Here is a 288,358-nt window from a genome sequence, read left to right as displayed (position 1 = left end):
TATCCAAGATAAATTTTCTGTATTTGACTCCCCAGTTGAAAGCAGAATAAAGGCTCCGTTATCCAAAGATGAAATTAGACGTGCAATTACTGTTTTTCTGCTCAAAAAAATGTGGATTTAGACGGCTTCCCTGCTGACTTAAAACTTTTGAGGCGTACTAGGACAAGGGTCTTGTTTCTGATAAGTGTGAAAGTTACTGTCATATCTCCTCATTAATTCTAATGTGAAAGTTGTGGCTAAAATTTTGGTGCTTAGACTCAATCAATTTGTAGGTGACTTTATGAGGTCAGACTAATTGGGCCTCATAACCAATAGATGTACTAAAATGAATATCTGAAGGTTACGTATTGATTTACAGATCCCTCATGAGCATAGGAGGGAAGGGCGGTGATAAACACATTTGATAGCATGGAATGGCTAAACCCTCTTCAGGTCTTGGCTAGATTTGGCATGGCCCTAAATTTGTCGTGTCTGAAATGTTGTATACATTCCCTAGATCTAGAATTAGGGTTAATGATTCTGTTTCTACAACATTCCTCATTTTCCAGTGTACCAGGGACAGGGTTGTCCCCTCTCACCTACTCTCTTTGCTTTTGCCAAGGAGCATCCAACAATAATGATGGTATGCACTCCTTCATTCAAGATTTGAGAAATAAATCCTTGGTGCAACATATCTTCTTCTATGCTGATGATACCCTGATTTATCTAAAGGACCCTTAACAAGCTTTATTTTACCTTCTTAAACATTTTTTTAGCATTTGGTAGGTACTCTGGGTTCAAAGTTAACTTGGAAAAGTATCTTCTGTTCCTATTAGATAGGGAGTCTACCTCTAATGTTCATTCCATTTCCCATTTTCAAATATTCAATACATTTAAATATTTTGGCATAATAGTTCAACTGCCTATTTCCTCATATTTGTTCAAAAATCTTTTACCACTAATAGGTGCTTTCCAAGCTTAAACTACAAAGTGAATAAACTTACTGTTGGATCTTATGGACAGGGTGTATTTAATAAAATGCATTATAAAAACATTCTGGACAATTTCCCCTGTGCTATCCCTTTGATGTACTTGAAACACCAATCATGACTTCTTTTGAGTAACTACAGAATTCTGTTTACCATCCGAAATAGCTTAGATACATCAACATATGTTAATAGAACTGTTTGCTATAGTGATTGTGAAGCCCCTCTAAATAATCTGAATTGTAGTAATCCATCCCTTTCTGAGTTTCAAACAATTCTCAATGCAGTTTATTGGTTCTCACTTAGGGTTATATTTGCATACCAGCTATATGGCAATGGCTCATTTAAAGTTTACAGGCTATGAAACTGGAAAATGGTATTCATGCTACATTCTACCAACAACTGTAACTTACAGCTACCACTCAGATTAAAACTACTAGTGTGATATTCACATGCACCTTTTTGAAGAAGTTACTACTGTCTTCCAATAATGCTAAATACATGTCACAATACTATGATGCACTGCTTTTTACTTGGACAGACCAGACTCCCCCAATTTAACATAAACAGTATCTTTTGTTGATGAAATAAATAAATGAAGACTGAGGGAAGTTTTAGGACTCTTAAACGTCCTCTGTTTTTTTATCTGGGGACAATTCTTTTAAATTCAAATTGTACCACCGCATTTACTACACCTCCATTTGCCATGTTCTACCTTCATGCTTTATGGATTTGTAGATTTCTTTCATGCTTTATAGTCTTGCCCAATGATCCAAACATTTTGGATACTAGTTAACTATTCTGTCCTAAGATGTGTCTACTGGGCTAAGAGGAGGACCTTCAGATCTCTTCACATTCAAAACACCTGTTGAGCACCTGTTGAGAGCTTAATATTTCTTAAGAGCTTAATGAAAAAGAAAAAATGTGGAAGCAGTCATCCCCACCATGGCTTATTGAGTAGTAAAACCTGAATGACTCTGCCCCACCCTTATGTAAATTACTTACTGTCAATTCGCTATTGCTTTATGCTGTATTTACCACATAAAGCAAAAACGCTTGGTAAGTTCTGCATAAAACAGGAGTGAAATCAATTCACAAACGGAAAAAAAATGCATGCAGTAAATTTTCCTGAATGATGGAATTTAACAGTTAGTAACGGATGTTTAAAAACATCCACTGTGCCGGGTTTACATGCCGCATTTAGTGGCATGTATCTCCTTTAAAAACACCTAAAAACGAAATGCGGCTGAACGTGAGTTACTGTGTTTACACGCGTTTACAGGCTGTTACAGGGACACATTTTTTTGCTTTCCAAAATGTTTCTAGCCTAAACTGCATATAAATTATTTTAAACAACTAAGTGTACATGTGCTGATAAGATAACACAGAGGACAGCACAACTGCTCCTAAATGTCCATGAAGCCTAACAACGATGACAGTTACTGATTGTTAAGGATGCCGACAGCTGCCCGCTCCTCAATAACCAGCTATTTACAGCCTGTGTTAAGGACAGTGGCTACCACTGGCGGTAAATTACTGCAGGCTTTCACTACTAAAATATTTCATAAAATAACTCATGCAGTATTTTAGAAGCATTTTTTAGTGAATGCAAAAAAACTTTTTGAAAAACGCTGTGTGGTATCTTACCATATACTCAGATGCAGTAAGCTACTGCTTGTGAATGGAGCCCTGTGAGTTCAATCATCCTTTACTACCCCATCCCTGAAAGATTAGTGGCAAGTGGCAAGGTCTCACTGTATCTGTGATTGTAGGTTGTTTACATACTCCTTGAGATGACTTGTTCCAGCCACAATTGCCTTTTTTTCTAGCTGTCGTTTTTTAATGAAGAACATGAAGGACATGAAACTGTTTTTTTTTCAATAAAAAGCATCTTTAAAAAAAATAGAGATAACAAAGATTTGGCAAAAACCATTATAATGCCGTTTTATTTTTTTACCTAATGTATTGCTAATAATAAATGAATAGTAATAACTGAAGTAATAATAGCAATAGTAGAAATGGACCTTTATTACTAGTTTATTTGCTTCCTAAATACCTTAAAAGGTTATCTAAAACTCAATAAAACATTATGTTTCTTATAATGTTATTTGATAAAAAAAAATAAGATTGTGAGCTGGCAGGGTTTTATTCCCAAAAATTTGATAGTAGATATTGAAGTTGATTTACTAAAACTGGAGAGTGCAAAAAAATCAGCTTCCAGTTTTTTTTGACATAGCTTAAAGTGGTTGTAAACCCTTTACAACCACTTTTTACTACAGGCAAGCCTGCACGGTTTAGGAGATATCCCTGTAGTTGCATGTGCTGGCGTTATCGGCACATGCGCAGTTAAGCAAACTGAAGCAATAGCTCGTATGTGACATCATCTCGTCTCCGGCCAATCACAGCGCCGGAGGTGCGATACCTGGAAGTAACCCCCGGGAGAGATGTCGGCCGCCAGAGCGGTGAACAAGGACCAAACGGGGGCTTCAATCTCAGGTAAGTAATTCATAATGAGCTAGTATGCTATGCATACTAGCTCATTATGCCTTTGTCTTGCAGGGTTTTTTTCTTTATTTTTTTTAGGGTTTACAGCCACTTTAATTGAAGAAGCTGACGTTAGAAGCTGATTGGCTACCATTATCTCTATATGTTGTTATGTTGTATTCACCAACTGCTGGTATAAATAAAGCATACGCTTGGGTGGTGCCTGTACATAACGTCACATACAGTGAGGACGGAAAGTATTCGGACCCCCTTAAATTTTTCACTCTTTGTTATATTGCAGCCATTTGCTAAAATCATTTAAGTTAATTTTTTTCCTCATTAATGTACACACAGCACCCCATATTGACAGAAAAACACAGAATTGTTGACATTTTTGCATATTTATTAAAAAAGAAAAACTAAAATATCACATGGTCCTAAGTATTCAGACCCTTTGCTCAGTATTTAGTAGAAGTACCCTTTTGATCTAATACAGCCATGGGTCTTTTTGGGAAAGATGCAACAAGTTTTTCACACCTGGATTTTGGGATCCTCTGCCATTCCTCCTTGCAGATCCTCTCCAGTTCTGTCAGGTTGGATGGTAAACGTTGGTGGACAGCCATTTTTAGGTCTCTCCAGAGATACTCAATTGGGTTTAAGTCAGGGCTCTGGCTGGGCCATGCAAGAACAGTCACAGAGTTGTTGTGAAGCCACTCCTTCGTTATTTTAGCTGTGTGCTTAGGGTTATTGTCTTGTTGGAAGGTAAATCTTCGGCCCAGTCTGAGGTCCTGAGCACCCTGGAGAAGGTTTTCGTCCAGGATATCCCTGTACTTGGCCACATTCATCTTTTCCTCAATTGCAACCAGCCGTCCTGTCCCTGCAGCTGAAAAACACCCCCACAGCATGATGCTGCCACCACTAAGCTTCACTGTTGGAACTGTATTGGACAGGCGATGAGCAGTGCCTGGTTTTCTCCACACATACCGCTTAGAATTAAGGCCAAATAGTTCAATCTTGGCCTCATCAGACCAGAGAATCTTATTTCTCACCATCTTGGAGTCCTTCAGGTGTTTTTTAGCAAACTCCATGTGGGCTTTCATGTGTCTTGCACTGAGGAGAGGCTTCCGTCAGGCCACTCTGCCATAAAGCCCCGACTGGTGGAGGGCTGCAGTGATGGTTGACTTTCTACAACTTTCTCCCATCTCCCGCATGCTTCTCTGGAGCTCAGCCACAGTGATCTTTGGGTTCTTCTTTACCTCTCTCATCAAAGCTCTTCTCCCCCAATAGCTCAGTTTGGCCGGACGGCCAGCTCTAGGAAGGGTTCTGGACATCCCAAACGTCTTCAATTTAAGGATTATGGAGGCCACTGTGCTCTTAGGAACCTTAAGTGCAGCAGAATTTTTTTGTAACCTTGGCCAGATCTGTGCTTTGCCACAATTCTGTCTCTGAGCTCTTCAGGCAGTTCCTTTGACCTCATGATTCTCATTTGCTCTGACATGCACTGTGAGCTGTAAGGTCTTATATAGACAGGTGTGTGGCTTTCCTAATAAAGTCCAATCAGTATATTCAAACGCAGCTGGACTCAAATGAAGGTGTAGAACCATCTCAAGGATGATCAGAAGAAATGGACAGCACCTGAGTTACATATATGAGTGTCACAGCAAAGGGTCTGAATACTTAGGACCATGTGATATTTCAGTTTTTCTTTTTTAATAAATCTGCAAAAATGTCAACAATTCAGTGTTTTTCTGTCAATATGGGGTACTGTGTGTACATTAATGAGGAAAAAAATGAACTTAAATGATTTTAGCAAATGGCTGCAATATAACAAAGAGTGAAAAATTTAAGGGGGTCTGAATACTTTCTGTCCCCACTGTACTTTGCAGGATGCCTCGGATTTTATTATAATGCTAACAGAGACTTAAATTTCTAAAATTAGCCTTTATTCTGGCTATACAACCTTCTATGCCTCACTATTGGTTCATAATTATGATAGATGGCCTAACCGATTAATTGTGATGCACAGAAAATGGAAGTAAGGGTTCTCAAGCTCAACTTGAAGTCGGTAATTTTCAAATATAGTGTTTCAGGTTTCAAAGACTCCTGCAATGTATAAGGGCCCGATCTGTATTCAGTTTAGCAGTTTATATACAGTAGTTTAGATTAACAGCAGGTTTGCTTCAATTTCCTTCCTAGTAATCTTATAAACAGATAAAAGTCAGAATCTATTAATGTCTGAGGTTTTAGGGCATAGCTACATATGAGATTTCAAGAACTATCGGTAGATCAAAATATTTATATCTATTACAAAGGATCACTTTGTTTGCATCACATTGATTTTTATGGAACAAAATACACAGGAGGCTACAGATCAATTTAGTGAAATCAATATTCTACAATTGTGAAGTGCCACAATGTAGTTTAATGTTTGTTGTGAAAAGTATGAGAAATTAATCTCCTACATAGACCTAAATGTAATAGTAAAATTTACAGCTTAATAACTAAGGATGAGCCAAACATGAGCCAAATGGGTAACACCGCCTTCCTCTGACGTCACAAGGCATCAGAGGGGGCGGAGTCACCCATTTACATCACCAAGTGGCCCCACCCTCAGCTATATAAGAGCTGTCACCAAGAAGAAGCCTCACTCGGCCGGAGCCTCCCATGGAGGCAGAGCTGTTGCGGTTTTTATTTATTTTCGGCTCATCAGTGGCATGATAGAAGATGAATGGACATTGCAGGACATTTTTATTTTTTTATCTTTTAATAAAGGACTTGTCCCTAAGTGTCCCCTGTTTTTACTATTTTTGACACTTTCTTTTGTGAAATGGTAAGGGTACAATGTACCCCTTACCAATTCACATGGGGGGACCAGGATCTGGAGGTCTCCTTGTTAAAGGGGGCTTCCAGATTCTGATAAGCCCCCCGCCCGCGTACCCCCACAACCACTGGGCAAGGGTTGTGGGGATGAGGCCCTTGTCCCCATCAACATGGGGACAAGGTGCTTTGGGGGGCTACTCCAAAGCACCCTCCCCATGTTGAGGGCTTGTGGCCTGGTACGGTTCAGGAGGGGGTGACGCTCTCTCATCCCCCCTCTTTTCCTGCAGCCTGCCAGGTTGCGTGCTTGGATAAGGGTCTGGTATGGATTTTGGGGGGACCCCTATGCCATTTTTTTAAATTTTGGTGCAGGGTTCCCCTTAAAATTCAGGTCTGGTAGGGATTTTGGGGGGGACCACTGGGCCATTTTTTTAATTTAGTGCAGGGTTCCCCTTAATATTCATACCGGACCCAAATGGTCTTTTATTCTTTTTTCCTTTAGAAATGTCATTTTGCTGTGGTACTTTTCTAAATACGGGAAAACTGTGCCACTTTACAGGCATACTATAGACACCCCCTAGGCACGATATTTAAAGGAATATTTCATTTTTATTGTTTCACTTTAAGCAATATTAAAATCACTGCTCCTGAAAAAACGTCTGTTTTTAAAACTTTTTTGCATTGATACTTGTCCTCTGGGGCAGGACACGGGATCCCAAACACTTTTTATGACAATAACTTGCATATAAGCCTTTAAAATGAACATTTGAGAAAATTAGATTTTTCATGTTAGTGTCCCATAGACTTTAACGGTGCATATTGTTCGGTGTTCGCCAAACGTCTGAACAACCAAAGCTCGGCCCGAACTTATGCTCAGGCCGCACCGTTCGCCCATCCCTATTAATAACAGATTCATTTATGAATATGTTCATGTGACATACGTACTTGACACATATCTTTTAACATCAGATATGCCCTCCATAGTGGCAGATGCATGCACCTAAGCTTCCTACTCCGTTTGCTAATAATTACTGTATATAGATGCAATGGTTGATGCTTAGGCATGTGTGCACATCTTCTGCTACATCTACTTCTGCTTCTGCTGGCTACAACTGATCCTTAGATGGACTTCTATTTACATTTATGCCCATTCAGTTATTGCTTTCTTTAAAAAGTCTTCTTCACCTCCATATTGTATTGATATCCATGTTGTTGTCTTGTCAGTGCATTTTTGTGAATTCCTGCAGATTATGCTAGTTACTTTCTTCTGACCACTTGCTTGCACCTAGCTATTCTCCTGTTTTTTTATTTTTCTTAATGCTTTGGTGAAAAGTAGGGATGAGCCCGATGTTTGAGTCGAACGTAAGTTCGATTCGAACATCGGGTGTTCGCCTGTTCGCTGAACAGCAAACAATATGCGGTGTTCGCAGCAAATTTGAAAGCTGCTGGAACACCGTTAAAGCCTATGGGACACTAACATGAAAAATGTAAGTTCACGCTGCCGACGGACCGAAAAAAAAAAAAAGCCACAACCAATCCGCCTCCATGGGAGGCTCCTGCCGAATGATGCATCTTCACTGTGCCAGCTCCTATTTAACTGAGGGTGGGGCCACCCGGTGACATAAACCGGTGACCCTGCCCCCTCTGACGCCACAGGGAAGCCATGGGGAAGCCCCTGTGGCGTCAGAGGGGGCAGGGTCACCTGGGTTACGTCACCGGTTGGCCCCGCCCTCAGTTATATAAGAGCTGTCACAGTGAAGACGCGTCAGTCGGTGGGAGCCTCCCATGGAGGCGGATCAGTTGTGGCTTTTTTGTTATTTTTTATTTTTCTGTCCGTCGGGCGGCGTGAACTTACATCATGGGACATTTTTATTTTTTAATAAAGGACTTGTCCCAAGCTGTCTCTTGTCTTTTTTACCATTTTGACACTTTTTTGGTGAAATGGTAGGGGTACTTGTACCTATTACCAATTCTCACAGGGGGGAGGCCGAGATCTGGGGGTCTCCTTGTTAAAGGGGGCTTCCAGATTCAGATAAGCCCCCTGCCCACAGACCCCCACAACCACCGGGCAAGGGTTGTGGGGATGAGGCCCTTGTCCCCATCGACATGGAGACAAGGTGCTTTGGGGGGCTACCCCAAAGCATCCTCCCCATGTTGAGGGCATGTGGCCTGGTATGGTTCAGGAGGGGGGCGCTCTTTCATCCCCCCTCTTTTCCTGTGGCCTGCCAGGTTGCGTGCTCGGATAATGGCCTGGTATGGATTTTGGGGGGACCCCTACGCCAGTTTTTAAAAAAATTTGGCGCAGGGTTCCCCTTAATTTCCATATCAGACCTGAAGGGCCTGGTATGGACTTAGGGGAGACCCCCACGCAATTTTTATTAAAACTTTGGTTTGGGGTTCCCCTTAATATTCATACCATGCCCAAAGGGACTAGTAATGAACTGGGGGGGGATCCCATGCTCTTTTTTTCAATGAGTTTTATCCATATTGCTCAAGACCCTACAATTCATTACAGCTGCGATCAGTTTTAAATTACAATTTGTCCTTTAGAAATGTCATTTTGCTGTGGTACTGTTCTAAACACGGGAAAAATGCGCCACTTTACAGGCATACTATAGACACCCACCAGGCATGATATTTAAATGAATATTTCATTTTTATTGTTTCACTTTAAGCATTAAAAAAATCACTGCTCCCGAAAAAAAAGTCAGTTTTTACAAAAAATTTTTTGCATTGAAACATGTCCCCTGGGGCAGGACCCAGGTCCCCAAACACTTTTTATGACAATAAATTGCATATAAGCTTTTAAAATTAGCACTTTTGTTTATTCATGTTTGTGTCCCATAGACTTTAACGCTGTTCGTGTGTTCTACCAATTTTTTTGCCAGGAGGGTGTTCGGCTCATCCCTAGTGAAAAGGCTTCATAGTATGACCCTTGCACTGCTGACAAATATCATATGTTCATTAGATATTTTATCAATGGCAGCATCAAACAGACTAGATAATCCAGAACTTAAAGCACATAAAGTTTTCTAAGAGGGCGACTAGCCATAAACAAAGAGTGCAAGAACAGTCATCTAGTCTGACCAGCTATCAAACACTTACAGTCGGGTGATTTACTTCATTTAAAGTATATCCTGGAGTAATATGAACTATAGAATGTTTTTCCAAACAATAATTAAAACGGAATAATAAGAACAATGATTTAACTGTAATTAAATAATGATTTACAGATTTCTAAGATATCTGATGCTCAAACTAAGAATCATTGCTCAATTTTTTTACATCATAATTTTGAAATACACATGTTTGAAAATAATTTTCTTGGCATTTGGTGTTGTGAGCATATATTAATTTAGGCACCTGCCATATGCGTAGAAGGTTTATAATTTCATTAACATTCAAAAAATGTTGGCCTCTGCTTTCAGCAGACCCTGTGATCAATAAATATATCAAACCACATCCAGTTATCACCTATAAGAGAGCTAAGTCTAGAAAAGACTGTTTAGTACATAGTCATCACAATGTAGCGTCCACCACAGTCCCTGATGTAACAGGGACTTTCTCTTGTAGTGGATGTGATGTATGCCGTTTTATTAGCAATAGCAGCGACATACTCCTTCCCAATGGTCAAATTCATTCTATTAGACACAAGGTGACCTGTCAAACTCCTGGCGTGATTTATATCATGCAGTGCCAGTGTGGTTGCTACTACATTGGCCAAACGAAATGTCCTTTTTTTAAAAGAAAAATGGCAACAGCCATAAGCACACACGTGGGTCTGTATCATAATTTTGACTCCCAAATGATTTCCTTCCCTTGACCATCTACCTCTGAATGTCAAAAAACATATAGGAAAAGTCCTCCGTATAAATAAGATTCAAAATTATCGGTGACTTCATGTGAAGAACATAGCAAATGAGTGATATCTGAGGTGGACACAAAGGAGACACACCACCACCAACTGTGAGGAGGCTTACCAGATGACGTGGACCCAAGGGGGCATACGCCCGACTGGGTCAAGTCAGGCTTGGGTGGTGGGTGGTGGTGGGTGGTGGGTAATGATGGATATTGCAGGATGATGATGAACAACCCCCCAACCCCCCTTCCTTTTTTCCTCCCCTTCCTTCCCCTCTCCCCTTCCCCTTTTTTCCCCTCCCCTTTTTATTTTTCTATTCCCCACTCTATTCCATCCACTCCTTCTTTTCTTCACCCCTCAATACACCCAATGCACCCCCAATTTCCCCCCTTTCCCCCTCCCTAATTTTTTGTGTATGCTTATTTACTCTCCTTTTTTATTGGGTAGAGATTGGCCCTTGGCCTTGTCCCTGGGCTCCTCCTGGCCAGTTCTCTGTGTGCAGCTCAGTGTCTGTCTCTCTATTTTTGGCTCAACAGCTATGCGCAGGTAAACACTGGTTGGTGGGTGGCTAATGAATATTGGTTTTGGATGGTCAATGGCATACTCTTTTGTATTTCTGCATATTGTTTTGTACGCTTTTAATTGTATTTTGTCTTATGCAGTGACACATCTACTTTTGTCTCTCAACAAACATCCCCAGCCAATACGATTGTTTTTTTTAAAAGTTCTGTTTTTTGTTTAATAAATCTTGATATATTTTTTATACTTTTTTGGTGTATTATCAGTTCATCATGCTTACCAGGCACCCTGAAAGTCCCATTAAATCATAATTTTGTATATATATATATATATATATATATATATATACATATATATATATATATATATATATATATACATATATATATATATATATATATATATATATATATATATATATATATATATATATATATATTAACATTCATATAAATTCTTACCTCTACTCTACTGTACTCTACTATATATATGTATATATACAGTGGGGATGGAAAGTATTCAGACCCCATTACATTTTTCACTCTGTTATATTGCAGCCATTTGCTAAAATCATTTAAGTTAATTTTTTTTCTCATTAATGTACACACAGCACCCCATATTGACAGAAAAACACAGAATTGTTGACATTTTTTGCAGAGTTATTAAAAAAGAAAAACTGAAATATCACATGGTCCTAAGTATTCGGACCCTTTGCTGTGACACTCATATATTTAACTCAGGTGCACTCAGGTGCTGTCCATTTCTTCTGATCATCCTTGAAAAGTTCTACACCTTCATTGGAGTCCAGCTGTGTTTGACTATACTGATTGGACTTGATTAGGAAAGCCACACACCTGTCTATATAAGACCTTACAGCTCACAGTGCATGTCAGAGCAAATGAGAATCATGAGGTCAAAGAAACTGCCTGAAGAGCTCAGAGACAGAATTGTGGCAAGGCACAGATCTGGCCAAAATGAACCTAAATGATTTTAGCAAATGGCTGCAATATAACAGAGTAAAAAATTTAAGGGGGTCTGAATACTTTCCGTCCCCACGTATATATATATATATATATATATATATATATATATATATATATATATATATATTATATTATCATTCAGACAAGCAGTCCTGCCATTTATCCACCCCCTACTCTTCATGTGTCTGGTTACAGAATGCCTTGCATTCTGTGAATGTTTAGTTTTTTTCCCTTAAGAGTTTATAAAGATGTCTGTGGCTCACTTTAAGCCCGGTTTCACACATGTGTGGTGCGAATTGAAGCTGCGGTTTCACTGCGCAGAGAAAAATCAGTTGTTCAGCGGTTCCTCAGCGTTTTAGGTGCGGATCAGCTGCGAATTTGGAAGTAACCCGTGAGTGTCTAATTATAGATGCGAATTTAGAGCAGGCCAATCACTTGTTATCTATTTGTGAGGTTGCTTATAAAAAGCTTGATTTTTCTGGACACTTCCTGGTTGTCCAGGACTCTGTATTGTGTATTGTGTGGGTTATTTTTGTTAGCAAAATGTGTGCTGCTCTGCCTATGATAATGCCAACAGTTGTTGCTGTAACAGCAGCAATCTTGCTGGAAGTAGAGAAGAGGAGAAGGAGGAGGAGAAGAAGATACTGCGTGCATCCCATACTAGCAAATAGGGATGAGAGAGGCCAGTTCATGATCCTGTATGAAGACCTCCGTGGGCATGAAGAAAAATTTTTTAATTACACGCGCATGTCAATAACTAGGTGAGTAATTTATTTGCCAAACAATAATTTAAAAAACATATTTCCTTAGTAGGGGAGGTTTGAAAAAGACACTGGTCCATCAAGTCTAACCTATGTGTGTGACTTTATGTCAGTGTTATAATTTAAAAAAGCGTGGTGTTCCCACCCCGCCCCCCCAAATCCATACTAGAATATTATCAGAGCATGCAGCCTAAAAGGCCATAAAAAGGGGGGAAGTGAGCATCCCCTTCCTGGACCAAACCAGGCCATATGCCCTTAAAGGGGTTGTAAAGGTAAGATTTTTTTTTTTTTTAAATAACAAACATGTTATACTTACCTTCACTGTGCAGCTCGTTCTGCACAGAGTGGCCCCGAACCTGGTCTTCTGGGGTCCCTCGGCGGCTGTTTCAGCTCCTCCCCGCAAGCATTAACCACCTTAATGCGAGCTCCCTCGCATGGTGGTGAGTGCTTGCGGGCGCGCTCCCGTGATACAGCCGGCGGCTATAGCCGCTCGCTGTATCACTCGCCCCCGCCCCCCGGCGCGCCGCGTCATCGGATGTGATTGACAGCAGCGCGAGCCAATGGCTGCGCTGCTTTCAATCCATCCACTGCAGCCAATCAGCGACCAGGCTGAGCTGCAATGAAGATGACGAGAACGAGCAGCGAAGATTCGAGGCGTCAGGTAAGTAAAACGGGGGGGGCTGGGGGCGGCGGTATTGTCAAAAGTTTTTTCACCTTAATGCATAGAATGCATTAAGGTGAAAACATTTTTACCTTTACAACCCCTTTAACATGTGTAGTGTGTTTTGTGCCCCCCCACCCCCCAAAAAACACCTTGCCCCCAAGTTGATGAGGACAAGGTGCTTTGTGTGGGGGGATCCCACAACATTTTGTTGTCCAGTTTGTGACCAGACAATTGTTATTGTTAAATTCAGCTGCCAGTGGTTAAACATTTGAATGATGACACAACTGCAAATGACGTTATATTTTATTTGTTATGCCACTTCTTTAACATACATTTTTATTTTGATAAAGGATACAGGCCTTCTAAGGGCATGAATCCATAGGGCATGAATCCATAGACTAACATAGACAGGCGTTTTTAAGCTGTAAAAAACGCTAAAAAACGCGGCTGTAAAAACGTCCGTGTGCATGAGGACTTACAAATAAGAATGTTCTTAAACTCTTACCTTATTATTTAGAAAAGTGTATGTAAAAATTGGTTTCATACACTAATCTAATAAAAGACTCATTTTTGAATTAGTTATGACGAATTACTTGGATTAATCTCCCCTCGCTTGGAGCATCAGAACACGTGCTACAGACCAAGTATCCAGCCTGCTGAAAGATTACTGATCACATTAAGGTACTTTTCACCACTGATGTCCTTTGTCATGTGAATGTAGGAGAATGCAATATTTTTTATTTTGAACTTTTCAAACATGTGTCATTCTAAATATATAACCCGACAAAAGTTGGCGTAATAATTATTTATTCAAGTATACTTTAAAAAATTATAAAATTGGCACATGTAGCCAAAATAAATTAACATTCAACAAAAAAAAAAAAATATACATGTCTCTCAAGTAGGCCTCTTGAACATATTTTTAAAAACATGTGTTCTCTTGGTCCTCAACCTTGGACAGATCTCAGAAATCACAGATTCTGATATGTTTTTTTAAAAGGGGCCTCAGTGGAGTAGTGACTGGCGGAGGTCTGGTCATCACGGGCAGTGCTGGGATCTGGCCTAGCCTCGCCATGTTGACTTGTCACATACATACCAGGATTTGGGGGGGGGGGCTGATTGAAGGAATTGGGGATGGAATGGGATAGGGAATGTTACTGTGTCTAACTTCATATATGGAGGTTGGCTTTTCAAAGCTAGAAGGATAGGATGGGGGATTATAGGGGTAAGGTTGGTGTTGTTCTGGGTAGTGGACGTATCTGGGGTAGTTCAGGGGAGGTCTTGGTGGTGGCACATATGGCACTTGACATGAAGCTTCCTCACCTGGCTCTGAGAAGGAGTGCAGCACTTGTTCGATAATGCTTCGCATTTCAAAGTAGCGCTCAGGTTTGACTTTCTTTATTAGAGAGACAAAACTGAGCGCCAGTATAGTATCCGGACATAAAAAAGCATCCACCTTTTCAGACATGTTTTTAAACATTTCAAGTAGGCGCTCACTTATGTCGGGTTGCGATAGAGGTGGTCGCCTCCGTGGCACTTTGGCTGGCAGAACAATGTGTGCAGGAGCAGAGGAGGGCCCAGGGATAGCCTCTGCCACTGCAGATTGCTCATCTGGGTTGGTTTCCCACAGATTCGAGGAGCTTTGGATTTGTGACAAATCCTCTGTGCCTTCTTCCAAACTAATCTGGGCTTGGGCCTCCGGTTGTGCCTCCAGTTGGTCATCCATCACATCTTGTTCCTCCCAACTAGCTTCTGTCCTGTTAAGCAAAAAAAGAGTGTAACTTAACTAGACATAATCATAGTTAAGAGGTTTGCAGATACATAGATGATATAGATGAAAACTTACTCCCTCATCTCCACAATGGGTTGCAGAAAATCTAAGTCCTTGGCAAACATATATGCCCCTGAGCCACTCCTTGCTTCTTTGAGATGGCGTATATATTTGCGATAAGCATCACGCATGCTGCGCCACCTTGTCTGTAAGTAATGCACTGAAAATCAAATAAATAAAATTCATTTTATTTATGTCTGCTTTTAGCAACAGGAAATTCGTTTGGAAGTTTGCACTTTGAATTTAAGGTTGGGAAATCAACTATTAGTGGCATTGTTAATCAAACCTGCCTAGACATATGGGAAGAACTGAAGGATTTGGTTATGAAGAAGACAAACAAACACGAATGGTTTCAGGTAGCGGAGCTATTCTGGCAGCATTGCAACTTCCCCAACTGTCTGGGAGCCATTGATGGGAAGCACATCCGCATCCTCAAGCCTCCAGCTAGTGGTAGCCAATATTTTAATTTTAAGAAATATTTTTCGTTGGTATTAATGGCAGTGGCAGATGCAAATTATAAATTTCTTTATATTGATGTGGGTTCTTATGGCAGCAGCTTGGATTCTAGTGTATTTTCACATTCCTCATTTGGCCGCATGCTGCGTGAGAATACACTAGACTTGCCCAGTCATTCTCCCCTGCCCGGAACAACAGATCCTTCCCTCCCACATGTATTTGTAGGAGATGAAGCGTTTGCACTTGCAGAGCACATGCTCAGGCCTTTTTCTAGTCGCTCTTTGACAACAGGAAAAAGAGTGTTCAATTATAGGCTCACTAGGGCATGACGAGTAGTTGAATGTATTGACCATGCTATCAGTGCTGTTAAAGCAGTCTGTGCACTGCACAACTATGTGCGTGAACGTGACGGATATCTATTTGAGGATTCCCTGAGCCATAACATGGAGGCGGCACAGTGGAATGTTACTAGGGGCACCACTAGTGGTACACATATTCGTGGTGAATTCCAAAACTTCTTTATGTCGCCAGCTGGGGAGGTGCCTTGGCAGATGAATTCTATCTAATCTGAAAAAGTGTGTATTGTTTTGCATTATATTATCAGGGCCTTGACAAAGTTAAAAGTGTGCTGTAACAAATGCTTTTTTTCATAATTTTGGTTTAGTTAAATACAAATAATGTTGTTCACATATGCATTGTATATTCTTTTGCTAGCCTAAGGGAATCTTAGCTTATTAATTAATTTAGGGACCCCTCCGTCGCTGTCTGACACCGTTATGTGCACAGTGTTGAGGGCATGTGGTCTGGTATGGATTTGTGGGCAAACACACGCTGTTGTTTTTTATAATATTAGAATAAAAATGGCCAATATAACTAAACAATAGGACAGCATCTACAGGTAGTGAAAGGGAATAAAAAACTTACATTTGGCAGCCTGAACTTGGGATGAGCACATGCTCCACTCTGGCAAGATAATTCTGGCAATTTCCAGCCATGCATGTTTTTTAACAACGATGTCCTTATATTTAGGATGCCGGGTGTCATAAATCATCGGTTTATCCCTCACAAGTCTGATCAGCTCCTCACAATCCACAGATTCCTTTGCCTTTGATGAAAATTTTCTACCCCTTTTTGCCATGCTTTCTCCGGTCACCACACACCAAAACAGACAGGGGAGGAACTGGAAGAGGGGGAGGTGTAGGAGGAGGGGAGAGCATTTCTGTTCACTCCGCAACACAGCTGCGAATCAGATGCGTGCCCTTAGAAGATAACGGGCTTGTAATTCACACTGCAATGACCAGAAAACGCACACGTTTTTTGTGCAATGTGCAGTGCGAATGCATCGCACATATGTGAACCAGCCTCATTCAAATGCACCTAGTTTAAAATGTCCTGAGAATTGGATGCGTTGTAAGCCGCATCTAATTCGCATAGGTGTGAACCCGGGCTAATATTTACTTCAAGTGAACCTGTGTTCACCTAAAAAATTACTGCAAGGAGATGCAAAAGGCATAACTTACAGAGTACTCAAGGGGCTTCAAATTTTGGCACATACTAATATGACATTTTTAATGTTACCTCCTGAACTTGAGTCCAGATTTGGCAGTGTGGGCAGGTGCCAAGTCCTGCTGGAAAATGAAATCAGCATCTCCACAGAGCTCATCTGAGGAAAGAAGCATGAAGTGCTCCAAAATCTCCTGGTAGATGGCTGCGTTGACCCTGGACTTAATGAAGCACAATGGATCAACACCAGAAGATGACATGGCTCCCCAAATCAACACAGACTGTGGAAACTTCACACTGGACTTCAAGCATCTTGCAGTGTGTGCCTCTCCATTCTTCCTCCATACTCTGGGTCCTTGGTTTCCAAATGAGATGTAAAATTTGCTCTCATCAGAAAAGAGGACTTTGGACCACTGAGCAACAGAACAGGTCTGTTTTTCATTAGCCCATTTAAGACGCTTCTGGCGTTGTTTGTTGTTCAGGAGTGGCTTTACAAGAGGAATACGACATTTGAAGCCCATGTCCAGGATCTGTCTGTGTGTGTGGTGGCTCTTGATGCACTTACTCCAGCCTCAGTCCACTCCTTGTGAAAGTTCACAACACTTTTGAATGGCCTTTTACTGACAATCCTCTCCAGGCTGCGGTCATCCCTGCTGCTTGTGCACCTTTTTCTTCCACACTTTTCCCTTCCACATAACTTTCTATTAATGTGCTGTGATACAGCACTTTAGGAACATCCAACTTCTTTTGCAATTGCCTTTTGAGGTTTTCCCTCCTTATGGAGGGTGTCAATGATGGTTTTCTGCACAACTGTCAGGTCAGCAGTCTGTCCCATGATTGTGATTCCTACTGAACCAGACTGAGAGACCATTTAAAGGCTCAGGAACCCTTTGCATGTGTTATGGCTTAATTAGCTGATTAGAGTAGAACACTTGGAGCCTAGAATATTGCACCTTTTCACAATATTCTAATTTTCTGAGATTGTGGATTTGGGGTTTCCCATGAGCTGTAAGCCATAATCATCACAATTATGACAAATCGCAGCTTGAACTATCTTGCTTTGCATGTAATGAGTCTATCTCATATATTAGTTTAACCTTTTAAGTTGCATCAGTGAAATAAGTGAACTTTTGCATGATATTCTAATTTTTCGAATATCACCTGTAATGATGGGATCCACTCCTTATCTTCTTCTATGCTGATGATACCCTGATTTATCTAAAGGACCCTTAACAAGCTTTATTTTACCTTCTTAAACATTTTTTAGCATTTGGTAGGTTCTCTGAGTTCAAAGTTAACTTGAAAAAGTATCTTCTGTTCCTATTAGATAGGGAGTCTACCTCTAATGTTCATTCCATTTCCCATTTTCAAATATTCAATACATTTAAATATTTTGGCATAATAGTTCAACTGCCTATTTCCTCATATTTGTTCAAAAATCTTTTACCACTAATAGATGCCTTTCAAGCTTAAACTGCACAGTGAAAAAAAATCTACTGTTGGATCTTATGGACAGGGTATATATAATAAAAAGCATTTGATACATTCTGGACAGTTTCCCCTGTGCTATCCCTTTAATGTACTTGATACACCAATCATGACTTCTTTTCAGTCACTACAGAATTCTGTTTACCACAGAAATAGCTTAGATACATCAGCATACGTCAATAGAACTGTTTGCCTCTCCAAATAATCTGAATTGGAGTAACCCATACCTTTCTCAGTTTCTAACAATTCTTAATGCAGGTTATTGATTCTCACTTAGAGTTATATTTGTGTAACAGCTATATGGCAATGGCTTATTTAAAGTTTCCAAGCTATGAAACTGGAATATGGTATTCATGCTACATTCTACCAACAACTGTAACATGCAGCTAAAACTCAGATTAAAACTACTAATGTGATATTCACATGCACCTTTTTGAAGAGGCTACTACTGTCTTCCAATAATGCTAATTTAATTTCACAATGCTATGATGCACTGCTGTTTACTAGGACAGACCATACTCCCCCAATTTAACATAAACAGTATCTTTTGTTAATGAAATAAATAAATGAAGACTGGGAGGAGTTGTAGGACTCTTAAATGTCCTCTGTTTTTTCATTGGGGACATTTTTTTAAATTCAAATTGTACCACCACATTTACTACACCTCCATTTGCCATATTCTACCTTCATGCTTTATAGATTTGTAGATTACTTTCATGCTTTATAGTCCTGCTAAGTGGAGGACCCTCAGATCTCTTCACATTCAAAGCACATGTTGAGAGCTTAATACTTCTTAAGAGCTTAATTTAAAAAATCTGGAAGCGGTCATCCCCTCCATGGCTTATTGAGTAGTAAAACCTGAATGACTCTTCCCCACCCTTATATAAATTATTTACTCTAACTGAGGTTTCCCAAACAAGTATGACAGGGCTCCATTCACAGAACCAGATAGGTGTTTTCCCAAATACCATATGCGATCCTGAAAATTTACTATTGCTTTATGCTGTATTTACTGCATAAAGCAAAAATGCTCCATAAGTGCTGCATAAAACAGGAGTGAAAGTCAATTCACAAAAGGAAAAAAAATGCATGCAGTAAATAAGTAGTGGTCCTGGCATGTGATATTTAAGGAACCGGCAGCTGCCAGCATCTTTAATGAGGCTTCATGTAAAAGTGACATTTTAAAAAGCTCTCCTGAATGATGGAACTTGATAGCTAGTAACAGATGTTTAAAAAACGACTGTTGTCCCGCGTTTATATGCCGCATTTAGCTGCGTGCATCTCCATTAAAAATGCCTAAAAACTAAACGTGGTTGAACGCGAGTTATTGTGTTTACATGCGTTTACAGGCTGTTACAGGCATTTGGCATTTCAAATGCCTCTGAACATCCATCCTGAACGCATTTTTTTGCTTTCCAAAAAATGCTTCTAACCTCAACTGCCTGGAAATGATTATAAACAACTAAGTGTACATGTGCTGATAAGATAACATAGAGGTGAGTTCAGGGGCAGCTGAAAATGCACAACTGCTCCTAAATGTCCGTTTACCAGCAGCAGTGTACATGAGGCCTAACAACCACAACAGATTAATAAGGATGCCGGCAGCTGCCCGCTCCTCAATACCCAGCTATTTACAGCCTGTGTTAAGGACAGTGGCTACCACTGGCTGTAAATTACCGCAGGCTTTCACTACTAAAATACTTCATAAAATAACTCATGCAGTATTTTGGCAGCATTTTTACTGAATGCAAAAAAACTTTATGAAAAACGCTGTGTGGTATCTTACCGTATACTCGGATGCGGTAAGCTACTGCTTCTGAATGGAGCCCTGTGAGTTTAATCATCCCTTACTACCCCATCCCTGAAAGATTAATGGCAAGTGGCAAGGTCTCACTGTATCTGAGATTGTATGTATTTTACATATTCCTTGTGATGACTTGTTCCAGCCACAATTGCCTTTTTTTCTAGCTGTCTTTTTTTAATGAAGAACATGAAACAGTTTTTTTCAATAAAAAGCATCTTTAAAAAATAGAGATAATGAAGATTTGGTAAAAATCATTATAACGCCTGTTAATTTTTTTTTGTACCTAATGTATTTCTATTAATAAATGAATAGTAATAACTGAAGGAATAATAGTAATAGTAGAAATTGACCTTTATTACTAGTTTATTTGCTTCCTAAATACCTTAAAAGGTTATCTAAAACTCAATAAAACATTGTTTCTTACAATGCTATTTGATCAAAAAAAAAAATAATATGATTCTGAGCTGGCAGGGTTTTGTTCCAAAGCATTTGATAGTAGATAGTGAGGTTGATTTACTAAAACCGGAGAGTGCAAAAAAATCAGCTTCCAGGTTTTTGTTTTTTTTTTGTCATAGCTTAATTGAAGAAGCTGAAGTTAGAAGCTGATTGGCTACTATTATCTCTATATGTTGTTATGTTGTATTCACCAACTGCTGGTATAAATAAAGCATACGCTGGGGTGGTGCCTATGCATAACGTCACATATTTTGCAGGATGCCTCGGATTTTATTATAATGCTGACAGAGACTTAATTTTCTAAAATGAGCCTATATTCTGGCTGTACAACATTCTATGCATCACTATTGATCCATAATTATGATAGATGGCCTAACCGATTAATTGTGATGTACAGAAAATAGAAGGAAGGATTCTCAAGCTCAACTTGAAGTGCCAAAGTCGGTAATTTTCAAATATAGTGTTTCAGGTTTCAAAGGCTCCTGCAATGTATAAGGGCCCGAACTGTATTCAGTTCAACAGTTTATATACAGTAGTTTAGATTAACAGCAGGTTTGCTTCAATTTCCTTCCTAGTCATCTTATAAACAGATAAAAGTCAGAATCTATTAATGTCTAAAGTTTTGGGGCATAGCTACATGTGAGATTTCAAGAACTATCGGTAGATCAAAATATTTTTATTTATTACAAAGGATCACTTTGTTTGCATCACATTGATTTTTATGGAGCCAAATACACAGGAGGCTACAGATCAATTTGGTGAAATCAATATTCTGCAATTGTGCAGTGCCACAATGTAGTTTAATTTTAGTTGTGAAAAGTATGAGAAATGATTCTCCTACATAGACCTAAATGTAATAGTAAAAGTTACAGCTTAATAACATAATCATTTATGAATATGTTCATGTGACAAACTTACTTGACACTTATCTTTCAACATCAGATATGCCCTCCATAGTGGTAGATGCATGCACCTAAGCTTCCTAATCCGTTTGCTAATAATTACTGTATATGAATGCAATGGTTGATGCTTAGGCATGTGTGCACATCGTCTGCTACATCTACATCTACTTCTCCTGGCTACAACCGATCCTTAGATGGACTTCTATTTACATTTATGCCCATTCAGTTATTGATTTCTTTAAAAAATCTTCTTTGCCTGCCTATTGTATTGATATCCATGTTGTTGCCTTGTCAGTGCATTTTTGTGAATTCCTGCAGGTTATGCTCGTTACTTTCTTCTGACCACTGGCTTGCACCCAGCTATTCTCCTGGTTTTCATTTTTCTCAATGCCTTGGTGAAAAGGCTTTATAGTATGACCCTTGCGCTGCTAGAAAATATCATATGTTCATTAGATATTTTGTCAATGGCAGCATCAAACAGACTAGATAATCCAGAACTTAGATTTTGGGAGGTCCCAAATGAACTTAAAGCACATAAAGTTTTCTAAGAGGGCGACTAGCCATAAACAAAGAGTGCAAGAGAGCAGTCATCTAGTCTGACCAGCTATCAAACACTAATGCCCCGTACACACGGTCGGATTTTCCGATGGACAATGTCCGATCGGAGCGTGTTGTCGGAAATTCCGACCGTGTGTGGGCGCCATCGGACATTTTCCATCGGATTTTCCGACACACAAAGTTGGACAGCAGGAGATAAAATTTTCCGACAACAAAATCCGATCGCGTCAATTCCGACCGTGTGTGGCCTGTTCCGACGCACAAAGTGCCACGCATGCTCAGAAGAAATTCCGACACGGGACAGCTCGTTCTGGTAAACGTAGCATTCGGAATGGATACAGCACTTTCGTCACGCTGCAATGTTCAAAATGGTTTAATACAGCGCACTCTCTTCTTCTTTATAATGTGACAAGAATTAAGTAGTTTTGCTGCTCATATTCACACACACTTCTCACAAACTTATTTCGTTACTATTTATCGGGATTCCCTCAATATATTTTGATTTCTCACATCTGACAACAAATTTTTTTTTTTTTTTTTGGACTTTAATGTAGATTCTTTTTTTGTGTTTCTCTTTTTTATTTTTTTTTTTGGTGATTTTGATTTGTATTCCCGAAAATGTTTGTGTGTGTTTTTGGTGACAAGTTCCCACAACACCACTAATATGTTGTTCTATTTAATCTGTAGGAGATTGTTTGGTGTTGTTGTCCCTTGTTAATTTCACATTGTACTTTAGAAATGTACCTGAATCGTCACCAACAAACTGTCCTTTTTGGATGAAAACACACACAGGAGAGTAGAATTTACCCAAAAAAATTTTAGTAAGGGCTCACAACTAAACAAAGAGGGAGGCAACGCTGGAGAAACTGCAGAAGTGGGTGAAGCCTGGGACCCCCATGGCAGACATCAACTATTTAAAAGCAAAATTGGTGGCCTGAGGAGTCCATATCATAAGGGAGGGCAGTCTGGTCCAGAAGTCCCAGAGATCCGGAAAGCAGCAGATGACATCTGTGTCCCCAGGCTGTGGTCATACGAGAGACTGCATCTTCTGTCAGACCAGACTGAACCCAGGGTCATCACTCTCAGGTCTTCCTTCCACGCTTCCTTACAGGCTTTGGCTGTGGTGGAGGAGTTGTGGCAGCAGGAGGAGGAGGAGGAGGAGGATCGTCCCTCTCAATGACATCCGTCTTGTGTGTCAGTTCCCCACTCTCCCCCTTACGAAGGACTTTATAAATCAGGTCCTCAGAGATCTTGCGTTGACCCTCCTGCATGCCCTGCAATTTTGTGGCAGCCATGCAGGCAAAGGCCTCTTCAGGACTGGGGAAGGCTCTGAGGGACGCCGAAGCCTCCTGGATCAGCCTGTACGCTGAATCCTGCACGGGACTCGGAGTGGCCTTCCTGGCTCGTTTATATGGCAGGCGGAGGGGAGGGACCTGAGACTCAGTCAGGCTGCGACTTGTCCCAGGCTTCTCTTGGCTGCCACTTAGCCCCGCCTCCTCCTGGCTGCCACTAATCCCCGCCTCCTCCTGGCTGACACTAATAATCCCCGCCTCCTCCTGACTGCCACATTCCACAGCCTCCTCCTGGCTGAGGTCTTCCTGTGTATGAAAAAGGGACATAGTTTTAGTTTTTTATTCATCAATCACACACAATTTTCCCCTCCTGACTGCTGCAAATTGAACGTTAACAAATATAACAGACTATCCTTCTGAGCCCAGCAGTTTTCATTCTTTTCCCAATTTTGGGTGCCCACTACTGTCTATTGATATGTTAAGCACTTTTTTTAATCAGCAATTAGTGATCAATAATAACATCTAATAAACATCATTTATTTATTGACCAGAAATCTGTAGAAGAATGCTATACCTGACTCCAGCTGGGCTCCTCCATTTCTTCCTGGCTGGAAGGCCCAGGTTGGACATCGGAAGCCTCAGCTGGGGTGGAAGGAAGCGTGGAAGGAAGAGTAGAGAGGGATTCCCTGACTTCAGTGTGGTCTGACAGAAATCGCAGTCTCTCATAGTACCACAGCCTGGGGACATAAACGTCATCTGCTGCAGCTCCAGACCTCTGGGAATCTGTGACCTTCTTGCGCTCCCTAAGATAAGTGCTCCTCAGGCCACCAATTTTAGCTTTCAAATAAGGGATGGTTGCTGTGGGGACCACCGGCTTCACCAACTCCAGCAGTTTCTCCAGCGCTGCCTGCCTCTTCTGTTTGTGATTATAGTGGGGGTGTCTCACTTGCCACAGACAGGGCAGCTCCCTGTACTTGTCTATGAACAGGGGCAGGAAATTGTGGTCGTTGAACCCATCCATTTTCTCTGTAAGACACAACACAAGACAAAGCCTAATGTCAGGCCAAACTCCCCTAATCTTGTTACAATATAGGCTTCCATTTCGAAGCAGTATAGGCCCAAGTTTAGATCCTACCTTCGTTAGCATGATCGGCGTCTCCGATGCTCCTTCCTCCGCTCACAGATCGTACGTAAGACGCGCGCGTTACGATTTATACACACTGCGCATGCGTATAACTCCGCCTGCCCCTGACGTTCTTTCTAGTCTATTCCCCGCCCCTTTTCATTCGGCGCAGTGGGGGAAGAGCAAATGGCGGATAGACAGCAGGATCGTGCTAATTGTAGCAACGAGGAGGAGGAGGAGGAAAGGCTGGAGCCTGAAACGTCCCGATCCAGAAGGAGATTAAAGGACTCAAATATGTCCTTTGGGGAGATGTTGGAGATGGTGGACATCCTGAAGAAGGCCGACTATGATGGAAAGTATGGGCCTTACCCCAACCCCAATGTCAGAAAGGCCAAGATCATGGCAAAAGTGGTCAGGAGTCTGCACCGGAAATTCGGGGTACGACGATCGAAAGATCAGCTCAGGAAGCGGTGGTCGGACCTGAAATTACGAGAACACGAGCAGTACAAAAAGATCCGGAGATTGCTGCAAAAAAGTAAGTAGTTGTGCTGTGTTCCTATTCTTTATGTTTATTACGTTCGTGCTGCTCCATGTGCTTTTAGGAACTGTTGTACAGTTTAAAATGGCAACTTTCATGTTCATGGGCACATTATTCGTTCGGATCACACATTGTTATTTCGGACGATAAAATACCATTGTTTAGGCCATATGCATTTGGCCACCATTTTGACGCCCTATACTTGTCTTCAAAGAATTGGGTTGTGTAGATGGCTTTGTTACTAGAATGAAATGCAAACTAGATTGTGTGTAAGAAGAGGACACTGAGCAGCTGTTTTCACATCTGGACACTGGAGCACTAGTGTGGGACACAAGAACACCATTTTTATTAGGGGGGCCACACAGGTGCCCCAGTGTATACTATAGGGGGGGCTACATCTGTGAAGCTTTTACCAAACAGGTAAAGTATTGCAGCTTGACAAAGGGCACTAAAAAAGCTACATCTTGGAACTCGGCTAAAATAGACAATTGTACCCCACTTCCAAGCAATGTTTCATCTTTATAGTTCTGACATTAAATATCTGTGTGCTAATTATACCATTTTTGTTTTACATAGGGGAGAAAAGACTCGGAAGACACCCCTCATCCGAGGAGACCAGAGCCCCCCCCCCCTCTGGAAGAAGGGGAAATCCACCCAACACAAGATGAGCAGGAGGAAGAAGACGTGGTGGAAGTAGTTACCACAACAGGTGAGTGTCTGCGACCACAGGCTCAGATAAGAGATGGATTGCGGCATTTTTTTGAAACCTAATTTATTTTGGGTTTCCTCTCTTTTTAGGTGATCGTGAGGTTGTGGATCCAGATCCTTTCACATCCGAAAGTGCCCAGATCGTGATCGGGGAGATCATGGGGTGTAATTTACAATTGGAAAACATCAAGGAAAACATCAATGATGTTATTTCAAAATATAAAAACATCATTGATGTTTTGGGGCGAATTTAAAACCCCTCCAAATCACTTTCTTCTTTTGTGTGCTACAATGTGCGAAATGTTTTTGTGATTTTTCCCAAAGCCAAATTTGGAGGATGCACACAGTGTGTCAACATGTGCTATCTGCCATCATGGGAGATCAATTGACGCGTTTTGGGGGTGCAACCCCTTCCTCAATAATAAAGTAGCGGTGAGGAAGGGCTTTCTCCCCCAAAACACATCCCTTGATCCCCCGTGATGGCAGCTAGCACATGTTGACATTGGGAAATTTGTGTGCATCTTCCAAATTTGGCTTTTCCAGGGGTGATTTGTCCCCAACTGAACGCAATATCAAACACAGTTCCTAAATACTCATGTCTGATATTGCCTTCCAGTTCTACCAAATGTGAACTTTGTAAGATCAAGATTTGTGTCTTTCTTGTTGGTTTTACACAGGCCTGTTTTCTATAAAATGGACATTTTGATTTTGGATAATGACACCACAAAAATTGTTATACAACAAACATGTTGGTTTGTCAGAAAAACCTTGGGTAAATGCACATGTGATTGTGCAGGTATTAAAAAGATTGTTCATCAAGAATGTGTGGATTATTGTCTCACGCTACAACACTTTTGGGGTGATGTAATTGTTGTTTTATGAGAAAATGGGGGTTATTTCCTAAGGGGAAATCCACTTTGCACTACAAGTGCAGTTTCAGTGCAGTTGCAAGTGCACTTGTAGTGAAAAGTGTCTTTGCATTTAGTAAATAACAGCCAACAGTGCTTTGTATAAGGTTACACAATCACGACATTTTCTGCACTCCACACATTTCTGTCAGGGTCAGCTCAAACAAACACAAGCAGTAAATGTCCACAAAGAAGAGCCTGGGGGGAGATGCCTGTCGAGAACTTGAGGTCCTGCAGGCTTCTCCCTGTGGCCAAATACCGCAAGGTAGCGACCAGCCTCTGCTCTGGAGTGATGGCTTGCCTCATGCAGGTATCCTGCCTGCTAATATAAGGGGTCAGCAAAGCCAACAAACGGTGAAACACGGGGTCCGTCATCCTGAGAAAGTTCCTGAAATCATCAGGATTATTCTCACGGATCTCACGGAGCAAAGGCATATGAGAGAACTGGTGACGCTGAAGCAACCAATTCTTGGTCCATGAACTCCTCCCCACCCTGTTCATGGACTGGACTTGTGTCAAGGTCAGGACCCCAACACCAAGCCCCCGCACAGCACGAACTGTACGAGGAGTACGCATACGAAACATGGCTAGAAAACGGTCGGCTGCTCAGAACGAAGTAACAGAACGCACTGAAGAACAGCAAGGCCTGTGAAGAGCGACCTGAAAAACAGCAACGAGCAGGCAAGATCACACAGAAAACTCTGATATGAACTGACTGCACGCACTGAAGAGCAGATACAAACCCACAAGCACAAACTGAACAGCAGAAAACGATCTGAAAGCCATGAGTCTGAAAAAGCGTGAATCGTCTCTCACCAAACTTTTACTAACACGAGATTAGCAAAAGGAGCCCAAAGGGTGCCGCGCTTGGTTCTGAACCGGCCTTTTCTAGTCTCGTCGTACGTGGTGTACGTGACCGCGTGGTTGTCGATCGGAAATTCCGACAACTTTGTGCGACCGTGTGTAAGCAAAACAAGTTTGAGCCAACATCCGTCGGAAAAAATCCTAGGATTTTGTTGTCGGAATGTCCGAACAAAGTCCGACCGTGTGTACGGGGCATTACAGTCGGGTGATTTACTTCATTTAAAGTATATCCTGGAGTAGTATGAACTATGGGATTTTTTTTACAAACAATAATTAAAAACTGAACCATAAGAACAATGATTTAACTGTAATTAAATAATGATTTACAGTTTCTCAGATATTTAATGCTCAAACTAAGAATCATTGCTCAATTTGTTACATCATAATTTTGAAATACACATGTTGTTTGAACATAATTTGCTTGGCATTTGGTGTTGTGAACATATATTCATTTAGGCACCTGCCATATGCATAGAAGGTGTATAATTTCATTAACATTCATATAAATTCTTACCTCTACTCAGGTGTGTGAAATAATTGGATCTATTACATTTACTATATAATTCATTCATTATTATATGGTGGATATCACAGCCAGTGTGGGACTTCTGGTGCTGTGCCTTTATTATATTATTATATTATATTATATTGTATTATCATTCAGACAAACAGTCCTGCCCCTGCCATTTATCTACCCCCTACTCTTCACTTGTCCAGTTACAGAATGCCTTGCATTCTTTGAATGTTTTTTTTTTTTTTCCCTTAAGAGTTTATATAGGTGTCTGTGGCTGGAGTCTCACTTTAATGTTTACTTCAAGTGAACCTGTGTTCACCTAAAAAAATGACTGCAAGGAAGTGCAAAAGGCATAGCTTACAGAGTACTCCAGGGGCTCCAAAGTTTGGCACATACTAATATGAAATTTTCAATGTTACCTCCTGAACTTGAGTCCAGATCTGTCCCTCCGATCTCCCATTCCTTCTTATTGGTTGGTGGGTCTTATGATTTACCTTATTAGTTTAAAATACAATTATTAACATATCTAGTTGCCAAACTGTCTACCTATCTATTTATCTATCTTGTATCTATCTATATATTTATGATGCATTTATGTATATAGTTACATTACCATTTTTAACATATTTTGTGAGAGAGATGGGTAAAAATCTGGCTAGGTTACTATAGAAACAAGATCCAAAATATTTCTATAGCTATACAAAATTACATATAAGGTGACATTGGATCAAATACAACGTCTCTTAGGATATGAAGGATATGCATTTGTTCTCATGGTTTTATTGGCAATAGTCAACCATTGTATATATTTTAATAATCATTTGGAAATTGTAAAGTGGGCAAAAGGCATCTGCTGGTGTGTTGGTGTATTGGTGTGTTGGTGTATATATTTATATACTGTCAATATATTAAACAAACACACACACACATATATATATATATGTGTGTGTGTGTGTGTGTGTGTGTGTGTTTATATATATATATTGCCTGATTTCAAGTAAACTGAAGTCTGATGGTTTTATTGGTTGCTGGGTTATTGCACTGTATACATTGTAAATGATTTTTGATCTGTGTCTTATTGAATACATTTATTTGAAAATGCATTAGTCAACAAGAAAAACAGTTTAAACTGCCCAGAGTTCTTTACAAATAGCCGGGAGTTTTAAGTGATCACTGTTCTTTTGAAAGCCATCTTTCATGTACCTGGGGTTGATTTACTAAAGGCAAATAGGCTGTGCACTTTGCAAAGTGCAGTTGCACTCTGCAAGAGCAGTTGCTCCAGAGCTTAGTAAAATAGCAGCTCTGCTGACTTCCATCGTCCAATCATGTGCAAGCAAAAATGCATTTTATTTTTTAATTTTACTTGCTCTGGAGCAACTACACTTGCAGAGTGCAACTGCACTTTCCAAACTGCACAGCCTATTTGCCTTTAGTAAATCAACCCCTTTCTGTCCTGTTTGTCCCGCAAGATTGATAACAGGGTAGGACAGGACACAGGGTCACATTGACACCTATAGAAAGTCCTAGCCAGCAAAAGGGCTGGATCTTGTGGCAACGTAGAAGCTGAAGAACAGAAACTCATGCTGAATGTTGTCACCTGGCTTGCAGGGGCAGAAGACAGGAATGCGGTCAGATAGGTAGAGTCTGGTCACTGGTCACAAAAGCTGATGACAACTCAGCAATGATATTCAGCCTTGCAGTGCTTTAAATGGACCACTGGGTGTCAAAAGTTCAATTGATGTGTACACAAGCATGCTCACATGCCTTAGCTTAAATGTGCTAATGCGCACACAGCCCTAATTTTGTGCATAGGTCTGCAGGTTACTCCATGCACATGTGCAGTTTTTTAGATAGGACAATTTTTCAGAAAATATTAAAAAAAATTTTTTTTTAATGTCTGGCATACAAAATCTGCTTTAGGGCATATTCACAATTGTGCAGAGCCCTGTGCAATATGAAGAGAGATTTGTTTATATTTTTTGACTAGTGTAGAGCTGCATGCAACCAAGTGGATGGAGATGTGGCAGCTGTATGGACTCACCCACACAGTTTGACAGGTACACAAGAACAGGTGCAAGCCCTGGACACATAGGGGTTTATTTACTAAAGCTGGAGAGTGCACAGCCAGTGAGCCAATGAGGAGAGAGTGGGAGCGGGGCTGAGCCATGACTCTGTGTGTCTTATGGATGAATAGGGTGGGGCTTGGGAGCGAGCATGCACCAGTGCCCCCATAGAAAATGTCTTGCTATTGGGGTCATCGGTGGAGGAAGAGGAGCCAGGGAACTCTGTGCAAAACCATTGCACAGAGCAGGTAATTATAACATGTTTGTTAAAAAAAAAACAAAAACACTGAACCTTTAATATCACCTTTAAAATCACATACAAAAAGATGACCATTAAGTGGATTCTGTTTCATCATGTAAACATTTAATTTTTTTAAGGCCATTACAAAATAAGTTGTATGTATGAAATTAATTACATACATAGTTAAATACTTTAAATAAGTAAATCAAGTTCAACCATATGCAGTATATACTGACAATTATTCTTCCACTAAGAGTAGGTATAAAAGGAAATTTTAGGCTTTGCCTATTTATCATTCCTATTTATTTGCAGTGCTCTTGTCCAACATAATGAGTTGCAATAAAGTCTAATAATTCATGTAATAACCATTCCATAACAATAAACAGACAAGGTTCCCACAATGTACAATGTTTCATTTACTTAAACTAAAAGAGAAATTACCATCCAGCTAGATCATGAAAGTTGCCAACATCCCTGGGTCAACAGATAAAAAATTACCCCCAAGAAAGGTTACTGGGACTTTAACGACAACAGAGTAATAAAAAACGATTTTGTTAAATAGAAAAAATACAAAAAATACAAAACATCAATATTGACATATATACATAACAGTGAGGACGCATAAATTAGTGAGAAGCTAAAAAAATATGCTGATATGCAATAATGGAGATACTTGTGAGGTCTTCCACAAGGGCCCTTGCATATCAGCAATTTTTTTTAAGCTTCTCATTAATTTATGCGTCCTCACTATTATGTATATATGTCAATATTGATGTTTTGTATTTTTTGTATTTTTTTCTATTTAATAAAATCGTTTTTTTTTTTTTTTACTCTGTTGCCGTTAAAGTCCCAGTAACCTTTCTTGGGGGTAATTTTTTATCATTCACTTAAACTAGAACTGTGGTAAAGCTATGGACATTCTATTATTTATTTATTCTTAACTGGTAATAAAAAGCTTTAAAACAAGCCCTTTCTGAGCTCATTAGCTGCAGGTACCATAGGGCAATTAATCCTCATGTTTCTGAGAAAAATACTTTTATGTTCTTTTCTAGATTGATATATTCCCATCTGCCATTATTGAGTTGGCTGCCTTCCAGACTTTTAGACTGTGAAGTAAACACAGGAAGCAGGGTAGAGCAGAGACCCGAAACTCAAACTAAGCAATATACTTAATAATAATCTTGGGGATTTTGTTATCTGAGTAGATAGAGTAATTAGATGTCGGGCCCCCTCCAACCAATTATGCCACACCTCCAAGGCCCATTTTACAGCCAGATGCTCTCGGTTGCAAATGTCAGCCCCAATTTTAGAAGCCTTGACCTCCTACAAAAATGTAGGGCAGGGTAGGATGCCTTCAAACAGAATATGAAGTTAACACCATCTTTATAGTTTTGATATCTTGAATTTCTTTTTGTGACCACAATTTAGGATTAGACAAAATAGACTTAGGCAAAAGATACTGCAAAAATAGCCTGGACCTTGATGGGATCCATAGCTACGTTAGCGTAGGAGATTATGTACTTCAGAAATGTAACTTTGGTAGCATGAAACATACACTTCTCCAGTTTGGCATTGGTGTTAAATTAGAATGCCATTCAAATATTAGACAAGGAACTTGCTTAGGTAGTCACAGATGAACTGTTAACTGATTCCTAAAAGACAGCTTAGACATTTTGTAAACTGAAAAGCATTACTAAGTGCCATCGTTGGTACTGAAGGCTGTCTTCCACCCACCTCCCTCATGGATCTGGATTAAGTTATAAGCCCCTGTGAGATCAAACATTGATGAAATTTGGGCTCCCTGGATGCGGCTGAATGACTCTGTGGCCAAAAGGAGTAGGTGTTGGTTAGGAATAGTAATATGATTCAGGCCTGTATAATCTGTACATGGTGTGATAGTGCCATTTGTTTCTCTACAAAAAGAAACCTGCATCAGCAGGAAAAGATGAGGGTTGAATGAACTCCTTTTGAAGGTTTTCATCTGTGGCCTGGTTTTCAGGTTCTGAGAGATGGTGAACTCACCCCTTGGTTGTTGAAGTACCAGGGAGTAAATCAACTGAGCAGTCAAAAAGCCAGCGCAGTGGAAGTTAGGAGGCAGATCTGGCACGGAAGCAGCCAGGGAGAGATTAAATGTCAAATGAGGCTATAGCAACTTATTAATATAGACAGTGGTCAATGCAAATGTCGCTCCAGGCAACAATTGTCAACTGATACTCAGGTTGTGTGTACATGACCATGGAAACCCCAAGATCAGAGGGTAGGCCAGAGAATGGAAATTAAAGAATAATCCTGGTATTATTCTGAGCTGGAATCATATGGTAAGCACCAACATGGCAGTCTGGATGTTAACCGTACTTTGAGCAAGTGGATTGTTGTCGAAAGCAACCATGATAAATGGGGAGACCACAAGAGCAAAAGGGAGTTGAAGCTAAGAGGCTAAATCTTGATCCATGAAGTTGCCTGCTAAGCCAGAGTCCATAGGCAGAGATATTGCACTTAAGAGTTTGGTAGAAAATACCAGGTGTGGGATGATTAACCTGGGCTTCCAAGTTGCTTTGGGGAGCCCCACTCTACATTGGCTATAAGGTGCTGGATTATTCCAGCCTGAGTTTGGGACCCATCTTCAGAAGTAGGAACAATATTGCTTAGTGGACAGCCTACCTTAAAAAAAAGCACACAGATTTGTATCTGCCATGTGCACATGGTCATAGTCATCATAGAAGAGACCTAAATCATTGAAAAATTAATCCACAAAACCAAGAGAAGAATTAGAGGACAGTAAACTTTAGGCCAGGGCAACAGATCCCTTTGGATTAATGATGTTATAATCTTGATTTGCTATTATTTAGATCTTGAGGCAGTTACCACTGAAACAGTTCAGTAAACGAATGTTAGGCTCAGGATCATGTACTGTAGATGCAGCAGAAGCAGGGATAGAACGTATTTGAAAAGTTTGGACTGTGAGTGCTTGAACCTGACAGGTCAACTTATAATTCATCTGCAAAAAAGTGGGTTTGTGAAGGGTTTCTTGTTCATGTCCTGTTCTGTGAAAATAGTGAGGCTTTTATGCAGTTTTACATATAGCCGACAGCTTTCCCTTAAGGCTAGTATTCTTCTCTCTCTGAATAATGCAGAGTAGCAATTTAAATTGGGGCTAATATGCGGCAACCGCAAGCCAACCCTATTTATGTGGATAGACAAGCTTGACAGGTTATACTGCCTGTCAGCTTGATATGTTGAGTTAAATTTTCCATGACTATGGGAAAAAGCATCACTGCTGTGAAATGTGAACTTATCTGGCTGTATTTTAAACCTTAGCTGAATGGCTAGGGAGGGGTCTAAAACTCCGTCTCCTCTATTACTGCCCCCTTGCCATCCTGTGTGAAAGAAACCTTACTATCATACTTCTTTTGACATAAAGCCTGTTGTTTATGTTTACAGAGTGTGGTTGCTAAAGTTAGGCGCCTTTCAACAGGTGGGTGTGAACTGAATTGTTTCCGATTCAGTCCCCTTAAAAATAACTGAAGGGGATCCATTCACCTGCATCTAGGCAGATTAAATCGATGAGCAGTTAGGTGTAAATGGACAGTGAAGTCTGTTTACATCAGTCGATCCATTGAACTGTCATCTGCCTGCTCTGCTCAGATCAGCAGGTGATTAGAGAACAGATCCCATGCTGATCGAATCAGAGTACACGTGAAAGGGACCTTCAAATTCACACATATAAATGAATGTGTCTTATTCTTTATCGGATGGCTGTTTCCAGGGTTTAAGTCAGACAAAGCAAGCCTTTTTTTTGCTGCCCTTCAGCTAACTCATATGGGTCTGGGAACCCTTTGATGATTTGTTAAAAAAAATATATATATATATATATATATATATATATATATATATATATATATATATATATATATATATATGTAAATATATTTTTAAAGGTGCTATTGACATTAAATTTTTAGCACGTGTTGATAACAACCCATGCAATCCATACATACAAAGAAACCAAAACAAATACGTTCAGAAATTAAGTTATGTGTAATAAAATGAATTTACACAGGGAAAAAGCATTGAACGTGCTAAAAGAAATTTGTTTAATACTTTGTACAAAATCCTTTGATGGTAAAGACAACTCCTGTATGGAGAATCTAGTCACATGCTTTGCTCAGATGTGATTTTCTGCAGCCCCTAATTCATTTCACTCTTTGGTGATCTCAACAAGTTCATGAGAAACCTGACAGTTTAACGTTATTACACCATGAAAGCTCACAAACATGAGACTATTCAATCCACTCCAGCTCCCACCTCCACTGAGGTCACTCCAGTACCCAATTCTACCTCAGACAATACCCTGAATTTACTTCCTCTGAAATGACTGCCTTAACCAATCTGGAACAACTATACATGGAAGACGAGGACCAATATGTCGATCTTTTAACCCAACATATGCCCACCTCCCTGTCCATCCAACACACTTCACTTCGTCCTAAGTCAATTTTTAATCCCACTTTTGCTAAAGGCCCTTTTATTCAAACCTTTTATCAGGTAGTGTACAAGGATATTCTTATGCCTCGTACACACGATCGGACTTTCCGACAACAAAACCGTGGAATTTTGTCTGAAGGGTGTTGGCTCAAACTTGTCTTGCATACACACGGTCACACAAATGTTGGCCAACAATTACGAATGTAGATTTTTCCGCTCTTTAGCCCTTCTGCTAATGTTGTGGGCTCCTTCTGCTAATGTTGTGTTAGTAGAAGTTTGGTGAGTGTTGACTCGTGCTTTTCTTTTTGCATTTTTCATTTAGTGCTTTTCAGTTTGTTTCTGAATCGCCGTTCGTCAATCAGACATGTTGCTGAATCGGAGAAGATGTTATTTATTATTGGCCTTGGAGTTATTGCTTTGACATTATTTTTTTGGTTGAATTATGATTTGATTTGGTATATTTTCTGTATTTTTGGATGCATATAATGCACTTTTTGGTTAAGTTCTATTGGCGGATAGCATGTCTAATTTTTTTTTTTTTTAATACACAATAAAAAATTTGTGTAGAATAATACTTGGTTATGTGTTTTACTTCAAATGACAGTTTGGGAGTTACATTTTAAAAAATACAATGTAAAATTGACAAAGGACACCGATACAGTTGTATCTTTGATCTTATAAACTAAAGGATAAGGGTGTTGTGGTAACTTGCACAAATAAAAAAAAAAAAAAAAAAACATAATAATATTATTCTTGATATCACTAGAAACAAAAAAGCCTTTGAGAATTTGTTTGTAATAACTCCATCAGTATCACCAGCAAAGCAGCTTCATTATTATCCCATTAAAGAAGAAGAGAATTGTGCTCTTCATTTGGAGATTTCATAATTTGCCACGTCACGAATGTTAATTCTCCATTACAAACGCTAGTTTACAAGACCAACCGCTTTTGCTTCCGAGCATGAGTGTTTGTACTTTGGACTTTTGTTCGACGGACTTGTGTACACACAATTGGAAAATCCGACAACACACATTTGTTGGCGGAAAATTTGAAGACATGCTAGCCAACATTTGTTGGCGGAAAGTCCGACAACAATTGTCTGATGAAGCATACACATGGTCGGATTTTCCGCCAACAGCCTGACAGCCAACATTTCCCATCGGAAAATCCGATCATGTGTACGGGGCTGTAGATTGTGCCTAGATACCCCCAGTGTTTCTGCCTTTTCTTCTAATCTTACCTGTTCTGAACACACTGCTCTCATGGGTTTTATTCAGAATCACAACCTGATCATCAGATCTGCCGATAAGGGTGGTGGTATCGTAGTCCAAAACAGATTAGACTACATAAAAGAGTCCCTTCGCCTACTTTCAGATACCAACACCTATACCATTTTGCCTCAAGATCCACTCCCAAAATGTATCACTGAAGCACACGAAATTTCGAGGGTGTCCTTGAAAAATCTGAAGCCAAGTTTCCTAAACACAATTTTTACCATAGGCAGTATTTTTTTTTATAAATCTTTTATTTAATCAAGGGAGAAGTCCATGGACCCTTGACATGAAATAAACAACATAACAATGTGTACAGAACATACAAAAATCAGTACAGAAGAGATAGAAAATGGTAAGACAACAAGTTGTCCAACGCTAACACAATATACATTGTTCAGTACGGTGGTCCCACGTGGCCCTTCCCTCTCTTTTTTAACTTAATAATAATAAAACAGTTGCAATTGTAAAGTCACAAAGCACGAAAGGAAAAGGAGAGATAGGGTATAGAAGACTAAGAGAGCAGAAAGTAGAGAAAGATAGAAGGAGAGGCGGAAGTTGGGATAACGGGTAACGGGTAAGGAAGGGGGGGTGAAGTGTAGGGGGGGGAGAAGGGGGGAAATGTCACCAGAACTTTAGTGTCTTATTACTACAACTTTAGTCTAGGGTCGGGTTTTCAAATAAAGTGCGACCCTCTTCAGAGTAGACAAACATGTTCCAAAGGGACCATGTCTTTGAATATCGTTCCTGTTGCTGTCGTGCTGTTAGGATTAGGTCCTCAAATTTATTGATTTGTTCTACTTTCCTGAGCCACATCCCAACAGTCGAAGATTGTGGGGTTTTCCACTTCAGCGGAATGCATGATTTGGCTGCGTCAAGGAAGTGACGGATAATTGATTTTTTGTAGGATTTCGCCAAGGAAGCCAAGACGTGAAGGAGGAAGAAGGCAGGGTCACCTGGAATTTGCCGATCTGTAAATTTCTGGGCGATATTTTTGACTTTTGACCAAAATTGTGCTATGATTGGGCATGTCCAGAAGACATGTAGTAGTGTACCCCGTTCCTCCTGGCATCTCCAGCATCTATCCGAGGAAGCGTGGAAAATTTTGCTTAGCCTCGCTGGAGTCTTGTTTGTGGGCCCATATAAATTCGAAAAATACTTTTCGTACTTGTTGGAAATATGTAAATGGGATACGGACGGGCAAAGTCTGTAGGAGGTAAAGAAATTTGGGAAGTATACACACCTTAAGAATATTACAGCGGCCGAACCACGAGTGTAGACCGGAGTCCCACTTATTGAGGAGCATTCTGACCTTTGATGTGTTGGCTGGAATTATTGTACCCAGATATGTCAATGCCGTATTGTTCCACTTTAACCTAAAATTCAACTGGAGTTGGACTTTAAGTGGCTGTGAGAGATTACTGCCCATCGCTTCTGATTTTATGAAATTTATTTTAGGGTTGGAGAGGGCACCGTATTTGTCAAATTCCCTAAAAAGATTGGACATAGATATCACTGGGTTTGTGAGGGAAAACAACATGTCATCGGCATATGCCAATACTTTATGCTGAAAATTTCCCACCAATATGCCATTAATATCTGGGTTTCTACGGACCGAGCACAAAAAAGGTTCCAGTGACAGGGTGAAGAGGAGGGGCAAAAGCGGCACCCCTGACGCGTCCCATTGGAAATTTGTAGAGGATCCGACAAGACTCCATTAGCTCGTACACGAGCCGTGGGTCTTGAGTATATTGATGAGATCCACCGGGACATATTAGTGCCAAATCCGACATATTGAAGGACTGCATACATAAAGGACCAGTTCACCCTGTCAAAGGCCTTCTCCGCACGGTGCCCAGAAGCACGCATGGAGTACGGGATTTGTCTGCTGTGTGTATTAGGTTTAGTACCTTGATGGTGTTGTCCCTTGCTTCTCTCTTGGGTATGAACCCTACTTGATCTAAATGGATCAGATGAGGAAGATGTTGTTGAATTTTATTCGCAAGTATCTTGGTGAACAACTTTATGTCTGTATTAAGTAGGGATATCGGTCTGTAATTTCCACAGGAGGTTGGGTCTTTACCCTCCTTTGGTATTACTGCAATGTAAGCTTGCAGTCTATTGCAAAAGGTGATTCAGGGCTTACTTCATTAAATAATTTAACCATAAACATGCTCAAGGACGGCATAAAGGTTTTTTAGTATCCGATGGTGAAACCATCAGGGCCAGGGGCTTTCCCAGGTTTATTTACCGCTATCTCATATTGAACTTCCTCAACCGTGATGGGGTCTTCTAGGGCTTCCTGAGCAGAATCAGGTAGCCGTGGCATTTGAGAGGCAGATAAGTATGACTGCAAGTGATCTTGTAACGGGGGATCTCTGTCTATATTGTACAAGAACATGTAGAATTTCTGGAACTCTTGGGCAATGTCTAGGGGTTTGGAGGCCTTGGTCCCTTTTGGCGGGCATATGTGGGGTATATACATTGGCAGTCTTTGATCCCGAAGCGACCGCGCCAGCATTTTGCCACAATTGTCGCCCGATTCATAGGAAATTTTTCTGCAAATTTGTAACGACGCCTTGGCTTTAAACTGTAACAAGTCATTAATTTGGGATCGCCTGATAAGGAGGTCGGTCTCTAAGGTGGGGGATGGAGACTGTTTGTGTCGTGCTTCCAGTTGTCGTAAGTCATCTAGCAGTGAGTTCAGTTGTTGGGTACGTTGTTTAAGTCTTGAGCCATGCTTAATAAGCACACCCCTGATGACCGCTTTATGAGCCTCCCATACTATGCCTAGGTTGCAATCCACCATGTCATTAGTGCTGAAGTAGAATTGAAGTTCCCTAGTAATTTCTGAAATTACATCTTTGTCATGTAGGAGACTTTCATTCAGCCTCCAGCATTTAGTTCTTGAGGTGAAGGAGTCGGTAAGGGCATATGATAGGGAAATTGGCGCGTGGGCTGACCAAGTAATGGATCCTATGGCAGAGGCTTTGACTGCATGCAATTGTGAATGTGGTACTAGGAAGTAGTCTATGCGGGAGTAAACTTTGTGGGGTCTGGAGTAAAACGTAGAGTCCCTTTCTGTGGGATGGAGGATACGCCATTCATCTACCAGTTGGGCTTTATATAAGGCTTGATCAATGCGTTTACGAGAGCCAGGAGGAATGGCGGAACGTCTCGAGGAAGTATCTTTCGAAGGGATCATAGTGGTATTTAGTTCACCTCCCACAATCAACTGTCCTTCAGAAAAGCTCAACAGCTTTCCAATAGTCTTCTCTAGAAAGACATCCTGGTAAGTGTTTGTTTATAGATTTGCAAACGTCACCTTGACCCCTCCAATCATGCCCTTCAGAAATAAGAACCGGCCCGCTGGGTCCAGCACGGTGTCTAAGCAGGTCCACGGCACCTTACTTGAGATCAAAATGGACACCCCCCTCGACTTTGCAGTTGTGTTAGCCGAGTGGTAAGCTATTGGGAAGGCCCGATTCTTAAGAATGGGTAGTTTGTCCTGTAGGAGAGCCACATCTGCCTTAAGGCGGTGAAGATCTTGAAGGAGCATATGTCTCTTTTCTGGGACGTTAAGTCCTTTGGTATTAAGTGAGAACACATTAAGTACATCCATGAGAAAAAAAAAAAGAGGGGGGGGAGGGTAGGGTTGAGGAGGGAGGAGGGAGGTTAGAATAGGACAGGTAAAGAGGAAGAAAGGAGAGAAAAGGACAAAGAAAGAGTAGAGTAGAAAACAGAAAAGGAGAGATACTAGATAGTTAGCAAATTTGCTAGAACGCACACCGGAGAAAGTCCCTGGAGATTAAGCATTGCCTATGTGGGGGTTTGGACAGACACAGCCGAAGAAGGGGCTCCGGCCATCCCCACCCATCTCGGCTGTAGTAAATAGTGAAATAGAAAAACCTCGAACTATGGACTTCTAGTAAGAAGCGCCACTTGGTAAACAAATTAAGCATAACATTGAAAATATAACCTTGTATGAGAACATATCACAACAATAGAGTGAGCCTTAGACTACCAATGTAAGGGTCATAACAGGACCTGAGAATGACCCATAGACTGAAACTTTCATCTTAATGATCTTTCATTCCCCATCATATCCGGGTTGACCTCTAAGGGGGTGAAGACCTGTCAATCCGTCTCCAGGACCCGTCTAAGGATGAACATCCCACCACTTCAAGGGAGGAAATGGAGGCGGAGTGGAGGTTAAGGAAGGGAGAGGAGGGGGAGTAAGGGTGGAGAGGGGGGAAGAAGGGTGGAGAGGGGGAGAGGGAAGGGTGGAGGGAGGGAAAAGTTGTTGGGGGGGAGAAGAGGGGTGAATTCGGGGAAAGGTACATTATAGGGGAGCTGTCTTCTGTCTCAACGGTTTGCCACTTGCTTGAAGGAAACTGTATGAGGCCTGGCAAAATGATGTCCCCTAATCCCTATAGTTATACAGATCTAAACGGTCACCCCCACTGATCTGTGTTAAGCTACCCAATATACTGGGGTCAGAAGTATACTGGAGGGTGGCGGAACCAGCTCTCCATCTTGATAGTGGGGTTTAAAGGAGACAACTTATTCTGCAATGAAAACATTAGTACATATATGCACTTAACAAAATAAACATTGAGGCACTAAGACCTAATTTGAGGGGTTGAAGCAGCAGGAAAGAGTCTGTTCATAATATGTCATGGAGTTTGAAAAACATTGGGGCTCAAAGACCCCACTTCTCTAGGTGCCATGTTAGGCTTGCAAAAAAGTCTGAGGGGCACTGTTGGAATATGCCCCATAGAATCTTTGAAGACCCCCTTCTCTTAGGGAAAAGAAGATCTTATAATAGACAAACGATAGCGGTGACTTTTTGGGAAATCTGCTTTCCATTAGACGTATGTGGCCATCCTGGAGTCTCTTAAGGGGCCATTACTACTTTGATGGTCTAATCGTTTTAAGCCTCCATATCTGTCAGAGACAAATACTCACCGAGGCCGAGATGCCGAGAGCGGCTCGCCCTTACGACCACGCGCACCCAGACCCCCCGAAATGGGTAAAGAGGGCTGGAGGCACGCGGAGGCACGGGCTTCCGGTAGGGTGGTTGGTACCAAAGGCTGGAAGCGGGTGTCTTGGGATCCGCAGGATACAGGGCTGAGAACACAAGCAGAGGTAGAGAACAACAGGTGGTAATCAGGGTATCACAAGATCCAGCAGAGCGGTAGTTAAGCAGGCCAGGGTCTGGTACACAGATTAGGCAGGTATAATCAAGACAGTCCAGCAGAGTAGTGGTTAAACAGGCCAGGGATTTGGTACACAGGTCAGGCAGGTTATTGACAGGATAGTCCAGCAAAGTAGTAGTTAAACAGGCCAGAGGTTTGGTACACAGGTCAGGCAGGTTATTGACAGGATAGTCCAGCAGAGTAGTAGTTAAACAAGCCAGGGGGTTTGGTACACAGATTAGGCAACAGGTACAGGGGCAATCCGGGAGAGAAGTGGTTAAACAGTCCAGCAGAGGTTCGGTACACAAATCAGGCAATCAGTACAGGGCAATCCGGGAGAGTAGTAGTTAAACAGGCTAGCAGAGGTTCGGTACACAGATCAGGCAATATCACAGGGAACACAGGCTCAGGGAACAGGGAGAGCTGACGACAAACCAGCAACCCGACTGGGTGCTGGAGTCGTCAGATAAAGCCTCCCTGCCCGGCGAGCGCGTCAGTGTGACGTGCAACCGGGCACCCGCACGGGCTACGGCGCGCACACGGGGACCGCCGTGCACCCGCGCGCGCCGCACCATCAGGCCGCGGACGGGTGTGCGGCGAAGCGCTCGTCCCGTGCGCATGCGCACCGGAGCCCGGCGAGCGGAGGCGATCCCTGGCTCCTGACAGTGCCCCCCTCCTAAGGGGGGACACTGGACGCCAAGGCTGGCCATCAATTCCGGATGATCTTGATGAAACGTTTGAATTAACTGTGGGGCGTGCAGATTCCTGGCAGGGTCCCAGGAGTTATCTTCGGGGGGGTACCCCTTCCATTGAATCAGGTATTGTAGCTGCCTGCCCCTCTTTCTACAACCAAGAATGGATTCCACTTCGAATTCATTCTCGCCATCGATTCTGACCGGCGGAGGAGGAGGTTCTTTTCTTCCCGGAAAAGGGCTGGGTACCACAGGCTTCAATAGTGACACATGAAAAACGGGGTGAATCCGGTATGTCTTGGGAAGTGTCAACTCCACAGCCACAGGGTTGATGATCCTCCTGACTTGAAAAGGCCCAATGAATTTAGGCCCGAGTTTTCGAGATGGCAGAGGTAATCTCAGATTAACGGTGGACAGCCAGACCTCGTCCCCTACGTCGAATCTTGGGTTTGCCTTTCTGCCCCGGTCGTACTGTTTCTTGTAATCCTCCTGGGTTTTGTGTAGTGTGTCTTGAATTCTCTGAAAATTGGATTGCAACGACGTTATCCTATCCTGGACTGCTGGGACTGCTGTTTCGGGGATATTGTTAGCGAAGGACGTGGGATGGAACCTGCAATTGGTCCAGAAAGGAGTCTGGTTGGTAGAGGCATGGATTGAGTTGTTGTACGCAAATTCAGCGTAGGAGAGGAGGCTCGCCCAATCATCCTGAGAACCCGAGCAGAAGCAGCGGAGGTATTGCTCTAGCGTCTGGTTGGTCCTCTCCGTCTGGCCATTACTTTGGGGATGGTAAGCTGAAGAGAGACAAATGTTGATACCCAGAGCCTTGCACAGTTCCCTCCAGAATTTGGACGTGAACTGGATGCCTCTGTCCGACACGATGCTCCTTGGTATCCCATGGAGCCTAACAACCTCCTTTAGAAAGATGTTGGCCGTGTCTACGGCAGAGGGGAGTGCCCCTCATGGGCAGGAAGTGGGCCATTTTGGAAAGGCGGTCAACAACAACAAGGATGGTGGAAAAATTCTCTGAGCAAGGTAGGTCAACGATGAAGTCCATGGACACATCAACCCATGGTCATTCTGGAATGGGCAAAGGTCTGAGCAGACCCCAGGATTTGGTGTTTTGGCCCTTATTTCTCTGGCAAAGGGAACAGGACGCCACATAATCTTTACAATCCCTCCTCCATCCTGGCCACCAAAAAGAGCGAGAAAGGAGTTCAGCCGTCTTCTTATTCCCAAAATGTCCTGCCATCTTGTGGTCATGACACATCTGAAGGGCTAAGGGCCGAGTCACTTGTGGTACAAATATTTTCCCTTTAATCCAGAAAAGATCTTCGTATCTCTTCAGGGAATGCACCGCTGGTTCTGTACATGCGCCTGACGAAGATTTGATGGATGATATTAAGTCTGCCTGAGTTAGCCCGAGGAAATTTTGAGGAGAGAGGATCGTGCTGGGTGTTGGTGTTTGAGGGTCTACGGAAAACATCCGTGAAAGGGCATCGGCCTTCCCGTTCTTAGCCCCAGGTGTGTATGCTATATGGAAATTAAAGCGAGAAAAGAAGAGGGCCCAACGGGCTTGGCGGGGCTTTAACCGTCTTGCTGTTCTGAGATACTCGAGATTTTTGTGATCCGTGAAGATCATTACCGGATGAACTGCCCCCTCCAGCAGATACCTCCATTCCTCTAAAGCAAACTTTATAGCCAGCAGCTCTCTGTCACCCACGTCGTAATTGAGTTCCGGTGGACTGAGTCTCCGAGAAGCGAAAGCTACTGGGTGTAGGATGGCCTTTGGTCCCTGTCTCTGGGAGAGAATTGCTCCAGTTGCGATTTCCAATGCGTCCACCTCCAGTACGAAGGGTTGAGTCGGGTCAGGATGACAGAGGATTGGAGCGGAACTGAACAATTCCTTTAGCTTAAGGAAAGCCTCTTGAGCAGCTGCGGACCACTGGAACGAACTATGTTGCCGGGTTAATTGGGTAATGGGTGCCACGATGGCCGAGAATCCAACAATAAATTTCCGATAGAAATTGGCGAACCCAATAAACCTCTGTACCCCCTTTTTATTAGATGGGGCCGGCCACTCCTGAATTGCCTGAATCTTCTGTGGGTCCATTGCAACCCCATTGGTAGAAAGTATGAATCCCAGGAATTGTATAGTTGATTTCTCAAACTCGCACTTTTCGGCTTTTAGGTATAGCTTGTGTTGTTGAAGAATGGCAAGAACCGTTTTAACGTGCCTCTTGTGCGTCTCCAGCGTAGGGGAGAAGATAAGGATATCATCCAGATATACCACAAGGAAGTCATCTAAATATTGTCGGAATATGTCATTCACTAAATGTTGGAAGGTGGCTGGAGCGTTGCAGAGTCCGAATGGCATCACTAAATACTCGAAGTGCCCGAATCTGGATCTAAAAGCCGTCTTCCATTCATCTCCAGCCCTGATTCTGACGAGATTGTAGGCCCCTCGGAGATCAAGTTTAGAAAACACCTTAGCGGACCGGAACCTCTGGAATAACTCGGGAATGAGTGGTAACGGGTACCGGTTCTTAATTGTGATGTTGTTAAGTTGCCGATAGTCTACGCAGGGTCTTAAGGTACCGTCTTTCTTCCCAACGAAAAAGATACCCGCTCCGGCGGGTGAGGATGAAGGGCGGATGAAACCTTTCTCAAGGTTTTCGTCTATGTACTGCTTTAGAGCCTCCAGCTCGGTTTCAGAAAGAGGAAATATCCGGCCAAATGGAATCTCGGATCCAGGAAGAAGGTCAATTGGACAGTCGTAGGCCCGGTGAAGTGGTAGGCGGTCAGCCATTTGTTTACTGAAAACCTCTTGGAACTCGAGGTACTCGGAGGGGACGTGTTGGAGATTGCCTGGTGGTACCACCATTGTGGCGCAAACTTTGGAATCCAGAAGCAGGCAATGCTGAGAGCAATACTGAGAAGAGAAGGACACTGTCTTGGTACTCCAATGGATTAGTGGATCGTGAGCTTGTAACCATGGTAGGCCAAGTATGATAGGAAAGATTGGTGAGCGAATTAGGTCAAGCCGTAAGAACTCCCGGTGGCCGGAGTCTGTGGTTACTGGAATAGGTTGGGTCTCCTGGGTGATGGGACCAGAGCAGGGAAGGGATCCGTCGGCCAAATGTATTTGTAGATCCTGTTCTTTGGTTTGTAAAGGGATCTTCAACCTGTGTGCCAAGGCGGAATCTATGAAACAACTGCAGGCTCCGGAATCAACGATGGCCTGCAGGCGAGTCTCCCTTTCCGGAAGCTGTAGAGAAACAAACAACATCACATAAGCCTTGGGAATGTTATTGTTTGGAAAGTTCAATACGTTTGACTGAGGGAACTTACTGGACCCGATCGGACAGCTGCGTAGGAAGTGTCCGGTCCCACCGCAGTAGAGGCATAGGTTAGACTGCCGCCTGCGCTGCTTCTCTTCGGAGGTTAACGGACCTCGGACCAAACCGAGTTGCATTGGTTCAACCTCAGGAGCCGATGCAGTGGTAGCTGAAGGCGAGGTTGAGGATACTGTGGAGTGAGGCCTTGGCGACGCCCAGGCAGGGCGAGGCAACTGAAACCGTTCTGAGCGCTGTTCCCGAAGACGCCGATCGAGCTTCGTAGCTGCTTGAATGAGTTCCTCTAGTGAAGCAGGAGTCTCCATCCTAGCTAACTCATCTTTGAGTAATTCAGACAAGCCTTGACGGTATTGATAACGTAGGGCCGGCTCGTTCCAATTTGTGTCGGCCGCCCACTTACGGAATACCACAGTATAGTCCTCAATAGGTCTTCTTCCTTGGGACAAATGGTGCAGGATAGCTTCGGCTGTAGCCATACGTTGCGGATCATCGTAGAGCTGGGTCATGCTCTCAAAGAAGGCCTCGATAGTGTTCAGGGCAGGACTGCTCTGTTCCATTAGCCTGTGGGCCCAAGCCTGGGGTTCTTCGGATAGCAGAGAAATCACAAACCCTACCTTGACGATTTCTGAGGAGAAGGTTCTTGGCTGTAGAGCGAAGTAGAGGGAACATGCGTTTTTAAAAGCCCTAAACTTCTTGCGGTCTCCCGAGAACCGTTCAGGTGTAGGGATCCGAGGTTCAGGAAGGGCCATGACCACCGTGGGATTGGCCGGAGCTTGGGGAAGTGAACCCCCACTGCTGGGTGCAGGAGCTGCGGCTGCGGAAGGTAGTAACCCGGTGATCTGCTGTAGACGGTTATCAATTTGCGTATAACCTTCTTGTAACTTCTGTACAGAGTCAGCGAGGGTAGATACCTGCTGGCACAGGATCTCCAGAGGAGAGCGCGCTCTGTCGGCCTCGGACATCTGGCTGGTTTGTACTGTCAGAGACAAATACTCACCGAGGCCGAGATGCCGAGAGCGGCTCGCCCTTACGACCACGCGCACCCAGACCCCCGAAATGGGTACAGAGGGCTGGAGGCACGCGGAGGCACGGTCTTCCGGTAGGGTGGTTGGTACCAAAGGCTGGAAGCGGGTGTCTTGGGATCCACAGGATACAGGGCTGAGAACACAAGCAGAGGTAGAGAACAACAGGTGGTAATCAGGGTATCACAAGATCCAGCAGAGCGGTAGTTAAGCAGGCCAGGGTCTGGTACACAGATTAGGCAGGTATAATCAAGACAGTCCAGCAGAGTAGTGGTTAAACAGGCCAGGGATTTGGTACACAGGTCAGGCAGGTTATTGACAGGATAGTCCAGCAGAGTAGTAGTTAAACAGGCCAGAGGTTTGGTACACAGGTCAGGCAGGTTATTGACAGGATAGTCCAGCAGAGTAGTAGTTAAACAAGCCAGGGGGTTTGGTACACAGATTAGGCAACAGGTACAGGGGCAATCCGGGAGAGAAGTGGTTAAACAGTCCAGCAGAGGTTCGGTACACAAATCAGGCAATCAGTACAGGGCAATCCGGGAGAGTAGTAGTTAAACAGGCTAGCAGAGGTTCGGTACACAGATCAGGCAATATCACAGGGAACACAGGCTCAGGGAACAGGGAGAGCTGACGACAAACCAGCAACCCGACTGGGTGCTGGAGTCGTCAGATAAAGCCTCCCTGCCCGGCGAGCGCGTCAGTGTGACGCGCTACCGGGCACCCGCACGGGCTACGGCGCGCACACGGGGACCGCCGTGCACCCGCGCGCGCCGCACCATCAGGCCGCGGACGGGTGTGCGGCGAAGCGCTCGTCCCGTGCGCATGCGCACCGGAGCCCGGCGAGCGGAGGCGCTCCCTGGCTCCTGACAATATCTTTTGAGAGGGATTTCCAGGAAGGCCCCCTCCTAACTCCCATAACGACAAGGCACTGGGGGGGACCCCGCTGTGAAGAACCTTCAGTGGGGACAACTCAGAACGTTCGCTTGAAACATTAGTAGTCAAAAGAAAAAAACAAAAAAAACTAACTAACGTCCATTGCACTCACGATTCCCAAGATCGTTCTCCTGACGGGGCTCTCGGTCTCCTCAGTTGTCTCGGCGGGAGTGCTGGGAAAGAACCCCTAGATCCTGTAAGGTCGGGGTGACTCGTGGGTCCCGGCAAGAGTTGGAGCCAGTTGCGAACCTGAATGGGCGCCGCTCCCAGGAACTCGAACAGGTCTGGCAGGTCAGATGGTGTACGGAGATTGAAGAAAGCAGACTCTTTTCTGAAAGTGACAGAGAGCGGATATCCCCATCTGTACGTAAAATCCTTATCTCTTGCTAGATCTAGTAGCGTGCATAGGCGGGCACGTCATTGTAGGGTAGCACGGGAGAGGTTCGGGAGGATCCTGATGGATGCACCGTCAAAGTCCACCTTTCTGCACTCCCATGCTTTACGTACAATCTGCTCCTTCAGGGAGTATTTATGGATGCGGCACACCACATCCCGGGGCCTGATCGGGTCTGGCGATTTTGGACCCAGGGCCCTATGGACTCTATCCAGTTCGATGATGGATTGTGGTGACACCAGGACCCTCTGAAAAATGGCAGTCACTGTGTCTGAAAGGTTTTCAGAGCCTGTTGCTTCTGGGAGTCCTCAGAGCAGCAGGTTGTTCCTGAGGCTCCTGTCTTCCAAATCTTCTAAGTGCAGTTGCAACGAAGCTGTCGATTCTGCCTGTGTTACCTTAGACTGTTCCAGAGCTCCTACTCTGGCTTCCAGAGAAGAGATAGACAGATGTGAGCCAATACAGAGTCCCAGTAGGTAGTGATAGCTGTGCAGTCCCAGAGGCGGTGGAGCGATGTGGGGTGAGATAGGGAACACCAGGGGCATTGTGCTTGAGTTGGGTCCTTGTTGATGCGGAACAGGTAGTAAGCTCTGTGTATGATCTTAAATTGTGTTTCACGCCACGTTTCTGATACAGTAAGTTTGCGAATTTGTCTGTATCCCTCAAGGATTTTTTCCGGCAATTCATTGTCATCAAATAGGTTAGATCATTTTTGGAATGGTTTGAGATGGTATTTTTCTGATTGGTGTTGAATAAGGTAGGCGTAAAGATTGGAGATGGAATAATCGTCTCTCTAAAGCACAGTGTCAATGAAGGACTTCTGAAGGGGATCAGACTTAGGTCCACAACAAGACCTCAGATAGTAAATTAATTGATGGTAGAAGATGATGTGTGTCTGTGGCAAGGAAAATTTCCTCGACAGGACTTGGAAAGGTTTGAACTCGCCAGGTTTGTCATGGTACATGGAGGTTATTTTCGTGAGGGTCTTGGTTTGCCATTAATAAAATGCTTTGTGTAGAGTGGATAGGAGAAACATAGGGTTGCCTTGGATCGGTAGATAGCGTGAAATACTCAATTGTAATCCCAGTAGTCTCTATAATTCTCTCCAAGGGGTGACTGTATCTCTGATGAGTATGCTTGATTTGAGGTGAGGTGGTAGATTGTTAGGATTAGAGTGAAGGATGACAGAAAGGACGTGTGGGGAGGTCATAGCACCTTCAAGTATGATATTGGAGCATTTAGACTTTCCGGTCAGCCAGTCCAGGCCCTGTCTAAGTAGGCATGAGAGATTATAGAAACATATATTGGGCAGACCCGCCCCACCCTCAGACTTTGGGAGGCAAAGTTTTTGTAACGCAATGTGTGGCTTTTTGCGGGACCATATAAAGGTAGTTAATGCCCTGTGGATTTTTTGTAAATCACAATGTTTTAATAAAAGAGGTATGGTCTGCATTGGGTAGAGTAGGCGTGCAAATGACACAATTTTAAAAATGTTGGGGTGTAGGGTGGTCTAGAAGCAAGTGAACCCTCATATGATATTCTGCCTAGAGTGTTCCTTCAAACCCACAGGCCTGGAGACCACTCTGATAGGAAGTTATGACACGCACTCAAAACATGCAGTTCTCAGAGTGATCTGACGATTTATTTCCGGACTTCAGCTTATATAAGCAAAATGACATCACAACAAAGATCCAACCCTTCTTACATTAATATATGGTAAAGATACAGACATACAGGATGTTCTAAAACAAGCAAAAATAGAACATTACTGAGTACATGCAGAAAACAATATGACGCCCTAATAACTCATATAGAAACTAATAACAGGAAAAGGCTAACAGGGAAAGGCTAGCACATCATTTTGGGGAAATCAAATGTTTTACAGAAACATGAAACTTAACTTCTCATAAACATCACATATACATATTTATTCTAAAATAGATACACAGTTTTACAAGGTGTATATCTAAAATGGTGGACAGCAAGCTAAAATATCCCTTCAACCCCCTCTTAGATCATATTTGTATGATCTCACTTCCTTATCATGGTGGTATTATTAGCCTGCTTAAGATGATACATACTGAGATAAGTTTTATTAGGAAATGAGGGATCTGAAATGCGAGTGGCTCTATAATTAAGGCACATAATAAGCTTATACACAAGATAAAGGAACAGTAAAAAAAGCACAATCATGATTAAAATGATGGCAATATTCCTTATCCAAGAGAATATCCCTCCAAATCCAAACTCAACATTTCCAAAAGGACTCCAGGTCTGGGCTATGTTGAAAGCCTCTTGTTGCAGCTTGGCCACCTCTTTCCTATGCTGAGCTATCACATCATAATAGTCTGGTATCTCTAAACTAGTATTGTGTACCCAAGTACAACATTCATAATCCTCAGTCATTTCACATAATCCTGTAAGGGCTGAACTCATGCTTTCAATGGCTAAATCATGCAATTCTAGTTGTTTTCTAATAGCCCTAGTTTCAACATTAAGTTTAGAAATTTCATCAGAGTTCTTTTCCATCATCTCATCAATAATTTCTGAGTAATTATTTAACCTTTTTATCAAATCTATTCCCCATCCTGTCCAAGAAGGAAGCCATGCCCAGGCCATATCCTTTTCAAGGAATAACTCTCTCTTATTATGATGTTTTAATGGATACCTTGGGTGTAAGCTAGCTTCAAGTAAATGACTCCTATCACTATCACCTACCACCCCCATTATGGGCACGAGTGAGGCCAGGTAATACCAGCCTTGGGCCTCTTGTGGAATCCATGGATAACAAGTCTTTCCACAACAAACATAAATATTATTACCAAATGAGAGGGGCATATTCACAACAGTTTCTTGATCTACTGCTGTAACTATTGCCAGAACCTGAAACAACTGCTGTACAGGTTCACTACTATAATTTTTAGAGTTTTATTTAAGTCTGTTTTTACTCCAGTCTTGGATGACCCTGATATAAGGAACAGGACTCACCACTAGGGGCATAGCGGTCAGAGATGTTCAAAACCGATTGACTACAGGTATGAACATTTCTAGTAGAATTCCCTAATATAAAACACCAGGTAGGATTATGGCTTCTATTGATGATGTGAAAGGAAATGGTGTCATTAGTTTTTCTGCTGACATTCAAAAGGTCAAGGGGAATCTTTCCTCTCAAAAGGGGGGTAATATTTAAAGGTATCACCATTAGGGGTATCCTAACAGTGCTAGGGTGCAGTTTGCTACAGATCCAACATTTCTGAAATCCTGATTTCTGAGCATAAGCATATTTAAATTTTAGCAAAAGCATTTTATCAGCAAAATTATCTTCAGTGTCTCTCTTATTTCTAACTTGTATCACTGTAACATTCTTCTGTGTATGTGTGTTCCCACAAATACTTTTAATGACACCCAAATCTTCAGGGTGGTAAATACAGTTAGAGATGATTCAAGTGGGCAGGAACACTATCAGGGTGATCAGGAACAGGAGGCAAAATGCCTTGTCAGAAGTCTGTGGTGAAATAAGCGAGGTCATCTTCTCTGGCCAGACCTGTTTTTCCAGGAACTCCTCCTTCATCTGCTTGGACTTCTGCTTCAGGGCCTCCTGTGTCCAAGATCTCCTTCTTGCTTCCTGGGTCTCTGGACAACCTTTTTCACTCAGCTGGCATGGATCCAGGACTGGCAATTTTCCACCAGAACAGCTGTTCTGGTCACTGCAACCACCGTAGTAGGAGGTCCAAAAGGAAATTCCCGCTTCTTGCTTCTATTCAACTGCTCGACCACCACAGTGTTTCCTACTTTAAAATGATGGGTAGGTTCCTGTGAAGAAAAAGGAGAGGTTTGAGCGACATTTCTCTCAACTGTATCCAAAGTTTTGATTAGTTTCCTCACATACTCTGACTGTACCAAATCCAGATCCCCCTGCTATATCACAAGAGGTGCTCTGGCTCAGGGAGTGGGGAAGGGGCAACCCATCAGCACTTCAAAAGGAGAGTAGCCTGTAGTTTTGGAAGGAATACTTCCTATCTCTGCCAAGAGATAATCTCTGCTGGGAGAACCTTCTTCAAATGGACAAAAGTTCCTCCTGTGGCTTTCCTTATTTATCTTTCACGGTCCTATTTACCCTATCCACTATCCCTGAACTCTGGGGATGGTATGGAATATGAAACTTCCATTCTATTTGGAGCGAGTGTACCAAGTCCTGACATACTTTTGAGGTGAATGCAGGACCTCTGCCTGAGTTTATTTGAAGTGGATATCTCCATCGAGGAATAATTTCCTGTGTAAGAGCTTTCATTACTGTTTGTGCGTCTTCCTTTGTAGTTACAAAAATTTCAACCCATCTTGAGAACATGTCCACAATTACCAAAAGATATTCCTGTCTTTTAACTTGGGGATGTGAGTGAAATCTATCTGGAGGTGGGTGAAAGGTGTACTGGGATATATCAAATGTTCGTGTTTCGCTTTGTTTGGAATGTTTGAGTTGTTCCTAATGCAGGTAATACACCTGGACACATACTCCCTTGTCAACCAGGGGAGATCTGAAATGTAAAAATCTATGCCTAGTAATTCACAAGTTGCCTTCTAGCCTCTGTGACCTATTCCATGATACTGGGCAATAAAAAGTGATGCACTTGCCATTGGTATACATACCTTCCCCTCTTTGCACAAAAGTCCTGTTTTTGGATCTATTTGTGCACTTACTTTTTCCCAATCTCTCATGTCGGCTTCTGATGCATACCCTTGTAGGTCAGACAGTACACGGTCAAAACAAGGTAGTTCAGGCTCTAACATTGGCATTTGGATTTGAGCTGGTTGAGAGATAGGTGCTTGTCTGGCTTCTAAGTCAGCTAGGGCATTTCATCTGGCTACCTCTGTTTGTTGGCCGGTATGTGCTCTGTAATGTATTATGGCAAGAGTTCTAGGCAACTGGATGGCTTTTAACAATGACACTACCAGAGAGGAATGGGAGATGCTTTTTCCATCAGCTGCAATGAAACCACGCCTACTCCATATGACATTGAAATCGTGTACCACCCCATACCCATATTTGGAGTCAGTGTAAATATTCACATCTTGACCTTCAAATATTTGGCATGCTCAGTGCAATCAATTCTGCAGCTTGTGCTGATTGATATGGAATAGGCTTAGCCTCAAGTATGACATCTGCAAGTTGCACAATTGCATATCCTGCATGATATGTGTGATAATTTGGCCTAGAACAAGATCCATCCACAAACACATTTTGCACATTGGGCAAAGCGGTAGGGGACAAGTCAGGTCTGGGAGATGTGTCTTGGTGGATGAGGTTGATGCAATCATGCTGTGGCACCACCTCATCCTGTTCACCTTTCAACCCTAGCAGAGCATTTAAAATTGGAGCTGGGCCCACATTAGGGGAAGCATATTTTATATGCAATTTTGGGTTTGACAACAGTATCACCTCATAGCCGCTCAACCTTTGGGCAGACATGTGTTGCGTATGTACATTCCTTAATAATGTAGATACATTATGAGTAGTATACAAGGTAGTATCATGGCCCAAAGTGAACGTTGCAGCCATCTCCACCACCATAGAACAAGATGCTAAAGCTCTGAGACACGCAGGCATGCCCTGAACCTGTACCGGTACCACCTTTGAGAAAAAAAGCAACAGGGCAGAGCTTGCCTCCATGCTCCTGAACTAGGACACCTGCCAAAGTTGTACAATTGTTCCTGGAATACAAATAAAATATCACATTATAGTCGGGAAGGCCAAGTCCTGGGGCTGTTACCGTAGCATTTTTCAAATACACAAAAGCATTACACATTTCATCTGTTCATTTAACACAGTCTGGCATATTTGAACCTGTGGCCTGTCTCAGGAGATTGTCATAGTAAGAGCAGTCAGGTATCTATTGGTGGCAGTAACCAATCATACCTAGGAAGGTGAGCATGTCCTTCCTGTTGAGTGGGCGGGGCAGACCCATCAGAGCCACAGCTCTTTTATGACTGACTCTTTTTTCTCCTTTTGTGAGCACAAACCCTAGATATTCAACTGTTTTCTGACACCATTGCAACTTTTTCTTTGACACTTTATGACCACTTTCAAAAAGACAAAAAGATCAAAAGATCCCCCCATGATCCAGGGCAGCCTCCCTTGTGAAACTGCAGAGGAGGAGGTCATCTGTGTACTGCAGCAGGACTGAACGATGTCTGTGTGTCCAAGCTCTAAGAGTTGTTTGGAGTACAATAGAATAGACAACAGGTGAGTCTATATAGCCCTGGGGCATTCTACACCAGGTTAACTGCCGATTTTTAAAGCGGAATGCAAAGAGTGGCTGTGTCTCCTCATCCACAGGGATGGAAAAAAATGCATTTGACAAGTCAATAACAGAAAAATATTCAGCATCGGATGGTATGGAGATGAGCAAAGATGGCACATCAGGCACTATTGGAGCAATTGGTACCACTTATGTCCTGTACACACGGTCAGATTTTCCGATGGAAAATGTGTGATAGGACCTTGTTGTTGGAAATTCCAACCGTGTGTGGGCTCCAGCACACATTTTCCATCGGAATTTCTGACACACAAAGTTTGAGAGCTTGCTATAAAATTTTCCGACAACAAAATCCGTTGTCGGAAATTCCGATCCTGTGTACACAAATCGGATGCACAAAGTGCCACGCATGCTCAGAATAAATTAAGAGATGAAAGCTATTGGCTACTGCCCCGTTTATAGTCCCGATGTACATGTTTTACGTCACCGCGTTTAGAACGATTGGATTTTCCGACAACTTTGTGTGACCGTGTGTATGAAAGACAAGTTTCAGCCAACATCCGTCGGAAAAAATCCATGGATTTTGTTGTCGGAATGTCCGATCAATGTCCGACCGTGTGTACAGGGCATAAGTTGTTTATGGCCCTGAGATCATGTACAAACCTATAATTGCCGTCCAGCTTTTTAACAGGGTTGATAGGAGTGTTGTAGGGGAGATGATTTCTTTTAAAATACCTTTCTTTATGAAGTCCTCCACAATGGGCTCTATACCCTTTTATTTTTCTCTGGCTATGGGGTACTGTTTATGATACACAGATAGAGCTCCTGGTTTCAAAGTGGCTTTATAGGGTGTACAGGAAATGATGCCTACATCAAGAGGATTCACTGCCCATACTCCCTCCTCACTCAATTTGACATCTTCCTCTTCTGGGCGTGAGAGTAATGTAAAGAGGTGAATCTTGTCAGATTTCACATACAAACCTCCTTTTGCAGTAATTTTCATTGTAATGCCTAATTTTCCCAGCAAATCCCTTCCCAAGAGACTCATAGGACAATCAAGAATAATTCTGAAACAATGTTGCAGATCACAATCAGCACCAGTACGGGTGCTTAGTGAAAGTGGGGGTGTTTTAAAAGTTTTTGTGAGTTTCCCATTTATTCCCATTGAAGGCTCAGCATTCACGACCTCTCCCCTATAAAAATCCTTGCTAATGGTACTACACATAGCTCCAGAATCGGGCAAGAATGGTAACTCATGCCCATCTACAAGCAATGAAATTATAGGCTGTTCATGATAAGAATGAGAGACAAGTGGAAATGCCGGGATACTACCTTCTGGGCAGCTTCCTTGTGACTGCTGTTGTTTCCAAGTAATGGGGTACTTAACACCATGTTGCTGCTGTACTGGGGTTGGTGCCTAAAGGGGGAGTAGGGGCAGTGGATGGCCCTGAATTTGTACACTCCTGGTCATACCAGGGGCATTGGGCTTTCCAGTGTCCAGGGTCTCCGCAGTTAAAACACCCAGTCTTAGGTTGCTTCTGCTGGAAATCCCCTCTTTGTGGCCATCCTCTTCCCCTATATCCACCTCTATAACCCCCTCTATTCTGTCCCCTTTTCTTGTAAAAGTTTCCCCTTTGATTTCCTGAGAAATTATCCTGGTAATGTGTCGGTACTGGTGTTTGTTTGGAGATGTCAAAACATCCCGCTGAGTCTTTTTCAGTCAATGTTTTTTGAAAGTCAGTCATACTCTTTGTAGCCCAGTCTGATATCTGCTGTCTCACAGTGAGTGCATATTTAGGGGTTAGGTTGCTAAGATAAGTCTGTATTAGAAGACTGTACATTTCATCTTGAGTGTTAAGTCCGGCATCTTGTGTCCAGACTTCCTGAAATCTTTTCCAAAATTCCAACACTGATGATTTTTGTTTGCAGGCTACTGCAGTAGGGAGTGATGACTTGTTAATGAAAACTCTTTTCATTTCCTTCTCTAGCTCTTCCCACATAAGGTTCCTTCCTTCAACAATGTTTAGTGAATAAGCCTCTGCCTTGGTGATGGGTGCCTCTAGGACATTTATGGTGGGCACTTTGGTCCAATCCCAAGGGGAGGTAGTTCCCACCAAATTGTCTATAATGAGCCTTATGTCTTCTTGCGTATAATTTCTACCCTTACAAGCTTCCTTTAAATAAGCTATCGCCCCCAAAGCTGATGTAGGGGGTTTGGGGCAATGTTTGATAATACTATTAATATCCTCAATATCAATAGACTTCATTACCAAAACGTCACCCACAGTCATGAAAGGAAAATTCTGCATAACTAACTGCGTAGTTACTTCCTCTTCTTCTTCCGGCTTCTCTCTGTGAGATGCCTGTTTTAAAACTGCGTGTTTTGTACTCTGACCCTCTGCAGCGTGTACAGCCTCTGCAGGCTGTTTTAACTTCTGCGTTGCACTCCTAGTTTGGGCAGGATCTTCTCTATGGTGTCCTGCATAATGGGGCATCTTTTGTTTTTGTTCCTCTGCAGGGATTTTTTCAGCTTTGGGTAATTCCTCATCTACAGTGGAGGAGGCGTCACCGGTCGGCTATTGTATTTGTGAAGCTATAGGCAGTGGCTGATCTATTATGGCAGCAACCTGTGGTTCTTGTAGGACCACAGGCAGTGCCTGATCCACCACTGCAGCCTGCTGTTGAATGGGGGTAGGGAGGGCAGGTGCCTCTGCAGGTGGCACTCTATTCTCAAATGGGCGGGCTGCTGTAACTGCAGCCAAAAACTCCATATCCTCTTTTGAGAATGAGGGGTATATTTGTTTAGGTGATCCCCTGTTTGGTTGTGGTACATAAGGTGGAGGTGGTGGGGCACGGGGAGCTAGGGATGGGAAACCTGATTTAAGTCTTTTCTCACAAGCGTGCAACCCCCGGGGCTTCTTTGTCCCTTGGATTTGGACTTTTCTTTCTTATTATCTTATCCACCCTCTCATACCAATAGGGGGCATACAATAACCAGTTTTCTCCACCTTTCCTCATATAGTCCTTGCCCCATTGGGGGTCTCCCATGTAATATGGGAAGGCTTCCTTATCTCCCAAACAAAGACCCTTGATCATATCCATATGGAATGTATCATTATCACCCTGTCGGGGAAACAGGTTACTACTCCTCATGGTTTCAGTTCATCCCGCCAGATTATCTACCCAAGGGTTAATATACACATAATCAGTTCCACATATTCGGGCTACATAACATTTACATGTCTCTTCTACATCTGGAGGGGGAATCTTCTTCCCCGAAAGCTGACCCATAAGAACACTGTGGAGGACGCTACCTCACCTGTGGAGTCCGACAAAAATCCACACAATACACATACAGATTATCTTATTTACTTCTACGCCACAGGAAAGACAAGCAAAGAGGTTGAGTTTTTCTGGCACACTCATCAGATATCTTTATCAAACTTCTTACAGTACTGTAATATATTACTTTGGGCTTCTCAGAACCACGGAACTATCTCAGAGTTCCTTATACTGCCGTCACCCGAACGGACTTCTACCGAGGTTCATACATTTGCTTGCACTACACCTTCTACTAGTACTATATAGAGATCAGTCTTTTAGCTAGAGGTCACGGCAAGAGAAATAATAACATAATTAGATCAAACTTACCGGACTTAGATGACTGATCCCACCGTGCTGCCACCAAATCTGTTGTGGTGTAGGGTGGTCTAGAGGCAAGAGAACCCACAGGCCTGGAGACCACTCTGATAGGAAGTTATGACGCACTCAAAACATGCAGTTCTCAGAGTGATCTGACGATTTATTTCCGGACTTCAGCTTATATAAGCAAAATGACATCACAACGAAGGTCCAACCCTTCTTACATTAATATATGGTAAAGATACAGACATACAGGATGTTCTAAAACAAGCAAAAATAGAACATTACTGAGTACATGCAGAAAACAATATGACCCCTAATAACTCATCTAGAAACTAATAACAGGAAAATGCTAACAGGGAAAGGCTAGCACATCATTTTGGGGAAATCAAATGTTTTACAGAAACATGAAACTTAACTTCTCAGAAACATCACATATACATATTTATTCTAAAATGGATACACAGTTTTACAAGGGTGTATAGCTAAAATGGTGGACAGCAAGCTAAAATATCCCTTCACGCCCCACCCTCAGACTTTGGAAGGCAAAGTTTTTTTAACGCAATGTGTGGCTTTTTGCAGGACCATACAAAGGTGGTTAATGCCCTGTGGATTTTTTGTACATCAGGTATGGTCTGCATTGAGTAGAGTAGGCGTGCAAATGACACCATTTTCAAAAGGTGACATCTCCCAAAGAGCGAGAGGGGGAGGGCAGCCCATTCCAACTCCTTTACAATTTTGGTTATTAAGGGAGGATAATTGAGTACATATAGAGAGGAGGGCTCAAGTCCTATACGGATGCCCAGGTATGTGATATGTTGGGTCGCCAGGGCAAACAGGGATAGATGTCTCCAGTTAGAAGACAACCATGGGTGGAGTGCTATAATTTTGCTTTTGTCAAAATTTATTTGAAAGCCAGAGCTTAGTCGAAAGGCCACAAAAAATGTTTTCGAAGTCTTTCAAAGTCAGAGAGGGGGTCGGTGGAAAATAACAGTATGTCATCTGCGAATAAAGTAGAGCAGAGAACTTGGTTACCCATGGTGATACCACTAATCCCGTCATGGGAGTTAAGTATTCTGGATAGGGGCTCTATGGGGATATTAAAACATAAAGGGGATAGGGGCATCCCTGCCTCATTCCCTGCCACAAAGTCAGGAGTGACAAAGCGTGCAGTTGGAGATGCGTACATTTGTTGTAGAAATCGCATGATTGTTCCATCACTCTGAACAGCTAGGACAAACTGACATTGTCGAAGGCTTTTTTGGCATCGAGTGATATAATAGCGATGTCTTGATCGGGGTGCGTTTTAGCGTGTTCTAGTGCCATTAAAACCTTACGTATGTTTAGAGTGGCTGAACGTCCTGCAAGAAAGCCGGATTGGGCTAGGTGTAGTAAGGAAGGGAGTAGGGGGGCTAAGCATGATGCAAAGAAGCAATAAAGTCATTGGTCAATTTATAAAATTCAGCCATGTAGCCATCTGGGCCTGGGGCTTTGGCAGATGCCATATATTTGATTGACAGCCGGATGTCGTCAGTGGTGGTAGATGCATTGAGTCCCTCTAGGTGTGCATTTTGAAGTCTGGGCAGACGTATCTTAGCTGGCAGAGCTTCTGCAGTAGCTTGGTCAGTCATGTCTGCTGCGTATAGATCTGTGTAATACTCTGCAAGTAGGTTGCTAATTTTGGCAGGTGAGGTAACCAGGGAGCCGACCGGATCTCTAAGGGTAGAGATATGGGTGGGTCGCCTTGATCCCGAGCTTAGTTTAGCCAGTAGTTTGCCTGCCTTGTTACCAAACTTGTGGAGATGCAAACTAGAGTATGACAATTTAGCTGCTTCCTGATGTTCTGCCTAAAGGTCAAAGGTACGTTTAGCCTGCCGCCACGTTTGTATGTTATCAGGGGTGCGGTTCAGAGTTAGGTGTGCATGTGCTGAGCATAGAGCTTCACTGGCTTTTCTGTATTGTTGCCTAGCGTGTTTTTTAAATTGGGTGGTATAGGAGATGATTTTCCCCCTTAGGAAAGCTTTGCCAGCTTCCCAAAAGAGGTTTGGTTTGATGATGTGAGCTCCGTTTGTGGAGGTGTATTCATTCCATGCTTCATATAGCATGTGGCGGAAGTCTTCATTGTCTGCCAGGTATGAGGGAAAATGCGATGCGGGTGAGGGGGATGAAGGTTTAGCATGAGTTATGTGTATTGCGATGGGGCTGTGATCTGAAATTCTGGCGTCAGTGATTTCCGAATCGCATAAAGTGAACAGTAGTGCAGGGGAGGCAAAGACATAATCAATGTGGGAGAAGGAGTTATGTGGGGGTGAAAAGAAGGTGTCTTCCTGATCCGTCGGGTGCGTTAAATGCCATTAGTCTATATAGCGCATGGAGGCGATAGATTGTGCTAGAAGGGTAGAGTCAGCTGTTAGGGGGATAGATCTATGTTGTCTGCTAGCTTGTACGGTCTGCCAGTGTTGACATAACAGAGTTGAAGTCTCCACCTACTAAGTACAGGGTCTCGGGGGGCAGTAAGTACCCACTGCACCATGTCTTGGAAAAAGGAGGTGTCTGGAGAGTTAGGAGCATAGATGTTGGTAATAGCAACTAGTTTGGTGCCTAGGGTCATGTGTAGGGTCATTTTGTCAAATTGGTCTTAACATCTCTAATAGTATGTCTTAGGTATTTGTGTATTAGTATAGCCACTCCAGCCTTACGGCCAATTGCCGGTGAGCCATATACTGAGCCCACCTACATTTTGTGAAGACGAGTTAGATCATCTGTGGACAGGTGTGTCTCCTGTAGCAGGGCCACATCTGTCCAGAGATGCTTCAAATGTCTAAGGATTGACATGTGCTTACTTGGAGAGCGAAGCCCCTAACATTCCATGAGACAAACTTTAGGTGATTCCCAAGAGGCCATGTCTGAAATAAAGTAATGTATTGGGTTGGAGGCTTGCAACGGAGCCCCCCTGTAGGCAGCGCATCTGCAATCTGAGATTCACCAAAGTATTGTAAGTCTCCTGAGGGTATAGGTACAAAACAGGTGAATACGGTCAGCACATAATCATAACTAAAATATAGAAAAAATAACATAGCAAAATTTAGGTGAAAAAATACCTAACACACATTATAGACTAGTTTATATGGAGGCTTGGTCAGGCTACGTTGTTGTTTAGGTGGTGCAGATAGAGAGGCCGCTGATGCTGAGGTTGAGCCCTCTGTAGAGTTGGTGTGTTCCATTTCCATGCCCAAGGCATTAATGTAGCTTTCCGCTTCGTCAGGTGAGGTGAAAGTGAGATGTTCATTCTTGTGCGTTTGGATGCGGAGGATTGCTGGGTAGCCTAAAGAGAATCGGATTTGGTTGTTGTTTAGAGTTGAACAGATCGGAGAGAAGGCTTTACGGTGTTTCATTACCTCCATTAAGTAGTCCGCAAAGAGAAAGTCGTTTTGCACCATCTACAGACAGAGAACGTGTGCGGCGGAACTTCTGCATAATGGCATTCTTGTCAGCATAGTTGAGATATTTGACTATGACATGGCGAGGTTTGACGCGGCTTTCTGTGTACTGCCCAATGCGATGTGCCCTTTCAATAGTGCAGGATATGCAGAGACCTAGTTGCTCAGGAATGATTTTTGCACATATTTGTGAGCTGGGTAGTGGAAACTGATTCAGGGAGTCCAATTATGTGCAGATTGTTTCTTCTCAAATGATTTTCCAAATCGTCAAGCTTGTCCCAGATATCCCTGTTTGTGGCAGTCATGCACACCAGCATAGCAGATGTAGCCTTTCCTCTGCGTGTGTGTCTCTGTACCTGGGCCTGCACCTCTATGTGAAGCTGTTCCAGCCCCCTGTGTACTGCAGCATCCACAGTGGCAGTTAGTGTGGGGCCCAGCAGTGTAACCACTGCCTGTGCTATTCCTGCAGGAGAGGCAAGGTCAGCAGCCACTGTGCCTGGGGCTGTGGGAGGCTGTGGCTGTGCCTGCAGCATCTATGCTGGACATGGCATGGCTGCCATTTTGGCTTTGCTTGGCGCCGTCTCTCCCGCGGGGTTATCTCGGAGGATGCTGCTCGCGCATATGATCGCTCTACAAACCGATCCATATGTGCCCACAGAGTAGCAGGGGTGGAGGGGGGCCTCCCCGAAGTGTTGGTGGGTGTGAAAGGCAGGCTTTACGAGGAGCACGGTGGGAGCTGGGGATATCTATCTCCTCCTCATGTGGCACCGGAACCAGAAGTAGGCCATATTTTTAATCATCTCCCAAAAATCCAAAAAGACCCCTTACATGCACCTGGGAGAGCGATAGTTGCAGCCACTGAGAGTATTACTAGCTATTTTTCCATCTATATTGATTATTTCTTACAACCCTTGGCCCAAAACCTTCCATGTTAAAGATAGCATGCATCTGCTACAGGTGCCCCATGACTATTCTTGGGAGCCATCATATCTGTGGCTTTCCCTAGACGTAGCCTCTTTATAAACTTCTGTACCACATGATGTTGGCCTTCGTGCTGTCCAACATTTCCTCAATGAGGATCAATTCATTAATTCTTGCCAAGCTGCATTTATTTTGGAAGTTACCCAGTATTGTTTAACCCATAATTATTTTGAATTTGATGGGCACTTTTATCAACAGACATAGTACAGCTATGGGGGCGAATTTTGCCTCGATTTATGCCAACCTGACCATAGGTCTGTGGGAAAACCACCATATTTGGCATAATAACTCCTTTGCCTCCAATGTAGTGTTTTATGGGAAGTACATAGACGACATTGTCATTATTTGGGATGGCTCTGTATCTCTAGTAGGGATGAGCTTCGAGTTCGAGTCGAACACATGTTCAACAAGAACATCAGCTGTTCGCAAGTTCGCCAAACAGCAAACAACTTGGGGTGTTTGCGGCAAATTCGAATGCCGCGGAACACCCTTTAAAAGTCTATGGAAGAAATCAAAAGTGCTAATTTTAAAGGCTTATATTCATGGTATTGTCATAAAAAGTGTTTGGGGATCTGGGTCCTGCCCCAGGGGACATGGATCAATGCAAAAAAAAGTTTTAAAACGACTGTTTTTTCGGGAGCAGTGATTTTAATAATGCTTAAAGTGAAACAATAAAATGTAATATCCCTTTAAATTTCATACCTGGGGGGTGTCTATAGTATGCCTGTAAAGGGGCGCATGTTTCCTGTGTTTAGAACAGTCTGACAGCAAAATGACATTTCAAAGGAAAAAAGTAATTTAAACTACTCGCGGCTATTAATGAATTGCCAGTCCGACAATACACATAAAAGTTCATTGATAAAAATGGCATTGGAATTCCCCACAGGGGAACCCCGAACCAAAATTTAAAAAAAAAAAATGACGTGGGGGGTCCCCCTAAATTCCATACCAGGCCCTTCAGGTCTGGTATGGATATGAAGGGGAACCCCGGCCAAAATTTAAAAAAAAATGGCGTGGGGTCCCCCTCAAAATCTATACCAGACCCTTCAGGTCTGGTATGGATTTTAAGGAGAACCCCGCGCCAAAATTTAAAAAAAAAACGCGTGGGGTCCCCCCAAAAATCCATACCAGACCCTTATCCGAGCACGCAACCTGGCAGGCCGCAGGAAAAGAGAGGGGATTAGTGAGCGCCCCCCCTCCTGAACCGTACCAGGCCACATGCCCTCAACATTGGGACGGCGCTTTGGGGTAGCCCCCCAAAACACCTTGTCCCCATGTTGATGAGGACAAGGGCCTCATCCCCACAACCCTGGCCGGTGGTTGTGGGGGTCTGCGGGCAGGGGGCTTATCAGAATCTGGAAGCCCTCTTTAACAAGGGGACCCCCCCTGTGTGAAATGGTAAGGGGGTACTTGTACCCCTACCATTTCAATAAAAAAGTGTCAAAAGTGTTAAAAATTACAAAAGAGTTTTTGACAATTCCTTTATTTAAATGCTTCTTCTTTCTTCTTTCTTCTATCTTCTTTCTTCTTCTTCTTCTGGTTCTTCTGGTTCTTCCTCCGGTGTTCTCGTCCGACATCTTCTTCCCTTCTTCTCCGGGCCACTCCGCATCCATGATGGCATGGAGGGAGACTCCTGCTGTGTGACGCTTCTCTCTTCATCTTCTTTTCTTCATCTTCTTCTCTTCATCTTCTTGTCTTCATCTTCTTTTCGGGCCGCTCCGCATCCATGATGGCATGGAGGGAGGCTCCCGCTGTGTGACGCTTCTCCTCTTCTGACGGTTCTTGTCCCATATACTTTAACGGTTCGCAAGTTCTGGTGCGAACTGAACAGGGGGGTGTTCGGCTCATTCCTAATCTCTAGTATTTCTAGTAGGGCAGCACAGTGGTATAGTGGATAACACTTTCACCTAGCAGCAATAGGGTCACTGGTTCAAATCCCAACCATGACACCATCTGCCTGGAGTTTGCATGTTCTCCCTGTGCCTGCGTGGGTTTCCTCCAGGTACTCCGGTTTCCTCCCACACTCCAAAGACATGCTGGTAGGTTAATTAGATCCTGTTGAAAAAACTGGCCAAATATGTGTATGTGTTTGTAAGCGTGTCGGGACCCCATGGGGCAAAGGACCACACTATACCACAAATGGACACCAGCTGCAAAAGTGCCCTGAAGCAATTCAGTTCACATAGGTAGTGCTATACAATTCATTCTAGTTAATTCATTTTTGACATACTGCAATAATAATAACATGGGCCTTTCATTTATCTTTGTCTATGACAGTAACACCCTGGCATTTCTTGACCTTTAGGGACACTGTTCAGCCATTATCAAAGCTCTATTCATGCCCAAAATTAGAACAAGACCACAGCAGGCAACTCGTACCTCCACTACAAAAGTTGCCACCATCCCCGATGGGTCAACAATATCCCAAAGAGCCAATATTGTCGCCTTAAACACAACTGCACCAGGGATGCAGATTATGAGACCCGTAGGTTATTACTAAGGCAAAAGTTCTTGCAGAAGGATTATCCTTCCCTTATTGTAGAAGAGGCCTTTGCTTTTTATAAACAAAATGAGGCTTCACTTGATAGAAAGGTCAAAACAGGTCAGAGAGCACAACCCATCGGATTTACTACCAATTTCCACTCCCAATTCAGAAACATAGAGCGCATATTTATTAAACATTGGTCCATTCTGCAAGAGGATCCCCATCTCATGTCCACCATCACAGATTGACTGCTTATTTCATACAGATGGGCTAGAAATCCATCTACTTCCATTACAGACAGTGCGCCATTAAAATTTTTTAACATCAGAGGCATGTATCAGTGCTGAAAGGCACTATGCCTTACGTGCCAACATGTTTGTCATAAACAAAAAGAGTTCTCTTCTAAGGGTAAAACTTATATCTGATTTTTACAAATGTTAGTCCGAATTTTTGGTGTATTGCATGTCTTGTCCCTGTGGCCTCCCTTATGTGGGTTGTACCATCCGGACCCTAAGTAAAAGATTTAGTGAACACAGGCGGTTAGTAGATGCGGAGTCTGATATACACAGTGTCCCTAAACATTTTCTCACACACCACCAGCAATCTTCCAAAGAATTGAAAGTTTGGGTGATTGAAGTTATGCCCAAGAATCTTCCCGCAGCAGAACACTTTAAGTGTTTATGTGCCAGTGAATCATACTGGATATACCGATTAGACACTTTGGCACCTGGAGGATTGAACGAAGAGTTGGAGATTAATCCCTTTTATAATAACATCTATTATCTCCTCACAGTGGTACTTACCTTGCAGACATGCGAGTCACAGATATGATTCCCCATTCTGGGGCTGGGACTTGTATGCCTGCTGGTGGAGTCATTTTTCTCACATCTGGCTTTAATACATCCTGTTAAGTTTTTTCCCGGTCAAATATTTCACATCACAAAGTAAAGAATTTAAATGAATCCGAAAAAACTCTATTTCTAAAACAATTTCGAATTGAATTTGAAAAAAATAGAAATTGATTTTCTAAAAAATACAATAAAATAGAATATAAAATTATATATATAAATATATATGTATATATATATATATATATATATATATATATATATATATATATATATATATATATATATATATATATATATATATATATATATATATATATATATATATATATATATATATATATATATATATATATATAGCATTTTTTTTTATTCTGTTCTATATATATATAGATATATCTATCTATGTCTATCTATATATATAGATATATAGATAGATATAGATAGATAGATCTATCTATCTATCTATCTAGATAGATAGATAGATAGATAGATAGATAGATAGATAGATATAAATAAAGCCATCTTTCAGAATTCGAATTTCGTATAGAATGAATTCAAATTTGAATAGAAAAGATTAGAATAGAATGGAAAATAATAGAAAAGAATAAACTAGAAAAACATATATTGTATTTTATTCTACTCTGTTCTATTGTTTTTCTATTCTATTCTTTTCTATTATTTTCTATTCTATTCTAATCTTTTCTATCCAAATTCAAAATCACTCTATACAAAATTTGAATTTTGGAAAATAGTTTTATATATATATAAATATTATACCATTATACCATTTTCCAAAACTCTAATTTCATATATAATGAAATCGAATTAGAATAGAATAGAAAACAATAGCAAAGAATAGACTAGAAAAACAATGGAATAATATATATATTATACATATTATATTTTTTTCTATTCTGTTCTATTGTTTTTCTATGCTGTTCTTATTAGAATAAACTAGAAAAACAATAGAATTTTATATATATATATATATATATATATATATATATATATATATATATATATATATATATATATATATATATATATATATATATATATATATATATATATATATATCTATATATCTATATAGATAGATATAGATATATAGATATATATATATATTAAATTTTTTTCTATTCTATTGTTTTTCTATGCTATTCTTTTCTATTATTTTCTATTCTATTATAATCTTTTCTATTCAAATTTAATTTCAGTCTATATGAAATTTGCATTTCGGAAGATGGCTTCTGAAATTCGAATTTCATATAGAATGAATTTTAATTTGAATAGAAAAGATTAGAATAAAAAATAATAGAAAAGAATAAACAATAGAACAGAATATAATAAAATATAGTATATATATATATATATATATATATATATATATATATATATATTATATTTTATTCTATTATGTTATATTGTTTTTCTAGTCTATTCTTTTCTACTCTATTCTAATCTTTTCTATTCAAATTCGAATTCATTTTATACGAAATTAGAATTATATATATTTATTTTTTCTATTTATTTTTTTTTTTCTGTTCTGTGCTATTGTTTTTCTATACTATTCTTTTCTATTATTTTCCATTCTATTCTAATCTTTTCTATTCAAATTCAAATTCATTCTATACAATATATATATATATATATATATATATATGTTCTATTGTTTTTTCTATTATTTTCTATTCTATTCCAATCTTTTTCTATTTGAATTAGAATTCATTCTATATGAAATCTGAATTTCGGAAAATGGTTATATAGAAATAGAATGAAATAGAATTCTAATAGAAAAGACTAGAATAGAAAAAACAATAGAACAGAATAGAAAAAAAAATTTTATATATATATATATATATATATATATATATATATATATATATATATATATATATATATATATAAAACCATCTTTCAAAATTGGAATTTGGTACAGAATGAATTTGAATAGAAAAGATTAGAATAAAAGAATAAAATATATTATATTTTTTTCAATTCTGTTCTATTGTTTTTCTATGCTTTTTTTTGTATTATTTTCTATTCTATTCTAATCTTTTCTATTGGAATTCGCTTTCATTCTATACTAAATTTGAATTTCACAAAATGGTTATACATAGTTTACTTTTTCAAATTCGGTCAAATTTTTTCAAATGCATAAAAATTGTTTTGAACTTGATAGTTTTTTCGAATGCAGGCAAATTTTTTCAAATTCGAATATGAAACTGAACGAATCCCGAAAACGAATGTAACGAATGCAACTAATTTAACTAAACAATTTAGTTAAATAACGAAACGAAACTAAACAAAACTAAACTAATTTTTTCATCCTGCAAATGTCTAATCACTAGATCTCAGATATTGGACCCTCATGATTTTTAAATTAATCTCTGATCTCTAATAAGAGTAATGCCACATACACACGGTCGGATTTTCCAATGGGAAATGTTCGATCTGAGCTTGTTGTCAGAAATTCCGGCCGTGTGTATGCTCCATCGGACATTTTCTGTTGGAATTTCCAACAACAAAAATTTGAGAGCTGGATCTCAAATTTTCCGACAACAAAATCTTTTGACGTAAATTCAGAGCGTGTGTAGACAATTCCGACACACAAAATTCCATGCATGCTCTGAATCAATTAGGAGACGGAAGCACTGGTAAAACTAGCGTTCGTAATGGAGATAGCACATTCGTCACGCTGCAAAGTTTTTAATCTTTTAATGCAACACATTCTCTTCTTCTTTATAATGCTAGAATAATGACATTGTTTTGCTGCTGATATTCACACAGAGTTCTGACAAACTGATTTCTTTATTATTTCTCGTGATCTCATGAATAACCCTTTTTTTTTGTCACCAGATCTCCATAATAATGTTTATATTTTTTTAGGGCTGGGGAAATTAAAAATTAATTCCTCGATTAATCGTTAATTTTTTTGATTGATCAAAATTTTTCGGTTGATAGGCTGCCTGCCCTGGGGCCGCTTTGGGCCAAGCTGTGGCTGCAGTGCAGCGCTCCGCTCCCTCCTCTTCCACTATATGTCATACACAGTCTGCGGGCATCTCCCGCTGTTTGTCTCCGACCTGAGTGTGAAAACTTTGACCGCTGTGAGAAAAGTCCCACCCTCCTCCTAGATCAGCTCGTATGATAGATGCAGTGTTCTGTCTATCACACGAGCTGATCTAGGAGGAGGGCGGGACTTTTCTCACAGAGCGGCCAAAGTTTTCATAATCAGCTCTGAGACACACAGTGGGAGATGCCCGCAGACTGTGTAATCCAGGCACAGGCACTGATTACAGTCAGTGAGGCTGCGATTATGGGCACGGTGAGACTGCATTATGGGCACGGTGAGACTGCATTATGGGCACAGTGAGGCTGCCATTATAGGCACGGCGAGGCTGCCATTATGGGCATGGTGAGATGGCATTATGGGCACAGTGAGACAGCATTATGGGCATGGTGAAGCTCTGATTATAAGCACGGCAAGGCTGCAATTATGGGCACGGTGAGACAGCAGTATGGGCATGGTGAGGCTGTGATTATGGGCACGGTGAGACTGAATTATGGGAACGGTGAGGCTGCGATTATGGGCACGGTAAGTATGAGATTATGGGCACGGTGAGATTGCATTATGGGCATGGTAAGGCTGCGAGGTTAGGGCACGGTGAGGCTGAGTTTATGACGTGTGACATCCTAGCCATGCCCTGCTATGTCCGGCTTCGGCCATTGCCATAACAACGGTGCTAAATCAGCTAAAAGTAGTTGGATCTGTGTGTTAAAATTTATCGAAATTAGTCGATTAATCGATTAAAAAAAATTAATCGAACACGAAAATTTTAATCAGTAACAGCACTATTTTTTTTTTATAGTGATCTACTTTTTTTTTTGGTCAAGATCTCCTGTTTTTTTTTTTTTTTTTTTTTAGTGATCGCCATAATATTTTTTCTCATTTTGTGTGTCAAGTTACTACAACACCATTATTATCTTGCATTTTTTTAACCTCATTTGAGATTGGTTGGTGTTGGTGTCCCTTGTTAATTTGACATTGTATTTTTGAAATGTAACTGCCTACTCACAAACAAACTGTCCTTTTTGAACTAAAACACATAGCCAAGTATTTGTGCTAAAAAATAGACATTTATTAGGGGTCATAACAAAATAAAGAGGAAGGCAGTGCTGGATAAACTGGTGAAATTGGCAAAGCCTTTGTACCCCAGGGCACATATCAACTATTTGACAGGCAAAATTGGTAGCCTGAGGAGTCCATTTAATAGGGAGCACAATCCGGTCCAGGACTCCGAGAGATCAGGAACAGCAGCAGATGACATCAATGTCCCGAGGCTGTGATCATACAATAGCCTGCATCTTTTGTCAGACCAGACCAAACCCAGGCCATCACTCTCAAGAATTTCTTGCACGCTTCCTTCCATGCTTGCTTCTGGGCTGTGGCTCTGGTGTTGGAGTTGTGGCAGGAGGTGGAGGAGGTGGAGGAGGAGGATGATCCAACTCACACAGGTGGATTTTGCTTGTGAGTTTGCCCCTCAACCCCTTATTTAGGGCCAGATAGATCACTTCCTCACAAATGAGGTGTTAGTCCACCTCCATTTCCTACATTTTGCTGGCTACCATGCAGGCATAGGCCTCTTGAATATCGGGGGTGGTTTTGAAGGCCGCAATAGCCTCCCGAATCAAAGAAAGTGCTGACTCCTCCACATTCCTCCCTTTCCTTGTACTTTTTGTTGGAAGGCAGAGGTGAGGAACCTGGGATTCGGTCAGGCTACTGGGCACGACCACCTCCTGGCTGCCACTTACCCCGCCTCCTCCTGGCTGAGACTTTCCACGGCCTCCTCCTGGCTGTGACTTTCCATGGCCTCCTCCTGGCTTAGACTTTCCACGGCCTCCTCCTGGCTGAGACTTTTCTTGTATGAAAATGGGACATAGTTTTAGTTTTTTAGTCATCAATCACACAATTTAGAGCTCATGACTGTTGCAAATTGAATGTTAACAAATAGAAAAGACTATACTTCTGACCCCAGCATTTTTCATTCTTGTCCCAATCATTTTTGGCTACTACTGTCTATTGATATGTAAACCACTTTGTTAATTCTGAAATTAGTGATCAATACTAACATCTAGTTAACATCATTCAATTTTTGGACAGGAAATATGTTTTTTTTTCAATCAAAAGGGTTTTTATTTTGCATAGGAAACAAATATGTATAACATACAGGTAAAAGTATATAACGTATACATAACTCGGAGTTCTCTCACATCATTTTATGGGTACAATTATCAGTTTACCTAAGGTTATTATAAGACAGTTCTATCTACATTCTGTCAGGAATATCACCTAGCATACCGTTATCTTTTATTAATAATGATCTAATATATAATATAGCTCGCAAGGAGTATATATTCAAATGAAGTGTAGTATAAAGAAATACCAACTACAATAATGTTACCCTTATATGTTGAGAGTTCCAGTGATCTATGATAGCCTTAGGGTATAAATATAGAAAACACATCCAGCATTTGACAATAACATTGAGATCAACTCCGCTACATTATGATTCTATCGACCTTGTTTAAGTTGGTTATATTTAACTCAGTATAATATTCATCAGTAAAGGAGAAGATAAAGTAGAAGAGAAAGAAGAAAAAAAAGAAAATGAAAAGAGAAAGAGAAAAGGAAAAATAGAGGCATCTCGTCCTATAATTCCCTCTCCTTTGCATGTGCTCAATTTCCATACAATAGTATGGTCTACATCAACCCAAGAGTAACCTATCTTTAATTAATTGGTGTGGGGCCAAACCAGGCACGTCTAACCACGCCTTCCATATTGATAGGAACTTTTGTGGGACCTTCCTATGTTGGTAAGCAACCTTTTCTCTTATTAGGAGCCTGTTAACACTGTCTATCCATTGCCTCCTGGTGGGAACTCGCGGAGTAATCCACCACTGGGCAATTAGTCTCCTCGCCGTGTATAATAAGCGAATAAGCGCTATGCGAGTGGGTGGGGGTGCTAACTCTTCGTCTATTCCCCCCAGTAGACAGACCACTGGAGTTCTCTCAAGAGGTATCATATATACTTCCGAGATCGTATCCAGTACTTCCTTCCAGTATCTGAACAGCTTGGGGCATTTCCAGACCATGCGGAGCAAGTCCCCATGGTCGCGTTCACATTTTGGGCACAGGGGTGAATCTCTAATTCCCCACTTATAAAGTTGGAGGGGGGTTCTGTACGCCCTATGTAGTAAATAGAGGTGTGAGAGTTTCTGGGACGCAGATATTGATACTAGAGGGGCGTTTACAAGGCATACGTCCCAACTGTCCCCGTCTATCGTTCCAATATCCTCCTCCCAACGCTGTCTGCATGGTAGTCTAGAAGGGTCTTGTATTCGTGCGAAAAGAGCGTTATAACATCTAGATATCATACCCTTTTTAACTTCCTCCAGAAAAACATCCTGTATGATCAGGTGTTCTGTTTGTTGGATCCTAACAGTTCTATTCTGGGTTTGTAAGGCATGACGCAGTTGGAGATATTTATAAAAATTACTATGTGGGATCCCAAACTCTGTTTGAATCTGCTGAAATGATTTAAGGGTGTTATCTTGGTGCAATTGTGAGATATATTTGATGCCTGCGTCCTCCCAGTTATTAAAGCCTTTTAGTTTTTGTATTTCTTTAAATTGTCTGTTTCGCCAGAGAGGCGTGCTGGATAAAATTCCCAGCAGTTTCTTGACATAGGACCAAATTAAGATCAACAATTTAATCGTAGGAGCTTCCAGGTCTGAATGCAAGAATCCCCCCTCCAAGTTTGCCAGTGCTGAATAATAATTTTCTTCTAGTATTATAAGTCTACGAATCGGGTCCTTCGGATCCAGCAAGCCCCACCCCCCTAGTTGTTGCAATTGGGATGCCAAATAGTACATTCTGGGATTAGGGACAGCAAGTCCCCCTTCCTCCTTGCCGTGCTGTAATGTTGATAGTTTTATCCTCGCTGTTTTTTTCCTCCACACTAGCTCTCTAAATTGGGTCTCTATCCTATCAAACCATCTTTTAGGTATCCATACTGGGGAGTTATTAAAAATATATAACAGTTGTGGTGCCCAGACCATTTTAATAAGATTAATTCTACCAACTACAGATAGGGGGAGTTTACACCAAGCTCTGCACTTTTCACAGAATTTAGTTAATAGAGGTGTTAGGTTCTGGTCAATATAAGTGGCTGGATTAGGAGTCACCTGAATCCCCAAGTAGCGAAACGAAACGAGCTTACTTGTTGTATCATCTCTGCACCTAGGGGCAGTGGAGTATTCAGAGGATCAAGCGGCATTAACACCGACTTATCCCAATTAATGGAAAAGCCCGATAATTCTCCAAAATCCTTAATGAGGGACATGACTGTTTGTAATGTATCTTTTGTGTCCCCTAAATAAAGCAAGGTATCATCTGCGTACATGGACACTACGTCCTTATTCATACCCCTTTGGAAGCCTGCTATTCTGGAGTCTCCTCTAATTTTTGCTCCTAAGGGTTCCAGGGCCAAGGCAAATAGCAGGGGCGACAATGGGCACCCCTGCCTAGTGCCTCTAAATAATGGAAAAGGTTCTGAAAGTTCCCCATTAATCCGTATCCTGGCAGTGGGTGCGGCATACAGAAGCTGTATCCAGCGAATAAAAGTGTCCCCTAGTCCCATGTTCTGTAACGTTTTCCACAGATAAGGCCACTCGACACTGTCGAAGGCCTTAGCTGCGTCTAGTGAAAAAATTGCCCTATTGCCCGTATTGTCCACTGGGAGTTGTAGGTTCAGGAATAATCGTCTTATGTTTTGGGCCGTGGATCTCGTGGGGATGAACCCGGATTAGTCTCTATGTACTATTTTATGAATTACTTTGGCTAATCTATTTGCTAACATCCGAGCCAGCAGCTTAATATCGGATGTGAGCAGTGAAATGGGCCTATAAGATCCAGGGGAGTTCTCATCCTTACCCGGTTTTAATATAACAATAATGATCACCTCATTCATCGAATTTGGCAATGAGCCCTCCTCTAGTGCCTCATTGTAGACTTTCAGTAATGTAGGAAGCATGGAGTCAGCATAACGTTTGTATATCTCTGACGGGAGACCATCTACACCTGGTGATTTGTTGTTTTTAGTTTGAGACAAGGCGATGTCTAGTTCCTCTGCTGTTAAAGGGGCATTAAGCATGGTCCTATCTTCTATTGGCAGACTGGGGAGCTCACAGCTTCCTAAGAAATCTTCTATTGCACTGTCAGTGGGTGTAACTTTAGAAGTATAAAGATCAGCATAGAAATCGCTAAAAACTGTCAGGATATCGGGAGTAGAGCATCTCAGAGTTCCCTGTGCATCGCAGATGGCGGAGATGAGAGAGGATGATTGCTGAGATCTAGCCATTACCGCAAGCATATGACCAGTCGTCTCCCCCTCCTCAAAATATGATTGTTGCAGAAAAAAACATTTGTTCTCCACCAACTGCAATGTCAGCTGCCCGGACATTGTCTGTGCACTCAACCATGCTCTCTTAGTGTCTTCTGTGGGGTCGTTAATGTAATTGTTCTCAGTCTCGGTGACCCTATTCCATACCAATAATTCCCAGGCCTTGGTATCGGTTTTAATCTGTGTTATTGTTTTAATAAGCTGTCCTCTCAAAAAGGCCTTCGCTGCATCCCAGACCACCCCCTGTTTAGCCGTACCAATATTATCCTGTAAAAACAGTTTGAGTGCACCTCGTATGGGGTCTGGTTCAGCAAACAGCGAGAGCCAGAAGGGATTAAGTTTCCATATTGGGCGTCTGATCCTACTTGGTAGTGAAATGGTCACCCAGAAGGCAGAATGGTCAGATATATGCCTATCTGCATATCCTGATTCCTCTATTAGATGGAGCATCTTGTCATTCCCAAGGCCCAAATCTATTCTAGATAACCCATCATATGAGGCTGAATGACAGGAGTATTTTTTGGATGCTTAGACCTCCACACATCTATCAGCCCCTTTCTTCCAGTATTCTAGCGAAGGGGGTGCTACTTTTTGTCTGATATGCTCTAGCAGCAGGTACAGGTAATTTGTCCTTGAGGAAGTTTAAAAAATTATTATAGTCTCCCATTGCCAGTAAGGGTACCTCTGGGTATTGGGCCATAAAACTCGCCAGATGTCTAATAATCTCTGAGTTATACGGTGGGGGTGTATAAATGCTAGCAAGAATACATCTTAAGCCTAAAATTGTACATAAAAGGAATACATATCTGCCAGCCGGGTCTATGCGTTTTCTAATGCAATTAAATTGAACATCCTTCCGGATCAGTATACTTGCTCCCCTTGAATAGGTGGAGTAGGTTGCATGAAGCTGGTTCATATATATTCGCGGGCTAAGATTGGGAGGAGGATCTGCAGAGAAATGAGTCTCCTGTAAGCAGACTACCCCCGCATTCAGCGACTTGAGATGTCTAAGAACCGCCAGTCATTTCACTGGATTTCCCAGTCCCCTGACATTCCAAGTCACAATGGTCAATTTAGCCATCCCCATCCCGTTTTAGAAGCATTGACCAGGCCGGCATATCTCTCATTAGGTTTCCCAGGTTGCACATCAACATAACATCTGGAAGAGGAGAAAAATCCCCTCTCCCTATATTATATTTAATTTCTCCTTTCAGAAAATATTTGGGTATCTGTAGACATAAAATCAGATTCCAAGGCAAAGAAAAATAATTTAGCAGGTTAGCGTATAAGTACAGAAGGCAGTAAATTTTTATCTTAATGTATATTGCTCTGTATGGCATAGCTCTAAGAGACAACAGTTCACACAACCACCAGCGGCTGTAGTGTTAACTATTCCCACACAACAGGTGTGGGGGGGGTAAAAAGCCTTGAAAACTCCCAGTTAACCAGCAGGTTAGTTCTTATAGGGGTTTTACAGCTATGACAGGCACGTGTTTCTTCCTTGGTTGCAATCAAAATGGCGGGGGGGAAAGCAAAAAAGGGGGAGGGTGAAACGAACAAACAGTACTCCTCGGCCGCCTGAACATCGAATGTGAGTGTAGGAACTGTCCACATCAATCAGCAAACTTAAATCGTAAGGCCCTCCCACGGCCCAGGCATCCACCCCAGAAGAAAAAGCCGGGGCTCTCCAGGCTATTGCATATCCAGGGTTTAACATTTAAGCAGGGACATTTCTTTGTGGTCTGGCAGCTTTAAGGGCTCTCTCTTCACGATCTAGCCATTGAGCCGCCATATCTGGGCGATCAAAAAAGGTCTCTTAATCTTCTTTTGACATCCATAAACTTTGCTCGCTGCTTCTGGAGCTCAGCCGAGAAATCCGGAAACAGGGATATCTTGGAGTTTTCAGCAACCAGCTTACCTCCCATGGTTCTGGCTTTAGCAAGAATGGCATCTCTATCTTTATAGTTTAGGAGCTTAAACAGAAAAGCACGAGGGTGATTGCCAGGGGGTAATGGGCGAGATGGCACTCTATGCGCCCTTTCCACCGCAAATAGCAGAGAGAAAGCTTCTTTTCCAAATGTAGTGAGAAGCCATTGTTCGATGAAGGTGACTGGGTCTTTACCCTCTATCCTTTCCAGAAATCCTAAGGCGCAGACATTGTTGCGACGCATGCGATTTTCCAAATCATCCAAGCGTGTTGCATGCTGATCTGCGAGATGGCAGTTATACTTTAAGTCTCTTTGCATGGGTACTAAATCATCTTCAATCACACTGACCCTGCTCTCTATTGCAGCTGTGCGCTCTCTTAACTTTTGCATGTCCTGTCTCACAAATGATATCTCAGCTTTAACACCTTTAACATCATCTGTCAGGGTTGAGATGGATCTGTTACATATAGTCACTGCTGAGAGTATGTCTCTGAGAGTAGGTTCAGCATTATCTAGGGGCAGGGTTGGTGTCTGAGTGCCCTGATATGAATGTGGAACTGTACTCACTGCGGCCCAGTCAGCAGGGGATCCAGTGCCATCCTCCAGTGGAATGGTGTTATCCATCTTCAGCTGGTTTCCTTCCTCCTCACTGAGGTCAGATGTGGGTGATGGTAGTTTCTTTGAGGTTTTATTGCCAAACAGGAGCTTCTGGGCAGCCTCCATATACTTCTCCCTCTGTGATCGCTGTGGCAAAGCTCCATCTTGGGCCTGAGCCGCGGGCAGGCCGCCACCATCCTTGCCCCGTTTTGGCATATTATTCCACCGCAAATCGATCGGCTGGATAGTGTGCGGTTCCGATCGGGGGTATCAGCGGGCTGGATGGGTAATCCACAGGATTATTGTCAGGATTTTCGGCGGAGCTGAGGAGAAGTGCTTCCTGCTACATGCGCTGCCTGGCCACGCCCCCAGGAAATATGTTTAACAATGCTATACCTGGCTCAAGCTGGGCTCCTCCACATCTTCCTGGGTGGAAGGCCCAGGTTGTACGTCGGAAGCCTCATCTGAGGTGGAAGGAAGTGTGGAAGGAAGGATTGAGAGTGATGGCCTGATTTCACTCTGGTCTGACAAAAACTGCAGTCCGTCGTAGTACCAGAGCCTGGGGACATGAATGTCATCTGCTGCTGCTCCGAATCTCATGGAATCCTGGACCTTTTTGCGCTCCCTATTATATGTGCTCCTCGGGCCACCAATTTTGCACTTCAAATAGGGGATGGTTGCCGTGAGAATCACCAGTTCAATTCACCAATTCCAGCAATTGATCCAGCGCTGCCTTCCTCTTTATTTTATTAGTATAAAAAGGGTGTTTCACCTGCCACAGACAGGGCAGCTCCCTGTATTTATCAATTGGGGAGGAAGTCACGATCATTGAATGTATCCCTTTTATCTGCAAGACACAACAAAAGACAAACCCTAATGTCAGGCTAAACTCTCCTAATCTTTTCCCAATATAGGCCTCAGTCTATAAGCAGTATAGGCCACTGATGCCCCAAGTTAAAATGGTACCTTCGTTAGAACGATCGGCGCTTCTGCTACTCCGTCCTCCGCTCACAGATCATACGTATGACGCACGCGTGTTACGCTCCATATACACTGTGCATGCATGGAACTCCGCCCACCCCTGACCTTCTTTCTAGTATATTCCCCGCCCCTTCTCTTTCGGCGCAGTGGGAGAGCACATGGCGAAGAAAGAGCAAGTGCATGCAGAGGAGAGCAGCAACGAGGAGGGCGAGGAAAGCCCGGAGTCACAAACATCCCGATACAGGAGATTTAAGGCCTCAAATATGTTCTTTGTAGAGATGGTGGAGATGGTGGACATCTTGAAGAGGGCCAACTATGACGGGAAATACGGACCGTACAGAAAATCCAAATTTGAGAAAGGCCAAGATTATGGCTAAAGGGAGCTAGAGGGGAATGGAAGCTGTTTAGCTGAGCTCTGCACCTCCGTGACTCAGAAACCCCTTCCAGCATTGATAAAATCAACGATGGGCAGAAGAGATAGCTTGCTTACAAACCAAAGACAGCACAGATCACAATCCACCCCAGGATCCGACAGCATTGCAGAGAAATTTGAGCCAAAAGCTCAGAGGACAAGGGGACGTGCTGCTTCCAAGATGGCACCGCTGGAGCATGAGGTAACAAACAGTGAGGATTCTATGTCAGCCTCAGAAGATATGGGAAGGGACTCAGAGCACCCTGATCATCCCCTGCACTTCTCAGAAATGACAAAATTTGCAGCAGACATTAAAAATTCATGTGCCTCAGCTACTACTGACTTAAGAGCAGATTTTATAGCCTTGTCAGACCGCTTATCTCACACTGAAAGAGCCGAGGCTAAGAGAGATAGAGATGTGGAGAAGCTGACATCCACAGTCTCTTCACATGCCACACACTTAATCCTTATCAACAGGCATTTAGAAGATTTAGATAACAGGGGACGCAGGCAGAACATCAGAGTGAGGGGAATTCCTGAACATATAGCAACTGCACAAATTAAATCAACACTACAAGCAGTTTTTAATGATTTGCTAGATCGCCCTAAGGACACTGATATTGAGTTTGTCCGAGCTCACAGGGCCCTAGCACCTCGTCCCCCAGACACAGCTCCTCCAAGAGACATAATCTGCTGCCTGCAGAACTTCCCATTGAAAGAGGAGATATTAAACAAAGATAGACGCAATGAAAAGATCCCGTTTGAAGCACATGCTGTCACACTGTTCCAAGATCTATCACACATTACATTGCAAAACAGACGAGCCATGCGTCCCATGATTACTGCATTAAAGGAAAAAGGCATACCATATCGCTGGCGTTTTCCCTTTGCCTTGAATGCCACATTTGCAGGGAATCAACACTACCTAAGAATGCCTGAAGATATACCAACATTTTGTGAGCAGCTACAACTTCCTTTGATTGATTTACCAGAATGGTACAAGGAATTTCGCATCCCACCACAAGGATCATCTCCACCCACAACTCCACAAGCATCACCCTCCAGACCCTCATCATCCAAAAAAGCTAAGGCTGACAAATATACAGGATCCGGATCAAACAGATCATTCTACACCTCCAAGGCATAAAGCTACAGGGTAATGTGTGTTTTACACCAGTTACACTCTGTCTGACTCTCCAGTATATACCAGAATATTTGATCTGACATTTGCAGCTCTCTTCTTCACAAAACCAGCCATAATAGGAGTGAGAACTTACTTTGACACCTCATGGCAGTTGTGAACACTCGACTTCATCATATCAATGTTTAATCTCCTGACTCTGGGAGTTTTTCAATAGGATTGTTATAGACGCTTTTGAATCCTTATAAGATCTCTTCAACAAGAGCGACACCTAATGGAAGGATTTGGAATGACACAACAAAAACTCCCTTATAAACAAACATGCATATGGCATGTTGCACCTATAACATATCTAATGCAATTTAAGGTTCATTACCCTGAAGGTTTTTGGTAGAAAATGACTGCCGCCTTTTATTTTTCAGTTTTCATTTTTTCTTTTTTCCTTTGTTGTTATCATAACCATGTTTATGACCATTTGAGCTTAAGGCACGACTAGAAGGAATTGATGATAAAATTGTTTTACCTCCCTTCAACAACTAACACAAACACCTATTAATGAAAAGTGGTAACACATTAAGTGATTCCTTTACAGGTTATGAAGTATGTTCTACTTTTAACAACAAACTTACAGAACAAAATTCGAAGTGCATTGGTTTGGGTCCTCAGTTTCTTTCACCCACTGTTCATCCTTTTACCTAGTATTAGACTACATGTTGGTCTGTACACAATACATAAGCATTTAGAGAAAGATATAAATAGAAGACCAACATTAAGACATATTTGACATTTATTGAAAATTTAAATATGTCTGAACAAAAATTTGTGAGCGGAAAAATGAACTCATTGTGGTTCAGGTCAGACATGAGCTGCCGGGGAGGCATTCACCCGATTGACTTCTGACAGATTGTCAATAATTAAGATAGTTCTAGTAGCACGATGACAGATGTGTAGTGATGCCTTGTGTGGCGCACTCTTGGGGGAGACTCGGGCTGCCCCTCGGAGAACGGCCATACAATAGAATTATTTATAGAGTTACATAATTAATGTTATTTTATTTACTTTAGATATACAGACACACGCCCGCCTCTATAAGAATTAGCCATCTTAGGGGGCGTTTGGGGGTCCCGGTGTGGATTTGTTAGAGGAATGGTGCATGGATGTTGCTGTGCACCACTGCTCTCGTTGTTACAAGGTTATATAAATTCATGATACCGCCCAACGGCTGGAAGGGGATCATGACTTATCCCATTTTTATATGCTGTAAGCTGAGTCACGGGAGTCCATACTCACTTTAGTATTTACAACAGGTTAACTGATCAGGTTTTAAGATTTAGTTACCTCCTGATCCCTTATAGTAACTACCTCCCACTGCTCCCACCAGTGGATGTGCGTTGGCATCTACCAACACACATCCACTACACTTTTCTCCCTAGGCTAACACCTGGAGACGTGTTTACTACCTCTTATTACTTGTGACACTCATCTAGAGAGTTACTAAACTTCATTTTCCTTTCTTTCATTTTTTTCCTTTTTTACTATATTTTTTACTTTTTGCTGTAATAAATATCCCAATTTTTTTTTAAAAAAAATAATTTTTTCCTCAGTTTCGGCCGATACATATTCTTCTACATATTTTTGGTAAAAAAAATCGCAATAAGCGTATATTGATTGGTTTGCGCAAAAGTTATAGCGTCTACAGAATAAGGGATAGATTTGTGGCATTTAAAAAAAAAAAAATATTTATTTATTTTTTTTACTAGTAATAGTGGCGATTGCGATTTTTTTTTCATGACTGCGACATTATGGCGCACACATCGGACACTTTTGACACATTTTTGGGACCATTCACATTTATACAGCGATCAATGCTATAAAATTGCATTGATTACTGTGTAAATGTGACAGGCAGTGAAGGGGTTAACCACTAGGGGGCGGGGAGGGGTTAATTATGTTACCTAGGGAATGATTCTAACTGTAGGGGGCGGGGACGTACAAGAGGAGGAGACCGATCAGTGTTCCGCTGTTCTGGGAACACAGATCGCTCTCCTCTCACCTGCCAGGCTGTGGATCTGTGTGTTTACACACACAGATCCACGGTCCGGCCCGGTTAACGGGCAATGTCGGGTGCCCGGCGGACATCGTGGCCGCCGGGCACACACACCGGGTCCCGAGCAACGCGGCGGTGCGCACGCCCCCTAGAGGGCCGGGAACCCGAGGCCGTCATATGACGTCCACCCAGGATGGGAGATCCCATCTCTGGACGTCATATTACAATAGCCGGGTATTGAAGTGGTTAATGAGACACAATGTACAGTGATAGGGACAATTGTAGACTCGCACTCACTCAGCTTGGACTGGTGTCTTTATTCAACCTTACTAACTATGTAACTAAATACCATCCACCAGCTGTGTTTATTTTTTCAGTGCACAAGCGAATTAAAATAAACAAACAAAGAAATGTAATCTGCCCGTTAGCTAGTGTGTGGTGTTTGGAACTTCACACCATAATAGTATTGAATACTTACATATCATTGCACGCATTTGAAGAGTTAATATAATAGAATCAGCCACATTAAAATGCATTGGCTAATTGGCATTCACCTATTTTCAGCATATGCTGCTTTGGCTAATTAACTAATAGTCATTTGCCTTTTTTCACTAATTCAATCTTTTAGTATCTCTCTGTGGGATTTGAACCTATGAGTCCTTCAAAGCTAGAGTTTTTCATGGTAGAAGTGCTGACCACTAGCCTATTGGGCATAGCACAACCATACATAGAAAATACATAGAAAATACATTTACTAGTGTTTGATGTTTCTTCTCGCTGAGCTGTCTCTCCTGCCACCGCCGTCTTCTCCCATTGATGTGTTCTTCCACGCAGCCGGTTAACCGCTAATTTAAAAAAAAAGCAGCACTTCTTCTGTAGTAGTCTTCTGTGGACATCCAATAATGTCACCCGGAGAGTCCGCTCCATGGCTATATAAGAGACGCCACACAGCAGGTAACAACACAGTGGAGGAAGACAGCCACAGAAGAAGAGCAGCTTTTTTTTTTTTTATTAGCGGGTAACTGGCGGTGCGGAAGAACACAGCAGATGGAGAAGATGGCAGCGGCATGAGAGACGGCTCTGGGAGAATACAGCTCTGGGAGAAGATGGAGGAGGGAGAGACAGTGTCTGCAGAAGATGGCTCAGGGAAGAAGACAGCTCGGAGCTATTTTACAATAAACAACGTGTCAAAAACCGGCTATTGATTTTTTTACATTTCACTGCTTTTTTTGGTGAACAGGTGGGGGGTATGATGTACCCCATACCTATTCACATAGGGAGGCAGGATCTGAGAGCCCCCTTGTTAAAGGGGGCTTCCAGATTCTGATAAACCCCCTGCCCACAGACGACAACCACCGACCAGGGTTGTTGGGAAGAGGCCCTTGTCCCCATCACCATGGGGACAAGGTGCTTTGGGGCATGTGGCCTGGTACGGTTCAGAAGGGGAGGGTGCTCACTTGTTCCCCCCCATCCTTACCTCCAAACTGCATGCTCGGATAAGGATCTGGTATGGATTTTGGGGGGCCCCACATCAATTTTATTTTACATTTTGGTGTGGGGTTCCCCTTAAAGTTCATACCAGACCCAAAGGGCCTGGTATGTACTGGGGGGGACACTACAACATTTTTTTCCTTGAATTTTATAATTCCATACCATAATATTATTGAATAAGTACATACCATTGCATGCATTTGAAGAGTTAAAATATGGAATAAACCAAACTGATGTGCCTTGGCTAATTATGCTGCTGAGTACAATGCACGCTTTCAGTAGGTGAAACCATCTGTGTGATTTTCAGCCATTTGAGCACAATTATATTGAGAACATACGTTTACTAGTGTTTGATGGTGGGACTACTTTATATTCTAGGTATAATAGTACTCAGCACAGTGACTTAGGCCCTTTTCACACTTGTGCGACCTGAAAGTTGCGAGATTTTGATGTGACTTTAAGCAATGCCTGTGTAATCTTCTATAGTTCTATGGATGCAGGAGTCATAGGGAAAGGTGCGCAACTTTCCAGCGATTTTGCGTCGGCAATTTTGCCACGATTCCAGGGAATGCCTGTGTAAACTTGAGGTCTATGGACCTCAACTCGCATCAAAGTCAGACCAATGTAGTACAGGGACTATGTTGAAGTCGGTGTGACTTGAAGTCGCACAGATATGAATGGTACACATTGAAAATCATAGGGTATGACTTGTCATGCGACTCTGATGTCCAAAGTCGCACAAGTGTGACTCAGCCCAACTTTGAGCGATTTCAGAGACATCATTGCAATTTCCTGCACAGATATCTAGTGAAATCACATAGGTCCCAACTGTCCCTGATTTGGAACAAAGTCCCTCTGTCCCTCTTTCCTGCTCATTTGTCCCTCATTTTGTTCTGATCTGTATAGTTGTATATAAAATGCACTTTTTATCTTTCAAAAAGGGTTTCCCAGAGCTAAACCTTTCATCTAATTTCTAAATTGCTTTGTTTGTAAATTCCCAAAGCCAATCTAAAGGAATATTTTGGTAAAAAAAAAAAGGTTTAACTAATATTTTTTTTGAATAATTCTCCTTTAAGAAGGTGTTTTAGGAGGTGTGTCCTATGCCTACATACTTTTGCTAATAGGTGTCCCTTAAACCCATCTAAAAAAGTTGGGAGGTAAGATATCGCCCCCTGAGGTCGCCCAAAGTAGCGCAAGAACTACTTTTGGGAATCGTTGTGGCATTGCACCAATACGGACAGTTCCATTGCCATCAATAGGCGCCGATTTGGCCTGCAATTTGACATGTCAATTCAGAGCTATGTGAACATGGGTGAAGTTGCATAGATATTAGAGCTGCACGATTTTGGCCAAAATGAGAATCACAATTTTTTTGCTTAGGATAAAAAGATCACGATTCTTGCGAAATAAAATCTTTCACATTATCCCAAAAAAATTGGGCTAACTTTAATGATTAGTTTTTTTTTTAAATTCATTAAAGTAATTTTTTCCCAAAAAATTGCATTTGAAAGACCGCTGCGCAAATAGAGTGTGACATAAAATATTGCAACAACCACCATTTTATTCTCTAGGGTCTCTACTAAAAAAATATATATAATGTTTGGGGGTTCTAAGTCATTTTCTAGCAAAAAAAAATGATTTTAACTTGAAACCAACAAATGTCAGAAAAAGGTTTAGTGTTTAAGTGGTTAAACTTTCCTCACTTACACAGAAGTCTATTTCATTGACAAATTGTTACAATGGGGTTATTTATGAAAGGCAAATCCACTTTGCACTGCAACTGCACTTGGAAGTGCAGTCGCTCTAAATCTAAGGGGTAGATCTGAAATGAGTGGAAGCTCTGCTGATTGTATCATCCAATCATTTGCAAGCTAAAATGCTGTTTTTTATTCTCCTTGCATGTCCCCCTCAAATCTACAGCGGCTTTACTTCCAAGCACACTTTCAGTGCACTTTCAAGTGCACTTGCAGAGCAAGGTGGATTTTCCTTTAGTAAATAACCTCCAATGTTTCTAGTTAAGTTCACTGATAAAGAATGTTCTGATTCTTGGCAGACTGCCCGGTTTTTCTCTTCCTTTCTTTTGATGGCTTTGGCTTCAGAAGAGCAGAGAGAATTCTTTGCATAGCAAGAATCGTTAAACGCTTTTATCAAGATCGCGAAGGTGAAAAAATCGCGATAACGATTCTTGATGATTAATCGCGGAGCTCTAATAAATAAGAATGGAAATCATGAGGGACAACTTTTCATGTGACTCTGAGGTCCAAAGCTGCATGAAAAGTCACCCAAGTGTGAAAGTAACCTAATGCGATTAATTAATATCACCTTTGAATAAGGCCCCATTTGAACTTGTGCAACCTTAAAATTGCACAGCTTTGCCATGACTTGAAGCAATGTCTGTGTAATATTGTGGAGTATGGACCTCAAATCGCATCAAAGTCAAACCAAGGTAGTGCAGGGGCGAATTTGCCACGCTTTCAGGATGCACAAGTGACAATAGGGCCAAATTCAAAGGTGTTATCCTTGAATCTCATTCACACTGCTGCGACCTGAAAGTCACACTATTTTGCTGCCAATTTTCCGCTGCAACTTGACCCCATCTTCTGGTAATGCCTGTGTAATATTGCGCCCAATGTACCTCAAGTCACACCAAAGTAGTACAGGGACTACTTTGAAGTTTGTGTGACTTAAAGTAGCACAGATATGAATGGTTATCATTGAGAATCATGGGGTACAACTTGTCATGCAACTCAGAGGTCCAAATTTGCTGGAAAATTTGCCCAACTGTGAAACAAGTCATATATATTTTAATAAAAAGAGCTCTCATTTATACTTGCATAGTCCTTACTGATTTACATCAGCAGAACAAATGCAGGAAGTGATGTGTGCACATGGGGCGGAAGCAAATGTGTGGTGATGCCAAACAAAACAATGAACCCCACACACACCAAATCTAACTACCACATCCACCCCACATTGAGTAAGTACATATCCTACACTTACCCGGCAAATCAGCAGCACCTCTTCTTTGCTAAAGAGATACCTCGCCATGTCCACCTAGATGGAGATCCTGACCAGCACAGGAACTTACAGGTGCATACAATGACTAATTTCCAGGTCAGAAGGTGAAACCACACTCTTTTGATTGCAGCTGCGAATATTTGATCGCAACCACGATTAGTATTTTTTTTTTTCGTAAACTTAAGGGAGTTTGATAAGAAATGGTGTTCCTGGTATAGCAGCAGGTGAATTACAAAGACAAAAAGGCCCAGTATGAGCCCTGGTTCACACTGACAGTGGGAGGAAATCGTTCAGCTGAACTCACACAATTTCATTCCCGCATGTCCTTTCCGACTTCGGGGGCAATATCAGGTTTCTGCACTGATAGCAATACAAATCGCACCAATTAGAATGGTGCAATTGCCACTGATTTGACACGTCAAATTGCACCAATGTGAACCAGAGCTGATACATTCAAACACTGCCTATCCACCAGCTGAATTCATTACCTGCAATTCTCCACAGCTGTTACTCAAAGATTCCACCGTTATCACTTACTTGCAGGTGTGCTGAAGCCTAAGTTTACATTGGAGCGATTTATCATGCAATTTGAGAGATCAAATTGCATGACAAGTCACAGCCTATTAGCGGCACTGGCACTGTTCCAAACGATGCGACACAGATTTTACGGCACCGCACCGATTTGCAAAAGTAGTTCCTGCACTACTTTTGCTGATTTCAGGTGTGACTTCAATAGAAATCTGCATGAAGCCACACAGATGTCTATCAAGTAGCACCTGAAATTGCGCTGACCTTGCTACTTTGAAATTTCAAAGTAGCATCAATGTGAACCAGGGCAAAGTGACTAGTTTTTTTGGTGCACAAATACATATAGAAATTATAAGATATAAAAAGATATTGCACTTCCCAAAACCACCACCCCCAAAACTAATTAAAAGAAAGAAAATAGAAAAAAAAAACACCACAACAAGCTCAATAATGTACTTTTATATTTCCAGCAGAAACAAAATTATGTACATTTACTAGCTTAAAAAAAGAAAAAAAAATATATACAGGAAATATGGTGCTACATTTAGCAAAACATTTAGCAATTGGATTTTAAGGGCCCTGCTCATAGGAGCTTACAATCTAAAATTTGTCTAAACCTTAGAGTGGACAAGGCTTTACTTTCAGTGTATAACAGCAACACATCATTTTTATCTGCAAGATTATAGAAACATACTTAACAGTCATTCTTACAAAGCATTCCAACTTAATATTAAAAAAGGCACGTATTCAAAACATAACACCCACCACCACACCACAATCCACACATATATACATTGGTGACCATGTTCTGCTGGAAGCTTCATTTCTGTGTACATGATTAAGCTATGAGATCAAAGAGTAAAAGGTCAGCACATGCTTCCAAACCATGTTTGCATGGTCAGACAGGAACAATACACACACAACATTGACAGCATGGCCACAAAAAGCCACTTTTGATGGAAAAAAATGCTCAAGAATTTCAGCAAACAACCCTAGTTGGGCATTTGTCAATCTGCATAATATCATTCCTTCTCCTCCACAAATCACAGCAAAAAACCTGACTTTCTCAGGCCATCAGCAGAACAAATGCAGGAAGTGATGTGTGCACATGGGGCGGAAGCAAATGTGTGGTGATGCCAAACAAAACAATGAACCCCACACACACCAAATCTAACTACCACATCCACCCCACATTGAGTAAGTACATATCCTACACTTACCCGGCAAATCAGCAGCACCTCCTCTTTGCTAAAGAGATACCTCGCCATGTCCACCTAGATGGAGATCCTGACCAGCACAGGAACTTACAGGTGCATACAATGACTAATTTCCAGGTCAGAAGGTGAAACCACACTCTTTTGATTGCAGCTGCGAATATTTGATCGCAACCACGATTAGTATTTTTTTTTTTCGTAAACTTAAGGGAGTTTGATAAGAAATGGTGTTCCTGGTATAGCAGCAGGTGAATTACAAAGACAAAAAGGCCCAGTATGAGCCCTGGTTCACACTGACAGTGGGAGGAAATCGTTCAGCTGAACTCACACAATTTCATTCCCGCATGTCCTTTCCGACTTCGGGGGCAATATCAGGTTTCTGCACTGATAGCAATACAAATCGCACCAATTAGAATGGTGCAATTGCCACTGATTTGACACGTCAAATTGCACCAATGTGAACCAGAGCTGATACATTCAAACACTGCCTATCCACCAGCTGAATTCATTACCTGCAATTCTCCACAGCTGTTACTCAAAGATTCCACCGTTATCACTTACTTGCAGGTGTGCTGAAGCCTAAGTTTACATTGGAGCGATTTATCATGCAATTTGAGAAATCAAATTGCATGACAAGTCACAGCCTATTAGCGGCACTGGCACTGTTCCAAACGATGCGACACAGATTTTACGGCACCGCACCGATTTGCAAAAGTAGTTCCTGCACTACTTTTGCTGATTTCAGGTGTGACTTCAATAGAAATCTGCATGAAGCCACACAGATGTCTATCAAGTAGCACCTGAAATTGCGCTGACCTTGCTACTTTGAAATTTCAAAGTAGCATCAATGTGAACCAGGGCAAAGTGACTAGTTTTTTTGGTGCACAAATACATATAGAAATTATAAGATATAAAAAGATATTGCACTTCCCAAAACCACCACCCCCAAAACTAATTAAAAGAAAGAAAATAGAAAAAAAAAACACCACAACAAGCTCAATAATGTACTTTTATATTTCCAGCAGAAACAAAATTATGTACTTAAAAAAAGAAAAAAAATATATACAGGAAATATGGTGCTACATTTAGCAAAACATTTAGCAATTGGATTTTAAGGGCCCTGCTCATAGGAGCTTACAATCTAAAATTTGTCTAAACCTTAGAGTGGACACGGCTTTACTTTCAGTGTATAACAGCAACACATCATTTTTATCTGCAAGATTATAGAAACATACTTAACAGTCATTCTTACAAAGCATTCCAACTTAATATTAAAAAAGGCACTTATTCAAAACATAACACCCACCACCACACCACAATCCACACATATATACATTGGTGACCATGTTCTGCTGGAAGCTTCATTTCTGTGTACATGATTAAGCTATGAGATCAAAGAGTAAAAGGTCAGCACATGCTTCCAAACCATGTTTGCATGGTCAGACAGGAACAATACACACACAACATTGACAGCATGGCCACAAAAAGCCACTTTTGATGGAAAAAAATGCTCAAGAATTTCAGCAAACAACCCTAGTTGGGCATTTGTCAATCTGCACAATATCATTCCTTCTCCCCCACAAATCACAGCAAAAAACCTGACTTTCTCAGGCCAAACGAACCCCCCAACTGCAGCCCATAAGAGAGGTTGTATTGTTAGCACACTGACACACACCCAATAGAAGTACATGCCCACCAGTATCTTTCAATCTGTCTCTTCGTGTATGTCTAAAGTGATTGCACCTGATGAGCAGGAACACATAATACTATTTGCAACTGTGTTAGCCCTTGGCTATGTGCATCAAATCTCCAACTACAGGCCAAAGATCGAAGTGTATTTGCATCCAAATAAACAAAGCAACAGTTTTCTAAGCATATGTACCTGTGCAGTGTAAACCCTACAATTTTAAATGTCCAAGTCCCTAGGCATGATTAGTGCTAACACACATTGGGGGTTATTTACGAAAGGCAAATCCACTTTGCACTACAAGTGCAAACTACAAGTGCAAAGTGCACTTGAAAATGCACTGAAAGTGCACTTGGAAGTGCAGTGGCTGTAGATTCGAGGGGGGCATGCAAGGAAAATAAAAACAGCATTTTAGCTTGCACGTGATTGGATGATAAAATCAGCAGAGCTTCCCCTCATTTCAGATATTCCCCTCAGATCTACAGTGATTGCACTTCCAAGTGCAATTTCAGTGCAATTTCAAGTGCACTTTGCACTTGTAGTGCAAAGTGGATTTGCCTTTCGTAAATAACCCTCATTAACATCAGTCCCTGGCTCCAATGAGCTTCCAATCTAAAGTCCAAAATTAACTTTCTTCTATTAGAGACTATTTCAACAGGAGCCAAATAAAATGCCAGTATGTCTTTGGATTGTAGTGAGAAACCCACACAGGGAGAACATATAAACTTCAACACAAGCATTAGCATGTTGGGGAATTGAACCAGCAACCCCAGTGCTGCTGGACAGAATTGCTACTCACTTAGCGAGCAGACAGCCTCACACACGGTGTCTGCATCTCTGTGGTATGAACCATCCCTAAGTCCATAGCCATGCTCAGTGTCACAAGCAATATACAATATATTGGCCTAAGTATTGGGACGCCTGCCTTTAAATGCACATGAACTGTAATGGCATCCCAGTCTTATGCCCCTTACACACGGTCAGACATTGATCGGACATTCCGACAACAAAATCCTAGGATTTTTTCCGACGGATGTTGGCTCAAACTTGTTTTGCGTACACACGGTCGCACAAAGTTGTAGGAATTTCCGATCGCCAAGAACACGGAATATTTATTTATTGTACCATTAGAATCAATGGCTGAAACTTGCATTGAACTAAAATAGCGCCAATTTTCATACTCAAAAACGCATTTTAGCCAAGCGTTAATTCTGGTATTTACTATAGCGCCTGGTAAAAAAGACACTGGAGCTAAAATGAGAGCTATTTGCAGGTCTGAGCATGCTCAGTTGTGTTGGCACCTAGTTGTACAGAAACGGGTAATTTATCTCTTCTCAGACTTTTAAAGATATTTCAGTGTAGAAATCACCTTTTTACACAGTTTAAAAGCAGGTTATCTTTAAATAATATACCACATATGTCAGTACCATTTAGGCAATTATATCATGTTCTAAACATTATTTCCATGTGCAATTCTCCAGCTTTTAGCAGAGTAAGGATTTGGGCGCTATTTAGTTTCAGGGAACTATAGTAAATTCAATTTTTAGAGTATTTTCTCACCAGCGCTATAGTGAATACCATTTTAGCGCTAATTAGTGCTACTAGTGCTAATTAGCACTAATTAGTGCTAATCCACGCAAATTTGCATCACTATAGCACCGTGGTGCTATAGTAAATGGTCCCCAGTGTGTCAACATGTGCTATCTGCCATCACAGGAAATCAATGTACGCATTTTGTGGGTGCAACCCCTTCCTAGCAACTAAAGTAGATGAGAGGAAGGGGTTGCACCCCCGAAACACGTCCATTGAACCCCCATGATGGGAGCTAGCACATGTTGACATTAGGCATGGGATCAGGAGTGAAATCCACATGTTGACTCCCAATTTGTGTGCATCTTCAAAATTTGGCTTTTACAGGGGTGACATCACCCCATCTGATGAAGGCAATATCAACACGGTTTGGACATACTAATGTCTGATATTGCCTTCACTTTGTCAAAGTTGAACTTTGCAAGTTCCTGAGTTGTGTATGTTTTATGGTTTTAAACATACCTGTTTAACCCAAAAAAGGCTATTTGTACTGTCAAATCTAAAAATGTTATACAACAAATATGTTGGTTTGTTAAAAAACCCTTTTCTAATGCACATGTGAATGTGCTTTCAGTAAAATATTTTATACGCAACAATGTGTTCTTTCAATGCTCAATACCAGTTTTTGGAGTAAGTTTGTGTTTACAGTGACAATGGGGGCTATTTACTAAAGGCAAATCCACTTTGCACTAAAAGTGCACTTTCAGTGCACTTTCAAGTGCAAAGTGGATTTGCCTTTAGTAAATAATCCCCACAGTGCTCTAAAATTTTCCCCAATCAGGCCATTTTCAGGACTCAAAACAATTAATAATTCATGGTGCTGAAAAGGTTGTGTTTTTTAGCATTAATGCATTACATACATTAAAACAAAAACAAGTTGTGTGTGTAGCAGACCCACAACATAATAGCTGAAGAAGAGATTGTCACCTCATGTATCAAATAAATTACATTTGCACTATTGAAGAAAATGACCAAAAAGAAAAGCCAATTGGAGAACATAGGAGACATCTAAAAGAAACACAAGCAGTAAATCAAATGAAATATTATTTCAGTTTTAAAAAAAATATTTTAAAAATGTTTCTCAAACATTTGCTGGCTTATCAATGGCCCCCCTACCCCCAAAGTATTCCATATATTTTTGACGGACTTCGCGAGCGCTTTGGGGGGGGCAAGCCAGGACGGCCAGCTTCAAGCGCTGTCAGGGTTGACTGATCTGACAATCCTGTCTCAGGCCCAACTGAGGCCACATAGTTCGAAGCATTTCTCCTTAGAAAGTTGTGTATAATGCAGCATGCAAGTACAATATGGTTTATTTTGTATTCCACCATGTGAACTGGCTTTTAGGAATAGGCAGAACTGGCTGGCTATTATGCCGAAAGCATTCTCTACCACTCTTCTGGCTCTGGCCAGCCGGTATATAAAAACCCTCTGGTCCGGGGTGAGGGTCCTCGTGGTGAATGGCCACATCAGGTGTTCACCAAGCCCAAACTTTTCATTAGGGAGAAAGACGAATGATAGACCTGCCACGTTGTCTTCTGCAGGTGGCAATCCCAAGCCACCACTCTGGAGCCGTCTGTAGAACTCGGTCTGGGTGATGACTCCACCATCCGACATCCAGCCATTCTTCCCCACGTCCACATAGAGAAACTTGTATGTCACCGACACCACCGCCAACATCACAATACTATTAAACCCCTTATAGTTGTAATAGTATGACCCCGAGTTGGGGGGTGGCACGATGTGGACGTGTTTCTCATCAATTGCCCCTCTGCAGTTGTGAAAGTCCCACCGCTGGGCAAAGTGGGATATCACAGTCTGCCATTCCTGTGGCACTGAAGGAAACTGTGGAGTCAAACAAGAAAAAAACAAATTAGTACTTTTGCACATAACATTGCAAGCAGATTAGACACAAACGTTCTTGGCCAACATCAGTATAACATTTATTTTAAGGAATACTTAAAGACAAAAATATAAGGTCCACTTATCAGATTCCTCACCCCCACTGATGGCCCATTTAAAAAATTTAGGTGTTTTAGATGTTTTGGACAGGTAACCCTCTCTACTTCATTGAGAGCTGAATGCATACATAATGTGTGTTACTTTGGCTAGGCCCTCCTTACTTACACTATTGGCAGCCCACTGGACAGGTAAGAAGTGTCATAATCCAAAAATATGAATACACACTGGACAAATTGAAGCACAATTTTACAATCTGCAATTACCTATCAAGATAATAGGAGAACAAAACTTGAAACAGTGCCATTTGAAAGTATCCAGGCAGGCCCTTGCACTACATGCTTTGGTGAATCCATCCATAAATATGCACACAAAAGAGGTAGGTATAGTGTGCATGGGTTTGGCATCAAGTCATCAAATAGAGGATTGGTATCGGTTGACTTAGCAGTTGGGGGGAGGGAGGGTTCCAAATGAGTTTGGGACCCCAAAAAGCCTCTTGCACTATGCATGAATTTAAGGACAAAAATCACATTTGTACACATTTTAGGGGTGTTTAGGGTAAAGCACTACAATGGAGCTGACAAAATACATTGTTAAGTGACTAGGCTAGGTGTGTATGGGCCCAGCCTAGCATGCTGGGGAGGTTGGTGAAGGCAAATATGCATGAAGGACAAAAAATAAACTTTAAAAACTTCCAGCATGCATGAGGACAAAGGGGACATTCACAGCATATTACAATCATGGTAATTATGGAATGATGAAATAAATACAATACATTAGCAAACATTACATACATAGAATATGATGTTAAAGGAGAAAATTTATCCAAATAGAGTCCTCTTGCAGGACCTGAATGATGGCAGAACAGGTCTCTGGAATAATGATCCCCACAGCCTGGGCGGAGATGCCTGTTGAGAACTTGATGTCCTGCAGACTTGTCCCTGTTGCCAAGTATTGCAAAGTGGCGACTAGCCTCTGCTCGGGAGTGATGGCTTGCCGCATGCAGGTGTCAGCAAAGCCAACAAACGGTGAAAAACGGGGTCCGTCATCTGGAGGTAATTCCTGAAATTATCAGGATTATTCTCACGGATCTGCCGCAACAAAGGCATGTGCGAGAATTGGTCACGCTGGAGTAACCAATTCTTCATCCATAAACTCCTCCTCCCCCTGTTCATGGACTGGGATTGGGTCAAAGTAAGAACCCCAACACCAAGCCCCCACATGAACTCTACGATGAGTACGTACCTGCAACATGGCTAGAAAACGGTTGGATGGTTAGAACGAACTAACATAACGCACTGAAAATCAGAAAGGCCTGAGAAGAGCGACCTGAAAATCAGAAACGAGCGGACAAGAATGCACTGAAAAACAGATACGTACTATAAAAGAACGCACTGAAAAACAGATACAAACTGACTACGCACACTGAAAAACAGATACGAACCCACAAACACAAACTGAGGAGCAGTAACGATCTGAATAGCACAAATGGCTGAAAATCCCGAATCATCTCTCACCAAACTTCTACTAACACGAGATTAGCAGAAGGAGCCCAAAGGGTGGTGCACTGGCTATTGAACTTCCTTTTTCTAGTCCCATCGTACGTGTTGTACGTCAGCGCGTTCTTGCCGATCAGAATGTCCGAAAACATTTGTGCGACTGTGTGTTTGCAAGACAAGTTTCAGCCAACATCCATCGGAAATAAATCCACGTTTGGTTATCGGAAATTCGCTTGTCTGTACATGGCATAAGTGTACTATGTCCACTTGTTTTTATCCATGCTTCACCCATGCATTTTTTTATGTATTATATTTCTTATGGCCAATACTATTTTAATCCTTGTAATTAATATCCATTTTGTACAACATACTTTTAATTTTATCTTTATATTTATTTTTTACATCTTTTTTGTTTATTTTTTGCCCTCCCCTTCTTCGCCTTCCTTCCCCCCCTTCCTTCCTGCCCTTCCCATCCCCCCCGCTTCCTCTTTTATGATTTAGTTATCTTTATTACTATAGTTTTCTTGATCATTATCTTTTTTCACTTTTATTTACTTTTATTTTTATTTTCATTTATATTTCTATTTTTATTTTTATTTTTTTTTCTTTATATCTTCATCTTTATTTTTATTTTTATTAGTTTGTTTCATTCTATTTTCCATTTTTTGTTCTTATTTTCTTTTGTTTCATCCACTCTTTCTCTTTTTTTCTTTTAATATCCAAGCTGCGTTTATAGTTTATGTATTTCACTGTTTATAAGTGCCCAAATTAGGCTATTTCCAGCGCTTGTTAGCCCATTTCCCAAGATCGGTGGGTTATATTTCCATGCCCACCAATCTTGGAACACTAATATCACCAACAAGATGGCCTAAATTGATGCTTGAGGAAGGAGTACTCATGCTCCGAATGCACTCACCACCCCGCTGACATCTGGTTGTGACGTCAGCAGCTTCTCCTTGTGTACACCTATGGACTAGGAAATGCTGGGACCCACCAGCACAGCTGGTGGAGCAACATACAGCTACGGCGATTTGCGCAGCCATGCCAACCTGCCACGGTATAACTGCGGTGCCTGGTGGGCTATTGGTTAAACAAGCGTCAACATGCTTTTTCTTCAGCAATGGAGTCTTGGGCGCTGAGCGCGCATAAAGGCCATGGCGGTTGAGTGCATTACTTGTTGTTTTCTTTGAAACAATTGCACCTGCTAATTCCAAGTCTTTCTGAAGCTCTCCACAAGTGGTCCTTGTCTCATGAACAACTCTTCTGATAATTAATTTCACTCCTCAAAAATCTTGGGAGGAGCAGCTGGTCATGGCAGATTTATAGTGAAGTTCTGTTCTTTCCACTCCTGGATTATGGCCCCAACAATGCTCACTGGAACATGCAGAAGTTTATAAATCCTTCTGTAACCAATGCCACCGGTATGTTTTGCAACAATAAGGATGCAAAGTTTTTGAGAGAGCTCTGCTTTTACCATCGTGAGAAGTTTCTTGTGTAAAACCTTGGTAATGAGACACCTTTTTTTAGACTCAGTTGAAACTGAACCAGCTGATATTAATTTGCACTGACAAGGGGAAGGATTGCTTTCTATTTACTGACAGATTTCAGCTGGTGTTTTGGCTTTTCATGCCTTTTTGCACCTCTCTTTCTTCATGTGTTCAATACTTTTTTCCTGTGGCATTCCTTTTTTTTTTTACACATAACTTAATTTCTGAACTTATTTGTTTTGGTTTCTTTGTATATATGAATTGCATGGGTTGTTACACACATGTTAGTATACCCGCTTTATATATATACTATATACACACAAGGGTTCTTAAAAAAGTTTCTGCACTTTTTTGATCAATTTTGCAGCCATCTTTACCACAGCGTAACAACTCTTATACTGCAAGGTCAGCCGACTTTCCAGACAGACTACTTACATGACACTCTCAGACACGACCAATTACTTGGAATAAATACACAATAATTCTGCGCTCCCACAAAGAAGGAAGGACACAGCAGCTAACACAACCAGCAAGTGTAAATAATGTCCAAATAACAAGATAAGTGTAGCGCTAGAAAAGGTCCCAAAATAAAGTCTATGGATTAACAATTCAAAGGTCATAAGTTATCAGAGACCATCACTGGAGGGAAATATAAAAGTCCTCTGGAACAAATCTCCACAAGAGAATGAATCATCCGTAACAAAGGTCCACACACCACCAAATAGAAGTGAAGAGGCTTACCGGACTCGGTGGACCCAACAAGGCATACGCCAGGTGGAGTCAATCAGGCTTAGGTGGTGCTGGATTGAAGTAGGCCCGGACGGGCAAAGTTGGTGGAATGGCTACCACATAGCTGTGTTCTTCAAGCGTGATCGGGTCAGAAGATGTGAAATCCAACACCCATAAATCGTATCCCTCAGATCCACGTGGGAACCAGCAATATCAGCAACCTGATTGGATGTGGGTAAGATAGGACAATCACCAAGGCATTGGTGGAGCCATGCTGAGAGCTCATACTTAAATGCCCAGGTGTGGGGGCACGCTCTCTTAAGGCTGAGACACAGACCTGTAAAGATCTCCAAATGAACTTTGTCTCACTCCTCCCTACAGACAATGCCTTGGTGATTGTCCTATCTTACCCACATCCAATCAGGTTGCTGATATTGCTGGTTCCCACGCGGATCTGAGGGATACGATTTATGGGTGCTGGATTTCACATCTTCTGACCCGATCACGCTTGAAGAACACAGCTATGTGGTAGCCATTCCACCAACTTTGCCCGTCCAGGCCTACTTCAATCCAGCACCACCTAAGCCTGATTGACTCCACCTGGCGTATGCCTTGTTGGGTCCACCGAGTCCGGTAAGCCTCTTCACTTCTATTTGGTGGTGTGTGGACCTTTGTTACGGCTGATTCATTCTCTTGTGGAGATTTGTTCCAGAGGACGTTTATATTTCCCTCCAGTGATGGTCTCTGATAACTTATGACCTTTGAATTGTTAATCCATAGACTTTATTTTGGGACCTTTTCTAGTGCTACACTTATCTTGTTATTTGGACGACCAATTACTTCCCTTCCCACCCTCACCATTTCCACTGGTTTGCTATTAAAAGGTTTTCATTAGTAGGATACACTATATTTGGGATAGCAGCAGAGTATGGATTTTCAATTAGCCTTTCATGCTGCTTATGTGTGAATGAAGTTGCTTTAACATATGAAACATTAAAAAACGAAGTAAATGAAAAATGATGTAAATATGCTCTACACTTATTGTTTTATTTACCTAAACTATATTTCACTGATTAAAAATGCCTTTCATTAACCACTTTTCTACCACCATTTATGAATGATAGAGTGGTAGACCCTTACTTCTGCAGTGCTGTTGAAAAATGGCACGGCAGAAATTACCTTTTAGTCAGGCAGTGTGCCTCTAATGGCTACCATTGATTTTACAAGCTAGTACTGAAGTAGTTAAAATGGTCCCTCTGCTTTTTTCTGCAAAAATTGAGCTGTGATTTTTTTTTTCTAACTACTTACCGCCACCTTACAGTACTTGTACTGGAGGTGGATAGCAACTGCAGGCATGGTGATGTACCTGTATGCTGTAACCTTTCTTCCAGGTTTGGGGCGCTCAGGTACACGTACCCCGATCAGGGCCGTCTTTAATATTGATTGGCCCTGGGCAAAAATTTTCTTGAGCCCCTCCCATGCAATTTTGCTCTCCACCAGCTCTGAGACATACAACAAATAGCAGCTATATCTAATACAGTAAATCAGTTTACTGTATTAGATCAGGCAGCAATTGCGATTGGTTGCCAGCAGTTACAGCATATCATTACCGCTTTCTAATTAGTTGCTAGAGGTTACAGCAAATGATTTCTGTTTGTTAATTGGTTGCTAGAGATTACTGTACAGTAATACTGCTCACTGGTTGCTAGAGGTCACATCACATCACCTCCTCACTGCAGGGGAGAATGATATACATATGAATGCCACCTTTATTTACATATCAATGCCGCTGACCGCAGCTATTTACTTAGTAATGCCACCACTATTTACATATGAATGCCGGTTATTTAATATAAACATAGGGTCTGCAAGTGAGTCATCTGTACACAACAATAGGGCAGAGCTGGGCAGCATTAGTACCAGCACTTCACACTGAGATATCAGGACACAGCACAGGACTAAAACTTCAAGGGACATGGGAATTTAAACTGGGATAAATGGCAAGTATGAGGCAGCTGCTTTGGGCCTCACAACAATGACAGGGCCCAGGGCAGCTGCCCCTTTTGCCCTGCCTTAAAGACGGCCCTGCACCCGCTGACCCATTCTGTGATTGGAAACACAGCACGAGTTTGGCAGCTGATTTCAGCCAACGATTTTGGCTGAAGCCAGCTGATCAGCTGTAGCCAATCACACACACAGAGTTTTGTGTTTACAAAAACACAAGACTCTGCGTACTGTGGACAGAAACCTGGCTGCTTCTCCTCCCTGCAGCCAGATAGTAAAGTAAAAGCAGCACACATTACACATTGTTTGACACACAGTTAACCTATTGATTGCTCCTACATGTTAACTCCTTCCCAGCTAGTGTCATTATTACAGTGTCAGTGTACAGTAATATCACTATATTATTGTCACTAGCAATGTCAGTGTCAGTTAGTGACCCTCCAAGATAGTGTTTGATAGTTGCAAATTGCCTGATACCCTATCACAGTCACACTATACGTTGCTGATCACTGTCATTACAGTATAGAGCCTACAGTATATCTGTGTAAATTCCAGTATATAAATATATGCAGTACCATAGTTTGTAAACACTATAACTTTCACCCAATCCAATTAATATACACTTATTGGGATATTATTTTTCCCAAGTACATGCAGCAGAATACATTTTGACCTAAATTTTTATTTTTATAACTTTTTTCAGTTATATCGCAAAAAATGAAAAACACAGTGGTGATCAAATACCACCAAAAGAAAGATCTATTTATGTGAAAAAATGCTAAAAATGTAATTTGTTTACAATGTGTTGCATGACCGCACAATTGCCAGTTCAAGTAGCGCAGCACTGAGTAGCAAAAAATGCACTGGTCATGAAGGGGGTAAAATCTTCCTGAGGTCAAGTGGTTAAGATACTTTTGACCACTGTGCTAATAAATACACTAGTAGATAAAGGATTTAATACATCCAAAATGAAGAGAGAGTATTTCATGTCTCAGAGACATGTTAAATATACATTTACTCAAGGACGCACTTCAAACCAAGTCCACGGAACTCCTATCTTCATGCCCGCAGCCACCACCACCCCAGGTGGATAAGGAACGTTCCCTTTGGACAATTTTGAAGGCTTCGACAGACATGCACTTTTAAGAAGGACTACGAGGAACGGGGACTGATTCTGAATAACAAATTTAAGGAAAAAGGGTATGATGACATGCATATCGATGAGGCCTTTTAGAAGTACCTACAATTATACGAGAGCACCTCCATGGAAGTAGGAAAACCGGCAAAGCGTGATGCCAGTGATGAGAGACCACAAGTGAGAATCTGTACAAGGTACAATAACAGAGTTCCCTTGATACAAAAAATATTTAGAAAGAATTGGAAGATACTTAGATCTGATCCAATCTTGAGGACTAGTCTGCCTCTACACCCGAACCTAAGACCGAGACCAAAAGACCTAAGAAGTATTATTGCCCCAGGTAGGATTAAGAAAATCAGGAACAAAGGTCTAAATAAATCCTGGACCTCCTTGTTTGATCAAAAGGGTAGCTACAAGTGCAGGATTAGTAACTGTGGTAATTACATACATATGAGCTATCAGAAGAAGGAGATAATTGGAGTGGATGGCAAAAGCCACAAGGTAAAACAGTTTATCAATTGTGGGACCCCATTCATGATATATGGTCTCCTCTGTCCTTGTGGATTATTATATGTTGGTTGCACTTCACAACCTATGAGGACAAGGATGGGGGAGCATAGGAGTAGTATCACAACTGAGAAAGATAACTACTCCATACCACAACACTTCAAAGATGCCCATAATAGCTCTGTCAATGGCCTAAGCCTCTTCGGGATTGAGGCCATAACAAACGACCTTGATACTGGCAAAAAACACCAAATATTATGCACTAGAGAGGCCTTTTGGATATTCACTTTATGATCCTTGGTCCCTCAAGGCCTCAATGAGGAGATGGAACTACATGATGTAGTCTAACCCCATCAGGGCTCCTGACAATTGGGTTAGTACGGTCCAGTCCTGCGACTCTTTGATCGATAAACCTTTCACCCTTCTGAATCCCCCATCCTATATCCCCCTTTTTGCATGGGGCTTCTAATCTTGGTTCACCCTCTTTTCAATTAAACCATTACCCTTAGGGAATCTGTCAAAAAGGGTTCCAGGCTTCCTTCTGCTATAAATAAGCATACTGCTTTTAGCTTATATACGTATGGGAATTATTAGTAGTAGTAGTAAAAATAATTGTCAAGTAGGGTTACTACATAACACACGTTGGGCTAGTTGGTAAGAAATTTTAGATCTAAAACACCCTCTAGATTATTGCTCAATAAATGTCTATAATGAATCGACTAATTATTTTATAATATTTTTTAATATTTTATAACAATTTTTTACACCACTTTGTCACTTTTTCTATTAAACCACATAAATACTATGTGGATTAAAGCGTGGCATTGGGTTTTCCCAGGGAGTGTGAGGTACACAACCCCACACATCTTTGACTGGTTTCAACTTTCACAATAATTACTTCTAAGGTTATGGTAATATGCACTTTGGCTTTTAGATTTTTAGACTCAATTGTATCCCTCTAGTTCATTGCCCAGATATTGTTTTATCTACCAATAAGGAATATCTTGATGGTAATGCATTTATGGTCACAACGACCCAGACCAATTTCTATAACTTTTTTTTTATGTTTTTAATATACAATAAGACATTAGTTCACTAATGCACTTTATGCGATTGGGTCTATACAAACCAACGTTTCACTGACATTATGTACGTCTATATATATATATATATATATATATGCAGTCGAGACGGAAAGTATTCAGACCCCCTTAAATTTTTCACTCTTTGTTATATTGTTGCCATTTCCTAAAATCATTTAAGTTCATTTTTTTTCCTCATTAATGTACACGCAGCACCCCATATTGACAGAAAACACAGGATTATTGACATTTTTGCAGATTTATTAAAAAAGAAAAATTGAAATATCATATGGTCCTAAGTATTCAGATGGTCCTAAGTATTCAGACCCTTTGCTCAGTATTTAGTAGAAGCACCCTTTTGATCTAATACAGCCATGAGTCTTTTTGGGAAAGATGCAACAAGTTTTTCACACCTGGATTTGGGGATACTCTGCCATTCCTCCTTGCAGATCCTCTCCAGTTCTGTCAGGTTGGATGGTAAACGTTGGTGGACAGCCATTTTTTGGTCTCTCCAGAGATGCTTAATTGGGTTTAAGTCAGGGCTCTGGCTGGACCATTCAAGAACAGTCACAGAGTTGTTGTGAAGCCACTCCTTCGTTATTTTAGCTGTGTGCTTAGGGTCATTGTCTTGTTGGAATGTAAACCTTCGGCCCAGTCTGAGGTCCTGAGCACTCTGGAGAAGGTTTTTGTCCAGGATATCCCTGTACTTGGCCGCATTAATCTTTCCCTCGATTGCAACCAGTCATCCTGTCCCTGCAGCTGAAAAACACCCCCACAGCATGATGCTGTCACCACCATGCTTCACTGTTGGGAATGTATTGGACAGGTGATGAGCAGTGCCTGGTTTTCTCCACACATACCGCTTAGGATTAAGGCCAAAAAGTTCTATCTTGGTCTCATCAGACCAAAGAATCTTATTTCTCACCATCTTGGAGACCTTCAGGTGTTTTTTAGCAAACTCCATGCGGGCTTTCATGTGTCTTGCACTTAGGAGAGGCTTCTGTCGGGCCACTCTGCCATAAAGCCCCAACTGGTGGAGGGCCGCAGTGATGGTTGACATTCTACAACTTTCTCTGCATCTCTGGAGCTCAGCCACATTGATCTTTGGGTTCTTCTTTACCTCTCTCACCAAGGCTCTTCTCCCCCAATAGCTCAGTTTGGCCGGACGGCCAGCTCTAGGAAGGGTTCTGGTCGTCCCAAATGTCTTACATTTAAGGATTATGGAGGCCACTGTGCTCTTAGGAACCTTAAGTGCAACAGAATCTTTTTGTAACCTTGGCCAGATCTGTGCCTTGCCACAATTCTCTCTCTGAGCTCTTCAGGCAGTTCCTTTGACCTCATGATTCTCATTTGCTCTGACATGCACTGTGAGCTGTAAGGTCTTATATAGACAGGTGTGTGGCTTTCCTAATCAAGTCCAATCAGTATAATCAAACACAGCTGGACTCAAATGAAGGTGTAGAACCATCTCAAGGATGATCAGAAGAAATGGACAGCACCTGAGTTAAATATATGAGTGTCACAGCAAAGGGTCTGAATACTTAGGACCATGTGATATTTCAGTTTTTCTTTTTTAATAAATCTGCAAAAATGTCAACAATTCTGTGTTTTTCTGTCAATATGGGATGCTGTGTGTACATTAGTGAGAAAAAAAATGAACGTAAATGATTTTAGCAAATGGCTGCAATATAACTAAGAGTGAAACATTTAAAACATTTAAGGGGGTCTGAATACTTTCCGTCCCGACTGTATATATATATATATATATATATATATATATATATATATATATATATATATATATATATACACACACATATGGTTTATATTTATATATGCTTTTTATATGTGTATGTATATCAATATGCATGCACCATTAGTCCCCACAGTGTACCACTACAATGGTCCATTGAGGGTTTACGTGTCTGGGGGGACTTCTGCTATGAGCCGTTTTATGCCTGTCCTTCCATTCTGATATATATATACTGTATATATATATATATATATATATATATATATATATATATATATATATATATATATACCTATTTACATCTCTATATTCATTCATCTCCTTGTGGGGATGGCCACTGTGCAACTGAGATACACTGCCCTTTGGTTCTAGGAGAGAATTATCACCTTCCCTGGTTAATGCTAGGGAGTCGGGTATGTGTGTCTAGCGGCCCATCAGGCCATAAGTTTGTGCAATAGGCCACCGTACCGCTAGAGGTAGAAAGCCAGATAGCTCGAGTCACTGTGTACCCTGAGCTTCTGTGCCGAAAATTACGTTAATTCGAATTACCGGCGGGGCGGAAGTAACATCTGCCACAACCAGAAGTGGCAGATGGAACTCAAATCCACTCACACTTCCTGGTTGTGGTATGGCGTGCATGCCACATGATTTGGATGGCAGTGGCGGAAGTCCTGTGCCGCACAGCACCCAGTGTGGAGCACAGATCCCACCCTACACTAATGTCACAACTTTAAGCTCCAATTAAGCAGCGGGGGCGCCCCACCTCTCCTGTCCATCCCCTGGTCTTTCCCCTCCACTCCTTCTTCCAGCACCTCCTCCACCCCATCCTTGCCCTACAATTGAATCCACTAGTAAGTGTACAGCAAGAGATGGTAAAATACAACGTATATATATAAAAAAAGGGTAGGTGAATTTCAGAGTGATCGATGTTATGCTATAATGTGACATGGGGAGCATTAAATCTGGTCATTACATGTGATGACGGTTTGGTGGATGCAGGAGATGCACCCTGCTGCTAGTGCAGGGACATAGCCTCCTCTCTATGGGAGTAAATATACGCCTAGATGGTTGACAGCATGATTTAATATGTGGCATGTTTGAACGGATGGACATGGTAGGCGGCTCCCATCGGGATGGGTGTGGCAGGCCCCGGTAGACATCCACCCAGACATGTGAATATGGCTTTATATAGAGGGGATGTATAGAAAGTCAGTCTGCTATCGCTGTGGCTCTGATGAAGAGGGTATTCCCTCGTAACGTGTAAGCCGTTTGCAATGCCATCTAGTTCCTCCTAACATCCGGTCCAGGTTGCAGGTGTCTATAAGACACGGTTCCGCATTTTTGGAGCAATGTTAAACCTTTTTAAATGTCTGTTTATTAGTATTATTTTTGTTTTTACTATTTAAAAAAAATAGCTTTGGTAATGCACGGTGCGCCCTCCCTGTTTTTCTATATATATAAGAGAACTAAATACACTTCAGAGCATTTTGGGCTGGGTCAGTGTCTAATGATTGAGGTAATGCTCTGAAAATCAATTATTATGCTCTTGCTGAGGATACAGTGTAAGAAATATTTGTTCTTCTGGTAAAAGTTCAATCTGATCTAGTATTTTAAAACATTCTAATTTGCTAATCTTCCAGATTTTAATTGTTTTAAACCTTTCAGATTTAAAAAAGTATATTCAAATGATCTTATGTGATCTTTTTTCTTTTTTTTTTTTTCTTTTTTTATTTCCTTGTCAAAAGAAGTTTATTGAGTATACAATGTTATAAAGATACATAAAGTAAGTTTACAAGGATCTATAAAGTAAGCTCATTGTTTTACAGTAGGGTTTCTATAGGTAAATATAATGAAATTTCAAATATTAAACATTGGGTTTACGTAAACCTAAATTAAAGATATATATCATTTCCTTAGTTACTTTTGTAGGTATTTAAATGATTTATACCTACTATACATATCGTTTACAAGTAGAGTGTATATAGGTCAAATAAATTCTGATAATGAGCTTTAATCCTAAGGTGGAGAAAAGGAAAGAAAAGGAAGAAAAAGGGTTGAAAAGTAGAGGTATGGTCCACAAGGTTGTCCCGCTCATCAGTTTATTATTCTTTTTAGTTCTCTTTGAAGCCTTAGAATGGGTGTCTCTGTAAGTCATTTAATCTGTTACCATGGCAACAGGACAGAGTCATTGAAGTTTGACAGGAACTGTTGTTTTATCCAAGGATGCCAAAGTTTTTCAAATTTTGGAATTTGATTTTGATCGATGGCTACCATCTTAGCATGGGACATTGTATTATTCATTCTGTGAATTGTTTCTGCTAGTACCAATGTAGGAGATTTCCATGCCTTGGCCACTGTTTGTTTTGCAGCCGTTATTAGTTGGATCATAAGTTTGAATTGAGAGAGTGTTAACCATTCCGGTTTTAGATTAAGTAAAGTTAAATATGGATCTGGTTGTATTATTTTTTAAAATATTTTAGATGCAATCACGAAGACTTCCTTCCAGAAGGTTTGGATTACTGGGCACGTCCACCATATGTGTAAATATGTGCCTATTTCTGGGCATCCTCGAAAACAAAGAGCTGAGGTATTAGGTGAATATTTTGCCACTCTAGCGGGTACAAGGTACCAGCGAGTTAGGACTTTATAATTTGTCTCCAGTGCTAAGATGTTGGGTGAAGATGACTTAGATGTGAGCCATATGTTAGACCAGTCCGTGTCTTCCAAAGTTCGTCCCAGGTCCTCCTCCCACCTCTGAACGTAAGAGGGTCTATTAAGATTTGCTACTCCATATAATTGATTATAAAGTGATGAAATTGTACCTTTAGCAAATGGATCTTTTGTACAGATTGATTCAAAAATGGATAATTGGGATAATGGTGTATCCCCCTTTAGGAATGGTGTATAGAAATTTTTGATTTGGAGATATCTAAATATCTCAGAGTTTGGTAGATCATATTTTTCTCTAAGCGATGGGAATGAAAGGAATGATTTAGATGCTATGAAGTCATTTAGTGTCTGAATGCCTGATGTTGTCCAAGCTTTAAAAGAATTTGGGTAGATCCATGCCGGATAAAAGGCCGGATTTCTGATAAAAGAAAGGAGAGGATTATGTGGAGATTGTAACTGATATTTGGTTTTTAGTTTATCCCAGAGAGATAAGAAGTGGTTAGTTATGGGATTATGAATTTTAAAGCGGTCTTTAGGATCAAGCCATAATAAATTTGATCTTAATAGAGGGTCATTTTCTGAAGCCTCTATAAATATCCATAATGGGATTTCCTGTTTTGCATGGTATTTGGACAGACTGGCCAAATGTGCTGCTCTGTAGTAGTTAGAAAAATTAGGGTATCCCAGGCCTCCTTTATTTTTGGGAAGATGTAGTGTGTGTATAGGTATACGTGGTTTAGAAGAGCCCCATATAAACGAAGTTGCTCTTTTTTGTACTATTCTCAAAAAATAGGAAGGAATTGGAATAGGGAGGACTCTGAATAGATAAAGCAATTTGGGTAGAATAGTCATTTTGATTGCATTAATGTTCCCTATCCAGGATAAAGGAAGTTGCGACCATTGTTTTATTAGATTTGTGATCTGTCTTAATACAGGAGGATAATTGGTTGAGAATAAGTCATAATGAGATGCTGTTAAATGAATTCCAAGATATGGGATTGATTTTTCTGCCCATGTGAATGGGAGTGCAGCCCTAGCCGGGATCAATTCCATGTTTGTGAGTGAAATATTAAGCATTAGGCATTTCTTAGGATTAATCATAAGGCCGGATAGGGCTGCAAATCCATCAAGAGCTGGTATTAAGTTAGGACTAGAGACCTGTGGTGATGATAGAAAAAGTAATATATCATCTGCAAATATACATAATTTGTGTGTAATACCTCCTACTTCAATGCCAGTTATAGTTTGGTTTGTTCTGATGTATTGGGCCATGGGTTCGAGTATAAGGGCAAATAATAAGGGAGATAATGGGCAACACTGTCGGGTACCTCTTTCGATATTAAAGGCTTCAGATTTGTATCCAGCATATTTTATATAGGCTTTGGGTTTATTATATAATGCTTTGATCCATGTTAAAAAGTGGGGTCCAAAACCCCATTTTTGTAATGAATATTGCATATATTGCCAGGATACTGTGTCAAATGCCCTCTTAATATCGAGAGATAGAAAACATAAAGGGATTTTCCGTTTTTTAGCAATAGGTGCCAATAACACTGCCCTGTGTATATTATCGCCTGCCTGTCTATTTGGCATGAAGCCTACTTGATCTCTATGTATTAATTTTCCTATAATGCTATTAAGGCGTTTTGCTATTATTTTTGCTAATAATTTAATATCGAGGTTTAACAGAGAGATAGGCCGATAATTCACACAGGAAGTATCATCAGAAAGGGGTTTTGGGATCATACAAACAATTGCCATTAGTGTTTCTTGCCGAAAAGAATGTCCATCTAGAAGTTTGTTAAATGTTTCAGTGAGAATGGGAGAGAGTATTTCTGAGAATGTTTTATAGTATAAAGCCGAGTAGCCGTCTGGGCCTGGTCTTTTGTTAAGTTTTAGGTCTTTTATGGCGTTAGCAACTTCATCTATAGTTATAGGCTCATCCAAACTGCTTTTTTGATTCTGAGATAACTCAGGTAAGGTTATTTTTGAGAAGAAGGATTCAGCCTCTGTAGGATTAAATTCATTGTTTGTCTTATATAAAGTTGCGAGATGTGAGTGAAATTTATGGACTATTTTAACTGGATTACAAGTGTAAACATTTTTTGATAATTTCAAACGTATTGGTTTGAAAGATTTGTTAGTTGAATTTAATGCCCGAGCCAAATATGTACCTGGTTTGTTTGTATTCATGTAGAAATTGTGTTTGGAGCGTTTGAGGGATTTATCAACTGACTCAGTGAGAAATAGATCATATTCCAATCTAGATTTTTCCAGATGAGATTTTGTACTCTGAGATGGATTATCTTGAAATGATATGTAGGCTGCATTAAAATTGAGTTCGTTTTTTTGCTAGATTTTTGCGTTCCCGTTTAAATAGTGCCATTTGTCTTTGTATTGTACCACGCAAGACAGGCTTATGAGCTTCCCACAGTGTTATTGGGGAGATGTCTGTTGTATTATTAATTGATATGTATTCCTTTAAAGCTTGTTCAATGGCCATCTGATGTAGTGGGTGTTTAAGCATTATGTCCGGTAAGTACCACGTTGGGTCATGCGCTTTTGGTATGGCTGAGGCTATAGTAGTGTATACTGCATTATGGTCAGACCACGGAATCGAAATTATATCTGATGCAATCATTTCTGGTATCATTCCTATTGTTAGAAAAATATGATCTATTCTGGTGAAGGTTTGATGAGGGTGCGAGAAATAAGTGAATTTCTTTTTCATTGGGTTACTTTCTCTCCACGAATCTACCAGATTGTATTTGGAAAGAAGTTGAGAAAAAGGTAATCTAGAGGTTATTTTGGATGGTGTAAAAGGTGATTTATCTAGAAATGGGAGGAGGACCTGGTTCGAATCCCCACACATTATCACTTTTCCTATTTTGTGTGTATTAATCACTTGTAATATATGTGAGAGGAATGGTGTAGGTTGTTTGTTAGGAGCGTAGTAGGAAATCACAGTGATTGCTGTATCCATTATATAACCCATGAGTATCAGGTATCTACCTTCTGGGTCTTTAATTTCTGATGATAAGGTGAATGGTGTGGATCGGTGAAATGCAATTAGAGTTCCCCTTTGCTTGGTACAGGCAGAAGCCATGTAAATTTGTTGATAAAAAGGAGAAATATATTTTGGAGTAGAATCTTTGGTGAAGTGTGTTTCTTGGAGGCATACTATGTGAGCCTTCTTGTTATGGAAAGTACAGAAGGCTTTGGTCCTTTTTTGAGGGACATTTATTCCCTGAACATTCAGGGAAAGTATATTCAGTGGTGCCATGGCAATAGATCAAATAGTTTTGACTTACTTTTTGTTATGCAGAGCTGACTGCGCAGATCAACCTGTGTGGACTGAAGAGATGAATAGATAGAAAAGAAACCAGTGAATTCTGGAGTAAAGAGTAAACAAAAAACATAAGAGATTAGATGATACATTGTACAAATTATTTTTTGCAAGTAATCACAATTTACCCGTGAAAGAGAATAAATATCTCTCTCAGGGGAATAAGTGCCTTCGTCACACTCCCACATAATATGGTTGGGAGAATGAGGAGGGCTAATGGGGGTACACGGATCTTCCACTTACAGGAGAGAAGTGCTATGTCAAAAGACATCAAAATGATGTTTCATTAATTGGAGTGCAGAATATAGTTTTTGTTGAAATTATTTATTCCAGGGTGGTTGTATATGGTTAGTCTTGCCCTAGGCTAAATAATTCAGTTAGAAAGGTACTGTTAATAACTTTGGTATTGATGAAGATAGTTTGAATTATTTGGGGATTTTAACCCTTTTAGAGTAAACAATTACATATTTTATTCATATGCAACTGTTTAGATATGTTAACTCATAAAATTGAGGTTGTATTGCTTCAGATTAGAATAAACAAAAACATAATTCTAGGAACTAGTTAGGTAATAATATATTTGTTTTAAGAAAAGAAAGAAAAAGCTTCCATTACTTCTGGATTATTGAACATATTTGTCCTAAAAAGTAATAAATCTATTGTTATTACCTGATAATATATAACTGAACAAGAATTTCCTTATTTCACTTATATATTCTAAGGCTATATGAATCAGAAGTAATAAGAAATATAACTGGAATGTAACATGATCCCACACAGTGTGTGACTATCAGAATGCAGTTACATTCAGTTATAAATATAGTTTTTTTTTATAGAGAACCATCTCTTAGTATAATAAATGAAGAGATATCAGGAATTAGGATGTCAGTCCATTGAATCTTCTTGGTCCATGGATGATGTGGCATAACGGCCTCTTTTGTGAGAATGATGATTCCCAATTTGTTCTGAAATTTTCTGGGTGCTGCCTGAAGGTGAAGATGATGCCATTCTTCTGCGTGTGGGAGTGTTGCTGCTTGTGGGTTCTGTCAGATTTAATTTTAAAAGGGTTTGTTGTAGTTCATCTGCTGATCTGCTTCTGTAAATTGTACCTTGGTAGTTAAATCTGACTGAAAAGGGGAAGCCCCATTGATACATAATGTTGTGGCGTTGCAGTTCCATTAGTTGGGGTTTCATGGATCGTCTTTTAGTAATAGTAAGTTGGGATAGGTCAGCAAAAATGTGATAATTGTGTCCTTGAAAATTAAGTTCCTTTTTTTCTCTTGCAGCAATTAGTATTTGTTCTTTCGTTCTGTAATAATGAAATTTTGTGATTATATCACGTGGGGGTCCATCTTTCTTTTTGGCCGTGAGGGCTCTGTGTACTCTGTCCAGTTCTAAACGTTCAATAGGGATATCTGGCTTTAGTTCTTGTAATAGAGCAGTAATAGTAGATTGCAGGTCTGTCACAGTTTCAGGTATTCCCCTTATGCGCAAGTTTGAACGTCTGGCTCTATTTTCGTAATCTTCGAGCTTAGTTTGAAGTATTAAATTCTCTTTTTTTAATTGTTCCAATTCTGTTATATTTTCTTGGGTTGTAATTTCAATTTCATCCATTTTTATTTCTAGGGCTGCGGTGCGGTTTCCCAGCTCTCTTATTTCTTTGGTTAGGCTTTTTGTTATTTGGTCTGAGGTTTGTTTTAAAGCCTTATGAAGCATCTTTTCAAATTGTAACAATATTACTGGGGATGCTGAGGAGTCTTGTGGAGAAGTTTGTGAGAGGATTTGTTCTGTATCTGACTCAAATGGAGAGTCTTGCTGTGACATTTTCTGTCTGTGAGAGCTCCCTGATGCTGTATCTTGTGAGGTGACTGGAGCTGCTTCAGCTGCAGTGAGTGCCTGTGAGCTCTTTGTGAGGTGATTTTTATTTCTGCCACGGTTTCCTCCCAGTACCATATTTCCTGCGCAAACTTTCACAGTTTGTTCCCAGGGGCAAAAAGGTTCAAATGGATACCTTTTGAGCCTGCAGGCTCCACTTTGTCCTTCTCTTCTCTCCTCAGCGGTGTGGAGCTCTAACAATGCATGTCTGCTCCGCTAGGCTCCGCCTCCTGCCCCCCTTCTTTTTTTATTTCAATAATTTTATTAAAGTTTTGCAAAATCATTGATACAGTCTTTTACATAGTGGAATAATAAATCCATAACCACACAACATATAAGAGAACGAATTTCAAATAGAAATATTTATAAACAACTGCGGTCCGTGGGTGCGGGTATATCAATTCAACCTAAGTGGGGAAAGCGCCGCCCCTCTCCGGGCACCCCAACTGGGTACTAGCTGTGTCATAGCGAGGAGAGCGGTACTTCCAACCAACAGATCAATACTATTAAAATTGACGGGGATGTTACCTTCTAAAGCCTGCTACCCACATAACCGGTTAATATTTAAAGAAAATAAAATAGAAATAAAAGTTGTAGACATTGAGTATACATAAGGAATAGTGGTAAAGCAATCGTACATGAATAACAATCAAAATGATATTTGTGTAACAAAGCAACACTGTTGTGTGTACAGGGTTCCGAAAAGGGAGACTGACTAGTCCGGATCGTCAGGGTGATTAACAATGTGAAGAAAGCAATAAACTTAGAACTTAACCTCCGGGAGGAGGACGCCGGACCACCCAGTAATCCCCGCACCCCCCACCCCCGAGGGAAAATCCTGTCGGAGTGTGCGGTGACCCCCCCAGCAACCACCACCAAGCCAGAAGCTGGGGTCGCCGTGGGTTGCCTGGAAGGTCGCAATAGTAGACCCCTCCAATGTAAAAGTATAACCCAGACGGCGGAGAGGTAATTGTACTGTAGAGCTAACGGGATCCTGCTGACAGTCCGGATAGTAGTCCCCTAAGCTTCCCCCACGGGGTGATAATTCCCCCAACAGGTCATAATGCACTATGTGATTAGAGGGGACTAGGTAGTCCCCGAAAGGAAAGAAAGGAAATGTATTAGAAGGAGAAGGAGAAGAAGTGGAGATAATTAGTGTCACGGTAGAAGAGGAGCACTACCAGTTCCCGGTTCCATTCCAGGTAGAAGCGATATGTTACAGAACATTGTCCACAGTTTCCAGGTAGCATTGAATCTCTCAATTTTGTCAAGCAGTTTCGCTACTATTTTCTCCTGGGACATTATCCATGATACTTTTCTCTTACAACATTGGAAGGACACAGTGGGCTTTTTCCAGGCTTTAGCTATAGTGATTTTGGCCCCTAGAAAAATAAAAAAAGGAGAGGGCTTGAGAATGCTTAGATAAATTAGGAATAGAGTGGTTAAGTAAAGCTATGTGAGGGTTGGGAGCTACATATACGTTCATTAGAGTACTGATAGTTCGGAATAGTTTCTGCCAAAAGGATCTAATGCGGGGACAAGACCACCATATGTGGAGCATTGTGCTTTCCAACTCACAACCTCTAAAGCACCGTGGAGACGTCCCAGGATAAATCAATGCCAATCTGGTGGGCACATAATACCACCTAGTCAAAACCTTTAGACTGGCCTCTATAAGGGAGATGTTGCAAATACCTGTGTATGAGCGGGTCCAAGATTGGAACCAATCCGTTGGCGTCCACGTTCTGCCGGTGTCCTCCTCCCAGGTCCTAGCGTATGTTGGTTTGTCCAGTTTCGACATAAGTGCCGTATATATCACAGATATACCTCCTTTCTGGTTAGAAATGTTAGAGCACTAATGCTCATAAGGTGTGACTGAGGGAGAATCAGGCTTATTAGTCCAAATGGAGTTTAGGGAAATGCGAGATTTGGGTGAATCTGAATCTTTCCGAGTCAGGCATGTCCAGTTTACGTTTACAGTAGGATAAGGTAAGGGGGCCTGCAGGTGTGAGGAAGTGGCCTATTCGGTAGAGGCCTTTATCTGTCCACCATCTAAATGCCCGTATGTCTAAACCTGGAGGAAAGTTAGAGTTGTGAAAGATGTGGGAGAGGGGTTTTAGAGGGGAGATCAGGGCCGGTTGTGTGAATAGTTTTGTGCATAACGCAATGGAGTGTGACAAAGTGGGGGCCATTATGGCCGGCCTATTCTTTGGGTCACACCACATAAGGCAGTTGATAGTGTTGAGGGGCGTAGCCCTCCTTTCCATGGATAGCCAGTCAGGCTTTGGGCCCCTTCCGAATATCATTGAAATTTGTGACAGTTGGGCTGCCTGATAGTATCCCCATAGATCAGGCAGACCCAAACCACCCTGGGATCATAAGCGAAGGAGTACACCAGACGGACACCTGTAACCCTTATTTTCCCAGACAAAGCGAATTATCTCAGATTGAAATTTACGGAGGAAACTTTTTGTAAGAGGGATTGGCAGAGATCAAAATAAATATAGCAGGCGGGGTAATAGTGTCATCTTAACGGCATGGACTCTTCCCAGCCAGGACAGACCACATCTAGCCCATTTTTCGAGCTCTCCTCTACATTTGAGAACCATGGGGGTAATTAGCTTTATATAGACTACCTATATCTGGCGTTAGATGAATTCCTAGGTAGGGATGGCTGTGGATGTGATCTTTTTTCAAGCCACCCCTTCAATCAAAAATTCAGTCTTGTATAAAATTTGCCATGTGACACTTTTTTTAAGGCTTGTTGCAAAATGAAGTGATACACATCTAAAAATGAATGCTCATTAAATTGATGGTAAAGGATTTTTTTTAATTTTTTTAAAATAACAAACATGTCATACTTACCTCCACCGTGCAACTCGTTTTGCACAGAGTGGCCTTGATCCTCGTCTTCTGGGGTCCCCCGGCGGCTCTCACGGCTCCTCCCCGCATCAGATAACCCCTAGGAGAAGCGCTCTCCCGAGGGGCTTACCTTGCGGGCGCGGACTCGGCCCCACCCCCCGGCACCTGTGTCATTGGATATAATTGACAACAGTGGGAGCCAATGGCTGCGCTGCTATCAATCTATCCGATCAAGAGGCGGGACCCCATGGAGAGAGAGACAGTGCGTCCCCGCCGAGGAGCTGATGGGGCTCAAGCAAGTAAAACGGGGGGGGGGGCTGGAGGGCCAGTGACTGCCAGGTGTTTTTTCACCTTAATGCATAGGATGCATTAAGGTGAAAAAACACAAGGGTTTACAACCCCTTTAAGCTTCCACATCTACATGAATATTACCAGGTAATGAGGATATGGGTACACAAATGATAATTTGAACAGATTAACAGAACTCGGTTAAATCAACAGAAGGTTAGTACAAACATTGTATATTTACATTTAATAAAAATGATTACGTATGCTATTACTTAACCACTTCCGCAAGGGAAGGATTTAACCCCTTCCTGACCAGAGCACTTTTTACAATTTGGCACTGTGTCGCTTTAGCAGCTAATTGCGCAGTCATACAATGCTGTACCTAAATGAAATTTGCGTCCTTTTGTTCCCACAAATAGAGCTTTCTTTTGATGGTATTTGATCACCTCTGCGGTTTTTATTTTTTGCGCTATAAACGGAAAAAAACGATATTTTCTACTTTTTGTTATAAAAAAATCCAATAAACTCAATTTTAGTCATACATTTAGTCCAAATGTATTCAGCCACATGTCTTTGGTAAAAAAAATGTCAGTAAGCGTATATTTATTGGTTTGCGCAAAAGTTATAGAGTCTACAAACTAGGGTACATTTTCTGGAATTTACACAGCTTTTAGTTTATGACTGCCTATCTCAATTCTTGAGGTGCTAAAATGGAAGGGCAGTACAAACCCCCCCAAATGACCCCATTTTGGAAAGTAGACATCCCAAGAAAATTGCTGAGAGGCATATTGAGCCCATTGAATATTATTTTTTTTTGTCCCAAGTGATTGAATAATGAAAAAAAAAAAATTTACAAAAAGTTGTCACTAAATGATATATTGCTCACGCAGGCCATGGGCATATGTGGAATTGCACCCCAAAATACATTTAGCTGCTTCTCCTGAGTATTGGAATACCACATGTGTGGGACTTTTTGGGAGCCTAGCCCAGTACGGGGCCCCGAAAACCAAGCACCGCCTTCAGAATTTCTAAGGGCGTAATTTTTTTATTTCACTCCTCACTACCTATCACAGTTTTGAAGGCCATAAAATGCCAGAACAGTTCAACCCCCCCCCCCAAATGACCCCATTTTGGAAAGTAGACACCCCAAGCTATTTGCTGAGAGGCATGTTGAGTCCATGGAATATTTTATATTGTGCCACAAGTTGCGGGAAAATGACAAACTTTTTTTTTTTTTGCACAAAGTTGTCACTAAATGATATATTGCTCAAACATGCCATGGGCATATGTAGAATTACACCCCAAAATACATTCTGCTGCTTCTCCTGAGTATGGGGATACCATATGTGTGGGACTTTTTGGGAGCCTAGCTGCGTACGGGGCCCCGAAAACCAAGCACCACCTTCAGGATTTCTAAGGGCGTAAATTTTTGATTTCACTCCTCACTACCTATCACAGTTTCGATGGCCATAAAATGCCAAGATTGCACAAAACCCCCCAAATGACCCCATTTTGGAAAGTAGACACCCCAAGCTATTTGCTGAGAGGCATGGTGAGTATTTTGCAGTTCTCATTTGTTTTTGAAAATGAAGAAAGAAAAGAAAAATGTATTTTTTTTCTTTTTTCAATTTTCAAAACTTTGTGAAAAAAAGCGAGGTCTGCAAAATACTCACCATACCTCTCAGCAAATAGCTTGGGGTGTCTACTTTCCAAAATGAGGTCATTTGGGGGGGTTTGTGCCATCTGGGCATTCCATGGCCTCCGAAACTGTGATAGGCAGTGAGGAGTGAAATCAAAAATTTACACCCTTAGAAACCCTGAAGGTGGTGCTTGGTTTTTGGGGTCCCGTATGCGGCTAGGCTCCCAAAAAGTCTCACACATGTGGTGTCGTCCCCGTACTCAGGAGAAGCAACAGAATGTATTTTGGTGTGTAATTTCACATATTCCCATGGCATGTTTGAGCAATATATAATTTAGTGACAACTTTGTGCAAAAAAAAAAAAAATGTGTCTGTTTCCCGCAACTTGTGGCACAATATAAAATATTTCATGGACTCGACATGCCTCTCAGCAAATAGCTTGGGGTGTCTACTTTCCAAAATGGGGTCATTTGGGGGGGGTTTGAACTGTCCTGGCATTTTATGCACAACATTTAGAAGCCTATGTCACACATCACCCACTCTTCTAACCACTTGAAGGAAAAGCCCTTTCTGACACTATTTGTTTACATGAAAAAATATTTTTTTTTTTGCAAGAAAATTACTTTGAACCCCCAAACATTATATATTTTATTAAAGCAAAGGCCCTACAGATTAAAATGGTGGGTGTTTAATTTTTTTTTCACACAGTATTTGCGCAACGATTTTTCAAACGCATTTTTTGGGGAAAAAACACACTTTTTTTAATTTTAATGCATTAAAACACACTATATTGCCCAAATGTTTGATGAAATAAAAAAGATGATCTTAGGCCAAGTACATGGATACCAAACATGACATGCTTTAAAATTGCGCACAGACATGTAGTGGCAACAAACTACATACATTTTTAAAATCCTTTAAAAGCTTTTACAGGTTACCACTTTAGATTTACAGAGGAGGTCTACTGCTAAAATTACTGCCCTTGATCTGACCTTCGTGGTGATACCTCACATGCATGGTGCAATTGCTGTTTACATTTGATGCCAGACCAACGCTTGCGTTCGCCTTTGCGCGAGAGCAGGGGGGGGACAGGGGTGCTTTTTTTTTTTCTTTATTATTTTTTTGCTTTTTTATCTTATTTTTAAACTGTTCCTTTATTTATTTATTTTTTTTTTTAATCATTTTTATTGTTATGTCAGGGAATGAAAATATCCCCTATGATAGCAATAGGTAGTGACAGGTACTCTTTTTTGAAAAAAATGGGGTCTATTAGACCCTAGATCTCTCCTCTGCCCTCAAAGCATCTGACCACACCAAGATCAGTGTGATAAAATGCTTTCCCAATTTCCCAATGGCGCTGTTTACATCCGGCGAAATCTAAGTCATGAAATGCCCTTAGCTTCCGGTTTCTTAAGCCATAGAGATTATTGGAGCCATTCTGGTCTCTGATCAGCTCTATGGTCAGCTGGCGGAATCACCGGCTGCATTCTCAGGTTCCCTGTTGGTACAGGAGAGCCAGGGAAAAACATGGAAGATGATGGGAGGGGGGGACATTCCATCCCACTGCTTGTAAAAGCAGTATAGAGGCTAATTAGCTGCTAGGATTGCTTTTACATGAAAGCCGACCACTGGCTGAAAAGAATGATACCAAGATGATACCTAAACCTGCAGGCATCGTTCTGGTATAACCACTCAAAGTCCAGTAACATACCAGTACGTTGCTGGTCCTTGTTGGGCATATATTATAATCTTTTTTTTCATGCAGCCTGTGGGCTGAACGAAAAAAAGAGATTGATTGGTGGGTATGCCCACCATTAGAATACCTCCCTTCATCCACCCACTTCTAATGATGGGCATACATGCACCATTTATATATGCCGAAGCATGGGGGCATCCGCTCCAAAAGTTAGGAACAAATCGCTCCTCCGCACCTGCTGCCCCCATGCTTCGGCATATATCACCTCCGCTGGAGTAACGGCTTTATGTATCATGGGAGCAAACGCTGTTGCTGTCAAGATAAATAAATCCACGCTGCAGCTGAATGGCGTACCTGAAGACAAAAAAATGGTTAACAATAAAACACAGTAAACAGTAAAGTATAAAAAATTGCATACCTGAAAAGCAAACATGATAAAACATAATAACAATAAAACATTGCAGAATAGAATACAGTAAAAAAGAGCAGAACAATAGAGAGAGAATAGAGAGAGAGAGAACAATAAAACGACAACTATTTTTGTTTTTTTTATTTTATATATTTTTTTGCGTTTTTTATTTTACACTTTTTTTGTAACTGTAACTTTTATAACTGTAACCGGTTCCAGGTTCGGGTCTCTCAAAATGCAATGGCATCTTGGGAGATCCTGTGAAAGTGTGCCTAGTCTGTGCAATGCTGTACCCTACGCTAATACTCAACTAGTGTATGGTAGCGTTCAAAACATTCACCAATGCAAAGACCCGGATTGTCAGGACAGGAGGGACAATAATAGCGGGTGTCATGCCTATATCCGCACTTGCTGCAGACACAATATCTTTTGGGGGGGGGTCGTTGGGTAGGGATACTAGGGAGGACATAAAGAAAATGCCTCTCATGCAGCCGACTGCATTTGGTTGGGGATGTGAATGGGGGAAGTATGGGTGCTGCAGGAGTGGTGGGTTCCCAATTAGGATTGGCTAATGCAGCAGGAAGGGCACTATGGGCACGATGGGCCTGTGTTTGTCTTCTTCTTGGTGGCAGCGGGACACTACTTGTGCTTGCCTCACCAGCTTGAACTGCACTGCACTTATGGGACTCGCCACGTCACCAAGTGTTACTGCAGTGCTGGTTTGACTATGACCGGGGTGTACTAGGCCGCTGGTGCTTGCCAGTTCACCAAAACGCTACCAAAAAAACTGTTAGCGATCGCAGGGAGGTGTACGGTGCGTGCGTGCGTGGGTGTTAGCGCTACTGGCACTAACCTGATGCTGCCTGGGGCTGGAGCTTGCCAGTTCACCGATTGACTCCAAAAAAACTGTTAGCGATCGCAGGGATTAGGCCTGACTCTGTGAACGCTGCAGTTATGCGTTTAGTGTTTTGTAAGTGACAGTGATCGATCAATACTGCACTTGGGTGGGCTGGGCTGGGCCGGGCGGAGGGGCAAAACGCAGGTGCTAGCAGGTATCTGGGCTGATCCCGCTAACACTGTGTTTTTGGGAACCCTAAACTGCTGGGGACGCTAGTATAGATCTGATCGAATCAGATATTGATCCGTTCAGATACTATACCACTAAGGGAGGTGTATGGTGCGTGCGTGGGTTTTAGCGGTACTGGCATTAACCTGACGCTGCCTGGGGCGACGCAGACCCTATCTGAACCTAAAACCTAACTTATATCATCGCCGGGCGATCAGGAGGGCTAAACCTTTTTTAAGTAATAAACTGCGGGTGCCCTGACACTATAAAAAATAAACTAACTAACCAGCGTCACCCGTAACAGCTGCCTCACCTGCCTCCCCTGACTGCATGTCTTTGCAACAGATTGAATAAAATAGACAAAGAATATGAATTACAGATGATGCATCCTGTGCCTGGACTGATATAAGTCCAGTTTCTATCCCCTGGCATTAGGGAGTTCTGACTGATTGCAAGCCATGAATAAACAAATAAAATTATATTAGTTTTAAAAGGACCAGTTCCTGTAAAACATCCTCTGTCACTATCATATCACTCCCCTTTTCTTACAAAGTGTTAATATGGGTTAAATACCAAGAATTTTGGAGGAAAGCTTAAATGCACAGGAACCCCCGCAGGACCCATTTTATGAAAGACACGTTTTGAAGTTGGTACCACAAGATTAGGGCTGGGTTGCTGGTATTGTTTAAGTAAACATCAGGGACACAAAAGTTGGCCATACATGGGTCAAAATTACCTTGTTCAGCAAGGACTGAAAGAATTTCGATCCATGTATTCCCATTCTGATCTTTTGATCCTCTTCCCACAAATGGGGCTGCTGGAAAATTTCAGTTGTGGTGCCGATCTGTGTATTCTGACAGCAGGGAGGTTGGGGAGTCTCCCTGCTTTCAGAATACAAAGACAAAGTGGGGGATTCTCACATGCGCACTGAATATGTGGATGGAGGAATCATTTTGTTTTTTTCATTCATCTGACTGGCTCATGACTCATGTATGGGTGGTTTTATTCTCTATTGTAAAGACTTCAAGGACATTACTACATATTCATTTTTAGCTGTAAATAAACCTACATCCTATACAATTAGCATCTCAGACATACATCTGCATAAATCTAAACATTTCCTTTAACTTATTTAAACTAATTAAATTCTCGATTTTTTTTTTCACTTGCAATGCGCCTTTGAACTTGCTACATGGATAGTGTCCCTTTATTTTTTCTTACTTGATACACCACATCCCAGTAAAAATGATTACTGTATTAAATACACCATTTAGGACTTTAAAGGTGCCACACCATTAACCATTAAAAAAAATGTTCAAAACTAGATGTTTATTTACATACAATATCATAAAATTGTACAAAGTTATCATAAAGCATAAATGGATTATTATTTCCACTGAAAGTACCAGCTGTATATACAAAATAATGTTTACATACATATACATACATTTACTATATGCCTTAAAGAGTTTTGGCAAACATGTTTATTACATTAATTCACACAAACCGTTGTTTTGATTGTGAGATGGTTACATGTTTTGCAGATTTTGTCTATTCTGACTCCGATTGTTGTGAAGCGACTATCCCTTGTGAGACCTCTATGCCTGGCCTGTATAAGATATAATCACTGAAGACAATCCTCATCAGATAGTTTGAACTCACCAAATACCGATTCCATCCACAAGATGCTTTTATTCTGAACATCAGGTTACAGCAGATGACAGGATACAAACAGATGAATAGGTTGTAGTATTTATGCGGTCAAAAGATGATACTGTCTGTAGCTTACTTATGTAGAATACATGTTCCCTGCTACATGTGGCTTGTTAAATGCATAGATGACACAGGAAGTACAAACACAGGAAGAAGGGTGGAGCATTACATTCAAAGGAAGTGTGTCATAACATAAGGGATAAATAAACTTGCGAGACAAGTGCATTACCACAAAGGGTCACTAGGTGGCAGCATGTAAACTAAACATAAAAGTCCATAGAAAATGGTTAGGAAAACAATATATATAAATTCTATGCCCTGTTGGGGCAGCACACTCCCCGTCTGGCATTGGTAAATGTCACTATATATATCAGAACGGTAGTGATACAACTGCAAATAACAACAGTGTAATTTGCTGGATGTCTTGAAGACCTGAAAGAACGTGCATATAATGCAAAACAACAACTATTAATTCAAGGCTTCAAGATATGTCAACTTAAGTCCAAGACACTTTCTTCTTGAAGTCGCAGGTAGGATCCAGCAGCGTAGGCAAACAAGTTCATTCTCCAAAGGGTAAGAGCAGAATAAGTTCTGTGATAGGTCTGGTGAAGGTCTTTACAGTCCCTTGTCTTGAAACCTTCACCTCCACCTTACGTACCTTACCGCCATCACTAGGAACACTCTTTAAAATAAGTCCCATGGGCCATTCAATTCTTTCAGCTTGCTGATTCTTAAGCAAAACAAGGTCTCCAACTTGGAGGTTAGGGTTCAGATCAGTGGCAAAGGTCTTGACTTCAGGACGAATCTCTGGACTTTTGTCAGGTTCTAGAAGACTGAAGACATCAGCTGTGGTTCCTTCTGGATGATCCAGCAAAAATTCAGAACCTGTTAACCAGGAAGAATTTGCGAAGACACTTGCAGACACTGGCCTGGTGGCATGATCTGCGGGGTTAATTTCAGATGGAACATAATGCCATTGTTCAGGTTTAGATGATTTCCTGATTCTCTATACATGGTTGCTGACATAGACATAGAAACATTTAGTCTGGTTGTATATGTAGCCCAGAAAAACGTTGCTGTCTGTGTATAATCTGACGTCATCTATCTGAATGTCTAGCTCACATAATATGAAATCTGCTATTTCTACAGCTAGCACAGCCCCACAAAGTTCAAGCCTGGGAATCGTGTGTTCAGGCTTAGGTGCTAACAACTCTCCCAAACAGAAACCCTACGTGGGCTTGATTAGAAGAATCTCTTACCTTGAGGTAAGCGACAGCTGCTATGGCCTCAGTAGATGCATCTGAGAAGAAGCTCTTTCCTCTGACTTATGGCAAGGGAGGCAGAAGTGTAGCAGCGTGGTATATGGATTCCATCTAAGGCATGTAGAGATTGTTTTCAGGACTCCCGCTTTGAAAGCTGGTCTATTGGTAGTGGAGCATCCCAATCTTTAATAGTCTCTGAGAACTGTCTAAATAAGGATTTACCTTGTATGGTGATGGGAGCTACGAATCCCAATGGATCGTATAGGCTGTTCACTACTGATAGAACACCACGTTTGGTAAATGGCTTTTGTCTGCAAAGCTGACTTGAAAGCCGAAGGTGTCTTTTAATAAGTCCCACCATAGGCCCAGATTTCTCTGTACAGGTGGTAGTCCATTCCCATATTCAATTCTTTAAACCCTGTGGCATGATCGCCAGGTTGAAAGGCTTTCATAACAGCAGCACTATTTGAGGCAATCTTGTGTAATCTGAGGTTACCCTCGGAAAGCATACCTTGTGTCCTTTGGAGCAGGTCTATGGTCTGTAGGTAAAGATTTAAGTCCGTCGTCCACATGTAAGTCTCTCTCGACGAAGTGTTGAGAATCCACGCCATACTCCTTTTCTCCATCAAGGGCAGTCCTTTGTAAACCATATGTTGCAACAGCAGGTGAGGGACTATTTCCGAAAACATGTACCTTCATGCGGTATTCGATCATCTCATTGTCCATGTTGTTGTCACGGTGCCACAGAAACCTTAGGAGGTTCCTATGGTCTTCAGGCACAATGAAGCAATAAAACATTTGTTCAATGTAAGCAGTTATGGCAACTGGCTCTCTTCTAAACCTTATAAGTACACCTACAAGGTTGTTGGTTAGGTTTGGATCAGTGAGAAGAACATCGTTCAGGGATACGCCTCGATGCTTGCCACTGGAATCAAATACTACCCTTATTTGCTTTGGCTTATGTGGATGATATACTCAGAAGAAAGGGCAGGTACTAGCACTCATCGTGTCTTTGAGGTGTTGGAGCTGGTTCGGCGTGATCATTGTCAAAGATCCTTTTCATAAAGGCAATGAAGTGGTCCTTCATTTCAGGCCTGTTCTTTAGTGTTCGTTGAAGTGAGTTGAATATGGATAGAGCATGTTCATGATTGGTTGGGAGTTTAACCCTTGCAGCACGAAGAGGTAATGGTGCAACCCAGCTGTTAAAATCATCCTGGAAGAACTCTTTATCCATTATTTTGATGAACTCTCTGTCTTCGACTAACAAGGCTATTTTGTTGTCATCGCTTGTAGTACAAAAAACTGTGGTACCCAGGTTGTCACCACAAAGGTTAGGAATGGCATTGGGTACTTGGATGATGTCAAGAGGCTTCTCTTTTACTTCGTAATGGCGAGGACACTGTTTGAGGTGGGATGCACGTCTGTTTCCTAACATGTAAGTTTTGAAGGAGTGGATCTCGGATGACATACGCATTCTATCCAAGTATACGTTGCCCACGATTACCCACCCTAGGTCAAGTTTTTGTGCGTAAGGGGCATCATCAGGTCCATTGCACTGCTTGCGTACTTTGTGTACTCTGAGAATGTCTCTTCCTAGCAAGATCAAGATTTCAGCATTCATGTCCATTGCAGGAATTTCATTAACAAGGTGCCTCAAGTGAGGATGGTGATATGCAGCCTCTGGAGTAGGAATTTCTTCCCTTTTGTCTGGTATCTGGTCACACTCGACTAATGTTGGTAGTGGTATGCCCTCTCCCTTATTGATATGAGAGACCATGAACCCATTGGCCCTTCTGCCAAAGGTCGCTTTACGACCAGAACGGGTTCTGAGAGTATATAGTGATGCGTGTCCCTCTATATCAAAGATCTCAAAGAATTTAGGCTTAACCAGGCATACATCCTAATAGCTTCCTCAGGTTGACCCTTTGGGTATATCTTGACTAGGCATATCTTAGCACAGCATTTGTGATCCAAGCCTTCTCCATCTCCACAGACTTCTGTGCATGAAGAAGAAACGTTAGCTGTAGCTGGAGCATGACGTTGTTGCTCCCCGCCATGACTGGAGACAGGGCTGGAGGTAGGAGGCTGCTGTGAATTGTCTGAGGGTGGACCCGGATGCATAGCTGTAACATGTCTGTCGCTACTGCATTCTGTGTACTTGATGACAACTTTACAGTCTTTAGCAAAATGTCCATAACAAGCACAGCACCTGTAGCATATTCCAAGTTTCTGAAGAATCTCCCTGCGCTCTTGTAGCATCTTTGCCCTAAGCCCACAACATTTCTTTAGGGGTGAGGCTTCTTGTGGATAGGGCACTGATGATTAGGGTCTTTATCTCTGTCACCCGAATCGCTCCGGTGAGCAGGAGAGGATACGGGTGGTGAGATGTCTGTCCTTTTAATGGATATTGCTATATTAAAGTCTCTACGGTTAGCTGCTATGTTATCATACCTTGATGAAGATGATTATGATGAAGCAGGCAAGTTGGGTTCAATGAAGCTGAAGCTGGGATCGTTTCTCATCCAGGCTTGATCACTGATGAACCTGCAAAAATATGCAAATGGAGGAAAAGATATGTTATAGTCGCTTTTGTACCTTGAGCCTTGTTGTGCCCATTTCTCTTGCAGGCCATATGGCAGTTTAGACACCACCGGATTGACACCATGAGCAGTGTCCTGGAAGCTTAGTCCAGGTAGACATGGGTCTGTCTTTGCCAACTCTAGCTCAATGAGAAGATCACTCAGATCTTGGAGCTTGCGAATTGCGGCTTGTGCTGGCTGTGGCTTGTCACTGGAAGTCACCTTGTCAGCAAGAGGTCATGCGGTTTGTTGCATAGATGCACTTGTGTTGTAGACTTGAAGAGGCTCAGGCATTTGGAGCTGAGAGGTCTCTTTGTTGAGAGTCAAAACAGTGTTGTTAGTAGGATGTACAGGAGATGACTCTGTATAGTTGCAAACACTATGCTTTAGTACATATTCACTGGTGCGTTCAACTGGGTCTTGCAGTTCTGCTGGGATGTAACAGTCTGAGTTAGCACTTTCTCCCATCGCTTGTTCAAGGACTCTCAGCCTTGCTAGGGCAGCTGCTTCCTCCTTTTCCATTTGAAGAATCTTTAATTGGGAATCTGCCTCTGCTTGTTGGGCATCTGCCTCTCTTTGTTGAGCTGCTTGTTGAGCTTTCATCTTTGCCTCTGTTTCTGCTTGTTGAGCTTTCATCTTTGCCTTTCGTGTTTCTATTTCTGCTTCCTTCCTGGTAAAGGAGCTTTGCACTTTTTTGATTCCGCATCAGCATGCGCCTCTATTATCTTATTGCTTAATGTTGAACTTCTGGAGCGAGAGGATCTAGAAGAACGTATAGTGTGCTTGGTTGATGTGGATCTATGAGATCTGGTCTCCTGCAGTTGAGCAATGCGGAGTTCTGCCTTATACTGAGCATTTTGCACTAAGAGATCCCTTTATTGGTTTAGTGCATCAGCCCTGGTCAGTTCTGCTGAGGAGTCCTCTATATTACAGTCCTGCAAGAAAGCTGTGTATTTTGCAAACAGCCACTAGTAGCGTTCGTACGCGGCAGATAAGCGATCTATAGAGTCTCTTAGTTCAGCTGGTTGATCATTAAAGTGTGACAAAACTGACATGCAGTGTGAAGTTCTGTCCCATAAGTCTGACAGATTGCTGGAGAACTCATCTCTAGTGGTTTCATAGTTTTCTCTGGGTTTCTATGTAGGTTTTATTGTACGTTTGGGTCTTACACTCTGTTCGACAATATCTGCAGAATCTGCTCCCTGTACATCTGCGGATTCAGAGGCATGATGAATCTGTGTTGTTTCAGCCACAAAAGGGTGCTCAGAGTCTTGTGTAGACATTTTTCACATTTGCAAAAAATGGTACTGTCTCTTTAAGAAGACGAACAGCAGCTTAGACAGGTGGGGTAACACAGTTAAATGTAGAGAAACAGTTTTTAACATTAACATGAGGTGCAGTAAGCTTGTGCAACCATGTGCTTTCACAAGATGGCGGATGGCACTGAGCTTGATTGCAGATTAGGCACACACATATACACAGCAGGCTGTAGGAATTCTAAAAATCTTTTGACTATTCTGACTCTGATTGTTGTGAAGCGACTATCCCTTGTGAGACCTCTATGCCTGGCCTGTATAAGATATAATCACTGAAGACAATCCTCATCAGATAGTTTAAACTCACCAAATACCGATTCCAGCCACAAGATGCTTTTATTCTGAACATCACGTTACAGCAGATGACAAGATACAAACAGATGAATAGGTTGTAGTATTTATGCAGTCAAAAGATGATACTGTCTGTAGCTTACTTATGTAGAATACATGTGCCCTGCTACATGTGGCTTGTTAACTGCATAGATGACACAGGAAGTAAAAACACAGGAAGAAGGGTGGAGCATTACATTCAAAGGAAGTGTGTCATAACATAAGGGAAAAATAAACTTGAGAGACAAGTGCATTACCACAAAGGGTCACTGGATGGCAGCATGTAAACTAAACATAAAAGTCCATAGAAAATGGTTAGGAAAACAATATATATAAATTATATGCCCTGTTGGGGCAGCACATTGTCTGCTTCTGCTTCTTCAGACACATATAAGATACAGTATAAAACATATAAAAACTGCACTATAAACCATCTATCCCTAAAAAATATGAGGAGTAAGCAGCAATTCTTTTGTGTAACACAATCACAAACAGTAAATAGAAAATAAATAAGAATTGCGCTAAATAATAAATGTGAAGTCCATAGGTGAATCCATATGGATTATATTCATCTGTGCAAAAATGTCCACAAGCAATGTGATAATGAATCAATCTCTTTAATGGCAGTGTCCATCATCCATCACCAAAAACCACAGTGAATCCACCACCAGCTGCAGAAACTCCTTACCAGCTCCTATAGACCCCTTATTATAGGGGGTTGGTGTATGCCTGTGGCTTAAAAACCAGCCGGGGCCTTTCTCCACATCTCAGGGCTTCTCCACACTTCCGATGTCAGAAACGAGAAACGATCCAATGGTGCCATTGGCTGGTCACATAGGAGATGTGACCAGCCAGTGACATCGTTGGATCGTTTCTTGGGCAAACCGGCTCCACATCTTCCGTCATCCTCTCATTGACCTGAAGCATCTCGGAGATCAGCCCTCAGGTTTCTCCCATTTGTCTCTTTTTGGTGCCCAACCCCTATCCAACTCACTGAGTGACATTGGAAGTGTGGATAAGCCCTGAGATGTGGAGAAATGCCCCGGCTAGGTTTTCAGCCACAGGTGTGCACCGACCCCCTATAATAAGCGGTCTACAGGAGCTGGTAAGTAGTTTCTACAGCTGGTGGTGGATTCACTGCAGTTTTTGGTGATGGATCTTGGACACTGCCATTAAAGAGACTGATTCATTACACATTTCCTGTGGACATTTTTGCACAGATGAAAATAATCCATATGGATTCACCTATGGACTTCTTATTTATTATTTAGCACAATTCTTATTTATTTTTTACATATTAGATATAAATTGCCTAATTTGTTTGTATAGTACTTTATGTGGATATCTCAGAACACTTGGGGGGGGACCACATGAGACCTAAATATGTCAGACAGTATGTGTCCTACCAACAGCAACTCCATATTTGAAGTTATCAGTCCAGCTGGTCTAATGGAACCCAGAGCGTACACAGCACTTATCATCAGTTATTCACTTATCACTTATCAATACGTTTCACTTATCATGTGAAATTCTTTATAACCAAATCATCTAGGAGATGATTGAATGTCTATATATTCCACATCTGCGGGGAAGGACCCTTTCCCTTCATGTGGCCAGCCAATCTGTGGAGACCTTGAGGGAAGTGGCAACCTCTAGTATCAAAGGGTATGTGCAACTGGCATTGAATTCAGCAGCCTTATTACTTATTGGATGGGATATATAGGCATCCAGTCATTTCCTGAGTGATTTACTTATATGGAATTTTAATTGATAGTGGAGTGTAACCACCATGTATGGCCTTGGTTCCATTGAGACAACAAAAATGTTTCATACTGTCATTACAAGTAAACATACAATAGAATTTCAAGACCGCAAAAAAAGTCAATGTCAGTTAATGAAGCAGAATAACATGATGAGGTAATGATATAATGTCTATGATCTGGAACATTTTCAACCAAGTAGACATGCATGCATTTTGTAAAGTGTCAAAAATCAATAAATGTACAGCTCAGTGGATCAACATCCCACAAGACTAATCAATTGTACATTGACATATGGAGTGCAGTTACCAGTAAATGGTAGGAAGGCAATTGTTGTACACAACCTAGATCCATTGCACATAATTCCTGAATTTGGAGAGGCTTCTAAAACTCTGTAAAAAGGAGTTACTAAAAAATGAATTTTTACACAAAGGAAAACAATGGCAGGATCCCAATATAAATAGCCAGCAATATTCTCATACATAAAGTGATACTTAACACAGGCAGCTTACTTTATCCCTTCAAATAATGTATTTTAAAGCTGCCAGTGTAGTTATTTTCAAAAAATAAAACCGAAAAGTACTTTTTTGCATCAGCAAAAGTGGTTACATGACATTTAGTCATCTCTTGCCTGTGTACAGGGACCCATCTAAGAGAAGCTTCTAATCCTCTGTGACGTATGTTCTATACGTCAGCAGAGGAAGCCTGATCAGTGACTCTGTTATATAAAAAAGGCTTTTTTTAGCTTGTTAAATGTATTAACACATTGTGTGTGCTCTATTGGGTGCTCAGTTTCTGTAAGCTTTAAAAAAGCCAAGAGGAATACAATTTAGTACTTGTTTGTTTAAAAATAACAAACATATCAAACATATGTAACTATGTTATACTTATCTGCTCTGTGCAGTGGTTTTGCACAGAGCAGCCCAGATCTTCCTCTTCTCAGCTCCCTTGCTGGCACTTATGGCCCCTTCCTCATGCCGAGTGCCCCACAGCAAGCAGTTTGCTCTGAGGGTACCTGAGTCGAGACACTGCTCTGTGTGTCCATTCAGAAATGGAGTCATGGGTTGGGCCCGCCCCCTCTCTCTCTGACTTTGACAGCAGTGGGAGCTAATGGCTCTCTGCTGCTGTCTCAGCCAATGAGGAGAGGTAGAGAGTGGATGGAGATGGGGCTCAGGTAAGCATTAGGGGGGCTGCTGCACAGAGATGGTGTTTTATCCTATTGTATAGAATGCAATAAGATGAAAAAACCTTCTGACTTTAGAACTACATTAAGTTGGTTCCCCTGGGTGAAACGACGTTACCTTACGTCGCGTCGCCTTTAGACCACTAGGGGAGGCGCAGGTGGGATCTGTAAGCACACAGATCACGGTTCTCTCAGGGGTGAGGAGAGAGATCGTGTGTTCATACTAAGTAGGAAAAACCGATCTCTCTCTCCTCCTAGTCAGTTCCATCCCCCCACAGTTAGAACACACACTAGGGAACAGAGTTAACCCCTTGCTCGCCCCCTAGTGTGAACCCCCTTCCCTGCCAGTGACATTTATATAGTAATCAGTGCATTTATATAGCACTGATCGCTGTATAATTGTCACTGGTCCCAAAAATGTGTCAAAAGTGTCCGATGTGTCCTCCGCAATATCACAGACCCGATAAAAATTGCTGATCACTGCCATTACTAGTAAAAGAAATAATAATAATAAAATGCCATAAATCTATCCCCCATTTTGTAGACGCTCTAACTTTTGTGCAAACCAATCAATATACGCTTATTGTGATTTTGTTTACTAAAAATATGTAGAAGAATACATATCAACCTAAACTGAGGAAAAATTTTGTTTTTCTTTTTTTAAATTTGCGATATTTATTATAGCAAACGTAAAAGATATTGTTTTTTTTTTTTTTAAATTGTCGCTCTTCTTTTGTTTATAGCGCAAAAAATAAAAACCAGAGAGGTGATCAAAAGCCACCAAAAGAAAGCTCTATTTGTAGGAAAAAAAGGACATCAATTTTGTTTGGGTACAGCGTCCAACGACCGCGCAGTTTTCAGTTAAAGTGACGCAGTGCCGTATCACAAAAAAATGGTCTGGTCATTGAGCAGCCAAATCTTCCTGGGCTGAAGTGGTTAAGTTGACTAATGATGGGTATCTCATAAACTTCAAACTTTTTTCATTTAATAAACATAACATTGGTATCTAAAACTAACATTTCAGTAAGTTTACAAGTCTAAATACCAAAAAATGCTGACATGTCATAATATACAATATCCTTTAAAATAGCTGTATATTTTAGCTTTAATTTCAGTCCAGTGACTTTCCAGGGGGAACATTGTAAAGAGACAATCAATATAAGTTTTACAAACAATGAAACTTAGTGCATTACAAAGAAGCGGGTACACATAAATGTTCATATAGCTGACAATAAAACAAATCTTCTAGTATAAGATGTAATTTAGTAAGAAACAGAACAAATAAACTGCTACTGATATGTGACCAGATTGGATATAGCATAAAACAAAGAGTTAGTCTACTTTAATAGTAACCTATGACCTGAAATCTATAACCATTTAACCCTGTGTAATGTATCGAAGGGGAGTGATTGAGAAGGGTGTGACTACAGTTGGTTTGTCATTAGAGCGAATGAGTGGAGTATGAGTGCATATGAGTTGGGGAATATGAATTAGTATAGGGGAGATGAGGTTGCATGGAAAGGGAAGGGAAGAGATAAAAAGAGATAAAAAAAAATGGAAAGGGGGAGGAAAGTAGAACTCTCCTGTAAGGGTTCAATTATGTATTAGAGGTGAGAGAGTTAGTGAGTGTCTCCATGTGCACATTTTCATGGTGGGGAGCACAGTTTCTTTCTACTTAATTCTGATCAACTGCGTATGATGGGAGTTTGGTGAGATTTAGATATGTCAATAAAGTGGGTTGTGAGGTTTTTGTTTCTAAAGTTTGAGATCACTGGTGAAAAGAAAGGCCAATCCAGCTTTATGTATGCACTGGATTAGAGCGGCCTATTTTCTGCATGTAATCATTAGTTGAGCAAAAGTACTTCCAGCTAGGCCATGTATATGTAAATTTGTAAGGAGAGTCATGTTATATTGAAATTAGTTCTTTCATTTCTGCTATTTTCTCTATGCGTTTGTACCAATCTGCAAAGGAAGGGACTCTTGGGGTACCCCACAACCCACGAAATACACATTTTTGCTGCATTGATTAACATCATAGGTAAAGATTTGAAGTATGGCATATCAATGGCATATCAATGGTGGAGGAGAAGGTTTTGGGCAGGCATAAATTCTAAAGAGATAGGTGGTTATTGTTACTATTTGGTTGTGTACCTTTGTCCAGAAGGCTTTAATGAGTGGGCATTCCCACCAGATATGAAGGAGGTTGCCATTTGTCTATTGGCATCTCCAACATTGATCAGGAATAGATCTGTCTAATTTGTGTAGGAGTGAGGGTGTGCGATACCAGCAGGATAGAATTTTGTAATTGTTTTCCTGTAATGGACCCTTTGTAGACGATTCTGTATATTTTCTCCCATTGGGAATCAGAGATTTCTGTGTGTAGGCCCATGCATTACAGCATTTCCCTTCATTGGCTTTTGTATTGTTCCAAAGTAACTTATGCATAGACAAAATAACATGACTTTGGGGATTTGAACTGATGCATTGTTTTTCAAAGAGGGTTAATGGAGCAGACAGATTATGGGTGTGTTGGGTGGAGTGAATAAAGTGCAGAAGTTGCAGGTATTCCCAAACTGTTAAATGATAGTTAGCCCATTGCAAACTAAAGTTTTCGTAAGAGGGGAGTTTACCGTTATAGAGAAGATGAGTAATCCTCAGTCCGATGTCAGGTTGCCCACTAGAACATGGGTGGTTAATCAATCCCGGAGGCAACTCTGTGTTTTTTAAGATGGTAGTAAGAGGGCCAGGGTGTCAGAAACCATAAAATCAGACTAAGACAGAAGTACAATTAAATCACACTTGTTTAATAAAAAAAGTGAAAAGAACAAATGTAGTCAAAACATAGCCAAAGTTCAGTAACCGGAATGGATAGTCAGCCAAGCCAGAAGTCAGGGATCAAAGTAGTGGAACAGCAAGCAGGATCCGGATCCAGAAGGGATGTCAGCAAAGCCAGTCTTTAAACAGGAATGCAGGAGATGTTTCTCGTGATGTTGACCAAGGCAAAGGCAGAGCTCCTCTGGACTGGACGGGTTAAGTAGGCAGGACTGACGAGCAGGATATCAACAACAGCTGAGCAGCTACCTCAGAGAAGGAAGGGCTGAGCCCAGCCCTGACAGTACCCCCTCCTCAACGACCCCTCCCCCTCAGAGGACCACCAGGCTTGAGGGGAAAACATCTATGGAGATCACAGAGGAGGACAGGGGCAACCATGGACTGTACTTCATACTCTTCATGGTTCTCAACCTGTACAGGGTGAGGACGTGGCACCGAGGTGGTAAGACGGTTGCAGACCAAAGGTTTTAATAAGGAGGCATGAAATACATTCAAAATATGCATATTAGAAGGAAGGAAGGTCTAATGCGTAAGCCACTGGGTTAATCCTGCGAAGAATATAGAAAAAGGCCCAATAAACCAAGGTGCGAACTTCAGTGAGGGAACACAAAGTTGGAGATTGCGGGATGACAGCCAGACCCTGTCCCCAACCTGGTAGGAAGGCACAGGCAGGCGTCTGTGGTCAGCATGGAATCTGTACCTATCATTAGCATGACGCAAATCCTCCTAGACCTCTGCCCAAGTGGAACGAAGACCACAGAGATGCTCCTCTAATGCAGGAATACTCTGCGGAACAAATGAGTCAGGCAACATGGAAGGTTGGAAACCATAATTCACCATAAACGGGGACAATCGGGAAGCAGAATTCAAGGCACTGTTGTGAGCAAACTCTGCCCACTCTAATGCCCCGTACACACGGTCGACATTGATCGGACATTCCGACAACAAAGTCCATGGATTTTTTCTGACGGATGTTGGCTCAAACTTGTTTTGCATACACACGGTCACACAAAGTTATCGGAAAATCCGATCATTCTGAACGCGGTGACGTAAAGCACGTACGTCGGGACTATAAACGGGGCAGTAGCCAATAGCTTGCATCTCTTAATTTATTCTGAGCATGCGTGGCACTTTGTCCGTCGAATTTGTGTACACACGATCGGAATTTGAGACAACGGATTTTGTTGTCAGAAAATTTTATAGCAAGCTCTCAAACTTTGTGTGTCAGAAATTCCGATGGAAAATGTGTGATGGAGCCCACACATGGTCGGAATTTCCGACAACAAGGACCTATCACACATTTTCCGTCAGAAAATCCGACCGTGTGTACAGGGCATAATAGGTCTGACCAGTTGTTATGATGGTCAGAAATATAGCAAAATAGGAATTGCTCCAAGGACTGATTGGGTCATTCTTCGGCCACATTAGACTGCGGGTGATACGCAGAGGAAAAAGCAAGCTGAATTCTCAACTGTGCACAAAAGGCTGGCCAGAACCAGGACACAAACTGACTACCCCTGTCCAAGACAATCACCTTGGGTAGCCCATGTAAGCGAAAGATCTCCCGAGCAAAAATGGAAGCCAGTTCCTTAGAAGTGGGCAACTTCTTAAGTGGAATACAATGACACATCTTTGAGAACCAGTCAATCACCATAAGGATAACTGTGTTGCCCTGGGAGTTGGGTAACTCCACAGTGAAATCCATAGACAGGTGGGTCCAGGGCCTCACTCCATTGGGTATGGTTTGTAGTAGGAGGCCCACTGGAAGGTGTCGTGGAGTCTTACTCTGAGCACACAGGGAAAAGGCAGCTACGAAGGCAGTTACATCAGTACGTAGGCTAGGCCACCAGAATTGTTGGGAAATGGCCCAAATGAGTTGATTCTTCCCAGGGTGGCCAGCAGCCTTGGGAGAATGGAAAGTGTGGAGCACGGCAGTACTGACACTTTCTGGAACAAAGCAGCAGTCACAGACATAACAACATTCATCACCTCCTCTACGGGCCTCTCTCTCTCTTTAACTCCTCAGATGGTGTTACTCAGCATGGACTCTCACCTCTGGCCTTCTAATCTTAATATCCTAATTACACATATCTTCATTTCCGTCCACTTAGCCATTGCGAAACACTGTAAATGCACCCAACCTCCAACACTGACTGAGGTAATCCGTATATTGAGTGAAAATTGCTTGCTTGAATATGGCTATGCCAAGGCAAATATAAAAACCCAATCATTCATAAAGAATTGGAAAACCTGGCTTCTACACCCTAAAGGTCCTGGCGAGCTTAAGTGACCAGCCTTTCCTAAAGCTCCTGCAAAACACATTGTTATACACCTGAGGTCTCGTTCATGCTGGATTCCCACCTATACTCTGATTCCTTTACACTTACCGCTCTAAATTTATATTTCATTTTGTTACGGTTCGAAACTAAATGCAATGTTACGTTTGTTATCATTTGTAAGAAAACTTTTTTACGGACAACACTACCTGTGATTATCCTCTTTTCTCTACGATTTTGCTAGAACTAGTTAAATTTTGATGAGTCTTAAAATCTCTTTTTTAATCGAAAAAGGTTTTATTGAGCATTTATATAATTTCCAACAATGACCAATGCACAAGTTACAAATACAGGTTCTTTGTGTTCATTAACAAATATACAGATTTGTTACAATTGGCCTTATAACCGAACGCATTACTCCATACAACTGTAGTTCACCTTTCCCAGGCTCCATCACCACAACCTGTTTTGTTCATAATATATATGCTGTCTTGCATCCCCTCATCCACGCTAATGAGACTGCAGGAGTCTGGACATCACAAGTTCTCTTGGGCTTAAACCTGGTGTGTCTAGCCATCTTGACCATATACGTTCAAACCTACCCGGGCATCCCCTATGTTGGTATATGTATTTTTCCATAATAAGGGTTTTTCCAATGTGTGCTATCCAGGAATTGCTAGTAGGTGGCAAGGTGGATTTTCAACCCATTAGGATGAGCTTCCTGGCCTGGAATAGTTCCCTGGAGAATGCGACTCTGGTTAATTCCTCAGGAATCACCCCCTCCAGAACTCCCAATATGCAACGCAAAGGATCTGTAGGAACTTTTGTCTTAAATACCCCATTGAGTGTACCAACTACCTCATTCCAGTACTGATGGAGCTTCGGGGAGCACCATAGGAGGTGAATAAGGTCCCCGTCGTGCTGTCGACAACTGAAACACAAAGGATCCGCCACCCTGCCCATCCTATGCAATTTTTTCGGGGTATAGTACACCCTCATTATTATGTACAATTGGGAGACTTTTGTGCGACATTAAGGGAACTTGTGGATATGGATTGTAGGGCTTCTTCCCATTGTTCCCCTGTAATTTGACCAAGGTCCCTTTCTCAAACCGACACTGCCTTACATGGATAGGCCCGCAAGTGTCTCACTAGTAGTATCTGATAGCATTGGGATATAATCCCCTTAGTTACACTGCTGGTCTGCAGCACATGGAACACCGGGGTGGGCGACAATGTCCACTCCCCACCATCCCCCTGCGCAGCAACAGCATGCCTCAACTGAAGGTATGAGTAAAGCATGGTATCTGGTAAGTTAAATTTAGCTTGTAGTTCTATGAAGGTGAGCAGTTTACTGTCCCTAAATATGTGGGAAAGCAACTTCACACCGTGAGCACGCCATCTAGGCCCTTGTAATTTTCCCAACTCAATATACGTGCGATTACCCCATATTGGGCTGAAATCCGTAAATCCTTGCACCTCCTGGAGTTGTCTGACCTTATTCCATATTTTCTGTACGAGTGACAGCGTTGGGGTCTGTTTGTTGGACTTTGCAAACAGTTGTGCCTCTAGGCCCATAGGAATGGTCTCTGCTCCAGAGGCAGTCAGCATTAGCTGGGCCGATGAGCCCGTTGGGTCTTGAGACATTAAGCCGACCAGTTGTTGCAATTGGGCCGCTATATAATACAACCAGGGGTTGGGGATCGCCAGCCCTCCATTGTCTTTAGATTGCTGCAACTTCTCCAGCCTAATTCTAGGAGGCTTGGTATTCCATAACAATCGACGAAAGAGGGTGTTTACTATTCTGAAAATTTTTAGATGTATCACTACTGGTGTATTGTGTAAGAAGTATAACAACTGGGGCATTAAAATCATTTTAATTAAGTTGGCCTTGCCTGCCAGCGACATCTTTAAGTTGTTCCATGTATTTATTTTGTCTCGAAAGTGAGACAATAATGGATATATGTTTAGGGAGCAGTAGTCTCCAAGCCTGAGTGCAACTTGTATGCCCAGATACTTAAAACTAGTAACCAGAGGCATAGAACAATAGTCGGGAAGTACAACCTCCCGGTCCTCATCCAGCATCATCAGTGCTGACTTGGACCAGTTTATGGTCAACCCGGACTAGTGACCGATCTTTTTTATTATGGACATCACCCCTGATAGTGAATGACTCTGGTCTCCCAGAAAGAGTAACATGTCGTCTGCATATAGCATTATTTTTTCGTGCAGGGTCCCATATTGGAACCCCTTGATCTGTGTACTGTCTCTTATCATGGCTGCCAGTGGCTCTATTGCAATCTCGAAGAGCAAAGGGGAAAGTGGGCAACCTTGCCTTGTCCCCCTGCCCAGGGAAAAGGCTTGTGATACTCTATCTGCCATTCTGATGTTGGCCTGAGGAGATGCATACAGCAACTTAACCCAAGCTACAAATCGGTCCCTGAAGCCATACTGCACATAAGTATCTCCAGCTGATGCTATCAAATGCTTTATTGGCATCGAGAGACAACAGAGCCCTTTGACCCCCGTTATCTGCTTGTATTTTCATGTTTAAGAACAATCTCCTCAGGTTTGTAGCCGTGGATTTTTGTGGCATAAAGCCAGCCTGATCTTGGTGTATAATGGAGGAGATAATCCGGTTGACCCGAAGCGCCAGGACCTTGGCAAGGATCTTTACATCACTTTGAAGTAGTGAAATAGGCCTGTAGGAGCCAGGGTCAACCGGATCCTTCCCCGGTTTAAGAAGTAAAATTACATTTGCTCTTGCCATAGAGTCAGTGAGCTTACCTGCTTCCAGGCAAGCATTAAAAATCTTTAACAGTTCTGGAAGTATCTGTTCCCCATATTGATTAAATACCTCCATAGGGAGGCCATCTTCTCCTGGTGCCTTACAGGTAGAAAAAGCCGCCATCTGAAGCTCCTCCAGGGTTATCGGAGCATCCAATTGTAGTTTAGCTTCAGCAGATAGTAAAGGTAAATTAACTTTGGACATATATGCGGTCAGATCTGCATCCGAGTAAGCATCCCTTGATCTGTATAGGTTTCCATAAAAGGATGCCAGCTCGGATATAACGACCTCTGGAGAATTAACTACTTTACATGTTGACTCTTTGATTCCTTATATGCAATAATATTTGCTGTTCATCTCCTTGTATTTTGTAATGCTGTTAAAACTCAATAAAATGTTAAAAAAAACAATAAAAAATTACCCCCCCCCAAAAAAAGCAGCAGTCACAAGGTTTTGCAGGAGGAGCATGGACCTGAGGAGCAAGAATTTTGTCACCCAAAGGAGAAGTGAGATTGGTGCGAACCGTAGCCGGAATATGATCAAGAGGAATCACAGGTACCTGAACTGACTCCAACTTAGAAGTGGAGGAAATTTGTTGTGACAAGGCGTCAGCCCTTACATTCTTAGTACTGGGTAAGAATGAGACAATGTAATTGAAACTTGACAAGAAAAGAGCCCATCGCACCCTTCTAGGAGAGAGGCGTTTAACCTCAGACAAGAATGTCAGATTCTTATGGTCACTAATAATGAGAACCGACACAGTGGTACCTTCAAGGAGATTTCTCCATTCTTTCAGGGCTAAAATGATCACCAACAGCTTTCTGTCACCAATCTCATAATTGCACTCTGCAGGTGACAATTTCTTGGAAAAGTAGCCACAAGGATGCATAGCGCTCTCGGAGGTAGGACGTTGAGACAGAACAGCACTAACACCAGTCTCAGAAGCATCAACCTCAAGGATAAATGGTAACGTAGGATCAGGATGTGCTAACACAGGAGCAGAAACAAAGGCAGCCTTGAGACTCTCAAAGGCCTTAATGGACTCCAGAGACCAACGCTGTGGGTTACCGTCCTTTCTGGTTATATCAGTCAAGGGCTTGGCCAGATACGAGAAGCTACGAACAAACTTCCAATAATGGTTGGCAAAGCCCAGGAAATGCTGCAGAGGACGTAATCCCATGGGTCGTGGCCACTGTAGGACTGCCGAAAGTTTCTCTGGGTCCATCGAAAAACCGGCAGTGGAAATGACATAGCTCAGAAATTTAACCTGTTCACGATGGAACTCGCACTTCTCCAGTTTATAATACATATTGTTCTCTCTTAGTTTCTGAAGCACGTGACAGACATCTGTGTGGTGGCTCTCCCGGGACTTGGAAAATACGAGGTTATCATTGAGATAAACCACCACACATACCTGCAACAAATCTCGGAAGACATCGTTAATAAATTCCTGGAAAACTGCTGAGGCGTTACAAAGGCCAAAAGGCATTATGAGGTACTCATACTGGCCTGTTCTGATATTAAACGCAGTTTTCCACTCGTCGCCTTCCTTAATCCTCACGAGATTGTATGCCCCTCTCAAATCAAGCTTTGTGAAAACCGTTGCTCCCTTGAGGCGGTCAAATAACTCCCTAATCAATGGAATCGGATAGGCATTCTTAATCGTGAAATGATTGAGACCCCTATAATCAATACAAGGTCTCAGTTTACCACCCTTCTTCTTCACAAAGAAGAAACCAGCACCAGCAAGAGACAAGGATTTGCGGATGAAACCTCGAGAAAGGGCGTCTGCAACATACTGCTCCATGGCCTTATCCTCTAAGACCGACAAAGGGTAAACACAGCCACGAGGGGGTATGGCACCAAGTTGAAGGTCAATTGCGCAATCATACGGCCGGTATGGAGGAAAACTACTACTCTTGACCTTTGTCAAATACATCGCTAAAATTGCTGTACTCCTCCGGCAGGGAGGAGAGTGAAGAGGTGCACAGGACCTTGGCTACCTTCTGGAAGCATGTCTCACTGCATTGTGGTGACCAGGAGAGAACCTCAGCATAGAGCCAATCAAAAGAGGAGTTGTGCCTCTGTAACCAAGGATAACCAATAACCAGTAGAAACTTAGGTGAGGAAATTATTATTATTATTTATTATTATTATACAGGATTTATATAGCGCCAACAGTTTACGTAGCACTTTACAACTTGAGGGTAGACAGTACAAATACAATACACTTTAATACAGTAGGAATCAGAGGGCCCTGCTCCTTAGAGCTTACAATCTAAGAGGGAAGGTCAAGAGATACAAGGTAATAACTGTGGGTGATGTGCTGATTGAGAAGATAAATGTACAATTGTTAGGTGGGAGCCAGATAGGCTTCTCTGAAGAGATGAGTTTTCAGGAATCGTCTGAAAGTGGATAAAGTAGGAGAAAATCGGACGGACTGGGGTAGAGCATTCCAGAGGATGGGAGAGGCTCTGGAGATGTCCTGAAGGCAAGCATGGGATGAGGTTACGAGGGAGTTTGAGAGCAGGAGGTCTTGGGAGGAGCGAAGAGAATGATTAGGTTGGTATTTTGTGACTAGGTTAGAGATGTAGCTGGGAGCCAGGTTGCGGATGGCTTTGTAAGTTATAGTTAGTATCTTGAATTTAATTCGGTGACTGAGTGGCAGCCAATGGAGGGATTGGCAGAGGGGTGTAGCAGACGCTGAGCGGTTTGTGAGGTGGATGAGCCTGGCAGCAGCGTTCATGATGGACTGAAGTGGGGATAGCCTATTTAGAGGTAAACCAATGAGGAGGGAGTTGCAGTAGTCGAGGCGGGAGGTGATCAGGGAGTGGATTAGAAGCTTTGTGGTGACATTGGTTAGGAAGGGGCGTATCTTGGAGATGTTGCAGAGATTGAGGCGGCAAGTTTTGGATAGTGATAGAACGTGGGGTCGAAAGATTAGTTCAGAGTCCAGGGTTACACCTAGAACCTTGGCATGGGGAGATGGGTTGATAGTTGAGCCGTTGATATTGACAGAGAAATCAGGGAAGTGGCACCTGAGGGAGGAAATATCATGAGCTCGGTTTTGGATAGGTTGAGTTTGAGGAAGTGATGTGACATCCAGCCTGATATGTCTGCAAGTAAGTTGGTAATGCGTGAGGAGACAGATGGAGAGAGCTGGGGGGTGGAGAGATAGATTTGGGTGTCATCAGCTTAGAGATAATATTTAAAGCCATGGGAGGCAATCAACTGACCCAAGGAGGTGGTGTAGATTGAGAAAAGTAGAGGTCCAAGAACAGAACCTTAGGGGACCCCAACGGAGAAAGGAAGAGGAGAGGAGGAAGTAGAGTTATAAGTGACACTGAAGGAGCGGTGGGATAGGTAGGATGAGAACCAGCGAAGAGTACAGTCACGGAGACCAAAGTAGTGGAGTTTTTTGAGGAGGAGGGGGTGGTCCACTGTGTCAAAGGCAGCAGAGAGATCCAGGAGAAGTAGTACAGAATAGTGTGCACTGGTTTTAGCCATTAGTAGGTCATTTGAGAGTTTAAGGAGAGCAGTTTCCATGGAGTGTTGAGGGCGAAAACTGAACTGAAGGGGATCAAGAAGTTTATTCATGGTCAGATGGTCGCTTAGTCGATTGTAGACCAGTCTTTCAAGAAGTTTGGAGGAGAAGGAGAGTAAGGAGATGGGATGTAAGTTGTTGAGATTGGTGGGGTCCAGTGAGGGCTTTTTAAGTATGGGGTGACTAGCGCATGTTTTAGAGAGTTTGGGAAGATGCCACAAGAGAGGGAGAGGTTGAAAATGTGGGTTAGAGAGTGTAGAATTGAGTCAGAGGGCGAGCGTAGCATTTGCGAGGGAGCAGGATCCAGGGGGCAGGTGGTTAGATGAGTGTTAGATAAAAGTTTAGCAACCTCAGTAATAGTAGCAGGGCTGAAGGAGGGAAGTAATGATTGTATCTGTGGACATGGGGTGTTGCATGGGGGAGGTTTTTGCGCATTGGCAATCTCCTCATGAATTGTATCAATCTTAGTTTTGAAGTGATTGGCAGTCTCCTGGGCAGCAAGTGAGTTGGTGGGTGGAGGCAGTGGAGGACAGAGTAGAGTGTTGAAGGTAGAGAAGAGTTGACGTGGACTGGATGAGAAGGTGTTAATGAGTGTGATAAAGTAGGCCTGTTTGGCAGTGTGAAGGCAGAAATAGTATTTTAGGAGGGCAGATTTATATTGTATGAAGTCTTCCTGGATCTTAGTCTTATGCCACAGGCGCTCAAGAGCGCGGCTACGTTTTCTGAGACTTCTGGTGTCATCTGTTTGCCAGGGTTGTAGCAGTCGGGGCCTAATTCTGCGTGTAGTGGGTGGGGCAAGCTTGTCTAGGGAGGAAGACAGTGAGCTGTTGTAGATGAAAGTGGCTAGGTTGGGGCAGGACAGAGGTGAGATTTTGTCATAGAGGTGATCAGTAGCAGAGTAGAGAAGAGAAGGGTTGAGGTGGCAAAGGTTTCTACGTGTAACTGTTAGGCAGTTGGAGGGAGAGGAGGTGGAAGACAGGAGAGAGCAAAACTAATAAGGTGGTGATCAGAGAGTGGGAGTGGATTGTTGGAAAGGTTGTGCGGAGTGCACAGATAGGAGAAGACAGGGTCAAGGGTGTTGCCGTTGGAGTGGTTAGGAGCCTGTATTCATTGCTTCAGGTTAATCGATGAGGTTAGACTGAGAAGTTTAGAAGTAATAGTAGTGTTAGTGTGAACAGGGATGTTGAAGTCCCCGAGAATAATTGTGGGGATTTCAGAAGAGAGTAGGGTAGCCAGGCAGAGAAGTCATCAAGGAAGGCTGATACTGGTCCAGGGGGCCAATAGATGACAGCAATTGGAAATGGGAGAGAATAGACGAATGCAGTGTGCCTCAAAAGAGGAGAGTGTCAGAGAGGGAGGTGGGTGAAGTACCTGATAGGTGCTGTATGGGGCTAGAAGGATTCCCACTCCACCTCCCTTCCATCCACTTGGTCTGGGGGAGTGAGTCCAGAGAAAGCCCCCATGGGAGAGGGAAGCAGGCGAAGTAGTATTTGATTCATGAAGCCAGGTTTCAGTAATGGCAAGTAGGTTAAAGGAATTTGTGATAAAGAGGTTGTGAAGGGAGGTGAGTTTGTTGCAGACAGACGGTGCATTCCAAAGGGCATAGGAAAAGGGGTGGCTGGTTTTGGAAAGAGGAATAGAGAAGTTATGTGGGTTGTGGTTCCTGCCAGAAGGTGTAGGGGGATTGGAGCATTGGGCAAAGACAGATGATGGTGGCCCAGGGTTTGGGGATATGTCACCAGAGATTAGGAGAAGCAGGAGGGTGAGGGAGGTAATGTGGGAATGTGATTTATGTGAAGGGGCATGTCTCAGAGTACTGGAGGTTTTATCAGTATATGGATGTAGAATGAGCAAGAGTTGGTAGGAGCAGTAGTAGGGAGAGGACAGAAGGCAGGGTGATATGTATAAGCAGGCTGGTGGAGAGGGGGGGTAAAGGTAAGAGGGTTTAAGGAGAGAGGACATGAGTGTCAGAAGCAGTGGTAGAGAGTGCATGTTGCAAAGTGGAAGGAGAGCTTAATAGAGAGACAGGGTCACCTGCAGTCTGTTAGGTGCTTTCCAGTGCAGATTGCCATATTTGTTTGCTTCGTGCAGTTGCTGAAGTGCAGAGATTGAAGTGCATATCACTTGTAGAAAGAATCACTTAGAGATAGAAGCCTTAAGGATAGAAGCCACTGCAATGTGCTCCCCCAGCAATGTGCTGACCCCTTAAGGATGCTCAAATTTATACTGTTTTAAGGGTGGGGTTGAAGTTTGTTAATTAATGATGAGTGAATATAAGAATGCCTAACAATCAAAGTGGACTTTTTGCTTCTAAAGTCAGAATAGCAATAGGCCAGAGGCCAAGATAAGATCAACACATAAAACTTAGGTAAGATAGTCCAGATCAACAAAAAACAACGTTATGGTTATGCACACAGGGCAACAGATAGAGAAGGTCACATACCAAAGACACACACACACACAGACAGCAAACAGATCCTAATTTCATTTAACGGTGGAAGATGTGGTTGAGCTGACACATACCAAAGACACACACACAGAGACAGCAAGCAGATCTCAATTTCGTTTAACGGTGGACGATGTGGTTGAAATGGCACATACCTGTAAAGAGACAGAGAAGGAATGTTCAGGTGAGGCAGAACTTGAAGCAGAGATTGAAGTGCATATCACTTGTAGAAAGAATCACTTAGAGATAGAAGCCTTAAGGATAGAAGCCACTGCAATGTGCTCCCCCAGCAATGTGCTGACCCCTGAAGGATGCTCAAATTTATACTGTTATAAGGGTGGGGTTGAAGTTCGTTAATTAATCATGAGTGAATATAAGAATGCCTAACAATCAAAGTGGACTTTTTGCTTCTAAAGTCAGAATAGCAAGAGGCCAGAGGCCGAGATAAGATCCACACATAAAACTTAGGTAAGATAGTCCAGAGCAACAAAAAATAACGTCATGGTTATGCACACAGGGCAACAGATAGAGAAGGCCACATACCAAAGACACACACACACACACACACACACAGACAGCAAGCAGATCCCAATTTCATTTAACGGTGGAAGATGTGATTGAGCTGACACATACCAAAGACACACACAGACAGCAAGCAGATCCCAATTTCATTTAACGGTGGAAGATGTGGTTGAGCTGACACATACCAAAGACACACACAGAGACAGCAAGCAGATCCCAATTTCATTTAACGGTGGAAGATGTGGTTGAGCTGACACATACCAAAGACTTACACACACAGACAGCAAGCAGATCCCAATTTCATTTAACGGTGGAGGATGTGGTTGAGCTGACACATACCAAAGACACACACACACAGACAGCAAGCAGATCCCAATTTTGTTTAATGGTGGAAGATGTGGTTGAGCTGACACATACCAAAGACACACACACAGAGACAGCAAGCAGATCTCAATTTCGTTTAACGGTGGACGATGTGGTTGAAATGGCACATACCTGTAAAGAGACAGAGAAGGAATGTTCAGGTGAGGCAGAACTTGAAGCAGAGATTGAAGTGCATATCACTTGTAGAAAGAATCACTTAGAGATAGAAGCCTTAAGGATAGAAGCCACTGCAATGTGCTCCCCCAGCAATGTGCTGACCCCTGAAGGATGCTCAAATTTATACTGTTATAAGGGTGGGGTTGAAGTTCGTTAATTAATCATGAGTGAATATAAGAATGCCTAACAATCAAAGTGGACTTTTTGCTTCTAAAGTCAGAATAGCAAGAGGCCAGAGGCCGAGATAAGATCCACACATAAAACTTAGGTAAGATAGTCCAGAGCAACAAAAAATAACGTCATGGTTATGCACACAGGGCAACAGATAGAGAAGGCCACATACCAAAGACACACACACACACACACAGACAGCAAGCAGATCCCAATTTCATTTAACGGTGGAAGATGTGATTGAGCTGACACATACCAAAGACACACACAGACAGCAAGCAGATCCCAATTTCATTTAACGGTGGAAGATGTGGTTGAGCTGACACATACCAAAGACACACACAGAGACAGCAAGCAGATCCCAATTTCATTTAACGGTGGAAGATGTGGTTGAGCTGACACATACCAAAGACTTACACACACAGACAGCAAGCAGATCCCAATTTCATTTAACGGTGGAGGATGTGGTTGAGCTGACACATACCAAAGACACACACACACAGACAGCAAGCAGATCCCAATTTTGTTTAATGGTGGAAGATGTGGTTGAGCTGACACATACCTGTAAAGAGACAGAGAAGGAATGTTCAGGTGAGGCAGAACTTGAAGCAGAGATTGAAGTGCATATCACTTGTAGAAAGAATCACTTAGAGATAGAAGCCTGAAGGATAGAAGCCACTGCAATGTGCTCCCCCAGCAATGTGCTGACCCCTTAAGGATGCTCAAATTTATACTGTTATAAGGGTGGGGTTGAAGTTCGTTAATTAATCATGAGTGAATATAAGAATGCCTAACAATCAAAGTGGACTTTTTGCTTCTAAAGTCAGAATAGCAATAGGCCAGAGGCCAAGATAAGATCAACACATAAAACTTAGGTAAGATAGTCCAGATCAACAAAAAACAACGTTATGGTTATGCACACAGGGCAACAGATAGAGAAGGCCACATACCAAAGACACACACACACAGACAGCAAGCAGATCCCAATTTCATTTAACAGTGGAAGATGTGGTTGAGCTGACACATACCAAAGACACACACACAGAGACAGCAAGCAGATCCCAATTTCATTTAACGATGGAAGATGTGGTTGAGCTGACACATACCTGTAAAGAGACAGAGAAGGAATGTTCAGGTGAGGCAGAACTTAAAGCAGAGATTGAAGTGCATATCACTTGTAGAAAGAATCGCTTGTAGATAGAAGCCTTAAGGATAGAAGCCACTGCAATGTGCCCCCCAAGCAATGTACTGACCCCTTAAGGATGCTCAAATTTATACTGTTATAAGGGTGGGGTTGAAGTTCGTTAATTAATCATGAGTGAATATAAGAATGCCTAACAATCAAAGTGGACTTTTTGCTTCTAAAGTCAGAATAGCAAGAGGCCAGAGGCCAAGATAAGATCAACACATAAAACTTAGGTAAGATAGTCCAGATCAACAAAAAACAACATTATGGTTATGCACACAGGGCAACAGATAGAGAAGGCCACATACCAAAGACACACACACACATACACAGAGACAGCAAGCAGATCCCAATTTCATTTAACGGTGGAGGATGTGATTGAGCTGACACATACCAAAGACACACACACAGAGACAGCAAGCAGATCCCAATTTCGTTTAACGGTGGAAGATGTGGTTGAGCTGACACATACCTGTAAAGAGACAGAGAAAAAATGTTCAGGTGAGGCAGAACTTAAAGCAGAGATTGAAGTGCATATCACTTGTAGAAAGAATCGCTTAGAGATATAAGCCTTAAGGATAGAAGCCACTGCAATGTGCCCCCCAAGCAATGTGCTGACCCCTTAAGGATGCTCAAATTTATACTGTTATAAGGGTGGGGTTGAAGTTCGTTAATTAATCATGAGTGAATATAAGAATGCCTAACAATCAAAGTGGACTTTTTGCTTCTAAAGTCAAAATAGCAAGAGGCCAGAGGCCAAGATAAGATCAACACATAAAACTTAGGTAAGATAGTCCAGAGCAACAAAAAATAACGTCATGGTTATGCACACAGGGCAACAGATAGAGAAGGCCACATACCAAAGACACACACAGACAGCAAGCAGATCCCAATTTCATTTAACGGTGGAAGACGTGATTGAGCTGACACATACCAAAGACACACACACAGAGACAGCAAGCAGATCCCAATTTCATTTAACTGTGGAAGATGTGGTTGAGCTGACAAATACCAAAGACACACAGAGAGAGAGCAAGCAGATCCCAATTTCATTTAACGGTGGAAGATGTGGTTGAGCTGACACATACCAAAGACTTACACACACAGACAGCAAGCAGATCCCAATTTCATTTAACGGTGGAAGATGTGGTTGAGCTGACACATACCAAAGACACACACACACAGACAGCAAGCAGATCCCAATTTCATTTAACGGTGGAGGATGTGGTTGAGCTGACACATACCAAAGACACACACACAGAGACAGCAAGCAGATCCCAATTTCGTTTAACGGTGGAAGATGTGGTTCAGCTGACACATACCTGTAAAGAGACAGAGAAGGAATGTTCAGGTGAGGCAGAACTTGAAGCTGAGATTGAAGTGCATATCACTTGTAGAAAGAATCACTTAGAGATAGAAGCCTTAAGGATAGAAGCCACTGCAATGTGCTCCCCCAGCAATGTGCTGACCCCTTAAGGATGCTCAAATTTATACTGTTATAAGGGTGGGGTTGAAGTTCGTTAATTAATCATGAGTGAATATAAGAATGCCTAATAAAAGTGCGCATGCGCGCGGCGCCGAGGTCGGACATGCACTGACTCCGCTCCGCACGCCTCCGGCCAGAACAGCAAAAGCCAGCGAGAGGGGAACGAGCGAAGCTCCACCAAACGGACATCCCGGAGCCTGGGAGCGGACGATGCAGCGGAGAGGGTCCGGAAACAACCGAAACCCCCCACAGCACCTAAGGAACACCCGCGCTTCTAAGGCCCAGCAGTCTCCCTCTCCCAAGATGGCGCCGGGGAAGGGAGACTCCACACGCGGCGGAGCCTCAGCACAGCGACGGACCCCGCAGCCCTCCACACAACAGGGAGGGGATCCCACTGAGGGCCGCACAGCTCAAGACCAGCACCAGAACTGGGTGACCCAGCAGCCACTACAATCAAAGCCTACAGCACCTGAGAAGGTTAGTCCCCAGACACAGCTGCGGCCCCCCCAGCCTAAGATGGCGCCTGACAGGGGAGATCACCCACATGAGAGTAACCAGATGCAGACACAGCAGAATGAACCGCTCCACCCAATTACTTTCCTTGCTGAGGTGCACAGAGACCCCTTCTCCTCCCAGTCCCAGGAGCGACCTTGCTCCCCACAGAGTGACCACCCACAGATGTCCCCGTTATCGGGCTCCTCGGACAGACCATTATTATTCACTGACTCCCCAGCCTCCTCCACAGACAGGCAAATGGCTGAAATTGCTGAATTAGCCATGAGTCAAAACAGTGGGCCTTCCTCACAACCACCGGCCCTTGCTGCAGGGTACTCAGGCGACACAGTTCTCCTAGCTAGATTTTCAACACTCCTGCAGCAGGAACTGTCTAAAGCTTGCAACATTATTACCACGGGTATGAAGGATGACTTCCAAAATATAGGGGAGAGATTAGACACGATCGAGTCTAAAATGGATGGGACAGTTAAAAGGGTGAACCAAAACTCCAAAATGATCACACCACTGCAGGACCAACTAGACCAAGCAAACGCAAAAATTGAAGATTTGGAAAACAGGTCTAGGAGGTATAACTTCCGCGTACGTGGCCTCCCAGAATCCGAACCAGACCTGGAAGATTCGATCCACGATCTAATGAAACAATTGATACCGGACATTTCCCCTCACCAAATGGAACTGGACAGGGTGCATCGAGCCCTGACAGCCCCAAGACAAGACGGACTGCCACGCGACGTGATAGTTAAGCCTCATTTTTACCGCATTAAAGAAAGGATCATGCTGGAAGCAAGAAACCATGGAGACATAACCATCTCAGGTCACCCAATCCAGATTTTTGCGGATATAGCCCAAGTAACAATCCAGAAAAGGAGAGCTTTGAAGCCGTTGCTCAACCAACTCATCAACCGACAGATTAAATACAGATGGTCGTTCCCATTCCGATTGTCATTCTTCTACAAAGGCAAGTCCCACTCATTTACTACCTTCCAGTCGGGCGAGGCCCTTCTCCAGGATCTGGGCCTTCTGTCTACGGAACCACAGGGACCCAACGCCCTACTCGACAAAAGCCGACCGATTTCCCCCCTGTGGTCTCAGCCAAAAGGTCCTAGAGCCAGAAAATCTCTGTCAGTTACCTGAACCCTATCACAGAAGCAGATCACAACCTCGGTATTTGCGACCGAGTATTCTGGTATTGGTCCAAGACCTGCTCTTGAAGACCCTGCTGCAGGCGTCTGACTGTTCCTGAAGACGCCGTATCCGCCGATGCCATTCCGGTTTGATACAGACTTAAAAGTTGACTTTATATCAGGTTATATGTTATGTTGTCTTAGGTATCCCGAGAGGGAAATCTGCTTTATCAGCAGAATTGCCTCTACACTTTTTCGCCTCTCCCCAACCCTCCACTATTATGTTTGAATTTAGTAGTGAAATTTCCCAATCAATTTGCGAGTGGACCCCGCTCACCCTCATTTGATGCTAGTAAATAGTGCCGGAGGTGAACCGCATGCCACTACAAGTGAACCTGTCTCTACCGCAAGCGGAGAGACAACTTCACGACAAAAACTCAGGGGCCAGTTACCCCTGCAACCTCCCCTTTTTTTAATTTTTTTTTATTATTGTTTCCCCTTTTTATCTCTTCTGAAAATCTTCTTGTAGTTCTGGCCATAATCAACAGGTTTTGCTTAATACTACAACAAAAAACTGCACTACACTATCTGTGTTTCCACTTCTCTAATTCTACCTTTTTCCCTCCCTTATCCCTCTACTACCCCCTGAACGCGCTTCTGCTCCACGCAAGAACTCGAGAGGAGGATCCAAGAGACTTCCGAATAATTCCACTGAAATGCCTAAAATGTGAGTACAGCCTTCCAAACAACCATGTCCTGTAGAAACCAACCTGCCTACACGATATTGACGCACAACACTCAGGGTCTTAACTCCCCTACTAAACAGACCAAGGCTTTTCAGCAATATCATAAATTAGGGGCGGACATCCTCTTTTTACAGGAGACGCATTTCTCACGTACGTCAGCCCCAAAATATCTGAACGCAAAATACCCAACGGTTTATCTGTCCAATGGTCCAGATAAAAAGAGAGGAGTAGCTATATGCATTGCTAAAAGGGTCCCCTTTACCCCCACTAATGTGATAAGGGATAGGGAGGGCCGCTATATTATGGTCGCTGGTAGAATCAATGATAGTGCGGTCACCTTTCTGTCTTATTACGCTCCTAACGTTGGACAGATAAACTTTTTTAATACAATGCTGGAGGTCATAACACCCCATTTAGTGGGTCATGTGATGCTAGGAGGAGACAGTAACACCTCACTTGATCAAATTCTAGATAAGTCGGACCCCCGAAAGACGACCCTAAAGCATACCCCTAAACAAAGCAGCACCCTAGCATGTCTGCTCCACAATCACGACCTGATAGACCTCTGGAGAGACGCCCACCCCACAGAACGGGACTACACATTCTACTCGCACGTACACAAAACATACTCGCGCATTGATCATTTGTTCACACTATCCCCATTACTCCCATATATCTCATCGACTAAAATAGTGCCAACAGCATGGTCAGACCACTCTGCGGTCCTGGTGGTTCTATCAGATCTCTGGTCGAAATCCAGACAGCCTTCTTGGCGATTGAACAAATCCTTATTGAGCGACCCCATAATCGCCAAGGAAGTTGAGAAAGCCATACAACAATATTTTCAAGAAAATACCCTTCCGTCCTCCTCTCCAGAGATAGTATGGGCAGCCCATAAGGCCACCCTAAGAGGTATACTAATACAACTAGCTACCAAGGTCAAGAGAGAACGAACTCAAACAATTCAACAACAAGAAAGGAAGTTATATGGACTAACACATGAACAAAAATCCAACCCGCAAATGGACCTTAGAAGCCAGATTGACACAGCAAGAACAGCATTAAATTTGAGTCTCACTACTAAAGCAGAAAAATATGTCAGATGGGCTAAACACCACTATTACACAATGGGGGACAAATCAAATAGATTACTAGCTAGAAAACTAAACCCAAGACCATATAACCCGGTGCTCCCCAAATTGAGACTGCAGACTGGACAAGTGACACAAAATCCCCAACTCATACTCCAGGAATTCTATACATTTTACTCTAAACTATATGACTCCCCAAAGGACTTCAACCTAAACAAAGCTGAAGAATTCCTGAGGGATATACCACTCCCAACTTTAACTAATGACCATGCTGAGATAATGGAGGCAGAGTTTACGACGAATGAAGTAGCGGCGGCTATCAAATCCCTGAACCCGTCGAAGTCTCCGGGTCCAGATGGATTCTCAGGCCACTATTACCGCAAATACACGGAAATTCTGTCTCCTCGTCTTTGTGCCTTTTATAATTCAATAAGAAAGGGGCATCCGATTCCTCTTCATGAAAATAAGGCCTTCATACATGTTATACCCAAACCGAATAAAGACCACGGGGACTGTGCGAACTACCGCCCCATATCGTTGATCAACGTAGACCTCAAAATACTGACAAAGATATTAACCACCCGCATGAACTCGTTCATTTCAAAATATATCCATCTAGACCAGACGGGATTTGTCCCCAATAGACAAGCACCCGACCAAACTAGACGCATAATAGACATAATCTCTGCTTTAAACTCGGGTTGGGATGGTGGGGGCCGGAGAGGAGCACTATTGATTTCATTGGACCTACATAAAGCATTCGATTCCCTATCCTGGGACTACCTTCTATTTATTTTAGGAAAATACGGGTTTGGACCTCACTTTCTAGCCACACTTAAAACAATTTACAGTCACCCCACAGCTAATCTAGTAGTCAAGGGATATAAATCCCAAAACATAAAGATACTAAGAGGTACTAGACAGGGATGTCCCTTGTCCCCCCTATTATTTATTTTAGCCCTAGAGCCCCTGGCCATTAAAATCCGAGAACATCAGGATATACTGGGGGTGCGATGCGGCGACCGGGAGCACAAATGTGCAATGTTTGCAGATGACATCTTACTGCTTCTCTCCTCTCCGGTCACCTCCTTACCCAACCTACAGCTGGTGTTGGGACACTTCACGGAATTTTCGGGACTTAAGGTGAACCACTCTAAAACTCAAGCGCTTAACGTTTCCTTACAAACACACATAGTCCAAGCATTACAACAATCCTACCCTTTTAAATGGCAAAAAGAGACAATGTCATATTTAGGCATCTTCCTCACTCCTACCCTCACTACACTGTATAAACATAATTATCCCCCACTATTTAGGAAAATACTAGACGATCTCAAAAAATGGTCAAATAACCCTCCGTCATGGTTTGGAAGGCTGTGCTCAATTAAAATGACGGTCTTGCCGAAGGTGTTATATCTGTTCAGGACCCTCCCAATAGCAGTTGTACGGAACGATTTACAGAAATTCCAGAGAAAATTGTTGGACTATGTGTGGGGACACAGGAGACCTAGAGTGAACAGGAGAACACTTTATACACCGAAGCTGAGAGGGGGCCTGGGAATGCCAGATTTACTCAAATATTTCCAAGCAGCACAAATGTCCCAATTGATCAAATTCCACACTAGGCAGCCTAGACTGCTCTGGATGTCAATCGAATCCTCTCTGTACCCTGACAGAGAGATTAGTCAACTAATGTGGTTAAAGGCGAAGGACAGGCCGGACATGATGTGCCCGAGCTTGTCTTTCTCCCTAAATTTGTGGGACAGACTATCGACAGCCTACGGGTTTAGGTCCCAACACACCCCATTGGCCCCTCTATTTGGGAATACACTGTTCACTCCGGGTCTTCAACCCCGGAATTTCTTGTGGTGGACCAACAAAGGATTAATACGCATTGCAGATTATTGTGACCACAGAGGTGCTTTATCGAAATCAACCTTACAGGAGAAATATGAATTCCCAAATTCAGAACTATTCCGCTTTACCCAGATAAGACATTTTTTAGCGACATTGAATCGCACCTCTGATATTACTACATTCAGCCCAATGGAAAACCTCTGTAAGAATTTTGATAGGCACACTGGTCATATATCACAGATATATAATATTTTGACTTCAACTATCTCAAAACTGCATTATATGCAAAAATGGGAACAAGATATGGAAATGGAATTAGATATGGAAGTTTGGAACAAGATAATACTAAATGCATCTAAGTCGCTTGTTAATACCTCCCTGATAGAGGCAAACTATAAAGTAATGATGCGATGGTACATGGTCCCGGAGAGGATAGCAACTTTCGTTCCAGGGGCGTCCCCCCGGTGCTTTAGAGGATGTAATGTAAATGGCACTTTTTTCCACACTTGGTGGACGTTCCCCAAAGTGAGGAGATTTTGGATACGCACGTACAACCTAATATACTCCCTCACACAAGCGAACCTAGTTAAATCACCTCTGCACGCGCTGTTGGGACGCCCAGTGGAGGGGGCATCAAAGTCAATGCGCAGACTAATTACATTTATATTTGTGGCGGCCAGGATTTCAATAGCTAAGTCCTGGAAGTCTCCCACAGTTCCCTTTTACTTATTAAAAGCCAAACTATCATGGATAACGGTAAATGAACGCCTTACGGCGATATTGAAGGATAAGATGACCGGATTTAACAAAACTTGGGATCCCTGGATAAAATACCTCACCAACACGTAGGTTGCCCAATGACTGAGGCACCTACGGTGCGGCAGGAGCGCACCCTTACCATCTCCCCCCTCCCTCCCCCCTCCTAATCCCTCTCTTACCTGCTCTTTTTCTTTCTGCTTCTCTTTTTTTTTTTCTCTCTTTCCAGGTTCTTGATAACACTGTTATGTTTAATGGGTTGATGACTCGTTTTGTGTTCATCATATATAGTAGTATAAAATGTTTATATGTCGGGTAGCACACATGCTACAATAGCACAATAAGTTAACAATTGAGTCCATTGCAGTGATAAAAATCCTTGCACTGGTGATGTACACGGACCCTCTTGTTCCTCCGGTCTGGTTCGGGAGTTTAGCGGACGAATGAATAAAAGATAGAAGCCAATAAATAAATATTGTGTTGAGGGGGCTGTATCCTCGCCTAGCCACAGCAGGCTCCCAAGGGGGTGGCGGGTGGGGGAGTGCGGTGCCGTCTGCACAAGGTACGAACTCCATGAGCCAGGCCGGGACAAGGTAACTGTAAGTTAAAATACTAACCCGAAAGCGGTTACTCTCCCCTATAATTTTGTTCCCCCACCCTCCTTTTTTCTTCCCTGTCTCTTTTTGTTTACGATCCTTACCTCTCACCACAGTCAATGATGTCTATAACAGTATGCTAAATAATGTTCTTGGCTGTTTATTTTACTTTCTGTAAACCTAAAAATTGAATAAACACTATTGTTTAAAAAAGAATGCCTAACAATCAAAGTGGACTTTTTGCTTCTAAAGTCAGAATAGCAATAGGCCAGAGGCCAAGATAAGATCAACACATAAAACTTAGGTAAGATAGTCCAGATCAGCAAAAAACAACGTTATGGTTATGCACACAGGGCAACAGATAGAGAAGGCCACATACCAAAGACACACACACACAGAGACAGCAAACAGATCCTAATTTCATTTAACGGTGGAAAAAGTGGTTGAGCTGACACATACCAAAGACACACACACAGAGACAGCAAGCAGATCCCAATTTCGTTTAATGGTGGAAGATGTGGTTGAGCTGACACATACCTGTAAAGAGACAGAGAAGGAATGTTCAGGTGAGGCAGAACTTGAAGCAGAGATTGAAATGCATATCACTTGTAGAAAGAATCACTTAGAGATAGAAGCCTTAAGGATAGAAACCACTGCAATGTGCTCCCCCAGCAATGTGCTGACCCCTTAAGGATGCTCAAATTTATAATGTTATAAGGGTGGGGTTGAAGTTCGTTAATTAATCATGAGTGAATATAAGAATGGCTAACAATCAAAGTGGACTTTTTGCTTCTAACGTCAGAATAGCAATAGGCCAGAGGCCAAGATAAGATCAACACATAAAACTTAGGTAAGATAGTCCAGATCAACAAAAAACAACGTTATGGTTATACACACAGGGCAACAGATAGAGAAGGCCACATACCAAAGACACACACACACAGAGACAGCAAACAGATCCTAATTTCATTTAATGGTGGAAGATGTGGTTGAGCTGACACATACCAAAGACACACACACAGAGACAGCAAGCAGATCCCAATTTCGTTTAACGGTGGAAGATGTGGTTGAGCTGACACATACCTGTAAAGAGACAGAGAAGGAATGTTCAGGTGAGGCAGAACTTGAAGCAGAGATTGAAGTGCATATCACTTGTAGAAAGAATCACTTAGAGATAGAAGCCTTAAGACTAGAAGCCACTGCAATGTGCTCCCCCAGCAATGTGCTGACCCCTTAAGGATGCTCAAATTTATACTGTTATAAGGGTGGGGTTGAAGTTCGTTAATTAATCATGAGTGAATATAAGAATGCTTAACAATCAAAGTGGACTTTTTGCTTCTAAAGTCAGAATAGCAATAGGCCAGAGGCCAAGATAAGATCAACACATAAAACTTAGGTAAGATAGTCCAGATCAACAATAAACAACGTTATGGTTATGCACACAGGGCAACAGATAGAGAAGGCCACATACCAAAGACACACACACACACAGAGACAGCAAGCAGATCCCAATTTCATTTAACAGTGCAAGATGTGATTGAGCTGACACATACCAAAGACACACACACACAGACAGCAAGCAGATCCCAATTTCATTTAACGGTGGAAGATGTGGTTGAGCTGACACATACCTGTAAAGAGACAGAGAAGGAATGTTCAGGTGCGGCAGAACTTGAAGCAGAGATTGAAGTGCATATCACTTGTAGAAAGAATCACTTAGAGATAGAAGCCTTAAGGATAGAAGCCACTGCAATGTGATCCACCAGCAATGTGCTGACCCCTTAAGGATGCTCAAATTTATACTGTTATAAGGGTGGGGTTGAAGTTCGTTAATTAATCATGAGTGAATATAAGAATGCCTAACAATCAAAGTAGACTTTTTGCTTCTAAAGTCAGAATAGCAAGAGGCCAGAGGCCAAGATAAGATCAACACATAAAACTTAGGTAAGATAGTCCAGATCAACAAAAAAACAACATTATGGTTATGCACACAGGGCAACAGATAGAGAAGGCCACATACCAAAGACACACACACACATAAAAAGAGACAGCAAGCAGATCCCAATTTCATTTAACGGTGGAGGATGTGGTTGAGCTGACACATACCAAAGACACACACACAGAGACAGCAAGCAGATCCCAATTTCGTTTAACGGTGGAAGATATGGTTGAGCTGACACATACCTGTAAAGAGACAGAGAAGGAATGTTCAGGTGAGGCAGAACTTGAAGCAGAGATTAAAGTGCATATCACTTGTAGAAAGAATCACTTAGAGATAGAAGCCTTAAGGATAGAAGCCACTGCAATGTGCTCCCCCAGCAATGTGCTGACCCCTTAAGGATGCTCAAATTTATACTGTTATAAGGGTGGGGTGGGGGGGTGGGGTTGAAGTTCGTTAATTAATAATGCCTAACAATCAAAGTGGACTTTTTGCTTCTAAAGTCAGAATAGCAATAGGCCAGAGGCCAAGATAAGATCAACACATAAAACTTAAGTAAGATAGTCCAGATCAACAAAAAACAACGTTAGGGTTATGCACACAGGGCAACAGATAGAGAAGGCCACATACCAAAGACACACACACACAGACAGCAAGCAGATCCCAATTTCATTTAACGGTGGAAGATGTGATTGAGCTGACACTTACAAAAGACACACAGAGACAGCAAGCAGATCCCAATTTCATTTAATGGTGGAAGATGTGTTTGAGCTGACACATACCAAAGACACACACAGAGACAGCAAGCAGATCCCAATTTCATTTAACGGTGGAAGATGTGGTTGACCTGACACATACCAAAGACTTACACACACAGACAGCAAGCAGATCCCAATTTCATTTAACGGTGGAAGATGTGGTTGAGCTGACACATACCAAAGACACACACACAGAGACAGCAAGCAGATCCCAATTTCATTTAACGGTGGAAGATGTGGTTGAGCTGACACATACCAAAGACACCCACAGTGACAGCAAGCAGATCCCAATTTCATTTAACGGTGGAAGATGTGGTTGAGCTGACACATACCTGTAAAGAGACAGAGAAGGAATGTTCAGGTGAGGCAGAACTTGAAGCAGAGATTGAAGTGCATATCACTTGTAGAAAGAATCACTTAGAGATAGAAGCCTTAAGGATAGAAGCCACTGCAATGTGCTCCCCCAGCAATGTGCTGACCCCTTAAGGATGCTCAAATTTATACTGTTATAAGGGTGGGGTTGAAGTTCGTTAATTAATCATGAGTGAATATAAGAATGCCTAACAATCAAAGTGGACTTTTTGCTTCTAAAGTCAGAATAGCAATAGGCCAGAGGCCAAGATAAGATCAACACATAAAACTTAGGTAAGATAGTCCAGATCAACAATAAACAACGTTATGGTTATGCACACAGGGCAACAGATAGAGAAGGCCACATACCAAAGACACACACACACACACACAGAGACAGCAAGCAGATCCCAATTTCATTTAACAGTGGAAGATGTGGTTGAGCTGACACATACCAAAGACACACACACAGAGACAGCAAGCAGATCCCAATTTCGTTTAACGGTGGAAGATGTGGATGAGCTGACACATACCTGTAAAGAGACAGAGAAGGAATGTTCAGGTGAGGCAGAACTTGAAGCAGAGATTGAAGTGCATATCACTTGTAGAAAGAATCACTTAGAGATAGAAGCCTTAAGGATAGAAGCCACTGCAATGTGCCCCCCCAGCAATGTGCTGACCCCTTAAGGATGCTCAAATTTATACTGTTATAAGGGTGGGGTTGAAGTTTGTTAATTAATCATGAGTGAATATAAGAATGCCTAACAATCAAAGTGGACTTTTTGCTTCTAAAGTCAGAATAGCAAGAGGCCAGAGGCCAAGATAAGATCAACACATAAAACTTAGGTAAGATAGTCCAGAGCAACAAAAAATAACGTCATGGTTATGCACACAGGGCAACAGATAGAGAAGGCCACATACCAAAGACACACACACACAGACAGCAAGCAGATCCCAATTTCATTTAACGGTGGAAGATGTGATTGAGCTGACACTTACAAAAGACACACAGAGACAGCAAGCAGATCCCAATTTCATTTAATGGTGGAAGATGTGGTTGAGCTGACACATACCAAAGACACACACAGAGACAGCAAGCAGATCCCAATTTCATTTAACGGTGGAAGATGTGGTTGAGCTGACACATACCAAAGACTTACACACACAGACAGCAAGCAGATCCCAATTTCATTTAACGGTGGAAGATGTGGTTGAGCTGACACATACCAAAGACACACACACACAGACAGCAAGCAGATCCCAATTTCATTTAACGGTGGAAGATGTGGTTGAGCTGACACATACCAAAGACACCCACAGAGACAGCAAGCAGATCCCAATTTCATTTAACGGTGGAAGATGTGGTTGAGCTGACACATACCTGTAAAGAGACAGAGAAGGAATGTTCAGGTGAGGCAGAACTTGAAGCAGAGATTGAAGTGCATATCACTTGTAGAAAGAATCACTTAGAGATAGAAGCCTTAAGGATAGAAGCCACTGCAATGTGATCCACCAGCAATGTGCTGACGCCTTAAGGATGCTTAAATTTATACTGTTATAAGGGTGGAGTTGAAGTTCGTTAATTAATCATGAGTGAATATAAGAATGCCTAACAATCAAAGTGGACTTTTTGCTTCTAAAGTCAGAATAGCAAGAGGCCAGAGGCCAAGATAAGATCAACACATAAAACTTAGGTAAGATAGTCCAGAGCAACAAAAAATAACGTCATGGTTATGCACACAGGGCAACAGATAGAGAAGGCCACATACCAAAGACACACACACAGACAGCAAGCAGATCCCAATTTCATTTAACGGTGGAAGATGTGATTGAGCTGACACATACCAAAGACACACACATGGAGACAGCAAGCAGATCCCAATTTCATTTAACGGTGGAAGATGTGGTTGAGCTGACACATACCAAAGACACACACAGAGACAGCAAGCAGATCCCAATTTTATTTAACGGTGGAAGATGTGGTTGAGCTGACACATACCAAAGACTTACACACAGAGACAGCAAGCAGATCCCAATTTCATTTAAATGGTGGAAGATGTGGTTGAGCTGACACATATCAAAAACACACACACAGACAGCATGCAGATCCCAATTTAATTTAACGGTGGAATTTGTGGTTGAGCTGACACATACCAAAGACACCCACAGAGACAGCAAGCAGATCCCAATTTCATTTAACGGTGGAATATGTGGTTGAGCTGACACATACCAAAGACACACACACACAGAGACAGCAAGCAGATCCCAATATATAGGAAATAACTTGGAATTGTATTATCTCATGGTGAAGAGCCCCTATGGCCATGGACAATGGAACTGTCTCATGAGTCACATGGGCAGGCTGTAGAGGTCTCCCGTCAACAGCCTCAATGGCAAGTGCAGTGTCACGCAGCTGCAGGGGAACTGAGTGCTTCGATACAAAGGCAGCATCAATGAACAGGCCTGCAGCCCCAGAGTCGATTAGAGCCTGTATCTTGACGGATGACTCAGCCCAAGAAAGGGTGACCTAAACCAAGGGCTTATCCTTCTGGATAGCTGGGGATTAAACAATGCCACCTAAGGTCTGTCCATGACAGGACCTCAAGGTTCAGGCATTCCCTAGATGGGTAGGACAAGACTTCAAAAAGTGACCTGCCTGGCCACAATAAAGGCACAATCTCTCCCTCTGGTTCTCTCATCCACAGAGAGACGCGTGAAACCCAAGTGCATGGGTTCACCTTCACTGCCCGACTCGGTACCAGGAGGCATGGGAGGTGAGGGAGGCATGGGTGGGACTGCAAAGCTTAGAGACAAATGTACAGGAGGCTTCTGCAAGTGCTCCTTAAAAGAGAGTCTTTCTCTGAGTCTGGAGTCAATGAGGATGGCAAACATGATCAACTTCTCCAGCTCCTGCTATCTCATCCTTAATGGTATCCGAGAGACCATGAGAAAAAGCTGCCATGAGTGCCTCATTGTTCCATGCAACCTCTACTGCCAGGTGTACAGAATTCAATGGCGTAGTCTGCAACAGTTCTCATACTCTGTTCGATGGACATAAGGCACTTGGCAACAGAAGCGGAGCGTGCGGGAACGTCAAATACCCTTTTAAACAAAGCCACAAACTCAGGGTAACTCAATACAACAGGTTTTTGCGTCTCCCAGAGAGGGTTTGCCCAAGCCAAGGCTCTCTCAGAAAGCAAAGATATCATGAAACCTACTTTGCTTCTGTCCATGGGAAACGCCTGGGGCAGCATCTCAAAGTATAACTCAACCTAGTTGAGAAACCCTCTGCATTGGACTGGATCGCCCCCAAATCACTGGGGAAGCGGAGCGGAACCAGACATACCTCTTATAGAGGTAAAACTCGAGGCGGGTGCCTGCACAGAGACTGGAGCAACAGCAGGGTCGGCCTGCAACATAGGTTGTATCAGGGCAGCTTTAGTGGGAAATTCCAGGTGAGCCACACAACTCATTAGCGTTTGCAACACCATGGCGAACTGATCCATGTGGTGATCCAGTTCATCCAATCTGGAAAAAATATTAACAACAATTGGAATGACTGCATCTTCTGAATTCATGGCCTTGGCCTACTGTCAGAAACCATAAAATCAGGCCGAGACAGAAGTACAGTTAAATCACACTTGTTTAATAATAAAAGTAAAAAGAACAAACATAGTCAAAACATAGCCAGAGTTCAGTAACCAGAACGGATAGTCAGCCAAGCCAGAAGTCAGGGATCAAAGTAGTGGAACAGCAAGCAGGATCCAGAGCCAGAAGGGATGTCAGAAAAGCCAGTCTTTAAACAGGAATGCAGGAGATGTTTTTTGTGATGTTGAACAAGGCGAAGGCAGAGCTCCTCTGGTCTGGCGGGCTTAAGTAGGCAGGACTGACAAGCAGAATATCAACAACAGCTGAGTAACTGTGGAGAGAGATGGGAGCTGGCAATTAGCCGACAGCTGAGCGGCCAGCTCAGAGAAGGAAGGGCTGAGCCCAGCCCTGACACAGGGACTGAGGAAATTTTGAATTTACTGCATGCCTCCTGGAAACACTGGAGAGTTGACCCAATAAAGGGGTGTTCTTTTAGGTCTGATGTAATTAGATAGTGGAACACTGCATATTGGGAACTAACCCAGTCTTTTACCCGGGAGTTTACGTGCCAGTATATAATGCGTTGCAGGTGGCACGCCCTGTAGTAGTACTGAATATCTTGGAGACCTATCCCTCCTTTGGTTTTCGGTTTAATAAGTTGGTCAGAACTAATTCTTGGACGATTATGGTTCCATAAGAACATCCTGCAGGCTGAGCTAAAGGAATTGAAGAAGCTAATGGGTAGACCGATAGGTAGTGTTTGGAGTAGATATAAAATTCATGGAAGAACGTTTATTTTAAGGATTGTTGCTAGGCCAAACCATGAGAAGTGGGATTTATTCCAGTTCTTATGGTCGTTCATTATGTTCTTTAGAAGTAGAGTAAAGTTTTTGGAAAATAAGTTGTGAAGATGTGTTGGAAGTTGAATTCCTAGGTAGGTTATGGTCTCTGTTTAACATGAGAATCGAAAATGTTTTTTACAAGTTAGAATTTGGAATTCTGGAAGTGTTATATTTAGGGCATGGGATTCATTGTAGTTGATTTTAAAGTGTGCTATAAACTAAAATAGGCGAAGGTCTTTTAGTAGACTGGACAACGTTATGTGGGGTTCTGTGAGAAACAACAAAATGTCATTGGCAAAGGCAGCCAGTTTATATTATTTATAGGATTTATATAGCCCCAACGGTTTTTGCAGCATTTTACAACATGAGAGCAGACAGTACAGTTGCAATACAATTCAATACAGGAAGAATCAGAGGGCCCTGCTAGTTAGGGCTTACAATCTAAAAGGGAGGGTCAAGTGATATAAAAGGTAATAACTGTGGGGAATGAGTTGATGGACAAATAGAAGTACAGTTGTTAGGTGGAGGCGGGACAGGCTTCTCTGAAAAAGGTTTTCAGGGAATGCCTAAAGGTGGACAGAGTAGGAGATAGGCTGAAAGATTGGGGTGGGGAATTCCATAGGATGGGAGAGGCTCAGAAGAAGTCATGGGGTGAGCATGGGAGGAGATGACAAGGGTACTAGAGAGCAGGAGGTCTTGGGAGAAACAAAGTGAACAATTTGGTTTGTATTTTGAGACTAGGTTAGTGATGTAGCTGGGGGCCAAGTTGTGGATGGCTTTGCAAGTTATTGTTAGTATTTTGAATTTAATTAATTGGGTGAGTGTCAGGCAATGGAGGGATTGGCAGAAAGGGGTGGCAGACAGTAAATGGTTGGTAAGGTTGATGAGTCTGGCAGCAACATTCATGATGGAACTAAGGGGGCAATAGCCTATGCAAAGGTGATCCAATGAGGAGGGAGTTGCAATAGTCGAGACAAGAGATAACCAAGGAGTGAATAAGGAGCTTTGTAGTGCAATTTATTAGGAAGGGGGGTATTTTGGAGATGTTGCGGAGGTTGAGGTGGCAAACTTTGGACAGTGATTGGATGTGGGGCAGAAAGGAGAGTTCAGAGTCCAAGATTACACCTAGCACCCTAGCATGAGGGGATGAGTTGAGGGTTGGGGCATTGATCTTGACAAAGAAGTCAGGGGAAGGGGCACGTAGGGGAGGAAATATTATAAGCTAGGTTTTGGATAGATTGAGTTTTAAGAAGTGGTGTGACATCCAGGCTGATATGTCGGTCAGTAAATTAATGTTGTACAAGGAGACTGATGTTGTGAGCTGAGGGGTAGAGAGATAGATTTAGGTGTCATTAGCGTAAAAATGACATTGAAAGCCATGGGAGCTGACCCAGGGAGGAAGTGTAGATTAAGGATAGAAGAGGTTCAAGAAGAGAACCTTGGGGCCCCTGACGGAGAAAGGAAGAAGAGAGGAGAAAGTAGAATTGTAAGTGACACTGAAGGTGCAGTGGGATAGGTACAGTAGGCTGAGAAGATTAAAGTCATGGAGATCAAAGGAGTAAAGTTTCTTGAGGAGGGGTGGTCAACCATATCAAGGGCAGCCGAAAGGTCCAGAAGTAGGAGTACAGAATAGTGTCCATTGGTTTTAGCTGTTAGTTAATTGTTTGTGAGTTTTAGGACAACAGTTTCTGTGGAGTGTTGAGGGAAAAATCCAGACCAAAGGGCTTCAAGAAGGTTATTCTTAATGAGGTGGTTACTCAGTATGTTGTGGACCAGGACTTCAAGGAGTTTGGAGGGAAAGGGGAGCAAGGAGATGGGGTGTATGGTTGTTAAAATAGTGGGGTCCAAGGAAGGCTTTTTAAGTATTAGAGGTGACTAGAGCATGTTTTAGAGAGTTGATGAAGATGGCAAAAGAGAGGGAGAGATTGAGAATGTGATTTAGATAGTGTAGGATAGAGCTAGTGGATCACATTTGAGAGGAAATGGAGTCCAGGGGACAGGTGGTTGGGTGGGTGTTCGAAAAAAGTAGTAGCAGTAATAGTAGCAGGCTTGAATAAGGGATGTATTGAATATACCTACACAAGAATTATATTTTTTAAGTGATTGGTGATCTCTTGGACAGTGAGTGAGTTGTGGGTTGAGGCAGTAGAGGACGAAATATAGAGTTAGGAATTGACTGGAACTGGATGAGCAGGTGTTAATGAGAGTGACAAAAAAAGTTCAACATGGCAGTGTGGAGACATGAATTGTATTTTTGGAGGGAAGGTTTATATTGGTTGAAGTCTTATGGCACAGATGCTCAAGAGCATGGTGTAGTGTAAGAGTCAGAGCCTAACTCTGCGTGTAGTGAGGGGGGGTGAGCTTGTCCAGGGCAGAGGACAAGAATCTATTGTAGACAGAAGTAGTTAGATTGGGGCAGCACAGGGATGATTTTGCCATAGAGGTGGTCAGTAGCAGAACAGAGAAGAGAAGGGTTAAAGTGGCAATGGTTTCTATGGGAAATTGTTAGGTGGTTGGAGGGAGAGGTGGTGGAAAACAGGCAGAGAGTGAATCTAATAAGGTGGTTATCAGAGAGAGGAAAAGGATTGTTGGACAGTGCATTGGTAGGAGAATACAAGGTCAAGGGTGTTGCCATCAGAGTGTGTAGAAGCATGTATCCATTAGAGGTAGCAGGAGCGTTAGTATTAACAGGGATGTTGAAGTCGTCAAGAATGATTGTGGGAATTTCAGAAGATAGAAAGTAGTGTAGCCTAGCAGAGAAATCATCAAGGAAAGTTAATAGCGGTCCAGGGGGGCAGTAGATCACATCAATTCTTAAAGAGGAACTTTTGCTCACATAATTTGTAATAAAAACATATTTGCCATTCTGAAGCTTCCCTCCAACCACTTTGCATATTATTTTATAAATATACTCTGATTCTGTACTTGTCAAATATGCTGCAGAAATCTCCCTCCACTAAGTCTGGCTGCAGACATTTTAACTGTGGGCAGTTGAAGCTGCTGCCTGTTCGCTTCCTGGGTTTACACAGACACACAGAGGCACACCTTCAGCTCTGCAGCCCTGCAGCTCTGATTGACCCTCTTATGACTCATCCCCCCTCCCTTCCTGGCAAACTCTTATGCCACGTACACGGTCAGATTTTCCGATGGGAAATGTTCGATGGGAGCCTGTTGTCGGAAATTCTGACCGTGTGTAGGCTCCATCGGACATTTCCCATCGAAATTTCCGACAAACAAAATTTGAGATCTGGATCTTAAATTTTCCGACAACAAAATCCGTTCGTAAATTCTGATTGCGTGTACACAATTCTGACGCACAAAGTTCCACGCATGCTCGGAATCAAGCAGAAGAGCCGCACTGGCTATTAAACTTCATTTTTCTTGGCTCATTGTACGTGTTGTACATCACCGCGTTCTTGACGTTCGGAATTTCCAACAAGATTTGTGTGACCGTGTGTATGCAAGACAAGTTTGAGCCAACATCTGTCGAAAAAAAAACATGAATTTTGTTGTTGGAATGTGCGATCGTGTGTACACGGCATTAAAGAGAGAGAGAGAGAGAGCTGTGCATGATGTCATAAGCAGGAAGTGTGCTTTATAAAGTATTTACTGGCAGAAAAAAAATGTTTTACTATCCAAAGATAAAACAACAAGGGCAGAAGATTTATTAGATGGAAAGTTGAAAAAATGATTGAAAGTTGGCTTTAAATAGATTTGAGAAAAAAGACATATTCAATGTGCTTCAAATTATGAGTGGGACAGAGAGGGAGGAACGTGAAGAACCTGAAAGGTGCTCTGTGTCATTAGTCTTCTGCAGGCAGGGAGAAGCATTTACGTGATCTCATCTCAGTCAGTGATTTTGCAGCATTTTAACTTTGTAGCAAGTCACATGGTGAAAGCAGATGCAGAAATAGGGTCTGACCTGTCAGGCATGTGTAAACACATCCAAGACTTGCACAGGTTTCAGGATTTATATGACTGAGTAATCTCTAATGCCCTGTACATACGACCGGTTTTGCCGTCGGAATAGACTCCGAAGGTTTCTCCGACGGAACTTCGATGGAATTCCATTCAAGTGGTCTTGCCTACACACAGTAAAACCAAAGTCCCACCAAAGTACAACCATCTAGAATGCGGTGACGTGCAACACGTATGACGGGACTAGAAAAAGGAAGTTCAATAGCCAGTAGCCAATAGCTTCCGTCTCGTACTTGCTTCAGAGCATGCATAGTTTTTGGTCTGTCGGAACAGCATACAGACGAGCGGTTTTCCCGATAGGAATTGGTTCCGTCGGAAATATTTAGAACATGTTCTATTTCTAGGTCCGTCAGAATTTTCTTAAAAAAAGGTCCGATGAGGCATACACACGATCGGAATATACGATGAAAAGCATCCGTCTGACTTTTCCTGTCGGACATTCCGCTCGTGTGTACGCGGCATTGGAAAGCATCTCAGTTCAAGAATTTTGTGCTCACCCTAACTAGTGCCTAAATAAAGATGGCTTTGTTCTTGATAATAAAATCAATTGAATAAGTTTTCATGGGGTATATTTTGATCTTTGGAGAAGTAATAAATGCTTGTGAGGGTTAACGTTAAAACATTTATAATGCTAGGTTCACTTTAATATTATACTTTTGGAATAAAAAGTATGTTAATGGTAAATTATTAATGTAATGTTGCTGCTACCACTATCTTTTCTGTAAGCAAAATGCAAAGATAACATACCATGTCACTGTGGTACTGTGGTAGGAACATTGTTGTACATCCAATCTGATGCATTTCAAATGCTGTTCTCCTGATTGCTCACACATGTGTAAAGCCCATAATATATGTATCGCTGATGGCAAAACATAGCTAAAATGTTTAACGTTTCTTGTTATCATTGTTCTGCCATCCCAGAAATGTCTGAAAAATGCAGTTTACAACACAAGAGATTTATGTACAATAGCTGGTGTATATGTCACAAGAAGGCCTGAAAACATGTCTGGTAAAGATCAGGAATGTCAACATTCTTTATGTTTAAATCAATAAGTATAAAAGTAAATTTAACAGGCAGAAAAACTCAAATAGAAAATACTGCCTGGAAGGAATTCAGCAAAGCACTTTAGGAGTAATAATCCTTTTTCGTATGGGTTAAAAAAGAAGAGTTTTTCAAAGACTAAACTTTTGCTATTATTATATTTAGCCCTCTCAAGTTTCTTTTCACTAATATTGTCAAGAAGATGTTTAAAATAATTTAAAAGGTAAAAAGAACTCTGCTCAGAATTAAACATTTTCCTCCAGGTTATAATTTCTTTATATTTGCAAAATTAGGAATCCTGTTTGCATTTAATATCATTGCCACCAGTAAGAAAAACAGGTAGCTCTGAAAGACTTGTGTTGTAGTACATGCTGAAAATATTATGGAGTTAAGGTTTTGTTTTTTGTTTTGTTTTTTTTTTAAGAATTGTGTTATTGCACTTTTTTCACACTATGCATGCACAAAAAAATAGATAAAACAAGCTGTGACATTATTTATTTATTTTTTGTTTTAACACATTGTATATTTTTTTTAGAATAGTGTTATTGCACTTTTTCATACTGTGCATGCTCAAAAATACCAAACAATCTGTGCCATTATTTATTTATTGTTTGTCTTAAAACCTTATATATTTTATTGTATATTTATTGTATGTTCAAGCACATGATTTTTTCTGAAAGGTAAGAAGGGTTTAATATGTAGGGTGATATACACTAAAGTAGATACTTTATTCAGTATCTTTAAATTTTTTTTTAATGATTTTATATTTATTTTTATTTTCTTATATTGTTTTTAAATGTATATTAACTATTATATGTACTGTATATAATAGTTCATACATAATTAATAATAATATATAATTAATATTTAATGTTAATAGTTGTTATTCATATTAATAATTAACTAATGACTAATACTAATTAATTATAATATTTGGTATTAATAGTAAAATAACTAATTTAATATTAATATTTAATTATTTAATATACCTGAAAAAAAATATATATACTAGATAGCTATAGATATAAATATACTGTATATATAAATAAACAATATATATATATAAATACTGTGTATATATATATATATATATATATATATATATATATATATATATATATATATATATATATATATATATATATATATATATATATATATACTGTATATATATATATATATGGTCTGCACTTCTGTTTGTCCCATTTTGGATGTTAGTTAAACAGTTTGTTACCCCTTATATTTCTAAGGAAAGACATCACTTTCGATTACCCCCAACCATATAACACTCACACTGGAGAAAGCACTGGGATTGATTTATAAAAACTAGAGAGTGCAAAATCTGGTGCAGCTCTGCATATAAACTAGCTTTCAGGTTTATTTGTTAAAGTTTAATTGAAAAAACTGAAGTTAGAAGCTGATGGGTTACTATGCACAGCTGCACCAGATTTTGCACACTTCCGTTTTAGTAAATCAACCCCACTGTCAGGTGAGGGATGGAGAAGGAGAAAGGTGTGTGGAGGACACTCTGCAATGGCATCAGTAAACATGTCAGGGGTACTGTAGTAGGGAGATGCAGACATCCACCAACCTCAGCCTAAACAAACTTCAAACTATACAATCCTCATATATGGAAGAGGAACTGTGGGGACCTCATCCTTGTCTGGAGAATGTATATCCTGGGTTTGAAGAAATGTGATCCAATAGCAGTCTTAAGGTAGCATAATTGTAACTGAGCCTGCTGAACTTTGTTAACTCATTCTTTGTTAAAATGCTTTTCTTTTTTTACACCTATTGTAATGACATCTGTGGATGGCCAGGTAACCTGTAACCAGGCATCTTCTACCCTCTACTATCTGACTACCCTCTACTACTATATGGCTATGCCCAATAATTTTAATTGTCATGCTTTATACCTATATGAACTATTAGTGCTGTGCTTCCCAGTGTTCCCCATTACCCGTTCAAGTGTGGCATTTAGCTTTATATGGGTAGAACAGTTTCTTTTAAGTAACATTTCTTTCTTGACATGGGAAGGATGAGGTTGTTAACTAGTCATGGGTCCACACACACAAGCAGGGCAATTTATAATCATTGTTTGACATGCACCATGCTCCTAAGCTGTAAAAATGGATGAGTAACTACTTTTCAGAAGAAAATTAGATGTTATACTCAGCGCTGCTCCTGTAAACAATAACCACTAATATAATATCTAATAATAACAATACAGTGCCTACATCAATATATTCAGTGGCATGGTATTACTTAACAATATAGTATAAATTGCTCAGTGCAATTGTAGTGCAAACAAATAAAGCACAATCATATAAAGTCCATCCAATATAATGTTCTGAACTTGTGCAAAATATGCAGTTGATGTGGAGCTCAGGTGACACTACTGGTATCTCACTCACCAGCAAAAATCTTTAAATACGCCTGTTATTGTATTGGGATGATATCTCCCATCAATGGCTAAGGCTGTTGGGTGTGGTCATTATATAGGAATGACTCCTTCCTTCCACCAGTAAAAGCGTTTGGAATATCCTATATTCAAATTTTAATTATCATCTTCCCAGCTTTCACAGTGATCAGATATCCATTTTAGACATATGGCAATGAAGAGAAAAGAGTATATAGTGTAATACTGCCAGGTTTATTCATAAAAATACGAAATCATTACACTTACATCAAAACTTTTTAAATTGTGCAGAAAAAACACAGCCTTGGTGTGCAAACAACCGTCACTAGGTCTCCTCAGCTTGACACGTTTCGCCCCTCCCACTGGGCTTCATCAGAAGCTAGTGGCGGCCATGACTGGTTGCCTTTTATGCATTAAATATCGCCTACTACAGCAGATAACTACTACTCTCACTAAGTGCACGGTAATAATTTCCATCACTTCCGGTTTCCAGTGCTGTGACTGCCATTTTGGTACTCCCACTGCATGTGTGATCAACATGAGATCACTTCCTGTTTACACAGGAAGTACTCATGTCTCCATCTTGGTACTTATTATGAGACATTATACCCACTGCTATTGCTTCCTTATATGTGACCACTTCCTGTGTACACAGGAAGTGTGAATACCATCATACTAGTATTCAATGTTGTCCTTAACATATATATATACAGTGGGGATGGAAAGTATTCAGACCCCCTTACATTTTTCACTCTTTGTTATATTGCAGCCATTTGCTAAAATCATTTAAGTTCATTTTTTCCTCATTAATGTACACACAGCACCCCATATTGACAGAAAAACACAGAATTGTTGACATTTTGCAGATTTATTAAAAAAGAAAAACTGAAATATCACATGGTCCTAAGTATTCAGACCCTTTGCTGTGACACTCATATATTTAACTCAGGTGCTGTCCATTTCTTCTGATCGTCCTTGAGATGGTTCTACACTTTCATTTGAGTCCAGCTGTGTTTGATTTTACTGATTGTACTTGATTAGGAAAGCCACACACCTGTCTATATAAGACCTTACAGCTCACAGTGCATGTCAGAGCAAATCAGAATCATGAGGTCAAAGGAACTGCCTGAAGAGCTCAGAGACAGAATTGTGGCAAGGCACAGATCTGGCCAAGGTTACAAAAAAAATTTCTGCTGCACTTAAGGTTCCTAAGAGCACAGTGGCCTCCATATTCCTTAAATGGAAGATGTTTGGGACGACCAGAATCCTTCCTAGAGCTGGCCGTCTGGCCAAACAGCTATCGGGGGAGAAGAGCCTTGGTGAGAGAGGTAAAGAAGAACCCAAAGATCACTGTGGCTGAGCTCCACAGATGCAGTCGGGAGATGGGAGAAAGTTGTAGAAAGCTAACCATCACTGCAGCCCTCCACCAGTTGGGGCTTTATGGCAGAGTGGCCCGACGGAAGCCTCTCCTCAGTGCAAGACACATGAAAGCCCGCATGGAGTTTGCTAAAAAACACCTGAAGGACTCCAAGATGGTGAGAAATAAGATTCTCTGGTCTGATGAGACCAAGATAGAACTTTTTGACCTTAATTCTAAGCGGTATGTGTGGAGAAAACCAGGCACTGCCCATTGCCTGTCCAATGCAGTCCCAACAGTAAAGCATGGTGGTGGCAGCATCATGCTGTGGGGGTGTTTTTCAGCTGCAGGGACAGGACGACCGGTTGCAATTGAGGGAAAGATAAGTGCGGCCAAGTATAGGGATATCCTGGACGAAAACCTCCTCCAGAGTGCTCAGGACCTCAGATTGGGCTGAAGGTTTACTTTCCAACAAGACAATGACCCTAAGCACACAGCTAAAATAACGAAGGAGTGGCTTCACAACAACTTCGTGACTGTTCTTGAATGGCCCAGCCAGAGCCCTGACTTAAATCCAATTGAGCATCTCTGGAGAGACATAAAAATGGCTGTCCACCAACGTTTACCATCCAACCTGACAGAACTGGAGAGGATCTGCAAGGAGGAATGGCAGAGGATCCCCAAATCCAGGTGTGAAAAACTTGTTGCATCTTTCCCAAAAATACTCATGGCTGTATTAGATCAAAAGGGTGTTTCTACTAAATACTGAGCAAAGGGTCTGAATACTTAGGACCATGTGATATTTCAGTTTCTCTTTTTTAATAAATCTGCAAAAATATCAACACTTCTGTGTTTTTCTGTCAATATGGGGTGCTGTGTGTACATTAATGAGGAAAAAAAAGAACTTAAATGATTTTAGCAAATGGCTGCAACATAACAAAGACTGAAAAATTTAAGGGGGTCTGAAAATTTTCTGTCCCCACTGTATATGTAGTACTTTGTGTGCTATTTGCACACCAGATAACCTTCTCAAAATATATTGGTCGTGTGTTTTATCTACAGATGTTATACATTCTACTTAGGTCTACATAGGTAGCTATGTATGAAAAAATTCCCACAATGGGACTATACAATCAATGAACACAATATTGCGCCTTACTTATTTCCAATAGCTACAAATTATTTCCAATAACAACAATTCTAATGCGGATTAGTAAACATATACAGATTAGTCAACATTACAATTTAATATAAAATTAATATATATTAAATAATATCAAAAATGAAAATAAAAATAAAATAATAAAAATAAAAATAAAAAATACATAAGAAAAATTCATAAACTCCCAGGACGCCCCATTATCAATGGGGTGGACTCCTTAGTTTTCAGAGAATACTTAGACCATTATTTGCAACCCATTGCCCAACAATTCCCATCCTACATGAAAGACAGCAGGGACCTTATCAATTACATCCGGGATTCCCCCGGTGAATTATCAAATGATACTGGTCAGTATAGGTGTTGATTCACTATACACCAACATTAGACAAAAAGATGCCACTGCAGCAATTAAATGGGCTTTGGAATCCAAAACAACCCTACAGAATACACAAATAGACTTTATGGATATATTGCAACTAGCAATGGAAAATAACTATTTCTAGCATGACAAACAGTATTATAAATAAATAAGGGGTATTGCAATGGGAGTTAAATATCATAAATAACAGATTACAAAGGGCGGCACAGTGGTGTAGTGGATAGCACCTTCACCTAGCAGTAAGAAGGGTCACTGGTTTGAATCCCAACCACAACACTACCTGCCTGGAGTTTGCATGTTCTCCCTGTGCCTGCGTGGGTTTCCTCCGGGTACTCCAGTTTCCTCCCACACTCCAAAGACATGCTGGTAGGTTAATTGGATCCTGTCTAAATTATCCCTAGTATGTATGAATGTGAGTGAGGGACCTTAGATTGTAAGCTCCTTGAGGGTAGGGACTGATGTGAATGTACAATGTATATGTAAAGCACTGCGTAAATTGACAGCGCTATATAAGTACTTGAAATAAATAAAATAAATAAAAATAACAATCTAAAACTACTGAACAGATATATGAAATACCTAAGTTCAATACATGTGGCACCACACAGGTCACATATCTTTTGGAATGTGAGTGTGGTCTCCAGTATGTGGGTAGAATCACCAGAGAACTGTGAGAAAAAAGTGAGACTACAAGAACACATTAATAATATTAAAAAGGGCTTTCACAAGCACAGTTTGTCATACCATTTTAGAAGATTCAATAATAGTAGAGAGACACTGGAGGGGCACCAATTTAAAACAGGCTATCTCACAAAATGAAACTCAATGGATATACCAGTCATTATCAGCTAGAAAGCAGGAGGTCTTGGGAGGAGCGGAGGGGATGATTTGGGCGATATCTGCAGATAAGGTTGGTGATGTAGATGGGGGCGATGTTGTGAATGGCCTTGTAGGTTATGGTTAACATTTTGAATTTTACGCGGTGGGGTAGGGGAAGCCAGTGAAGGGATTGGCAGAGAGGAGCAGCAGTCGTGGATTGGTTAGTAAGGTGTATTAGTCTAGCAGCAGAATTCATAATAGACTGAACTATACCACCTATACTACCCAAACCTGCCACTATACCACCCTATACTACCCAAACCTGACACTATACATTACTACACCCTATACTGTACCCTCCTGACCCCCCCTTTACTGTCTACTGAAATACTTAAACGATGCTGACAGACTGGCTATCCTTCAGTGTTCTACAAGACACGCACAGGGTTAAACGTGGACTTAGATGTGAATTGCTTCATAAGGAATTTTTAATTTTAATTTATATTATTTTATTTAAATTTTATTATGATTTATTTTTTTTTATTTCATTTACATGTATTTGTATTATCTTATTTTTATTTTCATTTTTGATATTATTTAATATATATTAATTTTATATTCATTTAGAATGTTGACTAATCTGTATATGTTTACTAATCCGCATTAGAATTGTTGTTATTGGAAATAATTTATAGTAGCCATTGGAAATAAGTAAGGCACAATATTGTGTTCATTGATTGTATAGTCCCATTGTGGGAATTTTTTCACACATAGCTACCTAAAGTAGATTAGATAACATCAGTAGATAAAACATACGACCAATATATTTTGAGAAGGTTATCTGCTGTGCAAATACCACACAAAGTACTATATATATATATACAGTATATATATATATATATATATATATATATATATATATATATATATATATATATATATATATGTTAAGGACAACATTGAATACTAGTATGATGGTATTCACACTTCCTGTTTATACAGGAACTGGTCACATATAAGGAAGTAATAGCAGTGGGTTTAATGTCTCATAATGAGTACCAAGATGGCGACATGAGTACTTCTTGTGGAAACAGGAATGGATCTCGTGTTGATCACACATGCAGTGGGAGTATCAAAATGGTGGTCACAGCACTTCCGATTCCACCGGAAACCGGGAGTGGTGGAAATTATTACTGCGCACTTAGTGAGAGTAGTAAGAGTTATCGGGTGTAGTAGGCGGGACTTATTGCATAAAAGCCAACAAGTCATGGGCACCACTAGCTTCTGATGACCCCCAGTGGGAGGGGCAAAACATGTCAAGCTGAGGAGACCTAGTCACGGTTGTTTGCACACCAAGGCAGCTTTTTTTCTGCACAATTTTAAAAGTTTTGATGTAAGTGTAATGATTTTGGATTTATTATGAATAAACCTGGCAGTATTACACTATATAGTCTTTTCTCTTTATTGCCATACGTCTAAAATGGATATCCAATCACCGTGAAAGCTGGGAAGGTTGATAATTAAAATTTGGATATAGGATATTCCAAACGCTTTTACCGGTGGAAGGAAGGAGTTAATCCCATATAATGACCACACCCAACAGCCCTAGCCATTGATGGGAGATATCATCCCAATACAATAACAGGCATATTTAAAGATTTTTGCTGGTGAGTGGGGACCCAGGAGGGAGCACGGAGTGTCACCTGAGAACCACATCAACTGCATATTTTGCACAAGTTCAGCACACTATATTGGATGGACTTTATATGATTGCACTTTATTTGTTTGCACTACAATTGCACTGAGCACTTTATACTATATTGTTAAGTAATATCATGCCACTGATATCATGCCACTGAATATATTGATGTAGGCACTGTATTGTTATTATTAGATATTATATTAGTGTTTATTGTTTACAGGAGCAGCGCCGAGTATAACATCTATTTTTCATCACTTGGGGTTTTTCACCTTGCACTACAGCAGCAGCCCAAATCGCATTTTCACATCATTATATATTTTGTTTCCATAGTGCGGGTTTTTTCAAACTTATTTACCTTTCAGATGAGTATTAGGGCTTAAAGTCAAAATGGAGTAAAAGTTAGCACTCAGTAATTTTGTATCCATACAGCAACTGACATATGTAGGCCGATATAGAGTCCAATCAAATCAAAATGTCATAGTAATTTATTATTTATGCAATCAAAGTTCACATTAAAAGTATTCTAAGACAGCAACATTCTATCTTCTGCTGTAGTACCCAGCATTCTTTATAAATGCAATCCAAAACTTTCACACTAATTCAACCACCAGATAATGGTAAATTTCATCTGGTACTCACCAGCTGGCTCAGGAAGAAATAGAGAAGTTTTTTATACAACAAGCTGGAGGCTGAGCTTTTTATGTGCATTTAGTGGAGGATGAGCCTGGATGGAGATGGACTGAGTACCATCAGGATTCCATAGAGAGTAATACCAGTCCTGGGTTAAGCACCCTGCTTTAAAGAGGACAGTGCATAAGACCTTCATTTTTGTTTCAAAAAGATCAGGTGGAAGTAGCAGAGTGAAGTGGCAGGCAGAGCACTGTGTATGGCATAACGTATATAGGATTTTCAGAACATATTGTATGGGATATGATTTCATCACACAAGTAAAAAAAATAAACACATGATGTTGTTGGACAATATATGAACTTTATTATAAAGGGTATACCACACATCTTGGGTGATACAGAATTATATAAGAATATGGTGAGATGTGTTATCCTTCTGATGAGATATGTAGCGCTGGTAGATTTGCAATCTACCGCATGTTAGGTAAATTTAGTAAATTGTGCGTTAGGAAGGTTAAAGTTTGCCTCTGTTCCAGCTTGGCTGATGTTGTGTGTGTTTCCGTGCTGACCAGTGGGTGTCGCTGTTGCCACTGGTCAGGGTTGGAAAGGCAACGCGTTGAAGCGAATGGATGCTCCTCTGTCCCGGAGACACGCTCGGTGGAGGTGGTCCTCCGAGCTGCATTCTGGGCGAGGGTATTTATGGGACAGACGCCATATTTTGGGGTTTGTTTTACAGTCACCTGCTGGCCCTCCTGGCCGACAGGTATGCGTTAAGGAGCTACCTTGTGGTCCTCCATTCGGGAGGCCCACGATACAGCGGCGCAGGGGTGGGTCCAGAGGCTTGTCTGGAGCCTACCACCGAGGCCGAGGAATAGTCCTAAACTGTCGGTCCTGTGTGACGAAACTGGACAGCCGAGGAGATCCCAGGGGAGGACCCGTCTTGGAGAGATCACGCGGCGTGCTAGTCTATAGAGGGGCCTGGTGACTCGGTTGGAGGACGTATCCAAAAGTAACTATACAGCATAGTGTCGCCAGCTCGGCTTAAAGGTTCAAGCACTGTGACTGACTTTCACTATAGAAAAACCTATACATCCTTTGGCAGAGGATTGTACAGATTTTGTTCCCAAACAAGTCTGTGGCAGAGACTTTTATTCGTGCTGCGTGCTGGCTGCTAGACCAGTGAGAGAGGCCTATCCAGACAAGCAAGGAGTGTGTCCCACGAGGGGAGCGCATTTCAAATAGTATTTGAATTCTACCAGGACATTTTGTCAAGAGAACCCTACTAGAGAATATTTGAGTTTCTTCTGCAAGTTTCCTTTCTACCTCTAACCTGCTACTTCCTAAGTCGTTTGTTTAATAAAGCATTGAAAACTTACTGCAGTGTTGGTGCGTGTGTTGTCCAGGAGTAAACTCAACGGAACCCTAGACCCGGTGCCGGTGAAACAGAGGGAAGCAGAGTGAAGGTAACAGACCCGCTTAAACCAGCAGCTCCACCGTGAGTTAGTGCTACATGTGGGGCGTCATCCGGGATTTGTTGACCGTCAATTATTGCAACCCAGTGGAGTGTTTTACCGGGAGTTTACAGAGAGAACTAGACTTTAAGAAAAAAAATCTTTTCAGGAAGAGGAAAGGTTACACTGCAGGACTTTGCTTCTAAGTGCGTAGACACTGGGCGCCAGAAAATGGCCCGGGAGTTACGTGACTGAAAGAACAAGTGGGAGGAGTTACCCTACTTGCTACCGTGTGGGACGCGTGTGTGTGTTTGGCGCCAGAGGAAAAGAGAGGCCTTGTGATCGTGCTGAGAAGATCTGAGTGTGGCCATGTCTTTTTCGGTGTTGTAATCAGTTGTGGGACCCAGAATGTTCCCTGCAAGCACCGTGATGAATACTGTGCAATCTGGGACTCTGCTCACGGATACTGGAGGGGAGGTTTGTCCTGTATACCTCAGGAGATGTTGAGGGACTGGACATGACCTGCCATTGATGCGAAGGATTGGCCGTGCATCTTCGTCCATTTGGCCGATGTCCACAGTGTGGAGAATACCTGTTTGTGGTGGAGCAACCTACCATGTCGCCCCCTGCCTATCGGATGGATTGGGTGACAGGTATCGTCACAGTGGAGGCTGCTATCGCTACAGAGAGGGAGCAACGGGCCGCCACTTTGCCTGTTGTTACTGACAATGTTCCAGAAAGAGATATTGTTACTGTTGCCTACTCCTATGGTGCATACTCAGAAGAAGGTGGGCTATGTAAAGGCTTCCCGCGGCCGTGGTCGAGGCCTACCCCAGAGGATGCCTGAGCCAGAGCTACCAGAGTCTACGTCCGGAACGGGTAAGCCACTGTTGGGGACTGTAAATAAATATTTGCCAGCGGAAGAATTGAGAGACTCGGAAATAGAATCCATGCCGGATCTTTCCGGTGATGATGACTTATTTGAAACCATGTTGCAAGAGCTATTGTGGTCACAAGGTGAAGATGTTGCCTCCACAATGACTTTTTCTGAATGGACTGCCCTGAGTTCTGAGAAGATGTCACCCTGTGTGGAAACACACAGTACTGTTGCTGAGACTTTGCCAAAGGCTACTAGTTCACTACAGACACCGGCTGGGTCTATGGTGAGAAAGTCACTAAATTCCTGTGTACCGCCTGGTATGGGGAGAGACAGATCTTTGCCAAAACTTGCTCGCTTGCAAAGGATGTTAAACAAGAGCGTGGCCGCAGAGTATGGATTGGAGTTTCCCTATGTGCCCCAGGATATTATGCAGGAGATTGAAGCTAATCAGGAACTTTGGTACAGTGAGGCTGTTTGGGACTACTTGTCTGTGCCTAAGCCCTTCAGAAAGACTGGATGTTCCATCCGGATGGATGAACGTTTCAGCAGATGCTTTGTACATTGGAACTTCGGTCGGCACATCTATGCTGATAAAGTGGTAATTTGCAGACAGGGAAAGGACAATGTTGTGTACCTTATTACCACTGTGGATAAAGAAGGGAAATCATTGACCTTGCCAGATCCCCGGTTTTACTGGTAATTATGGACAATAGAACTTTGAAATTACCTAGCTAGATAGTGTCAGGGTAAAGAGATCTGCGTGGTCAAGATCTACAGATTCTGTTGAGTGTTTAAATCCAAGGACTTCTTTTTGCTAGCCAGATTTCTTTTATAAAAAAAAGAAAAAAAGTTCTTATGCAGGGATGGACTCCTAAAGTATATATTTTTTCTAGTATAGGTTGTGGGAAAAGAGTTTCAATTTTAATGAAGCTTTGCTCCTACTGTTGTATAGGATGTATATGTGTGTGTCTAACTATGTTTCCTTTTCAGGGATTATCGGATCATATATAGAGCTGGGAGGCTTTTCAGCTAGTTAGTTAGTGAGGTTGTGTATCATTATACTGTGGTTTTGTTCGCGGCTGTGAACATAATGTTTTATAGATATAAGTCTCATAGTGTCTTTAAACTGTCCTTTCTCTCCCTTTGCCTATCCAAAGTTATAAGAAACTCAAATGCTTACTCTCAGGCTTGAGAGTTATTGTTACTGTGTTGGGACAGACGTTGGGGACAACGTCTATTGTAGTGGGGGGAGTATGTAGCGCTGGTAGATTTGCAATCTACCGCATGTTAGGTAAATTTAGTAAATTGTGCGTTAGGAAGGTTAAAGTTTGCCTCTGTTCCAGCTTGGCTGACGTTGTGTGTGTTTCCGTGCTGACCGGTGGGTGTCGCAGTTGTCACTGGTCAGGGTTGGAAAGGCAACGTGCTGAAGCGAATGGATGCTCCTCTGTCCTGGAGACACGCTCGGTGGAGGTGGTCCTCTGAGTTGCATTCTGGGCGAGGGTATTTATGGGACAGATGCCATATTTTGGGGTTCGTTTTACAGCCACCTGCTGGCCCTCCTGGCCGACAGGTATGCATTAAGGAGCTACCTCGTGGTCCTCCGTTCGGGAGGCCCACAATACAGCGGCACAGGGGTGGGTCCAGAGGCTTGTCTGGAGCCTACCACCAAGGCAGAGGAATGGTCCTGAGCTGTCGGTCCTGTGTGACGAAGCTGGACAGCCGAGGAGATCCCAGGGGAGGACCCGTCTTGGAAAGATCACGCGGTGTGCTGGTCTATAGAGGGGCCTGGTGACTCGGTTGGAGGACGTATCCAAAAGTAACTATACAGCATAGTGTTGCCGGCTCGGCTTAAAGGTTCAAGCACTGTGACTGACTTTCACTATAGAAAAACCTATACATCCTGTGGCAGAGGATTGTATGGATTTTGTTCCCAAACAAGTCTGTGGCAGAGACTTTTATTCGTGCTGCGTACTGGCTGCTAGACCGGTGAGAGAGCCTATCCAGACGAGCAAGGAGTGTGTCCCATGAGGGGAGCGCATTTCAAATAGTATTTGAATTCTACCAGGACATTTTGTCAAGAGAACCCTACTAGAGAATATTTGAGTTTCTTCTGCAATTTTCCTTTCTACTTCTTTCCTGCTACTTCCTAAGTCGTTTGTTTAATAAAGCATTGAAAACGTACTCCAGTGTTGGTGCGTGTGTTGTCCAGGAGTAAACTCAACGGAACCCTAGACCCGGTGCCGGTGAAAAAGAGGGAAGTAGAGTGAAGGTAACAGACCCGCTTAAACCAGCAGCTATACCGTGAGTTAGTGCTACATATGATATTTGCTTTTTACACAGTTGCCACATTATTGGGAATACAAAGACACTGAATTTCAAAAGAGCCAACTGCCCTAAACTACAAACCTTGCTAAAAGGCATAAATTGGGATAAAATATTAGGAACAAAGAATACGGAGGAGACATGGGTTTGCTTTAAGAGTATATTAAATAAGGGCATTAGCCAATGTATCCCATTGGATAATAAATTTAAAAGAGCAAACAAAAGTCCTGGATGGCTTAACTCCAATGTAAAAATGCATATAAAAGCAAAGGAGAAGGCCTTCAAAAAATACAAGGTTGAGGGATCATCCTCAGCATTCAGACTTTATAAAGAATGCAACAAGAAATGTAAGGGTGCAATTAGGACAGCTAAGATAGAACATGAAAGACACATAGCGGAGGAGAGCAAAAAAAATCCCAAGAAATTCTTTAAGTATGTAAACAGTAAAAAAGGGAGAACAGACCATATTGGCCCCATAAAGAATGAGGAAGGACATCTGGTTACAAAGGATGGGGAGATGGCGAAGGTATTGAATTTATTCTTCTCCTCAGTCTTCACGAGTGAATCGGGGGGCTTCAGTAACCAAAACTGCAGTGTTTATCCTCATGACACAACACAAGAAGCACCTCCATGGTTAACAGAGGACAGAATTAAGATTAGACTTGAGAAACTTAACATTAATAAATCACCGGGACCAAATGGCTTGCACCCGAGGGTACTTAGGGAACTCAGTCAAGTGATTGCCAGACTGTTGTTACTAATTTTTACAGATAGTCTACTGACTGGAATGGTACCAGCTGATTGGAGAAAAGCCAATGTAGCACCAATATTTAAAAAGGGCCCAAAATACATCCCTGGGAATTACAGACCAGTTAGCCTAACATCAATAGTATGTAAACTCTTGGAGGGGATGATAAGGGACTATATACAAGATTTTAGTAATAAGAACGGTATCATTAGCAGTAATCAGCATGGATTCATGAAGAATCGTTCTTGCCAAACCAATCTATTAACCTTCTATGAGGAGGTGAGTTGCCATCTAGATAAAGGAAGGCCTGTAGACGTGGTGTATCTGGATTTTGCAAAAGCATTTGACACAGTTCCCCATAAACGTTTACTGTACAAAATAAGGTCCATTGGCATGGACCATAGGGTAAGTACATGGATTGAAAACTGGCTACAAGGGCGAGTTCAGAGGGTGGTGATAAATGGGGAGTACTCAGAATGGTCAGGGGTGGGTAGTGGGGTTCCCCCAGGTTCTGTGCTGGGACCAATCCTATTTAATTTGTTTATAAATGATCTGGAGGATGGGATAAACAGTTCAATCTCTGTATTTGCAGACGATACTAAGCTAAGCAGGGCAATAACTTCTCCGCAGGACGTGGAAACCTTGCAAAAAGACCTGAACAAATTAATGGGATGGGCGACTACATGGCAAATGAGGTTCAATGTAGAAAAATGTAAAATAATGCATTTGGGTGGCAAAAATATGAATGCAATCTATACACTGGGTGGAGAACCTCTGGGGGAATCTAGGATGGAAAAGGACCTGGGGGTCATAGTAGATGATAGGCTCAGCAATGGCATGCAATGCCAAGCTGATGCTAACAAAGCAAACAGAATATTTGCATGCATTAAAAAGGGGATCAACTCCAGAGATAAAACAATAATTCTCCCACTCTACAAGACTCTGGTCCGGCCGCACCTAGAGTATGCTGTCCAGTTCTGGGCACCAGTCCTCAGGAAGGATGTACTGGAAATGGAGCGAGTACAAAGAAGGGCAACAAAGCTAATAAAGGGTCTGGAGGATCTTAGTTATGAGGAAAGGTTGCGAGCACTGAACTTATTCTCTCTGGAGAAGAGACGCTTGAGAGGGGATATGATTTCAATATACAAATACCGTACTGGTGACCCCACAATAGGGATAAAACTTTTTCGCAGAAGAGAGTTTAACAAGACTCGTGGCCACTCATTAAAATTAGAAGAAAAGAGGTTTAACCTTAAACTACGTAGAGGGTTCTTTACTGTAAGAGAGCGGCAAGGATGTGGAATTCCCTTCCACAGGCGGTGGTCTCAGTGGGGAGCATTGATAGCTTCAAGAAACTATTAGATAAGCACCTGAATGACCGCAAAATACAGGGATATATAATGTAATACTGACACATAATCACACACATAGGTTGGACTTGATGGACTTGTGTCTTTTTTCAACCTCACCTACTATGTAACTATGTAACTATGTAATTGCATGTGTTGTATCACAGGATTTTTTGTCTTTTTTTTTTTTCCTTTTTACTGTATGGCATTGTTTTATATAATTGTATCTATCCTTGGATTATGCTTTGTATTCCGCCAGCTCCACCTGCCTCTGCATTGTTACTGTCTACTTATCTGCTGAGCAACACTCCATGAATACTTATGAAGAACACAAGTAATTTTTTTCTATATCCTTGCTCGGTCCATTGCGCCATTTGGCTAAAAACTATCTATAGTATGGTGTGTTAAGCTCTAGGAACTTGCCTTAAGAGAAAGGGGGCTGCTATAGATGAAGCTACATTACCAGCTATGATCTCTGACTCTAAGTTGTGGGGCAAGCTTTGCAATGCCCTTATTGTGAACTTTAAATACTTTAGTAACTTTGATTAGGGTTTGAAGTGACTAAAATAATAAAAGGCAAGACAAAATATCCAAAATACAGCATGCAAAATGTTTTCACACTTAATCGTGTTTACATTGTGAAGCAGAGCAAAATATGGTATATCTAGAGAGAAAGGCAGATGATTGCTTGCAGAATGCTTCTGTATACTGTATATTTTTCATGTAGAAGCATAGGTACTGTGTTCTCATTAAGATGAAGTTTAACAATTATGTCACATATTTACTATAGTACTTTATAGATTTTAGACATGTTCAGTCTGCTGTGTTTATATTTAGTCATCAGTTATGCTTAGTGCTACCATTGGTATGTAGCAAAAAAAAACATATATACACTTACTGGAAGTGAGGTTTTGCCCAGATCACGCACAATATTTACATTTTCTGAACAAGCAGTAAAATCACTTTAAAACCCTCATTCATCTCTATCTACAAGAATTATGTAGAAATTATTTTCAAATTTCACAACACAGGCACTATAAGAGCACTTCTCAGTAGGCTGCCAATGTAAGTAACCAGAAGGAGTTTCTAAACAGTTTGAAACTGACTTAAACCAATGCTAGAGTTTTTGTTGTGAGCTTTAGGGATCGTTGAGAATAAATAACTTCACATTAATAACAGCTAAAGAGTCTAGTCAAAGTCCAGCCAAAACTTTTTTTTTGATGAAGTAAGGATTAGAACCCTTGGTAGTTGTTTACTGCTATCAGAGTTTCACTAGAGAAAGTTTCCATCCCTCACCCTGGTTCAGGACACTTCATGTCATAAACAGCTGCAGATTTTCCCTCAAATGCTCACTTAACCACTTAAGAACCACCCGCTGCAGTTATACTGCAGCAGGTGGGCTCCCCATGGCGAATCGCCATCATGGTACGTTGGCCGCTTTAAGAGCTCTAGGGGGCACCCCCTCGTGCACATGGTGCGACACCAAGCCAATGCGCATGGCTGGTGGGCGCGATGCCCGCTGGCCACCCGCGATCGCTCCTGACAGAGACAAAATGGAGATCTGTCAATGTAAACAGACAGATCTCCATTCTTTCAGGGGAGGAGAGACAGATCTGCTGCTCCTAAAGATTAGGAACAGTGATCGGTCTCCTCCTCCAGGCAGTCCCATCCCCCCACAGTTAGAACACACATGAGGGAACACATTTAACCCCTTAATCGCCCCCCAGTGTTAGCCCCTTCCCTGCCAGTGACATTTATACAGTAGTCAGTGTCTTTTTTTAGCTCTGATCGCTGTATAAATGTCAATGGTCCCAAAAAAGTGTCAAAAGTTTTTGATCTGTCCGCTGCAATGTTGCGATCCCACTAAAAATCATTGATTGCTGCCATTACTATTAAAAAAACTAATAATACAAATGCCATAAATCCATCCTCTATTTTGTAGATGCTATAACTTTTATGCAAACCAATCAATGTACGCTTATTGTGAATTTTTACCAAAAAAAGTAGAAGAATACATATTGGCCTAAATATATTTGGATATTTATTATAGCAAAAAGTAAAAAATATATTTTTTTTTTCAAAATTCTCGCTCTTATCTTGTTTATAGCGCAAAAAAAAAAAATGCAGAGGTGATCAATTACCACCAAAAGAAAGCTCTATGTGTGGGAAGAAAAGGACGTCAATTTTGTTTAGGTACAGAGTCGCACGACCGCGCAATTGTCAGTTAAAGCAGCGCAGTGCCGTATCATTAAGGGAGCAAATCCTTCCGGTCCTTAAGTGGTTAAGTTAACACAACATTATTACAAATTTTAGCATTTAGGCTAATTTGTACCCTCTTCCATCTAACTTAATATTATTTGAATGTTACATTAACAATTTATGTAAGCAATTTTTTTTTACCCACATTAATCATGATAAAGCATCAAAAGTTCCTTTAAGCTCTCCTAAAGTAAGACACACATGCTTACTCTGAGCTTTATCATTGTAAAAAAAAAAAATAATAATAAAAATGCCATAAATCTATCCTCTATTTTGTAGACGCTATAACTTTTGCACAAACCAATCAATATATGCTTATTGTGATTTTTTACCTAAAATATGTAAAAGAATACATACTGGCCTAAACTGAAGAAGAAATTATTTTTTTTTACATTTTTTGTGGATATTTATTATAGCATTTATTATAGCAAAAAGTAAAACATATTGTTTGTTTTTTTTCAAAATTGTCGCTAATCTTTTGTTTATAGCGCAAAAAAAAAACAGAGGTGATCAAATACCAACAAAAGAAAGTGCTATTTGTGGGAAAAAAAGGACGTCAATTTTTTTGGGTACAGAGTTACACAACCGCGCAATTGTCAGTTAAAGTGACGCAGTGGTGTATCGCAAAATATGGGCCGGTCATTAAGGGGGCAAATCCTTCCAGTTCTTAAGGGGTTAACAATTTATGTAAGCAATTTTTTTTACCAACATTAATCATGATAAAGCATCAAAAGTTCAATAAAGCTCTCCTAAAGTAAAACACACATGCTCAATCTGAGCTTTACCATTGTTCTACTTTAATAAAAGTAACACTAATGTGTTATAGTTTTAATCACATCTTCGAGGGGTGCAAATTACATAAATGTGTTGAAAAAATGTACATGAAAATGCATTTTTTAAATACATTTTTGTTATTTTTTTCTCAGTAAAAAAAAAAAGAATAATAAAAATGCCATAAATTTATCCTCTATTTTGTAGATGCTATAACTTTTGCACAAACTAATCAATATACCAATCAATATAATATTTATTATAGCAAAAAGTAAAAAAAATTTTTTTTTTTCAAAATTGTCGCTCTAAGAGCACTTTCACAGTGAGGCGCTTTACAGGCGCTACTGCGCTAAAAATAGCACCTACATACCGCCTTTAAAGAGCCTTACCTGCGCGCTTGCAGGACGGGAAAAAAGTCCTGCAAGCCGCATGTTTGCAGCGCTATAGGAGCGGTGTCTTCACCGATCCTAAAACAATAGGACAGCGCCGCAAACCCGCTGGCAAAGCGCCGCTACAGCTGCTAAAAAACCACCCCACTAGCGGCCGAATAGCACCGCTAAAATGACAGTAAAGCCGCGCTAAATATAGAGTGGCTTTACCGCCGATGCCCACAACGCCCCAGTTTGAAAGCAGCCTTATTTTGTTTATAGAACAAAAAAATACCACCAAAAGAAAGCTCTATTTGTGGCAAAAAAAGGACATCAACTTTGTTTGGGTAGAGTCGCACTACCGCACAATTGTCAGTTAAAATGATGCAGTGCCGTATCGCAAAAAATGGCCCGGTCATTAAGGGGGGAAATCCTTCCGGTCCTTAATAGGGATAAGCTTTATGTTCGGGTTGAACATGAGTTGGGTGTTTGCCCGTTCGTCGAAAAACTAACATTATGGGGCGTTCGCGCCAAATTCGAGCACCTCGTAATGCCCCATAATGCACTGCGAGAGCGCAGTGTATTGCTGTATGATGATTGGCTGAAGCATGCACCATGACCTGCATGCTTTGGCCAGTCCCAGGGCCCTCAGCTAAGAGAACCATAATTGACCAAAGGCAGGGTACCTTTAGCCAATCATGGCTCAGAGGGACTAATTCCACACCCCACACTATATAAGACTGCCTGCACGTTGGTCCCGTGTAGTCTGTTGTTGGCGTGGATGGAGAGATAGTGTCATTTAGATTGAGCAGGCAGGCAGGCAGGTTATTCAGTTAGCTGCAGTGTATTTAACTACTTCAGCCCTGGACCATTTAGCTGGCAAAAGATCGGCACTGTGACGCTTTAACTGACAATTCCACGGTCGTGCGACTTGGCTCCCAAACAAAATTGACGTCCTTTTTCCCCCACAAATAGAGCTTTCTTTTGGTGGTATTTGATCACCTCTGTGGTTTTTATTTTTTGCGCTATAAACAAAAAAACAGTGACAATTTTGAAAAAAACGCATTATTTTTTACTTTTTGCTATAATAAATATCCCCAAAAAAATATAAAATTTTTTTTTCCTCAGTTTAGACCAATGCATATTCTTCTACATATTTTTGGTAAAAAAATAGCAATAAGCGTTTATTGATTGGTTTGCGCAAAACTTATAGCATCTACAAAATAGGGGATTTTTTAATGGCAATTTTATTAATAATTTATTAATTTTTTTTTACTAGTAATGGCGGCGATCAGCAATTTTTATCATGACTGCAACATTATGGTGGACAGATCAGACACTTTAGGCGCTATTTTGGGACCATTCACATTTATACAGCGATCAGTGCGATTAAAAATGCATTGATTACTGTGTAAATGTGACTGGCAGTGGAGGGGTTAACCACTAGGAGGCACTGTAGGGGTTAAGTGTGTCCTAGGGAGTGATTATAACTGTGAGGGGGCTGGGCTATGTTTTAGCGATTACAGGGAGCTGTGATCAGTGCAAGGTCACTAGGCAGAATGGGGAAATGCTTGTTTACATCAGTATTTCCCCGTTCTTCCTCTCCGTGAGACGATCGCGGGTATCTCCGCAGACATTAAGTCCGCAGGACCCACGATCATACTCACGGAGCTCGCGGTGCACATGCGCCTGCAAGCCTCTTCTTAAGGGGTTAACGTACAGGTACGTTAATATGCCTGTACGTGCCCTTCTGCCAACGTATATCGGCTTGAGCCGGTCGGCAAGCGATTAATATATATATATATATATATATATATATACACACTGCATCCAGTTTAGCTATATCTGACTGTGCAGGCGATTCCTGGTGTACTTTTTCTAAATTGCTTCAGGCAGGCAGGTTATTTAGTTAGATGCAGTGTATTTAATATATATATATATATATACAGTCAGTCTCATATATCTATAGATAGATAGATAGATAGATAGATAGATAGATAGATAGATAGATAGATAGATAGATTTATTACACTTCTGTTGGTGTGCACAGTATTGTGCACCCCTAGTGCAGTTGCTACTACTTATCTGGTGGTGAACACAGTACACAATGCATACAGTGCACCCATAGTTGTTATTACACTTCTGTTGGTGTACACAGTACCATGCACCCATAGTGCAGTTGCTACTACTTTTCTGGTGGTGTACACAATACACAATACATACAGTGCACCCATAGTTGTTATTACACTTCTGTTGGTGTACACAGTACTGCGCACCCATAGTTCAGTTGCTACTACTTTTCTGGTGGTGTACACAGTACACAATTCATACAGTGCACCCATAGTTGCTATTAGACTTCTGGTGGTGTACACAGTACCGTGCACCCATAGTGCAGTTGCTACTACTTTTCTGGTGGTGTACACAGTACATACAGTGCACCCATAGTTGTTACTACACTTCTGTTGGTGTACACAGTACCATGCAACCCTAGCGCAGTTGCTACTACTTTTCTGTTGGTGTACACAGTACACAATGCATACAGTGCACCCATAGTTGCTATTAGACTTCTGGTGGTGTACACAATACCGTGCACCCCCTATGCAATTGCTACTACTTTTCTGGTGGTGTACACAGTACACAATACATACAATACACCCATAGTTGCTATTAGACTTCTGTTGGTATACACAGTACCGTGCACCCATGGTGCAGTTTCTACTACTTTTCTGGTGGTGTACACAGTACACAATACATACAGTGCACCCATAGTTGTTATTATACTTCTGTTGGTGTACACAGTACCGAGGACCCTTAGTGCAGTTTCTACTACTTTTCTGGTGGTGTACACAGTACACAATATATACAGTGCACCCATAGTTGCTATTAGACTTCTAGTGGTATACACAATACCATGCACCCCTAGTGCAGTTTCTACTACTTTTCTGGTGGTGTACACAGTACACAATACATGCAGTGCACTCATAGTTGCTATTAAACTTCTGGTGGTGTACTGTACACAATACCGTGCACCCCTAGTGCAGTTGCTACTACTTTTCTGGTGGTGTACACAGTACATACAGTGCACCTATAGCTGTTATTACACTTGTGTTGGTGTACACAGTACCGTACACCCCTAGTGCAGTTGCTACTACTTTTCTGGTGGTGTACACATTATTCAATACATACAGTGCACCCATAGTTGTTATTACACTTCTCTTGGTGAACACAGTACCGTGCACCCCTAGTGCAGATGCTACTACTTTTCTGGTGGTGTACACAGTACACAATGCATACAGTGCACCCATAGTTGCTATTAGACTTCTGGTGGTGTACACAATACCGTGCACCCCCTATGCAGTTGCAACTACTTTTCTGGTGGTGTACACAGTACACAATACATACAATACACCCATAGTTGCTATTAGACTTCTGTTGGTATACACAGTACCGTGCACCCATGGTGCAGTTGCTACTACTTTTCTGGTAGTGTACACAGTACACAATACATACAGTGCACCCATAGTTGCTATTAGACTTCTGGTGGTATACACAATACCATGCACCCCTAGTGCAGTTTCTACTACTTTTCTGGTGGTGTACACAGTACACAATACATGCAGTGCACCCATAGTTGCTATTAGACTTCTGGTGGTGTACTGTACACAATACCGTGCACCCCTAGTACAGTTGCTACTACTTTTCTGGTGGTGTACACAGTACATACAGCGCACCTATAGTTGTTATTACACTTGTGTTGGTGTACACAGTACCGTGCACCCCTAGTGCAGTTGCTACTACTTTTCTGGTGGTGTACACATTATTCAATACATACAGTGCACCCATAGTTGTTATTACACTTCTGTTGGTGTACACAGTACCGTGCACCCCTAGTGCAGATGCTACTACTTTTCTGGTGGTGTACACAGTACACAATACATACAGTGCACCCATAGTTGCCAGTAGATTTCTGGTGGTGTACACAGTACCGTGCACCCCTAGGGTAGTTGCTACTACTTTTCTGGTGGTGTACACAGTATCAAATACATAAAGTGCACCCATAGCTGCCATTAGACTTCTTGTGGTGTACACAATACCGCGCACCCCTAGTGCAGTTGCTACTACTTTTCTGGTGGTGTACACAATACATACAGTGCACCCATAGTTGTTATTACATTTCTGTTGGTGTACACAGTACCGTGCTCCCATTGTGCAGTTGCTACTACTTTTCTGGTGGTGTACACAGTACACAGAACATACAGTGCACCCATAGTTGTTATTACACTTCTGTTGGTGTACACAGTACCATGCACCCATAGTGCAGTTGCTACTACTTTTCTGGTGGTGTACACAGTACACAATACATACAGTGCACCCATAGTTGTTATTAGACTTCAGGTGGTGTACACAGTACCGTGCACCCATAGTGCAGTTGCTACTACTTTTCTGGTGGTGTACACAATACATACAGTGCACCCATGGTAATTATTACACTTCTGTTGGTGTACACAGTACCGTGCACCCATAGAGCAGTTGCTACTACTTTTCTGGTAGTGTACACAATACATACAGTGCACCCATAGTTGTTATTACACTTCTGTTGGTGTACACAGTACTGCGCACCCATGGTGCAGTTGCTACTACTTTTCTGGTGGTGTACACAGTACACAATTCATACAGTGCACCCATAGTTGCTATTAGACTTCTGGTGGTGTACACAATACCGTGCACCCCTAGTGCAGTTGCTACTACTTTTCTGGTGGTGTACACAATACATACAGTACACCCATAGTTGTTATTACCCTTCTGTTGATGTACACAGTACTGTGCACCCCTAACGCAGTTGCTACTACTTTTCTGGTGGTGTACACAGTACACAATACATGCAGTGCACCCATAGTTACTATTAGACTTCTGGTGGTGTACGCAATACCATGCACCCCTAGTGCAGTTTCTACTACTTTTCTGGTGGTGTACACAGTACACAATACATGCAGTGCACCTATAGTTGTTATTACACTTGTGTTGGTGTACACAGTACCGTGCACCCCTAGTGCAGTTGCTACTACTTTTCTGGTGGTGTACACATTGTTCAATACATACAGTGCACCCATAGTTGTTATTACACTTCTGTTGGTGAACACAGTACCGTGCACCCCTAGTGCAGATGCTACTACTTTTCTGGTGGTGTACACAGTACACAATACATACAATACACCCATAGTTGCTATTAGACTTCTGTTGGTATACACAGTACCGTGCACCCATGGTGCAGTTGCTACTACTTTTCTGGTGGTGTACACAGTACACAATACATACAGTGCACCCATAGTTGTTATTATACTTCTGTTGGTGTACACAGTACCGAGGACCCTTAGTGCAGTTTCTACTACTTTTCTGGTGGTGTACACAGTACACAATACATACAGTGCACCCATAGTTGCTATTAGACTTCTGGTGGTATACACAATACCATGCACCCCTGGTGCAGTTTCTACTACTTTTCTGGTGGTGTACACAGTATACAATACATGCAGTGCACCCATAGTTGCTATTAGACTTCTGGTGGTGTACTGTACACAATACCGTGCACCCCTAGTGCAGTTGCTACTACTTTTCGGTGGTGTACACAGTACATACAGTGCACCTATAGTTGTTATTACACTTCTGTTGGTGTACACAGTACCATGCACCCATAGTGCAGTTGCTACTACTTTTCTGGTGGTGTACACGGTACACAATACATACAGTGCACCCATAGTTGTTATTAGACTTCAGGTGGTGTACACAGTACCGTGCACCCATAGTGCAGTTGCTACTACTTTTCTGGTGGTGTACACAATACATACAGTGCACCCATGGTAATTATTACACTTCTGTTGGTGTACACAGTACCGTGCACCCATAGAGCAGTTGCTACTACTTTTGTGGTAGTGTACACAATACATACAGTGCACCCATAGTTGTTATTACACTTCTGTTGGTGTACACAGTACTGCGCACCCATGGTGCAGTTGCTACTACTTTTCTGGTGGTGTACACAGTACACAATTCATACAGTGCACCCATAGTTGCTATTAGACTTCTGGTGGTGTACACAATACCGTGCACCCCTAGTGCAGTTGCTACTACTTTTCTGGTGGTGTACACAATACATACAGTACACCCATAGTTGTTATTACCCTTCTGTTGGTGTACACAGTACTGTGCACCCCTAACGCAGTTGCTACTACTTTTCTGGTGGTGTACACAGTACACAATACATGCAGTGCACCCATAGTTACTATTAGACTTCTGGTGGTGTACACAATACCGTGCACCCCTAGTGCAGTTGCTACTACTTTTCTGGTGGTGTACAGAGTACACAATATAGTGTAGTGTGGTTTTGCTAAACAAAATTTACAGCATGTCCGGAATGCCACCAAGGAGAGGCAGATGCTCACAGGCCACTAAAAGAGGGCAAGCAGGCTCTGTGTCTACAGTCAACAGTACTGGTCATGGACACGGTACATCCTCAGCACGTGGCTGTGGGGCATGCTTGTCCTTTTTTCTGCAGCTGGCCGTGTTATTGAGCCACAACATGCAGAGGAGTTGGTGGAATGCATAACAAAGCTGTTCTCATCCTCCTATCACCCAGGCTCAGAGTAGTTTGCCTGCCAATGCAGCTGCCAAAGTGGCCTATTCCATCGGCTCCATGTCAACAGTCACTCCTTCCCCAGCCCCACCATCATGTACGGAGGAGTCCCCCGAACTATTTGACCACAGTGTCGGGTACATGCTGCAGGAGGATGCGCAGCGATTTGAAGGCTCCGATGATGATACACAGATTGGGGAGGGGAGTAACGTGAGCTTAGAGAGAGGGGTGCCCAAGAAGGACAAGAAACTGGCAGTCATGTTCCCCCAGCTGCAGCATACTGCTATGTTTGCTACAGTGATGAGGAGGGAGGGGATGATGAGGTCACTGGCTCTACTTGGGTGCCTGATAGAAGAGAGGAGGAGGAGGAGGCACATCAACAAGGCAGGATGCCCTCCAGGGGGCAGCTTAAGGGCAGCCACCCTATTGCATCACACCGCAGAGCGCTGCTGACTCCCCGCATATTTTGAACAGTTCTTTGGTGTGGGCCTTTTTTGACACATGCAGCAGATCGCACTGTTGCTGTTTGCAACATATATCTCAAGCGTATTAAGCATGGCCAAAACAGCAGCCGCTTGGGCACCACATGCTTGACCATACATATGATGACCTCCCATGCAGTCCGTTGGCAACAGAACTTAAAAGACCCACATAAAATAACAAGGTGGACCCCTCCTTGCTCCATATCAGCTGGAATCTCCAACCCCACTATACCTTCAGTCCTCTCAGAAACCTGCACTGAGAGGAATGAAGGTGTAGAAATAGGTGTCCCAAGTACACCAACATTCGATCTTAGCAGGCAAATTTCCCTACCCCAGTTGCTAAACCGTTGAAAGAAATTCAGTCCCAGCCATCCACAATGCTCAGCATCTGAATGCTGGCTTGGCCAAATTGCTAGCACTGCAACTGCTGCCTTTTCAGCTGGTAGACTCTGCCCCCTTTCATGAATTTGTGGAATGTGCGGTACCTCAGTGACAGGTTCCCAAACACCATTTCTTTACATGGAAGGCCATTCCGGCTCTCTACCAGCATGTGGAAGGCAGTGTCTTGGCCTCATTGGACAGGGTGGTCAGCAGTAAGGTGCATATTACTGCTGACTCATGGTCCAGCAGGCATGGACAGGGGCGTTACCTTTCTTTCAGGGCGCACTTGGTAACTCTGCTGGCAGCTGGGAAGGATGCAGGACAGGGTTCAGTATTGTTGGAGTTTGTTCCGCCACCAAGCCTCTAAAAAGCAAGTGGTGATTCTGCCACAGCTCTCTCCTCCACCCCCTCCTCTTCTTCTTCATGGCCTCTTCCTCTGCAGATTTCTCCCCTGAACCAGCGGTGCTCCATAGGTGTAGGACAGGGTTCAGTATTGTTGGAGTTTGTTCCGCCACCAAGCCTCCAAAATGCTAGTGGTGATTCTGCCACAGCTCTTTCCTCCACCCCCTCCTGTTCTTCTTCATGGCCTCTTCCTCTGCAGATTTCTCCCCTGAACCAGCGGTGCTCTGTAGGTGTTTAAGGGGCTACGCAAGCACTCAGGCAAAAAGATGCCATGCGGTGCTTAAGTTGGTCTGCTTAGGGGACAGGAGCCATACTGGGGCAGAGATTCTGGCAGGCTCAGAGGTGGTTGACGCCATGCCAGCTTCAGCCAGGAATGCTTGTATGCGACAATGGCACCAACCTTCTCTCCACCCTCTGACAGGGACACTTGACCCATGTTCCCTGTTTGGCTCACGTCCTGAATTTGGTGGTGCAGCGGTTCTTGAGCAGGTACCCAGGCTTACAGGATCTCCTGAGGCAGGCCAGGAAAGTCTGTGGTCATTTCCGCCGGTCATATAATGCCAGTGCTCGGCTGGCTGACCTTCAAAGGGGATGCAACGTGCCCAAGAACCACCTCATTTGTGACATGCCCACCAGGTGGAACTCAACATTAGCAATGCTGTAGCAGCTGCACACACAGCAGAGGGCCATCAATGAGTACCTGTGTGAGTATGGCACCAGGACAGGGTCAGGGGAGCTTGGCTTTTTTTCGCCACACCAGTGGCTACCGATCAAGGATTCGTGCACTGCCCTGTCATCATTTTAGGAGGCCACAAGGATGGTGAGCAGTGACAGTGCATGCATCAGTGATACTGTCCCTGTTGTCTTCCTGTTGGAGCACATGCTTCGTGGAATAATGGACAGGGCACTTGAGGCAAAACAGCGGGAGGAAGAGGAGGACTTCCTTACCTCTCAAGGCCCCCTTTATCCAGATAGTATTCCTGTGGGCCCGCCAATCACACAGGAAGAAGAAGAGGAGGAGGAGGATTGTGTCAGCATGAAGGTGGAGGATAACACTCAGCATCAGTAGCAGTCTTCAAGGGATCGTTTACAGTCCCCAGAAACCCATGGAGTTGTACGTGGCTGGGAGGAAGTGGTTGAGGATCATGTGATCCTTAGTGACCCAGAGGACTCAGGATCGAATGCCTCTGCAAATTTACGCTGCATGGCCTCCCTGATCCTGCAAAGCCTGCGAAAGGACCCTAGGATTCGTGGTATCAAGGAGAGGGATCATTACTGGCTGGCAACCCTTCTTGATCCACGTTACAAGGGTAAGGTTGCAGAACTTATCCAGCCTTTGTAGAGGGAGCAGAGGATGAAACATCTTTGGGAAGCCTTGCAGAAAGGTTTGTGTAATGCGTTTCCAGAGCCTGGGAGGCTACAACTTCCTGGTGCTGGACAATGTGTTGCTGAGGCTTCGTTCAGTCACAGAAAGAGCGGTGGAGAAGGTGGCTGGCTGACCAATGCCTTCAGATAATTCTTCAGTCCACAGTGCCAAGGTCTGATCAGTTCTAGCAACCATCGCCAGCCTCTGAATTACATGGTGCAGGAATATCCAGGGGCAAGATCAGACTTGGAGACCTTTCCAACAGAACATTTACTGGGTTACTTGGTTTTGAGGATGGACCACTGGCCAGATCTTGCTCAATATGCAATTAAGCTACTGGCCTGTCCTGCATTCAGCGTTCCTTCTGAACACACATTCAGTGCTGCTGGAGGCTTTGTTACCTATCACAGAGTGCACCTGTCATATTTAACAGCAGGGCTCGTTCCTGCGCTCAACAGGAGTATCTGTGAGGGGTTGCAGTGTTGTAGCACTACCACCACTGCCTAAGGCCCAATTTTTCTGCCCCTGTTTAACAGGGGAGCGTAATTACAATTTTTGATCTAATATTTTACAGCAGGGCCTGTTCCTGCGCTCAACAAAAGTATCTGTGAGGCTTTACAGTGTTGTGCCATCACCACCACCACCACCACCTAAGGCCCAATTTTTCTGCCCCTGTTTAACAGGGGAGTGTAATTACAATTTTTGATCTAATATTTTACAGCAGGGCCTTTTCCTGCGCTCAACAAAAGTATCTGTGAGGCTTTACAGTGTTATGCCACCACCACCGCCTAAGGCCCAATTTTTCCACTCCTGTTTAACAGGGGCATGTAATTCCAAATCTTGATATAATATTTCACAGCAGGGCCCGTTCCAGCGCCCTCCAAGAGTAATTGTGAGGGCTTACAGTGTTCTGGTACCACAAACACCCAAGGCCCACGCCTTTTTTATTTTAATTTGGTGTGGGGTTCCCCTTAATATCCATACCAGATCCAATGGGCGTAGTAATGGGCTGGGGGGGGGGGACCCATGCCGTTTTTCTCAAAAAAAGTGTCACTTTACAGGCATACTATAGTCACTCCCCCAGGCACGATATTTAAAGGAATATTTCACTTTTATTGTTTCACTTTAAGCATTATTAAAATCACTGCTCCCGAAAAAACAGCTGTTTTTACTACTTTTTTTTGCATTGATACATGACCCCTGGGGCAGGACCCGGGTCCCCAAACACTTTTTATTATGACAATAACTTGCATATTAGCCTTTAAAATGAGCACTTTTTATTTTTCACATTCGTGTCCCATAGACTTTAACAGTGTTTGTGTGTTCGCACAAATTTTTTGCCTGTTCGCATGTTCTGCCGCGAACCAAACTGGGGGGGCTGTTCGGCCCATCCCTAGTCCTTAAGTGGTTAAGTTAACACAACATTATTACAAATTTTAGCATTTAGGCTAATTTGTACCCTCTTCCATTCAACTTAATATTATCTGAATTTTACAATAACAATTTATGTAAGCAATTTTTTTTTTTTTTTTTACCCACATTAATCATAATAAAGCATCAAAAGTTCAATAACGCTCTCCTAAAGTAAAACACATATGCTCACTCTGAGCTTTACCATTGGTCAAGACAAAAAGAATGGGAATTTAGGAAGAAAAAAATCATGGGCATTTAAGTGGATACAATCAATGTACAAGCTGTATCAGTCCTTAAGATATCAACAAAGAATGTCAAAAAGCACTTTTTAACTTTAAAACAATAACATTTGTGACATTTTATATACAGTTATGCCCTGTACACACGATAGGATTTTCCGACGGAAAATGTTCGATGGGAGCTTGTTGTTGGAAATTCCAACTCTGTGTAGGCTCCATTGGGCATATTCCATCGGAATTTCCGACACACAAAATTTGAGATCTGGATCTCAAATTTTCCGACAACAAAATCCGTTCTTGTAAATTTAGATCATGTGTACACAATTCCGATGCACAAAGTTCCATGCATGCTCAGAATCAAGCAGAAGAACTGCACTGGCTATTGAACCCTTTTTTCTCTCGGCTCATCACACGTGTTGTACGTCACTGCATTTTTGACGTTCAGAATTTCTGACAAGATTTGAGTGACCATGTGTATGCAAGACAAGTTTGAGCCAACACCCGTTGGAAAAAAAAACATGGATTTTGTTGTTGGAAAATCCTATCGTGTATACAGGGCATAAGCCCTGGTTCACACTGGAGCATTTTGACATGCGTTTTGACATGCAATTGCCATCATTGGCACCGTCCTAATCAGTGCGACACCACATCTGCGGCGCTGCACTGATTTAAAGAAAGTAGTTTCTGTACTACTTTTGGTGATTTCAGGCTGCGATTTACATTGACATCTGTACAGAAATCTGCACAGGTGTCTCTGGAATCACGGCCGAAATCGGGACTGACATGCGGGAGTGAAATTGTGCGAGTTCAACAGAATTCGCATGGCTTCATTCCCGCAGCTCAGTGTGAACCTGGGCTTAAACTGGAAAGTGAAAAACCTGGTGCTGCTGTGTATAGAAAGAATCCAGTCAACTTTTATTGTCAAAGCATGTTTGAACAAGCTGCAGTTAGAAGCTGATTGGCTATCATCTACAGCTGCACCAGATTTTGCACCCTCCAATTTTAGTAAATCAACCCCAGAATGTGTTAGTGTTGAGTATTTGCTTACCCTAAATATTCCCCATTTCTATATTTTCGATTCACATGATGTCAGTAAAGGGATAAAGGAAAAGTAAATAATTTCTGATTATTCCTCTGAGCTCCCTTAATTTCTGTCAAACTTTTTTCTTTTTTTTTTTAAATATCATTAGTTTATTTTTTATTGATTGTCTACTGAGATAAGAAAATGGAACCATGTGAGATTAAGGAAGGATACCAATTTAATGGATGAAAATAGTGATTGATGAGAATGAATGGAGTGGGGAAAACTAACAGATTTCAGACGCTGTCTGATTTTTCTATTCTGTCTGACGTCCTTCAACTGGATAGAAAGTGAGGGGATTCCTTTTCCTTTGGAGACAGTAATAGAATCCTGACAGGGATTCTTATGCCCCATACACACGGTCGGATTTTCCGATGGAAAATGTCCGATCGGAGCGTGTTGTCGGACATTCTGACCATGTGTGGGCTCCATCGGACATTTTCCATCGGATTTTCCGACACACAAAGTTTGAGAGCAGACTATAAAATTTTCCGACAACAAAATCCGATCATGTAAATTCCAACCGTGTGTGGCCTGTTCTGACGCACAAAGTGCCACGCATGCTCAGGAGAAATTCCGAGACGTAACAGCTCGGTCGGGTAAAATTAGCGTTCGGAATGGATACAGTACTTTCGTCATGCTGCAATGTCAAAAATAGTTTAATACAGCGCACTCTCTTCTTCTTTATAATGTGAGAAGAATGAAGTAGTTTTGCTGCTCATATTCACACAGACTTCTCACAAACGTATTTCTTTATTATTTATCGGGACTCCCTCAATATATTTGGATTTGTCACATTAGACAAAATAAATTTTGGGTTGTTTTATTTTTTAAAGGCAGTTTTTTGTTTTTGTTTTAGGTTTGTATTTTTTTCAAGGCTGATCTTTGTTCTATTTTATTTTTAGTTTTACTCCATAATATTTTTGTGTGTGTTTTGTGTGTCAAGTTACCACAACACCATTGATATCTTATATTATTTAATCTCAAGGAGATTGTTTGGTGTTGTTGTCCCTTGTTAATTTCACATTGTACTTTAGAAATGTACCTGAATCCTCACAAACAAACTGTCCTTTTTGAAGGAAAAAACACATAGGAGAGTATAATTGAATCAAAAAATCCTTTATTAAGGGCTCAGAACCAAACAAAGAGGGAGGCAACACTGGAGAAACAGCTGAAATTAGCGAAGCCTTGGAGCCCCAGGGCAGACATCAATTCTTTACCATCAAAATTGGTGGCCTGAGGAGTCCTTATCTAAGGGAGTGCAGTAGGTCCAGAAGTCCCAGAGATTCGGAAAGCAGCAGATGACATCTGTGTCCCCAGGCTGTGGTACTACAAGAGGCTGGATCTTTTGCCAGACCAGACTGGACCCAGGGTCATCACTTCCTGGTCTTCTTTCCACACTTCCTTCCTGGCTGTGGTTCAGGTGTTGTAGATGTGGCAGGAGGAGGAGTAGGACCTGGAGGAGGAGGAGGACTAGTAGGACCTGGAGGAGGAGGAGGAGTAGGACCTGGAGGAGGAGGAGGAGGAGGAGGAGGAGTAGTAGGACCTGGAGGAGGAGGAGGAGGACCATGTGTGAGGTCACAAATGTGGGTAGCAGATGTTATTTGACCCCTCAACCCCTTATTGAGAGTTTCCAACATTAAGGACTTACACATGAGTTGTTGGCCCTCCTCCATCTGCCTCATTTTGCAGGCAGTTATGCAAGCAAAGTCCTCCTCCACAGTGTGTGGGCTTCTCAGGGCCTCTGTAGCCTTCCAAAAGAGGCCTATGGCAGCCTCCTCCAGGGTACTCCTCTTCTTCCTGCCACTCTGTCTTTGCAGGTGTGGGGGAGGGACCTGCATATCAGGCAGCCTGCTTGGCCCGGCCTCCTCCTGGCTGAGACTTCCCTGTGTATGAAAAAGGGACATGGTTTTAGTTTTTGCATCATCAATCACAATCAGAAATTAGTACTCCAAACTAACATCTAGTTAACATCATTGATTGGACAAGCAAAAATATTTAGATTAATGCTATGCCTGGCTCAATCTGGGCTCCTCCACATGTTGCTGCCTGGAAGGCCCAGGTTGGGCGTCAGAAGCCTCAACTGGGGGGGAAGGAAGCGTGGAAGGAAGACTGGAGAGTGATGACCTGGGTTCAGTCTGGCCTGTTATAGTACCACATCTTGGGGATATAGATGTCATCTGCTGCTCCGGATCTCTGAGAATCCTGGACCTTCTTGTGCTTCCTTAGATAAGTGCTCCTCAGGCCACCAATTAGGATCTTCAAATAGGTGATGTCTGCCGTGGGGATCACCGTCTTCACAAATTCCAGCAATTGATCCAGTGCTGCCTTCCTCTTTGTTTGGTTCTTATAATGTGGGTGGTTTATCTGCCACAGACAAGGCAGCTCCCTGAACATATCAGTGAAGATTGCCATAAAGTCGTTATCTTTCAAGATATCCATTTTCACTGCAAGACACAACACAAGACAAACCCTAATCTCAGGCCAAACTCTCCTAATCTTGTTACAATATAGGCCTCAATCTAGAAGCAGTATATGCCCAAGTTTGGCTCTTACCTTCGTTATCACGATCAGCGCCTCCAATACTCCTTCCTCCGCTCACAGATCGTACGTACTACGCACGCGTGTTACGCTTTAGAGCACATAGCGGAGACACAGCAGGTGCGTGCTAATTATAGCAACGAGGAGGAGGAGGAGACAAGCCCGGAGCCTGAAACGTCTGGATGCAGAAAGAGACGATTTAAGGCCTCAGGTATGTCCTTTGGGGAGATGTTGGAGATGGTCGACATCCTCAAGAAGGCCGACTATGATGGAAAGTATGGACCTTACCCCAACCCCAATGTCCGAAAGGCCAAGATCATGGCGAAAGTGGTCAAAAGTCTGCACCGGAAATTCGGGGTACGTCGATTGAAAGATCAGCTCAGGAAGCATTGGTCGGACCTGAAATGAAGAGAACACGAGCAGAACAGAAAGATCCGGAGAGTGCTGCAAAAAAGTAAGTAGCTGTCCAGTGTTCCTATTCTTTATGTTTATTACGTTCGTGCTGCTCCATGTGCTTTTAGGAACTGTTGTACAGTTTAAAATGGCAACTTCAATGTTTATGGGCACATTATTCGTTCGTATCAAACATTTTTCTTTCGGCCTATAAAACACCATTGTTTTTGCCATATGCATTGGACCACATTTTTTAGGGCCTACTTGTATGAAACTAATTTGTTTGTGTAGATGGGTTTGTTACTAGAATGAAATGCCAACTAGATTCTGTGTAAGGAGAGGACACTCAGCAGCTGTTTACACATCTGGACGCTGGAGTACTAGTGTGGGACACAAGAACACCCTTTTTATTAGGGGGGTCCACACAGGTGCTCCAGTGTATACTATAGGGGTGTCTCCATTTGTGAAGCTTGTAGAAAACAGGTAAGTATTCAAGCTTGACAAAGGACACTAAAAATTCTACATCTTGGAACTCAGCCAAAATAGACAATTGTACCCCACTTCCAAGCAATGTTGCCTATTTCTAGTTCAGCCATCAAATATCTGTGTGCTAAGTATACCTTTTTTTTCACATAGGGGATAAAAGACTCGGAGGACACCCCTCATCCGAGGAGACCAGAGACCCCCCACCTCTTGAAGAAGGGGAAATACCCCCAACACAAGAAGAGCAGGAGGAGGAAGACGTGGTGGAACTAGTCACCACAACAGGTGAGTGTCTGCGACCACAGGCTCAGGTAAGAGATGGATGCCGGCATATTTATAATACCTGTTTTTTTTTTGGTTTCTCTCTTTTTAGGTGATCGTGATGTTGTGGATCCTGATCCTTTCACCTCGGAAAGTGCCCAGATCCTGATTGGGGAGATCATGGGGTGTAATGTTGCCTTGGAAAATATCACCAAAAACATCAATGATGTTATTAATAAAAATAAAAACATCACTGATGTTTTGGGGAGAGTTTAAAACCCCTCCAAAGCACTTTCTTTTATGGTGTACTAAAATTTAAATTTTTTTTCGCAAATTGTCGAAAAGCCAAATTTGGAGGATGCACACAGTGTGCCAACATGTGCTATCTGCCATCACGGGAGATCAAGGGACACATTTTGGGGGTGCAACCCCTTCCTCAATAATAAAGTAGCTGTGAGGAAGGGGTTGCACCACCAAAACACGTCCCTTGATCCCCCGTGATGGCAGCTAGCACATGTTGACATTCGGCTATTTGTGTGCATCTTCCAAATTTGGCTTTTCCGGGGGTGACTTCACCCCATCTGAACGCAATATCAAACACAGTTCCTAAATACTCATGTCTGATATTGCCTTCAAGTTCTACCAAATGTGAACTTTGTAAGTTCAAGATTTGTGTCTTTCTTGTTGGTTTGAAACATGACTGTTTTATCTTAAATGGACATTTGTACTTTTTCTAATGCCACCCCAAAAATTGTTATACAACAAACATGTTGGTTTGTTTTAAAAACCTTTTCTAAATGCACATGTGATTGTGCTGGTATTAAAAAGATTGTTAATCAAGAATGTGTGGATAATTGTCTAAATGCTACAACACTTTTGTGGTGCTCCAATTGCTGCTTTATGTGACAATGGGGGTTATTTAATAAGGGTAAATCCACCCAAGTCCACATACAGGAACTCGTAATTAGCCGACACCACTGCCAACATCACAATACTATTGAACCCCTTATAATTATAATAGTACGACCCCGAGTTGGGTGGTGGGATGATGTGGACGTGTTTCCCATCAATTGCCCTTCTGCAGTTAGGAAAGTCCCACCGCTGGGCAAAGTGGGAGGCCACAGTATGCCATTCCTGTGGCGTGGAAGGAAACTGTTGAGGAAAACAAAAAAAAATTAGTCTTTTTGCACATAAACATGGAAAGCAGATTAGACACAAACAAACATAGCAGTTGGGGGGAGGGAGGGTTCCAAATGATTTGGGGACCCCCAAAAAAAGCCTCTGGCACTCTGCCTGAATTTAAAGCACAAATCACATTTAAAAACATTTTAGGGGGTGTTTGAGGTAAATCACTACTATGGAGCTGATAAAATACATTGTTAAGTGACTACATGAGGTGAAGATAGGGCCAGGAGAGCATGCTGGGGAGGTAAGTGAAGGCAAATATATGTATGAAGGACAAAAAAAATTACATAACAATCCAGCATGCAGGAGGACAAAGGGGACATTCACAGCATATTACAATCATTTACCATGATTGTAATATGCTGTGAATGTCCCCTTTGTCCTCCTGCATGCTGGATTGTTATGTTATGTTGTTATGTTATGTTTTTTGTTATTATTATCAAACATTAAATAAAATAAAATGTGATATTAAAGGATAAAAATCTTACCTTCATATACTCCTTCTGCAGGACCTGTATGATGGCAGAACAGGTCTCTGGGATAATGATCCCCAGAGCCTGGGGGGAGATGCCTGTCGAGAACTTCAAGTCCTGCAGGATTCTCCCCGTCGCCAAGTACCGCAGGGTGGCGACGAGCCTCTGCTCCGGAGTGATGGCTTGCCTCATGCAGGTATCCTGCCTGCTGATATAGGGGGTCAGCAAAGCCAACAAATGGTGAAATACGGGGTCCGTCATCCGGAGAAGGTTCCTGAAATCATCAGGATTATTCTCACGGATCTCACGGAGCAAAGGCATATGACAGAACTGGTCATGCTGAAGCAACCAATTCTTGGTCCATGAACTCCTCCCCACCCTGTTCATGGACTGGACTTGTGTCAAGGTCAGGACCCCAACACCAAGCCCCTGCACAGCACGAACTCTACAAGGAGTACGTATATGCAACATGGCTAGAAAATGGTCAGCTGCTCAGAAGGAAGTAACAGAACGCACTGAAGAACAGCAAGACCTGTGAAGAGCGACCTGAAAAACAGTAATGAACGAACAAGAACAAAATGACTAATCAAAGTCACGCGTAGCTTGCTGCACGCACTGAAGAGCAGATACAAACCCACAAGCACAAACTGAACAGCAGAAAACGATCTGAAAACCACGAGTCTGAAAAAGCGCAAATCGTCTCTCACCAAACTTTTACTAACACGAGATTAGCAAAAGGAGCCCAAAGGGTGCTGCGCTTGGTTCTGAACTGGCCTTTTCTAGTCTCGTCGTACATGGTTTATGTCACCGTGTTCTTGGCGATCGGAAATTCCGACAACTTTGTGCGACCGTGTGTACGCAAAACAAGTTTGAGCCAACATCCGTCGTAAAAAATCCTAGGATTTTGTTGTCGGAATGTCCGATCAATGTCTGACCGTGTGTACAGGGCATTAGACTTCCTTATGCATTTGTACTTATGCCTGTGTCTCTTTGGGGGATTTCTCCTCACTGCTTGTTCTGTCTGTCACTATTCAAATAGACAGTAAATCAGGAAATTTTCCCTTGCTTCATATTCTCTTTGATATAATAAATGGGCAGCAAGTATAGAAAAATGTTGCAAATGGTGGCATAGAGAACAATGGTAGCTTAATTTTTCTTGCAGTACAGCTTTAGGACCCCCTTTAGAAGGAAATGGTTAAAAGTCTTTTTTTTTACCTTTTTTTGTTCAATTAGGTGAAGGAAAATCTATTCTTAGACAGTTGTCACCAAAATAGGTGTTCCTTTAGAAAAAATGACCAATATATCTTTTTCTTGGTGCCTCCCTGGCAGCATACCTGTGATAAGCTCTGCCCCGGACTCCTCCCCTCAGGATAGTGAATAAATTATAAAAGTGACAACCATACCCTCCCATAGCATTCTCCTTTTTTTCCTCATACCTGATGGATAGTGTTGTTGCGTGTCTTTACCTCTGCCATGTGCAGCTTCCGTCTGGGTTCAGGCCTCTCCTAGATACGGTCCCCTTCCTCCGGTCTTTTAGGGCACCAGCAGTTTCCAATCTTGGAGCGGTAGTCCTGCATTTTGCATTTGGCTGGTATCCTCTGTGTGGGCAGGTAAGGGTTTCTGTTTCCTATAGCTTTAGCCATGAGCATGCTTTGTTTTATCTGGCTATATTTTTGCTTTGCTTCTTGCCACCTGTCCCCTCTCTCTTCCAGGTACTATGGCGTCCCTCATGTGGCGAGCGCACCGCTGATTGGTCCCTTTTCTGGGTTTGCCGGGATCCTCGATTGGAAGGCAGGCTCCAAGCGACATTCTCTGCCGCTTGGTGCATGCACAAGAAACTGACACCCTGGGCGCCATCGTGCTTGAGGGAAAGGCCCTATGGCTTTTACCTCACTATGGGTTAAGGCGTCGGGGGCGGCTTGGGGGAGGAGGGACCTGCATTTCCCTCCTCCCCTTGCCCTATTTATATATAGGGAAGGGGTTCAGTCTTTCTTGTGCATATCTCCAGTAAGTTCTTCTCGCTGAGTGCTCCTGGTGGTCTCAGATTGGCCGTGCTTGGTAAGTAATTTTTGCCGTTTCAAAGGAGAAAGGAAGTATAGAGAAAGTAACTTTTTTTCCAACACTATAAAAAATATATATATAAGAAGGGGGAGAAATGTTGTTGACCATTTTTCTAGTTCATAGGCGGTACCTCTTTTTAGGGGGAGGGGATGTACCTTCTTACCCTCCTTTATTTTTATTTCTTTCTCTTCAGTGTTTTCTCTACTGTTTTTCTGCTTCTGCCTGCCCCTACAGTTATGAGTCAGCCGCTGTCAGACCAAGACCCTCGTTCTCTTAGGTAAGGACATGCACCTAATTCGATCGATCAAAAAAAAAAAGGAAAAAAATTAAATAAAAAAAAAACAAGTAACAATTTTTATTTTTTAAAAGAGTGCCTTTACGTTGTTACTCTCGTTTCAGCCCTATACGCCAAGACAAGTCTAACAAGACTTCTGGCAGTGGTCATTCCCAGCCAAGTTCTGATCACAGTCGCTCAACTAGTTCACAACACCATTCCGATGGTCAGCTTCTAAAAGACACCGGTCATCTAGTCCTCCCAGATGAGAAAGCTCTAAGAGGTGTCGGGCATGTGGAGCCACCCCTATGGCAGATAAGCTGATCTGCAAAGACTGTCTTTGGGGGTTATGCTAAACAAGAAAAGACTGAGGTTCAGCAGGTGACAGATTTGATCAAAAGAGTCGTCGGGGACTCACTAGCAGAGATAATGGACTCATCTCCTTCTCAACAGGTCCTGTAGTGGCCACAGCAGGGCCTCTTCTTCCGACCACAGGAGATGAGGATGAGTCTGATGAGTCCACGGATGAATCTGATCCCTCAGGGTTCAGTTTATTTTTAGTCCAACCATTTGTTTCAGCAGTTAAGGAAGCAATTGGCTGGGAGGAGGCTGAGGAGCCTCCTAAGAAGTCCACGTCTTTTTTTCCATTCTGGAAGAAAAAACTTTCCTTTTTCCCCTTTATGGAGGAGTTAAAGGATCTTATAGAGGGAGAATGGAGGAAAACCGATAAATGTTTTTCCTTGAACTGACTTAGAAAACACTCCTCTGGTTGTCGATGTTGCAGTGGTTCACCTAGCCAAAAACATCACCCTGCTAATGGAAGACTCAGCCTCCTTTAAGGATCCCATGGATAGGCGCATGGACTCGGACCTTAAGAAAGCCTACCAATTAGCAGGAGGTGCCTGCAGGCCAGTGGTGGCATTGGCATCAGTCTCTAATGCCATCAGGGTCTGGACTGTGAATATTGAGGTGGCCATTTGACAAGATGTACCTAAGGATTGCATCATAAAGGCGCTAGAAGAGCTCAAGTTATCTGCAGACTTTGTGGGGGAAAAAGCAATTGATTCAGTTAGGTATTCAGCTAGAGTGATGTTGCGTACAATTATGGCCAAACGGGCTCTGTGGCTGAAGCCATGGGCTGCCTATGCAGCCTCTAAGCAGAATTGGTGCAAGATCCCCTTTGGTGGGAAGGCTTTATTTAAGAAAAAGAGAAATCCCCCTTCCATGGGACTTTAAAAACAACACACACTTGGGTAATACGAAAACGTCAATTTTATTCAGTATATATAAAAAATGTTCGATCATACAAATAATCGATGATTAAAAAACAACAAATATTATATAAAGGATACATACAGAAAAAAGAAAAAAGAATAAAACAACAATTTACATGAACAATATGACAATATAATAATACTCTCTGGTATATAGTAATCCCCTGGCCCCAAAGGCTTTATTTGTGACTGGTGACTGGTGGACTGGTGGAAAATCAGGATTACTTCCGCAGAACAGGAGGGTTAGGCACTCTCGAGTTTATTTCTGCAAATTTCAATCCTCCAGGAACAGGAACTTCTCACAGTTCCGTCAAAACAGAGACCCCAAGAAGAATTGGAGAAGTACTCAAACTACTTTCTTAAAGTCAAACAAGCAGAGGAGTCTCCCCAACCCCCTTCTGTGGTGGACCATCCTTGCCACCAATGCGAGTTCGAGGGGTTGGGAAGCACACTGCGATCACCTTTCAGTACAAGGGAGGTGGGACTTTCCCACTGCGGGAGTAGTCTCCAATGTCCTGGAGTTACGGACGGCCTATCTAGCCCTAGTGAGCCTGGGAGAACAACTACATCAGAAGCCAGTCCTATTACATCTGGATAACAGATCAGCAATGTCGTATATCCAATGACGGGGGGAACCCACAGCATCCCTTTACTAAGAGAGATAGAGCCCATTATGCTGTGGGCAGAAAGGAACCTGCTGGATTTGAAGGCAGTCTACCTTCCGGGTCACCTGAACGAGGAGGAAGATTATCTGTCTCTGAATTTTCAAGACAGAAACGAGTGGTCCCTTCACCTCTCGGTATTCAACTGGATCATGAATCTCCAGAATCCTCCAGAAATCAACCTTTTTGCCTCACCAGTGAATGCCAAACTGCCAAAATTCCTCTCCCGCCTGCCTCACCCTCGGGCGGAGGTGGTAGATGCCCTCTCGAGTCCGTGGCCTATGCATTCCCCCTAAACCCCTAATCAAGGTTTCTGCTCAGGTTGGTGAAGGAGCCAATCAGAGTGGTGGCAATTCTACAATACTGGCCGAGGAGGCCTTGGTTCCCCTGGGCAATGTGCCTCAGTACTTTTCGCCCTCTCAAAATTCTGGTTCTACCTCAACTTCTCTCTCAAGGGAGACTTGTGCATCCAGCTCCTCACAAATTGAACCTGCATGTTTGGTAGTTGAAAGGGAGAAATTCCAATCCTTAGGTTGCTCTTCAAATGTGATTTCAACTCTTTTGAAAGCCAGAAAACCCTCCACGAATTATGTGTACTCAAAGGTCTGGAATAAGTTCAAACTATTTGCGGCTGACAAGTGCTCAGATCCCACAATTCCTTCCACTCCACTTCTCTTGGATTTTCTGCAGGCTTGCCTGGACCTTGGTCTCGGACTAAGTTCACTGAAGGTTCAGATGGCTGCTATTTCGGCAGCTACCCAAAAAAGATGGGCAGAGGACTTGCTCATCATTGAATTCTTCAGGGAAGTCAAAAAGATCCGGCCACCAGTAAAGCATTCTTTTCCAGCTTGGGATCTGCCCTTTGTCCTGGACTGTCTGATATCTCAGCCTTTCCCCCCAATAGATTCCTCTTCTCTATGGAACCTGATGCTCAAGACTGTCTTTTTAATTGCAGTGACTTCAGGGAAGAGGGTCTCGGAATTACAAGCCTTGGGGGCAGAAGATGAGCATATATCTTTCTTCCCGGATAGAGTGGAGCTACGGACAGTACAGGGTTTTGTCCCTAAAGTTTCTTGCCAATCCTCTCTCTCAGAAGCCTGGGCGCTACCTACCTTTACGGATAAGCTATCAGGTTCACTACAAGAATTGGACATTTCCAGAGTTCTAAGATGTTACCTACAGGCTACAGCCCCCTTTAGAGCATCAAACAAATTGTTCATACTTCCTTGGGGAAAGAACAGAGGGATAGAAGCCGCATTAAGAACTATCGCCTCCTGGATTTGTAAGCTAATCCATAAAGCATATAAGGCTAGAGGTATGGATCCTCCAGTGGTGAAAGCCCACTCAACAAGGACAGTCTCTTCATCTTGGACGGCAAGGGCTAATGTCTCTCTAGAGACTATTTGCAAGGCGGCTACTTGGTCATCTCCAAACACATTCATGCGCCATTACAGGATTGATCAAGGGGCATTCACTTCGGTGGAATTTGGAAGAAGGGCAGTTGAGTCAGCTCTCTCGTTTCCTTAATAAATTTTTCTTTATGAGCATTACCCACCCAGTTGTTAGCTATTTATTTTATCGCAGGTATGCTGCCATGGAGGCACCAGGAAAATGGAAAATTGTATCATACTTTCTGTAATTTTCCTTTCCTGGTGCCTATCCATGGCAGCATACATGCCCTCCCTTGGTATTCGATGTAATAGGAGAATGCTATGGGGGGTATGGTTGTCACTTTTATAATTTATTCACTATCCTGAGGGGAGGAGTCTGGGGCGGAGCTTATCACAGATATGCTGCCATGGATAGGCACCAGGAAAGGAAAATTACGGTAAGTATGGTACAATTTTCCATTTTCCAGTGACATCTATAAAATTTAGAATTCACTGTCATTTTCCGGCCCAGTAACAATTGTTACCTAGACAAAGACTGTAATTCTCATAGCTGGGACACTGATAGAAATGAAGCTCTAAAGAGTATGAGAAAAATGTGAGGAGCTGGATTGTTTTTATATTAGTTGCTCTCTAAGAAGTAACAGGGAGATTTACTAAAACTGGAGCAGGTACACATAGTAACCAATCAGCTTCTAACTCCAGCTTATTCAATTAAGCTTTGCCAATAAAATCTGGAAGCTGATGCAGAGCTGCACCAGATTTTGCACCATGCAGTTTTAGTAAATAACCCCCACAGTCATTTTTGCCATGTTTCAAATCAACTAATGTGCAACCAAGCATGTACTGGCCATCGGGACTATCGGGAGATTCCCAGTGGGCCGATGGCTTAGTGGGCCAGTCAGGTGCGGCCCTGGAGCCGCTCCTCTCTGACAGTGAGGGATTGCAATTTCACTCCTGTCAGGAGGAGCAGCTTCCGTCATATGTTGGAGAGAGCATTAGGCTTTCTGCTCCCTCCAGCCTGCAGGGAGAGATAGACCAACAGTAGACTTTCCTTCCTCTCTCCCCTATCACTTGTTATCACATTACTGGAGAGAGGAACAAGAAGCTGCCTTCAAAACTGTGAGTACATGTGGGAGGGGGAGGACACTCTGATGTGAAGGGGGCTGCTGATGGAGGCTCTCTGATGTGAAGGGCTTCTGATGGGGACACACTGATGTGAAGGGAGCTGCTGGTGGGGACTCTCTGATGGGGACTCTGATGTGAAGTGGGCTGCTGATTGGGACTCTCTGATGTAAGGGGGACGCTGTTGGGGACACTCTGATGTAAGGGGGACGCTGTTAGGGACACTCTGATGTAAGGGGATGCTGTTGGGGACACTCTGATGTAAGGGGGACGCTGTTGGGGACACTCTGATGTAAGGGGGATGCTGTTGGGGACACTCAAAATTAAAGTGGGCCGGTCATGAGGAAGTCCAGGGCCAAATTTTTGTCCCAGTCCAGCCCTGTGTGCAACTAGAAATAAAAGAAAGGTTGCCTTTACCAGCTTTTGAACAGATGCTTTATATCATATTATGCATACCCTCATAAAAGATGGGAGGCTTTAAAACCCCCAAAATGCATTACTTTTGACTGCTGGATTTTACAAAACACATTCCTTCTTGCACAGTAGTTGTTTTAGGTGAAAAGGTCTAAAAGAACTCTACTCAACCCAACTCAACAAAATAAAAAACAACAAAATTATATTAGATTATATTATATTAAGTATAACATAGTTAGTATTCTCCTTTTCAGCAGTAGTTCAAGTTGAAATTATCATTCACAAGTGCATGAGTCAGATAAGTGACCTAATCCCCCTCACTCTACCCACCTACATATGAACTAGCCTTGTGCTTTAATCAAAAGACTGCGCCTAAAAGCATTATGTGTAATATGTTCTTTCTTCAAAACACCCATAATGGTAAAAAAATTATACTTTTAGTTCAATGCATACACTTAAAGTGGTATTACCCCCCCCCCCCCCCCCAAAAAAAAAAGAAAAATTATGCAAAAATTATTGCAGTTTACTCACTCTTGGGTTCAATCTATTTTTATTAAGAAACAATTTTTTAATATATACATAGAACTACAATACAAACATTAGATATAGATATACAACTCTGAATAAAACAACAATTCTCAAATCTCTAATAAACACTACAATATTACGATGTATATAAAATATTTGACATAAAAACACCCTGTAGGAACCATTACATCTATATAATAGTTGTAAATGTGGTGGCTGCATTTGTTTTCTTGTTTATGCCAATATTAACTCTATTTTTACCTGATTACCATTCAGTAACATACTTCCTGTCTAAGGCCTGATGTGCACAGGATGCTGAGGCAACCTCTTCTGAATGATTTTTTTGACAGCTTGAAACCAGCATTTAAAAACGCCCGTTTAGCTGCGTTTGCATGCCGCGTTTAGTCTTGTTTAGCCACATTCGCATCTAGGAGCATTTATTTCAAATAACATCATAAGACCCTCCCAAAGCACAAAAAACAGTATTAACTATTTCAGCCATTCTGTGAGACCAGAGTGAGTAGCAGCAGCTGAGAGAACAGCAGTGTACTTGTATCTACCTCAATTTTGGTGCTTTTACTATGGATCCCATAATGAGCATATGTGAGGAAATGCTCCTGACGTTGCTGTTGATGAGGCTGGAAAGATGTCGGAAATTGCGTGCGAGGACCAGAGTTCATCTGGTTCAAATCTAACATCATATAGGTCAAATTCCAATTTTAGTTGGGCTAACAGCAATTCTAGTGGTGTATTGGATTGGATCATGGGCTCATTAGGGGTATATAAATGGTCTATGAACCATTGCAAGCAATTACAAGTTTTTTAATTCTTTTATTAGTTTTTTTTCATCATTTGCTATAATTTTTAAGTTTTGTAATGTAAAAAAATACGGCACCTTTAAAAATGTTTCTAAACAAAAATACGGCTAAACGCAGGTACCGCGTTTAGCTGTGTTTAGCCACATTTAGACGCGTTTGGCGTCTGAAACGTCGGAAACTTTGGCGTCTGAACTCATCTTTTTGCCTTCAAAGAAAAGCCTTTTAAACACAACTGCCTAAAAACGACATTAAACAAACCTGTGTACATGTACACATAAGATAACATTGGATGAGTTCAGGGGCAGCTGAAAAAAGCATCCAACTGCCTCTGAACGTCTGTTTACCAGCAGCGGTGTACATGAGGCCTTAGGGTGCCCCCACTGTTAATGAAAAAGCAGTGGAGACACCTTTGGACAGCAGTATTGCTGTTCTTAGAGGGTAGTGTTAGATTTAGATGGAATTGACTAAAAAAAAGATAAAATCTTTGATGTAAGTGAATAAAATCTAACCATTGTAAGCATCCCTGCCAGTGGTAAATGGTTTGTTTCGACCTTTTAAAGAAAGTTGAGAAAGTTACTGGATCACCGGGTGAAAATACATGGAAAAATGTTTTAAAAAAAAAAAATAATGCAGCCACCACATTTAAGAATTCATAAGCTGCAATATATTAATTTTGAGTATTGGAGTTTAACACCACTTTAAAAATAAATAATGAACCACACAGCATCATAGTTTTCCTTTGACCACCTCAATACCGCCGTACATATATATATGACTTCATATTGATGTGGTTATGCCAGTATCATGGTTGAGACTAAGACTAAGACAAACACCCCCCGGTTCGGTGCACCAGGTGATGTCAGAGGAAGGCAGGGCCGTCCGTTTACATCACCGAGTGGCCCCGCCCTCAGCTATATAACAGCTGTCACCGCGAAGAAGCGTCACTTGGCGGGAGCCTCCTATGGAGGCAGAGCTGTTGCTGCTTTTTTTCCCCTTTTTTCAGCTCGTCGGGCGGCGTGAGATGGATCTACATCACGGGACATTTTTATTTTTTTATTTTTTAATAAAGGACTTGTCCCAAAGTGTCTACTACTATTTTTGACATTTTTTGTGAAATGGTAGGGGTACAATGTACCCATTACCAATTCTCATGGGGGGAGGCCGGGATCTGGGGGCCCCCTTGTTAAAGGGGGTTTCCGGATTCCGATAACCCCCCGCCCTCAGACCCCCACAACCACCATGCAAGGATTGTGGAGATGAGGCCCTTGTTGAGGGCATGTGGCCTGGTACAGTTAAGGATGGGGGGTGCTCTCTCATCCCCCTCTTTTCCTGTGGCCTGCCAGCATCTGGTATGGATTTTGGGGGGCCACTACGCTATTTTTGTTTTTACATTTTGGCACAGGGTTCCCCTTAAAATCCATATCAGATCTGAAGGGTCTGATATGGATTTTGGGGGGACCCCTACGCCATTTTTTTTATCTGGCACAGGGTTCCCCTTAATATCCATACCAGACCCAAAGGGCCTGGTAATGGACTGGGGGGGAACCCATGCCATTTTTTTCAATGAGTTTTATCTATATTGCTGAGACGCGACAATTCATTACAGCCGCAATCAGTTTTATAAGACTTTCTCCTTTAGAAATGTCATTTTGCTGCTGTACTGTTCTAAACATGGGAAAACTGCACCACTTTACTGGCATACTATAGACACCCTCTAGGCATGAAATTTAAAGGAATATTTCCCATCCCTAGTTGAGACTACAACTATAATAGCGGAAACATTTGTTTTTCTCCTAGTGATTCTCTTCTCTCTAGAGCCGCTGAATCACTTTTACAGGTGGTGCCCTTCCTTGACTTCCCCATCCCATCGGGGAGCCTGGGACCAACATGACTGGTAGCATCGGCTTCCCTGCACATCATGAGAGGTGTTCCTCCCAATGTGTGATTTCAGAAGCTGGAAGCAATGAGTATTTTGTCACTTACAGGTTTGGTTTGTTTATTTACAAGGCATTACTGCCTGGTACATCATCTGATGAAACAGATCTTAGTTTGATCAAATGCTTTGAAGGCCAAAGGAAAAATATAGGTTCTAATAGATCCCAGCTCTCTCCATAAAGATAACCTGCCATGGCCCATGCTATCACAAGGAATGCTATCACAAGGAATGTTGTTCATCCCTTGTGATAGCAATAAAGTTGATCAGAAAAAAAAGAAAAAAATTTGAATAAAATAAATAATAAAATATTTTTTTAATGCGCCCCTGAGCCCACGTGCTCACAAGGTGAATGTGCACCTAGGTGCCTCATGCATATGTAAACAGCAATCATACCACACACTTGAGGTTTCACTGTGAATGTCCAAGAAGAGCAATACTTCTAGGGTCAGACCTTCTGTGTAACTCTAAAGTGGTAACCTGTAAAGCAGGGGAGGATCCAGGGGAGGGCAATGGGGCAATTGCCCCCTCCGAGATCCGTGGGTGAGAGAGACGGCAGGCGGCACTGCGGGTGAGAAAGCCGGGGGGTGGCTCCGTAGGTGAGAGAGCCGGCGGGCAGCTCCATAGGTGAGAGAGCCGGCGGGTGGCTGTGCAAATGAGAGAGCTGGCGGGTGGCTCCGTGGATGAGAGAGACAGCGGCTCAGTTGGTGAGCGGGAAGTTGAGAGAGCAGATGAGCAGCTGTGCGGCTCGATGTGTGAGCGGGCTGCTGGCCAATCAGGGAGCCGGTGGGTGGGGGAGCAGAGAGATGACATCATCTCTCACCGCAAGGCACCCGCCCTGCATCCCTGCTGTTCCCCCCTCACCGTGCAGGCAGCCGCGGCAGCAGAGAGATTACATCATCTCTCTGCTGCCTGACTGGTAATCTGCTGCCTGACTCTGGGACACAAGAGACCACCTTAGCAGGAAAGTGACACAGCAAGTGACTGTCAATCTGCATGTGGTGGCAGGTGATGTGGCAAGTGACAATCCGCAATGTGTGGCAGGTGACGTGGCAAGTGACAATCTGCATCTGGTGACAGGCGATGTGGCAAGTGACAATCTGCATCTGGGGACAGGCGACATGGCAAGTGACAATCTGCATCTGGTGACAGGCGACGTGGCAAGTGACAATCCGCAACATGTGGCAGGCGACGTGGCAAGTGACAATCCGCAACATGTGGCAGGCAATGTGGCAAATGACAATCCGCATTTAGTGGCAGGCAATGTGGCAAGTGACAAACCGCATCTGGTGACAGACAACATGGCAAGTGACAATCTGCAACATGTGGCAGGCGACGTGGCAAGTGACAATCCGCATCTGGTGACAGGTGATGTGGCAAGTGACAATCTGCATCTGGTGACAGGCGAAGTGGCAAGTGACAGCCTGCAACGTGTGGCAGGTGACATGGCAAGTGACAATAGGCATTTGGTGGCAGGCGATGTGGCAAGTGACAATCTGCATCTGGTGACAGGTGACGTGGCAAGTGGCAATCTGCATTTGGTGGCAGGTGATGTGGCAAGTGACAATCTGCATCTGGTGACAGGCGACGTGGCAAGTGACAATCCGCAACATGTGGCAGGCGACGTGGCAAGTGACAATCTTCATCTGGTGGCAGGTGATGTGGCAAGTGACAATCTGCATCTGGTGACAGGTGATGTGTCAAGTGACAATCTGCATCTGGGGACAGGCGACGTGGCAAGTGACAATCTGCATCTGGTGACAGGTGACGTGGCAAGTGACATGGCAAGTGACAATCCGCATTTGGTGGCAGGTGATGTAGCAAGTGACAATCTGCATCTGGTGACAGGCGACGTGGCAAGTGACATGGCAGGTGACAATCTGCATTTGGTGGCAGGCGATGTGGCAAGTGACAATCTGCATCTGGTGACAGGTGACGTGGCAAGTGACACATTCGGGGCTCCCACTGATTCTGCATTATGGTGAGTTAAACTATTTAATTTTTTATAACAATGTAATAATAGTAATAATGCGCTTCAATCATCCTGACACCATAACAACTATGGTGCCGTGATGATTAAAACGCCAACACCAACCATTTCCCCAACATATTTACCCCAAAAAATATATTTTCTGGCAGTGCCCCTCCCGAGACTAGACTCTGGATCCGCCCCTGCTGTAAAGGCGTTTAAAGTGTTGTCTAGGGATAATTTAGTGTACTGTAGTTTGTTGCCATTCTACAGGCTTGCACAATTTTAAAGTGAGACATGTTTGATATCTATTTATTCGGCATAACATTATCTTTTATATTCTATTAAAAAAATGGGTATTATAGTGTGTTTTTGTTCACTAAAATTAATTTAAGTATATTTCCCCCCCTCCCCCTAAAAAAAATGCATTTTAAAAACCACTACACAAATATCATGTGATGAAGAAAAAATTGCAACACCTACCAATTTATTCTCCAAGAGAATACCACATTCCTGTTCAAGTTGCATACAATTCTTTGCAATTTGAGTCCATTAATTATGTATGGGCTCAAATTGCACTGCAAAGGTATTGATACTCGATATTGGCGAGTACTTGACAAAAGTATCGGTACTCGTCTGTAAAAAACGGTATCAGTGCAACCCTGTAATCAAGCCCTGATATTTACACAACTCTGCCAGGAGACCTGATATTTCTCTTCTGCAGTTTTTCTTTTACTTATATGTCTCTTCTCCACACTCAGCATGTGACTGGACAGTGAAAGGAGAAGCAGCAGAATGATTGTCTGCTTATGATGCTTCTTTAGTTCCATTTTTTCAGCTCTGTTCTGTATTAGTGTTCGCAGATCTGCATTTACACATATCTCTTTTATGTCCTGAGTTCAGCTTTAGGGAGTAACTCCACTTTTCTTAGGAAACAAATTCCCTCTGGGTGATCTATGTTCATTGCAAGAATTTTAACAAACTTTATTGCAGATTCCTACCTGTTTCTTCTCGGAAGGCATAGCACTTTATCTGATCATGTTGTTGCATAGGGTGTATCTGAATGGGAGTGACATTTTCATGATCATTTAGCAGATGCACTTACAGGGTTGATTTACAAAAAATGGAGAATGCAAAATCTCATGAAGCTGTGTATGGTAGCCAATCAGCATCTAACGTCAGCTTGTTCAATTAAGCTTTGACAAAAAAACCTGCACGCTTATTGGTTTATGCAGAGCTGCACCAAATTTTAAATTCCTTTAAAAGTGATTTACCCTTTATGAGCATCTCACCAAAAATGACAGAAGATTCATAAAACCTGAATTATATCCTAGTGCAGACTTACATATAAGCAGAAAATTACATTTCTGGTGGTCAGTGGCGTAGCGTGGGGGGTGCAGGGGGTGCCGTGGCCCCGGGCACAATATTTAGGGGGGCGCCAGTATGTGTCACTGGCTGCCTCCTCCTAATTTCTAATTCTGTGTCCCCGGGCTCCGGCCGCCATGTTAAGTGTCCGGCGCCCTGTGATTGGGTGTATGGGGGTCATGTGAGGCGTAGGGCTGGCCTGTCCTCGATCGCTCCTGAAGTCCCACCTCCGCACATGACCCCCCCTACGCCCAATGGCAGCAAGCAGAGCGCAGGGGAGAGAAGAAACAACGTGAGCCGCCGCTGTGTTCTCCTCCTCATCCGGATCGATGCAGCCAGGATAAGAAGGTGAGTGAGAGTCATGTTACTGGCCGGGGGGGGGGCGAGAGAGAGAGACTGTAGGCAGGACAGTGTAGTGTAGTATAGTATGGAGGTCAGTGTAGTGGTCACTATGGGGGGCAGTGTAGTGGACAGTATAGTGTAGTATAGTGGTTAGTGTAGTGTAGTATAGTGGTTAGTGTAGTATGGTGGTCAGTATAGTGGTTAGTGTAGTATAGTATACTGGTTAGTATAGTGGTCAGTATAGTGTAGTTTAGTATGGTGGTCAGCGTAGTATGGTGGTCAGTGTAGTATGGTGGTCAGTGTAGTATGGTGGTCAGTGTAGTATGGTGGACAGTGTAGTATGGTGGTCAGTGTAGTATGGTGGTCAGTGTAGTATGGTGGTCAGCGTAGTATGGTGGTCAGCGCAGTATGGTGGTCAGCGTAGTATGGTGGTCAGCGTAGTATGGTGGTCAGCATAGTATGGTGGTCAGTGTAGTATGGTGGACAGTGTAGTATGGTAGTCAGTGTAGTATGGTAGTCAGTGTAGTATGGTGGTCAGTGTAGTATGGTGGTAAGTGTAGCATGGTGGTCAGCGTAGTATGGTGGTCATCGTAGTATGGTGGTCAGTGTAGTATAGTGGTCAGTGTAGTATGGTGGTCAGTGTAGTATAGTGGTCAGTGTAGTATGGTGGTCAGTGTAGTATGGTGGTCAGTGTAGTATAGTGGTCAGTGTAGTATAGTGGTCAGTATAGTGTAGTTTAGTATGGAGGTCAGTGTAGTGTAGTGGACAGTGTAGTATGGTGGTCAGTGTAGTATGGTGGTCAGTGTAGTATAGTGGACAGTGTAGTATAGTGGTCAGTGTAGTATGGTGGTCAGTGTAGTATGGTGGTCAGTGTAGTATAGGGGTCAGTGTAGTATGGTGGTCAGTGTAGCATGGTGGTCAGTGTAGTATAGTGGTCCGTGTAGTATGGTGGTCAGTGTAGTATAGTGGACAGTGTAGTATAGTGGTCAGTGTAGTGTAGTGGTCAGTATAGTATGGTGGTCAGTGTAGTATAGTGGTCAGTATAGTGTAGTTTAGTATGGAGTTCAGTGTAGTGTAGTGGTCAGTGTAGTATGGTGGTCAGTGTAGTATGGTGGTCAGTATAGTGTAGTTTAGTATGGAGGTCAGTGTAGTATAGTGGTCAGTATAGTGTAGTTTAGTATGGAGGTCAGTGTAGTATGGTGGTCAGTGTAGTATGGTGGTCAGTGTAGTGTAGTATAGTGGACAGTGTAGTATGGTGGTCAGTATAGTGTAGTATAGTGGACAGTGTAGTGGTTAGTGTAGTGGACAGTACAGTATGGGGGCAGTGTAGTATAGTGGACAGTGTCGTATGGTGGTCAGTGTAGTGTAGTATAGTGGACAGTGTAGTATGGTGGTCAGTGTAGTGTAGTATAGTGGTCAGTATAGTGGACAGTGTAGTATGGTGGTCAGTATAGTGTAGTATAGTGGTTAGTGTAGTGGACAGTACAGTATGGTGGTCAGTGTAGTATGGTGGTCAGTGTAGTATAGTGGACAGTGTAGTATGGTGGTCAGTGTAGTGTAGTATAGTGGTCAGTGTAATATAGTGTACAGTGTAGTATAGTGGACAGTGTAGTGTAGTGGTTAGTGTAGTGGACAGTATAGTATAGTGGACAGTGTAGTATAGTGGACAGTGTAGTATAGTGGTCAGTGTAGTATAGTGGTCAGTGTAGTATGGTGGTCAGTGTAGTATGGTGGTCAGTGTAGTATAGTGGTCAGTGTAGTATAGTGGACAGTGTAGTATGGTGCTCAGTATAGTGTAGTATAGTGGACAGTGTAGTATGGTGGTCAGTATAGTGTAGTATAGTGGACAGTGTAGTATGGTGGTCAGTATAGTGTAGTATAGTGGACAGTGTAGTATGGTGGTCAGTATAGTGTAGTATAGTGGTCAGTGTAGTATGGTGGTCAAGTGTAGTGTAGTATAGTGGTCAGTGTAATGTAGTATAATGGACAGTGTAGTATAGTGGTCAGTGTAGTATGGTGGTCAGTATAGTGTAGTATGGTGGACAGTGTAGTATAGTGGTCAGTGTAGTATGGTGGTTAAGTGTAGTGTAGTATAGTGGTCAGTGTAATATAGTATAATGGACAGTGTAGTATAGTGGTCAGTGTAGTATGGTGGTCAGTATAGTGTAGTATGGTGGACAGTGTAGTATGGTGATCAGTATAGTGTAGTATAGTGGACAGTGTAGTATGGTGGTCAGTATAGTGTAGTATAGTGGTCAGTGTAGTATGGTGGTTAAGTGTAGTGTAGTATAGTGGTCAGTATAATGTAGTATAATGGACAGTGTAGTATAGTGGACATTGTAGTATAGTGGTCAGTATAGTGGACAGTGTAGTATGGTGGTCAGTATAGTGGACAGTGTAGTGGTCAGTGTAGTGGTAAGTGTAATATAGTGGACAGTATAGTATAGTGGTGAGTATAGTGGTCAGTATAGTATAGAGGTCAGTGTAGTGGACAATGTAGTGTAGTGGTCAGTATAGGAATCAGGTAGGTCAGTACTATTGTATTTGAAGGGACTCAGGGATAGCTAAAAGTCCGCAGGTTGGGGGGGGGGGGCGCAAATTACTTGCCTTGCCCCGGGTGCTGACAACCCACGCTACGCCACTGCTGGTGGTGTAAAGTGTTCTGCACACTATGTACAGAACACCTTCAGGTCGCCATATTGCATTGAATTTTACAGTGCTTCAGATTGAAAAGGAGAGGTAATTTTCAAAAACATTAAATTACACTATGGCCTGTGTCGCAATTGTATATGACATATTATTTTTCTTTTTTATTATTATTTGCAATATTTTTCCACAAAAGTGGAGTCACCCTTTAGGAACTTTATGCAACAGTTTGAGGATTTAATATAGAAAAGAAAACCCAGACTATGCAACAGTTTGCCTCTGTATATTGATTTTAGAACAGTTTTTTTAATTTTTTTTATTACACCCATGAGGTCATATTAGGACAACATTGCTTTTGTATAGTATATAGAATGCACTGTTGTTAAAGTATGAGTGTTTTATTTATTTGGATTGAATAGAGAACATTTGAGTATTGTTATAAATGAAGTCAAGCTTTGCTGCGGTATCATGTAGCTCTATGACTGTTATTGATGAACTTTCATACAAATATTAGAGATGAGCAAGCTATTCAAAGTCTACCCTGGTTGTTGATTCACTATGCAAAAGATATCATGGAAATTCCATTTTTTTTAAATGAACATGCTGGCTACAGTTTCTTTTAATTTTTTCAAATATTCTACACATTTATTGTACTTCTGTAAATATACCTAGATATAGGTGATTAGTGATTATGAAAACAAGGAGCAAAGGTGACATTACTGTTCGAGAATTATATTAAAAGGACAAAGTGGTGGTGACTTGGTAACAGAACAGTAAGGCCGCGTACACATGGGCGGACTTTTCGACCAGACTTGTCCGACAGACTTTCCAGCGGACTTTCCAGAGGACTTTCGATGGACTTCCAACGGACTTTTTAACGAACGGACTTGCCTACACGATCACACCAAAGTCTGATCGATTCGTACATGATGACGTACACTGGACTAAAATAAGGAAGTTGATAGCCAGTAGCCAATAGCTGCCCTAGCGTTGTTTTTTGTCCGTCGGACTAGCATACAGACGAGCGGATTTCTGGGTCCGGCTGAGTTACGACGTAAAGATTTGAAGCATGTTCCAAATCTAAAGTCCGTTAGATTTGGGACTGGAAATGTCCGCTGAAGGTCCGGGGAAGCCCACACACGATCGGATTGTCAGTCGAAAAGTCCGACCGTGTGTACGTTGAATTACAGATACAGATGAAGACAGATCTGGCTGTGGTGGCAGATTACAAATAATGAAGTATCTACTCAGGAATAAATGTATATGTGTTCATTTTGCATATAATAACAAACTTGACAAACATTTACCATATAATGTGCTTTTCTTCTATAGTATCTAAAGTTAGCAAGCATTGACAGCAAAATGTGATCAAAGATTGTGTGTTTTCATCTTTCTTTACAGAAGAATGAGGGTACTTACTGTATGAGTTTAAATAAATTAATTACTTATACCGCTCCACCACTTTAAGTGGGAGCTACATGAATGAGGGTTTGTGATGCAAAGGTTTTAAATAATCTGGGTCAGTTAGATTTTTTGTGCCCGATGGTTGGAGAGGCTGATTTTAATTTGTTTCTAATTAGTAGACCGACTTTTAAAAAAAAATCCAGTTTATAAGTAACAAATATGCCGCATACACATGATCGGACATTCCGACAACAAAATCCTGGATTTATTTCCGACGGATGTTGGCTCAAACTTGTCTTGCATACACACGGTCACACAAATCTTGTCGGAAATTCCAAACATCAAGAACGCGGTGACGTACAACACGTATGACGAGCCGAGAAAAATGAAGTTCAAAAGCCAGTGCGGCTCTTCTGCCAGATTCTGAGCATGCGTGGAATTTTGTGTGTTGGAATTGTGTACACACGTTCGGAATTTCTGACAACGGATTTTGTTGTTGGAAAATTTGAGAACCAGCTCTCAAATTTTTGTTGTCAGAAATTCCGGCAAAAAATGTCCGATGGAGCCTACACGAGGTCGGAATTTCCGACAACAAGCTCACATCGAACATTCTGATGGAAAATGTTCGATGGGAGCTTGTTGTTGGAAATTCCGACCGTGTGTACGGGGGATTAGAGTAAGTGAAAAACAAATTTTATATGGACGTTGCTTTGATACCATTCAAGCTTCTTCATTCTGCACTTACACAGTGAAGAGCTTTGTCCTTGGGGCTTATGAGAGGGAATTACAGTAGTAATGCTATGAGGTGAGCAAACTATTTTTTTTTTTCAAATGGAGGGGGGGGCGTGTCCGGATGTGAGCAGCGGCGGATGTGTTGGAGAGGAGCTCTGGGTATCCTGAACACCATCCTCAGCCATCCGTGCCATCAACTAGTGAAAAAAGCCAAAATACCTGCCTGTAGGCTTCTCCTACATCATCTGCTGCTCCTTGTGCCTATATTGCAAGTCTCGGGCCCGTGATCTTCTGGGGATCCATTGATGACCCACGGCCGCGGCCGCCGCCATTTTCCTGGGTCACAGCAAGCTGGAGGAAGCTGTTCCTTGCCTGGTGGAGAGGTAGTGGAACTCCTTACCATCCGGCCTACCCCCCAGGTGTTTGTCAGAGCCAGATGGTCCGTGGGGCCGTTTAAATCGTCCGCCGCGGCTGCGGCCTAGTGCGGCCTAGTGAAGCCTCCAGGCCACCGCACTTTCCTACACCGCCGGCCAGCGGAGGAGCGCCGCGGCCGGCCTGCTTTGTAATCGGGAGCGGGGACACTGCTGCGCTCACACATCCCACCATCCCTTCACCATCCTGCAGAAAAACGGCTCAGTTAGCTGGTGGTGGCTGCCATACATGGGCTGGCTGAGGAGTCCTGGGGCCCAGCATCCTGATTCACCCCTCTGCCTTAATCCTGGCTACCTGGGCCTCTCCTGCATAGTGCCCACGATCGGCCCTTCCCACTGGATTGTCACTATTAGCAAGTTACACGGGGGGGCTGCTGGCGACTACTGCCCACCTCTCTGCGCTGTGGACTTCTGGGACTAAATACCTGCGGCATACCTGTAGTACCCTTCTGACCGCTGCACTGGGCCCTGAAGTCTACCCTCTGTTGGGACTGGGATCCTAAAATCTGTACCGCACTGCTGCCCTGGAAAATACCCCAGTGGTGAACACTATATCAGTGACTGACTGGCTGCTGTGTGGCTGTGGGGGTGCCCTCTCCCTCCCCTCATTCTGATTGTACACTGAAGGCTGACTATTACCCAGCTCCATTTTATCAACCTCTTGCCTTCAGCTTCATGGGCCCTAAGCAACGGCCCAAAAATTCATCCACACCAGGCCGCTCGGCCCCTGTACCGGCTACACAGCCTGACTCTTCTCTCATAGGGAGGCTGCAGGAACTGCTGACCGAATTAGCCATGGAGCACGAGGCTTCGCCGAGTGCGGCTCTCCCTGCCCCACCCTCCCAGGACAGCACCGCATTGATCCTGGCCACCATTGAACAAAGCAAAACCTCCATGCTGGTGAGAATAGACTGACTAGCTGAAGAATGTAATCTCATTAGAAACGACCTGGATAAGATTAGGGGCAGGCTGACTGAATCGGAAAGCAGAATTTCTGCCACTGAAGATCTTACAGCTACCCACTCCAATACCATAGCAGAATTGCAACGCACAGTACAATCGCTTGTCGCCAAAGCCGATGATGCAGAAAACAGGGCGAGACGCAACAATGTTCGAGTCCTGGGTCTCCCTGAGGGGGAGGAAGGTGACAGAACAGCGGAGTTCGCGGAAGAATTCTTCAAATGTCTGTTAGGCCTCGCAGATATCTCCCCGACCTATGTCGTCGAGCGTGCCCACCGTGTACCCACGGGACGCATTATCCCTGGTGCGAATCCCCGAACCTTCTTGGTTCGCTTCCTCAACTTCAGGGCCCGAGACAGGATCCTTTCTGCAGCTCGCAAACATCCTTCGCTCCAGTATGGCAATTCTGCAGTCCTATTATTTCTGGATTTTTCAGCTGACCTGCAGCGCAAGAGGAAGTCCTTTAATGACGTCCGTAGACGCCTACACGAAAAGGACATTAAATACAGTATGTTTTACCCCAGTCGTCTCCGGGTCCCCCATAATGGCTCGGTCAGGTTCTTCGACTCTCCGGCTGATGCAGATGACTGGCTAAACAACCTGGGGTGAGCACCAGATATTATCCCTTACTACAAGTGGCTCCCCGACAGTTTTCATAATAATTCTATCTCCCTTCCGGATCCGGGCTCGTGGGGATTTTGTCCAATTATCAGTCTGTTGTATAGCCCCCTTGGGTCTTATCACCTAAAGTTGTTGCTAATTGACTCCTGAACCCCCATGCAGGACTTACCCGTTATGCTGGGTGGGAGACCAACCTAACCCCGGGAGCTGGTATGTTTAATCTACACCTGATTATGATTTTTCTCTTGCAAGAGCCATTGATCACTTGAGATTCCTCTAGTTCAGGACTAGACATGCAGTACTTCTACATTCTTCTACCCCGGAGCTACCTTGTTGGACTCACCTCACTACAGTATCTACCCCCCCAGTTTTTCTTTACGCCAATTGAAGAGGCATCAGCGGCACTGAATCGCCGCACTTTGGAACTTTTCACAGAAGTCTGAAGTTCTAAGAGTTTTGGGTTCAGGTTTTTGGGTATTAAACTGGCCATAGTTCTGTTTTTCTTTTTTTCTCTGTTAGGGGTATTTCATGGTCAGTAGGGAGTTTACAGGTTACTGCTTTTGTTTTTTGTGTACGCTCTATATCCACTGACTGATGTATATATATATATATATATATATATATATACATGTGTTCTGTCAATGCTCACCATGTCCAGTGTAAAATTTGTCCTCCTCTTTGCATTCTCCCTTGGTCCCAAGGGGGCTGATCCCTCACACGTAGGTATCATTATGCTGCATTATAAATTGTTATTGCCTTCGTGGAGTTAAAACTGATAACATGGAATGTACGAGGTCTAATAAGGTTAAAAGGGCATTAATATTCAAATACCTGAATAATCACAAACCCCATATCTTGTTCCTGCAGGAGACCCATCTCCTGGGGAATAAGATCCTAGCACTACGTAGACCCTGGGTACGGCAAGCATTTCATGCAACGTACTCCAGTTACGCCAGGGGAGTGGCCATCTTATTAAACAAATTCCTTGCATATAAGGTCCTACATCTACAAACTGATCAGGAAGGCCGATTCATAATCCTCTTACTGGAGATCAGAGCAGTGGTCTATGCTTTAGTAAATGTATACATTCCTCCTCCTTTCAACCAACAGGTCATCTACAAATTATATGAACATTTAGCTACATTACAGTTCTCCAGACTTTACATAGCTGAAGACTTTAATTCTATTCTGGACCCATCTCTGGACTCGTCCAACCCAAATAGGGTGTTTTCACCAGACCTACTTCAATGGGCACAAGCACTTAATTACACTGAGATCTGGAGATGGAAGCACCAAACCACTAGGGCTTGCTCCTTTCACTCCACCACTCATAAATCAGGCTCCAGGATCGACCAGGTCTTTGGCAACACCTGTGCCCTGGCGGCAGTGTGGGGGGTCTCGTACTTACCTGCGGGCCTCTCTGATCATGCGCCCTTAGAGGTCACCTTGGGGTTGTCTGACACCAGGAGTCGGACTCTAAAATGCAGACAGTGGTGTCAGAAATACGTGGTTCGGATGGTCAGGTGCTTTCTACTCCTGAGCAAATTTTGGATGAATTCAGATCCTTTTATGAAAAATTATATGAAGCAGTCCCTGGCTGGCCTGAGGACCGGCGTAGGGAGTTTTTACATTCCCTGCACCTACCCACTCTTTCACAGGAGGATCTTGAATTTTTAGACAAGGATTTTACCACTGAGGAGATAGAGGCAGCGATTTGTTCGTTCCCCAGTGGAAAAACACCGGGACCAGATGGCCTGCTGGGTGAATGGTACAGAATGTATGCCTCTTTAGTTGCACCAAAACTGTTGAAGGTCTTCTCTGAAAGTAAAAGGCAGATGTCCTTGCCCCTTTCTATGTACCAGGCACACATAGTCCTCATTCCTAAGCCCAGCAAAGACATATCCCTCTGTACTTCCTATAGGCCGATCTCCTTGCTAAACTATGACCTCAAGATCTTGACAAAAATACTAGTGACCAGACTGCGGACGATTCTACCATCCCTGATTAATATAGACCAGACTGGTTTCATGCCAGGGAAATCAACAGATATAAATTTACGTAGAGTGTTTACACATCTTCAGCTGCCTCCCACTGAGTCCTCCACGAGGGTATTGGCTGCGCTAGATATTGAAAAGGCATTTGATTTGGTGGCATGGCCTTATATGAGTTTTGGAGAAGAATTCCGTAGGTGGATCGATATTTTGTATAAGGACCCAACAGCGCAGATAAAACTTAATGGTGCTCTGTCGGCACCTTTTTCGGTGGGAAGAGGTACGAGACAAGGTTGTCTGCTGTCACCGGCTTTGTTTGCCTTGGTGATGGAACCACTTGCTTCGGCCTTAAGACAGGCAGAGGGGGTTAGGGGCATACAGGTGGGATCCATACATGAGAAAGTGGCTTTATATGCAGATGATCTCATTCTTTTTTTGAATGACCCTGCTCAATCCCTCCATGAGACGCTGACCATTCTTTCAAATTTCAATAGTTGCTCGGGACTCAAAGTGAACTGGGAAAAATCCCAAATCTTAACGATAGATTTAGCCGCAAAGGACATAGCAGATCCCAACCTTCCCTTATTATGGGCAGACAAAATTAAATATCTAGGCATCCACATTTCCACATCTACCTCTGATTATTATACCCTTAACTTTGAACCATTGATACAAATGATGAGGACAAGACTGAAGGCTTGGGCACATTTCCCCCTCTCTCTAATTGGGAGGATTAATTTATTCAAGATAAAACTACTGCCCGCTTTTCTCTATGTTCTTAGACACGCCCCTATCTGGATTCCAAAAAAAGTATTTTGCCTGATAAATACCATTCTATTATCTCTTCTCTGGGGAACCGGTCAGCCGAGATTTAGGCTGGCGGTGCTACAGAGACCTTGGGGGGAGGGAGGCCTGGCTTGCCCTGACCTCCATTCTTATTTCGTGGCTGCTCTATTATCACATGCCCACAACTGGCTGGTCTCTGATGAGTCCAATGCAGCAGTGGTTCTAGAAGCAGCACATCTGGGGTCATACGAGTCGCTACGGAACTTACTTTACCGGGGTCCTAGGGCTCCCTTCCCTCTTACAACGGCAATGAAAGCGGTTATACGAGCGTGGTCGGTGGCAAATTCCATGCGCCCCATACCTTCTGGACACATATCCCCACACAGCCCTCTTTGGTTTAACCCGCAATTGTCAGAATTTGGGTCCATTCCTGACCCTAGTATATGGGCATGCAAGGGCATCAAATATATAAATCAGATCTGTTTGGATGGCCGAATGCAGACTTTTGACGGGTTGAAACAACAATATTATTTACCCAACTCTCACCTGTTTAGATTCCTGCAGCTTAGACACGCCTTCAACACCCAGTTTGAGCATGCCCAAGTGGCCTTTTACACCTCAAATCTGGAAACTCTGCTCAGGGACGAAACTCTAACTAAGCCCTTATCCACCATATATGAAGCGTTACTCCCTAATGTACACACGGGATTAGAAAACCTTAAGGCAAAGTGGGTGATCGATTTCCCTACACTAGACACAGAAGATTGGGAGGAACTGTGGGAGTGCCCCTTTTCACAGCTAGTATCAGCTAGAGACAAGTTAGTGCAGTTTAAAATAGTACATAGGGTATATTACACACCCGTGCGTCTACACAAAATATATCCATCTATTCCTCCCTCCTGCTGGAGAGGCAACTCATCCTCAGCGGATTTCATACACATATTTTGGAGCTGTCCTCAGATCAAAATTTTTTGGGTTGAGGTAACCAATTTTATTTTGACTGTCACCACTGTTCCTGTACCTCTGTCTGTAGAGGTATGTCTGCTGGGACTTGTGGAACCCCTGGCCCCAAGCCAGACTATTAGAACCCTGCTAGGATTACTACTTTATTATGCCCGTAAGTCGATAGTACTCAGATGGAAGGCCTCATCCGCACCCTCATTACATTTTTGGAAGAGGTTAGTGAATGCGGCTCTACCACTATACAAGGCTACCTACCTGTCATGTGGATGTGCCAAAAAATTCCACAAAATATGGGATATTTGGACGGATTCCCTGTCCACTAATGGAGACTCGATGGACGATTAGTAACGTTCTACTAAGTACCGTGAATGACCCAAGAGGCATCTCCTATCTCATAACACCCCTGAGATGCTCGGTCAATTGTCCGGGGGAGGGGGGGAATGCAATTATGTATCTATAATGTACACTTTATTTCACAAGAACCTAAAGTGAGCTTTGTAGGATATATGTGGAATTGGAGAATTGCTTTGAATTTTCTACACAGGTGGTCGAGCGTACAATGGTTTAGGTAGTTTATGTGTGTTTTTTCTCTCTCTTTTTTTTTTTTTTTTTTCTTTTCTCATCTTATATCTAGTTTTGTAGTTGTAGTGAAGGAGCCTGGATATGCCCAATAGGCTCTGTATTGTTTTGTTCTCACTTAAAATTATAATAAAGATAACTTCAAAAAAAAAAAAACAAATGGAGGGATTTTGCAACAATTGATTTTGCTACAAAATTGGAAATTTTTTCTTTGCCAAAACTTTGTCAACACTGGCTTTTATTTCCACTATGGAGACCCCTTAAGCAAAATTTGTTTGAAAATAAAAATAATATAATTTGTTTTCCAATAAAGTCTTGTTATCACAAAATCAGCGCTGACTTGGTACTAAATAGCTTTGTTTACAAATTAATCCTTTTTGATTCCCAGAAAGCAATTGGATATTTCCTGGCTCCAAAATCTGTGATGTTGTTACCTATTACTATGTATATATAGTTATATTTTGTGCATTTAGCAATACATTCAGCTCTTTTGTAAAACAATCCAGTGAGTTGTCAAAGCTGTATCTTGAGGAAGTCTGTTCCAAATTTTCACAGCTGTTTCTGTGAAAAAGCCTTTCCTTATGTAGAGGCTGAATCCCTTTTCCTCCAGTTGTAAAGAGTGCTCCCTCCTTAACGTGAATGAATCTGCACCAAATTTATTATAGCGACCACTCTTGTATTTATGCATGGTGATCATATCCCCCTTGATTGCCTCTTATTGAGAGAGAATAAATTCAGTTCAGTAAATCTTTCCTTATAGCTGAGCTCTTCCATGCCTCTTATCCATTTTTTTGCCCTTCTCTGCATTTTCTCCAGTTTCCCAATATCCTTTTTGTGAACTGGTACTTAACTGAATAATACAGATGAGGTCTTACTAATAATGCTTTGTGCATGGGGCAACAATACAACTTTCTCTCTGGAGTCTATACCTCTTTTTATACAAGAAAGTATTTTGCTTACTTTAGAAACGGCAGCTTGGCATTGAATGCTATTAATAAAGTGATTGTAAAGGATCATTTTTTTTTTTAAATAACAAACATGTCATACTTACCTCAACTGTGCAGCTCGTTTTGCACAGAGTGGCCCTGAACATCCTCTTCTGGGGTCCCCCAGCAGCTCTTTCAGCTCCTCCCCACATCAGATAACCCCCTAGGAGAAGCGCTCTCCTGAGGGGGTTGCCTTGTGGGCACACTCCTGAGTACAGCATTTGTGTCCACAGACACGAATGCCGGACACGGCCCTGCCCCCCGGTGCCCACATCATTGGATTTGATTGACAGCAGTGGGAGCCAATGGCTGTGCTGCTATCAATCTATCCAATCAGGACACAAGACACTGGCCAGAGCTGGTGTGCTCGTTCCTGTCGTGCGAATTTTGGGGCTCAGGTAAGTATAAGGGAGGCTCTGGGGCGCTGCTGCAGTAAAGAAGGTTTTTTTTCCCCTTAATGCATAGAATGCATTAAGGTGAAAAACGGCAAGGGTTTACAACCCCAATCCTTTTACACCATTGACTCCCCCAGTTGCACTCCTCCTAGAATGTATGATGAATGCATGTTTTTAGCCTCCAGTGCATAACTTTACATTTATCAACATTATACCTCAATTGTCACATAGTTGCCAAATCGAACAGTGCATTGAGGTCTACTTGTAAGTCGGAGATATCCTGTAAAGACATTATTCTGCTACATAGCTTGGTGTCATCAGCAAACATAGAAATAGTACTTTTAATCCCAAACTCTATATCATTTATAAATATGTTAAAAGTAAGAGTCCCAACACTAATAACCTTAGACCATTCAGAGTGTGAATCATTATTCACTACTATGTGAATACAGTCTTTTAGCCAGTTTTCTACCCGTTTACAAATTTAAATTTCGTAATTTTTTAATTTCCATATTATATGTACATGGGGAACTGTGTCAAACAATTATACAAAGTCCAGGCATATTATATCCTCAGCCACTCCTTTGTCTAATTGTTAGCTTACTTCCTCCTGAAAGAAAGCAGATTTGTTTGACAACTTTGGTCTGTTGTAAATCCATGCTGACTATTGCTTAAAAAATTATTTTCTAGCAAAACTGTTCTATGTGTTTTTTTTCTATCAAGCTCCCAAGTATTTTCCTGACTATATAAGTTAAACTAACCAGTCTGTAGATACTTGGCAAAAAAATGTGATCCTTTTTTCTTTTTTCACCTTTATTTTGTTGAAATGTTTCTAGACCATATCAACTTTAGACAATGTGGTTCTTTTGGGGATATGTCATTACTATCCCCATTATGGACTTGAGCTCTCCCATTTTCTTTTGTATACACAGAGCTGAAATAGGTATTTTAAACATTTTCCTTCTCTTTGTCCTCAGTCACCAACTCTGAGTAATCTCGTAGAGGCCCTATATCTTTTCACTATTAATAAATTTGAAGAAATTTTAAAGGGTTAATCCTACTCCAAAAACATCATAAAATATGTATTCCAAATATATACAATATACACTGACTGTTAGAGAAAAGGTTTGAGTTAGAGTTAATCATCCCTATAGTTAGGGATGGTATTACTTATCAGAAAGTCATTGGTCACCAATTCAGAGCAGGCATAGTGATCACACGGAACTGTTTATGAATCAATCTATTCCAGTGACAGCTATCACTGTATTTCTTTCTGGAAATAAAATATTTTCTTAACAGTTGTTGTAATAGAAATTAAATTAATAATCCTATATAATATTAATGCCACTTTCATTTTCACATGGGGGAATTCTGTCATTAGTTCAGCCCAGCCCCACTCTCAGCGCACTTGTTGGCCTTTCTTTTATATTCTGCCTCCTGCATACAAAGCCCACTTCCCAGTATTTAGTCTAACAGTGAAATGGCCCCTCTAGTACAAATTCAGCTTTACACACTCAGAGAGTATACAGCATTCTCCCTCTTTGCTTTCCCACCCATAGTTCACTCCCTTCTCCAAGCTTTCTTTTGCAGAAGGACACCTACCTGTTCACATTTTTTTCCCTACTTTTAACAAGAGGCTCACTGAGATAAGGCAAGCAAATGCTTGCAATCCTTATAATGTGATAAAAGGAATTGCAGTAGTAGGCAATGATAGGCATGGTATGGTGTATGGTATGAACATACATAAAGGAGCTTCAAGAAGACAATCTTCAAGCCTGAAATTTTTTGCCATAAAAACCATTACTGTGATTTAAATCCAGGGAGAAAACATCAAAAAGTGTGTAAAAAGGAGACCTTTTGGATCTTTTGTTTAGCCCCACTCTAGCCCCAGGTGGTGTAAATTAGGACCTTGAGAGCTACACTAGGTGTGAAACCCCCATTTCATCATATTTGAGTAGATAATAGATAATTGTCGTTTCTATTAACTATCCATATTTACTATTTTCACCATTTAATATCAAACAACAAGCAATTGTGTATCAATTACCTGTTTCGTTTTAACATCAGATTAGCTTTATTATAGCTCATTTTCCGTTGACTATATTATTATACACAAGGAGCGATTGTTTTAATGTCAGTTTTGCGTTTAAAAGTTCAATCTGATATACTGTATGTAGACATATGTAAAAAAGTACCGTTGTACAGCTTCTATCACTGATATCAGCCAACATGACATGTAATGACATGGTGCAGATTGTACAAATCAGCTTGCAGGCTACAATGTTCTACAGAAAAATGGCAACTGACTGCACTCAGGAAGCCGACTCACTATGACCAAAACTGAACCAGGTAATGTGAGATGGTGTCAGCTCTGCTCTCCACCCGCAGGAGAGGTCTGTTGGCTTAATCATTAAGAATAATTCATGTATTTTTAATGTTTACATATTATCAATATATACATTTTCCATTTTGTGTATAATTGTATTTATTTTTGTATGTATATATTTTTTTCTTAATACTGTGAAGAAATCTATTGTCGCTACAATCATGAATGAATAAGAATTTTCACTGTGAGAATCAACATTGTAGCGCCATTTATTTATTTATCAAACCAGTAATTTAATAATTTAACATTTTAATGTAATAATACAGAGTATATACATTTTATAAACATATGTACTTTTTCTTATTACCATTAATATTCGTATTTTCAACAATGTTCTTTTTTGCCACATGTGCTTTAGTCTATCTAAGGGAATATGGCTACAGAGGTTAGATATTAAATAGGAGAGGTATAATAGCTCTTGTCTAGTTCAGTGTCTGTGAGCGGTGAGTGAGATCATCTGTTCTTGTCCTTTTTGATCTTACATTCTGACTGCAGCGCTTGTTTTGTATGCATTCCAGTAAGGCTGCAGTGTGTGCTGGAAGTGTGCAATCCAGCATCTATGGTGAGTGCTGAAGCAATTTTTAAGATAGATGTAATGTCAGACCCTCGCCAGCTTCACCAACTTGTGACAAATGGCTGGTCAAACCCACACCGCGCTATCAATGATATATGATGATGGCACTTTCAGCCTCACTCCACACAAAGTTTTTCTAGCTGGTGGGACCACTGACTGAGAGTGATCACCACTGGGTATGGTTAACTATGCAGTTAACTCTTTATACACCAAATCAATCGCTGTAACCAGATATTCATCATAAATATCAATGTTCACATTAATAGTGATAACAATTCTGATGTAATATAAATTTCTGTAACACACACTGTCACCACTGACAGATAGATCCAGAGATTTACTATATAGCACTCTCAAAGAAATAGGGATTATTTAAGTTCTTCCTTAGTGCATCATAGACAATATTAACAATTTTGAAATATTGTTTAATAAAAAAAAAAATAGGGAAAAGGTGCAAACAAAATATTTAAAAATTAAAAAGGGTATTACAAAAGAAAATAAGAAATAATCATGCACAAGAGAAATTAAAAGTGTTTAAGAATGAAAATACTTAAGGTCTGGTTCTGGGGGTTTGGCAAAGTCCAATCAATGAGCTGGTGGATGGATCAGTGTCTCTCATACTTCTGACCTGATGCAGCCTCGATTTTCTGGTCTCTGAGGATGGTGGTGACAGAAATAAGTTGAACAATGAGAGTGTCTAAGGAATGACCAATGGGATGTCACAGTCTTTACGAGAATTCAGCTATTCTGCCTTCAAATCAGTTTTCTACATATAATAAAAAAAATTTGGATATCTACATGCTGGTAACTTTATATATTGGTATATTATTGTCCAGCCATGAAATTACTGTTTGAATGAATACAAACATAATGGGTATCAGATGGTTATTTCACCTAGGAGAGGTAATGTGTCCAGGTTGCCTTCAGTGCCTTCTAATATTGTGGTATTTGACTTTAACATTCTGCTAATTAATTGATACAGGGGAATGCGTCCCTTTTCTGGCAGTACTGCTATTATCTCAGGAGTTATGACATATACTGAAGTTTTTGATCATCAAGGAGAGCTAAACATAAATGTGTATTTGCTAATAAACATGTGCTGAACACCCACCCTGTTCAGTTCACAGAAGAACTTCCAAACAGGGCAAATTTTCTAACCCGAACGGCAAACCCCAGTGAAGTCTTTGGGAGCCGAACAGGAAAAATCAAAAGTGCCCATTTTGAAGGCTTATATACAAGTCATTGTCCATAAAAGAGGTATGGGGGGTCTGGGTAATGCCCTGAGGGACATGTATCATTGCAATAAACTATTTTAAAAACAATCATTTTTTCAGGAGCAGTGATTTTAATTATGCTTAAAGTGCAACAATAAAAAATGAAAAATTCCATTAAACATAGTGCCTTGGGTCCCCTTACTGTACCAGTAAAGTGGCACATCTGTAGCATGCCTAAAACATGCTGCATCAAAAATGACATTTCTAAAGAAAAAAAAAAGAACGAGTCAAATCCCATTTAAAATGACTTGCGGTTACAATTGCGGACACCTGGCTATTGAAAAAAATAAAGATAAGAATGGCGTGCACCCCCCAGTCTATACCAGGCCCTTCGGGTCTGGTGTGGATTTGGAGGGGAACCCCATGCCAAAATGTAAAAGAAAATGGCATGGGGTCCCCCCAAAAATCCATACCAGACCCTTATCTGGGCATGCAGCCTGGCAGGTCAGGCCCCCGTAACCATACCAAGTTACATGCCCTCAACATGGGGGTGCTCTGGCCCCCCCACCCCAAAGCCCCTTGTCCCCATGATAATGGGGACAAGGGGCTCATCCCCACAACCATGGCTGGTGGTTGTGGGGGTCTGCGAGCAGGGGGCTTATCAGAATCTGAAAGCCTCTTTTAACAAGAGGGCCCCAGATCCCGGTCTCCCATATGTGAATGAGTATCGGGTACATTGTAACATTACCCATTCACCAAAAAAAGTGTCAAAAATTAATAAAAACAAGAGACAAGTTTTTGACAAATCCCAGAAAAAAATCTGCTCCGCCTTCTGGGACGGCCTCCTGCTAAATTCCTTCTCTGCGATTGACATTTCTTATATAGGTAAGGGGTGGGGCCACCTGGCTATGTCACCAAGTGGCACTGCCCCTTCTGATGTCACAGACTGGTGCATGTTGGGTCTGTGACATCACAAGGGGGTGGGGCCACAAGGTGACGTTGCCAGGTGGCCCCACCCCTTACCTATTCAAGAACTGTCATAGTGCAGAGGAGGCATTCGGCGGGAGGTCGTCCCAGAAGGCGGAGCATTTTTTCTTTTTTTTTTCGGGTCGGTAGGTGGCTTTAATGATGATGGATCTACATCGAGGGGCACTAGTTTTTATTTATTAATAAAAGTATTTTGTTAAAAACTTGTCTTTTGTTTTTATTACTTTTTGTACACTTCTTTGGTGTATGGGTAGGGGTATTATGTACCCAATACTCATTCATATGGGGGGCTAGTTCCAGAGGGCCCCCTTGTTAAAGATAAGCCCCTGCCCACAGACCCCCACAACCACCAGCCACGGTTGTGGGGATGAGGCCCTTGTGCCCATCAACATTGGGACAAGGTGCTTTTGGGGTGGGGGGCAGAGCACCCACCCCCCATGTTGAGGGCATGTGGCCTGGTATGGTTCGCTCATCCCCCCCTTTCCTGACCTGCCAGGCTGTATGCCTGGATAAGGGCCTGGTAGAGATTTTGAGGGGGGGACCGAAGGGCTTGGTATGGGCTGGGAGGGGACCCCGCACCATTTTTAAAAAAATTTTTTAACCGGCACTTTTTTATTATTCAGCTGTGCGGCACTCAGGGCAGTGGTGTTGATTTGGAGGTGCGGGGGGTGCGGTCCGCACCCGGGAGACACCCGTCAGAGGGGTGACACCGGAGCTTTTTTTCAGCCGGTGATAGCCCCTTACATGCTGCTCACTGCTTTCACTTTGACACAGAACAGGTGAAAGCGTCCCAGCTCCCACGCAGTGTGCACAGTCCTCCCTGCTTAGCAATATCACTATGAGAGAGAGAGGGGGCAGGGGGATGATGTGCACGGCAGCTCTACCATCCCTGCAGCAGTTCCACTATCCCGACCTCGCAGCAGCTCCACTATCCTGGCCCAGCGGCAGCTCCACCATCCCGGCGGCAACTCCACCATCCCAGTGGCGGCTCCACCATCCTGGCGGCAGCTCCACCATCCTGATGGCAGCTCCTTGTAAAGCCCATGTGTGCAGACTGTGTAAGTTAAAGCTGCTCTTTGCCAGCAGCCCCTCTATCCACTTGTCTGTCCTCTCTTCTGTCCTGTGAAGCATGCAATACTTCTTTTTGCACCTTATACATAGAGAACTCTTAAGCCTCGAATCTTGTACATAGCAGCTCTTGCACCCTGGCTGTACGTAGTGATCCTTGCACCCTGGCTGTACATAGCGATCCTTGCACCCTGGCTGTACATAGCGATCCTTACTACCTGGCTATACATAGCGATCCTTGCACCCTGTACATAGTGAACTTCTGAGCCTTGCACCCTGTACATAGTGAATTTCTGAGCCCTGCACCCTGTACATAGCAAACTTCTGAGCCTTGCACCCTGTACTTAGCAAACTTATGAGCCTTGAACCCTGTACATAGCGAACTTCTGAGCCTTGCACCCTTTACATAGCAAACTTCTGTGCCTTGAAACCTGTACATAGTGAATTTCTGAGCCCTGCACCCTGTACATAACGAACTTCTGAGCCTTGCACCCTGTACATAGTGAACTTTTGAGCCTTGAACCCTGTACATAGCAAACTTCCTAGCCTTGCACCCTTTACATAGCAAACTTCTGAGCCTTGAAACCTGTACATAGTGAATTTCTGAGCCCTGCACCCTGTACATAGCAAGCTTCTGAGCCTTGCACCCTATACATAATGAACTTCTGAGCCTTGCACCCTGTACATAGTAAACTTCTGAGCCTTGCACCCTGTACATAGTGAACGTCTGAGCCTTGCACCCTGTACATAGTGAATTTCTGAGCCTTGCACCCTGTATATAGCGATCTTCTGCACTCTGTTTGTATCACATTCCTGAACGCTGCACTCTGTATGTAGTGTACTTCTGAACCCTGTGCATAATGCCACACCTAGCCTTTAATGCAGTGTGCTCTTCCCTTTGGGCGGGTTGTGGTGGGGGCATGGTTGAGCTTTGGGTGACACCATCAAGTGCACTGTGGCAGGCTAGACAGGAGAGAGCATTATGCTCTAGCCTGCCAAGTGTTTACTGCTCTGTCCTGCTTCTGCTGTCACTCCACAGTGGCAGGACAGAGCACTGTGGCAGGCTAGGAAGGGAAAGCCATAGCGGTGCAGTAAAACATGATATTTGAGGGGTGACACCATGTTTTGCCACACCAGGTGACACCAACCCTAGTGATGCCACTGTTGCAGGGTGTTAGTCGGGGCGAAAACCCAGGAACACCATGCAAATGCGGGTGTTCGGTAAACAGCCAAACAGGCAAATGTTCGCCTGAACTCATGTTCGGGCTGAACCATTCGCCCATCCCTATTTGCTAACCACTCCAGCTAAAATTTTCACAATGGGTGATTAATCTGTTACTATCACGAAGATGGTTTATCTGCTTAAAGTATAGGCAAAACTATTTTTTCAGTTTTGGACAGATTGCAGAGGGATTAGGAGGCTTGTCAGTTTTCTAATGCTGTCTGTGCCACCGTAATGGAGATTCACCCTCACTATCTGTCCTGTTTACAATTATAAAGGTGAAAGTAAAAGAAAATCCCACATTTTGGGTTATCCCCCGAAAAATAATAGAAAATCTTCCAATGGGGACACTAGTTCTGGTGATCTGGGGATCCCCAAGGAGTTCCCTTTATTTGCAGCGATTAATTCCTCTCACTTCCTGTTTGGCTATTGGACAGGAAGTGCAGGGAAATATCTGCAATAGGATACAGATGGCAAAAAAAAAAATTGACAGAGGGTTATAACACTACCTTACTTTATCCAAAATGAAAACAATTTTGACTATAGTTCTACTTTGGTGTTGTAATTACTTAGCCTGGCTTGAAGGTTTTATGAAGGCTATTAGAGTGAGACTGGGATGTATACTGCTTTTTTCAGCCCATTTTAGTATAAGGGATGAGTGAGTATTAGTAGCCCACACCGTACAAAAAAAGAAAATATTTAAAAAATGTCAGGCAAATAGTTTTGTAGCCCCACAGTGGCAGTGTAGATTTTTTCAGCAGCTAATTTAGTGGAATTAAGCTGGCACCATGTAGGTCACAGTGAGGCTTTGGGTAGTTTCAGTTCTCCCAAAGAATTGTTGAATTGGGCCACTAAATGATTCAGAGTGGATATTGGGGGGTTTTAGTCTTCCCAGCAATGGGTGAAAAAGAAGGCTGCAGGACATACGCTGCTATCGGGAGAAGTGAAGCCTGGCAGAGCTTGCTAAAACAAGTCATCACTCTGTGATTCCAAAACCATGATCCCCTGATCAATATTTTTCAAGGATTTTGGACTCTTTGTGTGTTTAAGGCTCTCCTTGGATTCTGTACATGTGGCTCTTCAAAGCTGGGCACCTTGTCTGAGGGACACCCCAATTTAGTTGAGAGCTGCCTCACCACTGTGCCTACATTCTGAATAATTCTATAATGACTTGAATCCGGTGCTTCATCTCTACTTTTTCCACTTGTCCTGTTCACTGACAGCCATATGGAAAGCTTCCTGCATACAAACAATTTTATACCTTCATGTCTCATGAAGTAGCTCTCTCTGTCTGCTTGCATTCCCAGTACTGCATTACAATTCCCTCTGCACTCTCTCCTTAGCAATGTTACATTCTTTAACTGTGTGTTTGCTTCTCCTTTCCTTTTATTCATCTCTTAGGTCATCAAATAATTAATGAAAACAAAACTCAGTAACAGAACATAAACAGACCACATACTCAGAAAAGAAAACAGACAGACCACATACTCACAAAACAAAAATGACAGCATACTCAGTTATAGAACAATGGAAGTCAGGATACTTAATCACAATACACAGATAAAGCTTACACTTAGCACAGCAAGCAGTCAGAGAGCATTCAATGACACTTCAGAGCTGTTACAGGGTCTAACCTTTAGTGCACCGGTACACACAGTGAGCTCAGATGCAGATTAAAGACTTTAGGGTTGATTTACTAAAGTTATATAGGCTGTGCTCTTTGCAAGTGCAGTTGCACTGTGCAAGCATAGTTGCTACGGTGCTTAGTAAATTAGGTAAAGATTTACTTTACATAGAATACCCATGCACATGATTGGATTATGGAAATCAGCAGAGCTCCCCGTTATTGACTGTATATTGTCCACTGTTATACAAGCCACACTTCTCTCCTGCATATACTGCCCACTAAACACTTATTTAGCATTGTTTTATTACTCTTAACATTGCCTTCATTTGGTCAAAGTGCGCATAAACTGCTACTAATAATACTAAGACCCCTTTCACAGTGAGGTGCTTTTCAGGTGCCTGAAAAAGCTCACAAAAACCTATTTCCGTTCAAATCAATGAATGCTTTCACACTGGGACAGTGCACTGTCAGGGCAGTGAAAAAACACCCCTCTCCATTGAATTGAATGGAAAGCTCAAAAGCACCTGAAAAACTCTCCAAAAGCGCCTGAAAAGCTCTTCAAAAGTGCTCAGTGTTTTACTGGCAGTTTAGAAGTGCCTCAGCGTGAAAGGGGCCTAATAGTTAAAAAAACATCACGAGCCCTTTCACACTGGGGCAGTTTGCAGGTGCTATTGTGCTAATAATAGCGCCTGCAAACCGACCCGAAAGTGCCGCTGCTTTCATTCCAGTGTGAAAGCCCCGTGGGCTTTCACACTGGAGCGATGCGCTGGCAGGACGGTAAATAAAGTCCTGCTAGCAGCATCTTTGGAGCGGTGAAGGAGCGGAGTGTATACCGCTCCTTCACCACTCCTGCCCATTGAAATCAATGGGGCGGCGCGGCTATACCGCCGGCAAAGCGCCTCAGAAGAGGCGCTTTGCGATGGTTTTTAACCATTTATCGGCCGCTAGCGGGGGGTAAAACCACCCTGCTAGCGGCCGCATACCGACGGTAAAGCACCGCTTACAATAGCGGCGCTTTACCGCCGCCGCCGCCGCCCGCCCCAGTGTAAAAGGGCTCTAAAGATTAAAACAAAAATCAAAGAAGAACTCCAGGCACAGATATTTTTATATTTCTTATATGTAAACAAATAGTTACTTTTGGTTAGGTGTACTAAATGTGGAGATAGCTCCTCTGTACTGTACAATTTAAACTTTTGTACAGCAAGAGATGTACTTTTGGCATGCTGTGAAAGTTGCAACATGGAAGCACAAGTGTCATTTATCTGCTCCCCTTGGCCACTCACAGAATTCTGTATTTCACAGGTATAAAGATGTAATAGGACAGGAGCATTGCTGCAGGAAATTGGAAAACTCCCTATCAAATACTTACCGTAATTTTCCTTTCCTGATGGACTCCATGGCAGCTTACGTATGGGTTTATCCCCCCTCTCATACCTCATAGGACCCTTCTCCCATACATATTTGCTTCTAGCCAGAGGCCATGTTCTGTAACTTAGCCTACTCCAGCAAATGGGAGGGAACTCCTGCTGCCATGGAGTCCATCAGGAAAGGAAAATTACGGTAAGTATTTGATAGGAAATTTTACGTTTTCCTGATAGACTCCATGGCAGCCTACGTATGGGAAATAACTAGCCATACACACCCGGGTGTGCAATTGCTGGTCAAAGAAAAAAAGGTTTAATTGGCACCATCAACAGACAAAATGTGCAAACCAAAATTAACCAATGACAAAGAGGTCGGTTCTACTCTGTAGTGCGTCATGAACGTATTAATTGAAGAACATGAAGCTGCTTTGCAAATCACTTCTGGGGTGACATGTTGGGAAGCTGCCCACAATGTAGACATGCTCCTGGTGGAATGAGCGGTCATCGGTGCCAAACCCACTGTATGGCCTGAACAATCCATGCTGCTATAGTTCTGGAAAAGCGCACAATCCTTTGTTTTCTGTTTCAGAACTTCTCCAACATCTAGAGGGTGGACGCTAGAGTCCTCAGCTGACCTGAAGGTTGGAAAAGCAATCTCCCGATTCTCATGAAAGACAGATGATAATTTGGGGTTTGATCCCAGCATAGGAATCAAGACTACCCGATCAGGAAAAAATGGTAGGAATGGCTCTAAGAGCCAATTTCAGAGACCCTCTTAACCGATGTTCTGGCCACCATGAAGGCAACTTTAAGAGAAAGCTCCTTAATAGATAACTGATCTGTGTGACATGTGTTGCATCCCTCTTCCTGAAAAGAAATCCAGGTCAAGGGGAAGATCCCACTTGGAAAACCTCAGCTGAGGTCTGAGCATTATTGTTCCTCTGAAGAACTGCCTAGTAAGGGGGTGTTAGGGGAAATTGCAGAAACTTGAACCCGTAAGGAGCTGACTGACAAGGAAAAATCCAGGCCTGTTTGTAGAAAGCCTAGGATGTCTGTATCTTTGGGTTATTGTAGGAGCTTTCAGTGGTGGAACATTCAGCAACATAGAGATAGCCTTGCTTGGACAACCTAGGGCCTCCAGCCTTCCCCTCTCAAAAACCAAGCCATCAGGTGCAGATGGGTCGGGCATGGATGTAGAGTCATCCCTTGCCACAGGAGATCTAGCCTGGAGGGTAGAGGAACTGGGTCCCGGAAGCTGAGTTGCATCAACAGAGGTGCTGATCACCTGAGTCTTGACAGGAACCGGAGAATGACAGGAAGCGGGGGAAAATCATAGGCCCTGTGGAATCTCCACTGGTCCGTCAGGGCATCCACTCCAAGGGCCTGGGGACAACAACATCTTGTGTAGTACCTCTTCAGCTTGAAATTGCACAAGGAGGCAAACAGGTCCACCTCCGGTATGATTCCCAGAGACAGGACCCAATTGAAGACCTCGGTGTGGAGAGATGATTTGTTGCTGTCCAGGGATACCCTTGAAAGAAAGTCTGCCTGGAACGTTCTGAACTCCGGGGAGATAGACAGCTGTCAGATTTGACAAATTCACCCGGGCCCAGGACATGATTGGCTCTAATTTCTTCAGCAGGGAGAGACTGAGAGTACCTCCCTGCCCCTTGATGTATGAGACTGCTGTTTTGTTGTCCAGTCTTAGGAGAACTGAGGCTTCCACCATCAGGTGGTGAAATGCTTGTAGAGCACAGAATGCTGCCCGGAGCTCCAGAACATTTGAAACTACCCCTCGGGATGGAAAACTCCATTTTCCTTGGGCTACTTCCGCCAGGCAGAAAGTGCCCCAGCCTTTGTTGCTGGCATCCGTTGTGACCGTAATCCAGGAGCCAGGTGCAATGGAGTGGCAGTTGAGGAGATTGTTCCACTGCAGCCACCAAGGAAGGCTCTCCCGCATGGAAGGAGTTATCCGGAGAAGAAATTATCTCGGGATCCTGGATCCCACTGTTGGAGAAAACCCTTCTGGAAGGGCTGCAACTTCTACTGAGCCCATTTCACCATAGGGGCTGTGACCGCCATGGTGCCGATAATCTTCAGACAGTGTGAAGCCCTGAGAAGAGAAGAGGACATTGCGAGACGATTCTGTCCCGAATCATCTGAATTTTCTCCAGGGGCAAGGACATGATGCTCTTCAGTGTGTCGAATTGAGCCCCAAGGAATATTAGGGACTGTGTAGGTTCTAGATGGCTTTTTTTCCCTGTTCAACAGCCAACCAAACTCGGTCAGAGTGTGGATGACCTGAGATCGATGGATTAACAGCTGCTCCCTGTCTCGAGAAAGTAACAGCAAGTCGTCCAGATAGTGTTGTAAATGGATATAGTCCTGATTAGCGCCACGACAGCCAATAAGAGCTTTGAAAATACCCAAGGCAATGTTGTAAGTCTGAATGGCAGACAGGTATACTGAAGGTGGACTTGTTCTATCGCAAAGTGAAAATACTTCTGGAACTCTTCTGCTATCGGGACATGGAAGTAAGCATTCTTCAGGTCTATGGACACAAGCCAGTCATCTGGCTGAATTGCTTGACAGATTGTGAGCAGGGTTTCCATCTTGCTCCACCTGGACAGGCCCTATATCAGAAGGAATTGGCAGCTTCATGTCCACCGGAAGATGCTCCCTTCAAGGATTTTTGGCCATCAGGCTGATTTCTCTTCCAGTTCTTCCTGAACTCACGGCCAGGTCTATAGCAGCAAGCATCTCTTGCACGATCCAGATCTTGCCTGGGTTGAGCTCTTCTGTGACCTAGCAGGCGATGATCCTGGGGTAGATGATCTAGGACATCTTGAACATGATGAGGAATGATGGTGTTGTGACCTACAATGGTCATTATCTTCATGTGCCGCATGCTGGTGTTCAGACATAGAGGGGCTGAGGGAAAAGAAAGAGTTAACATGCTCCTGGTGAATAACCCAAACAGACAGGCAGAAGGAAAATCCAATCCTACCTGCAGCGTAAGGGTTGTTCGGGTTGGGGGCGGTGACACATCCATGGCAGTAATAGCTTGGTAACTGAAAACAACCAACAATGCACATAAGAAGGGAGATGCTACAAGCCAGACCATTTATCAGCAGCCAGAAAGTGCAGCATAAGCCTCTTACCTTGGTAACACCGAATATGTGCCCGGGGAAGCCGCCGCCTAAGCCCACAGAACATTCCAAGTAATAGCTGTATCTGACAGCTTTAAACTTGTCGCCCATGATGATGTCACTGCCTGCGCTGGGACAGCCGCCGCCCGGTGGTGCGTTCCATCCGTAATAGCCAGAAAAATGGAGCCAGAGCAGGAAGGGACACACATTACACATACATACTCTGCTGCCATGTGTAATCAAATACATATACACTACCACCACAGCACAACTTCGATCCGGCCTAGGACTGGTAGCTGTATCGCGCTTACCTTTTTCTTTCCCCTCTACCCCCCCTCCCCCACCCCCTTTTTTTCTCTCCCTTGTTTCCCTTCCTTCCCTCTCCTCCTCTCCCTTTTTTTCTCTCTCTTTTTTTTCAGTTTACCTCCCCCCTTTTGTTCACCCCGTGTGGGTTACCCCCTCCCCTCTCCTTCCTTTCCCCCTCCTCACCTCTCCCCCCTATTTCCCCCTTGCTCCACTCCACCCCCCTCCTCTCCCCTTTCCCCCCTTTTTCCTCCCCCCCTTTCATTGACTATCTTTATCTCTTATTCTCCTCTCCTTTTATCCCCCCCCCCGCTTTGCCTCCTCCCTTCCCTGCACTGAGTGGATTGTGACTTTCTTTATCATTTTTATGTATGATTGTTATTATTCATCTTTTCATTCAGACTCATACCCGCATACATCCCCCTTGTCCGCCGCGGGGGATCCTCTAGTTCGGGCCAGTGATTTCACATATAGGCCACTCCTGCAGCCGGGTGAGCAATTTGATGATTATCATTCAATTATCTTGTATAAACCCGTTGAACCCTACTGTTTGCAGTTTTGAATATGTTGTATTCAATCTTATTTCATTATCTATTTTATAGATTAGATCTCCTGAAGAAGCAGTCACCCGCAAAACTAGTAGAGAACCAGATCAATTACGAGAAATGCTTCAACAGCAGATACTTTTCGGGAGTACCCTGAGTATTTGCTCTTTGAAATACAATATTTTTCAATTTTTTTTTTTTTTTTTTACCCTGTACCCTGTATGTCATTTTTATGTAATAAATAGTCTTTTATATTACTTATTTTGTTTGTTATTAGTACCAAGATAGACCTTCACAATTTAATGAGTCTGGGATTAGATTTATGGCCAGCTTCAGCAACTGTTCTATCTTCCCATTCAGGCACAACCTCGATCCAGCCTGGGACTGGGAGCTGTGTTGCGCTCACTGCATGACCGGGGAATTCATGAAGGGCCTCCCGCTAGCTGGGATGTTTGGCCATGTTGCCGCTTGCCTGCCAATGGCCAGGTTAGTAAGCTCTTCATGACATCGCATTCATCACCTGTGTCCACCCTGCTAATAGTTGGGATTGCTGGACTCGAGAAAAAAACTGCCATAATTTTACGTGCAAACCGCCAGGACTGGACCACAAAAATCTTCACAAGTTAAGACTTTACCTTGGCCCTAGGAGGAGGACAAAAAAGGAACACGGCCTCTGGCTAGAAGCAAAGATTTATGGGAGAAGGGTCCTATGAGGTATGAGAGGCAGGATTAAACCATTAGTAGGCTGCCATGGAGTCTGTCAGGAAAGGGTGCTTTCAGAAACTGCATGGAAATGTGCAGACATATTTTTTGTAAAGCAGTGCTGTGTATTGTTCTTGGCTTACCAACCTTACCTTTGCAGCCATGAGACTCAAGAATAGAAGAAATTTCCTTTTTTCCTCAGATATATCTGTACAGATTTGATACATCTGTTTATAATACAATTTAATGGTAAAAATGTGCTGTTCTGCAACTGGTGTAATGTAAACAGGTTGCGATTAAATGTACATAATGTACAAAATAGTAGAAATACTCTGAAAGCTCACTGTCCAAAGACACACACACTACATAATGAAACAGTCATACTGAAATGGGAAAACAGCCATAGCAGGAAGGCAATAAAATAATTTCTAATAGACATACTGTATATATTTTGGAAGGTAAAAAGAGGTAGATATCTACAAAATATGTAGTTAAACCTGATTTTTAACCACTTCAGCCCCGGAAGGATTTACCCCTTCCTGACCAGAGCATTTTTTGCGATACAGCACTGCGTCGCTTTAACTGACAATTGTGCGGTCGTGCGACATTGCAGCCAAACAAAATTTATGTCCTTTTTTTCCAACAAATAGAGTTTTCTTTTGGTGGTATTCAATCACCTCTGCAGTTTTTATTTTTTGTGCTATAAACAAAAAAATGCGGAAATATTGAAAACAAAGCAATATTTTTTATTTTTTGCTATAATAAGTATCCCCAAAAAAATATAAAAAAACAAATTTCTTCCTCAGCTTAGACTGATATGCATTCTTCTACATATTTTTTGGTAAAAAAATTGCAATAAGCATATATTGATTGGTTTGCGCAAAAGTTATAGCATCTACAAAATAGGTGATCGATTTTTGGCATTTTTATTATTAATTTTTTATTATTAGTAATGGCGGCAATCTGTGATTTTTTTATCATACTGCGACATTGCGGAGGACACATCGGACACTTTTGACACTATTTTGGGACCAGTGACATTTATACAGCGATCAGTGCTATAAAAATGCACTGATTACTGTGTCAATGACAATGGCAGGGAAGGGGTAAAACACTAGGGGCAATTAAGGGGTTAACTGTATTCCCTCAGTGTGTTCTAACTGTAGGGGGGATGGGCTCACTAGAACATGACAGAGATCACTGCTCCCGGTGACAGGGAGCAGTAGATCCCTGTCATGTTGCTAGGTTGTTCTGTGTCACGATCGCGGGCCACCAGTGGACATCGAGTCTGTGGGACCCATGGGCATGCTCACGCGGCAGGCGCGCATACCCACTAGCCCTCGATTTAAAGCGAGCGTACAGGTACGCCCATTTGCACAGCAGTGCCATTGTGGCGAAATATATCGTCGCTGGACAGCAAGCAGTTAAGATAAAGCATGCTGTGCTACACCTGAGGTAACATACAGTGAATTAATGAACAAAATTAAATTGCAGGTCTTTACTGTCTATAGGGTAAACACAATCAGTGAAATTCTTAAAGATTGTCTTTAGAATTTCTATCACCCATATGTACATTTGTTGGGCAGAGGGGCAAAATAGGTACATTAATCTGTCCCATAGATGGGGGAGGGGGGGGCACTGAGACTGGAATATTCATATTGCAGGCACTCCATTCCGAGTATTTCCCCTTGCTAGCTAGGGGATGGTAGCCCTGCAGCCAATAAAGGGACAGGGATGCTGGCTAACTTCATTATCCAAATACAGTCATTACCATATTTGCATAATAACATCAATTGGCATTCCCACCATATTTAGCTGTCAGCCAGGGAATCTCATAGCTGACAGCTGATAGGAACCGTATTTGAGTCATCAGCTGCATTGATGCCGGCGCTTCATGACAGCTTCCCAGCACAAAATGCTCTACTCTGAGCACTGGCATCTCTGTGTACACCAACTCTAAGTTGGTCTTAATTACCATCAGTTTGCTTATTTGCAAACTGGTGGCAATTCTTTTTGAATTGTTGCAGCTATAGTTGCAGATTCTAAAAGTGGCAACATTAAGAATTACCTGAATCTGGGGCATGTGTCAGAAAGCTTTCTGAAACTATTGCAAAGCTTTTCTGAATTAGGTAAAAAACATTTTATGTTTAATATATATTTTTTTGGCATTTTGCATAATAAAAAGGTACAAACGGGGGGGGGGGGGGCGTGGCTAGCCAGCGGAGCAGATGGACGCACACTGAAACAGCTCCGACTTATCCCAGGCAGCAAAAGGGGTTTCACAGTGACTACAAGCCTTGTTCAAAGCTAACAACTGGCATACCTAGAGAGGGCTCACCATCTGATGCCATCTTGCAGGAGAAAAGAGCATCCCAAACCGGGGAAGATGACGGACCTCTTTACATTACCGCGCCATCTCCATACCCAAAATGGCAACGGTAGACATAAAGATGACACACATGGCTCATACAAACAGCACAGAATGGCCCAGAAGCCGAATGGAAGCCGCAGCAACAACATTAACAAGCAGGGGCACGATCACTACCTCCCACCTCCATCAGCCTCCTCCAGCCCTGCAAAACACAAACAAAAGACGTCCACAGCACCAGCAGACAATGAGGAGGTAAGCAGTTTCAACTCCTCTCTAGATGACACCAGGGAGTTACAACACTCCATTACTGAATTCCCCACATTAAACCAGCCAGTCATGGACAAAACCCTTAAAGATATGCTGGTGTCGCTCTGCTCAACTCTGCATGCTGTGGAATGAGGGAAATCCTGGATAGCCGCACATACTGGCAATCACCCAGCAATTCAAATCTGAGGTTTCTGCAGTCTCCAACAGAGTCTCCCATATTGAATTTAAAATGGGAGAATTCACAACCACGTTTAACGACATGGTAGATGCCCACAATGACAGAGACGATGAGATTATGAGTATTAAAACAAAATTAGCAGATTTGGAAGACAGATCGAGACGCAACAACGTTAAAAGCCTACTAATTATTGACGCCATCTTTAAACCTCCTGATGGCCCAGGAATATGCCACAAAGTTTCTTCTCTTGTTTTCCCCCCAAGATATAGCGGTTGTTTATCTGCACAGATTCCTCACAGAATCGCTTGTTTTTTATAACTTTGAATATTTTTTCCTCTTGTTTTCCTCCCCTTGTTTACCCTTACAGGACCAGCACAACAGGACTTCCATATGGAACTGAATTGCCACACGTGAACTCTTTCTCCAGCTCCTCGTCTCAACCAACAATCGAATTAAGAGCAACAGAACCAACACCAGGTATCATCAGATCTTACCAATCTTTATACATAAGGTAGCACGGTACATATGTTAAACACCCCCAAAATGGCATTAAACATTACTTCATTCAATGTGAAAGGCCTGAACAGCCCTCACAAATGACAAATGGCCTGGAAGGAAGCATTCAGGCTCAAAAGTGACATTGCCTGTTTCCAAGAGACTCACTTTATCTCACTTTACCCTCCAACTTTTAGCCACCTTAACTTTCCACATGTGTTTATGGAAAATGGCCCTAAAAAGAAAGATGGAGTTGCTATTGCAATCAGGGATACCATTCCTTTCTCTCATATTGAGACCCACCTAGACACATCACGTAGATATTATTCTGGTGTGTGAGATTTACAAAACCAAATATACACTGGTGAATTTATACCTACTGAATACAAATCAAATTTGCTTCTGGAAGAAAATTGAAGAAGATTTGGAAAAAAGTAAAATCCTTGAAACAGGGTATGTAATCCTGTGTGGAGACTTCAACACAATCCCAGATAAACATTTGGACCTTTCCAACCCCATGCGCCACCAACTGAGAAGGTCAACTTTGGCCCAATTTATTTCATCTTCTGGTCTTTTTGATGTATGGAGGTGTCAAGACTGCACAGAAAAAGATTTTACTTTTTTTTCTAATGTGCACCATGCGTATTCACGTATAGATCTGTTCTTAGTAGATAGATTCATGCTGCAAAAGGTTGTTAAATCTAATATACATGTCATATCCTGATCTGATCCTGGTCTGATCATGCTCCCATTTTCATTTTCAGTGTGGGGGATCGTAGTGCTGAAACGAGAGCAAATAGATGGAGGAATGATATATTCACCCTCTCACAACCTGAAAATTTAAAATCAATCAAAACTGCACTGAAGGAATTCTTTGAACTAAATGAACTAATTCGGTGGACTATCCCTTCACACTCTGGAATACACATAAGGTATATATAAGAGGTTTGCTCATACAACTGAGCTCCAAGCTCAGAAGGCAGCAAACAAAATACTACACAAAAAACTAGAGACGCATTGTTTTACACTAGACAAGAATTACGGACCCATCTGATTTCCCTGCAGGAGAACCGTTTTCGCAAATTGAAAGCAAACAACTATCGCTGCGGCAACAAGGTGGGGAAACTGCTGGCGAATCAACTGAAAGATCGAATAATAAAACAAAAAATCCAACACATGACAAATCCCAAATCAGGAATTGTAGTGTCAAATCCCAAGGAAATAGCAGACGCTATGAAGCTTTATACAATCTTAAGGACGACCCAGACACATTTCAACCTTCTGACAAGATGATAACTGAATTTCTAACACCATTACACCTACCTAAACTATCCCCAATAGAACTATCCACACTTAATATACCGTTCACAATCCCTGAAATCAAAAAAACAATCAGAAGCATGCCTCACAACAAATCGTCTGGACCTGATGGATATTCATCAAAATATTATTAGCTGTTCCAAAATGAATTATCCCTGTACTTAAAACAGGTCTTTGATTCCGCAATGTCTAAAGCCTCCTTCCCACCAGAAATGCTGACAGCTACAATTATCACCCTGCCAGGCAAAGAACCCTCAGCTCCACAAAATTCCAGACCCATTTTTTTATTGAATGTTGACGTTAAATTATATGCCAAACTAATTGCTAATAGATTGTCCTCCTTGCTACCGAAAACGTTGGTTTTGTGTCTGGACGACAAGCAAATGACGCGACTAGAAGTATGATAAACATTCTTCACCTACCTGAAAAATCTAAAAGGCCTTCTCTGCTTCTCACCTTAGACACAGAGAAGGCCTTTGACAGAGTGCATTGGGGTTATCTATGTAAAGTTCTGGAGAAGTTTGGCCTGACTGGCCCGATCCAAAGGGCTATCTTAGAACTGTATTCCTCTCCATCTGCCTACGTGTACACAGAGGGCATGTTCTCCAGAAACTTTCATATAACTAATGGAACGAGACAGGAGTGCCCATTATCCCCACTAATTTTTGCCATGGTTATGGAGCCCCTAGCGGAAAAAATCAGAACACATCCCCTAATCCAGGGTATCCCTTCCCAGGACAAACAACACAAAATTTCACTTTTTGCAGACGATGTAAAATTGATCCTATCTAATCCTTATAAGTCACTAACAACAGCACACGTGACCCTTTTATTATTTAGCAAGGTAGCTTACTATAAGGTCAATGCATCCAAGTCCAGCATACTAGGAATAGCAATTGATAAAACCACTAAATCCACCCTCCAAAATGACCTTCCTTACCCATGGGCCACAAACTTTATACAGTGCCTTGTAAAAGTATTCACCCCCTGGGCATTTTTCGTGTTTTTTTGCCTCACAACCTGGAATTAACATGAATTGTTTGAGGATTTGCATCATTTAATTTACAGAATATGCACACAACTTTGAAGATTTTTTTTTTTTTATTGTGAAGCAAACAACAAATAGGACAAAATAACATAAAAAGTCAATGTGTATAACTATTCACCCCCCTAAAGTCAATACTTTGTAGAGCCACCTTTTGCGGCTATCACAGCTCCAAATCGCTTTGGATAAGTCTCTATGAGCTTGCCACATCTTACCACTGGGATTTTTGCCCATTCCTCCTTGCAAAACTGCTCCAGCTCCTTCAAGTTGGATGGTTTGCGCTTGTGAACAGCAATCTTTAAGTCTGAGCACAGATTTTCTATTGGATTGAGGTCTGGGCTTTGACTAGGCCATTCCAACACATTTACATGTTTCCCCTTAAACCACTCAAGTGTTGCTTTAGCAGTGTGTTTGGGGTCATTGTCCTGCTGGAAGGTGAACCTCTGTCCTAGCCTCACATCACACATAGAGTGGTACAGGTTTTGCTCAAGAATATCCCTGTATTTAGCACCATCCATCTTTCTCTTAACCCTGACCAGTTTCCCAGTCCCGACTGCTGAAAAACATACACACAGCATGATGCTGCCACCACCAGGTTTCACTGTGGGAATGGTGTTCTTTGGGTGATGCAATGTGTTGGGTTTGCGCCAGACATAGCGTTTTCTTTGATGGCAAAAAAGTTCAATTTTAGTCACATCAGACCAGATCACCTTCCTCCATACATTTTGGGAGTCTCCCACACGCCTTTTCGCAAACTCAAAACATGCCATTTTGTTTCTTGCTGAAAGTAATGGCTTTCTTCTGGCCTCTCTGCCATAAAGCCCAACTCTATGGAGCATAAGGCTTATTGTCGTCCTATTGACAGATACTTCGGTCTCTGCAGCTCCTCCAGGGTTAGCTTAGGTCTCTGTGCTGCCTCTCTGATTAATGCCCTCCTTGCCCGGTCTGTGAGTTTTGGTGTGGGGTCATCTCTCTGCAGGTTTGCTGTTGTGCCATGTTCTTTCAATTTGGTTATGATAGATTTGATGGTGCTCCTAGGGATCATCAAAGATTTGGATATTTTCTTATAACCTAACCCTGACTTGTACTTCTCAACAACATTGTCCCTTACTTGTTTGGGGAGTTCCTTGGTCTTCATGGCAGTGTTTGGTTAGTGGTGCCTCTTGCTTAGGTGTTGCAGCCTTTGGGGCCTTTCAAAAAGGTGTGTATATGTAATGACAGATCATTTGACACTTAGATTGCACACAGGTGGACATCATTTCACTAATTATGTGACTTCTGAAGGTAATTGGTTGCACCAGAGCTTTTTATGGGCTTCAAAACAAAGGGGGTGAATACATACGCACATGCCAATTATCAGTTTTTTATTTCTGAAAAATAGTTTTATGTATATATTTTTATAATTTTACTTCACCAACTTAGACTATTGTGTTCTGATCCATCACATATAATTCAGATTAAAAAAAAACATTGAACTAAAGGCTATAATGTAACAAAATAGGCAAAAAGCCAAAGGGGTGAATACTTTTGCAAGGCACTGTATCTTATTTTGGGAATTCAGTTAACCTACCCTATCTCCAATTTGGGGCCAACTACTACCCCCTTCTAAACAAATTCCAACAGGAAATTTCCAGAATCCAGAAACATTATATCTCCTGGAGCGGCTGCCTAGCAGCGTATAAGATGCAATTACTACCAAAATTAACATACTATTTTAGGGCTCTCCTGATTCCCCTTCCATCATCCTTTTTTACCTCCATGCAGAAGCAATTAGCCAACTTTGTGTGGGCAGGCAAAGGAGCTAGATTCCCCTCTCAAATGCAAGGGAAATACAAATTGGCGGGTGGATTAGGCATCCCAATTCTGAAAGATTATTACATAGCGGCAATACTAGAACAGCTTAGAGGCTGGCTTGATAAAAGTGAATCCAAACCATGGTGCCAACTAGAACAGGCATGGCTGTACCCTAATTCACCACTGTCCCTTCTGTTAGCACACAACATACAACATACAAATATTACAATAGATCATCCAACCATACAAGCCTCGTTAAATGCATGGACATATTTAAAAAAGCATCTTACCCAATTGCTCATGTCACAAATGCTCCTATCCAAATGGAATCCCTACTTTGGCTGATCCCGAACATATTCCTGACCCAATGACTGAGAAGGGACATTCACCTCTTAAAAGACCTTCTGAAGGATAACAAATTGATGTCATTCCCAGATATCCAAACTAAATTTAGCATACCTTCCTCTGAGTTCCTGACATATTTACAGATATCCTCCTTGCTGAATATATTTCATACCCCAATCCCCACTCAAATATGGAAACACCTAAAGTCCTCTAATTCCAAAGCAAAAGGAATATCCCTGATATATGAACAACTAAATTCCAAGTCAGTCTTTCTCAAACTTAACCCTCTAATTAAGTGGGAAAAAGACCTAGGTAAGAGTTTCACAGAAAAACAATGGCTCTCAGCAATTAAATGTAATCATCGGTTCTCAAGGTGCTTGAATTATGAGGAACTGGCAGTAAAACTTCTTGCAAAATGGCACTTTACTCCATACATAGTAGCCAAATTCTCAGATGGTAACTCAAATCTCTGTTGGAGGGGTTGCGGTCAGGTGGGGACAGTGGTCCATATGGTTTGGGTGTGCCCTCACCTACGTGGCTTCTGGCTAGAAGTATTCAAATGGATTGCAAAGGTTACTGGGGTTATTACCCAACCTTCTATAGAGAAAGCAATTCTGAGCATAAACATGTTGGAATATCCAATTTCAGTTAGATCAATAGCAATGCACATTATATTTGCTGCCAGATCTCTGATGATGAGCAAATGGAAAACCAATGAGATGTCAAGCGTGAGAGAACTAATTACAAAAGTCAATATTGTGGCAGAATATGAAAAGATACTGGCATACAAGGACGGCTCAAATGCAAAATATGTCGCCAACTGGTCCATCTGGAACTACCTAAATCATCCCAGGGTATAGTCTTATACTTTCTTACACTGTCTTGTCCTTCCTTACTCCCCTCCCTTCCCCTTCCCTTCTTCTCCTTATTCATGTTACTGGTGAAAAGTAAAATTTTACTATAATGTTTCTATAATCCAGAAATACACAAGGTTATATTACAACATTGTTCAGTTAATACAGGTTACGTTTCCTGTGTATATGATTCAATATGTAGACAGACTTTTGCTGTAGTCATTTGAGAATAGAGTGACTCTTGAAAAGTCCACTGAAGAAATCGAATAATATGACTTCATTCTGTAAGTGCCTTATTGTACATTAAGTGTTACTTCAAAAGTTCTATTCTTTGTACAATGACCTTTTTCAATAAAAACCATTTGAAATAAAAAAGGTACAAACAGAAACATACCCAATGAAAAAAAATATTGTAGATAATATGTGTTGTCAATAAAGGGCAATGAACTCCATTCACAGAACCAGATTGCATGCGGTGTCCGGACACATATTCCCTAAGTATTTACCGTGAAACGCTCAAAACTGTCAGTAGATGCAGCATGAAAAGGGGTCAAAGTCAACTCACACAAGGAAATACATTATTAAATTCATGCAGTAAATAAGTATTGGTTCAGGCATGTGGTATTTAAGGAATGTAAAAATAGCCAATTTTGAGTAGTCTCTGCCTTTTTGGATCAGTTCTACAAACAGTAACGTATAGAAACCTAAATATGGAAATCATTGAGGTTGATTTTCTTAATGTATAAAAGGAAAGGAAAGGAAAAAAAACTTTTTTTTTTAGTTTTGGATAGAGTGGAGGTGGATTAGAACACCTATCAGGTTGTTATTGCTGTCTGTGCCCCCATTAGAGAGATTTACCCTCTCTATTTTTTAAGTAAAAGAAAGTCCCAAGTTTTCGATTGTCCCCAGAACAGCAATAGAGGGGAAATCTTCCTATGAGACATAACCCTCCCTTATTCTATCCAAAATGAGAAAAAAAAGTTGTGCCCATAGTTCTACTTTAACCTCCCTGGCGGTATGATTATGTCTTATTTTTGAATCTCAAAGCAGTACATTGTTTTGCATTGAAAGTTTGCGTTTTATATTGTAGGCCTGTCATTCTTAGGAATAACTCACTTAAATCTGTCCAAAAACAAGAGTCTAGCAGACATTCCAGGTATGAAAAAGTTTGAAACACGAAATCATAAATTATAATATAATAAATAACTATAAATAATTATAAAAAATAATAATACATTTTATTCAATAATGTAATCAAATGTTGTATGCAGCTCCTATGGCATCAATTAGGGTTAACGGCCTCCAATCTTCTAGTTTCAGACTTTGCCGGGGCATTAGGCAGAGGTGCCCATTGTCCCCCCTGCTCTTTGGCCTAGCTATAGAGCCCTTGGATTGTCTTATGCGGGCTTCATCTGAAGTTACTGGTCTGATTAGGGGAGATATGGAGGAAAAGGTATCATTATATGTAGACGATCTTCTTTTTTTGACCAATATCCGCTCATCTTTACCGGCAATAATGAAATATCTTAATGAGTTTGGTAGGTTTTCTGGGTTAGGTATAAATTGGGAGAAGTCCACGTTGATGCTCTTAGATCTCCCCCACTACCATCCTCACTTTCTCAGCTCAGGGTTGTGTCTTCTATAAAATATTTGGGTATAGCTATTTCTGATTCCCCTCATTCGTATATTATAGACAACATACTTCCACTACTCGCTAGATTGCAAGACCAAAGTAAAATATGGAATAAACTTCCTCTCTCATTAATAGGCCAGATTAATCTAATTAAGATGATATGGATGCAACAGCTTCTGTAATTCTTACATAATGCTCCGATCTCGATACCTTAACCGAGTTTTACTAAGATTAATAGTATATTTAGGCGTATATAATGGCGGAATAAAACCCCCGGTATTAAATCTGAGACTCTTCAACATCCCAAAAATGCGGGTGGACTGGCAGTTCCTAACCCAAGGAGATATTTCTTTGCATCACAACTACAGCATTTTGCTGGATGGGAGCTTCAATAGCTACCCTTTCCTGCTCGACAATTATTTTCCTATGTATTTAAGGGTCGGTCACTACTATATGTTCTAGACGGAGTAAGAGGGGGTGTTTCATGTACGGATATGCCCACCTGTAAGTTAATGTGTACAGTACAGTAAAAAACAATGATGGGTATTTCATACCCCACTAGATATACTCCGATATGGGAAAATTATAGACTCCCCCAACTTTCAGCTCTTAGAGGCTTTCAGAGGTGGGAAAAATCAAGAATAACAACGTTAGTTCAGCTGTATGAGAATGGTTTACTTAAAGTAAACCCCCCTTATCGTTTTCAGCCAAGGAAGCTACCATCTTTGCCTCTGTTTAATCTACAACTGCCATGATGCTGCACATGTGATCAGTTTAGACACCAGCCATTAGATGGCTTGACAGTTTGGTTGAGAGCACAATCAATGATAGTGTTACATTTCCCGCACATGCTGGAAATGAAACTGTTTTATGTATGGGTTTACTTGCAAGAACACATGTCATATGAAGTGGGGATACTTTTCTTTTTTTTTTTTTGCTTTCAATAGCTTTTTATTGATTTTTTACAGCATAAAAAACAGTGTATACATTAAAAATGGAACTTCCACTTTTTGGATTCCTCCCCCCCCTCCGGTGTCACATTTGGCACGTTTCGGGGGGAGGAGGGAGCAGATACCTGTCTAATACAGGTATTCGCTCCCACTTCCTGGCATAGATCACTGCGGTGATTGCGGTGACCTACGCCACTTCCACCGCCTACTTTGTCCTCCTCCACCGCTGTATTCCGTGAGACACAGAATACAGCAGGGACCTGAGAGAACGTGCAGCGTGACTCGCGCATGCGCAGTAGGGAACCAGGAAGTGAAGCCACATGGCTTCACTTCCTTATTCCCTTACCGAGGATGGTGGCGGCAGCAGCTGAGAGCCGAAGGACGGATCGCCTTCGGCTGCCGACACCTCGGGCTCCCTGGACAGGTAAGTGTCCATATATTAAAAGTCAGCAGCTGCAGTATTTGTAGCTGCTGGCTTTTAATATTTTTTTTTCAGCGAACCTCTGCTTTAAGTGAGATAAGGTTAAGACATTGAGAAATAAACAACATTATGGTAGCTAGGTTTGAATCATGTATGTTAGCTGACATTGAAGATCATGTGAAACATTAGGATTAGAGACAGCCCCCTCTCCCAGCCACCCCCTCTGGGATCAAGCTGTGTCTGGGATTCAGGGCCCATCACCACTCTACAAAGCAGTATCAGACATCAGTGTATGTATAATTCTGGGTGAGAAGTATAATCCAATGTATAACAGAACTGTAATAAAAACGGGCAGTTGCTTGGGAAGAAACACCCGTATAGGTTAAAGAAGGGTAGATGAGAAAGAAAGAAATAGAAGAGGGGGGAAGAAAGGGGGTAGAAGATCTATTGTATCCCAACAGAACCCTGAGTGGGGCTTGAGCACCCTATGAGAGATTCAAAGGTGTATGTATATAGTCCGCCCATGGTTCACAAGTGGCTTCAAACTACCCAACTGTGTCCTGTAGGATGCTGACCATTTTCTCCTGGGCCATGATCCATGAAATCTTTCGTTTCGTCATGGCAAAAGAGAAAAAGGGTCGCTTCCAAGCTCTGGCAATAGTCAATTTAGCCCCAAGAAAAATGAAGTGTATCAATCGCCCTGTATTCTTAGACGCCTTTTCAATAGGGAAATTTAATAAGGCTACATGTGACTCTTTTGGGACTGTAATACCAGTAATTTTGCGTATCAAGGCAAATATTTTGTTCCAAAAGCTTCTTATTTTGGGACACTCTCACCAAATATGGATCATGGAGCCCATGTGTGAGCAGTTTCAAAAGCAAAGTGGGGAGGCTGTAGGATAAAATTTGGTTAGTCCCGTGAGAACCAAGTACCATCGAGTTAGTACTTTGAGGCCTGCTTCAACCAGTGAAATATTTAATATGCCACAGTAGGCCCTAAAGGTTGCGGCATACCATTCTTGTCCCACTCATGTGAGAGGTCCTTTTCCTATTCTGTCATAGTTACATAGTTACATAGTTACATAGTAGGTGAGGTTGAAAAAAGACACACGTCCATCAAGTCCAACCTATGTGTGTGATTATGTGTCAGTATTACCTTACATATCCCTGTATGTTGTGGTCATTCAGGTGATTATCTAATAGTTTCTTGAAGCTATCAATGCTCCCCGCTGAGACCACCGCCTGTGGAAGGGAATTCCACATCCTTACCGCTCTTACAGTAAAGAACCCTCTACGTAGTTTAAGGTTAAACCTCTTTTCTTCTAATTGTAATGAGTGGCCCCGAGTCTTATTAAACTCTCTTCTGCGAAAAAGTTTTATCCCTATTGTGGGGTCACCAGTACAGTATTTGTAAATTGAAATCATATCCCCTCTCAAGCGTCTCTTCTCCAGAGAGAATAAGTTCAACGCACGCAACCTTTCCTCATAACTAAGATCCTCCAGACCCTTTATTAGCTTTGTTGCCCTTCTTTGTACTCGCTCCATTTCCAGTACATCCTTCCTGAGGACTGGTGCCCAGAACTGGACAGCATACTCCAGGTGCGGCCGGACCAGAGTCTTGTAGAGCGGGAGAATTATCGTTTTATCTCTGGAGTTGATCCCCCTTTTAATACATGCCAATATTCTGTTTGCCTTATTAGCAGCAGCTTGGCATTGCATGCCATTTCTGAGCCTATCATCTACTAGGACCCCCAGGTCCTTTTCCATCCTAGATTCCCCCAGAGGTTCTCCCCCCAGTGTATAGATTGCATTCATATTTTTGCCACCCAAATGCATTATTTTACATTTTTCTACATTGAACCTCATTTGCCATGTAGTCGCCCACCCCATTAATTTGTTCAGGTCTTTTTGCAAGGTTTCCACATCCTGCGGAGAAGTTATTGCCCTGCTTAGCTTAGTATCGTCTGCAAATACAGAGATTGAACTGTTTATCCCATCCTCCAGATCGTTTATAAACAAATTAAATAGGATTGGTCCCAGCACAGAACCCTGGGGAACCCCACTACCCACCCCTGACCATTCTGAGTACTCCCCATTTATCACCACCCTCTGAACACGCCCTTGTAGCCAGTTTTCGATCCAGGTACTCACCCTATGGTCCATGCCAACGGACCCTATTTTGTACAGTAAACGTTTATGGGGAACTGTGTCAAATGCTTTTGCAAAATCCAGATACACCACTTCTACGGGCCTTCCTTTATCTAGATGGCAACTCACCTCCTCATAGAAGGTTTGGCAAGAACGATTCTTCATGAATCCATGCTGATTACTGCTAATGATAACGTTCTTATTACTAAAATCTTGTATATAGTCCCTTATCATCCCATCCAAGATTTTACATACTATTGATGTTAGGCTAACTGGTCTGTAATTCCCAGGGATGTATTTTGGGCCCTTTTTAAATATTGGTGCTACATTGGCTTTTCTCCAATCAGCTGGTACTATTCCAGTCAATAGACTGTCTGTAAAAATTAGGAACAACGGTCTGGCAATCCCCTGACTGAGTTCCCTAAGTACCCTCGGATGCAAGCCATCTGGTCCCGGTGATTTATTAATGTTAAGTTTCTCAAGTCTAATTTTAATTCCGTCCTCTGTTAACCATGGAGGTGCTTCCTGTGTTGTGTCATGAGGATAAACACTGCAGTTTTGGTTACTGAAGCCCCCCGATTCACTCGTGAAGTCTGAGGAGAAGAATAAATTCAATACCTTTGCCATCTCCCCATCCTTTGGAACCAGATGTCCTTCCTCATTCTTTATGGGGCCAATATGGTCTGTCCTCCCTTTTTTACTGTTAACATACTTAAAGAATTTCTTGGGATTTTTTTTGCTCTCCTCCGCTATGTGTCTTTCATGTTCTTTCTTAGCCGTCCTAATTGCACCCTTACATTTCTTATTGCATTCTTTATAAAGTCTGAATGCTGAGGATGATCCCTCAACCTTGTATTTTTTGAAGGCCTTCTCCTTTGCTTTTATATGCATTTTTCCATTGGAGTTAAGCCATCCAGGATTTTTGTTCGCTCTTTTAAATTTATTGCCCAATGGGATACATTGGCTAATGCCCTTATTTAATATGCTCTTAAAGTAAACCCATCTCTCCTCCGTATTCTTTGTTCCTAATATTTTATCCCAATTTATGCCTTTTAGCAAGGTTTGTAGTTTAGGGAAGTTGGCTCTTTTGAAATTCAGTGTCTTTGTATTCCCTTTATGTTTCCTATTTATGTGATTTATACTGAAACTAATTGACCTGTGATCGCTGTTACCTAAATTGCCCCGTATTTCCACATCTGTGATCAGGTCTGTATTGTTGGTAATCAGTAGATCCAGTAATGTTTTATTTCTAGTTGGTGCGTCTACCATCTGACCCATAAAATTGTCCTGCAAGACATTAAGGAACTGGCGAGCCTTAAATGAATGCGTGGTTCCCTCCGCCCAGTCTATGTCTGGATAATTAAAATCCCCCATTATGATAACACTTCCCATCCTTGCTGCTAATCCAATTTGTGATAGGAGATCCTTCTCCACTTCCTCCTTCAGGTTAGGGGGCCTATAGCATACTCCCAGTATTATTTTCCCCTTAGCTTCATCCCTTTGGAGCTCTACCCATAAGGATTCCACCTCCTCTCTAGCTCCCTCAGTGATGTCATCTCTCACATTCGCTTGTACATTATTCTTGATATATAGGCATACCCCTCCCCCTTTTTTACCCTTTCTATCCTTGCGGTATAGGGTATACCCTTGAATGTTTGCCAGCCAATCATGAGAGCTGTTGAACCAGGTCTCTGAAATTCCCACAAAATCCAAATCCTCCTTGTACAACAGTATCTCTAGTTCACCCATCTTGTCTGCCATGCTCTTGGCATTGGTGAACATGCCACATAGTTTAGACCGGTCGCATATTGTCCTCGTATTGGGCGTTTCAAAATTGCAACTAGGACTTGCTACTATACTCACCTTGTGTTTTTGTGCTTTGGTTAACCTACCACTAATGCCCCCAACACTACCCTCTGGAATATCATCCGCGCTGGCTATCACTGTCTCTGGACCCTCCCCCCATCGCCTAGTTTAAAAACCCCTCTAACTTTTTGGCCATCTTCATTCCCAGCAGATCTGCACCCTCCTCATTTAGGTGCAGTCCGTCCCTTCTATAGTACCGGTTACCGACTGAGAAGTCGGCCCAGTCCTCCAGGAACCCAAACCCCTCCTTACTACACCAGCTCTTCAGCCAATTGTTTACTTCCCTAATCTCCCTCTGCCTTTCTGGTGTGGCTCAATGTACCGGTAGTATTCCTGAGAATACTACCTTGGAGGTCCTTTTCCTCAATTTAGCACCTAAGTCCCTAAAATCGTTCTTTAGGACACTCCATCTGCCTCTGACTTTGTCATTGGTGCCAACGTGCACCATGACAGCCGGGTCTTCCCCAGCCCCTCCCAGTAATCTGTCCACAAGATCCGTGATGTGCCGAACCCGAGTGCCCGGTAGACAACATACTGTTCGGCACTTCAGGTCTTGGTTACAGATTGCCCTCTCTGTCCTTCTAAGAATTGAGTCCCCTACCACCAGAATCTGTCTTTCCTTTCCCTTTGCTGCCCCCCCACTCTCACTGGAGGAGTTCTTCCCCTGGCAGCTAGGAGAGTCCCTCATCTCCAGCAGTGCTGGTCCCTGACTGGTTTCACCAATGACACTCAATGGAGCGTACTTATTGGGATGCTCCAGTCCTGGATCGGCCTCTCATGTGTCATGTAGCTGGGTTTAGAGTGTAACCTGGCAAGTGACTCGTAGATCTCCGATATTCCTCCTCTCTGCTCCATGGTCTGAGTGCACCACTGTTCGTAAGGAGTAATAGAGGGAGGCAAAGGTTTAGTCTTCCACAATGTGTGGAGAAAGTTGGAGATTTGGAGGAATCTAAATCTCTCAGAGGTCGGCATTTTCAGTTTGTTAGTACAATAGTTAAGGGTGATTGGGCCAGAGAGATTGAAAAAGTGTCCAATTCTGTATAACCCTTTGTCCAACCACCATTGGAACTCTTTAATGTTCATTCCTGGAATGAATTGGGGATTTAAAAAAAAACAGGGCAAGCGGGCAGATTCTAGATATTAATTCTGTGTGACCTTTTAGGCTATCCCATAAGGCGTACAAGTGTGACAAAGTTGGGGCCATAATTGCAGGGCGGTTTTTAGGGGGGCACCACATAAGGTAGTCCAGGGTGAAGCGAGGTACTGCCTGACTCTCCATGTGGACCCAGTCTGGTTTGATTGCTTTCGAGTATATTATGGAAATCTGTGCTAAATGAGCTACCTGATAGTACCAAAGGAGGTTGGGTAAACCAAATCCTCCCTTTTTACGGGTTCTGAATAGGACCCCTTTGGCGCATCGATGACCTTTTGAACCCCATACAAAGGAAATAATTTTTGCTTGAAAACATCTCAGGTGGTCCTTGTTGATAGGTATGGGGAGTGAACGAAATAGATAAAGGATACGTGGGAGCAGAGTCATTTTGATGGAATAGTGTGTCCTAGCCAAGAAAGGTTAAGCATAGACCAGCGGCTGAGATCAGATTCCAATTTTTTGATCAATGGAGGGTAATTAGCAAAATATAATTGGTCCACTTTTTTTAGTGAGGGTGACTCCCAGGTAGGGTATCATGGAGTCGCTCCATGTAAATTCAAAGTGGTCTTTCAATCGAGAGACTAAAGAATCTGAGACATTGATATTAAGGGCCTGGGATTTGGTCATGTTGACATGAAGACCCGATATGCGTCCAAATTTAATAAGTGTGTGACAGATGTTTGGTAATGAAATAAGTGGAGAGGTGATGAATAGGAGGAGATCATCAGCAAAGAGGGCGCATTTGTGTGTCTGGGAGCCGCATGAGACACCGTGAATGTCTGGGTTGGTCCTGAGGGCTATTGCTAGCGTTTCAATTGCCATAGCAAAAACCAGCGGGGAAAAGGGGCAACCCTTGTCTAGTACCTTTGAAATTGGAATAGGTTCTGAGTAGAGGCCTTGAAATCGTATCCTGGCTTCAGGGGATGAGTAAAGGGTCTTGAGAGTATTAGTGAATGTTGGACCCATCCCCCATCGCTCCAGGATGGAGAAGAGGTAGGGCCAGGAGACCGAATCGAAGGCCTTTTGCAGATTGAGTGACAGAAGGAAACCTTCTTGTGGCTGCCCTCCGTCCCAACCTGATTGTAATATTGAAATAATGTCTATAGCCCTTCTGGTCTGGTCTGGCCCCTGTCTACCCGAAATAAACCCGACTTGGCCCTTATGTATATATAAACTAATGAATGAGGAGAGCCGATTAGCTATGATTTTGGTCAGGATTTTCAGATCGTTGTTTAACCAAGAGATAGGGCGGTAATTACTGACTACACTAGAGTCTTTCCCAGGTTTTGGGATTATGGTGTTATATGCCGAGTTTAGAGAGTGTTCTAAGGGTGTTCCTTGTCTAAGGGAGTTAAAGAATCGAGCTAGGTAAGGGGAAAGGATAGTTGCGAAAGCTTTATAGTAGGGAACCGAAAATCCATCCGGTCCTGGGGCAGAGCCCCGTTTCAGATGCTTAATGAATTGTATGACCTCCTCAGCTGATATTGGAGCTTCCAAAATGTCTCAGTGTTGATCTCCTAGTTTGGGGATAGGCAGAGAGTCACACGATAGGATTTTCCAATGGAAAATGTGTGTTAGGACCTTGTTGTCGGAAATTCCGACCGTGTGTGGGCTCCATTACACATTTTCCATAGGAATTTCCGACACAAAGTTTGAGAGCTTGCTATAAAATTTTCCGACAACAAAATCCGTTGTCAGAAATTCCGATCGTGTGTACACAAATCCGACGTACAAAGTGCCACGCATGCTCAGAATAAATTAAGAGACGAAAGCTATTGGCTACTGCCCCGTTTATAGTCCCAACGTATGTGTTTTACGTCACTGCGTTCAGAACGATCGGATTTTCCGACAACTTTGTGTGACCGTGTGCATGCAAGACACGTTTGAGCCAACATCCCTCAGACAAAATCCATGGATTTTGTTGTCGGAATGTCCGATCAATGTCCGAACGTGTGTACAGGGGATTAGAAGGAGTCCACCTGGGCCTGATCGGCCTTGCTCCCCTTGTTGTTGTATAGTTTTGCGTAAAAATCGTGGAAAGCTCCCATGATCTTTTGTGGATTGTGCGTTAACACACCTCCTGGGAGGCGTATAGCGGGGGGAGTGTGTAGACGTATTTTTGGGGATAGTTAAGTCGCTAACATTGAGCACATTCTATCCCTGTGTTGGTAAAACCTGGCATCATTCCATCTCAGACTCTTCTCAGCTTTAGACGTGAGTGCAAGGTTTAAGGTGATTCTAGCTTCATCTAGAGAAGACATGGGCGTAGTTTTAGGGTCAAGTTTGTGTTGATTGCTGAGCTGTAGGAAATCCTTTCCAGTCCCTCTATAGTCGCTCTGCGTGCTTGGTTAAGTCAGGATGAAAGCTGAATCAATTTCCCTCTAATGGGAGCATTGTGCGCAGCCCAGAGGGTAGTGGGAGAGACCTCATCTATGTCATTGTTGTTAAAGTAGTCAGTTATAGCCTTTTCTATTTCTATTTCTATTCAGTTTCCAGTATCTGGAATTTGTCTGGCCCTGTGCTCTATTTAAAAGTACAGTAGGAAGACAATTGAGTGGTCAGACCAAAGCGTGTCTCTAATGAAGGATTTTAGTGCCAAGGGAATTGTGGTTGGGGAAACTAGGATATGGTCTATTCTTGCGAATGATTGGTGAGGGTGGGAATAGTGTGTAAAGTCCCATTTTGAGGGATTGAGTTCCCTCCATATGTCAATTAGCTTGTGTTGGAATATCAGCCTAGCAATGTGCAGGCTTTGTTTAGTGGGTCTGATGGTTTGCGCACTCAGGGGACGTCTTTTGTCTAGTCCTGGGTCAAAGGCTATATTTGAATCGCCTCAAAAAATCACTGTGCCTGCGATTAAAGGGCCCAAAGTCTGCATCATGGAGTGAAAGAACTTGGCCTGGTTCCTATTGGGAGCATAATATGAGATAAAATAATAAAGTTGGTCATCGATAACACCCTTAACGAGGAGGAATCTACCCTCATGATCTTTGTGTTCCGACTGCAGGGAGAATTTACAGTTATGTGAGAAACATATGGCTACCCCCTTTGATTTGCCCTCAGCGTTGGCCAAGAAGAAGTTAGGAAATTTGGGGTGGATGAACTTGGGGCTATACAGTTTTGGAAAGTGTGTTTCTTGAAGAAGCACTACATCAATTTTCTGGCTGTGATAATATTGAAATATTTTCCTGCGTTTGACAGGGGAATTTAGACCCTGTGTATTGTGTGTAATGACTCTTTGCAAAGGTGGTGACCTGTCAGTGGTAGCTATGGAGAGAGAGGAAGATGTTCTCAGGGCGTGTTGAGTTACTTACCAGAGAGCGTTTAGGGCGGTCAGAGGTGATGAATCCCCTAAGAGAGGAGGTCCCCGTGAGCATTCCAGTGGGATGTGGGGTTCCGTCAGGATCACTAGGAAAGAGGATAATGTTAGAGGAATAGGTGAAAGAAGAGATCAGAAAAGAGGAGGAAATAAGAAAGAAAAACATCCAAAAGGTAGGAAGGTAAGAACCTTCCACACCCTCAAGTAAACAGTCGTTCTACCTCTTCAAGAGAGGGAGAAGACCTGACCAGGTGAGATGTAAAAAACATAACTCCTGGTCAGGTGGAGGCACACGTGGGCTGCTCTGGTCGCAGCGCCCTAAGTTATAAAAAAAAAGAAAAAACTGTTATGAACAAATTAAAGTAACAGCACATCTAACACATATGCATATCTATAACTCTAATGGAGGCACTCAGGCAGTAAACCATCAAAGGGGGAAAGGGAGGGGGCAGAGGTAAAGAAGCTGGGTAGGGAACGGGAGGGGATATCACAGGAAACACTGTTTGGGGAGGAAGTCTTGGGGACAGAAATGTCCTGTAGAGACTCCAAGAACTGGTGATGTGTCCCATAGGTGAAGTAAGAATTGTCATGGCATGGAAAGTTCAGATCCTTGAGATCCGTGTTCCAACCGAAGATATGGTGTCATGAGCACTAGGATGTTGCAGTCCTGGAGTTGATGACTTGTAGCCAACAGTTAGGTACAGCAGGAGGGTCAGGGACCTCTCTGACTTCAGCAAAGATGGATGAGCAAAATATAGAGGTATGGTCGTCATCCCTGGAAAGGTAGAAAAGTCCAAAGGTTGGTGCAAGAATAAACATTCTAATGAGCCATATCAGAGGCCATGGATGGGCTCGTGACCCCAGTATGGGTGAAGTGAGAGAGCAGAAGGCCTTCTGCAGGTAATCACTTTATCAGGCGGGGTTGGAATCCTTAGATCTTTTATATTTTTGCTTGTGCCATAAGGGGACAATCAGACTTGTGGGGAGTTGCCGTTTCACTGTGCCAGCAGGTGATCCCGACAGAGGGGAAGTAAGGGCCTGTGAGATGATGCCCAGGCGAAGAAGTGTTTTTTCTCCATCCAGGAAGTTGGAGAATGTGTAGGTCTTGTTCTTGTAATGGCACTTGAGGCCAAAGGAAAACAACCACCAGTATTTTATTTCCTTCTGGGTTAAGGCCGACAGTAGGGGTTTTAAAGTCCTCCGTTTTTGAATGGTGGTTGGTGATATATCAACAAAAAATTTGGATGGGGTGGGACTGGTACTGCAGTTGGGGTTTTGAGCAGGCTTGTTGCATGACCTCCTCTTTAACCGCATAGAAGTGGGGCTTCACCACTATGTCTCTTGGCAGCCCATCAGATTTAAGCGGTCCTAGGGCTCTGTGAGCACGGTCTAATTCCAGTCTGTGTTGCGCAATGTCCGGGATAAGCTATTGAATGAGGGAGCGGACTGCAGCAGGGGCATCAGTGATAGTTTCTGGGATTCCCCTGATCCGAAAGTTGTGCCGTCAGGATCTATTTTCAAGATCATCTATTTTAGCAAGTGCGGTCTCGAGTTGGTCTTGAATGTCTTGTATCCAATCTGTATTTTGGTTAGCCCTGGCAACAGTAGCAATCCTCTATGGAACCCAGATTACCGGTCTAGCATCTCAGAGAACTGGAAAAACATGGCTGCTGTGTCAAAAGGCAGATCAGGGTGCTGTGCTGGGAATGCCTCCCTGTTACATGGTGAATTGGGGCCTGCATCCATGGGAGATAATAGGAGGTCATCCATGGTGTGTCCAATGAGGGATTCCGTGGATGCTGGGGAGGCAGGGACCTGCATGTGGGTACTCACGTGTGCCCCACAAAGTGAGCTGAGAGGTGAAGGGTCCATGTGAGCGTCCACTGAGTCGGATCTCTGCACTGTCAGCCCGTGAGGAGAAGATGCGGCCGCCATCTTGGATATGTAGGCCGGATCCGCGGCCTGTATTAGCGGGGCTTCCCGTTTACCGTGGACATTCCTGATGGTCTCAAGGTGTCCCGCCTGTGTTCCCCTGAGCCCGGGGGGGTTGATGTGGGGTTATCGATGTGCCGTCAGCTGGATGGGGCACAAAACGACCGGAGCAGTGCGGAGCTCCTGGTCTAAGTGGCCATTTTAGAAGCACCACGCATGCGCACTTCTCGTGGAGATACTTTTCTTATTCACAATTAGTTTTAGAGATATCTTTGGCTCAAGACAGAATGGGATTATGATTAGGCAAGTAGTCTTACAAAGGTGTGGAACTTGAGCTGCTAGGAGAGGGGTGTCACCGATTTAAAGGTTTGACAGATGGATACCAGGGTAACACTTTCAAGAACATCAGAGAATGACAATTGCTATTCTCTAACAAGAAAAAACAGACTTGTCCAAAGAAATAGCAATGGCTTTGCCAAATATCACAGTAAAAATTACTTTAAAACACGGTTTCTCAGCCAGGGTTCCATGGAATCCTAAGGTACCTCCAGAGGTTACATGGGGAAAATTGTTTTACAAATTACACACATATATAAATACCCTCATGTGGGATGGCTTGTGTGTGTTGGCATGCTGTGTCTCAGTCCCTGAAAGTATACTTATATACACAATAAGTGCCCAAGGGACTTATCTAAAATATTCCAACATTACAAAAAATGTACATGAGGCAATATATAAATAGTTACAGAAATTGGAACGTAACCAAAGGCCCACAGGGATGAAAATGCTGATACACTTGTTTCTTGTGTTTTTTTCAAAGTGGGCTGTATCCCTGTTGTCTTATTAGAACACTGTGTAACTTCCACCCCCCCCCCCTGTACATGGGGGACGACCTCCCTCCTTTGCTTCTGTACCATATGCCCTTTGTTCTTTGTTCTGTATTCTTTCATAAAATGTTTGAACAAGAAAAATGCTGATACGTTTTATCTTGATGCATTTCGTGAGACAACGCCCGCTTCCTCAGGAGAAAATGGACATTTGCATGATCCCTAAACCAAATACAGACGATACCTCATGGTCAAATTACAGACCAATATCTATACTTAACTTAGATATTAAGATATTGGCCAAAATTCTTGCAACCCGACTTAATCCCATAATAGTTACCTCTGATTAGATTAATGAAAAGCTTTTGACTCGCTATCCTGTCCTTATCTACATGCAATCCTTCAACTTTGGGGATTCGGAACATGTTTCCTCTATATCAACACCCAAAAGCTTATATATCTTACTCAGGCTATCATTCTGATCCCTTTAATATTGAAAGAGGTACCAGACAGGGATGCCCATTTTCCCCTATCCTCTTTGCCCTAGCCATCGAACCCCTAGCACAACTCATTCAATCAAATCCAAATATCAAAGGCCTGGAACTTGGAAGCCATCATCACAAGCTATGCCTGTTTGCTGATGATGTCGTGATATTTCCTACTTCGCCCCTGTTATCAGCACCACCTCTCATAGACATCCTCTCCAGATTTGGATAGATATCAGGCCTAACAATAATTTTTCATCAATCTACAGCTTTAAACATTTCCTTATAACCTACTGTTAAAACTCTCTCCCGTTTGTCTGGTCGACTACATATATTTCCTATCTAGGTATTAACTTTACAGCAAACCCAACTGATTTTTATGCAGTCAACTACCCACCTATGCTTACACAACTTACTAAACTCTTAGCGAATTGGTCATCTCTACCATTGGCATGAATGGGTAAAATAACAATGATCAAGATGTCTATCCTCCCTAAACCTTTATACCTTTTTACAGTGCTACCCATAATGGTCCCTTCAAATTTTCTACGTATAATACAACGTAAAACCATTCAATTCATTTGGGGCAAACTCAAACCTTGTTTACCAAAATTAACTTTAAATTCCACCGTATTCTAGGTGGTCTTGGTGTACCAGATTTCACCAAATATTATTATGCAGCTCAACTAGCACAATTACCCAAATATGCCACAAAGGAAACTCCACTATGGGTATCATTGGAGTCAGTCGACTGTGATCCAATATCTATCGCAAATTTACTATGGTTAGCTCCTACACAGTGGAAAAAAAATCACAAATCCTATTACCAAACATAGCCTTTCAATTTGGGACAGATTGTAAACCAAATTTGGACTCCAATCCAAACATAATCCCCTCCTCTCTTTCCTACATAACCCTTCCTTCTACCCAGCCTGGTCCTCTTCAAATCCCAAAATATCATACCTTTTCCAGACTTATGCAAAACACATTCTCTTCCATCCACAGAAACCTTTCGATACCTCGAAATCAAACATTTTTTGAAACACAACATACCCACTGACACACAAACCCTCTGACTTCACGGTCTTTGAAAATGCTTGCAAATCTGACCACCACAGACATGGACTTATTTCTGCCATTTATGTACAATTACTCTCTCATGTAACCTCTTCTCCTCCAACCTACACAAACAAATGGGAAACTGACCTTCATCTTCAACCAAACGTACTAGATTGGACAAAAATCTGGCAAGCAACTAAATCAGCTACACCAACTATAGTGGCTCTTGAAAAAAATGATAAGGTACTAACCAGATGGTATCTGGTCTCAACCAGAATATCTAAATTCCTCCCCCAATATCCCTCTCACTGTTTTCAATGCTGTACTACCCCAGGTTCTCATGTACATAACTGGTGGGAATGTCCAATAGTACGCTCCTTTTGGTCAGAAATCTTCAGAATTCTTTTCCACGTGTTCAACGTAACCTTTAAACCTGATCCCTCAGTAGCACTTCTGAATAGTAAACCACAAATCATAACTCACTGTCAATTCAGATTACTACTTTTTATAACCACGGCAGCTAAACAAACTATAGCAAAAGCGTGGAAATCTAACTCACTTTGTATAGTGTGAGTCAAACAGAGAGAGTCACACAATCCATGATTCATGCAAAAACTGAAGCAATCCTAATAGACAAAGTTTCTAAATTTAAATCCTTATGGAGCCCTTGGATTAAACATTACTTTCCCCCCGGTCTTGACTGTTCACCACTTCTTCCCTGAGAGTATATGATACCCACCCCACTACTATGATCACTTTCACTTGCTTCTCTAAACCATTGGTCCCCCTTGACATTTCTCTCCTTCTCCCTTCCATGCCCAATCCCCCCACTAAATTTGTTCCTTTTTTCATCTACTTGATCTACTAACTGTGGCAGAAGATGTTTTGAATGGCTGGGATTCTTGATTATACACCAGATAAAGCCAAGCCAAAAGTAGGAACTTGGCCCTGATATAACCCAATATATTCCCCCAGCTAGTCTACAACACCTTACCTTTATATTTCTTTATAGGCTTACTCCCTTTTATTCTCTTCATTGACGATCCGGTCATATTATCTTATTTAATTTAAGCTTTTAATATTAGCTGTTGTCAAATAGCTGTAATGAAGCTATGATTATGACACTTAATGTTATATAATGTACATCCTAAAACCCAATGTGTTAATTATTATTATTTACCTTTAATAGGAGAAGCTTTTCTGAAAGTTTATGTCTATTCCTATTGTATTATTGCACATGCTCTGTAATTGAAATTTGTTGTAAATGATAAAATTCAATAAAATATTTGAAAAGAAAGAAAAAACAAAAAAACACACTGAGTAGATAGCTTGTTCTCTGCTGGGGATCAGACACTTCTTCTCTTCACACGGCCATATTGCATGAAGCTTTTGCAAACTTGATTGCCTATTCTCCCATAGCCATCTGGGAGCCTTCAGTGGTTGGCCTTGGTTTTCTCTACCCCTCTCACAACTCCCAGGGGGACAGTGAGGACCAGCTGGAGTAGTTTGTTGTACCCTGCTTCGCTTTTATATCTGTTGGTGCTATGCTACCGATTTTACTGTTGGGATCCCTACCCAATATAGACTGATTGAAGAAACCCTATTTTGACCTGTACATGAATGTTCAATTTCTCCTGAGGAGGCAGGCGGTGTCTTGCAAAATGCATTGAGATAAAATGTATCAGCATTTTCATCCCTATGAATCTTTGGTTACGTTCCAATTTCTGTAACTATTTATATATTCCCTCATGTACATTTATTGAAATGTTGGAATATTTTAGATATGTCATTTCCCAAGATATGTTTTTTGAATAAAAGTATTATTCTTTCAAAGTCCCTTGGGCACTGTTGTCGTAAATGTACACATTATATATATACAGTATCTCACAAAAGTGAGTACACCCTGCACATTTTTGTAAATATTTTATTATATCTTTTCATGTGACAACACTGAAGAAATTACACTTTGCTACAATGTAAAATAGTGAGTGTACAGCTTGTATAAGGCCCCTTTCACACGATCGGACCGTTCAGGTCCGCCTGTCAGTTTTGACGGTGGACCTGAACGGGCGCTCCATGTTAGCCCATGGAGCGTCGGATGTCAGCGGAGACATGTCCGCTGACATCCGACCCCGTCCGATCCGCTAAAAGCAGATGTATGGCTCTACGTCCAGATCCGTCGCTGGCGGATCGGATCGGGTGAGATCTGACGAAAACGGACACGCTGTCCGTTTTCGTCCGATCCCTCCATAGGCGGCAGCGGTGCCTGACAAGCCCCTCCCCGCTCAGTGAGCAGAGAGGGACCTGTCATCCGCCGGCTCAGCGGAGATCAACAGACAGATCTCCCGCTGAGCCGGCGGACCGAGGCGGGCTCCGTAGAAACGGAGCCCGCCTCGTGTGAAAGGGGCCTAACAGTGTAAATTTGCTGTCTCCTCAAAATAACTCAACACACAGCCATTAATGTCTAAACCACTGGCAACAAAAGTGAGTACACCCCTAAGTGAAAATGTCCAAATTGGTCCCAATTAGCCATTTTTCTCCCTGCTGTCATGTAACTTATTAGTGTTACAAGGTCTCAGGTATGAATGTGGAGCAGGTGTGTTAAATTTGGTGTTATCGCTCTCACTCTCTCATATTGGTCACTGAATGTTCAACATGGCACCTCATGGCAAAGAACTCTCTGAGGCTCTAAAAAAAAAAAGAATTGTTGCTCTACATAAAGATGGCCTAGGCTATAAGAAGATTGCCAAGACCCTGAAAATGAGCTGCAGCATGGTGGCCAGGACCATACGGTGGTTTAACAGGACAGGTTCCACTTAGAACAGGCCTCACCATGGTCAACCAAAGAAGTTGAGTGCACATGCTCAGCGTCATATCTAGAGCTTGTCTTTGGGAAATAGACGTATGAGTGCTGTCAGCATTGCTGCAGAGGTTGAAGGGGTGGGGGGTCAGCCTGTCAGTGCTCAGACCATACACCACACACTGCATCAAATTGGTCTGCATGGCTATCGTCCCAGAAGGAAGCCTCTTCTAAAGATGATGCACAAGAAAGCATGCAAGCAGTTTGCTGAAGAAAAGCATACTAAGGACATGGATTATTGGAACCATGCCCTGTGGTCTCATGAGACCAAGATAAACTTATTTGGTTCAGATGGTGTCAAGCGTGTGTGGAGGCAACCAAGTGAGGAGTACAAAAACAAGTGTGTCTTGCCTACAGTCAAGCATGGTGGTGGGAGTGTCATGGTCTGGAGCTGCATGAGTGCTGCCGGAACTGGGGAGTTCGTTGAGAGAACCATGAATGGCAACATGTACTGTGACATACTGAATCAGAGCATAATCCCCCCCTTCAGAGACTGGGCCGCAGAGCAGTATTCCAACATGATAACGACCCCAAACACACCTCCAAGATGACCACTGCCTTGCTAAAGAAGCTGAGGGTAAAGGTCTGGCCATGGACTGGCCAAGCATGTCTCCAGACTTAAAATCTATTGAGCATCTCTGGGGCATCCTCAAACGGAAGGTGGAGGAGCGTAAGGTTTCTTACATTTTTAAAGATATTTTGTATTTACTTCATTGAACTTAGTTGTTTTTGATGCACCACATGTGTCCTGTAAAAGTAGCTTCCCTTTGACTGGTATTCTAGTCACCTTTTTTCTTTTGTATTAATGCGCATGCTACAGGGGCCACACTCACTGGCATATTTCTACGGTTTAAACCATTTTAACTCTTTATTAGCGATAAAAACTGACAGGGATCTTAATTCTTCTCTGCTGTATCTATCCCTCACTTACTGAGATAAAATACCGCAAGGTTTCATGAGATAAATACTGCATACATCAATGAAATACCTCATGCATTTTTTTTTAGCATTTTTTGTGAATTGCAAAAATTTTTTATGAGCTATTTTACTGCAAAGGAAAATACAGCTTTATGAAGGGAGCCCAATATGAATAAGTAATGTACATTTACTACAAGAGGTAGTAGCATAATTCTATAAACTGTATAAGTATAGGAAAACACAACCTTAGATTTCAGTACTTTTGTGAGCAGACACGCTAATGCCGCGTACACACGATCGGAATTTTCGACGAAAAACCTTGGATGGTTTTTCCGACGGGATTCCGCTCAAGCTTGGCTTGCATACACATGGTCACACAAAAGTTCTCTGAACTTTCGACCGTCAAGAACGCGGTGATGTACAACATGTATGATGGCACTAGAAAAGGGAAGTTCGATACAAAGTGCGCCACCCTTTGGGCTCCTTCTGCTAATCTCGTGTTTATCTCATTTTAGTAGAAGTTTGGTGAGAGACGATTCACACTTTTCAGCCTCGTGCTTTTCCGATCGTTACTGCTCTTCAGTTTGTGCTTGTGGGTTTGTATCTGTTCTTCAGTGCATGTAGTCAGTTCGCATCTGGGTTTCAGTGCGTATTATTATAGTACGTATTTGTTTTTGCAGTGCGTTCTTGTCTGTTCGTTTCTGACCCAAGCCTAGTCCATGAACAGGGTGGGGAGGAGTTCATGGACGAAGAATTGGTTGCTCCAGCGTGACCAATTCTGTCATATGACTTTGCTGCGGGAGATTCAGGAGAATAATCCTGATGATTTCAGGAATTTACTCTGAATGACGAACCCAGTTTTTCACCGTCTGTTGGCTTTGCTGTCCCCTTATATTATGAAGCAGGACACCTGCATGCGGCAAGCCATCACTCCTGAACAGAGGTTAGTCGCCACGTTGCAGTACTTGGCGACAGGGAGAAGTCTGCAGGACCTCAAGTTCTCCACATGCATCTCCCCCCAGGCTCTGGGGATCATTATTCCAAAGACCTGTTCTGCCATCATTCAGGTCCTGCAGAAGGACTATATTAAGGTAAGATTTCTCCTTTAACATCACATTCTATGTATTTAATGTTTGCTAATGTATTGTATTTCTTTCATCATTCCATAATTACCATAATTGTAATATTCTGTTAATGTCCCCTTTGTCCTCATGCATGTTGTAAGCTTTTAATGCTCCTTTTTTGTCCTTCATGCATATTTGCCTTCATTAACCTCCCCTGCATGCTATCCTGGGCCCATACACACCTAGCCTAGTCACTTAATAATGTATTTTGTCAGCTCCATAGTAGTGCTTTACCCTAAATACCCCCTAAAATGTGTACAAATGTTATTGTTGTCCTTAAATTCAGGCAGAGTGCCAGAGGTCCCAAACTCATCTAGAACCCCCCTAAAATTTTTACAATGAGTCATCAGAGGGGGTGAGAAATCTGATTAGTGTACCTTATCTTTTTGTCTTTAAATACTCCTTCAAATAAATGTTATACTGATGTTGGCCAAGAATGTTTGTGTCTAATCTGCTTGCAATGTTATGTGCAAAAGTAGTAATTTTATTTTTTTTGGTTTGACTCCACAGTTTCCTTCAATGCCACAGGAATGGCAGACTGTGACCTCCCAGTTTGCCGACCGTTGGGACTTTCCCAACTGCGGAGGGGCAATTGATGGGAAACATGTCCACATCGTCCCACCACCCCGCTCGGGGTCATACTATTTTAACTATAAGGGGTTTCATAGAATAGTGTTGATGGCGGTGGTGTCGGCGACATATGAGTTTTTATATGTGGACGTGGGGAAGAATGGCCGGATGTCGGATGGTGGAGTCTTTGCCCAGACCGAGTTCTACCAACGTCTCCAGAATGGTGGCTTGGGATTGCCACCTCCAGAAGAGAACGTGGAAGGACTCCCATTTGTGTTTGTCGCAGATGAAGCATTTGGTCTGGGTGAAAATCTGATGAGGCCATTCCCCCGGAGGACCCTCACTCCAGAGAAAAAGGGTTTTTAATTACCGGCTGGCCAGAGCCAGAAGAGTGGTGGAGAATGCGTTTGGTATAATGGCCAGCCGGTTCTGCCTATTCCTTACGGCAATAAACATGGCAGAGTATAAACTGAGTCACATAGTGCTAGAGTGCTGTATTCTCCACAATTATTTAAGGAGAAATGCTCCAAACTGGCCTCAGTTGGGCTTGAGGCCGCAATTCAGGACATAAATACAATGACGGCCCTGGAAGCTGGCCATCCTGGCTTGCCCCCAAAGTGCCTGTGATGTGCGGCAAAAATATCTGGACTATTTTACGGGTAGGGGGGCCATTGCTATGCCAGCAAATTTTTGATTCTTTTATCAAATAAAAAATTATTTTGATCTGAAATCATCTTGAATTTGATTTACTGCTTGTGTTTCTTTTAGCTGTTTCCTTTGTTCTCCTAGTGCACTTATAGTGCCAAGTGGATTTTGCTTTATTAAATAACCCCCATTGTCACTGTAAACACCAGCTTAAAACAAAAACTGGTATTGAGCATTGAAAGAAGAAGCCACACATTGTTGAGTATAAAAACTTTTACTCCGTGCACATTCGCATGTGCATTTTAAAACATTTTTCCACCAAAAATACATCTTTGTTTAACCACCTCAATACAGTGCACTTTCACCCCTTCCTGCCCAAGCCATTTTTCAGCTTTCAGTGCTGTCACATTTTGAATGGCAATTGCACGGTAATGCAACACTGTACCCAAATGAAATTGTTTTCATTGTTTCCCCACAAATAGAGCTTTCTTTTGGTGGTATTTGATCACCTCTGCAGTTCTTATTTTTTGCGCTATAAACAAAAGAAGAGTGACAAGTTTGAAGAAAACACAATATTTTTTACTTTTTGCTATAATAAATATCCAAGTTTTTTTTTTTAAACAAATCTTTTCCTCAGTGTAGGCCGATATGTATTCTTCTACATATTTTTGGTAAAAAAAATCACAATAAGTGTATATTGTTTGGTTTGCACAAAAGTTATAGAGTCTACAAATAGGGGATAGATTTATAGCATTTTTATTATTTTTTTTTACTAGAAATGGCGGCGATCTGAGACTTTTATCGTGACTGTGATATTGTGGTGGACATATCTGACACTTTTAACACATTTTTGGGACCATTCACATTTATACAGCGATCCGTGCTATAAAAATGCACAGATTACTGTATAAATGTGACTGGCAGGGAAGGGGTTAACACTAGGGGGTGATCGAGGAGTTAATTATGTTTCCTAGGGAGTGATTCTAACTGTAGGTGTAGGGGACTCACAAGGGGAGGAGACCGATCGGTGTTCCTTTGTACTGAGAACACACCATCGGCCTCCTCTCCCCTGACAGGAAGTGGATCTGTGTGTGTACACACACAGATCCACGGTCCTGCTCTGTTACCGGACAATCACGGGTGCCCGGCAGACATCGCGACCGCCGGGCATGCGCATCGGGTCCCCAATGACACGGCAGTGACACAGTGGGCATGTGTGAGTGACGTTGGCGGCGTGGGCTGGGAAGGCAAGGGCATCATATGACGCCCTCCCAGAATGAGAGCTGCACCGCCTGGCCAACATATGACAGCCGGCAGGCGGCAAGTGGTTGATTAAGTTTGACATTTTTAGTTTTATATTTTGCTTTAACAGGCATGTTTCAAACCATAACATACACAACTCTGGAACTTACAAAGTTCAACGTACAAAAACTGAAGGCAATATCAGACATTAGTATGTCCAAACTTTGTTGATATTGCCTTCATCAGATGGGGTGATGTCACCCCTGTAAAAGCCAAATTTTGAAGATGCACAAAAATTGGGATTCAAAATGGGGATTTCCCTCCTGATCCCATGCCTAATGTCAACAAGTGCAAGCTCCCATCATAGGGGATCAAAGGACGTGTTTTGGGGGTGCAACCCCTTCCTCTCACCTACTTGAGTTGCGAAAGAAGAGGTTGCACCCACAAAACGCGTACATTGATATCCCATGTTGGCAGATAGCATATGTTGACACACTGTGTGCATCTTCAAATTTGGCTTTTAAAATGTATTAAAACGTTAGGAAATTTCTCCCAAAAATTATAAAATGGTCTCATTTTGTTGTTTTTTAGGTTCTCCCTAATACATCAATCACGTTCTTCAGTTTTTGTTCAATATTATTGGTTTTTTGCTTGATGATGTCTAAATCCCAACTACACATCATTATGTCCTGGATTAGGATTTGTGCACTTTCACTTGTGAAATGCGAATCTTATTCCACAACATGCACATCACCTAAAATCAAAAAACACACCTTGTATTATAACTATGCAGGCATACATCTATTACCTGAAGCTGTGGTCTCAGACACTCACTTGTTGTGGTCACTAATTTAACAACCTCTCCCTCCTCCACATCCTCTGGTTGTGTGCTGTGTTCCCCTTCTTTAGTAGGTGGGGGGTCCCTGGTGTCCTCAGATGTCCCGAGTCTTTTCTACCTTATGAGAATTTTAAAAAGGTATACTTAGCACACAGATATTTGGGGCCAGAAATAGGAATATGAAACATTGCCTGGAAGTGTGGTACAATTGTCTGTTTTGGCAGAGTTCCAAGCTGAAGACATTTTTTTTTACCTTTCTAAAGCTGGAATACTTACCTTTTTTTGAAAAGTTTCACACATGGAGACACCCCTAGTATTTACTGGAGCAACTGTGTGGGACACCCTAAAAAGTTTGTTCTGGTGTGCCACACTAGTGCTCCTGCGTCCAGATGTGTAAACAGCTGCTGAGTGTCCTCTCCTTAACGATGTTTACTACCACCGATTACTGTGCCCACGAGCCTGAAAGTTGCCATTTTGAACTGTACAACAGTAAAGAAAAACACATGGAGCAGCATGCAAGTAATAATAATAATAGGAACACAGGACAAATACTTACTTTTTAGAAGCACTTTCTTGATCCTTCTGTACTGATCCTGCACCCTCAATTTCAGGTCTGACCATCATTTCCTAAGTTGCTCCTTGGATTGCCGTACCCCAAAATTCCTGTGCAGACTTCTCACAACCTTAGACATTATCTTGGCCTTTCTCACATTTGGGTTTAGGTAAGGTCCATACATCCCATCATAGTCGGCCCTCTTCAAGATGTCCACCATCTCTACAAAGGCCATATTTGAGGCCTTAAAGCTCCTCGGGGATCGGGATGTTTCGGGCTCTGGGCTTTCCTCGTTGTTACTGGAACTAAGCACCTGCTGTGTCTCTGCCAAGTTCTCTCTAGATATTCTAGAAAGAACAACAGGGGCAGGTGGCGCATGCGGAGTTTCACTCATGCGCAGTGTATATAAAGCACAACGTGCGTGCGTCGGATGTACAATCTGTGAGTGGAGGAAGTGCCAATCGTTAGAACGAAGGTAACATTTTAACTTGGGGCATCAGTGGCCTATACTGTTTCTAGATTGAGGCCTATATTGTGATAAGATTATGAGAGTTTAGCCTGACATTAGGTTTTTTCTCTTGTTTTTTGTCTTGCAGAAATAATGAATCCATTCAAAAAACAAGAGTTTATGAGCCAGTTTATAGATAGGTACAGGGAGCTGCCCAGTTTGTGGCAAGTGAAACATAATTTATACTATAACAGAGCAGCTAGGAAGGCAGCGCTGGAGAAACTGCTGGAATTTGTGAAGACGGAGGTCCCCAATGCAGACAGCAATTTTTTGGACAGGAAAATTGGTAGCTTGAGGAGCACATACAAGAAGAAGCATAATAAGGTCTTGGCATCCCAGAGGTCAGGAGCAGCAGCAGAGGACTTGTATGTACCCAGTTTGTGGTACTACAACAAAATGCGTTTTCTGGAAGACCAGACTGAAGTGAGGGCATCACTTTCCACACTTCCTTCCATCCCAGCTGAGGCTTCCAAGGACCAACCTTGGCCTTCCAGCCAGGAAGAAGTGGAGGAGCCCAGATTGAGGCAGGTATAGTATTTTTCTACATATTTCTTGTCCTCAAATTAATGATGTTAACTAGATGTTATTATTGCTAAGAAATGAATGATTGAACAAAAAGTGTTTTACATATCAATAGACAGTAGTGGCCAAAAATGTTTGGGACAAGAATGAAAAATGCTGGGGTCAGAATGATAGTCTTTTCTATTTATTAACATTCAATTTGCAACAGGCATGAGCTGAAAATTGTGTGTGATTGATGAAGCACAAACTAAAACTATGGCCCTTATTTATACACAGGAAAGCCTCAGCCAGGATGAGGGTCTGGAATGTGGCAGCCAGGAAGTGGCAGGGGGAAGTGGCAGTCAGGAGGTGGCAGGCAGAAGTGGCAGCCAGGAGGTGGCCAGGCCCAGTGTACTGACCCAATCCCAGGTCCCTCCCCTCCGCCTTACACCCAAAAGGCCCAGGAAGGGGAGGAATGTGGAGGAGGCAGAACTTGCCCTCAGTCGGGATGCTCATGTGACCCTGAGAGACCCCCCCAGTGTTCAAGAAGGCTATGGCTGCATAGTAGCAGGGAAAATGCAGGAAATGGAGAAGGGACAATGCCTCTTATGTGAGAACATAATTTTACAGACCCTAAATAAGGGGTTGAGTGGACAAATGATAGAAAATACACACCTTTCTGAGTTTGTCCTTCCTCCTCCTCCTCCTCCTACACCTCCTCCACCTCCTGCCACAACTCGACAAACAAAGCCACAGTGTGCAGGGAAGTGTGGAAGGAAGACAAGAGAGTGATGGCCTGGGTTCAGTCTGGTCTGACAGAAGACTCAGGCAGTGGTAGAACCACAGCCTGGGGACATATATGTCATCTGCTGCTGTTCCTGATCTCTCGGAGTCCAGGACCTGATTGTGCTCCCTATTGTATAGACTCCTCAGGCTACCAATTTTCATTTTCAAATAGTTGATGTCTGCCCTGGGGTACAAAGGCTTCACAAATTTCTGCAGATTCTCCAGCGTTGCCTTCCCTCTGTCTTTTGTTATGACCCAGAATAAATGGTAATTTTGTTTTCAATAAATACTTGGCTATGTGTTTTTATTAAAAAAGGACAGTTTGTGAGTAGGCAGGTACATTTCAAAAATACAATGTCAAATTAGCAATGGACACCAACCTCCTTGAGGTTAAAAAATACAAGATAATAATGTTGTTGTGGTAACTGGACACACAAAAAAATTTAAAAAAATTATGGAGATCACTAGAAAATAATTTTAAAATAATCAAAGAAAAAGGAGATCTTGATTTAAATAAAAAAAGGAAAAAAAAAAATCACAAAAAAAATTCTAAACATTATTATGGAGATCTGGCTTTAAAAACTAAAAATATTATTAAGGAGATCACAAGAAATAATAAAGAAATAAGTTTGTCAGAACTTTGTGTGAATATCAGCAGCAAAACAATTTCATTCTTCTAGCATTATAAAGAACAAAAGAATGCGCTGCATTAAAAGATCCAAAAATTTACAGCATGACAAATGTGCTATCTCCATTATGAATGTTAGTTTTACCAGACCGAGCGCTTCCGTCTCATACTTGACTCTGAGCATGCATGTTTTTTTTACATGTATACAGACGAATGGAATTTCCAATAGGAACTTTTTCCGATGGGAAAATAGAGAACCTCCTCTCAATCTTTTGCTGGCGGGAATTTTGCCAGCAAAAGTACGATGGAGCATACACACGGTCTGAATTTTAGACCAAAACCTCACATCAGACTTTTGCTGGCAGAATTTCCGATCATGTGTACGGGGCATAAGTGTAATAATATAGAGGATCAAAGTTATCATCATGTATTATGGCAACAACTAAGAAATGAGCATTGGACATGAACAGAATAGAGAGAGATAAAGATAGAAGAGGAAAGACACAGAGAAAGAGGGAGGAAGAGAGAAAAAAAGGGGGGAGGGGGATAAGAGGAGGGTCAGGTAGAGGATTGAAGGTTGGGAGCAGGGGGAGCCTTCACTATCTTGGATCCTCTATAAAAATAGCTTCAACCTAAACCATTATATGTTGACTTTGACTTTGAGGAAAACTTGTCCGGTAAAATATGTGGAAAATTCTGCTGAGTGCTGGAAATGGGACCATATGGTTCAAGTTATCTTGTAGGTCTCTAATTGTCATTTTCCAGGAGACCATCTGCTCCAAGTGGCATAAGGAATCCATCTTACAAGCCCAGTCAAGCAGTGAAGGGATACTCGATTTGTGCCAATTTCTAGATATAACAGTGCACGATGTAGTTAAAGAATGACAGATAAAGCCCTCTTTGTTCTGTTTGTAGGAGCCTAGCATCATTGACAATGCAGTAATTGTAGGGGTGTTAGGAATCCTATTGCCCAGTAATTTATAAAACAGCTGAAAGATTGTTTTCCCAGAAGAGAGTGATTAGGAGACATGTCCCTCAGATATGTGTCATTGTCTCTGGTGTGGTCTGGCATTTCCAGCAAATATTTAATATTGTGGCATTGATGTTATGTAAAACTGCAGGGCAGCGATACAGATAAAAGGCATTTTAAAGGGGCCATACCACTAAAAAGTGTGATAACTGCTTTATTTAACTCCCCTCAATGTGAAAAGAGACATACCTGTACTGCTATAGAAAAGCAATTGCATCACAATGGCAGGTTATGAAGACAACAACAGTTCCTTTTGCTAAAAAACCCCCCAAAAAACAGATATACATCTAGTTTTCACTTTCTTTTTGCTTATTGTGTGCTTTTCCCATTAACCTAGTGTATTAGACAGTAAAACCATGTAAAATGGAAATCATAACATAGGGTAGAACTCAAATGCTACGTACACATGGGAAATGTTCGATGGGAGCTTGTTGTCAGAAATTCTGACCGTGTGTAGGCTCCATCGACATTTTCCATCGGAATTTCCGACAAACAAAATTTGAGATCTGGATCTCAAATTTTCCGACAACAAAATCCATTGTCATAAATTTCGATTGTGTGTACACAATTCTGACACACAAAGTTCCACGCATGCTCGGAATCAAGCAGAAGAGCGGCACTGGCTATTGAACTTCATTTTTCTCAGCTCGTTGTACGTAACTGCGTTCTTGATGTTCGGAATTTCCAACAAGATTTGTGTGACCATGTGTATGCAATACAAGTTTGAGCCAACATCCGTCGGGGAAAAAAACATGGATTTTGTTGTCGGAATGTGCGATCGTGTGTACGTGGCAAAAGGATGTATATATTTAAAAAAATCGCTTTGTGAATGTCTAAGCATTCACAGAAAAGTCATGAATAATAATTATAATGTTCATAATATGTGTTAAATATCAACATCTATTTGTTGACTTTCACAGGATGAATGTAACATTCCCTAACATTTGATCCTTTAGAACAGTCAGCCAAAAGAATTAAAGAACATTCAACCAATAGAGAAACTAGTCCTACACTATAGGCTAAAAACTTTTGACCAGAAGAAGAAATAGTATGAGGGAGACCTCTGCACTGTGTATAAAGTGTACGGAGATTTCTGTGCTTACCACCAACAGTGTAATGAATCAGCTACTGTAGAAAGTGAACTGATATACAGAGTTGAAGCAATGTTGCAGAGATTGAACTCTCCTTTCTTTGAAATAACAATCATGTTATACTTACCTGCTCTGTGCAGTGGTTTTGCACAGAGCAGCCCAGATCCTCTTCTTCTTGGGTCCGACGCAGGCGCTCCTGGCTCCTCCCTCCCTCCGCAGCTTGCTCTAGGGGCACCCAAGCAGGTGTGCTAAAGACCCACGACTCTGTGTGTCCATTCACACATGGAGTTGCAGCTAAGCCCCGCCCCTTCATCTCCTAATTGGCTCACTGGCTGTGATTAACAGCAGTGGGAGCCAATAGCTCCCACTGCTGCCAAAAGCCAATCAGGAGTGCGAGTCCCTGGAGAGGCAAGGCTCTCATGGGCATCACTGGATCAAGACGGGGCTCAGGTAAGCTTTAGGGGGGGCTGCTGCACACAGAAGGTTTTTTACCTTCATGCATATAATGCATGAAGTTAAGAAACCCTGTGCCTTTACAACCTCTTTAGGGTGATCAAGAGTCTCAAGACAATTGTACAGCCATAAAGAAATGTAGGGCACTGACCAGGGGCTGAACCCCAAATGTCTTAACACTCATCAGAGATTGTTGACTTCCACTTTGATATCCCATTAACTATACAAGATATAGGATAAAATGCATGAGAGAAGTTTTAAAGGGGTTGTAAACCCTCATTTTTTTTTTTTTACTAACAAACATATCATACTAACCTCCATTGTGCAGTTTGATTTGCATAGAGTGGCCATGATCCTTGTCTTCTGGGGTCCCCCAATGGAGCTTGTGGCTCCTCCCTGCATCGGGAAACCACCTAGAAGAAGCGCTCTCCCTGGAGGTTACTGTGCGGGCGCACTCCTCAGTCCAGCATTTGCGTCCATAGACACAGAATGCCAGACTCGGCCCCACCCCCTGGCGCATATGTCATTGGATTTGATTGACAGCAGCTGGAGCCAACGGCTATGCTGCTATCAATCTATCCAATTAAGAGCCGAGACAAGGGGCAGAGAGGGTGAGCGTGTCTCAGGCGTGGGAATTATGGGGCTCGGGTGAGTAAAACGGGGGGGGACTGGGGGACTGGTCAGTGACAGAAGTTTTTTCACCCTAATGCATAAGATGCATTAAGGTGAAAAAACACGAGGGTCTACAACCCCTTTAAGAATTTAATTCTGGCCAGAAAGCTCAGTGCACAGAAATCATTTAAGCTCTTGTTCTCAATAAATGAGATAACAATCAGGAATAATCACTGGTACTGGTTAGGGGAAATTGTATAATATTTGTTTGGGGATAGAAATACATGTTATTGGTGTTAATTTTTTTTTTTTACTTAATGGAAGCCTTATGCGTCTCCTTCTTTGTTACTTAACATATAATAATATCAGCGCTCGGGGCTACTGGTTAGTCTTTATAACAATCAATAATAGTTGATTGGTACCAGGACAATCTCTAAGAAGTCCATATTAGTAGTTGGATGTACTGGCAGGTAAAATCTTTTGTGATCGCCAGCGCTGAGGGCAGCTTTCATGGAGAGCGAAGCCAGCTCTTAAAATGACCATATAAAACAAGAAGGAGAAAGCGCCTCTGAGTGCAAGCATTTAATTAGAAATATTAAGCGCATAAATACACTTACAGTAAAAATAGACAAGGTTGGGTTCCAATAAAAGGGTCATCTGGGATAGTGAACGAGAACACACAACGCATTTCAGAGCATGCGCGAAGCTCACAATGGGCATGTGCGTTCCTTTTTCAAGTGTGGAAAGGGCGGAAAGGATCGAATCTTAAATAATCCTATGTTGATGACCAATAACATTCTGATTGGTTAAAAAATATATCTCATAGACCATTAAATAGATATATTAAATGTAAAGCAATAAGTAAATTAAAAACTAATTAATTAAAAAATCAATCAATTAAAAATTAAATAAAAATAAATATAAAATTAACAAGCTCAGATAATGATAAAATTATTTTGGAAGTAAAAAACTTTTAAAATAAAAAATGTAGAGATGAGATAAAAGTAGCAGCACAGATGTATGTTACACATTGAGTTGTAGTTACTTAGGAGATGTAAACAAGTATTCTTTTAGGTTATCTCGTGTGTTGACGGCTGTCATATAAACGCTCAGTGACACACCAGATATTATAAAGGGGATTCCTACTAATAATTATTACCCAGATGCCATATATGGGGAGAGGGGTAGGGGGGGGGAAGGAAAAGGGAGAAAAATATATATATATATAATAAGAGTAATAAATAATTAGTTAGAAAATATATAAGATATATATAAGGGATGTAAATCATAAAATAAAATAAGAAAAATAAAATAAATAATATAAAATTAAGAAAATGGGGAAGGAAGACCAGAATAGTAAGGAACAGACAAATAAAGTGTATATAATTCCGGAATACTATATAATAGTATTAATCTCTAATTCTTCATTTAACCCATTGGGTGCCAGAGTATCTAAGGTATAAATCCAGAACGTTTCGCGTTCACACAACTTGGAGAAACGTTCGGCTTCAGATAATTTACGTGGTATAGACTCTATCACCCACACTTGTAGACCTACAGTTGATTGATTATGGTGCTCTAGAAAGTGACGAGGAACGCTGTGTTCATCACAGCCTTTTTCTATGAATCGGCGATGTTTGCCAAAGCGTTGTCGCAGAGGGCATATCCCCCACCATATAGGTTTAATGGCAGTTCAACATTTTTTGTCTCTGGATCCTCTTACTAATGCAAAACAAGCTGTATTCATCTCAGAAGCTACTTCATTCTGTTTAAATCATAATTATTTTCATTTTGATGAGGAATTCTACCTACAGACCCATGGTACAGCTATGGGAACAAATTTTGCCCCTTCCTACGCCAACCTGACCATGGGTCTGTGGGAGGATAGGTTTATATGGAACAACAACCCCTTTGCCCAACATTTGTTTTTTTTCGGCAGGTATATAGACGATATCATTGTTTCTCCTAAGTAACTACAACTCAATACATCTGTGTTGCTACTTTTATCTAATCTCTATGTTTTTTATTTTAAAAGTTTTTTACTTCCAAAATAATTTTATCATTATCTGAGCTTGTTAATTTTATATTTATTTTTATTTAATTTTTAATTGATTGATTTTTTAATTAATTAGTTTTTAATTTACTTACTTTAATATATCTATTTAATGGTCTATGAGATATATTATAAGTCTGTTCCCTTTAGAATTTTTAGACATCATCTGTATACCAGTCCTTTGTTCAACACACTCATGTTTCATTTTTTAACCAATCAGAATGTTATTGGTCATCAACATAGGATTATTTAAGATTCGATCCTTTCCGCCCTTTCCACACTTGAAAAAGGAGCGCGCATGCCCATTGTGAGCTTCGTGCATGCTCTGAAACGCGTTTTGTGTTCTCGTTCACTACAGTCTTCTCGGTGACGTCACACGCCCATAGCTAGCGGCCGGAACACGGAAGCTGTAATCCAGCTTAGCTGCCTTACTATCTGTTACCCCGAGCGGAGGTCTGCGGCCGTCCCTCTGGAGTCACATCATAGGAACACGCTATATGGACGCTCCACTGATCCCAGATGACCCTTTTATTGGAACCCAACCTTGTCTATTTTTACTGTAAGTGTATTTATGTGCTTAATATTTCTAATTAAATGCTTGCACTCAGAGACGCTTTCTCCTTCTTGTTTTATATGGTCTTCTTTGTTACTTAGGGCAGTATTTTATTATCTTGGACTAGGTTGCAGAAGGATCAGGTCATATTTGATCCACAATCTGAAAATGTAGGGAAGTTCAAAGCCTGCTAAAAACATGATTGTCTAAACTGGATATCAGAGGTGAGTGTGGTGATACCAGTATGCCTTTAATCATTTTCCATATGTTTATTAAAATTTTTTTTTTTTACATTGACATTGACATACAGTATATGTAGACCAGATTCCCTTAAAAATGTAGGGGGAATAAAAAAAAATTTTCTATGGAGAGGATGTTGCTTTAAATAAATAATATTCCATAATTAGAGAGGACAATGCTTTTGTCAGTCTAATCGAGAGGGAAATGGGACTTTAAATGAAGCGGCTGGACTGCGGAGGTGATGATATAAATATACAATTTTATTTATAACAAAGTAAATATGGTAATTTTCATATATACATAAAAGCACAAGGTATAGACACAGTGATACAAAGTATATAAATATAAACATAAATAAAGATAAATTCATGAGGTTAATGAATAGTATATGACAGCAATCTGGCCTTAAAATGCTAGACACAGCATGCCCGGCATCTGTGTTAATAATCACATAAAGGAATCTACAAATGTTGGGTTCATGTTATAACATCGTCAAAGCGTAGTATGTGTCTCTGCAGCATCCAATAGCTCTACGCGTTTCGTGGAATTGTCTCCACTCGTCAGGAGCAGATGCAACAGGTTCCTGTAGATTAAATGTTTATGGTGAAACCACATTATGTATAAGAGTAAAGAATATTATTTATAGAAAATTAACCAAATACACTCACCAGTCCCGGCAGTGGGAGCGATAAGGGGCGAGCGAGACAGGTGCACCGGAAGCACAGACCACACCACGGGAGCTGAGGCGGCATAACTGTACATGGGCAGCTTGGGGTGGTGGTATGGTGCCTAAGGTGGTCCCCATGAATGTAGGTGCTGGCTTGAAAGTATGAGCAAATCAAAACATCTGAAAGTAAGAATGAAGATGTGTGTGAGGTGAGATGATGAGGATGTGTAAAAACAAGCAAGGTATGTGTAAGGGGAATAATAAAAAAAAAAAAAAAAATGAAAAAATATAATGGTGGTGTAAAATTGTAAGCCCAATGTGTCAGCATGTGTAAATAATAGAGAAAAAGGATGGGATGTGAAGTATGATTGGTGTAATGTGTATGAGATGGGCTGACCTATACGTGAGAATGGTCTGAGAAAAACGAACCTAAAAGTGAAGTAAGTGTAAAAAACAATTGTGTATAAACAAAAAAGTGCAAAAACCAATCGTGTTGTGTGTGGGTCTGAACTAAAGGACACTTACCCAAGCTGCATGCCATGCAACACCAGGCGGTGGAATAGCTGGTGTGCAGGAGCCCCAGGCAGAGGCCGGCCATGTGAACAGCCGGCTCTGACTGAGGGTATATGTACAGGTACGCCACCAACGCCACGTGCGTGAACGCAGGGGGGGGCGGGAGAAGGCGTCCGCACCTGGGTCAAACCGCCAGGCGATTGGCGCCTAACCGCTCCCACACAGGTCACGCAGAAGGTGCTCTCAATGGCAGCGTGATGACGTCATGATCGACGTCAAACGCTGGATGTGAGGACCGTGGCGCCGATGCGCGAAGGGGCGTCCTCCCGATCTCCCGAACACCACTGTGCAACGGGAAAAGGGAGGACCCACGAGGCGCATCGCAGCTCCCACGATAAGGAAAAGAACACCCCCCTCATGGTGGCTTTAAAAGCCTCCCATTGATTATGTATCGAGGTCTCAGCACCATTCTCCCTAGCATTTTAAGGCCAGATTGCTGTCATATACTATTCATTAACCTCATGAATTTATCTTTATTTATGTTTATATTTATATACTTTGTATCACTGTGTCTATACCTTGTGCTTTTATGTATATATGAAAATTACCATATTTACTTTGTTATAAATAAAATTGTATATTTATATCATCACCTCCGCAGTCCAGCCGCTTCATTTAAAGTCCCATTTCCCTCTCGATTAGATTCAATTTAGGGATGGAGGTGCTTACCCGCACCTCATTTAAAGTCCCAAACCTTCCCCCTTCTCTTTTTTACAGTTTGTATAGGGATGGAAGCGGCTGGAATATTGGATCAGCAGTGTTCCCCTGCCATCCATGCGTGAGGTGCAGTTTCAGATGTGTACATTCCCTACTTAGGGATTTACACATCGGGACTGGCTAAGCAAATTCAGGGTATATTGATACATGTATTTATTTATTTTATTAGCGACAGCAATTTATGGCATTCTCGGCATAGGTTTTACGTTTAAACCTCATAAGTTACATTCCCTATATGATTACACTATTTACAATTCTTATATCCATGCGCTCCTGCCGCTCTGGCGATGTGTGCAGGTTTGGGGTCTTGAGCCTGTTCACGGTGTATGGGGGTCTTTTCCTTATCGCGGGAGCTGCGATGCGCCTCGTGGGTCCTCCCTTTTCCCGTTGCACAGTGGTGTTCGGGAGATCGGGAGGACGCCCCTTCGCGCATCGGCGCCACGGTCCTCACGTCCAGCGTTTGACGTCGATCATGACGTCATCACGCTGCCATTGAGAGCACCTTCTGCGTGACCTGTGTGGGAGCGGTTAGGCGCCAATCGCCTGGCGGTTTGACCCAGGTGCGGACGCCTTCTCCCGCCCCCCCTGCGTTCACGCACGTGGCGTTGGTGGCGTACCTGTACATATACCCTCAGTCAGAGCCGGCTGTTCACATGGCCGGCCTCTGCCTGGGGCTCCTGCACACCAGCTATTCCACCGCCTGGTGTTGCATGGCATGCAGCTTGGGTAAGTGTCCTTTAGTTCAGACCCACACACAACACGATTGGTTTTTGCACTTTTTTGTTTATACACAATTGTTTTTTACACTTACTTCACTTTTAGGTTCGTTTTTCTCAGACCATTCTCACGTATAGGTCAGCCCATCTCATACACATTACACCAATCATACTTCACATCCCATCCTTTTTCTCTATTATTTACACATGCTGACACATTGGGCTTACAATTTTACACCACCATTATATTTTTTCATTTTTTTTTTTTTTTTTTTTTTTATTATTCCCCTTACACATACCTTGCTTGTTTTTACACATCCTCATCATCTCACCTCACACACATCTTCATTCTTACTTTCAGATGTTTTGATTTGCTCATACTTTCAAGCCAGCACCTACATTCATGGGGACCACCTTAGGCACCATACCACCACCCCAAGCTGCCCATGTACAGTTATGCCGCCTCAGCTCCCGTGGTGTGGTCTGTGCTTCCGGTGCACCTGTCTCGCTCGCCCCTTATCGCTCCCACTGCCGGGACTGGTGAGTGTATTTGGTTAATTTTCTATAAATAATATTCTTTACTCTTATACATAATGTGGTTTCACCATAAACATTTAATCTACAGGAACCTGTTGCATCTGCTCCTGACGAGTGGAGACAATTCCACGAAACGCGTAGAGCTATTGGATGCTGCAGAGACACATACTACGCTTTGACGATGTTATAACATGAACCCAACATTTGTAGATTCCTTTATGTGATTATT

Source organism: Aquarana catesbeiana, linkage group LG02 (genome assembly GCF_042186555.1).
Source record: "Aquarana catesbeiana isolate 2022-GZ linkage group LG02, ASM4218655v1, whole genome shotgun sequence".
NCBI classification, from domain to species: Eukaryota; Metazoa; Chordata; class Amphibia; order Anura; family Ranidae; genus Aquarana; species Aquarana catesbeiana.
Note: the sequence above shows the minus strand (reverse complement) of the source record.